General features: G+C 37.6%; 8 protein-coding genes, 2 long non-coding RNA genes and 1 pseudogene across 19 annotated transcripts; 5 read left to right on the top strand and 6 right to left on the bottom strand.

Annotated features, from left to right (window-relative positions):
- The first annotated feature begins 371 nt into the window (after positions 1-371).
- LOC139970793 (lysophosphatidylserine lipase ABHD12-like) lies at positions 372-16669 on the top strand. 2 transcript variants are annotated; one of them, XM_071976805.1, is made up of 13 exons: positions 372-515; positions 2653-2764; positions 3522-3643; positions 5012-5117; positions 5857-5985; positions 6810-6886; positions 7464-7593; positions 8486-8523; positions 9368-9447; positions 9655-9737; positions 11120-11198; positions 12097-12224; positions 13129-16669. In XM_071976805.1, exons 2-13 carry the CDS (start codon positions 2679-2681, stop codon positions 13145-13147), a joined length of 1077 nt encoding a protein of 358 aa, XP_071832906.1. In that variant the 5' UTR covers positions 372-515; positions 2653-2678; the 3' UTR covers positions 13148-16669. The 2 variants fall into 2 exon arrangements, with proteins under 2 accessions (XP_071832906.1, XP_071832905.1); XM_071976804.1 differs by having other exon boundaries at positions 2640-2764.
- Positions 16670-25004: 8335 nt separating this feature from the next.
- On the bottom strand, positions 25005-28189 carry LOC139971095 (uncharacterized). The gene is made up of 3 exons (XM_071977289.1): positions 27690-28189; positions 26781-26890; positions 25005-26437 (listed from the first exon to the last, which is right to left on the bottom strand). Exons 1-3 carry the CDS (start codon positions 27929-27931, stop codon positions 26340-26342), a joined length of 450 nt encoding a protein of 149 aa, XP_071833390.1. The 5' UTR covers positions 27932-28189; the 3' UTR covers positions 25005-26339.
- A 4771-nt stretch (positions 28190-32960) lies between these two features.
- LOC139970794 (cell division control protein 42 homolog) lies at positions 32961-42974 on the top strand. The gene is made up of 3 exons (XM_071976806.1): positions 32961-33823; positions 34221-34279; positions 39969-42974. The coding sequence occupies exons 1-3, from the start codon at positions 33475-33477 to the stop codon at positions 40476-40478; spliced, it is 918 nt and encodes a 305-aa protein (XP_071832907.1). The 5' UTR covers positions 32961-33474; the 3' UTR covers positions 40479-42974.
- LOC139970792 (RNA polymerase II-associated protein 1-like) lies at positions 41568-144021 on the bottom strand. Of its 4 annotated transcripts, XR_011794215.1 has the most exons (31): positions 143870-144021; positions 142726-142932; positions 142369-142430; positions 141754-141829; positions 140988-141028; positions 139909-139989; positions 138685-138871; positions 137634-137783; positions 134538-134675; positions 133521-133732; positions 133042-133143; positions 132584-132751; positions 131869-132027; positions 130381-130588; positions 129182-129279; positions 127914-128071; positions 127350-127541; positions 124294-124495; positions 123865-123974; positions 122899-123094; positions 122375-122524; positions 121590-121732; positions 119327-119521; positions 117991-118116; positions 114805-114968; positions 114274-114406; positions 111939-112104; positions 111289-111540; positions 110669-110840; positions 93852-94000; positions 41568-51573 (listed from the first exon to the last, which is right to left on the bottom strand). XR_011794215.1 is itself a non-coding variant. In XM_071976801.1 (30 exons), the coding sequence occupies exons 2-29, from the start codon at positions 142922-142924 to the stop codon at positions 110718-110720; spliced, it is 4191 nt and encodes a 1396-aa protein (XP_071832902.1). In that variant the 5' UTR covers positions 142925-142932; positions 143870-144021; the 3' UTR covers positions 41568-51573; positions 110669-110717. The 4 variants fall into 4 exon arrangements, 3 of the variants coding, with proteins under 3 accessions (XP_071832902.1, XP_071832904.1, XP_071832903.1); XM_071976801.1 differs by lacking the exon at positions 93852-94000; XM_071976803.1 differs by lacking the exons at positions 41568-51573; positions 93852-94000 and adding an exon at positions 66503-67255.
- Positions 144022-147660: 3639 nt separating this feature from the next.
- Positions 147661-151473, bottom strand: LOC139970800 (uncharacterized). The gene is made up of 2 exons (XR_011794218.1): positions 151258-151473; positions 147661-148836 (listed from the first exon to the last, which is right to left on the bottom strand). It is a non-coding gene; the product is annotated as an uncharacterized lncRNA (long non-coding RNA).
- Positions 151474-160568: 9095 nt separating this feature from the next.
- On the top strand, positions 160569-178143 carry LOC139970776 (protein phosphatase 1B-like). Of its 3 annotated transcripts, none has more exons than XM_071976759.1 (6): positions 160569-160688; positions 168337-169275; positions 169862-169979; positions 170558-170663; positions 172505-172559; positions 173205-178143. In XM_071976759.1, exons 2-6 carry the CDS (start codon positions 168445-168447, stop codon positions 173226-173228), a joined length of 1134 nt encoding a protein of 377 aa, XP_071832860.1. In that variant the 5' UTR covers positions 160569-160688; positions 168337-168444; the 3' UTR covers positions 173229-178143. The 3 variants fall into 3 exon arrangements, with proteins under 3 accessions (XP_071832860.1, XP_071832859.1, XP_071832861.1); XM_071976758.1 differs by having other exon boundaries at positions 160575-160715; XM_071976760.1 differs by having other exon boundaries at positions 160575-160715; positions 173153-178143.
- LOC139970777 (alpha-ketoglutarate-dependent dioxygenase alkB homolog 6-like) lies at positions 176620-189643 on the bottom strand. 3 transcript variants are annotated; one of them, XM_071976763.1, is made up of 8 exons: positions 189445-189643; positions 187266-187441; positions 186258-186326; positions 185070-185130; positions 184378-184424; positions 183890-183994; positions 182109-182204; positions 176620-179519 (listed from the first exon to the last, which is right to left on the bottom strand). In XM_071976763.1, the coding sequence occupies exons 2-8, from the start codon at positions 187350-187352 to the stop codon at positions 179259-179261; spliced, it is 726 nt and encodes a 241-aa protein (XP_071832864.1). In that variant the 5' UTR covers positions 187353-187441; positions 189445-189643; the 3' UTR covers positions 176620-179258. The 3 variants fall into 3 exon arrangements, with proteins under 3 accessions (XP_071832864.1, XP_071832863.1, XP_071832862.1); XM_071976762.1 differs by having other exon boundaries at positions 187266-187453; positions 189445-189642; XM_071976761.1 differs by lacking the exon at positions 189445-189643 and adding an exon at positions 189061-189363 and having other exon boundaries at positions 187266-187453.
- Positions 189644-190984: 1341 nt separating this feature from the next.
- LOC139970778 (snaclec purpureotin subunit beta-like) lies at positions 190985-194350 on the top strand. The gene is made up of 3 exons (XM_071976764.1): positions 190985-191213; positions 192918-193065; positions 193667-194350. Exons 1-3 carry the CDS (start codon positions 191113-191115, stop codon positions 193922-193924), a joined length of 507 nt encoding a protein of 168 aa, XP_071832865.1. The 5' UTR covers positions 190985-191112; the 3' UTR covers positions 193925-194350.
- Positions 194351-198152: 3802 nt separating this feature from the next.
- Positions 198153-199447, top strand: LOC139972162 (uncharacterized). The gene is made up of 2 exons (XM_071979148.1): positions 198153-198295; positions 198623-199447. Exons 1-2 carry the CDS (start codon positions 198217-198219, stop codon positions 199366-199368), a joined length of 825 nt encoding a protein of 274 aa, XP_071835249.1. The 5' UTR covers positions 198153-198216; the 3' UTR covers positions 199369-199447.
- A 15689-nt stretch (positions 199448-215136) lies between these two features.
- On the bottom strand, positions 215137-220698 carry LOC139971729 (uncharacterized). 2 transcript variants are annotated; one of them, XR_011794459.1, is made up of 6 exons: positions 220253-220698; positions 219249-219388; positions 218109-218150; positions 217036-217168; positions 215734-215935; positions 215137-215263 (listed from the first exon to the last, which is right to left on the bottom strand). It is a non-coding gene; the product is annotated as an uncharacterized lncRNA (long non-coding RNA). The 2 variants fall into 2 exon arrangements; XR_011794458.1 differs by lacking the exon at positions 219249-219388.
- A 1236-nt stretch (positions 220699-221934) lies between these two features.
- Positions 221935-222007, bottom strand: LOC139972682 (U2 spliceosomal RNA; annotated as a pseudogene).
- Between the last annotated feature and the right edge of the window lie 2605 nt (positions 222008-224612).

The raw sequence follows: 224612 nt of genomic DNA, 5'->3' as shown, positions 1-224612 counted from the left end.
GTACAGTTTGCGCCTTCTTTTAATTCCTTAAAATTAACAGACTAAAAAACTTCGCCAATTTTGTCTATTTCCCCTGTCCCTTCGTTCTCAAAAGCATCTCACTTCGCATGGTAACGTTTTGGCTGTTAACAACATTTTCCGCATATTTCACATAATTTGCGGTCAGCCTTTGACCCAAACAGCCAACCTCCGCGACTACAGTGTTGAACTTTAGCGACGACGTTTGTTCGATATACCTTCCTTTGCTTCCTTGGAATGCTCCATTTTCTGTGCAACCTGCATGAATTCAATACCCTATTCGAGGTAGACGCTGTTCATTTTCAGCGATCTGTCAGAGGTCTGTTGGCCAGCTTCAGCCCGGTTGTGAATGTGTGTAGTAACTCAAGGCTCAAAGTGAACTTGACCAACCGGCGAACACAGCGCATTTAAGTACGGATATTGTGAATGTGATGTTTTAGAATTGGATATTTCTTATCGCAATATAAGTGGCAAACAATTAAAAGTGAGACTCGCAGGTTAGTTAGCGGTTTTAAATGTTATATTCTTTATAAATGCTGCTGTTATTTCATTTAGTTTTTGCAATAACTGGTATAATAATTTTGCCATGTGCAGTTGTGCACAGATCAGTGAAAGTTACACGTTACGTTTGATCTTTGTATCCAATTCACAATGTAACATAGCCTATAGATATAGACCTAGGCTATAGGCGCAGGGGTGAAATATAAAAATAATAGTTTGAAAAGATAAAGCTACAAATTTCTGAAGATAAGGCTGAATAATATCTGCGCTACATGATTCGTATCAATTTGTTAGAGCCTAGAGTTACTACAGTCCCATTTGTAAAGTGCTTTGAGATTTTCTTTTATGTAAAGCGCTTTATATATTTAATTTGTTATTACTACTCACCAGTCAGGAATAGTACCTAACTAGGCCTAGTGTAACCTATTTTATAAGTTGTTAATTTTATTTTTAAATTAGTGAGACTTTATTTTGGAAAGTTACATCATACAGTATAGCTATCATACTGCAAACACAAAGATTCCAATCATTCCATGGTCATTGTTAGCTGCCTATAGATCTAATCGTAAGTTATTTGTTTGGATGCACCTAGCTTAGTACAAATTGGGAGACAGGGAGTACAGTTGGAGACAATGATGAAATTGTAAAATAAACCTGGCACTAGACAGCCATATATTTCTAAGACAGGCAATTTACATTGAATTGTGCTATCAAAGCTAATGGGAAGTTATTTTGGCATGGACTCAGCAGAAAGAAGGAGGTCATTCTAGTAGGTACCTGCATGAAAACTTAAGTTGTACTTATTGCATGCCAGGCTTATGTATATAATGCTAAATATTGGCATTTTCTTTCCATGTAAGCTCTATGGATTTGGTGACTGCTTGGCTTTTGAAGTGTGGAATGCTGAGGTGTACCTTGTGTGTCAAAATTATGTTATTGGACAGAGTGCCACAATGAAATTTGGGAATATTTTGTGGTGATCAAATGGGTAGTTCTCTTACGTTGATTTAGACCAGTGTACACCCATTAATCATGCCATGATGAAAGCTTGAAATTGAGTTAAACTATTAGTACAAAAAGAGAGTATGTTCTCACCAGTTTAGTACAGATGCCCCGCGCTGAGACAAATCCCTCACTTAAATGATATGGGAGATAAGGTCGCTTTGGGGTTAAGTTCCAACATGTACGAAGATAGAAAGATTTAAACACATTTCATTATATATTTGATCCAATCAAAAAGCAGTATACAAACAACAAAGTACAAAAACACAAAGCGGATCAGGATGTATAAAAGGAAACCAAATTCCTGTAGCCCGAAGGCCTGTACACCCTTAAGGTGGTTGTCAGCTTTTGTCACGATTGTCATCAATTGCAAATCCACCGGATCAAATTATGCTGGGATAAAAATAATCCTCAACATGAGAGTAAATTGTATAACCACAAAGGAAAGTCACATTGCAATATTTCAGTGCACGAAATTACTGCTACCATGAAGTTGTCACAGGAAACTCAGGCACAAAGTTTCATAACGAAAAAATCATTCCTCAACCATGTTAACGTTTTTCAGATGATATCGTCAAGAGCAGAGGGCGTGAACATTATGTTCCACCACAAGCTCTACTAGTACTTTACCTGTACTTGGTCAACATTTTGAGCCTAACTTTAGGAATATAAGCAGGCTAAAGCAGCATTATAACAAACTACTTTGTTCAATCCAGTCAAACCATTTATTATATTTCACCCATCTGATGTCTTCCTCTTGTAAATATTTACAACAACATTGTTTGTAAGAGATGAAACCAGCTGGTCCAGACATGTATAGAGATATGCCTGTGATTCTAACAGGATGAGTGCAATGTGAGATTGGTGTTTATTTCAGCAATGATGATTTCAAATGTATTACTAATTGCTTACCTTTCTAGAAGAAAGAAAAACTTGGACCCCAAATTAGCAGAATATTACAGATGAATTATAAAATTTATTTTGGAATTCAAAATGCAGTCTATCTAATTACTTTGAAAGATTAACCATTTTTATTTAACAAATGGGTCTGAGATTGCAGGACTACTACACTAATCTGCCACTGCCCTTCAAATTACCAACTTTTTATTATTATTCAGTTGTTCTTTTCAGATAAAAAGTCTAGTCGAAAGTTGACGATGAAACGACGTAACAATGCAGAGGCTAAGAAGTCTGGTGACAAAAACAAACAGAAGTCAGAGAAACCAAAACCTAAAGAAAAAGGGTAATAAAAATTGCAGATAAAATAACTGGTTATGTTTGCAAGGTAGCCTACATAGCATGACATGCCAACTAAAGACAGGAGCACTAAGTTAGAGTACTTAATACTTCACATACTACAACGAATTGCTCCTAAATTATGGAATATTTGACACTTTTGTCTCAGACTTCAATTAGGGCTAGTGTTCATTGCTTATAAGAATGTGGGCATTAACTATTATTGTCCCAATATTTAGGCAAAGTTTCTGTCAAGTATGGACTATATGCATGTTATTGATTGGTATTCATGAATCATTTCATGTGAGTGGTGTTCACTCCTAGCATTGCCCGAGGGAATATTGCTTCAAGTGATTATGCAATCACTGATGCAAATTAATGCCTTCTTGAGCAATTACAGGTCATCAGGATAATACTGTACAGTCAACTAAATATGCTAGAAGGTGAAATAATGGTCATTCTGTGGCGTGCACAGAGAGAGGGGGGACCATTGGGCCACTTTCCGCCCCCCCTGCTTCCCACCTTTGAAATCCTGTGCACCCCACTGTGATCATTCGTGCTTAAAGTACCCCTAGAAAAGTTACATCAATGGGAAAGTTACACCTGAAGCAAAATGTGTACCCTGCTAAAGTTTGCACTTCCGTAGAACTGTAAACATCGTGATACATTGTTCTTTATATATATCATGAAATGTTTCATTGGTATTCACAGTGTTCAAATGTTGTTTTGTTATGTTGTTGTTTGTTTTTTTTTCTTCCCCACAGCCACAAAAGGTCATTGCTATGGTCTCTCTTTTGTCTTATCCTTTTCCTGGGTTATCTCGTTCTTCCTCTCCTTCTGCTCATCATTCCAGGGCTCGCAACTAAACTCATCTTTTTAAGTTTCAGTGAGTATTAGATCCATGCTGTTGCATGTCAAGCTAGTAGAACAGAAATTATGGACAAACTTGTAAAAATAGCCGAATGAAAGGTAAATTCCATAAGAGCAGAGTTCATGCCAGTGACCTGAGGATTGCAAGTCATTTCTTGTACTCCCTCAACTCAGCTATCCAGTCATAGGTTAGGGCGATCCCCATAGTCTCTTCACCGGTGGTTCCGGTCTGAAGCCACGTAAAAGTACATTGCGATACCATATAAACGGAATCCCAGCTCCCATTTCATTCAATTCAAACATCAAAGTGGGCATAAGATTTCAAAAGAAAAGGTGTAAATAATAAAACAGAAACTCACTAGAAAATATTCCTTACCCCCAAAATAACCTTTGCCAGAGGAAAGTAGATATTGTGAGTATGCACCAAGATTCATCCTTGCGGATTAAATGAAATTGGGCCAAATTATTCTCCAAGAAGCCATGTTGACACCTTCCTCTTCTTTTAGTTTCATGAATAGTCTGTCACTTGTGAAGCAGATAGTAGCTACCACCATTAGAAGAAGAAGATGTTGAAGGTTTACAGTCTTGTTCAAGGTCAAGGCCATCTCACCTGACTTTAGAGCATTTAACCCCTGGTCATTGGTAACTTGTCATATTCACACACCAAAGTGTGCACAATTCAAACAATCCCTCCTGGGACACTACAGTGCACCACATCTACGTGTCCCCCCGGGGGACTCCCCATAGGGTGCAGCCACACACCCATGCACGCAGCTATATTGTAATATGAAGGTCACCATTTATGCACCTGTGTGACGAGAGGCAATTGAGATTAAGTGCCTTTCCCAAGAACACAGTGTAATGATCTGTTTAGGATTTGAACCTGCAAACATTAGATCACAAGCCCACTAGTGGCCTTAACCACTTGACCACCTCGCTCTCATTACCATAAATATATGATTTGAGGCAGTGGCGGAGCTGGGGTATTGGTCAGGAGGGGCGAGAATGGTCTGTAGGGGCGCTTTCGACACTATCTAAGCGAAGCGCCACCACAGGTTGGCGCGTAGCGTACCAAAATTTTGAGTAAAGATAATCCCTAGATCGCCGGAAATGACCCTTTCCGGGCCTAGCTAATTTGCAGATAAACGAAGAATAAATAGGTGTCATCGCCAAATTACACCAACAAAATGTGACAAATGTCAATAGGTAGATGAGAGCGCAATGAAAAAGTCAATAATCGCGAATAAGTAAAAAGTGGTAAAGAGCTGAAAAGGGCGCCAGTAGTCCATTTGAGTCTGTAAGGGGGGGGCATCAGCCCCCCCCCCCTGACTATATGGACGCTCCGCCACTGATTTGAGGTCTGTTGTGTGAATTTCCATTTCAGTTAGGTGGCCAGTGTTCGTTGACTTCCATTTACCGGAACAGTACAACATCACAGCAACACAGAATGTTTATCTTACCGCTGAAGATGGGGTCAACATTGGTGTTTGGTAAGATATTTCAAATGATTTAATCTCAATCATATTTCACTTAAAGTATCGACAAAACTAAGACTGCATTAATATAAATCATTGTGCATGAGATCTGATAACCTAAACCGTTGAATGCATATGTATGCATGTATTTTAGATCTTCCTGCAAGCAGGAACTCGCGAAGAAGCCATCATAGGCTTATCAAAGCCACAAGCTGACCGAAGTCAGTCTCTAAGATTCATATTTTAACGTCCATGATTATGAATTGTCAATTGTCAGCAACTCTTGTAACTGGACAACATGGGACCTTATGATTGAAAGGCACTCGCGTTAACCACTGAGCATATGTAAGTGAATGAGATACAGAGAACTGACCGACTGGGAAATAGTCAACAATTTAGCCACTGAACAAAGCCAGGTCATAGAATCGGTGTTCCTTTACCGTTACATATGTAGCAATCTCATATTAGTTCAGTTTCCAAGATTTGTTTACGTACTAACAGTTCTAGCAGCATTCCTCTACAATACATGAAAGCAGTCACATGTATGAATTAGGATAAGGAAGTCCTAACATTGCACTGTGAATAAATATCCTCCGAGCAGAGTTTAGCTTGTAGGGATATCTACAAATTGGTTAAAAGAAAATTTAAATGTGAAAAACTTCAAAAGTTGAACCTTGTTCTAGGACTTCGGTCAACAACCATCAAGCTGTTAGAATATTCCATTTTGCATAATTAATTGGGTTTTTTTCTGTAGGCAAGTGCTCCCAGAATCACTCGGTCACAGATTCAAGGGCAGTTCGGAGGAGAATACCAGACTGTTTGACGAGGCTCTCGGGGACGACAAACCCGTCGTTCTCTACTTTCATGGAAACTCTGGCACACGGTAAGGAGATAAAGTAGAAGGGTGCCCTTCTGGCTTGATCTAAATAATGGCGCATAATTATTTCTTGCAATATTTGCCATGTATGGGTACATTGTTTACATTGATACATTCACTTACACTCTGTAAAAGGTTTAACAATAGCCTTGAGTATACCGAGGCCTCAAAATTCAGGCCGGTGGATTTTGCCATTTGGGAGTAGAAAAAAAAGGCTCTTGCACTTTGCTGCCAGTAGAAGTTAAGATGAAAAACACATGATATTCAGGAAATAATCACCGTTCCAAAAATTTAGCATGATTTGTGTGCCTAACATAAAAACACTTTGTTACCACTTATTGTCAACATGTGATTGGGCCACTACTCTTTACTGTACTATAACTGTGGATAACAAGTATACCTGATATTCTGCGTGAAACCTTCACTGCATGAAGTGGAGAGTAAGTTAAAGGTAATATCCAAATTGGTTGAAGAGCCAAATATAAAACACGATCCATTCATTGTCATGTACCTTTGATGACTGAGGGCTCGTTTATTGGTACAGCAAAAAGATTCAGTGTTCAACGTGCAGCGTAAATCCAAGGTGCAAAGAATTCTAGACAAAGAAATTACAGATTTAGAATCAAGTTTCAATTGAACACTTGTATCATACAATTGGTGCAATGAAGGGTTTTTGGGAAGCAAACCCTGAATCAGTGTCCATACTTTGTGAATGTGTCTTTAGGTTCAACGAAGGATATTCAAATGTAGAAGTTATCGTAGTGTCATGTCAACCGAAAATTCACCCCGGTGTTCTATTTCCCTTCTGTTTTTTGTTTTATTATTTCCAGAGCTACCTATCACCGTATCCTACTCTACAAGCTACTAGCTTCAATGGACGTACACGTCATCGCCGTGGATTATCGAGGTAACTACGAGTTTATCCAGATATCGATCGAGAAATATATACTTTCATCTAACCTTTGAAATATTTTGATCTCTTACACTGACAGATTGACTTTGCTGTTAACCCATGTTTAGATGAGTTGTACACTAATAAAGGCATCTTCTGGGGGGAAGAGAAATTATAATAAGTTAAGATAGAATGGCTCTATAGAGGAGATTCAAAATAAGTTTAGTTTTGTCTATGACTCCATGTGTGTCCCATCACATACCGTGAAAATTCACAGAGTTTCACTAAGGCAATTCAGTGTCGATATTATAAATGAAAGGCTTTCTCCCTGTGATAATTCTCAGTGGTAACCATCAAATATAGATAGGGACTTCAATTGTTGATGGCATGTCTCGAAATCCTCTTAAGTATTCTGATATTAATGAAACGATGGAAAGGTAAAGTATTGTCTGTACGTTGGCCGAAGAATCACTGTCTTTACGTTTTTGGCTTAAAAGAGGAGGTCAACTGTTGAGGAAATTTTAGCAATAATCAGTGATGCAAGATATGCTTGTTATGATATTGTATGCATCATTGTTTTTTTTCTGCATAGGCTTTGGAGACTCTGGTGGTATAGCCACAGCAGATAAAATCCAGCATGATATGGAGACTGTCTATAGGTGGGCCAAAGAAAGGACCAAGAACTCAGAGGTTTACATATGGGGCCACTCCTTGGGCACAGGGTAAATGCTCTTTAGTTCTTGATACCCTTTCGTCACAAAGGAAGGTTGACTGAAGGCAGAATTTTAGTCTGGATATATCATACACCAGCAGAAAATAAAAAGTACTAGTAATGTCGCTATGGCAATTCTGATTCAAAGTATGTGTGCTACCTCAGCAGTGCCATACACAGAATTCGAAAGGGGGATATGGGGGGGGGGGAGTAGGGGCCAATTCAAGATTCCACTGACTCATTTTGTTAGCCATATGGACCTTTATTGACAGGCTCTGGATGGATAAACAATTTTAGGAATGAGCTGTGTGGCTGTTGGTTACTTGAAAACCACTTTCATGTAGGGGGTATGCCAGCAATTTAGAAGAAGAAAATTTCAAAGTTAATACATCAATTGGTGTTTTCTGAGGCATATGTTGACTGTTAGTCTATAATTGGGTCTAAATGATAAGTAATTTTCAATAAAGAGAATATCCCCCAACTGAACAGTTACGATAGAGGTGGGGGCCTTGGCCCCAGCCCATTCCCCCCCCACACCAAGTTTTAAGAGTTATTTACTATTTATGTACAACATAACAAATTAATTTTGTGCCTGCAGTCATCCTTCAGCGTTCAAACTTTGAGAAGCAAATTTATAACATCAGATAAAACAATAGTAGTATAACTATCTAATGAATATCCAGTTCTGAGATCTTGGTATAGAAATTTACAACATAGTAGTCTCTAACAGAGAGTAGCAGTGACCTTTCCAATGGCAGTCACAGGATTTCACCAAACATGTGGGAAAACATTTCTACTTCATAAAGACTGCTGGCACTGGTTTCTTTGAGATTAGGAAAACTTCTACAAACTCTATTTCTATCTTTAACTTTTCTGTTTCTTTATTCCCTTCTTTTCCTCAGGTTATCATCAGTTTTTACTGCTAATCTGTGTAAAGCTGGTAGGTATATGGATTTCATGTGGGTACTGACAAAATCTTAGGATTACTAGTAGTCAAAACCTTACTTGTTATTTTGTTCTCCCCTTGACATAATGGAAATTGTTATCTATCATGCATATGTGCTCTGAGGTCATTTGTGCACCAGGAAAATAGCTTATAGAAATATGTAGCTCTGCCTAGTAATATCAGTGTGATACTTCCACAGCTTTCTTTATACAGAATTTAAAACATCATTACGAAAAAGATTAACTATTCAGAAGCAAGAAATGCTTGGAAAAATTGACAAAATCGTTGTCTGTCAAAAAGAAATGTTGACATTTTTTTAGATGCCATAGTCCTGGAATCATCTTCAAGTAAGATAAAACTTCATTCCATTGTTAAATACTCTCTCTCTGTTGTTTGTTAGGGTAACCTGAAATTTGTAACACTAATGTGACTTCTCTATGACTTATCCATTAATAGAGCATTCCATAGTCATTCAATCAAGCACTTTAAGAATATGTAAATCAACCTGGTTGGTTGTATAAGGCTTGAACAGGGGTGGACTGACAAATTTCAGAAAGATTACTGAAAATTCACACAGTTCCTCTTCAGTTTTCCTTCACAGGTACGGTTTTGAAATTCTGGATGGGTATTTTGTCAATTTTGGCTTCATCATTGTGTAATGCTGTCTAACACAGAGACTGAATTTTAGTGGCATGTGTGGTTTTCATCGTTATTGTAATTGATTTAGGCAGGCAAATGCACATCAGGTATAAATGTGTTGTAAGGCATATGCTTGATACTTAACTTGATGTAAGATATGAAAATGGGTTTATTTTTTTTTATTTTTTTTTTTCCACAGGTAAATGTCCATCAGGTCTTATCCTGGAGAGTCCATTTAATAATCTCTTAGATGAAGTGGCATTCCATCCATTTGGTGCTGTAAGTAAATTTAAACTGAATTGAAACCCGAAAATTGGATGGCTTCTTTTCTCATATCTCTCTTCTTGTGTAAAGGCGAGATATGATTAAGACTTATATTCCAGTCTAACTTTTTTTAATAAGTTTCCTTTTTTCCTTTGCTGCAATTTAGAGAGTTATTGTTTATTAATTCTTCTCTCTCTCTCCTTTTTTCCCCGCTTCTTGTAGCCCTGGTGGATTGTTCCCGGGTATAACTCTCTGATTCGCTATGCATTCAAAGAAGGAGCGGAGTATTTCCAAAGTGATGAAAGGTAAATGGAAATTATTTCAACATTGTGTACATTTTCTTTTCTTTTTTTTTTCTTTTTTTCGTTTTCTTTTTTGTCAACCTATTTTGAGAGGTTTGGAAGGTGCAATTTAGAATAGATAAAATCATTTAATTTACCATTAAGAAATATTCTTTCCATTCCAGACAGTTTTGTGTCTCTTCTAATCAATTGAGATTTGTTGGGAAGTAGAGTTTGTAAACAATCATCAGCAAATGATGTCCTTCTTGTGGAACAGTCGAAGGAGACACAAACCCAAACATCATCATTGATTGATTTGGTTGAGATAACTATCATGAACGACTTCCTCAAATAGCTAAGAAAAAAAACAACATTTTATTCCGTTTGGTAGATATCACAGATTCAATGCTCCTTCACACACAAGGCTCATTGAAGACTTGATCAAGTCTAAGTATCATCGAGCCACATGGGCTGCATTTTAGTTTTCTTTATTTACTACAATGTTTTTTATCCATGTTTTAGAGGTGGGGTTTGAAAATGCTAAATCTAAAATAGTGAACCTCTTAACATTCCCTGACAAAGAGAAATGTACTAGGTTTCAGGTCCTAGGTGGCACTGTGACATCACAGATTTACAAAATTACAGATCTCTGATATGACTTATTTTAAACTTGAATATCTCCCAAACGGAGCAAGATTTGTCTTGGTTGTCTGTGGGAGTAGTCCATCACAAAGATCTCTGTTGTGTAAGCTGAAGATAATGGGTAGTTTTGTTCGCCCTTGAATCTCTGTTGTACGATGAGTACACAAAGACAGTCTTTGTAATGTATATGATGTACTGTGAACTGGAATAACAAACTGTTATTTTCTTTGTTTCAGCATTTCTCAGACATACACCTGATTCTAAGTGTTTATGGCTCATTTTAAGAGACCTTCATATAATGTTTTATGTCTGGCAGAAGTGTTTATTAAATTGTCAACAACAGCTAGTGTCAGCCTTGTCCAATGTAATCAGTTTTTTAACCAATTGTCTTGTGTTAGTACAATCAGTCTGATTCCAAATGTTGATTCCAATAGTGCGATGATGTTGTAGTTGCACCTCCCACTTCCCCCACCCCCTCCCCCACCCCATCCCCCTTTCAACATAATGAAGCAGCATTAGCAAAATATACAGAAGCTTACTCGATGAAATTTCCTCCAAACTTTGATGTTATCCAATTTCCAATCTTTTATAAATCCTAGCAAGCAAGTAAAAGGTTGAAGCTATGTTTTCTGGTGTTTCCCTGTATTCATGCAACACAACTTAGTGATATATTTCAATCTCTATGCAACTGTCCACTGTCTACTACCAATTAACATTCTAATCGTGTATTGATCAATCACTAAATAACGATGTTTTCTTTTCAGCATCGATAAGATCACCTGTCCCATTATGATACTCCATGCCAAGGATGATGTGGTGGTTCCATACAATCTAGGGAGAAAGGTGAGTGGCATGACACCTGTACCAGAATGGGTTTATCTCCCACCAATGATTTGATCAATAACAGGCACACCTTAAAACTGAAATATTCATAAATTCACCTCAAATGTCACAAAATATAGCACATTTTGATATTCTCAATCAAGGACACATATCGGTAACAGATCGTTTTGGCCCAACCCCAAAACGACCACCTTGGATCCTCCAGTGTCTTGCCCCTCTGATTTGAGACTCCTTTCAGGTTACCCCCATATAAGTAACTAATTAGCTAATTTTAAAATCAGTTCAGACATGGGATACTGTGAAAGCATGGATGGAAGATAAGGAGGAGCTATGTAGTGTTGTGATATAGCTGGAATATTTGTGTGAGAGTTTGTCATTTTGAGGTTAAAGAGATGATAAATTCTCATCTGAGTTTCATTATAAGACCTTAAACAGTGGGGTGAGGGGTGGGAGAGTGGGGAATGAATAGATTTTAAGATTCCTCTAAGTTTGCTCAGGAATTTGGTGATTTCCACATTACATAGTCCACTCATGGAAATAAAACATAAGTGTCTGTTGTATTGCCAGGTAGGAAATATGAAGTAAATTGGTATTTGTATTTGGCTGCGATAAGTTAGGAGAAAAGAAAAACACTTGATATCGTGGATAATTTTGTTAAGACAAAAGAACGTAGATCGCCGTAATCTTCAACTGTATCCAGCTGTTCCTTCTCTCTTGGCTACATGTAACATGTTGTAGTGAGCTGTACAGGAACTGTTGTATTCTGTGTGTTTATTGTTGTAGTACAATTAGCTGGCTATTGTTTAGTTTTCTTTGCTTTGTCTTATGTCAATTGCCCCTTATCACTTGTTGTTACCTTAATGCAATGAATTGAAGTGATTTGGTTTCCTCTCCACAGCTTTATGAAGTGGGCCAGGAGAAACGACCCAAGGAGGCTCCTACCATCAAATTTGTCTCGTTTGATGCTGAGAGGCAACTTGGCCACAAGTACATCGTCAGAGCACCTGAATTGTCTAGTATTGTAAAGTAAGGGTTGGTGATTTGCATCGTCCAGTTTCAGGTTACTTTGAGAAAACAACAGCCGCCCGATTTTGTAGTCTTTGTTTTGAAAATGCTGTATCGTTGCATATATATTGAGCCACATGAAATAAATGATGAAATTGGTTTCAGTGTCCAGCACTCTTTTACATTCTACCTCAAAATAAAGAACTAAGAGAAAGTCATAGTTTTTATATCCTACTTGCACTATGACATCACAGATTTACAATATGACAAGCATCCAGGCACAACTTTTATAGTTTTAATATTCCAACAGTGAAGAAAAATCTCTAAACTTATGAGGCCCAATCCTGATTGCATTTTGATATTATATTATGTTATGTTATGTTATGTTATGTTATATTATGTTATATTATATTATATAATACTATATTATGTTATGTTATATTATATTATATTATATTACATTACATTATATTATATTATATTACATTATATTAATATGCAAGGTTAAAAGAGTGTTTTGTTTTTCACCATTTTGACATAATTTAATTTCCCGAACTTTAACTGTTTGCATGGGGCTTTGTTTCATTGTCTGATGGTTCGTTACTAGAGAATAAGTGACCAACTTGTGTTTAAAAACAGCTACATAGAAAGCTGCTTGCCGCAAATACTTCAATACCGTTAGTTGATGAAACGATCACTGCCTCCAAAAAAATAAGGAAATAGGATGGCACAAAATGGATTACTCTCTGTATCACACGATGAAAAATATAATTTAATATGAAAGGGAAACTTTTATGCAGATTTGTCAAACTTTCTGGGCTATAGGTCATTACAAGATTAATTCTTAAATATTTTCTCAGATTAATATCTATTTTCTGTAAATAAATGTTTTCTTTCTTCTTCTTCTTCTTTATTCTCTTTACAGAGATTTTATCAAGATGTAAAACAATTACACTTTTGCCCGTGTCTTCGGTCTACGATATTGCAGAGACCAACAGCACTCTTGCTTACACAACTCCTCCGTGCAATTTCATGTGCTCCTGGGGGAAAGAAATTGCAACCAAATTTAGCTTTATAATAACAGAGTATATTATCAAATATATATATATTATTTGTTTTCAATATTATAATAATATGTATTATTTTTTCCAACATGAAATGACAACATTAGATATCTCATTATTGCCGAGGTTTATGCTTTTGAACATCATATCGTTATAAGATATATAATTTCATGCCAAGGTGTTCCTCGGGAAGACGACCTGACTCATCATCAAATCGTGCAATATGTTTTTTTGTCCCGTTTTGAGAAAATTTGCCTAAAAAATGTCGAAAGATAAACAACGCAAGCTGTATGCAACATCGTTATTATCTGTGATAATTATCAAAATCAAAGATATTTTATCATATGACATCTGTTAACATTGGTTTTTAAAGTAATTTGATTGTGGGTATGGCTAAACACACTGCTGTTGTATGGCTGAAGGAAAACATTGAAAACAACGTTTGCTCTGGAAAGTTCCAATTTTTTCCAAAACTTATGTAACCATGATCAGGTAGCTGTATGATTCAGTTTAATAATACAAGATAATTGGTAATATAATATGTATATATTGCAAGTTACTAAGTTGTTATCAGAGGTTCTAAATAGTATACCACGTAAATGAGAATAAGTATGTAGAACGTCCAACAGAGTTATTCAATTGCCAAATATTTATGAATAAATATATATTAGCAGTTATTGCACAAGAAAGGTCAGTGATGAATGGAGTAAAGGTTTTTTGTTGTTGTTTTATTGTATTTACCAGTTAAGAACAATGCTTGGTATTAATAGAACAATACTGTTCATGTCTATAACTCGATGATTTAAATACTTTTAATTTCCTTTGTCTTTACATTCTGTATCGGTTTTTAGGGTTTTGTTGTGTTTTGTTTGTTTCACTCGGAAGTGCTAAATCAAGGCAAAACATATATGTATGCAGGAATGATTTAGTGCAGCACTTTTGAATGCTGTGAAATTTTGTAGTAAAATACTACGGTTCCTGTGTTAAAAAAAATCTTTATATCTTTGCACTTGTGTAGCAATTTGACCATTTTACATAGGATGTTGTGTTGTGATATGGGATAAATTATTCCCTGTCGATATGTGTGGTTTTACGAAGAGCTCGTTTGAAACTCATTATCTGTCGTATTTTTTACTGTCAAGAACTGAATCTCATATAATATTATATATGGAACCATTCAAATTGTGTTTGAGCCATGTCACCAGCTCTTGAGTTCTTTACATGTGTTGTAGGTACATATCAATATTACTGAAACAGATGTGTACTTTTCATGTGCTGTACATACATGTTTGGGTATACATATATATATGTTTGCGTGCTTGACTAAGAGGTTTTTCTCTCTGTTAGCATTTTCTAAATCCCCCTTGACCTTAAAAAAAATTAACTTTTACTTAAACCGCATTTTGATATTAATTTTGCCCCATTAATTGGACCTGTTAATTGTTTAATGCTCAAAATGACCATTGTCTCGATTGTCCAATATGGCAGACTTCTTGAAACAGAGTACTAACTGGAAACCATGGCAACAGAGGTACCAGTATGTGTGCATTCTACTCTCTAAGAATATCTGGAAAGTTTCCTCATCAGTTCAAAGCACATCTCAACATGGATAATATTTTTGGGGGTTTATGTCTACATTTCCTTATAATGCGCTGTTATACATTCATAGACAGGGTTATGTTATTATGTAATAGGTCAACGCAATGGCCTCCAAACCTTTGCCATGCTAAAACTTGCCAAAGTTTTTCAGAGTAACATTTAATAGTTAGCATCTTTTAAAATGATTCCCAAACCTTTTGGATGGCCAATGGAAATGACTCTGTGAGGGACTGGGAAGTCAAGAATGGTATTAAAAATTGTCTGTTGAAGTTTCAACATGAGTGACCATTATTTTGACTTTTCTAGCATATTTTGAGTCACTATCTGTGATCTTTCCAACACAGTCTCTTAATATGACTTTGTATGTACAGGGTCGATATCTTTAGACATTCATTCAAATGCATATTGATTCATCAGTAATGCATTTTAATAAAAAAATATCATACCTTCTTCATCATCTTTGTTAGATATTTTATGTTGATAGTTTATGTTGATATTTTCATGTCTTTCATGTTTACCAAAGCCAACTGTTGGTAAAAAAATTGATTCAACAATTTCTTGTAACTAAAGTTATTATGATTTAATCTTTTAATTTTTTATTATTTTCGTTACATCATGAGGATCAAAAGGCAATGTCTTCAATTTCTGATATGAACACATTTCAAACTAGCTGGTTGTGCATTTGTAGCGATTTCTCTTGTTGTAAAATTGTCTAAATGTTCAAAAATTAAACTTTGGTGATAAGCTATTGCAACAGCATTTCATGTTTGGGGTTCATGGTACTTTGAATCACGCACCCCCCCCCTCCCCATTCACCAAAAACTTAAAAAACACAGCATGAGTTCTGTAGGAGAAACAATTGTTGAGCTCCATATAGGTAGCCCAACATTAGATCTTCATTATTTGTTGGCTCCCAAAGTCAACCGTAAGCCTTGTTTTGGTCTTGAACATTTTTATATGCTTAAAAGTGTGGGAACCATGTCATTTTCATGTGAGTAAGTATCCCCCTCCCCTCTATATACCTCAAAATGAAGGTTACAAAGTGGTTTGACTTTTTCAAAAGAATCTTTATGTAGGTTTTGACATCTACCTCAGTTCTGAAATTTATTCTCAAAAAGTAAGGATTGCTAAATTGAAGAAGAATATATCTCAGAGGCAGAAATATGCTTTGATGTTTTAGTAAAATGCTTGTTAGCGGTTTGCATATGAGTGACCATTAATTTGACTTTTCAAGCATATTTAGGGACAATACTGATGGCATTTGGTTTTGGGGGGGGGTTTTTTGTGCAGTGTATATCGTTTTATGCATTTAATACTCATATTTTGAACACATCGTCCCGACAACTATTTTTCCTCTAAATTTGGCTTCCTCCTTCTGTTGATGTGAAAATATTCTTCAAAATTGTTTTCATAAATACAGGCAATTTTTCATTTTCTTTTCATATTCATCTTTAAATTAGATAACATCTAATCTTAATTACTATATTTAATTCAATTTAAGTGAGATTTGTAACCATGAGATTCAAGCTTTATCAACATCTTTGTCTTAGGAAAAAAAAACGAATAAACATAAAAATGTACATATCATAGTGACAAGCTATGAAAGTGAGCCAAATAGTCTTAGGACATTTAAACCTAATATATGTTGTTTAATCATCCACTAGAGACATTTGCAATGATCTGCAAATTCTAGCGATATAGCAGTTTGCCGAAAGATTTGCCTATTTAGGTGAAAAAAATTTAGGGTAATTGTGGTGAAAGTTTTAGATATTTTGTCTTATTGGAATAAAGTACTAAACATGACTTTGCAGTTGTTGGTAATTCTTTGCGTTGATTTTATTTATTCTTTATAGCAAAGTTGTTCACATTGCTTTGAATGTGTTATGCTATAATAATTTTGCAACCGCCCACCTCCCTCCCTTCAGTCCCTCTCCACTTCCTTTCTGCTACCCATTCCCCATACCCTTACCAACCCTATTGCATTAACTTTACCTGAACACCTTTCCCCTCTCCTCACATTCTTCCCCTCTCCTCACATGCTGCCCCTCTCCTCACATGCTGCCCCTCTCCTCACATGCCACCCCTCTCCTACCATGCTTCCCCTCTCCTCAAATGCTTCCCCTCCCCTCACATGCTTCCCCTCGCCTCACATGCTTCCCCTCACCTCACATGCTTTCTCTCCTCACATGCCTCCCCTCTCCTCACATGCTTTCCCTCCTCTCTCTCCTCACATGCTTCTCCTCTTCTCACATGCTTCCCCCTGTCCTCTCCCCGCTTCCTTAGCTAGTGGCGCTCCTCATGTATCACACACACGTATACACGGACCTCTCCAAATTAATAAGACATTTCTTCCGGTCTGGTCTACCATGTAGTCGTCATTAGAGTTCCTCTCTATAAAGGAACTCTTTAGTCGTCGGGAGTGGATAGCACCTTCGCTTTATTCACCTTTGTATTCCGTTCAAGAGTCGAAACCTTTCTCATCTCTTTAATCTGCTAAAAATAACTTGACCATCGTTCGTGGGTGCTCGAGGCCTCTTTTGAAATTAATTTATCTCCAACTATACTAAATCAGTCTTTATGGTTAGGCTGCTTCAAGACCTAATTTGTCCGCTGGACACATAGAAAGATTAAAGTAGGATTATAAAAGGTAAAAGAAAAGAAAACTTTGATGTACCGCGTCACATTATTATAACTTAAGGGGCTACTTTGGACGCATGTACGAGTTTCAAAAGGAAAGACTGCTAAAGGGCCTCCTCGGTATCGCGCACCTGTGAAGTTTTCTCTTGTGTTGTAACGGTAGTGAGGGTTTCTACAATTGAAACATGTTGTAACATACAACCAGCGATTTGTTGTAGTCTATTCTCGATTGGTCACTTAAAGGCGCCACTGGAAGAGAGTCCTAGTAATTCCTATAGTTTATTTCTGTGCTTACCAATATACATTGCCCTTCTACTACAGTACATAATTATGTTGTATTGAGTTTAAAAGGTCATTTGTATTGATACCACATATAAGAACGCCAATATATATATATATATATATATATATATATATATATATATATATATATATATATATATATATATATATATATATATATATATATATATATATATATATATATATATATATATATATTTATTTATATATATTTATTTATATATATGAAAATAGTTTCCCGAGGATTAAGTTCCTCTAAATTATTAATGTTCCCAGACATCGAGGTGGTGATCTGTGACGTCCCCCACTTTACGTCTGCTAAAAGTTTCCAAAACCGAGAGGAACGTGTCCCCATTCTGTCAATATATACGGACCTGTATAGGCCTATATATTAACTACATCGAACATATAGTACATATGGAGATGATTTATGTTATGTTTCTATTAAAAGGGTAAAAGTGTCAATCATTGATTCAACTTTGTGAAGTTGTACTGACCAAGCTTTGCATTCATTACACTCGCCAGATAATCCTCATTCCCATATTAGGATTTTAACTGGCATCTCTATATGCAAATTTCTTTGTTCTACGCTAGCTGTCTGTTGTTACTTGGTATTCAGTTGTAGCAGTTGTCAGTTTATATGATGTCTTCTAGCTAAAAGAGTTCTCTTCTGGATACATGGGTAAGTTGAACAGGTTTGGCATTAGCGATGTTTGTATCTCGGTCTTTTGTCTAATATCCTACGTAGCATCATGTTCCCATTCTAGGGGAATCATGATACATACCTGACGATCACTACACAGTCTCGATGCAGGGGGGACTGGGTTGAGAGCGGATCAGTCGTTTGGTTTATCGTGCCCAGGTTCTTTCCTGGGTGACATTTCCTAAAAAGTATCATGTTAGTTTGTACGTTTATATTTCAAGTTCGAACTATTTATCGTATTGTCAGATGTTTTCCGTCAAATCGTTCATTGGAAATTAGTTCACTTTGTATGCTTATACCAACTGAAGAAAAACCTGAAAGGCTCATCACACCATGTTGAACGCCCCGACCCCCCCCCCCTCCCCTCTCTCCACCCACATCTCTCTCTCTCTCTCTCTCTCTGGCTATACGCAACTGTTTGACACCAATAGCCAGGTTTTACATTTTGAACTCAATGAGGGTGTGGCTTCATCCATCTCTTCGTATAACTCCCTTTTTTTATAATTTATTATACTTCCAATGAACTGTAGAAACAATACAAACGTACTTTTTCCTGTGTGTCAACCACTGTACTGGGACAATTTGTAATGCTAATACAACTCTACACTGTTCTCCCGTCATGCTTTAAAGCACTCGTACTGAAAGTAGGAACAGTTTCCGAACCTTTTTATAATAGGTCATGACGAGTGCTTTGAAGCGGGACATGAAAGTACATTGTTGAGAAAAGGTTGTCCTTATACTATATACTGGGTGCGTATGCCTATTGGCTCTTGCATTATTGTAAATGCTTGCATAGGCGTACGGGACCATTTCAGTTTGGGGGGGGCAGAACTTTTTGTGCCCGAAAGTTCCCGTGACACTATCTAAGCGGAGCGCCACCATCGGTTGGCGCGTAGCGTACAAGAAAATTTTTGGCAAACAATGCCTCTCAGATTGCCGGAAACGGCACTTATGAAGCCTTGCAAGTTGCATCTAAACATTCTTTATTTTATAATCTCACGTTTTAGAAATTTACACTTCCCCAAAAATTTGGTAAATTAGAAGAAGAAAAAATGGTAACATCACTTTGAAGGGGAAAAATGGGACAGTATATTTTTTAAGCTCCTATTTAGTTACCTTATTTATTATTTTAACACAGTACTCAGCTACCGCCAGAAAAACATACAGGCGGGATAATGTCGCTGTGTCGGGTGAGACTGCAATTTGTCTCACAAAAACGTATAAAATATAACAAAGAATATGATAAACCTGTACTTTTAGGCTTGTAGGCACTCCCTCCCCCCCACCATCCATGAAAAAGAAAATGTTTCTTATATACACTCATGTTGGGATGTCCAGGTCAAGGGCGGCGGAAGCACTTTTAATCTGGGGGGGGGGGGGCACCGACATCAAAGGGCACTTTGCAGAAATTCGATTGGACTAATGCAGCCTTATATTTAGTACCCTTTATAACTCTTATTGTATTATCTTATTTGTGTTTACACATCACTCCATCAACGCCCCCCCCCCAAAAAAAAAAATATGGATACTAGCACTGCAATATCCAATGCGCAAATTGGGAAACAAGGAACACGTTTTCTTTTGAGACAAAATGAGGTGAAATCATGCTAGTTGCTAATGTAGGAATCTTCCGAATAAGATTTTTTTTTCCTGTTAATATCTTAACAAATTTTTTCCATTTGAAATAGCTTTGAGTTTGACCCACAGAAATTCATTAAAAGTCACGGGCTTAGTCAGGATTTGCAAAGTTGTATGCACGACTATCTGAGCGGAGCGCCACCATCGGTTGGCGCGGAGCGTACTAGAAAATTTTTGGTTTTACAAACCCCTCAGATGGCCGGAAACGGCCCTTCCCGAGTGTTCATTCTGGTTCCCTGGCCTCTTGCTAACTTGAGGCACCTCAATTTGTATGTGAAAAAAGGCATATTTTTAACCTGAGGTAAAGTGGGGGGACACGTTCCCCCTGTGCCCCCCCGGTTCCGCCGCCCTTGGTCCAGGTATACAATTGACTAGTTACAAAAAAATTGATCGTGCAAAAAGCGTGGTAGCCCAGATGAACTGCGCTTACGGTGGTGTTACACGGAAATATTCGGGCATCATGATGCTAAATAAAGAAAATCATGGAATTGTCGGGCAAAAATTTGAAAAAGATTCGGGCAAGCTACTGCATATTTATATATATATATATATATATATTTCCAGAGGACAAGAAATTCGGGCAAAAGTCCTGAAAATTCGGGCAGCCTAAGAGGAGAAAAAAAATGTATATATATATTTTTTTTTCTCCTCTTAGGCTGCCCGAATTTTTCAGGACTTTTGCCCGAATTTCTTGTTCTCTGGAAATTTGGGGGGCAGTCTGCCCCCCTGCCCCCCCCCCCGCCTCGTACGCCTATGAATGCTTGAAGTATTGTGTGGGCGTGTTAAAATCATCATAAATCGTGATTGTGTATTGTGCATATAGTTTCTTTGGTTGACCAGCCGTTTTGACTGTTTTATAGCATACAGGTGTGATCAAAGCATATTTTACTGATGTCTATTGTTCATAACTATTTAATGTGCTAAAAGACACATTCAAGATCTCAAAGGAAGGGAAACTGATTAGGCTATGGCTGTAACCAATGAACTTTGTTAACCCCCCCCCCCCCCAAAAAAAAAACGGTACAACACAGAGGTGAGGTGAAAGTCCATTCCTTAGTTCGATTATTTTTTAACTAATCGATAGTTTCATGAGACAATTGAATATACTTTTCCAAGAACAGCTGAAATCTGGCTTAAAGTTTTATAGCAATGTCTCATCATGAGTCACTGACCCAGTGGCGTCACCAGACTTTCCAGTCTGGGGGAGCACAGGGGGGGCACCAGCATTTGATGGGGGGCACTTAGGTGGATACGGATCGCCGTCCTGGGGGAGGGGTCTAAGGGGAGGGGTGCCCCCTCCAAGCGCGGCGGAACGGGAAAATTATTGGGGGGGGGGCTAATGTGTAGAGACTATCTAAGCGGAGCGCCACCATCGGTTGGCGCGGAGCGTACAAGAAAATTTTGGGTTTATCAAACCCCCAGATGGCCGGAAACGGCACTTCCCGAGTGTTTTATGCTGCAAATACCTAGCCCTAAAATATGGGTCTCAAGCCTGCAATTTCTCAGATTGCACGTAAAAGTCTGTAAAAACATTGTAATTTGTATATTCGATGGTGTTTTAAGAGAGTAGCTATTACTCGTAGTGTACTCGCAAAGACGTTTTTGAGTGTAGTAAGGGGATGTTGGAGAACTGGCTGAAATGAAGCAAGTCATTGGCCTAAGACGAAGTTGTGTTGCGCTTACCGGTACTCACACTCACTGCTTCCACTTTTCACGGGGCGTGAAGACGCGGTTGGGGTGACAATGTGGTCTATAGCCAGGGGACGGGCCGAGGGTCCCCCCAGCATTTACTAAAATTATTACACCTATATAGTATACGTGTGCATCGGACAGATCGACAAGTATGCATTGAAAAATGGGCAGATGCACGTTTTGGAGCCTTGGTAAATATTGGGGGGGCTTATCATGCATTTGCCCCCTCAACTTTTTCATTGGGGGGCTGAGCCCCCAAAGCCCCCCGGTTCCGCCGCCACTGCCCCCCCTCCCCTTTGGAAAATTTTCGCATACGGAGGATGGGCTAGATGCAAACTGCTGCCACATTTGATGCTAAATTCGATCTGAAGATATCTACAGAAATTGCTATTTCTGAAGTAATGATTTTAACAAGGCGCAGAATTTTGCAGAGGATATGAACCACATGCTGTCGATATTATGCCTAACCCTATATCAATAGAACCTACATTTGTTGAATTAATGTGTGCATGACCCCGACTCCTTTCTTGTCCCCCTCGTTTTCGCCCATTATCTATTAAGATGTAACAGGTTCCAGCATCGTTATTGGCTCCTATCAGGGATCTCACCATGCAATCCAAAGTTTGATCACACATCGAGTATGGCTCAGTATGCAGGTGTGAACATTCGCCATTTGTTCCTACTAGCATCTGACCTCAAATGACCTCTGCACCCCCTACACAACAGGGTTAATATATGGGTCCACAAATATAGGCAAGTATGGTGCCTGCGGACCCTCACATTCTCACATTTCGTCAGCTCCTAACCTGTCAACCTCAGACCAAGGCAACATATTGCAGTACCCTCCCTTCTCACAGTAATGTAGCTCGCGAAGCGGACGTGTATATCCGCTGGTATGGCGTGAGCACTGACACATTCAATGTAAATATCGACACCTGTTTTGATGGCGCGGGTTACGACTTCGATACCCGACGTTCAAGGATAAACTTTTTCATTTTTTCGCAGCTCATTTGAAGAAAATACGAATTACTGTGCTTCTTTGTCCTTATGAAAAACCAACTCAGATGATGGGAGTTGAATATAACAAAATATATATATATTTTTTTACCAACCCAAATCTCAGATGGGGGGGGGCACTAGGTTTTCCAGGGGGCACGTGCCCCCTGCCCCCCCCCCCTTGGCGACGCCACTGCACTGACCAGCCCACACACGGAAAACATGCTTTGACATGCGCACAACACGAGTGGTTCGCTGAAGCCAGTGGTTGATATAAACTCGTTTTATTTTGTGTTGATATTCAACACAACGATTTCTGTAGGATTAGGGATTACAGCATTGGGACACTATAAGAAATAAGTAACAAGAAGGACCCGATTACAGTAATCAGCTTATATGAGTTTAGATGACGTCATATATACGTGACGTGTTCGTTTTTGAGTAATCGAATGAAAACTTTATATCAGAAGACGTAACAAAAATAAATGTGTTTCTTGTGCGTCTTCTGCCGTGTCAGCAGACATTTTCGTTGAAGAATTTTGTTTTTATTTAAAGCCACCTTACGTGACCCCTATCAAATAATAGTACTAACCAAAGCATCTGTCCATGGACTATTGTATAGGGAGTTAACAATTTCTGTATCAAACCTGACATATTTTGACATTTAAAGACATGTTCACTACATTATATTATCAACATTTACTAAATTTAATATTACTAAGTACAATTCTAATGTTCCGTTGATAATTTTAATTTACCAGTTGTGAATGTTTTTTCCTAACATTGACAAACAGTGCAGACTATACGATTTTAGTAACAACATTTCTGAGAAATGACAGTCTCCTGTCGCCTGGTCAAACAACGAAGCCTTCGGCTTTGAGTACAGCGTTTCTGTATGTTGACCCGTTGGACGAATATAACGGATAGTAATTACCGACCTCGCGATCCGTGTTATACTTAAAGTCATGCCGACTTTGCAATCCGCAGTCCCCTCACAATTTTTCAAGGTCAGTAAAAGTGACTCCATAGTTTTCCCTTTCGGTCATCCCTTTCGGTCAATCATGTCAAAGCAACATGTGAAAGTTGAAGCTCGTCGGCTTTTACCTGTTTCACGAATATCAGCTGATTAAAATGTATAGTCCTTGATTTTCCTCGAAGGGTAAATTACGAATGCAATTGTCGTGATCGTTATGATGAAGGCACTGCAATGCCGTTTACCTTTGCCCAGTGTGTAATATGTCTACTTCATGTTTATTAAATATTAAGCATACTTTTGGCTAACAGGAATGGCCTCAACTGTTTCAATATATTGATACAGTTATTGAACTAACAACAAATTTCTTGAACTTCCAAAGGTAGAAAGACGGTCGTTCCTATAGAACGGCGGAACCGATGGGGTAGTGGGCGCATCACGTGTTTCCTAAGTCATGGGAAAACTTCAACGGTATCTCTTTTCATAAATTAGAAGTCCCCCCCCCTTTTTTTGTAGATTTTTATGTTACTAAAACAAAGTCCCTTTTTTGAAAAATCTGCCCAGTATAAGTTCCGTCACTGCAGACATGGTTGTATGCTAAGTGTTTTCGCCGTCTTGCAAGAAACATGTGTTGCAAACGGTAAATGGAGTATATAGACCGGGATGCATACATCAGAAAGTGCTCTAATTAGTGGTTTTTGTGACCACCGAGCGACAATTACCTGATTTTTTGTACAATGATGGAGAAAAATATGAATAATAACCACACAAACTCGTCAAGCGTGAAAGTTGCACATTAATTAGTAATCATAGTTTCAATTAATCATAATTATGTTTGTCGCCCTCTTGCGTCCAAATAGAGAAAATAAGCTCAATGCGTGTGGATTTCTACTGTTCTTTTTTGGGGGAGGTGAATATTGTGATGTGCAGGATGTTGAACTATGTTATTTACATGTTAGGAATAAAGTGTGAACTTAGCTTTACGTCCTATTCGAGGGATTTTTTTTTTTGGGGGGGGGGGGTTATTGCAAATGTTTTTCTTATTTTAACTTAAGAAGGAATATTTATACCAATACTTACGATGATTATGCTGATACTGATCTGATAATAATAAATGATAATATTACATGAACTACTATTTTTAATAATACAAACAATAAAGATATTGATAATGAACCTGAAAGTGACATTCATGATACATTATATAGATCTTGATTTTATTATAATTAGCGAAGTACTTTTGATTAATATTAGAATAATTACTTTATTTTAACTATCGTTGCTTTGTTTATACAAGTATGCTCATCACAACTTTTTCTTTTCCTTGACTCTCTGATCCTCTTTTCCAAAGTATCCTTCATCCACATTTTTCTCTCATGTCAACCTCCCCTCCCCCCTCCCTGACTCTCTCATTCTATTTTTTTCTCTATGCACTCACTGTCTTTTGCTCTCTCTCTCTCTCTATCTCCCTCTTTGTTTCTTTAATCTCTACCTCAATCTTCTTTTCTCGCCTTCAACCCCCTCCCTGCAACATCTCTACACATCGCAGACAAATAATTTTGACTGAATTACAAAAAGTATCCAAACAAGTACAAAAGCATCATCAAACTGTATAATATTGATAACATTAGTGTTATCATAACTTGCACATATGACACATAAGAAATGCATGTAGTTATTGTTTTTACGTTTTCAGCTTTTCTTCATGGCTGAGGTTTGAGGACATAACATTCCAACTTTCATTTCTAAACAAGCACTGTAAAAAGGGTACCATTTCTCTACAAGTCTCAAGAAAATTGACAAACTATTCTTGCAGTACATCGAACATGATTTTGATACATGAATATAAAACAAGTGAAATAGTGTTCTGTTACTACGGCACAAAATACATCTATACGAATTCTCTATCACTTCTACAAATTGTATAATACTGATAACATTACTGTTATCATAACTTGCATATATGGCACATAAGAAATGCATGTAGTTATTGCTTTTACGTTTTCAACTTTTCTTCATGGCTGAGGTTTGAGGACAGAACATTCCAACATTCAGTTCTAAATGAGCACTGTAAAAAACGTTTATCTGTGATCACTTCTACAAGTCGTTAGAAAAATGACAAACTATTCTTGCTGCCTACATCGCAAGTGATCTTGAAACATAAATATAAAACAAGTGAATTGGTTTTCTGTTAACACACCTCGAAATATAAGAATTCTCTACCAAGTGACATACTATTCTTGCAGTGCATCGCAAGTGATTTTGAAACATAAATATAAAACAAGTGAATTGATGTTCTGTTTATACAACTCGAAATATAAGAATTCTCTACCAAGTGACATACTATTGATACTTGAATATTAAACAAGTTCTGTTAATAAAGCTCGAAATAAAAGAATTCCCTTTAACCTCCACAAGCTATTGGAAAAGTGACATACTATTTTTGCACTACAATGTACATCCCAAGTAATGTTTATACATGAATATGATATATGAGTGTTTATACAGCTCAAATTGTGGGTGGAGTGACATTAAGAATCCAAATGTTGTAACAGACGCTTTGGCTCTGGCTCAACCCACACATCTGACGTCTCCTGCAGGTTCCTTGCTGCCAAGTCTTCATCAGCTTCTGTGAAGGTAGAAAAAGTACAAAGCTTTGCCTCAATACTGAAATATACAGAGACACTATATTTATTTCAAATGAACATCATTCAACTGATACCCTGTATTTTACATCCAAAGAATACTAAAGCATAGAAAATATATTTTTTGCAATTTGTTATCATTGTTAAACTTATGACCACTAGTTACATTTGCTGCTGTTAAATAATATTAACAGCTGTGCTCCATGGTGTAATCTTTATATCATAAATAAATGTAACTTTCAATTTAATAGGAATGAAGTAACATAATATGAACAATTTTACAAAGTAAAATAAGCTGTGCTATAAGATGTATACCAAAAATATTACCTTTCGATATCTGTGCTTTCTTCGCCTTGTCCTTGGCTTGCCTGATGGAAGTGAGATTACAGAAGTGCCGGTAGCAATCTACGTGGTATCCTGCCCTCCCTTGTCGTTTTCTATGTAAATAATCAGGACACATCAATGAATAATTTTTTCCATTAAGCATTAACAATACTGTGCTTATGAGCAGCTCTAATTTGAAATCCCTATCAAGATTACCATACCAATTTTCTACTGAAATATATTTTCCGTTATGTTATGCCCTCCTCATTCGTCTTGAGCACCGACTACCTTACCTTTTTAAGTACGAGATAAGAATAGATCAAGACTTCAAAAACTCAAATTTCCTTGCTTAACTTAACTTAAGCTTACAAGTTACACAATCATACAATGTTGGCTCTGTTATAATATTGTGTTACTTTAAATCAAAGTCAAAAAGAGAAAAATCCTTCAAGACAAAAGTTGATAAAGTCAACATCATTCAACATGAATTGAAAACAATCAGCATACTTTTACTATATATATAGTAGACTAGTAGTAGTAGTAGTACTACTACTACTACTACTGCTCTACCAAGTACTTCTGCACAGCTGGCAGCCACACATAACCATATCAGGAGAGATCTAGACCTTAGAGTTAGAGTTAGACCTACTTTTTGTGTAGGAAGTGAACATTCAATCATTGATTGACTCACTATTGTCGGAGTCTGACATTATTCATTAGATGTATATTTATAATTTATATTTTACTCATACTCATAGTCATAGAGTCATAAATCCCCATAATATTAATAATTTTAATATGCAATTTGCAATTACGATACAACTTATGACACCTAAATTGCAGTAAAACAATAAATTTCACATCTAGACATTCATACCCCATGCCATGCCCATACTACTTTTACTAGCCTACCTTGTTGTTGTGCATACATCGTCAAATTGAAGTCCGTCTGCTGTGGTTGCGATGACACTTTCCGGACGATTCTCTAACACTTTCCATAGGGTGGAACACTCTAAAAACTTGTTGAAGCTTTTCTCTGAAAAGGGAATAACTCTTCCATGGGTTTCGATTACATGCATGAAACAGTGAGACGAAGTTTTTCCCTCAGAATCATCAGCTTCCGATGACATTGATGACGACGTGTACGCGTCCATCTTGTACAGTGAAGGTGAAATGCAATGAGCGTTGCGATTGGTCAAGAGAGGATTCCCCCTTCCAAATGTGGGTGAAACGCGCAAGCTGGTTGGCTTACAATCATGGTGAAAAAATAAATATTTTTCTCGGTTTTTTTCAAATTACTATAAAATGCGCAACTTTTACGCTTGACGAGTTTGAGACAAGACTCTATAATATTTCTACATAATATCTGAGCATATAAGGTAGTTGTCTGATGGAGGTCACAAGAAGTCGACTTTTGGGGCCTTGCATCCCGGCCTAATAGGGCAAATGCGTCACCTATAAGTGCACCGTGCACGGGTGTCATAATGGCATTACTCATTACAACGTAACGCATCATAACTCTTCTAATTGCCTTCGCCATCCCTCAAAATTGTTCACGTGACACTGGCACCTCCCCCATAGGCGTAGGAGGGGGGGGCTGCAGCCCCCCAACCAAAATTTTTGTGACAATTCGTGCAATATGCTGGGAATTTTTCGGGCACCTACTGAAAGAAAAATAATTTGCAATGTGTTTTTCAATGGTTAAACTTATTTTTATTTTCATTATTATTGTAATAACTTCCCCAATAATTATGACTAATATGGAAGGGTAATATGACGGAAAATGATTGTAAGTTATTGGCATGCGATGCTATAATCGATGCATGCCTATATGATATGCAAATTTAAGTTGAACGCGCGCGGAGCGCGCGAAAACTTTTGGTAAATTTTCTGGGCAAGTCGTTACAGCCCCCCCCCAATCAGATTGGGCTCCTACGCCTATGCCCCCCCCCCCACCACCACCACATTCCTCACCACGATAATATAATAGTAAAGGCAGCATGTCCCACGCACACTGACACAAATAAGTAACGTGAAAATGCCTTCTTCAAATAAATAAATGAATGAAATAACATTTAAGAATGATAGTGTTTGCTAAAGGGAATTACCCAACCCAGGGACCGAGACTCGGCCTGATGGTAGTGTCCGCTCATCTGTAATGTTGCGTGTGAGCTTGCCAGTACATGTGCATGTGCGTCATATGGGGAGTGGCTAGGGGTTGTTCCCGTCACTGACGGCGACAGTATAGTCGACATTAAAAGTGATGTTTTCATTCGACAAGACTTGATGAATCACAAGTAATTTCTAACAATAATAATAACAGGTTTACATCCCCGACAACGTATGTATTTTTTTCTCATATTCTAGGAAGGAACATATAATCTTTTTTTAGTTACGTTCTTTAGAAACGGATTTGGTGTAACAACAGTAACAATCCTTCGGCGTACTAGTCATAACACAGGTTTCACCATTAAATACACATTTTTCAAAGTGTCTTCAGTGCCGCAATTATATATAGCGATCACGGATGTGGTTGCTGTATACGAGTGTGACATGTTTATGACGCAGAACGTTGAATACCACCACATGGATAGTGCCAACTGGGAGCCACTCCCTGGTGACAAATTGCCGATATAAAGCTTTGGATCAGGGACCTGTTGGCTGGGTGGTGTTGGAGTAAGTTGTTGCCACATGTGTGATGTCATGGCCTTCTCCCCCACCTCTCCTAGACATAAACCGCAAAGAACCGGATTTCGGAATTTGCAATCCGGGGTCTTTATAGGATTTCACATAAACACGTCTTCATTATAGCAAGAATGTAGCCTACTTTCTTCGATGTTTTGTGATTCATCAGGGACGCCGACAATTCTTCGAAAATATTTAAAAGTGACGCAGGTTCACGACTTGTTTTTAATTCCAAGAGTACAGACTTTTGTATGATAATCGGCTGTACATATGAAGTTTCTTGGTATATATTGTTTTAAATGATTTACTTCACTGCACTTGCGGTACATGTGACTCACGCTTTAGCCACACCCTATACTTTTACGTGGCTGGTATAGCTACAGAGACACTTTTAAGTTATACTTTAAAATGAAGGATATCAGATCTAGTCGCCTTTATATGTGTTAACGGAGTCGCCGCTGGATTCAAGACATATAAGATTTTTTTTATGTTAATGCCGCAATTCAAAAGCATATAATCTGCCTTTTCATTTGTAATCCAAACCTTTTGGTATTCTTCTGTTTTCTTAAAAGTTTACTATGAAGTGGGGCTCATATGTATAGCCTATTGTGTACTACATGATATGAAAGACTACGAAGTATACCGAGTCGTATCTATAATATGCGGTACGCGTTTCTTATGGGTTTTGAAGGTAGCATATAATATGTGGTAGTATTTCATGTCTGGTCTAGTCTCTTCTGTTTCGTTCTTGCAGTTTGTTTAAAATTGCAATTCTCTTCTTTGATATATATAGATTCAACTTTGCATACATAGTTGTTTATTCGTCTTATCTAACCCCCCTCCCCCTCCACCCTCAGGCCCCTCTCCTCCCAATTGGAAGTCTGGACCCGGTTTGCCACCTGGTTTACAAAAGTAAATACAGCGTTCAAGAGAGAAGTGAGTTTATGATTCAAGTGTCCTTCACTTTTTCTCATCGTCGATATGTCTATAGGACTATATGTAGGTTACTTTACTGTAACTCGAGGACAAAGAAAGGTTGTAAATGTCTGTCTGTCTGTCTTTCTGTGATATGTCTTATCATGTTATTTATTTTTCAAGTCATGCCGCGGGTAAAACACGTGGCTCGTGCGCGTTCATAATCAATAATTCATCGCGCTCGAAGTTCCTTCGACGTGCTGCCAAAGAAGTTTCTTGTTCGATCCAGTGTAATTTCAAATAATGCTTATCGACTGTTTTGGGGGTCTTTGATTGTTGACATGAAGGCTGAAGTTACTTCGATTTGCTATATTCAAATTCAGGAATCCTTGGGTCGCTAACTCATGGCCAAAATATCGGTACATCCAATAAGGTGTGGCCCAGGGCTCACCATGTATACTTATGGGAGAGGGGAGGGCTTTACTCCCCCCAGAATAAAATTAGGTAGAGCTCAGCCCACCCCCCCCCCCCCCGCCCGACTGGCAAACAAACCAACAAAGGCCTAGTGTACACATATTTACATATAATATTTATGAGGTACAACCTAAGCAGTCCAAAATATTTCACCATTGATTCTAAATTTCAGCACCATCTATTTTACCAACATTTCCCAAAGGGGTGGGGACACCCCCTCCCTATCCAATACCAAAATAATTGTGGTTACGCCCCTTGTGTGGAGATATTATGGTAGTTATCATCATATTATTAACGTGAACACAAGGAAATCATGCATGTATGTAGCACAAGCATTTAATATTACACAGTATAAATATTTAATCACGTGTCATTGCTGTCGTGAAGCATACAAGAATATCTTATTATTGTGCTCACTGCCCTTTGTGCTGTTTTCATTTGCTCTGCGAAACCCATGCTAGTGATAGCACAATGTAATCCGCAATATTTGGACCATTATGAGGACCCATGTGGAGAGGAGAGAATAAGCTATAATGGTTCATTCGAACCGTGTTTAATCAATAGTTCATATATCGTACCATCGTCAGGCTTTCTCCCCCTATGTCTTTATTTCTTAATTGCATTGTATTATTCCAACTGCCGTAGGTGTATGCATAATTGTATATACTTATCACTACCCGATACCGTCTACACTATATACAATTACAAAATGTGCTATCTACTCATATCGACGTTCAATATAGGCCTTAGCTCGCACGTCCCCCTCCCATGTCCCCTTCCCGTTACCCCTACCTCCCGTTAACACTCTTCTATTCTTGAACTCTAAAGCTGTGTGTCGCGAATATAAGTGTCGAATTTGTTGTCTCTCCCCCCCCCCTCCCCCCGCCTCGTATTTTATTAACTGATTATATATGCACGAGCCATAAGCGCTGATATGGTGCTACAATATGTCAAGTAATGATATAGCGCCATCTATTCGGAGGGCCACTTTTATATTGCTCAACACGACCCTAGTAGAATCCTGATGTACTACTGAATTCATGACTACAGCCTAACTCGGGTGTACGTGATAATGAATACTAGAAAGAATGGGTTTGCCACTGACATGTAACACTTTCTCCAATATACAGGGGATGCGCAGAGTTGCAATAACTAAAGCCGAATTCGCTCATTAGGGCCAATACAGCAAATAATAATCTAGTATGTGTGAATACAGCACAGAGAACACAGCAACAATAAATATGATGGCAAGTAGCTGATAAGGGTTACCATTTCTCTTGATTCCTTGACTTTGCAAATGCCGCTCTTCTTCTTTATTATTTTGTTGTTGTCTTAATGAAATTAATTCCAATTTGGTAAACTTTAAGTACGGGTAGATATATAAATAACCTAAGCAAATAGAAGTGAAGACTGGTATAAGAATGAAAGAAATGTAAAACAAGGTATGGAAACACATAACATAGTAGTAACGATTAAGACTACAATATATAAAGGCAAGACAGGTAAATAGTAAAGACCTGTTGAAAATATGTGGGTGAGAAGATTTCCCCCTATCATAGCCAACGTTGCTCATATGTTGATTTAAGAACGAGACCAATTATTACTCATGCATCCTTCAACTCTTGGACCCCATTAATGCCTCCTCTGTTCACCGATCATTAGCCACTACGTCAGAGCCGTCACTGTTCACACTTTTCCCAACCAAGTTCACAATTGTTCTTTCCTTCGCTACTTCTTCCACAAGTATTAGCTTTTATTCTTGAAAAGTAGTTCGTTCATTAATCATCTCATTAAACACTGATCTCATGTCGCATAGTTTTCTCGTGGTATTTTTAAGGACTTACTCATCATCTGTTCCACCCAAATAAAAGTGAACAACAGGACAATTACAATGGTCCTCTCTCCTCCCTATAACCCGCAAATACAAATAATATCTGCTATGTCTCATGCAAGAAGCACAGACAGCGCGTTTTGAAATGACGTCATGACAGCTGATACTCTAACCGGTCCAGTCTGGTAATACCCCTAGTTACCAATATGTACGTATGATAAGTCAATCTGCCCTACACTACAATTACTACAGTGGCACATGCTGTCTGCTAGCTGCCTGCAGCGCATTCACACTCACTATATAAGCAAGCGTGTCGCGTACATAGTCATTTATTCTAACCTTCGGCATGAAACTACGTTCATGTTCCTGTACAGTCAATTTAAACAGGATTAGTCACAATTCTTTCACAACAACCCTGCATGGACATAACTTATCTTGTCTATTTTACTACCAAGTTTACCGGAGTCGTGTACATTTATTTGGAAAGTTAGCAACTATTTCATGACTGTATGTAGAAAGTTTGGCTAGCCCGCATCCATCCAGGTTCCGGCTTTCAATTATCAGCGAAGGCCTAGCTCATTTGTCTGATTTCAAGTTGTGCTTTAATAGTCTACATGGAGTTTCCGATTAGCTAACATTAGATATTTAATATATTATTCATCAGACCGGATATTCTTGTGTCATATCGATGAGGAAACTTGAATCCTAAAATACCAAGAAAGAAGTAACAGCGAAACATATTTTTTCACCTACATTTTCATAATCGAACGGAAACAAAGGTAAACTTTATCCATGGTATTGACTGGTTTGACAAGAGAATTGCAGAATTTTGATTCCATTCACAGTGAATCCAGTGACGAGTTTGGCAGCATGCCTCCGGATGTACAGCCAAGAGCATCGGCATCAGAGCCCCCCTCACCGATTGGAGAAAGAAGGGGTGCCGTTACAAGCGACCCCAGGATTGTACGAACTGGTTCAAATGAACCAGAAGAATGGACTTTACTGAGTTATGTTAAACCAGAAAAATTAAAATGTGTGCTGGTCGGTGATGGTGCAATAGGTAAAACAAGTTTAGTGGTCAGTTACACAACAAATGGATATCCGAAGCAGTACGTTCCCACAGCTTTTGATAACTATGCAGGTAAGGACAATTTCTTTGAAAAATTATCATTTTATGTTATTACTAGGGATGTAATTTACAAATTAATGTTATTCCTAGCACTGAAAAGTGCTCCAAGATGAAAAAGGCGAAACTCTAGGCCTAGTTGAACCAATTTGTCCCAAAATTATATATATTGCAGTAATATAAATTTACTATTTTTGCATATATATGCCTACTTCTATGTAGAAAGCATTTTTCATTGGTGTGAATCAGTTTGACATCTTAGAATAGTCAAGATTGTAACAAAACATACCAAGCAAGAAAGTAAACAATGTGAATTATAATATTACCTCTCCATTGCACATCATTTTTTGAAGTTTTATGGGACTTTGGATTTTATATTTTATTCACTGTTATTATTTATTTTTTATTACAGTCAATGTCAAAGTAGATGACAACCCAGTCTGTTTACAGATTTGTGATACAGCAGGACAGGTAAGCTTACAGTAATTCATAATCAGACAATTTATAGCATAATGTAAGCAGGTAGTAGTAGTAGTAGTGATATGAAAGAAATAACTATACTTTGAAAGAAATAGCCCAACAATAAGAAAGCCACATCTTATATGCAAATTAGCCATTAAAACAAGGGTTATTCTGCTGGTCTTAAAAACAACATCAATTGGTATTACCCTTTCAGTGTTTTTAGCACAACTGCACCTAAAAACTACAATGACAAGATTGATTTGTTATATTTTTAATCCTCTTAATGAAGCCATATATGTATTAAAATGCTACGTTGTAAGATGACAAGTGGCAAAATTTACAATTGGTTTTCAGAACTTACTCAGGCTGCTGTTTTATTAGTTTCACACAGTTTGTAACAGACATTTAAATACCTAGTGTGAGGGAAAGAAACAAGTATAAAAAGAAAATGGCACATTGTTTGTAAATAGTTGGCACGGAACTGAAAATTGACTGTAATTATCATTTAAAAGGTTTTCATTATTACACACTTTCTAATTTTTGGGGTTTCTGTGAATTCTCTCAGCACGATCTTAGATTTTTTTGGTTACACAAGACAAGTGATTGTTTGTAACAACAAGTCCTTGTAGTTTACTCTTGGACAGTACCAAGTATTTTCTAGGCTAGTTTATGCAAGTAACACAACTTTGTATAACTTATTACACAACTCACAGCCAGTCCTACAGTGTTTTTAGTTAAACTGTATAAAGTGCAATGTACTTTGTTCAGTGCTCAAAGTCTGCCTATTATTTTCTGTTATTCTATTATTGCTACTATTATACTAAATATTCCTTGAGATTAGACATTCCAACAAACTGGAATGTTTCCACAGTGAACAATGTCACTGCTATAGGCCACAGAAGCGTGGAGTCACTATTGGGTTAAACAGAATTTGAATTCACTGTTGAAGCCATTGTCAGTGTATAAACAGTTATGGATGCTTGTGGCTTAAATTGCCAAATCTTGCTTGTTAAAATTCAACCATTAGTTTTACACTTTCTAGTACACATGTTAATGTGTGTAGCATACTATAATACATGTATGATACTTGTTTCAATATTATGAGTAGAGCAGTAAAAATTGTCCTGCTTGACTGTTTTCTTACAGTAAAGTTCAATTTGAGTTACTTTGAGGGGGTGGGGGTATGGAATTTGTAAAAAAAAAACAACTTTTCAAGTTAGTGTTTGATCAGTTAGTCGTTTTTAATCATGAAGCCACAAATATTTCACACATACATAGTGTATGTATTGTACAGAATAAGTGAAGTGCAAAGGTGATACTTTTCTAGATCTATGTTAATCAATGGCTAGGTACTGGTGCCACACTTTGGATACTAGTAAATTGCTTTGAGTAATAAGTGTCCTTTTCAAGTTACTATTTTATGGCCGTTTTCAGCATTTATACTATTTTGCATTCATGAATGATGAATGAACCATTGAAATCAAGACTGTCTCAATTTAGGATGCTGTGATGTAATTGCAAATTGAAATTAGACTTTTCACATGTAGCTGCTACTATCCAGTAAGTTTGAAAGGGAAAGAACACGCGCTCTCCCTATGGGTGCAGTAATATGAACTGTCCTTACATAGGTTCCTATATTAAAGGTGTTATTTTGTGTATATGTGTGTTAGTGTTCATGAGGATAAATGCAATGCTTTAAATGATATTTTAAAGAAAGTAACAATGTATTACCATCAAGAACAGTTTGTACATCGTGTGTTTGCTTTAGGCTGTATGGAAATTGTGTGACACACACAGCATCAGTGGATGTAAGTACTGTAATAACTCAATAACGGCATTGTACCACACATCATTGTCTCTGAAAAGGTGCATCAACTATTGGAAATTATTATTCAGTACATCAAAAAAAAACTGTGGGTATTTCTGGTTTTGAACCAAACTGTAACCTCTATATTAATATTCACTAGAAGTGTCTGTTTTGTACTTCACTAGTGGGTACAATCCAACACACATACACATTCCTTCTCTGGTTAGAATAACAAGCAGTGTATCTGCTCGCAGTGCACTCGCTAATGAACAGTTCAAAATTTTAAATTTATTAGAGAATAGGACCTTTGGACCCTTTATGGTTGCTGTTCAGACCTGTCAGTATCTAGATATAATAGAAAGGTAACTAGGTGAACTGGTAGTACCCCTGGTGATCAACTGTTATCGCAGAATAACACTGTTATCATTATAGTAAACTGTGCCATGCAGGCACAGAGGAAAAGCAGGTTCCTACTTGCAGATCATTATCTAACTAGAAACCAGATAACAAATTTAATATGCTTCCATCATATTCCATTTTCCAAATATATGCCATTGCATTGGAAACAAGCTAGAATTGTATCGTAGATTCGTACTGTCTTTAGCATGTATATGTTCTCTTCCGATTTAGGAAAGACTGAAGACGAAAACATTTGTTAGGAAAAAAAAAAATGGTTCACTGCTTTGTAATTTAATTGTTTGTCAGGTTTATACAAGTGTCAGTGTTAATTTTTCTTCCAACTTCAGGGTTATTAGATGATGTTTTTTTTTTTTTTTTTCATAGTTTAGTTGTCATGAGTAATAAAGGTAGGAGGGAGAAAATGTTTGATCAGGTGAATATAGGTATAAAATGGAAAAATCTTCATCTTCAAATATCACAAAACATGTTGATAGACTGGAAATACATTTGGTACCACACCTCTCCCAATATATATGAGCAAAAGAATAAAAGAAAATCATCTTCACGAGCATGAGAAGGAAAAATTCATCCCATAAAAGAACAGACTGTTGATTGATTTGTGTATGAGATATCAGACAGGAAAGTGTCTATACATTAACACCTATGAGTGTCACTCTACCCAGTATTGAATTACTGCCTTGACATGCACCTGGCTCCCATGGAATGTTAGAGGGCTATCCAGGGAGGTAGAGACCTGACCAGGTCAACCATTTCCAGGTCCCTCTTTTTCTTGCCAAATTAGGTGACCTGAATATAACCTTGATCTTAACCTAGGTAACCTTGTTGATGAGGTTAAGTGAACCTACCTAGAATACCTACAGTTGTGAAATTATGGAGTAAATTGCTTGTTTAATAGTAGTGTAATGTACTGCATTTAAGTGAATAAATGAATCAAAGTAGTGTGGAGGTCAATTTCAATTCGAGTTGGATCCGTGTTGTTGCTTGTTGGATCAACCGAGCTGCAGATGTCTCACATCCCAGGGTTTTGAATTCTGTGATAAACTGAAAATTAATCGGATGGGTTTCATACACAATGTCTCATTTAGTTTAGATACTTTAGATTTCTAAGAATCCTCATCGTGTACTTGGTTTGAGCCACAATGTTAAAATGCTGGTTGTCGTTACCATGAATCTACTCAATATGCACTTAAAGGGGAATTGAAACTCGATACAGTTTAATTTTCAAGGTTGTCATTCAAAATTATCCAAGCATACATGTACTGTATATATGCACTATGTAGGTCATTCAAGTTCTCTAAAATTAGGAGGGGGGCGGATGTGGTTACAGTTGTGGTCACCCCACCTGAAGGTAAAAGGTAACAGAGTAACAGAATGTAGGAAGTACCCTCATTGAGTCATGCTTGAACAATAATACAAGGACTGCAAGCTGTAGTGTGGGATTCAAAGTGGGAAGATTTGGTTTCATGTTTTTGTATTGCTAGCTATGATCACATTACTCTGGATTCAGTTCTCCATCATGAGTTGGTTACCTCCCAGTTGCTCTTTGATATAGGGGATATGATCAAAATAATAATGCTCACCCCAATCCCGCCACAGGTTGTACTAGTACACAGGACTATTGCTTGACTGTCCTGGTTTTAATGGTTTAATGATGTTACTTTGTCATATTCAGTACCTACCCTAAATGATATCCTGTCATTCAGCTTCCTGCAGTGAACAATGTCTAGTCATTTTCATTAGTCTCTTTTTATAATACAGGAAGTTCTTTATTGATCATATTTATCTACCTTTGTCATCCAGAAAAATGTCCTTCAACTTTCTTGAATTTAACCATCACCAAACTAATTTTATTGATTGAGCTTTGATAAAATTTAATTTCTGCAATGATGTTATTGATTTCTTTCATCGTCTTCCAAGATTAGAAACAAAATCACAAACTAAGTTTTTTACAAGTTAAATTTTGTGCTTTACTTGGTTGTAAAGGAAAAATGCTAGCCTCATTAGCTGAGCTAAATTTCCATTCATAGTGTCCTTCAGTGGTACTTTGCTGTTACATTCAGCATCAGAAATGCCGAGAGGCTTCTTCTTAGTTGATAGAAATGAAACTTCGACTGGTGATGTAGATAGTGTGCAAAAATTCAGTTTGTTAGAATATGATATTAAGTTTTGGAAATGATACATACTTGGTGACAGTCAATACTGCGTTAGATTTAGTTTTGTCGCTTAGGTTTATGCCCTGGATGAGGTTGGATGGTGGGAGTGCTGGGAAGGGTTGTTGCAATTCGATCAGTAAATCTTGGTAAGTCTTACAGACTTAACCCCTTCCCATTGGAACATGATGGTACTGTTTCATTTTCAAACAATTTTATGGGCTGCTGTAGGACTATAAGACTACAAGTTTGAACTCGCTGTGGTAATAAACCACTATTAACCAGTATTGGTCAACAAGTATGAGTCATGAATAAATCCCTTCCAAGTTCAGCCCAAAATCTTTTAAGTTGCCTTCAACTAATTAAGCTATTATGTTAAGAACTTAAAACCATTTTGTAGTTGTATATATTTAGTCCAATCATATAAACTTTTAGATAGTCTTCTTCTTCTCCTCATAGGAGCTACTTTTCAGACTAAACCCTCTTATCCAAAGTAACAAAACTTCTTTGATACCTGTAAAATCTATCTTGACTGACCAATGTTGAATACCCTTTCATAGGATTACCTACCACAATTCCTCAATTCTTGACCACTTGAGCCAATGACCACCCATGCTCAAGAGCATCCAAAGCGCTTGAGGAAGTATCTCTTGTTCTCCCTCAAAAGAGGTTTTGTATTACCTGAATGAATCGTAGCTTAGGGGAATCCTTTATCTGTTTTCTAGGTTTAATAAGCCCTTAGATGCACAGTTTGTTGGAGTGTCAATAGGGTCCCATCATGGCCTACAATATCGCACCATGAGATAATAGACCTGCAGAATGTAATAACTCGCTGGGTTGGTTGTTCTATGTCGTGGGGCTACTATTCAGAGAAGGTTAAATGAAACCTTGTGCAAGATCGTTTCTTGTCCTCTTTGCTATTAGATAATCTTGTGTATCGTCCTCCTGTTTCAAGGGAATCATGATATTGCAGTGTTCGTATAAAGGTCACAGTCCCCATGTAAGAGACCTGGAGTTGAAGACAGAATCGGAACCATACACATCGTTTTATCCCCCCCATGCTCCACCCCACCCCCTTTCCCCTCACGATGACAAAACAGAATTAGAAAGTATGCAATAGAATGTTTGATATCTAAAGCAAGCCAGGTTATTTAAATTGTATCAAAATAATGTACTGAATATGGCAATGTACAATTGCATTAAGATACTCAGTTCTGCAAACATCATTAATTTTGCCACAATGATTGTATGCGATGTATGTAATATATAGATAGCACACGTGTATTTACTTCCCGTTTGTATTTTGTTTTTCTTTTAACAGGATGATTTTGATAAACTGCGACCGCTGTGTTACCCGCTGACGGACGTTTTCTTGCTATGCTTCAGTGTCATCTCACCGACATCATACCACAACATAATAGAAAAATGGTTACCCGAAATTCGCGCCTATAACCCAAAGACTCCGATTATCCTTGTGGGCACCCAGAGCGACCTAAGAACTGACGTAAACGTCCTGATCGAACTCTCGCAGAGCAAGGAGATCCCGATCACGGAGGCGGAAGCCAAAGAACGAGCCGAAAAGATTAATGCTGTAACATACGTGGAATGCTCGGCGCTAACGCAGCATAACCTCAAGGAAGTGTTCGATACGGCAATCATGACAGGATTGAAACTGACTGTGCCTCCAAAGTCTTCCAGAAGTTTGATCAGAAGACTAAGCAAGAAAGAAAATTACCTTGTCAATATTCCAGCTAAGAAGAAAACCAAAACAAGAAAACCTAATATCTGGAGGAAGCTCTGTTGCATACCAGTTCCCTATGAGGCAGACTGAAGGCAGGATGAATGTTGCTGAAAGTAGCAGTCGTGTTTTGCCTGTGATTGCCACTCGATAGTGGGATGTATGCTTTTGTGCAAGTTGTGAAAGAGGGTTTTCCTCTTCTTATGCTGGCAGTCTTTTCGTGTTGTTGAGTGAGCTGAGCAAGCTCCTTGACTCGACCTACACTGTAGACATTCCGTTAGTCCTCATGTGCATCTAAGTATTGCCATAGTGAGTTGAGTTGTTTGCCAAAAAAAAAACCCCTCTTCAGGGCAGGTCCAAGCTTCTTGTCAAATAAAGATGAACCCAAAGATGAGAGGTTCTAGATAAACTTTAAGACATTGGAGGCATAGCAGCAACAGTTTGAATTCTGAAATATTAAAAGAACAGTTTACATTTGACTCCCTTAAGTGATCCAGGCACCAGTCATAAGTCGAAGACAGTGACACTTTCATGAGTTTTTACAAAATGTTTCCCTGATCTTTCAAAATAGCACTTTTTCCACATAGCTTTGTAAGCCTTTTATAAATGGCATTCTTTGAACTGATAGCAGATATGTGCTATCCTCATTGGAAAAAGGTAGAGGCAGAATAAAATTTAAAGCCATCTTATAATCTTTAAGGTCTTTCATGCAAAAAATGGAAAACCAAAAAAAAAAGAAAAGAAAAAGATCCAATAAGTTGTACTTGTTGAATAATATTTTGTAGAGCTCAAATTACTTTGTCGTTTTTTAAATTGAGAAAAAACGAAAAGGTTCATTGTCACTGTTGTCAGTTGTCGGGGGAAAATGGAAAGAGTGACTCCGAGTCACAATAAAGTTGAATAAACAGTATTAAGCATTATACTCAGTGTTTCTTTTGAAATAATTGCATATATGTGCTTGATTAGAGAAGAACAGAATATTTTAATTTCATTCAGAGGAGGGTTTTAACTTTTACGGAATTCCAGCAGTCACCATCATTATTTTCATTCTTTTTAAGTGGCGAAAAGAAGACACTTGTCTCTCTTAATATTTGTCTTCACCAGTCACAATGTCATTGGGACAGTTTTACTGACAAACATTTTTGTGTAACTCAATACATATTTATATGCTATCATTTTGTAAAAAAAAAAATGTTTCAGCTACTGTATTAGCTTGAGTGTGGCCTATTTAGTAGTATATATGGGGGCTATGGTTTATTATCATTACCGAATGACCTAATTTTGCAAGCAATGAGGCAATCCCTTAGTCATATTTTCTGTATTCCACTAAAAAGATTCAGCTACACACCACTTAAAGGTTTGTTTTATTATGGTGTACACCCCACACAGTCAGTCAGTCATATCACTGTGTTCCTATTGACTGGCTGGCTGCCTTTACAGTTATATGCTAAGGTTGTGATCATGGAAGCCATATATTGACTACTTCTACACCCCAGTCACCATCATCATCTGATCCAGATCCGCTGAGCTAACAAATCGGCTTCCTCTATTCTCTTTCTCTCTGTAAGATTATAAGCCGCCTCTTAGAATACTCTTTCAGTTGGTTGTATTGAATTCTTCTCAAGCGTCCCTGCAAGAAAGGAAAGACATGCAGGCAAGGGAGGCTACCGTTATTGTTTGTGTTCACTCCAGAAAGGTCTAAGATGGGAGGTTAGGATTATTGGAACTTCGCTATTCATGGAGACACCCAAGGTTTTCTTTTCTCTTGTTTGATCAGATTGTCTCTATTGTTTGATTTGGTCTATTGTTTGATTTGGGGACCAACTGATCCTTAATCTGACAACCCTAGCAGGAACAGTCGCTATGTGGGTAGTATTTAAGTGGATGAAAGCATGTATATGCCAAGGCCCAGATTTTCAGGACCAGGGCTTGCTATTCTATTTAACAGTACCAAAAGTTTTAACTTATTCTTTCTTCCTAATCCTTAGTTAGGAAAAGGTCCCTCCCTACCTTCTAGCAAAAGGGCTTTGAGAAACTGGCAGCAACTGTTCTTTAATTCACAGTTATATTACATTTGTTAACCTTTTTAATATGACACAGTTTGTGTTTTTGAAGTTGCATACCGTTTTTTAATGTTTTTACAAGCTTTTTCAAACAGATGGAAAAGTACCAAAATGACAATACTAGTTGTACCCGACTGATATTTGATACTATATATAACATTATGGCCCAAATGTATGGGATAATGTAGCTGCTACTGTTATCCCATGATTTCCCTCTTTAACCATCTCTATGGCAATCGTATTTGACTCTCACATTGGTATCTAAACTTTGTTGTAAGCATGCACTATCTGATAGGACATACAAAGCGAGCATTATAAATTTCTATACAGTTTTTTTGTTTTTTTTCACCGTTTCTTCAACCGGTTATCATATCCTACCTTTTCAAAGCAAGGACAAGTATCACATTAAAAGATTTTAAATTCATTTCCATGTAAATTAAGAGATATATTTGTATACATATAAAACCCCACTGATAAGTTAAAGCAAGAAATGAAAGTGAAAGATAATAAAAGTTATGAAAATAATGTTTCTTTCTTATCTGTTTATATGTCATGGATATCATTTTCTTTTTAATGACTGTTGGCCTCTCTGTATTGCCCTTTACCATGATAAGAAAAAACTGTTTGGCATGTTTTAACTATATACACATCATAAACAAGAAAACTATTGAAATCGGAAATCTTATCACGTTTTTTCGCTTAATTCCGTCTGCCCATTGCATCTTTCTCAAATATCGTAGCAGTGAGGTCAAAGATTTATAGTAGATTTATTGAAAGCTAGGGAACCGGTAGTTGAATCCTTCTGAAGCTTTTCAAGCTCTGTTTTCAAGCTCAAGTTTTAGATGGAACATTAATCATGTGTGCTGTTCATGCAGTACCTCATTTGAAACAGAGTTAACTGGGGGGAACAGAATTAACAAATGAAACAAAACAAACGCAAGTCAATTTTATGTTCGGTATATTGTACTTGTAGTGCGCTACTTTCAAGCAGCAGCTTACATTTGCCATGTAACATATCTCTCAAATTGAAATTACAAAACCATGTATCATTAGTCGATTGCATTTATGTAGCAAAATGCTACGTGCGGCCTATGTCTACTACGCTCAAAAAACGCAGGCAACTAGGTTTATCAAGCTTTACATGACAACAAGGTGCGTAACCCTGGAAGTTATGAATCCGTGTTATGAATCTGACAGGCCAGCAAAGGGAAGGAATACTTCACACTTCACAAGGTTTGCTTTATAATAGGAACATTGATGAATCTTGTGGGAATGAGGTGGAAATATTGGCAAACTCGACATAGTGAAATTCGTGCAGCTTCTTGTCGTAAACAGCTATTTCATCCAATGTTAAACACTGAGGTAGAACACAAAATTAAATAAAAGTCTTGTTGCTAATCATAATAATAAGGCACATATGAACCCCACCGAGGCACCTTTATCCATAGTGTTGACACCTGGGGATATGAAGTTCCCTGGCAGAAGTACTCGATATTCCCTGAAGAGGCACTCTGGGGGCTATTTATGATTTCAATGGGTTTTCTTAACCTTTGTGTAAACTACCTGCGCATAGTTGGTCCACACCTCAATTGCCCCTCTGTATATAAAAGTGGGACTACAAGCTTGCAGATTGTGTTGTACTGCGAGGTATAGTTTAGTTATTTGATGTTGAGTGTAATACTACCATACAGTCTTCGGCTGTGTCCCAGCGAGTGCATGAGGCCGGCTGTATTGTTAGCCTTAGACAAACAGCCGCACCTATCAATTGCAAAAAAGGTTGATGAAGGAGTAGGTACTGGACTGTACTACTGTCAATCACATAATTGCATTCCAAGAAAACACTACATTTAATCTTCTCATGACACCTTGTGGAATAGTTCTGGACTGTTCATAATTGGCTGCATATACAGTCCGATATTTAAACCATTGAGTTAACTGAATACACCTCAATTACACCTGAGTGTTATTAAACGAGACCACACAGAACGTGAATAACTGAATTCCTCAGCATCTTGTGTGTAACCTGTCTGTGTGTATGACCTATATAAAATCATTGTACAGTAAGTGTCTGTTCAACACATGGTCCCATCAGCAACAGGAGGCGGGAAAACAATTCCGAGGGAAGAAGGATCATGGAGGTTTCATTAGACTTCGGACTATGTTATTAGTTTTACAGAACCAGTGAGTCAATGATGACATTTAGTTAAAGTTCAGGTCAATAAGTAAAAGTTCTTCTGTGAAGAGAATTCAAGGGCGTAGGAACCGGGGGGGGGGCTGGGGGGGGGCGCCAGCCCCCCCAGTGAAAAATATGGGGGGGGGGGCGGAAGTATCATTCCGCCCCCCCGCTCCGCAAGTCAGAAAACCCCTTTTTCATTTCCAAATGAGAAAAAAATCTCATTTGGAGCACCAAATTGCATTTAAGGCCAGGTGAAAATGCAAATTTCTTTACAAAATGGAGTGAGAGTTGAAGTGTGCTATATTGCACCAAATTGCATCTGAGGCCACCTGGAAATGCAAAAAAATTCCAAAGGGGGGACACCCCCTCCCCTTAGACCCCTCCCCCAGGCCGGCCATCAGTCTTCAGCCCCCCCACTCAAAAGTACCTTCCTACGCCACTGAGAGAATTAAACATGGTACAACTATTGTAAGCATGTCCAAGTGTTATACCAACAGCCAGTTCAAGCTATCCATACTCCCCCGCTTGGTGGAAGCTGTAGCTAGCATGCTGCAACTACTTGAGAAAGAATTTACACTACCAAAGGAGGGTCAAAGAATGAAGAATAATTCATGATGTTACCAAGGATATCCAGATTCTAGAAAACTTTACAATAGTATACCCCTTTCCCCAACCATCCTTTCCCTTCCTACATTGCTTCTTAATGATGTCAGGAAAACAAAACATGGCATGATCCTAAAACAATGATTTGGTATTGCACACTAATAAATGGATTTTTCGTTTTTTGTTGGCATATCTGCAGTTCTCAATATTACTGAACCTAACCATAAAAGAGCCACTTTTTGCTGCTTTAAACTGTCAGAGTGATTGAATAGCCTATGAAAGTAGACTGTTATTCAACATTAGTAACCAACCACATTCAAACCTAACAAAACTATTTCCTAAACTATGTAAACATAACACCAGAGTGTGTACATAGAGCACATCACTTTGCAAAGATGTTCTCTGCCAGTCTCTGACTGATGCTACGCTCCTTAATACTGGTTTACAACACATTTCAATGCAGCCTATAACTGTTAACGGTTATTTGCTAAGGAAGGAAGGCGTAGGAAGAGAACAAACAATATGACAATAGGAGAAAACAAACAATCATTGCATTAAGATTGTACTGGACTGTGTTGCCAGACACAGAGACAATGGTTCTATTAACCTAGCCTATTAAATAATGCACTCTAGTATATAGTGATTGAGACATGGCGAATGGGATTTAGCACTCCTTAATATCAAAATATAAAATGTTTGATACACTTATTACGTCTCTCTGGATGAATTGCATTCAATTGAATGTAAAGTATGTATTGCTGTTGTTGAAAAGGTATTGGTGGGAATCATCAAAATTATGGTCCATTTATGAGCCTTAGGGGAGGGTTTACCTGTCTTGCACTAGGGTCAGAGGTCACAAAGGTTATGAGCGGGATGGGTGATGTGGGGGGGAAATGTTCCCATTGGAAATTGTGATACAAAAGCCAGTGTGAATAATATATAGCCATTTCCTACTTGATGTGGAAGTTTAAGTTACAGTAACTATAAACAAGTACTTTACAAAGACTCTTGGGATGATCTGTCCACACCTTTCCCTCATGATAAGCCATTAAGTTATAACATATAGCAGAACCACATATTTATGACTTTAAAGAGACATTTCTTGATAAATGCCAGATGAAAAGCTGGTCTGAATCTTTCTCTGGGAATTTTCAAAATGGATGATAACTTGATCTTGTGAAGTATGAATACATTTGAAGTGTTCATAGTGGGATTGTGATCAAAAGTGGGATATTGCTAATAATGGGATATATTGTCAATAGTGGGATAATGATCAATAGTGGGATAGTGATCAATAGTGATCAACAGTGGGATGCTGTTTATAGTGCCATAGTGGGATATTGCTAATAGTGGGATCGTGTCAATAATGGGATAGTGATCAATAGTGGTAATAGTGTTATAAAGCTGTATTTTGTATTAGACTGATATTCTGATCAAACAATGTAATTTATTCAAAACATAATTAATCAGTCAATCTATTAAACTAACTGCTCAACTTGTCTCATTACATCAACCTGCATTTACATGGCTGGAGTTCACTGCAGGAAGTAGTTCTGTATAATTTTATGTGGTCATTTGCAAACCTTTGAAGTTCACATATTCCTGGCATAATTTTGTTAATAGGCGAAATTTGTACAGAATATATATGCCTTCCAACACATTTTATGTTCCTTTTTATGATCAATTAATTATTAAACCATCAGTTTCGTGGGAAAGTCAATCCCAACTGAGGTTTTAATTAATCAGTTTTACTAGATGTTGTAGTTATTGGCTAATCAGCATACACAAACATGAACTATCAATTATTCATTTTGTCTGACAACTCAACTTTTATCAGGAATATTTACAATCTCCAATTAACTAATTGCTTGTTTAATAACAAGCTTAATCATGCTCTGAGTTAAGTTTGGATCCTTTCGTCCATGACATTTCATTCTACTCCTTAATAATACTCTACCTACGTCACAGCCTGTTTAATAGAAACTCTGGTCTCTGGTCATCTATGAAATTCATCCTCGTTAACAAAAACCATTTGCGTAAATTATTTCCTGTGTGAAAAATCACACAATGCATCCAGCATTCCCAATGGTGGACTGTGACGTAGACAAATTTGTCACCCTTACAATATCCCCAATGCCAGAGTCCTCGATACATAGTAAAGCATCACAAACTGTGAAAGATTGCAAAAGGAACGCTATAGAGAAAGTGCAGTGAACTTGAATACCGTAGCCAACAAAAACAACAGTTCTATCTATACCTCTAGGCACATACTACTACTACTAAAAGTACCGTAATTTAGCTCCATTTCATATCAGGGTGGAGTTGTGGCAAGCAGAGGGTTTTTAATATGTAGTTATATTGACCTCTTGACACAAAGGTTAATCAAGGCAGCAGTACCTATCACGAACAGAATCCTTTGTGTAGAAACGAGACTGTCTGATCCATGGGAGGCCACAGCTCTCTTTTGTGATGTAACAAAGAAAAGATACCACCAATCTATTCTCTTACTTCGTAGAAAAAGGAAACAATTGATTATTTTTGAGTCAGTCTAATGAGAGGTGGGAGGGGGGGAGGGAGAAGGAAAAACAATTGCTTTTGTTGATTATTTCCACTCAAGTCTTTGTTCATTGTTTGTATTTAGGTTTAACAAAGTAAAATAAAAAATTTGTTTTATAGAGGCTCAAAAAGCCTACCAAGCAATTCATAGGACCATATGTGTCAATACTCTTGGTACTTTTGTTTAGTTCTATGAAATGAGTAATTCAAGCACTTGACTGGTTTTCAAGGCATCACCAAGTGCAATTATAGTAACTATGATTTAGAGATGCTATACTATGGCGGTACATCTGAAACACACTACAAACATATATCCGAAATAGCAAATACTATGGAGGTATATCCGAGATGCTATGGAATTATATCCGAGATACTATGGAAGTATATCCACATTGCTATGGGATTGCATCAGAATTAGTAAAGAATTTATATCCAAAATGGTATGGAAGTAAATATTGACATACTACTGTAGTTTACCTGAAATATTACAGCAGTATATCAGAATTAAATATGTGTAATAAATACTATAGAACCTTATCCCAAATTCTGTGCACCAAAAAGTCCCAAGATTGGCCTAGATGACTCAGACTGTATTGACACACATCAGGGTTTGAAAATTGTGTGTTTACAGTTTTATGACTCCGAATCATCATAAAAAAAATTATGTTCCTTCTAATATTTTCTTCATTTGCTTTATACTGTCTAATGACCTGGTAAATATTTCCCAAGATTGGCCTAGATGACTCAGACTGTATTCACACACATCAGAGTTTGAAAATTGTGTGTTTACAGTTTTATGACTCCAAATCATCATAAAAAAAATTATGTTCCTTCTAATATTTTCTTCATTTGCTTTATACTGTCACATGACCTGGTAAATATTTCCCATGCCACACACAAATTTTTCTAGACCTTTTTTTTCTTCCTTTCATCATAACTACTGAATAGTTGTAAACAACTGACAGCAATAACATTAAACTCAATGATACATTTTAGAAACTTACAGATAGCCATTGGGACCAAATAAAAAAAAATTAAAAAATGCTGTATTATTTATAACCAATTTGATTTTATTCCCTACCAGAAGGGTCAGGTTTACTTATAAATAGAAGGAGAAAATCCAGAAAAAAAGATGCCACCAAATATTCTTCTCATAAAATCTCAAAGTGAATCTTTACAATAAACAGCAGCCAATCATAGATAACAACATTTTTCTTTTTGCTTTGTCAATCTCACAGTTAAAATGTTGACTGTAGTTTAGTAAATACCATTGTGAGAACCAGAGCTTCTGGCAGGGGAACCAAAAAAAAACAGTTCTAAGAAAACAATGAATCATTTTTTTATATGCAAAGGTGGTACACCTTTAATCCTGACCTTAGAACATTCACTGTATGTGGTATCATGTAATCACATTTACATAACATGAATGTGAGCATTAACACAATGGATCGCAGCTAGCCCATCTGTCGGTAACTGTTTATAACCGACGCTGGGAGAACGAAGGAGTGGATTTTGAACAAATTACTACAAAATGAAAGTGAAACATGAATCTAAAAGACAGACAGAAAGAGAGAGGGACATTTGATATCTAAATCTGCTTTTATGTGATACTCTTCAACAGAACTCTTGCAGAATTCAAGGTACTTAAAGCATAGGCGTAGGAGGCGGGGGGGGGGCTGCAGCCCCCCCAACCAAATCTTTTGGTGAAAATTCAGGCAATATGCTGAGAATTTTTCGGGCACCTACTGAGAGAAGAATAGTTTGCAAGGTGTTTTTCAAATTTTGTTGGTGAAAATTCGGGCAAAATGCTGAGAATTTTTCGGGCACCTACTGAAAGAAGAAGAATTTGCAATGTGTTTTTCAATGGTTAAACTTATATTATTATTACTATCATTATTGTTGTAACGACTTCCCCAATAATTATAACCAATATGGAAGGGAAATAACACAGAAATTTATTGTATGTTATTGGCATGCGATGTAATAACCGATGAGTGCCTATATTATATGCACATTAACATGTTGAACACACGCGGAGCGGGCGAAAAATTTGGTTATATTTTTCGGGCAAGTCGTTACAGCCCCCCCCCCAATCAAATTAGGCTCCTACGCCTATGACTTAGAGGTTTATATTGTATTTAAATATTTAAAACCTTTTAAGTTCAACAGTGTTGCCTCCATCCATGCTACCAGATATACCAGGTGCCAGAAGTATTCCCCTTGGATATTCTCACCATCAGACACTATCCCCAGATAATAGAAAAAAGTTAAATTCTACATAACATTGTAAAGATCTTCAGGTGGATTATGTAAAATGCTTGTTAAAACTCACCATTCTTTGACTATATATGCAGGAGAGGGAAGTACTAATGAAATTTAAATGAAAAAGGAAATTGTGAAAGGAAATTATGTTACTGATATTTGTATCGTCATAAGGGGAAGGTCCGATTTTCATTAACGAATGGACGTAGCATTCTCTCAGGGTATCTATGTTATTCTACTCCCAAATCTTCTTTTTTCATCTGGTCAATACTTTTATACAAAGTTTGCAAATGAAACAAGATGAACAACCTTCATACTGGTATAGTAGCTTAATTATACCAGGGAGTACTGCATGAGTGAGACTTGGCCGGGTCTCAGATTTACAGCTCTGAATCAAACACAAACAAACTCCTTCAAGCCATACTACATTGGAATTCCGGAGATCAGGGTATAAATCAAAGGTTGAAGCTAGTAGCTGACATACAGCGCTAGTATTCAGCAGGTTACAAAAAAAGAGGAGCAACACTATACCATTAGATCTGCACAGATATATAAACAGTCGATAGGTCTATCTTTATATAACAGTAAAAACTGTGGTGACAGAATCTTGTCGCTATAACATCAACTGGTGCAAAGCATTCTTCATTTAAATGTTCATAGATAATTACCCATAACGCATTTGCTACTCTTTCTGTTGTCATTTATGACAAACTCCATATCACCTTTAACTTAACCATGATAATGAATCAGCTTTGCCATGCTTTCTCCTGTTAATTCCACAAAAAAACATGAGTCTTAAAGAGAAAACTTCTGGAAATAATTTCCCTTGCTCTACATCACCTCAAGATAACAACAACCGGAGCATCTCACCCACCATCAACTACGAAAATATTTTATTTGCAAAGTGTAAATATTACAGTTGACTGTCCTTTCAATACTGAGACATCTGTAACAGGATTTAACATGATTGTGGTATTACTGAAGAGGATTGCTCATACAGATACATTCAAACAAAGATGGCCAGGTACTTACAGCCTCTTATGTTCAAAACAATCTGGTGTAATTTTAAAAGAAGAAATAGAAAATGTCTTCCACATACTTGCTGCTAATTTGGTAAACTTAATAACCTATCAGCTTATTTTAACTATACAGTACAGAGAAGACTTAAAGTATACTCCATCAGGTGAACTTTTCACCCCGAGCAAACTCTCGTCCTTCTATAAAACTAGCCTTTCTCTGATTGGATGAGGATTGACTCATGTTTGTCTGAAACATGATTTCTCAGTTTCAATTTCCCAGCCAATGTCGGTAAAATATCGTTTTTAGTTCAGACAGCGCAGACACCGAATTGGTTTTTTGTCGAGGTTCATTGTTCTCTTCAAGTTTACTGCATCCATATATGAGCATCAACACAGGAGCAACAAAGGAACAGGGAGTGACTTTCTTTCAATGTGAAGATCCAACAAACATCCTGCCAGCGTAAAAAATGGAACGACGTTGCCATGTTTCTTCCAGGAATATAGTCTATCTGAAGAGACAAAGGAAAAGAGAAGATGTTTGAATATATATGTATTTGTTAGAGCACATTTCCACCATATGGTTTGGCTATTTCAAGCAATTTTTAAACTAACACACTGGCCAGTATAACATCTGAGCAAACATATTGCAACTGTTCAAACTCAGAAATCCTGCTAAAGTTGTTCCTACCAAAATGGGGGTTAATAAGGGGCTATGTTTCTGATTCTGATGGATTCTAAATCAAATCTTTCATACTAGTAATAACTCACATGTCGAAAACATTCAAGTCTTCAGAAAGAAATGCTCAAAAGTTTCAACCTTTTATTATTCATTTTTATGCGAAATAAAACATGACTCAGTCTCAAACCAATTGAACAGTTGTGTGAGTTTAGTATTAAAAATCAAGTGCAGTATGATATGAATATGTGCCAAAATCAACACAAGAATCCGCTATAAAACAGCAGCTGCTTATTTCCCATCAAGCTATTGTGGGAAAAATCTGTAAACAAACTAAATATACTTGATCTGGGGGAGAAGGGTCGATGCAATGAAAAGTAATTTCAGAAGAAAAAGTGTGACGTTTCTATTGCAGGTGGGGTAGGGGTGGGGGTCAAAGACTGTTCCTTGTGGGGTGAAAGATTGTTCCTCTCAGTGAACTTATCACCTAGATTGACATCAGTTTTGATGTGATGGAAGACGAAGAGACATGTTTGGTTGGAGGGGATGATGCTCATTTGGCACTAGGATGAATGTTACAATAAAATGCCTTGTTTGCACTGCATCCAGAAAGAGCTAGTGCAAGGTCAAAGTTTAAGATCCGAATCAAGTATAACAATTTCCACACAACTTTGGTTTCATGCCAAATGAACTTCCTTGAAACATATGCCGCCTCTGCGCAAGTGCGTAGCCCACCAGTCTCTGTAATGTGAAGAGCCAGCCAAATTTTTGTCCTCATTTTTAGAGAGAGAGAGAGAATTTAAGTTAAACTAAAGCTTGTATTGATATGACTTTTCATGACACCATATTGGCTCTACCCTCTGGTACCAATTCAGATTTAGGGAGAGGAGGCACAGACACTTTGGCTGACATCCATTTAGAACCCCTCTCCTTTGACAAATGTTTTTTTGCATTGGTAAGGTGGCTTAGACACAAATTGTTGCTATCACTAATATCCAATCAATTTAACTACATTTCGCCAGTGCATACGTCTTACCAAGTACGTGCAATATTTTGCCAACTCTGTATCATCGCTGAAAATTTTTCGTGGAGCTGAGAAATGTTCAGGGATTTAACAGAAAATTCATGCTTCCTCTCTAGCTTTGTCACTTCAACTGAGAAACAACTCTGAATGATAATAGTCAATAACAGAGATGGATCTACTACTCCACAAGGATGGACCATAAATATGTAAATGGATGTTGTTGCACTCCATTGTCACTACAGAGTAAGATCAAATGCTACTACATACAACACAGAGCATCTTAGTGTCGGTTGCTTTTTAAACTCTACACAGGGAATCAAGGAAACTTTTCAGTTTTAAGAGTGAAGGTGGAAAATGTTCCTAAATAATTGACTTTCGTATGTTTTCTATTTCCACCGGTAGAAAAGTATATATCTCGACCAGATTTACATCTATGATCAGTGGTGGAGGTCACATAATACAAATGGTGCAATCAAACTTCATACAATGTTTTAGTTCCAAGTACACTAAATCTTTCCAATGTCCACCCCTGCCTGTATATCTTCTATGCCTATTATCTGTCCTGCCCCCCCCCTATCCCTTTCCCCCACATATCATCCATTTGACATTTCTCTGTCGCAAGACTAGGGAACCCTAACCAGGGAGTTGTTATGGAACATAGCAACTCCCTGCCCTAACCAACTCCCTCCATAATATACCACACACCTCTCTCACACCCTTTACTATATAGTTTTCCCACCTTCTGTTATCAGCTAACCCACCCTCCCTCACATATCTGACAGGGTAAGGGAAGAGATCTGACCAGCATATTAGTCACATATCTCGTTGTAATAAATCGTGAGACCCAGGGACTTCTGTTATAAGCTCCTTCATAGGCAACCATGTGTTTTATCCCATATGTGTGTATCTACTAGATAACCAGTGGACCACCCAACTGTCATTGTACACAGTAAATTACACACAAGATGGATTGCCACCGATAAGCATTGACTATTAAAGACCAATTTCTACAGGTCTTATAGGCATGCTTTATCTTAGCAATGCAAATATCCCCTTATCTGACCTATGAACCCTAAGAACCCGTTCACTGAACAAACTCATATTTGACCTCGAAATCTTGATTTGGGTGTGTCTCTTTTTTTTTTACTATGGATAAATTTTTAGTTTCAGTACACACTTGAGGTTGCCTCTGTGTTATCTGAGGTTTCCTATGTCCTTTGATCACAGCTTTTAATGATGGTAACCAAGGACATAAAAAAGGAAAAAAAGAAATCACAAAATGATAAATAAATCAAAAAGAGAGATACCAAACAAAACCTTTTAACTGGTTGTCCTCTAAAACAAAGAATGACTCATTTATATCAGAAAGCTTTAATAGACTTAGAGAGGAAGCAACTCAGTATTGTTTGGGAGAAAAATAACCTGGATTAGAAAAGTAACAGGTACGAAAAAATATGAAAGGCCAAAAAGTAGCAGTAAGATATTCAAGACACTAGATCAAGATCTAGATTTGTCTGTGTGCAAAAGCAATTGATAGGCATGTTTAACTTAATACCCAAGTGTCATTCCAAGCATGGACGTTTCCATATCGCAGTTTCCATGTATTTAATATATACATGAAAAAAAATGTCTGTGCGACGAATTGTCGAAGACCGCATCAGTTCATTAACTATTCCATCATTAACTTTGGTTTGGTGAAAACATACAAACGAGCTTTCTTTGCTTGGTCAGTTGTAATCTTTGAGCAATATCCAGTCAACTTTGTAAAGCTGCTGAGCAAATTTCAAGAAAAAAAAAACTGCTCTACAAATTAAAAGTTTGCAAACTGAATTACATATTACTTACTCCCAAAAACAAATCAATGTGTAAAAATTACTTTCTGGGAAATTAATAATTAGTACATAACAGCTTCTTTTAATCCTGCTATTACTCTGCTGTCACTCTTTTAAACATATCAAACTTCAAGCCTTGCTGTCAAATCAAGCCTTGCTGTTACCCTTCCCATGTCTGTTGCTTTAGGCTATCACCAAAATAATCTATACCCTAAATGAAAATAATCCACAGCATATATGAAAATAATCCACAGCAACATGAAAATAATCAAAACCTAACAAGTATGTCACAAAGACCTGTCACATGCAGAGGGGACCCACAGATCAATGCAGAACTATGGGTACAAGAAAAGGTAGTTTATTTTGTGTGGTTGCATGGTAATTGTGTATTGAACTTCGTGATATTTTCATAAGTTTTCCAACGTTAAAGCACTGATTTTCATTCACTGTGTAAGTTTAAACTTCAAAATTGTTAGGAAGAACTGGCACATATGTTCCATGAAGTATAGAAAGAAACTATGAAAATTGGACAGAAAAAACCGTAGGCTAGAAATCCCATTTAAGCCATTCATGATCACACTCATTTTATTAAAGCTGGAATTTCATTGCTTCCATACAGGTATTTTCTAATAATATTTTATTGCAGAAAGTTTATTTGTTCATTCCATAAAATTTTGCATGCTTGTGCCTTCAAAAGCAAAGAATATTATTATGTGGCTAGCTCTCACTCAACACAATGTTTACCATCATGCTAATTAAACAATAGCTAAAATGAGTAGGAGCATGGAGTCTCTAATTCAAACTCCATGGTATTAGGGGGTAAAGGTCCATAGGTATTGACACATCAGTCTAGAGATAAGGCTGATAAACTGTGGATTTAAGGCACATGCCAGACAAAACAGATTTTATTGATATTTAAACATGTATAGAACTAGGGAGACAACAGTGATTCCTTTGCCAAAGTTTATAGAAGAACATTTAATGCATGCACTCTTTAATACACTTGATATGGTGGATTCACATAACAAGTACATGTGAGTCATCTGTTCCCAAGGTTTTAAAACTTTGACCTCATTTGACCTCTAATGACCTTCAACTCCACGATTTCAAATATGGTTCTTGTACTGGGTGGTTCTCCAAAGGTGCATCTATATACCACATAGTTCATCCACCATTTACTTTATATATATATATATATATATATATATATATATATATATATATATATATATATATACACACACATGAATGGTAACTTGTCAACAAGTGTTGGAATATTAGAAATCATATCATAATAATAATAATAATAATAATAAAGGAGCACTAACTTGTTGCCGTACAGTACCACATATGAAGTTCATCCACCATTTACTTTATATATATATTTGTATATATATATATATATAGCTTGAAGAAAAAAAAATTAGCTTTTAGGTGTACAGTAAGTCTGTTCAAAACAACCTGTCCGACCTGTTTTGCATATAAGAATCAGGGCATACAAAAACAATTGCCATCATAATTTATGGTAAGCTTAAAACCAACTAATTTCACTCTACTGTACAAACTAAAATACTTCATAAAATGTGATCTGAAAATCTACTGGCCTGGGTAGGAGATCAGGAAATGGAAAGAGTAACCAGCTTCATAATCCTTGTGATTTCAAATAATCATTGCACAGGAGTGACTATAATTTTCTCCTAATATAGTTGTAATATTGCCATGCATATATATCGAAGCTTTCATTGATTTAAAGTACTTCAAAAACAGTTTGAAGTAAAACAAAACTATTCAGTATTGTGAATTATTTTCTGTAGTTTTCAAAGAGTAGTTCTTTTTTGTTATGAACTTGGTACTGCTTGACTATAGTCAATAGTTTTATATATCCAAGAAGCTAGCTGGCAGCAACGGTGATTTTCCATGGAACTTAAGTTGCCCCCCCCCTCCCCTCCCCCAAATCCTTCACAGTTGACTGGTTTTAGAACAAACTTACACAAAGTGCATAAATTTAGTAGAAAATTACTAAAAAATTCAAAGAAAGAAAGAAGAATTTCAATCGCAACAAAAAGGAACGAACGAGCAGCCAGCTTGTCTGTCCTTCTTTCAAATTATCTTTGACCATTGGACTGGTCAGTCTATTGATTTAGGAGCGTTAGAGTCTAAGTGTCCAAAGCTAATCAGTGCAAGCTTGGGCCCCCACAAAAGGTGTGAAAGACAAACACTTTTTTTGGCAACAAGCCCAATTACCATTTCAACAAGAAATAAACAAATTGTTAGCATATTTCACAAACTGCAAAAAAAAAAATCAATCTGTACATTTCTTCAAAACTTTACAAATGAACAACTTTTACATTTGTCAAAACTGAACAAACCATCCTTTTCAATAGCTTTTGTTCATGTTAAGTTTGAAAATGTCTTCTGAGTCAACGGTGTTAGAAAGCAAACCTAGTACCACTCAGAGTGACTTTAGTTACTAAAATACACTATATACTGCTGTACTATATACAGTCAATGAGAAACACATGTATGCATGTGCCATTTGGTTCATCCTTTTGTGTCCTACAGTATTTCCTTCCCTCTTCCATCTTCACTCCATTTGTCGATCCCCTTTGCTCTAATATTGCACTTTTAATACCACATGGAAATATTACTGTATGGAATAACTGATAACATTGTGTCTACAGCACGGCACAGCTGGCCCACTTGAGCGTTGATAAGCATCAGTGGTGGCACCAGCCAAGGCAATCAGGGAGGGCAACTATGACTATGGGGCAAGGCATATTGTTTATTGGGGGGGGGCAAGAGGGAGGGCAAAAAATATAACACTGATATGGGGAGGGATCTAAGGAAAGGGGTTTCCTCTCCCCTTTGGGAATCTTTTCAAAAGTGACTTAGACGCAAAATGGTGCTATCATTTGACAATTTATCACATTAATGCATTGCACTAAAAGCTGTATCTAATACAAATGATTAACCTTCTTCTATATTTTGGAGATCTGATTTTGGGGGGGTGGGGATACCAGGGAGGGGCAATGGACAATCTGGGAGGGGATTTCCCCCCGTCCCCCCCCCCCATAGCGCCGTCACTGGTTATCATAGAAGGAACAATCGTTTGAGCTGCAATACTATGTTGACATCCCTACCCGGTCATTAGTTCATTACCCTGAAATAAAGAATTTAGGCTATACTCCATCCATGGAACCTAATGAGGGTCCACAGAAGCAACTTACTACAGAAGTGTTTGGGGTGCATTCTCTAAAAGGTGATTCATCTCCTCCAACCCCCGCCCCAAGCCAGCCATATCCCTATACACTTACCCAAGTATATAATCCCCACTAGTTCTAAACCACTCCATATCCATTGCCATATATCTGGGACACTTTAAACCCAACTATCGGGATAAGGGCGGGGAAGTTGAACTTATGTTTATTCAATGAAGTCGTTAAGGAATCACATGATGAAGGTCATCACTGTTGGCATAAATATGTATTCTAAAATTATGTGAAGAGTCAATCAGGTAGTGTTGTTCCCCTTCAAGCAATATACATGATTTAGACCTTTCTGGTGAAAAACTGCCCCAAAACAGCTGAGAAAACATCTTGCTCCACTTTAGCATATATATCCAATTTTTAAATGTAATCTGTGTCTGGGACTGGGAGATGTCTTTTTGAAAATCTGTGATGTCATAATGGCCACTAGGATATGAACCTTTACTTTCTCCGTGTGTTTCTTGTCATATTTTCAAGGTAAGAATGTTAACAGTGTTGATATTGAAACCAATGTCATCATAAGGACATTTGGCAAGCTTCAATACTATAGATTCTGGCATAATTAGCAAAAACCCAATTCCAGTTCAGGAAATGAACATTGTAATAAATAAAGAAAAACATTAAGAATCCTGGATCGATGATGTCACCATGACATGTTCAAAATTTACAGACTCCTCATGTAAAGGTGTATTAAATCAGTGATATCTCCCAAATGGAATAAGGCTTTTCTTAGCTGTTTAGGGAAGGAGTTCATGACAATTACCTCTAACAAATCACAGAGTATAATTTATGCACTGGTGTCACATCGCAAAATACTATACATATTGGGCAACTTTGCTATACTAGTGCAAAGAGACATAGAAGTTTTTGTACACAGAATTAATAAAAAAAAACCTTGACAGTTTTTCTCCTACCTCTCCTCTCCCCCCTGTTGGTTTCTTTCTTCTCTCCATCCCTTGTCTACTAATCCTCTTACATCAATCTCTTTTTTGTTCACCCTGCTCATTAACCTGTCTGTATTCTGTGCTTGTATTTGCCCCTTCTGTTACTGTTACTCGTCTTTCAGCCTCTGAAGAAGATCCTGCTAGGATCGAAACGTCAGGCCCACCTACTTTGCGCAGAATTTTAAAGAGACAAAATTCGGTCTTCAAATCTCCTATAAAAAATGTCAACGCTGCAATGGTGATGGTTGGGTTTGTCCCCTTCAAGATATGTATGTCAACGAAGACAGTTAAATGTTTCCTACCTTTCGCACTGAGATGCATTAATTGTACAGACAAGTTTAATCTGTTCATAAACCAAAATGATTGACACCTTTGTAGAATGAATTGTGAGACTATGCTCTCCACCTTTGCAACACATTTTTCCTACACATATTCAGATGAGCATATCAAACCATGATTGGAATATTTTGATCCAAAATTTTTAAGTCACAGATTGTTTATTATCACATTAGGTTTCATTATTATTGTGTTTTTGTGCAGATGAGCCATCACAACAATAGTTAAATCAGTCATGTACAACAGTGCAAAATAACAAAACCAAAAACAATATTTAAAGTGCAAAGAGAACGCAGCCTATCAAAGCTGTTTATGCCACAACTGAGTTCCTACGAACTTTATTCTAGTCTCCACAAATATGACTATACCTTGATCAAACAAGTAACATCCGATATAATTGACCTATGACCAGCCATCATTTGTCTTCTATTGCCTCATTAACCAAGAATATATTGTCAAAAAATAGAACCACCAAAACTACAATAGGTAGTCCATGTCGATCACCTTAGAAGAATAAACAAATCGAGAAAGACAACCCGGGCACGTTATCTTTATGAAAAGTGGTAAAGTGCATGGCATGGCACCTGTTTGCATAATACCTTTGAACCTGTAGAGCTTGATAATATCTCTATTGTTATTGTAAACTGTTGAAAGTTGTTGCCAGAAGGAGGGAGGGTTGCTTTAAAAACCTACCTCAGCATTTTAACATAATCAAGGTTAGATGTTAGATGGTGGTTAATACAAGAGCAGTTATGATTATAGTAAATAGAGACAACCAAACTTTGGGATCATGATGATTATTTCTGGAAGATTAAATAATACTTAATTTTTGTAAATCACTTTTATAGGTCTTGAAATCAATACTGATATTAACTGCCATGGGAAATAATGAACTCATTTCTTTCCAAGGACAATTATGAACTAAGCAAAAACATAGGGAAGCTTGAGTTAAATTTCCATAATCAAAGTGGTGATTTACCGATGGAAGTGAATTATCATATAGTATACTCCTATGAATAGTCATTTAGAACCATGTTTAAGCCAGCTCCCATACCAGAAGTAGGGGCAAGCCTATGTAATGATGTCAACTAAAGCCTCAATTCATATGTTCAAAGTATGGGTATATATATACAACTGTTATGGCTGTGTTGTTAAATTCTGATGTTGTGATTAGAAGTGCAGTATCCTGTAGCAGGCATGTATCCTTCAGCAGGCCCCTATCATTAGGTCAGTTGCTCGGAGGCAAAGCAAAACCCTTGCACAATGGAAAACAAGGATAAATGTTGCTGTGCAATAATATCCCTTCAAAAGGTGCTATTTTGAAATATGGAGTACTCGTATTGGTTTTACGAAAGAAGGTATATAAACATTGACATCAACACCTGCACTGAGCAAGGCTAAGTCATTGCCAAGTTTATCCTTTAAGTGGCAATCCATGCAGAGATTAATTAGCATATTTAAAGCTAGAAAACCAGAAAAGCTCCAACGTTTCTATCATTTCTCTTGGACTATGGCGTATGAAGTCAACCTTTATTATATATTTCTGTAAATAAATAGAAATGTGATCCCTGGAAGAGATTATTATTCAACTGAAGCCTATGACTCACTGAATAGTTGACTGATTAAAAAAAAAAAAAAAACCTTGACTGATTAGAAATAATCAGATATGGAACGACTAAAGTAACTAATCTTCTGGTACTTGAATCAAAAATAACTGTAGAGATATGTATTTATGCCTGCTACATTTATAGCTTACAAAGTTAAAGTGTAAACAATGACTGATAACGAGTTCGTTTCGGTTGACACTAGTAAACTTTAATGAGACAGTTTATAATGCATTGTTTGAAATCATGATCATAGTACAGCTAAAACACTATAATTCAAGGCTATTCAATTTTGTGTGTGCAATGTACACAAAAAAGTTGATGTATTAATCATTTGCACAGAGCTGTGCCTATACGTCACAACTCTGCATCCACTAAGTTCTTTATTCTAGAATCACTGGATGGAGGAAGGGGTGGGGGAAGGTGAGGGAGGAGGGGAGAGGATTAAGGAGGACCAATATTATTAAGCAGGAATTTACCCATTACACTTGCCTATAGACTAAAGCATCTCTTATGTAGTTCTTTTGAAAATCTTGGAGTAATTGATTGCCCTCTATGGATGCCACTAGGGGCCATTGGTTGAACATTGGACATCATAGTTGAGCTGAGCAAGTAACTTGGCCACAAAATCATGGCAACTTCCACGTACCACATACAATGAAACAGTTTTTATCAATGACTAAAGAAAGTTATAGCTTCCTATCTTTGTTCTACTACAGGAATCAAAATACTGTTTGCTTTTAATTACCAAATTACATAAAGTAATATTCATCATTATATGTCAAAACTATATATGCATTGGCTGCTATAGCTGATAAATAAAATAGAGAGATATTAAATAACTTTGGTTGGTATGTAGTACCACACTAAAATAGGTTGACTAGACATCCCCAATTTCTAGGGATGTGGTCACAAATTTCATGTACTGTCCCCGGAATTTATGTCAAATGGGGACAAAACTCACACCATGAGGTTGGCTACCAGTCTGGCTATATTTTCCACTATCAGAAAAAGAAAACCAATGCCTAGATACCTTCTACTAAGAATCAATTAAATTTCAGGGCCTACATCACAATCTCATAAATTCAAAAGTAACAAAATCAAGGGTGGGGGGGGGGGGATTAACTACAATTCACACAAAGAAACAGTACCAGCTTCCTCGCTTATCTCATAATTGATAAACTATTCTTACATCAGCACAACTTGCATCAAAGCTGAACAAACTCATATCAGTTATTATCTACTAGTAGTGCTCAGTTTATCAATCATGATTGCTACAATCATATTTGTCCGGCTTTCTTCAAACATATCAAGATGTTAATCCGATAGATGTGAAACTATAGATATGTAATGTTGGCAACGATAGATACAGCATGCTATCTGAGTGATCAAATGTGACCCAAAACAAGTATCAACAAAAACTCAATCAACATTATCTAGTTTAAAATATTATATAGTACAATCAAACATGGCTTATCGGTAGATAGAGATGCGATTGTCGATATAACCGAAAAAGAAACTACTATTATGAGGCAGACAAACATGATTCTTGGCAATGTGCCAATCAGTCCTCAACTGACACGACAAACGTTTTCAATATCTCAGTTAAAGGAAGTTCCTTAGTATCTGTCTTTCACAGGTGAAGTTTCTTTCATTTTAACTCCTATCAAAGTCCGAAGAACGGACAGAAGTTCCACAATTAGCACAGGAAAGCACAGCATTGAACAATGTGTTCAACATGATTGCACATCCATCCCTCCAATGACCGACCGACCCACCCACCCACCCATCCAACCACCCATCCAACCAACCACCCACCCACCCAACCACCCACCCATCCACCCTGATCATAGGATCAGAGCAAAACAGAAATGACAGAATATTCTTAAACAACACATTTCATTTTAAAATGCTTAGAAAATACTGTGTGACCATTCCTATCAACTGACTGCTTCCATAAATATTTTAGCTCTTTGAAAACTTCAAAGTTGGGGAAACAAAGTACCTGATCGTGATGTCACTGTGTTTGCAGAGAGTGGTACAGCAATTCCCTGGGAAAGGTAGACTGCTGTGTGAAACCCCACCCAACATTCCTATGTTGTGAACTTGTAATGATGTCCAGCTTTATGCAATATATTCCTCCCTCCATAAATGTCCTCAACAAACAAGGAAACAGAGAGTGCTTTCACACTAGATCTCGAGCTGGTGATGTGATGTGATCTGGATCCGATCTGATCCTCCTCTCGAGATTCAAGTTTCCTAGTATTTAAGCTCTCTCACTAAGGATCTGAGCCTGAGATCTAATAATCCTCCTTACGGGGAGATCAGATCCAGAACTCGAGATCAAAATAACAATTTTGAAAGCTCGGTGGATCATGGCGACCAGAGATCACGATGGTATACGACCTCATGTCTTGTTATTTGCTGTGCACCTCAGCTGCCTCCACTTGTATCTGACAAAAGGGTGCATGCATTTATTACATGGGTAAACATTTATGAGACTTGCCTAGTTCTTTGTTACGTCCTGAATTTGTTTTGTTTTAATCGCCGGCTCGCCATCAGATTGCCCGTGGAGGATCCAAAATATGTTGAACGTCAATGAAAAATTAAATGAAGTGAAACATTTGTGGGTTTGGAAACCCTGAGTAAAGATCAGAGGATCAAGAGTGAAGGCACTCAGAGGTGGGTGGTACAGCCAGTTGGAAGGGATTAAATTTTGTACTTGAGCATACATAAAGTAAGACAGTAATTGCGTACAGTATTGACAAAACTTTGGTTTCATGACGCTGAGCGACTTACTCGAAGGTCTACTTCAGTGGTAAATGCTGAAGCAGACTCTATAAGGTCGGCTGGTTTAGGTATCATTCTGATATTGGTCAATAAACAATCCCATGATTGAATCTCAACACACAATCATCTTTTGACTTGAAATATTTAAATTGAAACTTTCTCAAATGTGCGATAAGTTTTCAACGTGCCGCTCTGATAGCCTGCAATCCTGGTTTTCAGTGGCTGGTTCAGTTCCCGGATAAATGCCGACCAAACCAACACTAAATTGTAAGATTATGCCTCCTCAAATATCATATTCAGCATATTATCAATCTTGCACTTTTCAACAACCCACACGATGACGAGTACATGCATGCCAGCAAGACCGTTTTTGCTGAAAGCTCTTTTTTTCCCCTCGTACCAAGCAATCAATTGAAGATTGGTTTATGTACTCCACTAACTCTGAAAAGCTTAAACCTCCCCCAAGTGTCTCTTTTTTAAATAATCCGCTTTCTGAGACAAAATAATATCCGAACGAAACTTTGAAAAGATTCGGAAGTTGAGCTCTGAAATGAAAAGTAAATAACCTTGAGGAAATTGTGACCTTCAGAATGATAAAAAGAATTGCCCAAAAAAAATTGGAAATGTTGATGTTTACAGAGTTGGGATCCAGTTAATGCTCAGTTTGTATGGAAATTTTGACAAAAATATGATAACAAAAAGAGGGGGGGAGGGAAAATAACGGTTTCTATTATGCAGAGAAGTTCTATGGTGTTACATTTTATCAAAAATGAAAACCAGGTCGAAAGCATTGAGGGAATTGCGAGCAAAATACGTTGTTTGGTACAGATTTTAAAAAAGGTCAAATGAAAGCTAGAAAAGCAACTACTGTCCGATAGGAAATACCTATCATGTTTGTTTCCTTATAGAGCAAATGTGAAAGTCTTAAAAGCCCATAGCAAAGGGACTTATTTTAGAACAAATCACTGATAAACTCTTTCATAATCTTTGTTATTCAGGTTAATTGCCGGAAGTTTTTGTTTTAATAACAATGAGAAAATGAAAGAAAAATGAAAAGTTTTGAACAGTTTCATTTCAAACTCTTCTGTAACTTCAATAATGAAATCAAGTTATAAAACTGGCTTTTTTTAAAATAATCCTCTTTCTGAGATGAGATAATATCCGAATGAAACTTTGAAAAGAATCGGAAGTTGAGCTCTGAAATGAAAAGTAAATAACCTTGAGGAAATTGTGACCTTCAGAATGATAAAAAGAATTGCCCAAAAAAAATTGGAAATGTTGATGTTTACAGAGTTGGGATCCAGTTAATGCTCAGTTTGTATGGAAATTTTGACAAAAATATGATAACAAAAAGAGGGGGGGAGGGAAAATAACGGTTTCTATTATGCAGAGAAGTTCTATGGTGTTACATTTTATCAAAAATGAAAACCAGGTCGAAAGCATTGAGGGAATTGCGAGCAAAATACGTTGTTTGGTACAGATTTTAAAAAAGGTCAAATGAAAGCTAGAAAAGCAACTACTGTCCGATAGGAAATACCTATCATGTTTGTTTCCTTAAAGAGCAAATGTGAAAGTCTTAAAAGCCCATAGCAAAGGGACTTATTTAGAACAAATCACTGATAAACTCTTTCATAATCTTTGTTATTCAGGTTAATTGCCGGAAGTTTTTGTTTTAATAACAATGAGAAAATGAAAGATAAATTAAAAGTTTTGAACAGTTTCATTTCAAACTCTTCTGTAACTTCAATAATGAAATCAAGTTATAAAACTGGCTTTTTTTAAAATAATCCTCTTTCTGAGATGAGATAATATCCGAATGAAACTTTGAAAAGAATCGGAAGTTGAGCTCTGAAATAAAAAGTAAATAACCTTGAGGAAATTGTGACCTTCAGAATGATAAAAAGAGTTGCCAAAAAATTGGAAATGTTGATGTTTACAGAGTTGGGATCCAGTTAATACTCAGTTTGTAAAATATAAAAAAAAAAGAGAATAACAGTTTCTGTTATACAGAGAAGTTCTATGGCGTTACTTTATATGTAAACCAGGTCAAAGCATCAAGGGAATTGCGAGCAAAATACGTTGTTTGGTACAGATTTTAAAAAAGGTCAAATGAAAGCTAGAAAAGCGACTACAGTTCGATAGGAAATATGTATCATGTCTGTTTCCAAATAGAGCAAATGTGAAAGTTTTCAAGCCCGTAGCAACGGAACTTACTTTCGAACAAATCCCTGATAAGCTCTTTCATAATCTTTTTTTATCAATTTAATTACTGGAAGTCTTTGTTTTAATAACAATGAGAAAATGAAAGAAAAATGAAAAGTTTTGAACTGTTTTATTTCAAACTCTTCTGTAACTTCAAACATGAAAACAAGTTATAAAACTGGCTGCACCCTGCATGAGTCACAGCTGCCCTAAAGTTTGATAGCAAAACAATCTGTAGATCCCAATGGTAAAACACAGAAATGCCCTTTAGTAAGAATAATGACGCTCAGTTTTCGCTACCTGGCGACTTTTGCACCTTTCCAGGTTATTAGTCTGGAACATTAGCCTGTGTGTTACGTAATCAATTCACCAAGCCTAGCAAAGGGAAGGTGCATGGAAAAGTCTTTTCCTCGGCTCACATCCCCCACCCCCCCCCCCCCCCCCCGATCTACTGCGAGAGCTTATTGAACTATTATGGCAGTGGTATTGAAGGTCGCATTTTCAAATGTGGTTATATCATGCTGTGGCCATTCCTCTAAACTCTTGCATGATTACATGCCCACCAGGACAAGGATATGGTGGGGTACAAATGCTACTTGATCAAATTGATTCAGAGTATCTGCTTACTGGTTGCTGACAGTGGTTGACATTGCTTGCTAGCTTCCTAGGGAATTACAACACTTTTGAGCTGGCTATACACCCTGAGCTGATTGAGGGGCAGCCTCCAAGCTTGATAGCGTAATAATGAAAGTGAACCCAACCACTCTGACAATGCTGGTTATATCATGCTATGGCCCATCCACTAAGTACTTCACTACTTGCATGATTACATCCCTACAAGGATAAGGTGGGGTACAAATGCCTTCTTGATAACGCTGCAATAAGTACAGTGCATTAGATTACTGTTTGCTTACAGTGGTTGACATTGCTTGCTAGCTTCCTAAGGAAAAACAACAAATTCTTTCATACAACAGTACCATTTTATTTGCAAATGTTAAACGGAACATCCTCGTGATGTTATCACTGATCGTCAACGAGTCGTGATGTTTATAGTATAATGTGATATGTACCAGTTCAAGGAGACATCAATAAATGGACCACATAGTTGCTTACTAAAGTTAATCTTGTAGCTACATCATGTATTTAGGGCAGTACATGATTTCACAATATACTATAACATGAGCAGGAAATGTGACCTAATTTTAGTGAATGTTTGGGATCCAGGGCTTCCAAACTTTTTTATTCTGGCTGTATTATAGTCAACACGGTTTGGAATTGCGATATGGCGTATATAGTAGGAGAGATCAAACAGAAAAACAACAGGTGAAAATACCTCCGGGGTACTGTAAATGTCAAGCAGATAAGCAAGTCACTTAAAAAACATGGACATGTCGTCGCTTACAACTTTGTTTTCTCGCTTTCATAAAGCAGAGAGAAACTTCCAGGATTATATCATCATAATACAACTGTCACTGACTATAAACAGCTCTAATGACATCCCAGGTACGAACAGATGGCTGGAAAAAAAAAAAAACGATGAAGAGGAAGAACAAGCAGCAGCTGTATTTATATATGTAATGCTTTAACATGAAAAGTAGATGAGGCATGGAGAGATATACATGTTTTTACTCTACATCCTATGCCAACTTGCAGGGACTCCCCAACCAGCACTGTTGGTTATTGGCAAATCCAGCATCGCATGTTCACTCAAAATATCTCATTAGCTAGCATACATACAAGTAGACCAAAGAAGCAAATAATTGGTTATTCCTGTTGTTTGTCCTTGGAGAAGGTATGGATACTATCACAAAAACCTGGAAGCTACTGCCTGACAGACAGGGGATGGATGGGGGTGGGGGATGGGGGTGGGGGGATAGAGAGTTGGTGAAGAAAAAGGATATAAGGCTATGCAGTTGTCTTTGACCCTTAATTTCCAGCTAACCACTGTAATCCAACGATCACCATGAAGAGTCTGCAATAGTGTTCCAATTAAAAAAGTGTGGCACAGACTCTGCAGCATGTTGGGGGCAGTGGGGGGGGGGGATCCTATCCTACTGTAATTAAAGAAGGTTAGGCCTGTTAGGGTAGGACCTATACATGTAGTAAGCTTCACTTGTTACCATGGAGATGTCTCATCTTTTATGCATGGTCGTAAAGGATCCATTCACATTCGCTTAAGCGTCATCCCAGACACCTTTTACAATCTCAGAGGCTGCCAGATCAAACAGCAAATCACAAAGGGGAAAGGATGGCAAGGCCTAGCTGCAATTGGATGGCTGATATTAAGCAAATATGAAGAGGGGGCTGATGGTTTGCTAGCTAACCTGGGCAATAACACAATGGTGATTTCAGACAAACTATAGGTGATTATGATTTTAGCTCCTGTCTTTGGCTCTGCCTTGGTGGTAAAAAACTATAGTGACTCCTTCTATTAGATGATGTTTACTCTGCAGATCAATGGAGACAGCTACTGACAGTGTCAGAATAACTGTTGTTTAAATATGGTGAAAATCCCACAAAGTGGAACAGACCGACACAAAAAAAGGAAGAAAATAAAATAAAAAGGAGGATAGAAGGTACTTGAAGGAATTAGAGAAAACGTCTAATTGGGTGAGTTAATCCTGGCCATAGGTAGATACACCTTAGCTGGAGCCAGAGAGATTTAATGTCTCAATAAGACTATTAGTAATGTCTGGAACTTGTTGGGAATTGCTTACGGTTAGGATTTACAATAATTGTACAAAGCTGAATCATAAGGAGGAAAACTCCTTGAAAACAAAAACAAACCACAAACTTGCAAACTGAAGTATCTGCAGGGTTGGTAGGACATTTGAAACTCCATCCACTAACCACCTTTACTCTATATAGCTGGTGAAAAGGCTTGTCAAATCCATGCATATCAACATGCATGTTTCTTTCCGTTCTCTGCTGTTATTTTGCATAGCAGTGTATAGGAAGTTGATGAGTTCTGTTTATTACAGAAGACTGTAAATAAACTACGAGCTTTGAGAATATATAAATGCAAAACCTTTTTACAATATAGCTTTGTATTTGTAATGCAGTTTCTTAATTTTTGTTTGCTATGCTATAACAGACAAAGGGCCCCTCCCCCCCCCCCCACCTCTTCCCACAGATAAAGGTTACTGTCCTTTGGAGTCATAAGGGATCAGAAAGATGCAAGACAATACTGCAGATGTTAGCAAAGGAACATTGAGAGAGTACAGCTATTCCATGTCATTTGCAGGTGAATTGTGAATGATATGACCCCTTGCCTGCCAAGTAAGAACCTTTAGGATTGGGGAGGGGGGAGGGGAGGAGAAGGCTCATATGATCACCTAACAGTCAACATAGAAATCACATAATTTCCCCAGAATATTTAAAAAAAGAGTTTTTCACACGGTTTATTAGCTGTGGATGCATGACCAGTTAGCAAACAGTGAACTTCCACCTCCATTTTTGGAAAAGGAAACCTCTATTATAAACAGTTTTTGGTTGGCTGGTTCAAAAATTGTCCTTGACAAATATTGACCATAATTGGGTCAATGGGTACCCCTTCTTAATTTGCACTGATTCCTGGACTACAATACATCCAGGGTATTCAAACATAAAGACAGTAGTGCTACCAACTGTTTTTCATAGTTTTCTTCTAAAGCAGAAAGGAAACTGATGATTTTACGATTACAGATTGAGTAAAGATTGAGGTGAGTCATGGTTGACTTCCCATAGTTTATTCAGCAGTCTTTAACAGATACACAATACTGCTTTCTTGTTGCATGTTGTGTGAATGCAAAATGGTTCCAGCAATCTTCATGGTTCCAGTAATATGATTACAAATTACAAATTAACCCAAACGGTATCTATTATACATGGTACAAACAGTATGAATACAATTTGGTTTCACGTAATATGTAAGTGTATTCTTGCTTCAATTAATATCAATGATACTTTGATTCAAGCAGTATGCTACTTGTTGGGAATTCTCATTTTTGCATTTCTTTCTTTTATACTCACTGCTGGCTGCAATTATCATATCCAATGCTTTTATCTAGTGTTGCACAGATTATTGGCAATTATCGGTATCGACCAAATATTCATGATATCGGTATCGGTCAAATTTGCAGAACGCTTATAATGTAGGTTATACTGTACAACAACTGCACTAGTAAATACTGGTGTAAGAAGCGGTCACGCCCAAATAATTTTGGTGGCAATATGCTTGTCAATGGTTGCTGCTACACAGATGTAGGGATATAAACTTTGTTAAAAGCAGTGTTCTTCTTGAAGCAGCCATCATGCTTTTTGTGTGTATACTTTTTGTAAAAGCCTGTAATTTTATGTGCGTGGGAGTTTTAACTATCGGTTAATAGCAAAAGTTGATAGTCAAAATATTGGTGCAACAATATTGTTATTTGATTGTGATGCCACCAAATTGTATTTTTTAGAGGACTCAAAACATAACTTTAAATTCCCTGTTGTCCTATTTAGTATTTATCTAATAAGTCCCTCATTGCCTAAAATGTCCCAGCTATGAAAATATGCAACGCTGAGAAAGCAATATAAAAAATTCAACGATGTTGCCTCTTTCAAATAAAAGAGGAACATGGTAACCTTTGCTGCAGGATTAATTAATGGCAACCCAAAATTCATTATTTATAAGAAATTTCGGTAAAATGAAAGAAACAAAAGGCACTTAAAACATTTGAAAACAAAAACAATTGTCAGAAATTCAAACATGGTGAGGTGTATCTAAATCAAACATACCGATGATTAATGACATGAGCAGATCTCTCTGTTCAAACAAAAAACAGTATTTTCTTTGACTCATTATTAACCATGAGAATCACCAGCAAATACTGGTTGGCTTTATAGTAAAATATGTGCAGCTACCTGCAGTATTGATTTAGCGACACAGGTTCAATAACCTGGGAGGTACCCTTCAACTCTTACTCATAACGGACTATACAACAATCGTTTAACCACCAGCTTTTGTCGCAAGTTCTCCATTTTCTCTCGAATTTAGATCACAAACAATGACTAATTGGGCTAGCAAATAAGCATGGATCACACCAATTGTGTTCTAGGGGTTTTATGATTACTCATAACGACAGTACTTTAGCGGGTGGCCATTTGTAGATTTGTACAAACAAATCATGCTGGTGCCCTGATGATGATTGGCTGATGTTTCCAACGCCTCGCATAATTAATGCTTTCCGCCCTTTGGTGTGGTTCCTTTCGAGCATTCATAACTTAATAACAATTTAACATGATTCAGACTTCCCCTCTGCCTCCAGAATATTAATATCTCCAAGATGGTATTAATCAACTATAAAACTATATATAATTTAAAGTATTAAAGAAAGGCAGAAGCTCAAATTGATAATTACTGGTTGGAACTTTTTGAAGTATGCAATGGAACTGAGCATATATGCTCCCTTTAATTCACAAAATGTAAGTTAAAACTGGCCAATCACAGTTCTCTGCATATACAGTAAAAAATTGCTGTGAGAAGAATTGTGTCAAATACATGATGGCTCAGGCTTCGGGGGGGGGGGGGGGGGGCCGAGGAAAATCTTTTCTCTGTCTATGGCAGTTACATTTCTGGGTCAGGCCGACTCTAAATTATGTTGACTTAACAGAAAATCAGTCAACGTTGCATTTATTCAACAGGTTTTACCTATCTGACATGTACCACTTCTTCAAGGGTCCAACGAAGAGGAAAAGGAAGTGGTATTGTATCGTCCATTCTAAAGGGAACACATTACAAGGACGTGTGAAGATAAATTAATACAATCTCAAATCTTGAGCGAGATTGTCCTTGTTGTCAAATTATTTCCATGTTTAGCTGTGTATAGTAGTACTACCTCAAAGACTAATCCCAATCAATAACAAGGAATTAGTAATCTGGGGTAATCACGGATTAACCTTATTTCACCGCAGGGCCCCTATCGAATTTCCCCTCAGAGGAACTAGTATAAACCCTGTACATATACCTCTTAGGTGTGAAGCGTAGTATCACCAAGGGGAAGTATTAGGGTAATACTTTCCGCGGGTTAACTGCAACAAGAATTTAAGAACACTTGGAAAATTGTTAAAGTTGATAATAGCAAAAAGACATAACAATAGAGAGGTGTTCCATGCACCCTACTTTCCCTGACCACAAAGGAATATAAGGGTCTAGGGTCACTTAAAAAATATATATATATATTATATTATATTATATTATTATATTATATATTGTACTGCAAGAATGTGTGATTTGCTCACGGGACATTAACTAAATACAAGCAATGCTTTGACAATATTGTGGTCACTTCCTCTTTCTTGCTTTAGATCTAGAATGCCTTGCATTGTCACACATGCTACCCTATATGTTCTCTTTTGTAGAACTGGTTTAGTCAATTATTTTTACACTGTGCACAGAAACATGTTAAGATTGATGGCTGACTTGATAATTTACTGCATGGTGTAATGAAACAGATTTTTAGTATCAGGTTCATTTACACTTCCACACACAGTGGGAGTATGGTATTCCCAGACAGAGGCAAAATTTAATACTGAATTATAAATATAATTTTCAGAACTGATGACCTTTTTTTTAAACTCTATTTCTCTTGTAGGGAGTTTAGATCTAGTCTCTCAAACCCTACCCCCCCCCCCCCCCCCCCCCTTCTCATCCACCTTTGATCCCTATATTCCATTTATCCAAGTGTCCAAACAGCTATTATGGAGAATGCAAGGGAAGGTAACCCTTAATCACCTTTGCCCCTTGTTGCCAAGAGCATCTTTTTTTAGAGATACAGACAACTGACACAATACAAATGTTTATTGTTATTAATATTAAGTATTATTTGTAAGAATTCTGTATTATTTGTAAGAATTCTGTATTATTTGTTTGAATTCTGTTACCAGACAATATAATAAATGTACTGTATACATTTAATATCATGAAGTGACTGTGTTATGTATGTAACAAAAAGGCGCTGATATCGATAATTGTGGAAAAATTATGCTTGTTCACGACATTAGCGTAAAGTCAACCACAAAGATGAAAGGACTCTCTGTTCTTTACTTGACTTGAACAGCGTTGTTATTTGTCATACTTTGCATTATCATGAGGTAACTGTGAAATGTAAGTAAAGAATTGAAACTGATAACTGTAGACAAATAATGCTTATCCGCAAAGTTAACTTAGAGCCGACCGGATTGATGAAAAGGTACTTTTTAGTTCTTTATTTTGTGACAAATTGTAAACCAAACTGATTGAAAGAGAACAATGACTGAAAAATTAAAAGTTAAGCAATATTTTGAATTCTGAATGCATCATTCATTATGTGTTGTATCTGAACACAATACGAATAAGCTCATGGTGATCAGGGTATCATTTAGTGTTCAAAGTTCGTGTAGCAATATAAAAGGCTCTGAACTGTCTCTTATATAATACTACAGTTCACTGTGTGCATAAACTATATATATACACCTTTGCACTTTTATATCAAGTTGCCCATTTTGCATAGTATCTTGCAATGAGATACTATATAAATTATTCCTGGTGAAATCTAAGCTAGATTGACTTCCTACTTACTCTGAATACTGCAAATTAGTAAATTAAATTTGTAAACTTCAGGAGGGAAAGGGAAGGGTGGGCCAATGAAGGGGGGGGGGGGGCACAAACCGCAATCTATTCTGCTTTCACATATGACACCTTTAACAGTGAAGAAACTACAAAGGTACATTATATAGATTTGTGTGTTAAGTTAATATGTTGATCTTTAAATGACAATTGCTTCAGAAGAGTTTGCTTTTACACATGGAGTCAAATGACCTAGCTCAAATTTGAAAGAGAGTGACTTTTGCAGTTTCTTTGATCATGAATAAGACATGCCGATTGCTAACACTTTACTTTGAACACATCTGGAAGTTACAAAATATAAAAATATGGTTTGCAAATTTATCATAGCACAAACTCTCTTATACCACAGTCTGGCCTGTAAGAATAGAAAAACACAGACAAACATTCACACATACTTACAAACAGACAAAACACAAAACTTAACAGTCAAAGCCTATACATTCATTTGCCTTCATCTGGCGTTATAAACATGTTCTTGAATTATTCTATAATAACTATGTGACATCAATGTTGTTAGTTTTAATCAAGCCATAGTGTCCAGGAGTTTCAATCTCAATTTTCACCCTCTTAACTTGACGTGCATATCAAATCCAGAAAGCGACCGAGCGAAGAGAGAATTTTACCTTTCCCCCCCCCCCCCCCTCATACAGCAAAGTCAAAAGCACCTACTACGTACAAGATGGTTTGCCCTTTATTGTTCAATGACGAGCTGTTTTCAAAGCTCCGAGCTTATATTCCTATTGTTCCCAAAGACAAAAGAGCAAGAAGTCACCCTGTTGGATTTAACCAAACCACTTCAATGCATATTAAAAACATGAAACCTTGTCATAATATACAGATCAAAAGTTACAAAAGAAGGGTACCTTGGTGGTTTTTATACCATAATGTATATTATTAAATAAACCCTCATTTAATAGTGCGGGCAGAACTGGTGGCCGATACAGACTGCAATGGGCAATTACCTTTATAGGGTTCCCTATAGTGCTACAATATACATAAAATTTATTTCATTTTCAGTTCCAGAAGAAAAAGCACCTTAAAAGATGGCATTGGTCAGGTTTTATGACGGAATTTAACAATAAACAACTTTTCACCTATATGTTAAATGATACTTTCAAAAGCACAGTGAACTCTCACTCTGTTGAAATATATGTAAAATATTTTTACAGGGCTAAAGTATCAATTTTTAGTTCAGTAAGTGAAAGAGTACATGTTTTTATTTCACATTTATTATTTCAATTTTTACTCTCAGGAGGAATCCAATATACAGTGTAGAGGAATCAGAATGGGTTAAAGGTTTGGAGTGTTAGCTCAGTGGTTAACGCCGTTGCCTTTCAATCATAAGGTCCCGGTTCGATTCACTCCCAGATTAATGTATGTCGTCCAGTTACAGAGTTGTTGACAATTAACAATTCATAATCATGGACGTTAAATATGAATTTAAGAGACTGACTTCGGTCAGCTTGCGGCTTTGATAAGCCAATGAGGCTTCTTCGCGAGTTCCTGCTTGCAGGAGGATCTAATATACATACATACATACACACATACAAATGTTGTGGTTTTGACATCACAAAATGTATTGGGTGCTCTGTGAGATCAAACTTCATCTTTTCATGTCAGCTAGTGTTAAGAATACTTAGTGTTACAACTTGGACGCATTACTCTACCTGAATACAATAAGTTATCGGTTTCAGCGTTTATTTTGACTAAATGCTAACTGTCTATTAAGTGTGCAGCAGAGTAGAGGTAGTGGAGACTGTGTGAAAATGAGGGCGATCAGGATCTTGTTTTCTTGCAGGAAATAATATACCGACCCTGTACGCGGCGGCCACATTTGGGAATGGCTGGTGAAGTAACGTCGGAGGAGAGCTAGAGCATTATGCAAGTGGGAAACCAAGATGACTGTTTATGGGTAACCAATTAATTCAATAGCTAGCTACAGTACCACATCTCCCTCCCCTCCCCTTCCCCCCCATCTCCCTTTTAAAGCAGCACTTTGCCTCCTTTTCTATGATTTTTCTCAACCTCACTGACTCCACTATGCCATAACGACATACATAACTAGCTTATCTATTTAAATCTTACTTCAAATGGTGGCATAAAAGTTGAAAACTTTGCAACTTTCAACTTTGTTCTTCTCCAAGATATTTTCTGTTGGGAACCCAATAAACCTCGCCCATAATATGAATATTTAAACACTACGAACGTCATTGACCAATACGTAATACAACACCATGCTTGATTTGTGTACAGTCTATATGGCAGTTGTACCAGGGAGTTCCATAACAACTCCCTGGTTGTACCAACGCAAAGTCTTGAATCTATTTTTAGCAATGGCTCATAACTAAACCTGCATCTCTGATTGGTTGAATTCAAACTAGTGGGTTTGAGGGAACTGTATGCGATTAATTTTAAATGTGGAATTTGTCGTGGACACCTTTCTCATTATCTGCAAATATCCTTAATTAATCGCCATTTAACATTGTTGGCAGGGAAAAACTTGGCTAATATCTTAGTTTGCTGTTTTGGGATTGATATGTTAAAAACTTGATGGACATGTCAAAAAAAGTAGAAAACGGTGACCAAACGCAAAATGCTGCTTTAAGACTCAAGCTGGTCTGTATTTACGTGCAAGTGTTAACACCATAAAGTCGATCACCCTTGTGTTAGAAGATCTCCTGTGCATTCTAATTCGTCAACAAGGTTAGACAATGAACCCACAGCCTCGCCCACAGCCTCACAATATAGCGTCAGTGTGTATTGCTTCTATCAGATAATTACCTAAATAACCCATTATCTCCAAATATCACAAAGGATAGATATTTTTCAAAACTGCAGAGGTTTTAGATCTAACTGCAATGAATGACATAAATCTCTTGACTTGGAATTGGTATAAAGCACTTTTGAAATGATAGATACAGAGGCACCACTTCTTTTTAAGTATTTAGTTATATTTTTAATTTTAAAATTTCTCACACATATGGTGTACAAGTTAATAGGTGGCAGGGGCACCATTTGACTGCCATACTTCATTCATAGTCTCATTGGAGCCGTGGAATATCTCAACTATTTATAAGCAATTTGGAGATCTTCTAGATAAAAATTTGAATGCACAAATACATTGAAAGATTTAACCGTCTTCATCAAAGAAACTTCAGTGCAGGTTCAACCAAGGTAGGAAAATGAAGATGAGTGAGGTGGTTGTGAGATGGGCAGTAGAAAAAGTCTCCCTCATGAACAAAACGGAAGTGCACACACTAACTATTGTTAGCTGATATCCAATCGGAATTTCTCTTGTCACTGACAATGTGTTTAAACTTGCTAATGTAGTAACAGTTGGGTCAGTACAGTACTACAAAAGTATGGAACACCATAGGGACCATGGCTTATGCAGTAACTGTTCTGACAGTACAGTACTACAAAAGTATGGAACACCATAGGGACCATGGCTAATGTAGTCACAGTTGGGTCAGTACAGTACTACAAAAGTATTGAATACCATAGGCACCATGGCTAATGTAGTCAAAGTTGGGTCTTTACAGTACTACAAAAGTATGGAACACAATAGGGACCATGTAGTCACAGTTGGGTCAGTACAGTACTACAAAAATATGGAACACCATAGGGACCATGTAGTCACAGTTGGGTCAGTACAGTACTTAAAAAGTATGGAACACCATAGTGACCATGGCTAATGTAGTAACAATTGGGTCAGAACAGTACTACAAAAGTATGGAACACAATAGGGACCATGGCTAATGTAGTCACAGTTGGGTCAGTACAGTACTACAAAAGTATGGAACACCATAGTGACCAAGCCTTTCGATGATAACGTAGAATTACACAATATAAAAGTTCATGTTGATGATGTAAAAGTTCATGTTGATTATTACCCCACTCCAACCAAAGAAAAGAAGGAAGAAAAAAGTGCTTAATTTAAACAAAGAACTTGCTACCTCATGGTTGTTTCCTGAAATAATCACAAAGCATTTTAGGAGTATAATGAACAATAAGTACTATACTGTATCATGAATGAAGAAAGAAACTGAGAATGACTTCCCTATGAACAAGGCTAATGACATCATCACAAAGTGAAGAAAGTTCTCACAAGATCTACCAGAAATTTGGAAGCAAAAATTTGGCTACATTTACAGTACTAGCAAAAAAGGACAATGGGATTTGTATGGATGGGGCTTCACTGGAAGCAAAAAGAAAAAGATGGGGGGGGAAGGATATAAAGAATACAGGGGCTTTTGTCGGAGATAAGAGCAAAAAGAGGATTACTCCTTTGTCATGCTGCGTGATGAAGCTCTGTCTGTTTAGTTTTACTCTGACTATAATATCATAAATTCCTTCAGCAGTATAAAGCTTTTAAACTTTCCAGGCTACAAAGAAGAGTTAATCAGGAAATCCTCTTAAGCTTGCCATTGTATGCATTGACAGTAACCCTCTCAAAGTACAATGCAGTTATCGTGAAACCATAATCATATCCAGAAAAGTATGTAATCGTCTTAGAATCTTTTGAGATGAAAAAGAGAATCGGAAGTGTGCGGATATCTGACACCAAAAAATTGTATTGCTTCAAAGTTCACTTCTGGAATTGTGGGGTAGAAAGTTTTAGAAACATCATCTGATGGAAGATAAAGATCAATGTGCCTGCTTGTAAGTTCTTACAATAGCATCATGTTTCTTAACAAAGTAAACCTCTGCAAAATTGAGGGTATAAGATGCATGTGTTTGTGTATGTGGGGGGGGGGGGTGAGTGGGGATGGGGGATTTGGGATCATGTCAATGTTTAAATCACCTCATTTTTTCTCAAAACATTGTCTTAACAATCTTGTGTGATGAGTGTGTGTGTGGACATGCAGTGGCATGGTTTTTAAAACTCTTTGCCTAAAAATTATTAAAAGCCATGCAGAGAGGAAAAAGAGACTATTTAATATTACATAAAGTTCTAAAGAAACAAAGTTTTGTCAATAAATGTTTAAAGTGTCCAAATAGCCTGATGTCACAACAGGATCTTCTCCAAAGTCAAGGATTTATAGAAATGTATGTACCAGTTTTACAAATATAGAAGACTAGATTAATTAAAAAAGACAGCATGGATGTAGCTTATTCAATACTTTTATATCCTGTGCGATCTACTCGAATGAAGCAAACATCGTTGAACCCTTTATAGACGATGCAAGTGCGACTTCAGCATTGCATGTAGGAGAGTCAAGTTATAAACATTTCGTCTTCAACTAAACTGAAGATATCAGCGACATCAGAATTTAAGCCACTAGTTCTTGACATCATGAACCCCCTATCCCCCTCCCAACACCTGTTTAAAATTGGGGAGGTGGGTGAGGGGATGAGAGTAGTCAGACCAATATGTTCCATGGGTTTGACAGTACCACCCTATGGCACTGAACCAAGCTCACATAAAAATTGTTGTTGCTATGAAACTATTACAGGAGCCATGGCTCGGTCACTTCCCACCCCCACCCCTTGGCGTGGGGCCATGGACATGATACTTCTTTGTTTGGTTGATTTGTTCACCCCAGGTCTCTTTATCTTGGTAAATTGAGTTCTCCTTAAAACCTTAATAACCTTTAACCTTGTTTTCTTCTTTACATTTTGACTCCATTTCTGAGTGATGTCATTTTTCCCTCTTTCCAAATTACCTCGTTGATCTTGGCCAATGAGGTTTCTCTGGTGTATATATCTTACCTACTGAATGAATGATTCATCAGTTTGCACTAAGTCTTTTGGTTGTCCCTTTGCTATTTACTATTTGCTTTGGAGAAAGAAGCCTGTAGATCAATTATAAAGTCTTATAATTACCCCCAAAAAAACCATTCTGTAAACTTTCCCTCTCTTTTCGGGCCTTGACAAAAGATCCCGTACTTCACCAATGGATGACTGAGCCACCCTCCCACATCAAAGTGATGAGTACAATGAGAGTTCCCACTGATTCTCTGAAAACAAGTTAATTGTTTTCCTGGGGTAGCAGTGGCTACTTACTGTGTTATTGTCTACTAAACTAATCAAGTTCAACAGATAACGTATTGACAAGACCAACCCCAAATAATCCTTTGATCCTCTGTTTATGGAGACATTGTATGGGCAACAGAAGCAGCTTTGCCAGACAATAAAACAACATGTGAACCAAAGAAACTACAAGAGCAAATTGCAAATGAATCCATCATCGAAAAGAAAAGAAAGAATCAATCTGGTTTCTTGTCTTCTCAAGAGATTAATCTTTATTTGTTTGACCACTCAAGTGGGCCCTTTTTAAAAGAGCCAATTTATACTGATTGTAAAAGCTCAACATATACTGTATATATGCTATTGAATCTGGTCCAGTGTTAAACCATAGATAATAGACAGAACAGAATAGGAAATGTTTATCTCTGCAGAAAGGCTAGTGTTACTATAAACCTGTATAATCTAAAGTTTTGGCTCAACCAATGGGAAAACTTTCACATCAATGGACAGAGTCTGCAGATTAAAGAATAAAACTGACCAATCAGTGGCAAGCACAAAATAGGCTTTTTTTTTCTTTCACAATAAGTGGCAAAATGTGAAACTTGGTTCAGCTACAGGCCTTTATACTTGAAAGTAATTACAATTAACATATGGCTATTCTGATTGGTTTACATGTAAGGAAGAACTACTCAAAGAAAATGCATATATGGCCATGAGGTCTTTCAGTGGTACAAGTAGATTTGTTAAGTAACAGTTGCTATTACTGTAGTAATAATGACCACTAATGTGCCAACAAAATATGCTAGAAAGGCAGATAAATTGCCATAATTGTTCAAACTTTCAAAAGCATTTCACTGCCATCCTATCACTGTTTTCCTCACACATGGAAACAATTCCTATTCATTATTCATTCCCTTCCCAACCGCCAACCCCCCCCAACCCCCACTCTATCCAATATGTCAAAGACATGTTCAAGTGTCAAATTTGCTGCACATTTCTTGCATTAATTACCATATAGGTAAACACCAAGGCAAACTGTAATATACTTTTTTATTTTTGAATATACGTGTAGTTTTATGATATAGTGTATTATATGACTGTATTTGACAAGCTTGCAACAATAGCATAATGAAACAGGAGTAGCAAAATTGCAGAAGCTTAGCTAAGCTTATATTTGAGAAATTTGTTTTGATTGGCAATATTTCTGAGCAGTTTATAGATTATTGCATAAAAAAGACATCACCATGGAAATGTTGATGTGAATGAATAGATATTTACAACGTACAATATATATCCACAAAAGTTAATAGTGTTCTCCAAACAACCTTTACAACAAGGTATTACATATCATTCATGGAGCCACACTATATATTTCCTACATCAAAATGTCTGCCACTGTTATATCCCTTTAACACAGGATTGGCATGTGCTTGATATCTGTCTCAAGTCCTACCTAGTAACCACAGCATGATAGGCACACATGCAAGCTGCTCATTACACCACTACCCTGGTGATGGTTCTCCCTGCAGCGGAAACAGCGAAACCTACCCAGTGTTTATCCTAACTTGTCATGTGCTTGTCTCATTGACGTTTTCCTTTCATGCACCTCTTACACATATTATGCAAGAGGGAACTTTGAAGGTCTCAGCTTTTCCAAATGCCAACCAGCATCGAGAGATATCCAAATACATGAATATACATACATATATGTACAAAATAGTGCTTCAATCATCTGCTTTCTACTTAAAGGGTGTGAAGACTTGCGCACAAAGAAACGGCTCATGCCAGTAATCTGACCTAGTTTCGAATGAGGTGTAACCGAAGTGTTAGACACCACCATCTATCCCAGAAAATACTCACTCAGCTTGCTACCGTCAGTAATTAGACACTAGTGTACAGTCAATACAGCTACGGTCAATACCCTTAACACAGTGTACATAGCTGCGATGGACATCTCAGGTCTAGATAAAAGATAACAAGGTATCATGTTTCTGCATTTTGTAGTGACAAGAAGAAAACTTCACTTGCAGCAACGGAAAGGTAACTTTTCAGAACGGAGCACGCGGCTTGGGGCGATTCTTCAATGCCTTTAAATGGACCAAAGACCCCAACCCACATAATATTCATGACATTTATAAATAAATCAGCTCCCTGATGTGAAAGGCACATAACATGGATTGGTGCTTATACACCACATGGCAGGGTTAACCATGACTAAGCTGGTCCAGGGTTTTCTAATTATGTTGACATTGCATGCTGTCAGGGATTGGAATCTTTTTTCATCTGTATGAGGTGGGTGCCTATAAAAAGAGAATACAATTTTACCATTACAACTCAATGAAATATCTCTGGAGGTAAGGTTGGGTCACAAAGTTAATTCCTGCACAGTTGTTATCTCTTGTGTACTGTTGATTTCCATGGTAACAGGTACTTTCTCTTTCTGTTGTACAGGACTGTGAAGCAAGGACAAATCTGTTGAACTGAACAGGTGTTGAATGAAAGTCTCAGAAAAGGGACTTAAAAGATCAATCAACTACTTAATGTCATGATAGTACATCTAGTCTCTTTGTAAACACTTTCTCACCTAGAAAAAAGAAACTTTTCAGATTCTCTCAGCTTAAAAATGACTGAAATTTACAATCTTATGAAACAATGTGGAAGATATATATCAGTCCAATAAATGTACTTTATAGGAATGTTGTGAGGGTGATTGAAAGTGTTGCCATGGAAACAAGTAAATACACAGTAGCAAGAATGTAAGGGAACATCTGGCTGAAAGACAAAATCTTAGTTTTTTACTAGATTGGATACTTCAATTCCAATTTAATTAAATAGATTTTATAGTTATAGCATCATCACTTATATTTCTGGAATGGTGGAATTAGCTCTACTAACAGAACACTGGTTTCATGATACAATGATCTATTAGTTTTTGTTGTTACCAAATAATCAATCATGCTAAAGGCAGCCATTTGTGAAAAAAAGAGATAATTAATGCTTCTTACTTGTAAGATCTCCTTTTTTCTCACATTTGTTTAAATTAATGTCAACAGGCATATGATTTAAAGGTCTACAGACACCTAGCACATTTGCCCCATTTCAGGATATTTGTTGTGTGTGATAATTTCATTCAAAATCTGCTGAAAGTTTTTAGAAAGCTCTTTTCGTTTAGAAGATATACACACTTGAAGTTTTGATAAATCAGGGGAAACTCAGTAAATATGTGCAAACTATTATGTAGAGTGTTGCGCTCATACAAAATTTCTTATTTTAGCCCTTAATAAGTTAACCTCTAATTACAAGCCCACATAAATCATTTGCATATATTTCTCTTTATCAGCTGACCATTTTTGTAATTTTACAAATTGCAAAATAGTTTCCATAGTATAATTTATAAAAATAAATTATTAATTAATTTCCTTAACCTTTTTGGGAACTCTTTCTCCATGCTGGTACCTTTGGAAACTTCTTAACATTTTTGCTTAACTAAGAGCTACAGCCATGTATAGTCTCGAAATTTGATGCCGACCCATGATGCAATAGCCCATATTTGAAGGAGCTGCATTTTTAACAAGGTTGTTTACAGAAATTTTGTAAATTGAGGTTTACAAATTATCAAGAAAAGTTAAAAGCATTAATATTTCTATCATCGGGATCACATTCTGTTCTTACCCATTACCATTTTTGTTTTCTGGAGTTTATGTCTAACACCCCCTGAAGGTGATTGATTTATACAACCACCAGATGATGAGACAATCCATAGCGATGAAAGAATGGATTTAGAGTGACAAGCAAATTTAAAGGGACGCAAATCCAAAGTTCTATCAACTTGAGCTTCACATATATATGTCAGAGATTTATGTGAAGATCAACTTTCCCCCCAAGCAGCTATTCAAGAAATGTGTTGTTCCATTTCCGTGATGATATCTGGGAGCTCTCATTTAAAACCTGTGATGTCATAATGCCACTTGGATCTAAAACCTTTTTCATATTTTGAAGGTAGAATGTTATCAGTGAACATCAGTTGACACTGAAAACATGCAAAACCGTCCTTAGGCCATATTAGAAGGAGGTTCCATATTTTAGATCAATATTTTTCAAAACCCCAGACATTTAAAAGAAAACAAACATTGTAAAAAAAAAAAAAAAAAAAAAAATAATAAGGAAAGAATTGAAGCACACGATGGCTCGATGATGTCATATTTAGACTTGACCAAGTCTTCAGCCCTGGGTATGTGAAAAGCATTAAAAGTTTGAAGGAAAAAATTAAAAATAAACATCTTCGAAGTGGATAAGATTTTTCTTAGCTGTTTTGAGAAGTCGTTCATGACTGTTATCTCTATCAACGTAGATAAAAAACGATTATAGGATTTTTGTCTCCTTCGAAAGTCTTGAGCTATTTTATGGGCACGAGGGAAGAAAGTGTCAAAGATCGAGTATCAAGTTAATAGTCCACTTTCACACCAGTTAATCGGCCCGTTTAGTACCCCAAACACTGTAGGCAATAACCCCTCACCAGGAGGTGAAGAGTTAAATTTCATAACATCTGATTTTGGACGGGCAAGAAATTAGCCTTTTATGCTGTGAATTAGACCACCCTTCTGATATATTTCCAATAAACACTAAAACGGAAGGAAGGAATAAAAATATGTAAATTATACATATTTTACTTCAAGTTTTTCTTTTTAAATAACACTGCAAGTTATGTGATGCATTCCAATGGTTCCACACCTGTCACTGACATGACATCAAACTCGCTTTGCTGACGATGGTGAACAGCGGGTGAACTATTCTTCTAACTTCAAACAATTTCAGCTTTCTCTATAATACCATTATTATTATTATATTTCTTTGGCTATTTTCCTTTTGGTTTAGATGACAGACTACTTTCCTCAAATCAATGAACCCATAGTGAACCCAAACAGGTGGCCAAAGCTCTTTGCCCTATTCATTCAATCCCTATGTGCACTTTTTCCAGCTGCCGGGAGGATATTTTAGACAAAAACAATTTTGTGTCTCCCAATCATGGTTAAAGGATGTATATGGCTGAAGCTTTCACACCAAAGAGGTCACCAATATATATGACGATATTAACTAAAATGTCCATGCTCTGTGAAGTATCCATCTGTTACTTGCATAAACTCATCTATAACTGATGAAAATGTGCCCAGTATGGCAAGGACTGATGTATATAATAGGTTTTCATAAATTGTATGCTTCAGTACAATGTACATATATGCATGTAAATATGCATCATTTTGCTCAACTTCTTCATTGTAAATGTTTGTCAAATCCTTCAGCATGTTTTTCGGCATATTCCAACACTAGAATTGAATTAAGGTTCAGTATAAATTGAAATATCTAGCAGTGCTCTTCAAAAAGTATCTTGGCAAAACTGACAACATATATCCCAATGTAGGCAATAATCTAGTGTTCAAATTCTGCGCGGCACTTTTTAGGACTCTTAACCTTTGTCCCATAAAAAAAAATACTATGGTTCCTGTGTACAAAGACTGCTGTACATTACTCCCTTCATTCCCTTAAATGTGCAATATTTACCTGCTGATCCATTATTAGATGTGATAAGTTCAGCAATAGATGTTAATCTCGGTTTCGTAAATTAGTTTTGACAAAGTTCACTTTTGGTACAAAAACATGTCTTCGAATCTCTTTGAAAATGGCGGCAGAGGAGGAGTCGAATGCAAATTTCACCAGGATGCTGAGAATATTGTCTTCTTTCATTGTAATCTTAATCCAATTATTCCTCTCTAGGCTATCATTTTAATACAAGTACATCTCCCCTCTCGTACACCTTCCCACTCTCGTACACCTCCCCTTTCTCGTACACCTTCTCCCTCTCGTACACCTCCCCCTCTCGTACACCTCCCCCTCTCGTACACCTCCCAGTCCCCCTCTCGTACACCTCCCCCTCTCGTACACCTTCCCCCTCTCGTACACCTTCCCCTTTCTCGTACACCTTCTCCCTCTCGTACACCTCCCCCTCTCGTACACCTCCCCCTCTCGTACACCTCCCCCTCTCGTACACCTCCCAGTCCCCCTCTCGTACACCTCCCCCTCTCGTACACCTTCCCCCTCTCGTACACCTTCCCCTCTCGTACACCTTCCCCTCTCGTACACCTGCCCCTCTCGTAAACCTCCCCCTCTCGTAAACCTCCCCCTCTCGTACACCTTCCCCCTCTCGTACACCTTCCCCTCTCGTACACCTTCCCCTCTCGTACACCTGCCCCTCTCGTAAACCTCCCCCTCTCGTAAACCTCCCCCTCTCGTACACCTTCCCCTCTCGTACACCTGCCCCTCTCGTACACCTCCCCCTCTCGTAAACCTCCCCCTCTCGTAAACCTCCCCCTCTCGTACACCTTCCCCCTCTCGTACACCTTCCCCTCTCGTACACCTTCCCCTCTCGTACACCTGCCCCTCTCGTAAACCTCCCCCTCTCGTAAACCTCCCCCTCTCGTACACCTTCCCCTCTCGTACACCTGCCCCTCTCGTACACCTCCCCCTCTCGTAAACCTCCCCCTCTCGTACACCTCCCCCTCTCGTACACCTCCCCCTCTCGTACACCTCCCACTCTCGTACATGTGGCATCTAACCTGAAGGCTACTGTGAGCAACTATAGGAAATTAAAACAGACAAATGGCAAGTTTTCATGTCTAACTAGATTATCTGACACATACTCACACTTTATAGCATATTCTCCCTTCCCCCTTTCCTGCCTCTCCTCAAGCCATGGTCGATATTTCCCTCTTTCTCACCAAATTGGACCCATTTCTGTTGAGCACCATTAGTTTCATACAGAGCAATGATTAGCATTACAAGTAAAACATTGTCATGTAGTACCTTCAACAGTACCTCAAGCAACTCAGAACCCATTTCATCACACATAGTTTCACCCTGCATACATCAAAGCAGTTTTATGTGTTTGGACAACCGGTTTACTGTACTTGATTGGTTTTCACTCCAAATAAGACTGTAAATTGATCAAAATAAGAATCCTTCCTAGAGAGATTCACCAAAAGAAGGTTATTAAATTGATGAGTAGGAACTATTTGCCGTTGATTGTTCAAATCCTCAATATATTGGTTCCTCAACAAATTTTAATATCAGTGTATTATCACATTTAGCAGAACGTTTTAAAAGTTCTTTCAAATGTGAATTGATTATCTGAAATGAAACTTGGCCATTTATATATATATATATATATATATATATATATATATATATATATATATATATATATATATAATCATCAAAATCAACCCAAAGGCTGCCTTTTAATCTCATTCTCTTATTTTATCCAAACTATAGTCAGGGAACTATATTGACTTACCATACTTTTCTGTATTAAAACTGATAAAAATCAATTTACCGACATTTCATGTCAGACTTTTACACAATTTTCATGTCTGCCCTACAATTACTGTCTAGACTACACGGATTTGTGAGTTTTCTATACAGCATCTACTTATACATTTCTTCAGTAGTAAAGTCACAACATCCTACTCAATAAGTCCTTCTAACCATTTATGCACCATCAATATATACACACACACATAAACGCACATACCATGAACAAATCAATCATCTTTCTACATTTCCGGTTTAACGGTTTCAGTACATGAAAATATGCAGAGACAAATCAACTTTGAGTATTGAGATTCCCCACCAATAATGGTAAAAAGTTGGCAACGACTCAAACAGCTATAAAAGAAAAAAAAATGAAGACATGTTCACTCAGAGAAATGAAGGTCGTCAGACCCCCACCTCCCAGCAGGGATCACATTGTTTCAGGGGGGCAAAGGAGGTGCTATGATGTAAACATGCCAAAAACATGTCTATTTCATTGAGATTTATCCCCGCATCACAAAAATTGTTCTCGACATGTACTCCAATAGGCGGACATGCTACTTTATACAGAGATTCTCGGAACTAGAACTTGTGTAAGAGCAAAACTTGGTCAACAGACACAGATGCGTGGTGATCAATGGGGGGAAACATCGACACAAATCAAATTAGACTGTCGCCAAAACATTTCACTTTAACAAAATGGATGTACATGGAAATGAGGAAATTCTACAATGTTTCTTATAGCCCTCTCTGATGTCGTTTTCATATGAATATTAATCAGGATCCTCAGTAGTTTCCCAGAGGATTGAGTTATACACCTCAGGTGATTGGATGTCATTACAGTGGAAGAAAAATTACAATTTAAACATATTCTTTTGCATTTTAACATAAAATCATGTATTTAAGATATTCAAACTGAAGCTCAGTAGTAAGCTTAAAAAGATGGAAATGAGGAAATTCTACAATGTTTCTTATAGCTCTCTCTGATATTGTTTTCTTATGAATATAAATCAGGATCCTCAGTAGTTTCCCAGAGGATTGAGTTATACACCTCAGGTGACTGGACGTCATTACAGTGGAAGAAAAATTATAACTCCAAAATGTCTTTTGCATTTTAAACATAAAATCATGTATTTAAGATATTCAAACTGATGCTTAGAAGTAAGCTAAATGAGATGCTGACATTTGTAAAAAAACTGTGTTCATGACAGATCTGGATGGTTTGGTGGGGGAGGGGGGGGGGAAGTATATTGTCTTGATTTCTTGGGGACAAATTTATTACCCCAACCAGCAAATGAAATAAGCATCAGAAAACATCAGCTAACCAATAAATATGAAATGAACTGCCTTTCATTCTCCCTGGTCGTGTGTCATCAGAAGAACTGCTGGTTCAAACCATAAGTGACAGAAGCTATAATATTATCTGACAAATAAATATCCAGACTGGCATATAACCACAACTACCCTCTCAGACTGAGGTTACAGAGAGGACAAACTATAAATATATCCATTTTGTAGCAACAAGAGACTTTATGATGTCCAGAGACCAAACATGAAAAGGTTGTCCAAAGGCCAAGGAAAAACTATTTTAACATTCAAAAATAAATAAATAAACTAATCAAACTCTATACAAGTATCAGTGAATGAGACACATTCAAAAACAGACGAGTCATCTGAAGTTTACATGCAATCTACTCGCGACCGACGTCTGATTGCTTCAGTTTATCGTGAGTGACGACCACAGAGGCAAATGAAATGGAAAACTGACATTTGAAATTAGCCCTCAGTGGCTCATTTGCATAATGAAGCACATTGTCTTGTCTGTTGAAAAACCTTGGCAACTGTTTCAATCAAAACAAAATCAGCAGCTTACTTTTCTTTTGCAATTCAATCGAATCAAAGGATTCCTTGTACATCTAAGCCTATCAATGGCAGCAAAAAAGATGTATTGTAACACTATAAACTAGAAGTGACGATATATTTTATATGCGATGTGCGTATATACAAATAAGAGGGCGTGATATTACGATCCCAGTGGGATCTTCCTCAGATTGAAACATACAATAGAAGACTAAATTAAATAGACAGATGGAACAATGTCAATTGCCCCCCACCCCTCCCCCCCTGCTCTCTATCTAATTCACTCTTATATTCATGTGCTTAATTTTCCCCATTTTTGTCCCATCTGTCCAGTTAACTTGCTTTCTCCATTTTCATGTTTAGCCTGACGCTGAAGAAGATTCTTCTAGGATCGAAAGTTTGAAACGTCAGGCCCTCTTACTTTCTTTGGTTTACCCTAAACAGACGGGGCAATTTGCTAATAGCTGTTTCCTCTCTTTGAGATATATATGATGATTTGAAACAGCTGGCTTTACATCACATTAATGCAACTTTGGAGGTTTTTCCCCTCTTTACTCAAATACTTGACAGCCTCATCCAATTATTTTTTTAACCAAGATTTGACTCTTTGCAAAGTAGTGGAACCTAAAGGAGATAGCTAGACCAGAGCCCTGGATAGATACTCTGTAGCAGTCCAAAGAAAGCAGATGTCTTTGTTTCCACAGAGGGACAATGAAGTTTGATACATAACAATGTTTTCAAGATCAGAGAATGACCTTGAAAATCTAAAAATGGTTTTCACAAAATCACTGCCAACTTTCCTTACTTTTACTATTTGTAAGAACTGAGCAGAACTGTTAAAAACTTTAAAGGGCAATGTTTGTGAATAATGTGCAAAGAAGTAACCATATGTGTGTATGTACGTGTGTTGAGTGTTGACATGCATGTATGTATGAATGTAGCTATGTACGTGTATATGTGTATATATGTACGTGCGTGCGTGTACGGGTGTATGTATGCGTGTATGTATGCGTGCTTTCTTGTATTTATGTATGCGGGTATGCGTGCATGCGTTTGTGTATGTATTTGGGTATGTACGTACGTTTGTAAGACTGTCACTCACAGACAAGCTACGGCTTACTGAGTTTGAACAGTTTACAATGATTTGACCTCAACCTGCAGAAATTTGTTTGCGCTATGATTTGGATCAAACTTCATACAATGTTCATCATCCAACAAACCAACTTTGGGGACAAATTAATTCAAAGTATAAATGAAAAGTTTTGCATGCACTAAATTTGTCCTATTACTCATGATGTTCACATTCACAAAAAGCCCAAGGGAACATACTGGTCAAGATAAGATACTACAACATTTCTAGCTTCATTTGGGGAAATATTGGGCTATAGCATAACAGTGCAATGAAACAAATTTCCTATCAAAATGTTTCTACTGCATTATTCTCTGTGTTCTTCTATACAATAATACAGTCAGCAATCTGCATATTCATACTGTGATCCCCACTCCCAGGGAGAGGGGGAGTGGGAGTGGCAGGGAAGGCCAGGGTGGGACGGTTAGGAATGGGGGGGGGGAGGAGGGGCAGTAATCAAGAGAGAGATGAGCCCTCCAAGCCCTCCATACTTTTTCTCTCTTTCATTTCTTCTACATTTTCTAAATTTGTCAAAAGATCTTAATTCACAAAAGTAAACCCTTCAAGTTAAAGCCTAGTGGATGGTTAGTCATTTACCTTTACTTTCAAATATCTATTTTCCAGAAGATTGCGATAGCAAGTTAGGGAGTTCTACTGTTCTAGTTTGTTTGCTAGACTTTCTTAAAAAACTCTTTCCCATCTCACCCATCAGGGATTTTCCATGAGCGAGCTTACAAAAAAAGAAAAGTTTTTAAATATCTGAAAAAATTTATGGGTAACAGGTTGTATTGTAGCAAATATCATACAGTTATTGATAAGACCATCCATGATATATGAAACAAAAACACAGTTGGTCTTAAGTGTTGATTTTCAAATTGATGGTGACTTGGAATTGACAATTCAGTTTTATAGGAACCCCAAATCTTCCTCTTTTGTCAGGCAACTGGACCATTTAACTATTCTCTTGAGGCAACACTTAGCAAAGAATGAGCTATTCTGCATTCCACTGGGTCCTAATTAATTATGGGTGATATCACACAATATTTTACTAGGCACTCTCAAATTTTCATTCTGATGTTTTTTGACTAACTTCCAAACGTGCATTACTCATGATGCACTTTCCATTCTGTAATTTAGGTGTAGTTTAGTTAACTATGCATAGATAGGTCATCATTAATAATTAGAATTCAAATAGGACAATCAGCTTCATTCCTATTTCATATGAAATAAAGTGATTCTGTGCATTTCGAAAAAGGAAATACATAAAACTGTTCATTTTCAAAAAATGGAACTTTGTTTAAGCTGCTTATCTGATGAACCATGAAAAATGAGAAGGTTTCGCCAAGCTAATTTTGCCCAAAAGCATTTCGTTAATTAAGAAAATAATGATCAAAAGTATCAAACAATTTATCCGCTGAAGATATATTTCATTAATGTATTCTGTTACACCGTACCTCTTGATTTAAACAAGCCAATGAGAAAACGCATTGTAATGCATATTCAGTACCAACCAAGCTCTCCTTGCTCGGAGAACAGCTGATCGTCGATGCGACTAGCATACTAGTGACAACAGTAATAAGTGTTCAAAACCTAGCCTATGGTCACGTATGAGACTCCACTTGGTATCAAAGACCTTCGATCATGTTCACAATCTCTAAGGGCATAACTTTATCAGAACTAGGTCTCTGACTAGGCTACTAATATTATACTAAGAACTAAGATTCTACCTCTAGTACTAGTACTAGCAGGCCTACCAGCAGTAACAGTTAGCTCAAGTTCTAACTGACGTTCGATGAAGCTGATCGAAGGAACACTGACTTACTCATCTTTATTGTATATTCAATTCAGCAATCATCTCGCTTCTAAAAGTACTATGACATGAAAATAGTTGAGCGGTGATAAAACCTAACGCAGAGGAAGAATTAAATAGAGGAGAAAACAACATCTTACAATATTATCTTACAGGATTAGCATGAACTATATGGAGTATGCTGTATGCATACCTTACTAGTACGGAATTCTGTGGACAGGGCTAAATAAATAAATACAGGCCATGAGTTATTTTTACCAGCACAAACGTGGGAGAAGCCCGCAGGGGCTTATGGGTTACATCATCATGTCGGGTACTGGCTTTCAGTTCAACACTTTAATTCAAATTTGTAATCTAAACCTACTTCTTGAATATCATGCATGTGTTACACCGGTGACATCATCGCTATTTAGTGTTGCATATTCATTACTCAACTCACATCTAGGCGTGGTCTAGCTCTTATGATGAGAATTGTCTTTCAAGAATGCTGTCAAAGTGTAACAGTGTGTACACTGTTTCCATTAGTTTTAACAAATATCTCTGTCATTTTCAGTCATCAAATGACACATTTCATCCATGAACAACACAGTGGTAAATGGAAACATAAAGAAAAACATAACATCAAACATTATCTTAAGTTTTTTCCGTACGCACGTAATCACTTGAATTCTTCGAAACTGACACACATACCCTGCATGCAAATGCACAATTTTCCCCAACAGGCACACATGAGTTGGATATAAATATGTATATCTGGTTTTATCATCAGTACCTTTTACAAACTGCAGAAATTCACTGGGTAAAAAATAGTGAACAGGCAAATGACTTTCTCAGAAAATTGATTTCCCCTTGCTGGATTCTGAATTTTGTTCGAAGGCAGACAAGTTTGGCCCTTTAAGGCTACTGCATGTGATTGGCAGGCGCCGATGGAGTTCCTCTCCCCTGCAGGGAATTGCTATGCTCTGTTGAAGCAACCTTTGCTTGGGGGATAATTTGTTTCTTTCCTTTGTTGGCAGGCCATCTTGCTTGTAATATGATGGCTCGGTGTCCAGGGAATGGTAAAGACTTGAACAAGCCCACTACAACAAGGTCAAGGGTCATGGGTCTCATCAGTGGGAGGGAGGTCTTCTTGGGTCAAGTTTAGCTGAAATTTTAAACCTGGTAGAAATGAAATAACACCATATTGCCAACAACCATGCAGGGAAATCTTTGAGCCCAAATTGAGTTATTTAATGGAATTGGTGGGAGGTAGAAAACTTGGAAGTATCAAATCTTATATCTTGAGTAAGGGAGCCCTAAGTGGGTTACCGTGTGAACGGTACATACCTGACATATTTCTACTCTACTTGTTTAGCAAAGTTTTGTTTTGTTGGAAAAGGTAGAACTAAACAAACAAACAATCTTATGGCATGATTTGTTGGTCTGGTTGAAGATGGAATGATTTGATGGTCTGTTTGAAGATGGAATGATATTCCATTGTCCTTCTACTGGCAAACTGTGAAATCGACTGGCATCTAAGCCATTAAATTGCCTGCATATCAGGGCCTAGTATTAACTAGTGCAGCTTTTTGTACCAGTACTAGCTTGCCATTAGATTTTAACAACTTTACCTACCTTAAGGAACCACCAGGTATCACCCTAAAATTAGATTCCAGTCGAAAATCAAGGCACCCCCACTCTTCTAGGTTTCCACACAACATAAAAATTTATATATTTGAGGGTTATAAGTATAATATTTTAGTAATCATCACACATGATACATATATTGGAGTTATTAATTTTTAGTCTGATATGAAATTAATGTTGACAAATCAAGCTAAAATGAAACTGCACTGTTAGTGATGGGATTTTAAAATTCAATGGTAATGGAAATTCAACGCACTGAAATATGATTGTCTGCTTTTAAAATTGAATGGTCACCACTCAGTAGTATTGCTAACAAAACTGCTTAAAGCATCCAAAAGTAGTTTCTTTAAAAATTATTCACAGACAGTGAGGGTGTGGTCATAATATGTAAGTGCAGGTTGCATGCAAAAAAAAAAGAAGTTTAGTCATAAAAGTAGTGAAAAAAGACTCAATGATGAATCACTATTTCTTATCGTCCTAACGTCATACCAAGGTAAAATTTGGATGGCAATTTAAGAGTGTGAATGCATCTGGCAATACATCAATTTCAATGCTAGGCAGTAACACATACATCCTGAAATAACAGAAGAACTGTGATAATCAGGTGGAATGAAGCTGGGTCTATATAGGGGGAGGGCTTGGTAGAGCCGCTGGGTAGAAAGGAGAGGAACAGTTCATAAATCCTGTGACATTCATTGTTCTTAGAAGATGGCAATAACATACTACATCTCCTGCTGCTCTTCGCAGAATTCCTGGATTGGCTGCTGAGTTGATCCCTGTACTACACTGTCGAGACTGAACATTTGCCTTCCCTTCTGCGTTATAATTGCCCAGATCTTGTTTTGCTCCACAAGGTCACTACACAATGTAATCTGATAGAAAGTGTGATTTAGGACATTATTACTCGTGACATGCAGAAAATTAACATTATAAGGTTAAACCTGGTCTTACTAAGAAAGCTCTAAATTGACATCCCTAATTCTCTTGTTATCCCATTTCCCCGGAGAAGCAGCCAGCAGATTTTAAACGGAAATTAGTTTGTCGAGAGTTTCCAAACCGACAAGGATCGGGGGATTTTAGGAGGCAATGAAAAACTCATAACAATCACTTTATAAACTTGAGATGGAAGTCGCTAGTTCAATGGTAGATAAGTGGTATGGATACAGTTGCCTTTATATCTGGTAATAAAAACAATTACTTTATAAACTTGAAACGGAATTCGTTACTTTGACCTTAGATGAATGGTAGGTTAATGTAAGATACAGTTGCTCTAATTGTTAATATTTGTTACAACAACAATTACTTTATAAATTTGAGAAGAGGTCGTTAGTTTGACCGTAGATAAATGGTAGGTTTACGTAAGCTACAATACCGTTAATATCTGGCAATAACAACAACTGCTTTGTAAACTTAGACGGAATTCGTTAGTTTGACCTTAGATGAATGTTAGGCTAACGTAAGATACAGTTGCCCTAATTGTTAATATTTTTTACACCAACAATTATATACGGTACTTTATAAACTTGAGAAGAAGTTGTTAGTTTGACCGTACGTAGATAAATGGTAGGTTTACGTAAGCTACAATACCCTTAATATCTGGCAATAACAACAATTGCTTTATAAACCTGAGACGAAGTCATTAGTTTGACCGTAGACAATGGTAGGTCAACATAAGATACATTTGCCTTTAATATTTGTTACAACAACAATTACTTCATAAACTTGAGAAGAAATTGTTAGTTTGACTGTAGCTGAACGGTAGGTCTATGTAAGAAGCAACACCCTTATTATTTGGTTATTACAACAATTACTCAACATGAACCCATCAGCTTGACAGTGCATAAATACTAGGTTATTGTAAGCTACAGTAAACTGTAAGATTGGTGATAATCTCAACCAGAAATGGAACTAAACCACAACCACCTCCTTCAGTTTCTGATATGGCTTAAACTTTACAATTTTACAATCCCTAACAAGATGGAGGGGGGGAAGAGTGGGGGGGTGATCAAATGATGATCTATGAGAGAACATGGATCAAACTTGACCTTAAAAGAATCCACCATGAAAACTTTCAAACGGATAGCAAGAACAAATTTCATTGTTTAGGTCATGAGGGACAACATCACACTTTACACTCTTTTTGTTTTCATCGCATACATGTCACATGCATGAGTCATTAATAGCAGCTGTTCAAAACATCAATACAGACACCAACCGGTGATTCATCTATTGTTTATTCTAATTCCCTATCCAGACACACCTTCCCTAATTTTTTTTTTTTTTTAATAATGTCACCTCAGCCTCCTCCCACTAGACCATGAAATATATTAGCCAAGGACATTTGAACTCTGCAATCGAATTCATTCTTGAAGTCATTAAATTTTAAATGTTACCTTTTGTTATCTATATACCCCAAGGATACATTCATAGATTTAACCACTATTATTAGTTTCTTATACGAATCCTCTGTTCATTAAGTTTTTGCTGTTGAATACAGCAGAGGTGAAACCCATGTGATTTAGCTCCTTAGGGCGAGGTTTTCTGATCTAGCTCTGACCAAGGTCTGTTCCTACTGATAATTTGTAATTCATTTCATGAGTCATCATGATACTCACCACAATTAAGGTTAAGAAATTGGTTTAATATCTCTTGAAAAGAAACAATAAAAAACTTGATTATGGGAGAGACCTTCACTTTCCAAAAAAAGGGAACTGATGCATTGTCAATTAACTTTTAATAAACCACAACCACAAATCACAAATCAAACATGACCTGATTGAGTGAGCAAGCCAGGCTTTATAGAGTATGATTTTATGCAGAAAATTAATTTTGATATGTTGTAGACCATAAGATAAACATGGTTATCAACCTTGGTTGTATTACTATAAGTTTTGATAACACTTTTAATTTTTGGAGGTATGACTTTTTAAACAACTGAGGTCAATCAATTAAAGTGACTAGAATATGTAGTCTACCACACAGACCATTACTTCAATTCCTCAGATGCTACACAAATTTCAATGAGGAATCATCAGTCTTTTAAAGCGTGTGAAGACTCACGCAGAAAGAAACGTCTAATGCCAGTAATCTGACCTAGTTTCGAATTAGGTGTAACAGAAGTTTTAGACACCACCATGGATCCCAGAAAATACGCACAAAGCTTGGTACCTTCAGTAATTAGACACTAGTGTACAGTCAGTACATACAGCTGCGGTCAATACCCACAGCACAGTGTATAAACGATTCAGCAATGGACATCTCAGGTCCAGCCAAAGATAACAAGGTATCACGTTTCATTACTGTCTGCATTTTGTAGCGACAAGCAGAAAACTTTTTCCGAGCGCGGCACACGGTTTGGGGCGAGTCTTCAATGCCTTTAAGGGCCTCAAATGACATGTTTACAATCTGGTACAGATATGTAAAAGGACAAATGGGTATTTAATATCATCCAAGGGTGCTTTGTTGCTTATTTGAAGTTAAAAGAACATGTTTTGGTTGAGTTATTAGAATTTTTAAAACAATGGATTTAACATTAACATTTAATTCTGCACTGAGGAGCCATCAAATCAGGATTGCCCAAATTGGGCAGATCAAGTTCAGAAAGCTGATTTAAGTTTAATAATTGAATAAGCAAACTGCGGTGGGAGAGTATAAAAAAATATGGTGATGGGAGGTGGAGTAGGGAGATGAGAGGCATGTGGGTCTAGAAGGTGGAAAGTTCCACAAATGATCAACATTACGCACAAACCAATACCAAAAATAACTGTATGGTACAGACTATTGTCGAGTCTTCAAGTTTTAAGAATTTTTCTAGGTGTCATTGGAATACATAATTTATTCCTATTTTATTGTCTTAAGGTGATTCTTCAAGTAGTAGTTCATCCTGCTCACTATTTAAAATTTTAAGAATACCCGCAGGAAATCGGGACACAGGATAAAGCTCTGAGGTTTCCTATGACCATGGAGTGCTATCAATTTTAATCTGGCGGCTGATTACGTCTGAGATGCGGATTGGTCTGGGATTCAGATCAGGGAATTTGTCAGGAGGATGGACTGTGTTATGTAGGAGGCACCAAACGGTGAACTTCTGGTGAACTTTCCAAGCCAAGCTTTCTTTAGCTATATTATACACCACAATCTCCCTCTCTCTGTCTGTCTGTACATTCTCATTGATTGAACACTTGAACTATAAGGCCCTCACATGTAGAGGCAGGGATGTGTTATTGTGGCTGTTGAAGGTAGATTCACAGTGAGTAGTGTATACACAAACTGGGAAAGGTTAGGGTGCTATTCTTAGAAACACAACTATCATCAATCTCTCTCTAGTTACCCTATAGCGACACTAGAGACAATGTAGTTAGTCATAACTGTCACAAAATGTTTTTCAAAGGATTGCTTAATCCCTGGACAGAAAAAAAAATGAAGAAGAGAAAACTCTTGCTAAACCATTAAAGATGTTGTGACTTATGAATGGGGGGGGACACACAAATTTTTAAAAGCAATGTGGGCTGTATTCCAGCCCCCCCCCACCCTCCTTCTTCAGTGTGCATTCAACGGATGAATACCAATTGAGGGTAAAATTCGTCTACAATGATAATATCAGATAATAATATATAATACTAATCATGATGGAGATTACACACATCCATCCACTGAATTTCTATACAAAGGGAGATAGGTGACAAATAGTATATTATATAAACAGTGTATTCTGTGCTGCAAAGTCAAAGCAGCAAAATGTCAACCCTCTGTTGAAAGAGGAGAATATAGAATATGAAATCAATTAGTATTTGAAGGCATTTTAGGTCAAAAGTTAATGCCTCACATTTGAGAAACACTCTTGAGATCATGAAAGATCCTGAATGTGGGAAAAGATAGAAACAAAATATTTGTGTATATCAAAGCAACTTTAATTAAAAATTAATTTGGGGGGGGGAGAGGGGGAAGTATGTGGGTGGGGAGGAAGAGAGGTGAGGAAAGACAGGGAGGGGCTGGGGTGAGAAGTTATTAGGTATAAATATTTCAGTCTATTAATGACCGTTTCTATAATTGCAAATAAGAGATTCCCTTAAACTGGAGTTTAGATTTTCAGAATGATAGATAACAGAAGTTTTAAAATTTGTCCCGACATATGTCTAAAGGGTTAAAGTTTTGTTTTGAATTTTAAGCCGACACAACCCATTAACATTTCTTTACGATAAATTGATCCACACTCAATCTCACATCTTCTGAGATATCACACTTTGCCATCAGAGTTTTGGAGGACCACTCGAATGGTAGCCTGCGTGTCCTTGCAAGCTTTCACACATATATAGTTACAGCGTAATGATATTCTCGGTATTCATGACTAATCAAATATATATATAGCAAGGGACTTTGACTATGAAAGCCAAATCATGAAAAACAAAATGAAAGAAAGAATAAATAAAAATGGCTTGTAAAGATATACACACAGATCTATTATGACTAGCATAAATTTCCCACCGGAAAGTGTAACGTAGCGTAGCATCATATTAAACAATTTTAATAAGCCAAAGAAATATCATCAAAGGATGCTTCGCCGCAACGACTATTACGAGACAAATCCATGGGAAGTCACAGAATAAAAGAACGTGACAAAACCTCCACAGTCGAACACTCCATGACTCTCTATCATAACAGTTCAAAGACACAACGCTGTTCGGCTCCTAGAGTGACACCTTTGTTTCTTTTATTCTATGTATATATTAAGGTTAGCTATCGCTGCATACTATATATGTAAATGATGACTGGCCTAAATCAATACAAAGAGTGTTTGTCTGAATGCATTATCTGTGGTTTTCCTGTCGATGACGTTAATAGTTATTTTTAAAATACGGTAATGTTGTCATATATGAGAGCTTTGCACTTGCAAACACTGGCGGAGCGTGTTCACGTTTGATTGAATCGGACTTGATCATTAACACGTTGCGATGCTGGTATTGGTCAGAGGTAATGGGACTTAAATAGCATTAATTTCATAATTATAAAGAGAAGGACAAAAGAAGAACAACAACATTGACAGAGAATAGAGTTAATTTCTCCAGGTCACTGATTAATATCACATGATCCTCCTCCTTCGCTGGGGTAAAACTGAAAACACCTCCCTCTAAACTGTGATAATTAGCGACCTGAACGATACCTGAACTCTCATCATGTGAGGTGAGCTTGAGACAACAGAAACAATAGGTGCACGTTATTACATCTCTTGTCATGTCACATCTAATATTTTATTATTTTTAACTCCAAAATGTTTTTTTTTTCTCTCAGACTATATTTTATGACTAAGATCATCACTCGTCTTTCTCAAAATTTCGGTTAGAACAATCTGAGGAACCTATTTTAATATCGCAAATGAATTGGATGTGAAAGAGCCGCTAAAAGTAGATGGGTAAAAAGAGGAAGACAGGAAGGGAAATTAATGTGTTTACTAAATTCCAATTAAATATGCCAGAAAAGACCATTAATGGTATTAAACCAAATGTCAATTCATATCTCCAATTCATATATTACAATTATGAATCAAATTAAATATAATTTTTAAAGTGCAAAACTGATTATTCTCACTTTTCTATGTAAGAACAATGAAATATCAAAACAACTTGCGATACAAAGGAAAATCAACTCTTTCCCTCCCCCCCCCCACTTGTTTTTTTAAAGATCCGGCCACTTTGGCAGTTTTGATCTTTCATTTCCCATTCACACTGTTTCCCATAAAGTTTAGCTGAGGATGGAATGTTACATGGAAACCCCACAGAGAGATGTTTACTATAGTTTTCATCAATTCTAAACTCCTTATGGGAGAGTCGGAAGAGTCCTACAAGTTTATTAGAGCGCATCCCTTTTTCATCACTTTTCTCATGAGTGGAACTTTTACCTCCCAGCAAAATTTCTGCTCTAAACATACCCTGAATTTAATTAAAAACCGGAGTCTTTGTGGATCCCTCGAAGAAAGGATATATTGGCTTACAATAAAAGAAACCGTGCAGGTTGGAAAATTGTGCCTGGGATGAAAACAGTCGATCCATAATTTACGTGCTGTCCCTTTGGCAATCCAGGCTAGAGAGAGATAAAAAAATGATCTCGAACCTTTACCCGGCAACGGGCGGAAGTAATCTCGCACAAAACACCTTTGTGAATAGAGAGATGAGATTTATAATTAGCGGTGCTATCTGCTGCCGAGTTTGCCCTTCAGCCGGCCGTTCAGCCGCTGTTCACAAGGAGAATATTTTCCAGACATGAATTCTGGGTAATTTGTAATCAATCATAACCATCAGATATATACAAATGACTCAAACTGTCAAAGGATGGCACAATTTTTGTCTTCAGAGCAATATTACGATGTTAAACACACCATAACAGGTGTAGTTTTATAGTTTTCCCAATCAATTTTCAATCATATAATGAAGTTAACTCGAAGACAACTGGTTTACTCATGTAGTGCTACAATGTGAATGGGTCTGGTATGCACAATGCGGAATATAGAATTTGATACAATTACTAGTTACATGTACATTTAAAATTATCTATTATATATTTGAAGATATCTAAGAGGGTATGTGTCTCATTTTGATCAACTTGCAATCTAACTTTGAGAAACCTTGGTCAGTTTGTTAAATTGCATACCGAATGCACCATGATGATGACATGATATACTCCCAATCATAACATATTAATAAAATTTGCAGGGACCATGGTGTTGACAATTGATAATTGTACAAATTTAATTGGGAAATCAATGAATTACAATGCTAGAGGAACAGAATGTTCCAGGTAATAATTCACCAGGTATCGCAAGATGTTATGCAAAATGGTCAAATTGATATATGAGTACAGTGTTGCATACAGAAAATGCATAATAATTTCACAAGAGACCAAACGTGGAGCGTTCAAACGTGCACCACAAAATTTCAACACTAAATTACTCCCTGTGCTACATCTCCACAATAGGCGAGCATTATTGATGTTTCAACAAAGTGTGACAGAAAATTTTCATTTCTACTCCTCTCAATGTGTGATATAAAACTTCATCTCAAAATATGCTAGCAGGTTCAGGAATGGTCACCAGATACCTCAATACCTTTGTCCCTTTTTTGCTAGCTTATCAGAAAAACAAAATTAAAATATTTGCCTCATTTAGTAATTCAGAAATATGATCCTACAAATGCAGACAGACTCTCAAGTCACTGTCAAATATCACTGCATGTGTCTAGTTTCCTTATAGGAGCACCTTGGGAATTGTGTTCACAAACTAATTTGCAAGCCTAAAAATACGTTTTCTGTTCAAGAATATTTAATTGTTACAAGTGACAACAGATCCTTGGTGCAGTTGCTATTAAGGAAACAGAGCTACTGTTCAGTAGAACATCCATAAAATGAGGAACAAAGAGATTAACATCGTGGAACTAGTGATCACAGTAGGCCTATAGATATGACTGCAAGGCAGATGTTGGAGGACAAGGGAAACAAGGGATGAGGAGGGATACTGGAGATGGGGGAGCTCTTTCCAATTAACCTCTCCCCTTGCCCATTCCAATTAAGAGAATTGCATGATCATTGATGAACAGTAATTTCAATGAGCCTAAAGAATGAACCACACAAAATCATCCTAATAGTCACAGAATTTTGCTGTCAACATTCCCATCATTAGTCAAACGAAACAAGGAATGCTACCTCTAAACCTATCCTCAGTGCAGAGGGGATAGTCCGGGGAGGGGGGGGGGAGTGAGCATTGAGCAATTTCTTAACCACATCTTTGCATATTTAATAACACAAAAAATGTACCTTCCCAAAAATACTTCTCCTCAGGTCCCTCAAACTTCTTTCCCTTCCAAGTTCCTTCAAACCCCCTTCCTCTCCACTAGGTTTTCTTTTAATCCCATCCCCTCCCGAGGACCCTCAAATCCTTCCCCCTCTCACAGGTCCCTCAAATCCCTTTCCCTTGATCCCCAGGGTCCTCAGAAAGGAAAGTGATTATGCCTTTGCTGCCTGAGTTTTCTAAAAATATCTGAACAATTAGCATTCACTTAAAATTTGTCTGACATCTCAACAGTGATAAATTTGAAATATCGAGAATGTCAAAACTGTCTTCATTTTACAAATACTATTTCAGACCTAATCAGAACATGTCAACCTTGGAGCAACCTGACAACTGTCCATACGCAACCTCTCTGATTTGATAACAGTATGTTCATACCGATGAACTGCTGCATCATATTTATCATTTACATCAAGGATCTACATCATCCCTCCGGAGAGGAATACTATTTCGGGACCTGGTTTCCGAGTACCGAAGAGCGTTCTTTCCTGCTCTGATTCAAAAGACGAGGCCAGAAAACTTTATCTCCAAGCTGCTAACGATTGTCCTCACGATCCTATCTCAGCTTGAGAATTTCACAGCTGCTGCTATCTTTATGCCTCCTTCGGTGACTACGCAGATGTGTAAAGAGACTAGATGAAGTATTTTCAAGGTCTTTATCTAATATAAAGTGTTAGAAGGCCGGTACTCCAAATAATCTGACATCCTGATTAACCGGATTGTATTCGGATTATGATTATTAATTCTTTGTTTGGCTTTACCCCTGGCTCTACATATTTCATTTTAATTTCTTACATTGTGGATTCACACGCACAACGTACAACGTGTTTCGTCTCTGAGACGAGACGCTGCATGGAATGTGCAATAGCAGCAGCAGGTGAAATTCCAAACTTCACCTGTCTCTTGTGTTAATGAATGGAATGAAGACAAGGTGATATGAGATCATGGATTTATAACTGCAGGCGACCATCAAAGGACATTCATGTTAATAACATGGATCCATGTCAGACATAAATTATGATAACATGAACATAGAATATGTATGCCAATTTAACATTGGTTACAAGACAATGTTCCCTCTATGCTCCAACGGTCAATGCTCGAAAAAGTCTCATATACTGTGCAAAATTTTCTGCCAGTTTCCAAAACTATGTGAGTGTAACAAGGTTTATGCAAACCTGAACCCTGATTTTAAAGTTATTAAAAGCTCAATAGATTTATAGCAATACTTTTGATTGTGACATGTCAAATACCATTAGGAATATATATTTGTAGCTGTCCAGACCAGACGAAAACCAGAAAAATGATTTCCAAGATGCCAACTAAAGTCTAAACACCAAGACAAAGGGCACTACTGAGTTTAAATAAATCAGTGTATAATATACACCTGTAGCATGAATCTTATCTACGATTTCCGAGATAATAGTGTTTACAAGATTTCTTTAACAAAATCACATTTAAGTTCCTGCCTACCATGCATATTACTGTCAACATTTCATAACATGAACACTAGCACACTTGTTAACAATACAAAGATGCCAAATATGTAAAAAAAATAAAAAATAAGAAGTTGTCACAATATGGCCAGTTTGACAGTTTTACGTTATGTCCCGCCCATTCATAAATATGCATGACATTACTTCTAAAAACAAAAGGACACATATACAGCCCATTGATTATCAGACTACCACATATGGCATGAATCTGACATATAGTGCATGAGAAATCGTGTTAGAATCGGAAACCAAAAACTAATGGTTTGCAGTGTCAGGCTTATGTGCGCATTTCAATTCACTTTTTATGCTGTTTGCAATTGTGAGTATGCACACAGGTTGAAGGGAACATTGGTCACATGTAATAACTAAAGTGGAACATGTTAGTGATAAATCACAAATAAACACTTTTGGGGGTACACACCTTTAATCCCCACTCAAAGGTAGTCAGCATAGGCCCCAAATTATAGCACGCTATACTTGCTATAAGTTTTCAAAAAGTACTTTCCTGGACGTCTTTACTCTCCAAATTGTTTTCAGACATTTTCAACGAACACACACAAGATGACTGAATTTCCCAGTGAGGAAAATTTCCTCGAAGGTTGTAATAAAAACAGTTGTAGAATTTTGACCAAAGGTGACCATATTTGAATAACTAGCATATTTAAGGCCAATACAGCAAACTTTTAATTGTAGGCTTATGCAAACTTATCTACAGTAATCCATAGAATATTTTCTTGTTGAATGACATTATTCATCAAAAAGTCAAAACGTCGTGAGTTAACAAGGAAGACTAGGTCATCAATTAGCTGGTTAAGTGTTATTAAAAAGGTATGTAAATTTATATTACATATAGCTGGTATTAAGTATACAATGAATATCAAAACTAGGAAACCTTATAAACAACAGAAAATGTCAATAAAGTCGATGCTAATAGTAATATTATGGTGCCTTTTGCTACTGATGGGAGTTTGAAAAGAAACATGTTATTTTTTTCACTGGCAGGACAAGAGGGAAACAAAAGTCAGATGTTATAGCATTTTGGCTGTTAGGAATCTTTCAGTGTACTAAGAGTGTTTCCACAGTAATTTTTTTCTCATACACAGCGATCAATTCCATGAGTTATTGTAGTTTTAACTTTAAAGGAATGTTCTTTAATGTACCAAATGACAGCAACTTGTCTGAACCACCAAACTTCAGTCCACCAAAGTCAGGCCTATATACATGGGTTGCAAAGTATTTAGGGTACTAGCCGTGTTAAAATCATGAGCTCATATATACTGTAGTACTAGAGGGATATGGTAGGGATGAAAAAGACCAAAGGAGTATGGGATATATTGAAGAAGAGAAAGTAATGCAGGGAATGTGGGGGTTAGTAGAGGGTAAGAGAGGAGAGGGGCAACTAACAGAGAAAAGACGGCTTGCCATTTCAGGATATACTGTGCATCTGTAACACTCTGTGTGGTTGGTAGTGAGGGAGGTGGGGAGGGGGAGGATGGGTTGGAGGAGGGGATAGGAGATGAGGGAGTGAATGGGAGAGGGTTTGGCAGTAAGGATAGGCATCATTAACAATCCACGTTCCATCCATGTAAGGATTAAATACTAATCTCTTATACTAAGATGATGCCCAGCTGAGCAAGGAAGCGGATTGGGAGATGAATTGATTAAACCTCTCTCCTCTCCCAATACAAGCAAAACAGTTCATTAAGGTCTCCTACATTGCTTGCCATTTCTATACAATTGTACTGTGTATATGACTGGAAATGAATTGAAGTCATCCATGCTAATATCTTAAATTGCAATGTGCCAATCATCATTATCAATACCCAACTGCAGCAGGAAGACGCCAAAAACAAAACAACTCCAAACCGATCCCTTCGTTTGGGATTTACCTATCGCGATGGAAACAGAAACCAAATAATCACGCTCATTTGTTGCATTTGCTGATGAACACGATAAAACAATACAGTAAAGTTATTTGCATTAGGTTATAACAACAGAGAATTTATCAGTCCTCTCAAACATTTCTCCCACACGTTACAAGATCAGCTTGGAAACTAGTTATTTCAAATAGGCCCACAATAAAAATTTAATTATCTCCATCCCAACTAAACATCAAATTAATTGCAAACTTTAACTGCCTGCCAATATCTTTGCTCTAATTTGAAATTTTTTATCATGGCTGCAACAAATTTCTTAACGCAAATAGTGAATGTCCCAGTTTCATTAATCTCGACATTTAGACATCTAAGTTGCGGAATAGCTGCCATAAAAATGTTCTGTCTACTTCAGGAAGAAATTGATAAAGCCTAATCACCATGCTCCAAACTAAATATCGAAAGCAAAAGAAAATTAATTTCATATATTCTAAACGTTTCCCATCCTAGTGGACAATTTTGAGCATGACTGATTGTGTAAACTAGAGTCACAAACCTCAGGAATCTTTCTTTCGAGACATGACATTAAAATAGCCCCCAGGGGAAAAAAATAATAAAAAATTCTTGTTCCCAAATTCTCTCATTTTGAAAGGATCACACAAACAGTCCCTACTGAGTTAATAGCCTGACTATGGATTTTACATCCTGCTTACTGAAGCTTACAAAGAGACGTGAAGGAATAAAGAGTTCATAAAGAAAAACAAGAAGAAGGAAAATGAAAAAAAAAAAAAAAAGTGTCTGCTAAAAACTTCTCCTGGGGTGTAACAGACTTTTTAATGTCTTCATGCATATGGCCACCTACAGGTAAGAGATAATTCCAAGCATGCCTACAACATCGCTCTGTGGCATTATTCGAATTAGAGCTGTGTTACCATGGAGACAACATGCACATCTCATGTTTCAATTTCTTCGTTTTAAATTCATGAATTGAGAACACTGACAGGCATGCTGCGAGCAAAATAGAAAGACAACGGCCAATCCAGACAGAGAGCCATAAAGATTTCGGCAACTCCTGAAAGAAATTTCAATATTTGGATTTCATTCCACTTTTTAATAGCATTCATAAATATGAAACATTTATGTGGCAATGATGAAGTTTTCCTGTATGAACTACCCTAGACTAAACAGTCATGAAGGTTGTAAGCTGTCCAAATGTTTGGCAAACTGAGAATGACAGAATGTGGGTGGGGGTGTATTTACAGAAGATCAAACCATTGTATGTTTATCATCAAGTATGAAAGAATACCAAGCTGTTCAATCATAGTTCTACAAAACTGTACATCATTTATTGATCAGCAAAGTAACTCTTGGATACACACTGGTTTGGGCAAGTAATCACTACTCTACAAGTCATGTGACATTAAAATTCTTTGCTTTTTTTCCAGTAATTAATATTTGTGTATACAAGGATATCAATAACAGAAAACTGACAGAGAAAGTACACATGAACAATTGTGTCGAAAGAAATATAAAAAATATGCTATAGTTTTCATCTTAATTGAAAATGTAGTACATTTTTAAGAAAAATAACTTATTTACCAAGCTTTAAAAATGTCATATATCAGTCCCTATTTAATATTATGGCAAGTTTTATTAGCTGCGCATGTTTCTAATATTTGTAAGATAAAATTTCTCAAAGTATTTTACATAAACATTCATAACAACTTTTACAAAAGTTAACCAGTTAAAAAATGTTAAGAAAAAGAAACTGATTTGTTATCTTGTTTGACATCCAAAAATTTGATAAGGAACTATTCTAGGAATGTTTAAACTATACACCCACCCAGTTTATCTCTAAACAGTAGCTTTCTGCAAAAACTAGCTTTATGTGGGTGGCCTGCAGGCTGTTGTTTATATGGACAACGCTCTCTTACTCTCAAGGAGGAAGTTGCAAAAAGAAGACATCCCTGTGTAGTATCTAGCTGAATATCAGTGCCGTGCAAGATACTTTCGAAAACAACAAGTTGGTAGCAATATCATAACATGATATAGTCACATAATTATTAGTTCACTGTACTTAATTCTAATGCTACACGGCGTAATCACTTGATGAAAATAACAAATTTTGCCCTGAATCTTCTATGCAAATGAGGCAATCTGTTGTGATATTGCAGACCCAGCATTGACCTATAAATTAATAAACATCATCAATCCTATTTGCTTTTAACATTAGTAAGTAACTTTATTGATTTTTCAAAGATTTCTTCTTAATCAAAAATACAATTTTTATGAAAAATTAAGAATAAAGGGTGAAAATACTTGATAGTTTCCATGGTTTTAATGTAAATAGGCTGTACTATTTGTTACTGTCCATCAAGTTACTCCTTCAGTAGTTGAATCTGTTTTTCTTTACAGTTTTCACATTTTTTATCTGTTCTGTCAATGACATTTATTATGTTACATATTATTTGGGGGTTAACAGAGTTAAAACGAAACGGAAATGTAACTTAACTTTAACTAGGAAAGGCGATTGCCAGCTAGGTCATGAACTCAACACATGCCAATTTCTATGTATTCAAGATTTTGGGTGGAATTAGAAATATTGTAAACATGATCAACTCTTTGAAAGAAAACAAATTTAATACTGCTGGTTGTATTTGTAGCCTTTTTAGTTCCATCACCAGCCACCCAACATTCTTACACAGAGACGCTTTTAGTAAAGTTGCAATTGAGTAGCTTTACTGCATCAATACCTAGGGAGAGATGGGATGGGGAACAGGAGGGGAAGGAGTGAGGTTCAATTGTTGAGAAAGTCTGCTAATTTCTCAACTTCAAAACTTAGTCTAATAGGTATTCATCTAATAAGCATATAAGAATAAGGGCGGTAAAGTTGTCACAACTTTCAAATTGAATCATGACATTTATTGGATGAAAAGGACTTCTTTGATACAGAGTTCTTAGAAATCTTTGAACTGGTTTAAACTTGCATCGATCCTGTGTGATTAACACCTACATGTGCTTATAAAACATAAATAGCTACTTAAAATATTTAATTTGTGTATAGAAAACTCCTCAATACAGTAAGAATACAGATTTTTCTTTCGAAAAAGGATTACAAGATTATCATGGAAGCTTATTGTGGAAGCTATATGATAAATATATATATATATAAATATATATATATATATATATATATATATATATATATATTTATATATATATGTATGTCAGAGGATCCAACAGTCATCTACTTAAAAGTAAGAAATATCAACAGAAGAGAAGGTAAGGTCAATAATCAATGAAACCAAAAGAAAAAAAAGAATGATTATTTAAGTAGAAATGTTTATAATTGTCCTAAGTCATTAAAACTTAGCTGTATTCTACACATGCACTACATATTATTCACAGCAATAAGACATTTAGTACTCAATTAAACTGAACATAAAGTCAGGTCACTAAGTCAATCAGTTATTCGCTTCTTTATCAATGTCTCAGCCTTCACAAGGTTTTTTTGTTTCAACCAATCTTCATCAAGATTAGATAGCAATGCAGTAAACTGGCAGTAAGTTAACTGCAGTTTATGACTTGAGTTGCACATTTAATCAGACAACAGTGTCCAGCTTATGCCATCAATCAGCTGAGCGAGTGTCACACGCTGCTGATAACAGGATTGCTTTTACAAACTGACATAATGCACACACCAGCTGACCACAGACAACATGAACCCAGAACTGTCAAGAAGCAGTAAACCAATAACACTGGACACTGGATCGTAAAGTATAAAGTTGCATTTAATATACCAGCTTTATTCATGAGAAGCAGCGTCTAATATGACAAGCGCTTATGGTGAGCTGCACCTATCATGTTAATTAAAGTGGCACCTACTGTTATCCAAAGACCTACCAACATGTTTTTCACAAACATATGAAGGAGGAGGTTAGAGGAAAAATTTAGGAGCATTGGGGAAAAACTGGCAACTAATACAAAATAGCAATATATTGTAAAAATAGAAACCGGTCGAATTGGCTGGTGTGATTGCAGTGAGTGTATGGTGAGCTAGAACAATGGTGTTAAAATAGAAGTGGCCCAACCAATACACTGACCATACAGCAAGCTACATTACCAGTTATCAGTGGTCTTGTCAAAGAAAACAGCACCAAATACTACAAAAAGCCACATTGTGAGCTAAATTAAACTGTCTAGCAGCAACATTGACTATCAATCTGACCACTACAAGTCACAATTACCAGTAATTACTACTAATTACTACGATGAAAGTGACCATTTAATAAGCAACAACAAAGGCTATTTGAGAACAGATGATATGACACATACATGTAAAAGAAGACAGATTTATGCCACTTGTATATTGTAGACTTCATTTGGATCAAATACGGACATCTTCATTTCACACAGGGTTTGGATCAAATCTATAGTGTAAAAACAGTTTGACCCAGATTTAACTTGGAGATTTAAAAATTATAATTTGAAGACCAAAGATGTGATACTTAGTGGTGTAACATCACCATCTTTGGAAGAGCATGATGAGATATTAGTGATACAACATCACAATCATAATTGGTAGGGCCCTGACATGACATGGTGGTACAACATCACATTGTTGGTGAGATATGACATTATAATGGTGGTGCTGTATCACCATCATTGGTAGGGCACAAAATGATAGTGGTGGTGCACCAACACAATCACTGGTTGAGCTAGAAATGATACTAGTTGGCGATGTTATGATCATTGGTAGAGCATGACATGATATCAGTGGTGAAACAAAACCATCAATGGTGTATCACCATACACATACAACATTATATTGATGGTGCAGCATTATCCTAGGTCCAATTGCAAACCTAGTGGCGATCGTTCATTTGCCGTTGCAGGTCCCCGATTTTGGGATAAACTTCCAGGTGGAATTCAAGATGCAATAACAATTAAGCAGTTTAAACCCAAACTTAAAATTTCTATGTTCTAGATTTTCACTTTTTTTTGTACTTTTGTCTCGAATCCCTTGTTGGTACAGCCCATTAAGTAACGCTTGCTTGATAGCGCACTATATTAACTGTATAATAATAATAATTATCATAATAATTATGATAGTGGTTATAAGTGCACCACATGACCTTGATTGTGCTGCAGCATGCGTTTCGGTAGTGGAACACATACCATTAGTGTGGTACAACGTTATAATAGGTTTTTGTAGTCAAACATAACAGTAAGATTTCATAGCCAGTAAGCCTGACATCAATGAACATCCCATTATAAAATTGTTAATATAAAAAATGATATAAATATACACAAAGTATGTTTAAGGCGACTCACCATTCAGCCATCTTCCTATATGATGTTCCCAAGATGGATACTGGGAAGGTCATGTCGGTAGGATGTGTTTGAGAGTCATTCCTCTCTCTTCAGGTAACTCCTCATACATCTCAAATCCATCAGGCGCCGACGGGTTAAAGGATTTATAAAAGAGAAGATGATACCTCCAGGTCTGAAAGGAAGGAAGAAAATAAAGAGATATGATTGTGAGTATAAGAGATGAAAGGGCACAAGGAAAGGAAACCATTTCTTAACACATTCACTGCAGATTTTACATAGTATAAACTTCAAAACAGCCAGAGTTATGAATGTACTAAGTTTTGAAATTGTGGTCATGACAGGGCACTATAAAAACAGGCATTCATACTTTTGAGCATATCATGAACAAGTGGATACTTTTTCAGTCAAAAGATATCATTAGGAAATAGATTTGTTTTTTGGGTGGGGGGGGGAGAGGGGAGGGGGTTGCATGTCAATAGAACCTTCAGGCGTATCATCAGAAAACAGACATCATTTCACAAAATGAATATCATCACAAATTAAACCTTCACTTCACAAAATAAAGTTACAATAAGTGATACAGCAACGACGAAAACTCCACATAATACCCTCGACCATACCTTTCTTGGATTGGGTGAGGTCTGTACAACTTGAAGCTGTTTCGCGATAATCATTTTGAACTGACTGACTCGTTCAGATCTTTCTCCATCTTCATTAAAGAGGAAATGATTGAGGTGGTGTACGGCGATGAGATACATCAAGGGCGCCCTCTGCCTGATGACAGACGCCGATGCCAGAGCAGATAGATAAGCCCGAAGGAGAGCCAAGTCAGTCTCGTGTGGAACCAAGAGCGTTTCCATGGGGATGAGGCACTGCAGCAAAATGAATGTTTACAGAGAGTCAGCTTCTAAGTGTAAATATATGCTATGTGTGAATACTTGTCGAGTGCTTCGGTCTGCCTTATGGTCGAAATTAAAAATGGGTAACCATTAGCAACCATATGATTTTCTACAGGAGCTTCAAATGAGAGCATAGGACTTGAAGCAGTATAGAAGCAATATACCAACAAACAAACAACGCTGACAAAAAATTATTCTTGCAGAAAACATCCTACTTTATCTATTTATACAACAGTGTAACATGACTCCCCTGATCCTATCCCACCCCCCCACACCCCCCTCCACCCCACCCCACCCCCCACCGCTTCTCTCCAATGTTTATTCTTTTGCCAAACCAACAAAATGGGGAAAGGATGATATAGATGCCTCACCTCTGTGATAGGCAAGTTCAAGGCATGGAGAATTTCTGTTTTCTCCATCCACAAGGCCAACTTGTATCGTGGACCGAATCTCTGCTGCAGGGGTAACAGTGTGTAATTAGCGAATAAATGATCTCCAAACGACACAGCTTCGTACTGTGATAGGACCTCCATGTACCTATAGGGGACAGAATGACATTGAATGTTACATTCATGTGCTGCTTGAAGAAAGGTGTTGTACTTAGCATAAATGATGCTGATGAAGCCATCGAGGGTTTCTAGAAATGTATATATAATCTATGATGATCTGTGAAGTTAAAATATGATGAAACCTACTTCTGTGTTAGGCAGGAGGAAGGAATCACAAGCATACATAATATAAACATAAAATACATTGAAAACATATTTAGGGATGCTTACCTACAATGAGATTTCAAACAGTGACTTTGAGAATGGAAGATTTAGCTTTACTAGTGAATTTCTTTTACTATCCTTTGAATACAACATTTGAGAGACCTAAAGGTAGGCAATATTGATTGGTAGAAAAGCAATGTGATTAGAAAGAAGTCAACATAAGGTCACCATACGGAATGGAGGGGGTGGGTAGGGGATAGGAGGGTCAGTTAGTGGAAGGATTAAAGGGTAGGGGTTGTGTGTGCTGGTATATTACACAAAAGAGGATGTAGTGTTTGATAAAGTGATAGAATCTTCAGGACTTGAGGGGCTTCACTAAGGAATATCAGTACTTGACTGACTGCTGCATGTCAATCTATGCAACTGTCCACCTAACTGTGGTATAGTAATACTACTCCTAAATCTTACTTTTAAGTAATTAAAATTCATGAAAGAAGCACGGAACTACTTCTCATCCAATCTTTCTGTACATAATGTTATAAGATGAGTCGTCATAATTAACCCCCACATAGGTTTTGGTCAAATTATGCAAAACAAGGACAAAATTCGACAAGAGGTTGGGTCTATGTAAAACATGTAAGATAAGCCACAACCTTCCTGTGGGGATAATGATTGAAAAGATAATTTATCACAACCTTCATGTTGCACAATGAATGAGCACATCATACAACAGTGTTTACAGTTGTATTTATTGACTCCCTTTATCATATCTAAGTCCACACCGTGTTGTAAAATGACTTCAGCAAGCAAAATAAGCTAACCCTATTAAGTAATAATTTATCAGGATTGCTTGAGATAACATGTGACTCATCCTAGATAAAAGCTGGGAAGAAATGCCAGGTCAGGTGTCACTTTGGGAATACCCCCCACCTGACTAACTTGTGCAATCAGAATGAGTGGGCAATCATACTCAAGCATCTTCCCAGATTACATGAAAGGTGCGTTGCCGTGGTGACAGTCATAATTAAAAAACAATGTCACCTGGATATCCCAGACACATGAACCGTATGGGTTCCCACAGAGTAGAATCATTGCTAATTACCACATGTGTACCAAAAACGATTCAGCAATAACAAATGGTTTGGCAATGGTTGAGATGTATGTCAACAGCTGAACAGCTCTTATCAGAGCCAATAAAACAGTTCTCAGGTTGCAGGTCACATGACTGGGTTCAAAGATATCTTTTATCTGTTTTTCAAGATATCTTTTATCTGATAACGTTTATCATGATAAACGTTAAAAGGTTGCAAAATGATTAAGCTTTAAACAAGAGGTGCATCAGCAGGGGTAGAATAAAAGAACCAGCATAGTTAACACCCCACTTCCCCCCCCCCCCTCCTCGCCTCCTCTACCTTCCTCCAACTTATGAAAATGATTATAAATACATAAATACAGTAAAGTGGGAGCTGATAGGGTAAAGAACAGTTCTGTAGAGGGTTTCCAGGTGGTATTTCTGTGAGCTGGGAGCTGATAGGGTAAAGAGCAGTTATGTAGAGGCTTTCCAGGTGGTATTTCTGAGAGCTGGGAGCTGATCAGGTAAAGAGCAGTTATGTAGAGGCTTTCCAGGTGGTATTTCTGTGAGCTGGGAGCTGATAGGGTAAAGAGCAGTTGCAGATGTAGGATATCTTGGGAAGAGGGTAGCCTGGGAGGCAAGTATGGGTAGATACCAAAATTACTACCAACATAGCAGTCAATAAGAAAACATCGGTAGAAAGGAAGCAACACCCTGCTAAATTTTTTCACCATGTACCTCCTTTTATAGAGCAAGACTATGTTTGCAGATAATAGTTAGTATAAAGAACAAATTGGGGGCTGGATCCCTGGACACTGAAGCGTATACATAAGTATAAAAGAATGGAGCCATCAAAGAGTATATATATATATATAAGTAATATCTTCAGAGGGTAATAAAGGAGGTATGATAGATACTCACAGGTCATAGAATGATGACACCCCTGGGATGGAAATATCAAACCTGAGGCAAGAGAGATGCCCTGGCTGAGTGTAGATCTTTAGGAGAGCATGAAGCAGAGCGGATACGGTTGACTCCATGAAGAGGTCCGACGCTGCAAGTAAGAAAAGCATTAAAACCGAACAATCATCCAAGAGTTATTAACTATGATATCAGTCATTTATTAAAGATTTGGTATTTGGGGTGTGGCAGAGGGGGGTGGGGGAAGGAGGGGAGGGGTTGGAGGGGGAGGGGTTGGAGGGGGGTGGGGAGGACCAAATTTTCTTCTTGAATACTTTAAACAACTATGTTCAAACAGAAGAAAAAGGGACAGAGCATTCTTCCGAACAGTAACGATAAACGTCAGTTGGCATTACGAATGACACAATATTTTACTAGACCGAGTTCGTCATACAATTTTCAAAAAATTTGAGATGAATATCTCAAACTTTAACATAGTCTATCATAACAATCATCATTTTTACAGTGGTGAATTCGTTAGGGTAAACTCACATGTGAGGAATACACAATACAGCCTGGATATTCTTGCTGCTAACTCCACATTGGCTAGGACGGTAGGTCTCCACGCTTCCATCATCAGTATCCACTGCAGTGCACTCGTCATTCCCTTAACGATCTCTACTGGTATGGATTTGACAGTCTTACCAAGCATTTCACTGAGGACGAAAGAATACTAACGAATTAAATTGGCAACAAAAGTTACTAGAAAATGAACTTCAAACAGAAATTTCATGTAAGCAAGAAAAAATAGTTCTCTAAGTCCTTTTTTCCAGAGATGGTTTAATTCAGTAGTTTTAATATTTAAAATTCACAAAGTGACACCATTATTAAGTATACGGGAAAAGGCTAGGGAAAACTAGACTTTCAAAGATAGGCAAACCTTACGAATTGTATATGACATCTGTAATTAGCAGTCATCTTGGCATGCTAGAAATGATTAACTACATTAAATTCATTTCCAATTATTAATTTTTCTTTTTTTTTAGTACTTTCAATAAATTTAAATCAAGACCATAATACTAACTCTCCCAACACACCATTCCGATCCTCATGCCTTTTCTATTGTCAAAGAATTCTCATTTGTTTATATTCTGACTATACATTTCATCGTCTCCTGGAATCATGAAACCACAAATATTTCGTCAATGACCCTCTGAGAGTGAACTTCTAGACAAGTACATACCGGCAACCCCTGGAGGGAAACTCCCTCTACATTCTGATCTTATCATTGCATATTGTCCATCATACCTTGTTGATGACAACATGATGATGTCATATGTGTGCCAAAGCAAAGCAAAACATACTACTATTCCCAAGCTAAATTCCATCTTGGGGTTCAAATAACAAAAAAACAAAAAAAAAGATCTGACATGTTTTGAACTTTCTAACAGAATCACACATGATGCATTAATAGTTCGTTGACACATTCCTTTGTACTTTCTCCAAGGAATACGCCCACAACAGACAAGTTTATTTTTATGAGACTTAAGCTATCACTTCACAAATCAAGACAGAAGCCCCATGCAGAGGGATTTTTTTTTTCTTTTTTTCCTTTCAGCTATTTGGCTTATAAAAACACAAGCTTGGAATAATGTGTTAAACTTGACTAATGTAAACTGTCACATGTCAGGTGAAAACTGAAAGCGATGTAAGTCAGCCGTTAAATGAAATATTTTTCTTTCTTTTTTAATTTGAAATATGAATAAATTCTCCTACTGAGTGACCTGTCAGACTGGGTTCAATCTATGACTTGGTCCTCCCTAGGACACAGCCATAGTTACTGAATGATATCCATGACAACAGAAGTCTATGATAGCTTTTACTCAATGGTGGTAACATGAATTTCTCCCTCCCTGTACTCACAACAGTCATGGCTTTCTGAAAGTACTGCTTCAGGGATAATGTCATTATCATTTAAAATAAATATACCAACCTCTGACAAGAGCAGTAGAATGAAACCTCTTTGGATCAGAGACAACCCCTTTGAGAATCTGTTCAAAGCTTGTGGGACCCCACCCCCCCCACCCCCAGGAAAGTGATGTCAAATTATCAATTGAAGAACAGACCAGAGACCAGTGTCAAGACCAGTGACGGGCGCAGGATTTTCAAAGGTGGAGGGGCAAAATTGGAAATTTCCCCCAACTGAGTTAGGAAGGGGCATCAACCTTTATGAATGGGCTGTAGGTGGATCCCAAATTTGACAAATGAAGGATGTGGCTGTGGAGTTATTGACTGCAACTCTCATGTAGGGGAAGGGAAAGGGTCTGTAGGTCCTCACTCAGAAAAAAAACATTTTCGAGGTCAATTGGCGCATTCCGAAGCATATTTAGTCGACAAATTAGGTCTTAATGAAAAAATCCCCTGCATGAATGTTTTTCCCGAATGAAGATGGAGGGACCACGACCTGACCCCCCCCCTCCCCACCCTGTTTATGCATGCTACTGGTCAAGACTTTGTGTTATTGTTCTCAAGGCAGGATAGATAGCAGTTCAATCAAGATTGTTTGTTCAAAGATACAAGGGAAATATATAAATATACAGTCTGTATATAGCAAAAGGTGGTGGTGTGCAGAAAGCAAACCTGCTGACCAAAAAACACAAGATTTTTCACTAATTTGTCATGTGGGCTGCTAAGGTCTTAGGTTTGAGCACCCTACACATTACTCAATGTAGGTATAGTGAGATTTTGAGCCTCTCTAGGGCCCTTTGCTGCAACCCATGTTCCTCTCTGGCCATCGTAGAACATTTATCGAAAACCTGCGGTGCATAATTGTAATTAATACAACTGATGCAGTGGCGTTGTGTTTGCTGGACCTACTTACAGTAATGTGATTTGTAACATATTCAACAAACAACCATTCAGAAGTTTTCAAACTCCAAACAAAGCGTTCATAACTATTTTTCAACTAGGGTCAAGGCAGTTAACAGTACCTATTACAGAAGCAATCCTTTCCAAATTTAGCAATGACTACATAAATAATGTAACCCATAGTTACCGGTGAGTTGTAGCGATCATCAGTCCAGTATTAGTAAGAAATAACAAAAGGCACCTATCCTGACTTGAACTGAGAATTTATTAATTTTTCAGACTTTCAGATTTTTAAATACAGGTCCTGTGACAATTTAAGCCCACACAGTTAGAAGTCCTGTTTTCCAGGAATTCACACAAACATTGACTGAGGGATTTTATTTCCAAAACATCACATAGAGTAGAAAGTATGATTGAAACTTTCAATACTGATACATCATTCTACAGTTTTTTTTTTTACCTTCCTATCACTTCAATTTCCTTTCTTAATAACCACCCTCTGGCCCCTCTCTAACCTATATCTCCTTTCAAACCACACAATTATCCAGACTTTGTGACTATAACTTTCGCTACTATTGATCAAAATAAAAGCAGTCAAAAATCTGGAAATGTTTCAAAAACAGTGGAAATTGTATTTAGAGACTGTTATTGTGAATGATATGTATAACAATATCAGACATTTCCATCTGGAGAATTCCCCCGCATATTTTTCTAGCCTGTTTACCAGGAACTGTTTACCAAGTGGAAACCAGATGCCTATGCTAACACATCTCTCTGATCGCTCACAGCTGTTTGTCAAAACAGGATGTCAGAACAAAAAGAAAACAAAGCAAAACACAAAGAAATATAACAAGATCATGGGTCTCTTACACTTTCTGTTGTTCAGTAAATAACTGTAGCAGAGGCAGATACATCCAGTCCTGGGGCACCAAGGGCTCATTCATCTCTGAGAGGAAATGGGATTTCCTTAGGAAAGGTTGGTGTAGAGCTTCAGCCCTGATGAGAGACATTTAGAAAGGCTTTCAATTATTGTAATGTCTGCAAGCCATCAACCTATTACTCTTTAGATATTCTCATCAAACCAAACTTGGAAAAAAAAAATAAAAAATAAAAAACATGACACAATAATGGACTATGCTCCCATCTGCTGAAGGCATAAAAAAATGCAATACATATTCAACAGTGACAAGTTAAAGTTTACAAGTTGTTGACATCAAGTTCTGATTGCACTGTAACTAAATAAAGTCAATATAAGTGAAACCATAAACTGGTATCCACCTCCATCACATTGGAGGTATTCAAATAAAATAAATATAGCGGTAGGCCTATGATGCACCCGAAGGGGATCTTTATTGGCTCAAAGCTGGTGGTCCTATACACCAAACCTACAAGTCTCTCCGACAGTGTACATTTATGGTCATTCCTGTTTTAGTTTGCTACGATTTTCCGGAAAACCGACTTGCCGTTCAGACAACGGAAAAGACCTGAATAGCTGAAAAAAATCCTTAAAACATCATCTCATAGAACCTGGATTATTCAGCAAAACCTCTTTTAGACAGATCCCAGATTATCTGGATTATATATAAATATTTTCCATCATCATATGCTTCCTCTGGTTCTTACGTTATTATAAGCCTCTACTAGGGCTATGTATCCTCTACTAGAGTTATGTACCTCGTCTAGGGCTACGTATCCTCTAGTAGGGCTATGTATCCTCTAGTAGGGCTACGTATCCTTTATTAGAGCTATGTACCTCTACTAGAGCTATGTATTAAAATGGAAAAAAAGTTCCTCGTTACACAGAGGCATTTAGTGATCCTTCAAGTTCAGATACATTTTTACTTTCATTCTCAGAATATTCAAATATTCCAGCATTCTTCTGGCACAAGTTGACATTACAGCATATAATGGTACCAACTTCTGGCATAAGTAACATGACAGCATTTGCTGGTACTGAATATGCTTTGTACACATCAAAACATGCACATGAAAGACTCAAAGAATGTGTATGCAAGTGAGATATTGGATGGTGATGATCATTAGTCTAGATTCTTGGCGCAAATAAAAACTAAGCATTGGAAGCATAGCGTATCACAGAAATACAGACTACTGTAGTTCCAATGGAAGTAAAACAATTCTTGATTCATATTTCCAATATTTAAAACATTCGAAACATTTCCCCTTCACTGTCACTAAGACAACTTACCTTGACATCTCAAGTTTCTTCTTATCAGTGGCAATGTATAACATATACAGACGTCTGACTTCAGGAATGTTTCGATAGGCTTCAGAGAGTAACTGCCCCAGACTGGTGCCATCAGCAGATGGATCATCCACTGACTCACTCAGAGTAAGTTTCTCTGATAACTCAATTGCCATGGTTTCTGCTCCTTTACCTTCCCTGGATAGATAAATAATGGATTGATTATATCTTAAAATCTGTGTTAGGCAAATACTTTCGGATGATGATGCAGGGTTGCTATGAAATGAACCTAATACAAAGCTGAAGGTATCCATCTAATCGAGTATCTCTGATAGTGTGGTTGCCCTGAAATTTTCTCCTACCTTGTATGTAACATTGTAAAATCTCACTCCAATAAAAGGCTATGATTTGGGATGCAGCATCTTACCCAATATGTCACTGAAGTGCAACTGAAGGAGTTTTTTTTGTAAACTGAATTGCCAATGTACCTATTTCTTCAACTTTAATATATATATATATATTTGTGGTATCTTACTGCAGGGCAGATTGGTATACGCTATGCAAGATCTATCATGGGTTGCATGCCATGTACCTGCAAAATCACTGAAGGAATCAGTCATGGTAAGTATATATTATCTGGCTGGTGATTATATTGTATCATCTATCTTCCATTAAAGACTATGATTTGGGAATTACAGACCATGTACCTGATAAATCACTGAAGGAATCAGTCATGGTATTAAGTGTATATTATCTGGTTGGTGCTTACATTGTATCATGTTTCTTCCATGAAAGGCTTTGATTGGTGGATTACAGGCCATGAACCTAATAAATCACTGAAGGAATCAGTCATGGTCAGTATACATTTAATAACTGGCTGGTGCTTACATCTTTCTTCAATGAAAGGCTATGATTGGTAAGTGTGCATTATCTCCACTGGTCGTAGCCTAACCATTAACTAATCAACATATACATAACACTGGTGGCTTACAACCAAAATTCATATATTTGCACCAAAGTATTCTGCTGAAAGTTGATTTCTTATGATTTCTTCATGTGCACATTACAGATCACATACTTCACAAAGTGTAAACACTATCAAGAACTCATACATATATGTCACTTACATACACTCACACAACTTAATCTTAAACACTCACTTTATTGGCTGTATGTTTTGACTTTCTTTAATCTACATTGATATGAATTTGTGCCACTGAGGTCACCAGTGTATTTACATGACTGATGGAATCAGTCACATATTTGCTTTTCCACTTCCTTCCTATTCTTTCTCGACAAAATAACAGATTACATCTGTCTGACTTTATCTGATGTTGAATCACGAAACAAACTAAACACTAATGTATTAGACTGATGATTAACTTTGACATTTCAAAATATTTGTTGCAGGTAAATAAACACAGACTGAACCTGGACTTTGAAGTGAATTTAAATAAAGCACACTTTGTTGGTTTCCCTCTTGCTTCAGACTTCATATTTATCTTTCATGACCCAATATCAGCTATTATGTCGATAAAATGTCAATGACTTGTGATAAATAGCAAATGGTGCAAGCCCTACTATGACGACAATTGCAATTCTCACAACCAACACAAAAATATCGTAAATGACAAAGGTGAAGGCAGTTATGGAAATAGTCAGACTATTGTTAAATTATCGATATGTAAATTCAACAAATATCAACAAATTATGACTGTCATGCTAATGAATATGCAAATTAAGAACCTGTCTTAACCGACAACAAGCCAATCAGAGAACTCCATCTTTTGTCCATGTGGCTCTTGAGGAATGGGTGTGAATGATTGATTCTTTGATTTCATAGAGTTCTTATCTAACAGGAACCAAAACTGGTTGCATATTAGACAGCTACGCAAAGTGTTCTCCTTATTTTTCCCAGTTGGGTCTAATTTTTACTCAACTACCATCTGGTTCAACAATGATCATTTTTAAATTTGTACATCATATCTTTATTAAAGCTCTGTTAATCAATAACCGTGAAATGTATTTCTGCTATGAAGTTTAATACTAACCTAGTTTTTTATATGAAAGCCTAAAAGTGACAGTATGTGACAAACATAACCGCCATTCCCTACAAGTTGAATACAGAATCTATAAATTGACTTGCTCTAACCTAGTAAGTATAGCAGTAAACCAAAAAGCATCAGAACACAATATCCTGTTTGAAGGCACTTAAAAGTTCAAAACATGAATTTGAACGCTAAAGAGAGAGCTACAACAGACTAACCATAGTGAATCAGGATCAAAGATTAGATCACAAAGTACTTGGTGAGCATAATAGTAGTCTGCCACCTGTAGTCTGCTGAAGAGCTCTAAGGATGCACCATGGTAAAGAGTCAACATTTCATGGCTGGTATCAGAATGTTTGCTCTGGTGATTGAAAACAAGATGTAAAATATGTAAACATTAATCCATGAGGACAATTTCCGTAGCAACACTATTTATGTCATACACTTCCTTGCCATAGTAACAAGAAGAATAGAGAAACTGTAAAGAGGTGTTAAATGAATTGTTGAATCAGGTGATTTATGTTAGATGTCTGATGGTCTAAGACAAGAAAAGCCATGTTCATAGGCAATATTTCTATAGTGAGAATAATATAAGGAGCAATTCATTTGGAACTGTCATTAATACTGGATAAACATTTGTGAATGAGAGCTTGTATATAAGTCTCCCTTAAGTGGTAGAATTAATTATCGATCTACAGTCTATGCTAATTGATTAAATACTTTACATAGGAATTTTTCTTTGGGAATTTCTCACTTTTTTTGTTCTAAAAAATCTTCGGTTTGTTGATTGCTTTATCAAATTCTACTTGATGGAATTAGTACACTTTTTGACTAAAATTTCTTAATTCATTTATCACCCAAAACAAACAATTTTTTTGTTGTTGAAAAAGCAAAGAAGTGAGCAAGAAAGCCCCATGCTCTTTTCATTTTTTTATGATACAATTTTGCGAATTAATTTTGATTTATCCTTAACAGATATGATGACGATACAAAAAATACTCACAGCATATTGATAGGCCTTTAAGAGGTAATATACAGAGAGAAGCTGAAACCTGGTGAAGACCGCCCTCACTCCTTGGTAGTGTCTCTTATCCTTGTGACAGAAAGACTTAATACAATCGGTAACATGGGCACACTGTAGTATTGGAAGAAACTGAAAAGAAGAACAAAACATGAGAAGGAATGATGATAACAGAGATTATACATATATTTAATGGCACAAAGGTTGCACTGTGGCAGCTGAAATGTCCTCTTAAAACCCCTCTCCGTAACCTGCCCCAAACCTCTTCAACTAAAGCAAAATATACTTCCTTGTCATTCCATTTTCATTCCCACTGACAAGGTTTAGCTTTCAAAATGTCATCAATGTTCTTTTTTCTTCAGGCTTTTCAAATTTACAAGACAACTAAAATAGAGCTGAATGTTTTTAAGATATATGCCTGCAGCAATCATCCTCAATATCACTGAGTATTATGAAAAATACGTAAAACAGATCAAAAGGAACAACATGGAGAGCGATATTTTTACCTTAGATCCTATGCCTCGATGTACGCAGATAACGGAATGAACGAGACGGAAGAGAGCCAATAGAAAACAGTGACTTGAATTCTTCTGTACCGCTGGATGCATCAAGTCTTGGTTGTCAGGGTGACAGCCAAAATCTGGGAGTGACTGAATGAGTTGCAACTTTTCCCGCTCATCTCCCTCGAAGGCTGAATACTGCCTGGTTAAAGCAATAAATGGTATTTATTGTTTAATACAATCCTACAAAACTATTCTCAGTGGAGGAAAAAAAAAGTGAAATGGTTTAATCACACAGAGAATGAGTTTTATTTAGGATCAAAACTGGTAATATAAATAACAATCAAATAGTACAACATAGAAATTAGACATTACCAGGAGCCCTCCTTATAATACACAACTGTGAGAAAACATATAAAGGAGACAATATCAATAAGAAAAAGAGGGAGAGAGAAATTGCAAGAGGGCAGAAAAAAAAAACATCCTGCAAATTATACATAATTATTAATATAGTAGTGTTTATTGAAGGGTTTTCTTGAAGGAATATTAAGAAATTATGGCAAGTTAATTGAATATTATCAATACAAATGTATGCAACCATAGAACATCATTCGGTTTCGTTCACTTCATGTTTTTCTAGGTGAGTTATGCTGGATGAGCACAGTGGAACGACTGTAATCTCTTTTATATTTGTACAAGCTGCGATGACAATTCTAGATCAATGATTGGAGACAGATTTCAAGAGGCAAAGAAAGATAAAAACAACTAATGACCAAGACTTCAGAAATGATTCTTTTGACACTTTGAAACAAAGATGCGCATACTTTCTGTAAAAAATAAATGAAAAAAAAATGAGCATATGGATCTGAGATGTAAAAAAAAAATATTTAGATATGAAAACAGGGTTAAACAACATTCACATTTTGATTTGCAAAACGAAACAGTTAAAATAATCAGTCCAGAAAATCTTACCTGATTTGTGATAAGTACGACTGAAAGGAACGAGATGTCATGAATGGGATGATCACCTGATTGGTCAACTCTTCCACCTGACTTAAACAGTCGACAGGACTGTATGAGGGCTGAAAGAAAACAAGTAGGATCCCTCAAGCAAAATAATCAAGATATTAATATAGTAAAATGTTAATAGACCTGACTCAAACAGACATGAAATTTATTCATAACAACAGAAACACTTAGACATGTTATTCCTTTTTCAGCAAAAATTTTTCTCATTTATTCCATAACAGGGGGTTTCTTTTCAACAACCTTATTCTACTTCTTGTTTGGCAGTCTGTTGGTTCTCTCTATCATTGCAGTGTTATACCAGACCTTAAATAAATAATCCTCCCATTAGTACTGAATGTTGTTTTCCCTATTACACGTAGACGCATGTCTTACTTGCTTGATGGCATTCTCATAGTACGATGCCGTAAAGTTCAGTACGCTAGCAGACATCGCAAAGGCTTGTGGTGACACGGTGTCTGGGCTCTGGCTCATCTCTCCGAGCCAACGCTGTACACACAGCCTGAGGGGGTCGTGTAATCCAGTCACATGACCCCACTGCACCGCTGGAGGGTGTCGAACATCCTTGGAGGTGTCACTGAGGGGGTCAAGACACAAGAGTAAAGAATTGAAACAAACATATCAATTTGTTTTTGACATTTGGAGATGTCATAACAACCATCAATTGTGGCTGTCAGTTGTCACAGGAAAATATGAAACTAGAACAACTGTGTTTGTAAACAAATACGTGTAATTGTAGAGCGCGGTGAAGGTCAAAGTTAGTTGGTTGTTGAAATTCGATGAAGGGAACTTTGTTACTGCAACCCCTTTGAAGTTTTTTCGGTCACGGTGAAGCCAGTTAGACCAAAGCTATGCTATATTGTGTAATGTTTATAAACAGTACTCTAGCTATAGCGTGCACCTGCAATATTTAAAGAAGAAATGATGACTAACACCATCACAGATTAACCGGACAACCAAGCTGTTTCGGATGTGACAGAGAATATAATGCCATGCCATTACGGGCAAGCACACTACAATAACAACGTAACAAGTGCCTATGTTGCAAGAGCTGAATTAGTACAGATAACGCTGAGTCGTTGCGGATAAATATGATGAACATTTGCTGCTTGCACCATTTTTGCAGGATGTTGTTAACTCAAATGCATTCAAATGTTACATGTATTGTTTAATTTGAGAATAACGAACCAAAGTAGAGCATTTTACGTATTGTTATGAAGATGTTTGCTACTCAAGGAGATCTATTTTCTTTCCGTGTGCAGAATTAACTGTTCGCCGCCACAACTCCTTGCAAATCTGGGTCTGGATTTTTTCCTGCGTAGCCAGCCTGTGAAGTTGAGATTGCTATGAAGAGTGTATGTTCAGCCATGCAGATGATGGAGCCGGCTAGTAATCCCAATATTGTAGCGTGAAAACGGTACAAATAACAAATTGACTATATAAAAATATAAACATGGTATGATGCTGAATCTGTCGTGGAATGCCAAAAGTATTTCTTACACATTTCAGTGGTAAGAGTGCAAAAGTTCTGTGCCTTTAATACAACCAGCAACCTTGCTGAGAGAAAGCAATCACCAGGAATTGGCCCAATTATAGAGTTGGAAGCTCAGTTGGAATGACAGAGAGCTTGTTTAACAACAGGTTCAGGATTAAAATTCTACTCCTGTGCTCTCTCTCTCGCAGAAATATGTAATATAAGTTTACAGTTTACATATTTGTTTAAAGTAACTTGAAATTATATGAAACATAAAGGTAATTAATCCTCCTCCACCAAGGTCACTGGATATATTTTTTCATTTCCACCTCTTTGCTCTATCTTGCATAAACGTATAACCGAAGAAAACTTTTTTGCAGATGCTAAAGTAATCTGATCTTATATGAAACATAGAAATAACTTTCCTCCACAAAAGAAAAATTGAGCCCAGGACAGTTTTGCACTTCATTTCCCCCAAATCTTTCCTTTTCCTTCTCTTCTGTAAATCTTTCATCTCAGGTAAAAGTCACATTCATACTGTACTCACTTAGCTTAACCAGGAAAACAAAAGCAATGAAAGATGGCTTCCCCCTCCCCCTCCCCTCCACCCCCCCTCAAACAAAAAATAAAAAGGAAAATGTATCATGAAATCATCGAGCCCTTTTTGGATCTACATCACATGTTAATGCTAAATGTGTGTCCTTCCATCTCTTTATACCATTTACAACCTTCAAAGTTTTCATTTATCGCTCTCAGTTTGAAGTATGTAAAACATCAGATCATTCAAATATTTTCCGATTGATAAGAGCGGTTAATGGTGAACACACTGATGCCCGTTTCAATGACTTTGAGTCAGACAAATATTAAAGAAAAAATAAACCCTTGTATAATCTGTGACTCATGGCAGCTGTCTTTAAAAACCTTACATTTTATATCTTAGTTTGTTTGCATACACTTCAAGGTAAATCGGAAGGGTTTTCCCCTAAAATAGAAATAGTTAATAATCCATGAGTTCAACATGTTGGTGAGATAAATCATAAAGTAAACATTTAAGTTTATACTGCATAACTAGTCATTTAGATTAGGAATCTGCCTAAATGATTTGCATGAGCCACGCAATGTTTACTTTGGGTTAAAGATTAATTATTAAATTGATTATCTTATCAGCCGTGATGGAAGACACTGAGGTTCTGTTTTCATAGACAGGAAATTAAAGTGGCTGATTGTAGGTAATCAATAAAACAACATAACTACGGTCCCTCCCCCCCCCCCCCCCCCAATAAAAGCAGCTGTTTTTTGTTGATTTAGTACAAAGTCACCTGATCTACTCCCTCCAGTAAAAGAATCTATAGTGTGTGTGACCTCACACAGGATTCAGAACTGAGGTAAGCAGAGCATGCCTATAGTCTAATGCTAACCTGTTTTGCTGAAGGGACACAGCAGCTCCAGCCACCTGATCTATTCCCTCCAGTAAAAGAATACAAAGTGTCTCTGACCTCACACAGGAATCAGAACTGATGTAAGCAGAGCATACCATAGTCTAAACCTAACCTAGTCTGGTGAAGGGACACAGCAGCTCCAGCCACCTGATCTATTCCCTCAATCCAGTAAAAGAATACAAAGTGTCTCTGACCTCACACAGGAATCAGAACTGATGTAAGCAGAGCATGCCTATAGTCTAAAGCTAACCTGTTTTGCTGAAGGGACACAGCAGCTCCAGCCACCTGAACTACTCCCTCCAGTAAAAGAATACAAAGTGTCTCTGACCTCACACAGGAGTCAGTACTGATGTAAGCAGAGCATGCCTATAGTCTAAAGCTAACCTGTTTTGGTGAAGGGACACAGCTGCTCCATCCACCTAAACTACTCCCTCCAGTAAAAGAATACATGGTGTCTGTGACCTCACACAGGATTCAGTACTGATGTAAGCAGAGCATGCCTATAGTCTAACGCTAACCTGTTTTGGTGAAGGGACGCAGCAGCTCCAGCCACCTGAACTACTCCCTCCAGTAAAAGAATAAGCGTCCCTGATCTCCGTAGCTGTAATCTGTGAACAGTTTCGTCACCAGCAGTGGTGGTCGCCGGTAGAGGGAGCACGGACAGTCTTTGGAACAGCTGCAGGTGTTGTACTAATATTGGATACAATTCACTGTGAGGGAGGAACATTATACAGTAAAGGAGTAAACCAGCTGTCATCAATTATAACAAACACTTAAAAACTTATGACAATTTATGACAAATTTCACAATTTTTTTGTTAACTATATGTTTTTTCCCCCCCCCCCCCCTATTAATTCCTGATATTAAGTAGAGTATTAAAAATACCAAACAGTTATACCTATCTGATTCTGTGAGAGTAAGTCATAAAAATATATCGTATTGAAAGGTGTCGAGTGTAGCAAAGAATGGAAACTTCACAATTATTATTTTTTGAAATTCATGCTTTATTATAAGATTATAATCAAGATTGCACGTAATATGAACTAGACTGACGGAATCCCCCATACTGTATCATAAGTTACCTGTACATTTCTGTAAGCTGCCCATATTCTACACAGGTATGCCATAGCCTGATGGCCTCCATGCTGATATGAAATGCGCTAGCTATGTCCAGACTCATATCCGAAGGTTCCTCAGAGAGGTACCGCAGTAAAAGTGGCTGAAGTCTAAACTGAGCAATCTACGGAGGAAAACAATTACAAACCAGAGGTAATTGCAACGACCACTGGTGGAAAGTTTACAACACTGTAATGAGATTACAAAATAAATTTGCAACTTTGATCCATATTGCCTTCTTGTTTTGGACTTGATTTCTATAACAAGAGTTGGTGATAAAACCTCCCATCTCTGCCCCCATCCCCCACCCCCACTACAATGGAAATGTGAGTGCTCATGGACAAGATTTTCTTATCAAACAGTATAATGCTTCAAAATTCCAAAAAGAGAAAAATTATTTACTTAGGACTAAGCAGAAGATTGGGATACAGAAAGGTAAAACACCAATCAATCTTCTGATATGTTACATTTCATTATGTAGCTTTGAGTCATATAGATTTTGACATCAAATGCTTAATATTTGGAAGTTAGTGGTGTGAGCAGTTTACCACATATTGAAGGATGAGGTTAGGCATAACATTAAGTTTGTTATGTTATAGCCTGTTAAAAGCTACTGCTGGACTGAATGCAGTGTCTTTTACACCGCTTTCAGTCCAGGTTGTATTTCTATACCACTTTTTGGCATTTGACAATGTTTGACAACAAATGATCCTTTTAACAGCTGAAGTTTATCAATTAAAGTGGCTACACAAGTTAATCCAACAAACAGACCATTTGGTCAGTTCCTCAGGGGCAGTACAAAAGCCCAATAGTAAAAATATAACACTTTTAGAGCCTCAAATAAATTCTTCACAATGCATTACTAATTTGTCAAGGACAAATGGTGTCAAAGGTCATCCAAGGGTTTGCTTCGTATGAAGTTAGAAGAACATGTTTTGGATTGAGTCGTTAAATCTAATAGAACAACGGATCAATGGTAACATTTGGAAATGTACTAGGAAGGCGACATCTCATCAACTTAGCCTTAAAGGAGCACTCGGAAAGACTTTTGAATTTGTGAATACATTATTGGATTAATGCAGTTAATCTCTAAATATGAACAGAGTCATGGACATCATTGTTCGTAACATTTGCATTTCTGTTCAACATCATCCCTCACGTTTCACCATGAGATAAATACTTAAGAAAGAATATAAAATTGTCCAAATACTTTAAAACTAGAATAGTAACTAACCAAAGACGCAGCTCTATTTCTTCCTGTTGCACAGAGAACACGCAGCAGTTTGAGAGCAGAGACCACCGGATACCCATAAACATCCGCAACTTGTGCTCCTGTAAGACAGAAACCATTAAAGCAACACAATAAAGGAAACATGAAAAGGAAGGATAAAAATTCTTTTAGCAACAAAATAATAATCGAAAAATTCAAAAGCTCTTTCAAGGCATAATTTCAGCTTGGTATATTTGTATCTTAATTTCCAGCTTCTCTTTCAAGTTCATTTATTATATTAAATTTATTTTATGTTATTAAATAAAATTATATTACCTACCCTCTGCAACAAATTCATTCATGGTTTAGAAATTTTAAGAAAAAAAACAACTTGTATACCATTTTGCTATGCTACCCCTATCAAAAAATAAATCTTTTAAAGCTAGAAGTTATTTGATCCATGATGGGCCACATCTTTTGGATTGAACTTTTGGATTGACAAAAGACATGAAAGTGGGCTACAATGCAGTTGACTTTAAGCTTGTATACAGATTACATATGTGGGTGATTAGAATTGTGGGGTTCGGTTTAATGGACATGGCAACCAATTGAAAACAGTATATTATATTTCATACAAGGCAAAAGAGATCTAAGGGAGCTGGGGAAATGCTACCTGCTGCAAACATATAAATTTCATGAAGAAAGCAGAAAACCCTTAAAAACAGAAATTTTCTGGTGTTTTTTAATAGAAATTGTCGAGAGAATATTATCGAGTGATTGATCACTATTGCTGTATAAGTCACTCATATTTAGAGATGTAACTAGTGACATTTTGGATGTCTGTGTTATACTTTCAATCAGCAAGACATCTCCTGTATTTTCATACTTTTTAAAAAATAATAGAAGCAAATGTGCTTGTTCAGAATGAAGTCTTATTATGTTAAAAAATTTGAAGATCTTTTTAAAGCTTCAACAGTTACATTTACTTGATTCTGTGTGTAAATGAAAACCTATGAAATGTTGGAAAATTGCTTCCCCTTATAAATAAATGGAATAACCCATACCCTGTCACTTGTACAGATCTAACATATGACATGATTGGTGAATTATTCATAGTTTAAACAGAGAAAGAGATACATGCTCATCTTACATCATCAATACAGTTGCTGATCATCATCCTTGAAGAGTTTTTTCATTTTGTTTCAGGTGAGTTTTATACAAACCTTGCTGCTTCCAGCCAGCCATTGGCAAGAACTCTCTAACAATGACCTCCAATAATTTTGGACATTTACAGATCTCAAATGCAGCTTGAGAGGAGTGTCTGCTTGTTCTGATGAGGATGGAGAGGATGTTGAGGACCGTGGGAGCTGGAGGTCGGACTTTGTCGAGGATGAAGCAGAACCGTCTCAATGTGTTCATTCTGAGGAGAGCCTGCCAAAAATAAAACCATACCCTTACTATTACCCTTATGAATAAAAGCAGATGGTTTATGTTTCATTGGTGAAATTATAAACCCCAGTCCATTTCTTTCCCTCCAAATCCACTGAAAATGTCTTTCTATGTTGTAGAGTACTGTTCTGTGCAAACTTTATGAAGTATTTCTTCTTTGGTTAAAAATCATCCCAAAAGCTTGACGACAATAACATCTTCCACCCAGACGCTTACATGTCAGGCTATAAAATTACAGATCAGTGGCATGGGAAGAGGGAGGTGGGGATGGGGGGGGGGTGCATGCACCAGACAATTCCATTGTCAGTCAATCATTCAGTTGGATGGAAACCTTCAGTTGGGGGATTTTCTTCAAAGATTCAAAAGTATTTATAAGTACCTACCTTGCATTTAGGTCTCATTATAGACCTACTTAATAGTTTAAATATGACTCAGAATTAATATTGTTATTAAACATTAACAAAACTTTGTTGAATATGTTGTGTTACATTAAATGAAACTAAATAACAATATCCTACAGTACGGAACTAGATCGGTGGTGGGTACTAGAAACTAGTTGCTTTTTAAGAAATATTTAAGAGGACAATTCAAATGTTTAAAAGCTTCCTTCCCCCAGAATAATAATAATAATCATAATCAGCAGTTATTTTTACCACGCTTAAGCGACCACAAATGTGGGAGAAACCTGCAAGGGTTGATGGATTACAACTTATACGTCGAGTGGCTTCCAATTCAAACATTTCATCTCAAATTTAGAATCTTTTCGATTGAGAAAGTCATTTCAGATGGGATAAACCGTAGTTTGCTCTTGGATGAAAAGCCCACCTTACTATGAGCCGGTCAGGTATCGAACCCAAACCTCCTGATTGATAACCCTCATTGCTTCAAATGCCACCACCTTTATACACTCTGCCACAGGGCTTAATAACATCAGGGGGCTCAGCCTCTCCTCCTCCCCCACTGGCAGACAGAATATGGCAAACACTCCTAGTGTATAGTAAATAAGTGTAACATGTGTATATGCTGTACAATCTATTTTGGCGAATGTTTAAAAACTCCCCAAAAATGTGATCATGTTTGTTGCACCCCTGGTCGGTGCTCAACAAATGATCACACAATGATCACACAATATCAAGTTATATACCATTTAAGTTATTAAAGTTACAAAGAAAACATAATACTTCCAAACATACCAAATCAAATTGAAAAAAAAGGGGAGTCAATGTTCTGAAATGATAATGCTCTGAGAAAATAATTCTTACCTTAATAACATCTCTTTGAACCATCTGGGGATCAGATATGTCCTCATCTTTCATTGGTTGGCCATTTTCATCCAGTTCCTCATCCTCCTCCTTAAGCAGCGGTATCAATGGAGGCAAATTGTTACCATGGTACCAAGTGTATATTCTGTCCAAAGTGTCCTGTAAGACCAACAGAGAAGGATCACATTATCAACATGTAGGTAACATGAACAGTAACATAACATAGCTTAACACTGTGTCGTTGCACCAGCTCGGGTATCGATGGAAGCAGTTTACCGCAACATTAAATTTCATTAAATATAGTGACCAATGATGGTACAAATTCTCCAGATTAAGGTCAAAGTTTAAAGAAATCTAATTATCTCGAAACACTGCAAATTAAAAAAATACTCTGAACACTCACTGAAAAGAACAGGCTTGGGATAGCCATGGGTTCATCCATGATCATCATTATGAATAGGGTTTCAAATGACCTCCTGTTGGCTCCTTAACCCTTGGGATTCACTAAACTTAAACAAATCTCACAAAATTTTTTGTTTCAAGTACACAAACTTATCAGCACTGCAAAAAAAAAAAAAAAAAAAATCAACTAAATCATAGCAGCAAGTAGTGTTACCATGACACCTGCAGAGAAGTATCAATGATACCATTTTAACCAAGCACACTTTTAAGGATGAAATCTGTAATTCTAGTTGTTAACCACAAGTTTTAATACCTCATCTCCTGGTTGTACTAAGAGAGCTGTGAGACCTTCCACCGCTGCGGAGATTACTCCCTCATTAGTATCATCTATCGACCACCTCATCAAGAAGAGAATTCCTGCCTCTAGTAACGTTGGAAGGAGAGGTTCTGACAGATCACCTCCCAACTCCTGAAGGCGACTCTAAGAAAACAAAATTATGAGGAAATGATGTCTTTTTCTACCCTGAACATTTATAAGAATCATAGTAAACATTCCTCATTATGAGGACTATATTCTGACTCAATTGCCCTGGCCGCACAGTTTCCTTTTCAGGCAAATTTTATTTACAAATTCCACAAATAATATACGGACCATTTAAAAAAAATACTTGGTAACATCTCTGATGACACATGTTTAAACAGTCTAATCATTCATTCACCGGTAAAATAATACACTTTTCGTTTGTCTGATGACAAAGGAAATAAGCTTACATTGTAGACGATCCTTGAAAGCGTCTGCAAAGATAAGACTCTCTGGTTTAGGACTGAGCTTCTGGCTAAGGTGAAGAGTTCTTCCAATGAGTAGCCAGGGATCTGTAGAAAAGAATGACAGAACAGTAAATCTAGAAACTTCTTTGATTTGTAAGAAATATGTCAGAATATTGATAACACTTACGTTTTGGAACTCCAAAGCTCAAGGAAAGTATGTTAATGGTATCTTTCCTCTGACCAGTTCAAATTAAGTTGGTTCTATGATTAAGAAATTTGTCTGTGGTTACAATTTTCATTTTCAACACTAAGCACTATAAAATACCAAATGTGTTTGTGTAACTTCAAAGGCTACTCACCATACCCACATAGTGACGTTAACCAGATACATGAACATATCTCTCTTTGGATTAAGACTTGCATGACACTCATCACACCCACAATGACACACCCTTGGCTAGATGCCAGAGTTATTCTCTCACCTCTTGCTCATCACCATGGTGATGTAACCCTTCCCTAACTGGTATGTTAGCTTCCTTGGCAACCAGCCTTCCATTAAAATCGAATCTTGCTTGAGCCCCTTTGCTGTCCTTGGCTGCAGGCTTGGGAAGATCTTTCATCCACAGGAGTTTATCTGATTCTACCTTATTCATATTCAACCAATTCTTGCTAATCTTCACTGGCATATCTACAACTGATTATAGCAGGGAAAAAAAGACAAGTTTGAGAGTGGTTATGATCAAAATACATATGAATTTAAGTAGAAGTTGAGGTAGGAGAGGAGGTTTATGAGCAAGAATAACATACCATCTGGGTAAGAATTCAAAGATCTTAATTTGTTTTTGCTGCTACTGCTAACTTAGAAAGTATCATAATAACAAAACAATCATGAACAAAACAAAGTCCACTGGTAATGTCAGTAAAGTCAGTTTACCCGTTGTTAATTTAATACTTATATAATGATTATTTTAACAAAGTTTATGAAGTTCAGGGTGACAGCAGCAGTCACAATCGTGGAGACTACAAATTCAGAGGCAACAGAACGACTAAAACCTCGCATCACAAAAAAATTAATTGAGCTCAACATATAATATAATAAAATTTGTTTGTTACAAACTGCCCCAAGAGATGCTTTAATATCTCCACAAAAAAAATCCATTGCTTGTCAAAGACTAATCCAAATACCTAACACACAGGTCTATAACATTTGCATTGCAGATAAGTTAGAAAGTTTTTCTAATCGTCTATTAGCTAAAGCATAAAACCTTCCCTACTACCGACAACTTTCATTGGTGAGAGGAATACTTCGTAGAATTTTCATACAACGTCCTTGAACCGGAGTTACTTGAGTTAATTCTGACGTGAGGAGGAGTACAGGTAAAATGTTAGTACTTTTTGTTTTTTTGTTCAATTAATATGATTCTCATGCCCATGTGTACTAGGTTAGATTATATAAGATATTATAAACTAAAAGTCTCGTGCCAAACTCTGAAACTAACCTTCATCATTAGAATCTGGTTTCACTTCTGTTGCTCTTTCATTAGTCTCCATCTCCTCATCTCTCCTGACTTCTGGTTCCTTCCTTTCTCCACCAGGCTGACGTTTCTTCTTCTGAAGAAATGCCACCAAACTTGGATCTGGAAGAAAATAGTCAAAAAAAAGAAATGTCTGCATCGTTCCATGAAATCATTCACAAGGAGTTTGATGAAAGTTCAATCAATCAATCACAAACAAGTAAATTAGCATATAAACAGAAAAGTGGTTACTTTACTGATTTATCTTCAATTATGACAAGAAAAACTTCATTGGAGGAAGACGAGGGAATGACTCAAAAGTGTTTCAATAAAGACTCATACATTGAAGAATAAATAAGAAAAGCATTGCTCAATGGCTTCGAGGACTCATTCTGTTCTAATGGATAATGCCACTTCAAGTAGCATTGCTTTTTTGAATAGTAGTATTGTACGTTTTGTCTCTGCGGCTGCACTGTATGTATTGATATTGCTATGTACTGGTCAATTCCATGATAAGGTCAACATCATACCAAAAAATTTTAAATCATTGTACATTAAAATTGTATAAGTTTCCAATAAATAGAATACTTGTAGTTACTAAAAATAATTTTTTCACCCCCGAAACATCATTCATTTGATTATGGGGTCGTTAATAACAAATGGTTCCCTTAGTAACTAAATTATGAAAAATACAGTGAAATTTCATTTTGTGCAGATTTGTACATAGTAATCATAGGTATCATCAGTTTTTTGGACTAATTGTATTTGCTATAGCATAGTGCTCACTTAATAGCTTCAATTTTTTTTCGACATCAAGGCATTAGACAATAGTGGTGAATTGAAAACACCCTCGATTTACTGTCATGCAATTCACAAAATTTACTGTTTTTGTTTTTTTCTCCTTGCCTGCACAATATTTTTACTCCAAAAAATGAATATCAAGTCTTCACATAGATACCAAAAGGATTACTCAATTTTCCTTTCCAGAAGATATTCAAATTTTGCGGAAAATCACCCTTTATGAATGTCACGCGAGTCACGTCACGCGAGTCACGTCAATTCAAGATAGTTTTTCTACCTATTAACTGTGTGTTGGACTAATTATATTTGCTATAGCATAGTGCTCACTTAATAGCTTCAATTTTATTCTGACATCAAGGCATTAGACAACAGTGGTAAATTGAAAACAGTAAACACCCTCGATTTACTGTCATGTGAGTCACAAAATTGACTGTTTTTGTTTTTTCTCCTTGCCTGCACAAAAGTTTTACTCCAAATAATGAATTTCAAGTCTTCACATAGATACCAAAAGGATTACTGAATTTTCCTTTCCAGAAGATATTCAAATTTTGCGGAAAATCACCCTTTATGAATGTCACGCGAGTCATGTCACGCGAGTCACGTCAATTCAAGATAGTTTTTCTACCTATTAACTGTGTGTTGGACTAATTATATTTGCTATAGCATAGTGCTCACTTAATAGCTTCAATTTTATTCTGACATCAAGGCATTAGACAATAGTGGTAAATTGAAAACAGTAAACACCCTCGATTTACTGTCATGTGAGTCACAAAATTGACTGTTTTTGTTTTTTCTCCTTGCCTGCACAAAAGTTTTACTCCAAATAATGAATATCAAGTCTTCACATAGATACCAAAAGGATTACTGAATTTTCCTTTTCAGAAGATATTCAAATTTTGCAGAAAATAACCCTTTACGAATGTCACGCGAGTCACGTCACGCGAGTCACGTCAAATCAAGATAGTGCTTCTACCTATTTACTGTGTGAAAATTACAGGGATGTTATAGTTTGATGAATGAATCACTGATTAAAGATATCATATGCATTCCCCTGTAATTAGGCAACTTGAATAATATGGGCACACATAATGCAACTAATTATAATAATTTCATTTGAAATATCAGAATTTAAAATCATGAATATTTATTCGCAATATAATGCCTATTTTATCACCACATTTGGAAAGTTAGCACATATCATTGATTTTTTAGTAATATACAAAAACATAATCTATATTTGTATCTGGCAATGCCATGTGCTATGACTTGACAACCTTAAGGTTTTAACTGCTCAATCATTCCCAAAATCCTATGAGCGAATGTATCTTCTCAAATATTACACTTTTGGTTTATTCAAATATGACAAATGAGAATGGTAATTTGAATCACATTTTGATAGATCTGTTTCTTCTATAACTTTCAAATGAGTGACTTCAACAGACTAAATATTGTTATAAATATTAATTGACAAGATATATTGCCTGAAAAACTGTACTACCCGTACAGTATATTACCTACTGTCTGCAGTCATGAAGGTAACTCGGGGACATTAATATCATCTGGACATTCCCAAGGGAAGTACCTTTTGGACACTTTCTAGACCAATGAATGTTATATTTCACTATGCAAGATCTATACCTTCGATTCATTTCTGCATTTGGTCTAGAACTATCCGAAAAGTGAACTTGTCACGCGAGTCACGTTTTCTTGTCACGCGAGTCACAATACATCTTCCTTGTTATTTTCATGCATTACAACATTTTTTCAAAGTTGCATAGCAATTGACGTAGTGGTGTTTTTCACCTTCGGTATGATTATAAAAAGTGATTGGAAAAATTTTAATAAGACATAAGAAATCGAACATTTGTGTGTGCATTCTGATTTTTGCTAATAGTAACTGTCACACGAGTCACGTTTAGTTTTTCGCCAATTTCACCCCCAATGCTTAAGGTATAAATATATTTTGTCTACTGTTGTAAGCATTAAGGCGTACCTTCACTGACTACATGAATGCTTTTCTCCCAGGTAATTTCTTTATTTGTTTAATGATATCAAATAGAGAGGAATTTTAGTAAAAATGTCACGCGAGTCACCATGGAATTGACCACTATAAAACTAAAGATAAGAAAATATTAAATTGTAAGGCAATGATCGAGTTGCATTGTAATACTAAAGAACTCACAAAATTATCATGTCTATTTGTATAAATGTCAAATGAGTCAATAAAAGAGATGAAAAAAAAAAAAGCATTGCTTCTCAGCAATTAAATATTCTTCTTACCGAGCATAGCTTTAATCCTGGCTTGTTCCCGTAAAATTTCTTCCTCAGACATGGCAGCCATCTTGGATTTATTTTCCTCATGGATGGCTTTGTCAGTTGCTTCGGCATGTTCACCATCCAGGCCTCCAATCGAGACGACCGGCGGGGTATCTAAACGATGCAAAAGGGTAAAACAAAAGGATGAATATAATCTAGAGCGACAGAGCTGCTGATTCTCAGTACCATCAGGTTAAGACGACATAGAGACACATGTATACATTATGACGTTTGGTTCTAGAAGTAAATGCAACGTACATGCCTCCTTCCAAATTTGATGTAGCGTTGATTTAATAACCAAAATAGCAAGCGGCCCACTTCGCTATTTGTGGCCTACCATATGTTATCCAAAATTGAAATTATAATTCATAATGTACGTCAGGAGGGTATCATGATTTTCAAGCCCCTCTTTGTATGTTTTCCCCAACCTTTCTTTTTCTTCGCTAAACTAATAAGCCTGAGCACCATGTTATGGATGGATCCATCAGGTCAGCAATGACAATTCAACATGATATGCACCAAAATTGTTAATGATAACTCCATGTGCAATGAGAAGATTTACACCTAACATACACACAGATTACATGTAAAGAATTGTAACCAAGATCCATATTTATTGTGTTTCTGTCTTTACTACACTCCAAGTGAGACATTTTAAACATACCACATACAGATTATATGAAAAACAGAGAATTTTAACGATGAAAGTACCAATTTTTTACTCTTTTATCGTGTATCAACTCTCCTATGTCATCAGAAGGACGTTCAAACAAATAAGAATAGTTTGCAAGTCTCAAACGCCACAAAACAAGATGCACAAAGGAATTTACTTAGCTCAAAATAATATTAATAATAATTATAATAATAATAATAAGAAGGGGAAAAAAAATTAAAAACTGAAAACAAAGCAGTAGCCATGGTCTTTCACTTCCATTGGTCAATTCTTTTCCATTCACTTAAAGATTTAAGGATTCAACATTGATTTAATAGATGAAAGAAGGAGGGAAAAAAGAACCTTGAGATGTTTCCATAGTTTCCAATTCTCTTTGAACTTGAGTCTCAGGAGGCTGCGATTCATGCGATGGCACCCTGGTAGCATTCTGTAAGCCAAACTCTGACGGGGACAATTTCTGAAACTGTTGAGAAAACAAACTCTTCTTTTTCTTCTTCTTTGCGTTACTTGGTGACTGCTTGACTGACCCCTGTTAGAGAGTGAATGATGATAGGAGTTTAATATTAAGTTGTCGGCCAAAAGTGTTGTCGACATCAAAGCAAGGCAACTTTGGAAAGTTAATATCTACATTTTGGCAAGCAAAAGTGGATTTTGTCTCTTTCTCACATAATTTTCAATGTTTGTGTCACTTTTTATGCCCAAGTTTACCTGCATAATGCTATTAAGATCCACTAATATTTAAATCTTTTATCCCCAGAAGAATTTATTGCAACTGACAAAAGTTCTCAAAAAATGGTAAAAGATGCTGACATCTGAAATGACAGAGAAAACATACATGTGTAAACAGGGACAATTGTCCTTACAAATACTGCCAAATGATATTAAAGGATTGTTTCAGGTGTTTGACATGTCTATTTTGTATGAAAGAGCACAAAAAGACAAAAAGAACAGTGAAGAAACTACCATGATAGCATGCTTTGTTAAGGAGATATGACACTTTGAAGATATCAAAATTTCTTTGAAAACGACTGGTGTAGAAAGACTTACTGTGAGGGTGTGACGTCACATCCTCACTTCCTTAACATTTGTGAATATATTTCTTTAAAAGTTATTTACATTTTTTAACACATTTGAAAATAATATAATCAAAAATTCTTCAGATGTTTAATCTCAAATACTTCCTTTGACAAATATGAGATCTTCTGACATATCTTCTGGTTGAAAGTCATGAAATCTCACAAAATATTTAGAGATAAAAACAAAGACTTTTCAGGAATGTGAGGATGTGACATCACAGCTAGTCAGATTTCAGCAGTTTCTACACGATCTGATAAAACTTTACACTTGAATATCTCTTTAACCGAAAAAGATATTTGAAAAGTTTTTTCACCATTGTGTTTGTTTTTATTTTCCTCTTTCATATAACATAAACACGTATGACATCTGAACCAATCCTTTCATAGCCCGGGTTAGGTTGAATGGTGCTTTGTAGTTTACATACAAGGAAACAAAAATCACTGAAATGGAAAGATTATCATTGTTTGAAATGGGTCATGTTGAGCATACCTCACTTCTGTGTGGAACTGTTGGAAAGCCTTGTTTGCTGCCTCCTGGGAAAAAGACAGGTGAGTTTCTTGTTTCATGCTCCTGAAAAATATAGATGTACTATGTGACTAATCACTGAATATGCAGTAGTACTGATTTAACTCATCATTAATTCATATCTAACTTTGAATATTCAGTAGTACTAGTGAACCATTGACGTCATTAATGAATACTCTGGATGGTCAGTGAAGCCTATCAAATTCATGCATATCAGTCATACATAATTAATCTTGGAAGATGAAAATACTTTTGAAACACATTTCATTTCTTTAAATCTGAGTAAAACAGCAGTACTTTCCAAACAAACATATTATTCATGAATGTATAATTATGCTCTGAACAGTCTGTAGTTTGGTTTAAACTTACACATGTCATTCATATGCATAACTGTTTTCTGCATAGTCAGTAGTAGTAAGCTCCACTTTACTCTGACAGTTAGGCCTACATTCATACGGATATCCGATATCCTATATTCCATGAACAAAAACATTGCATTTAGTGCACATAAATCCTTCACAAAGTAAAACATTTCTTATGGATATTTGTGATCAAAGATGCCCATACTTGGCAGAAGGCTTTCATCATTAATCTAATGATAACAATAATTGGCTGGGAAGCCAGTTATTTTACCATGCTAAGCAGCCATTTATGTATATGGAACAAAACATTCGAAATGACTTGCAAATTACACTTCATGTCGGGTGGTTATTAAATTTACAAATTTTGGCTTGTTTTTGAAGAAAAAAAATTAGATGGGAAACCATGGATTACTCCTGGATGAAAACCCACCTTTCTTTTGGCCAGCCAGGGATCCATTGCTTCTCATGCCACAGCCTTTATTCACTCAACCATAACACAAATGTCTCTTATTAAACTAAAGTTAAGTCAAACTCATGCATATTATTAATGCATATATATATATCCTGTGCATGGTCAGTAAAACCTATAAAGCAAATATACATGTCATTCATATTTACTGCTCCCTCTTTTATAACTCAATAATCTGACCAATCCCTGCCTGGATTTTAAAGCTTACTTACCATTATCTTTGACAGTACTGTAGTTATATGTGTATCATGCCCTGTGGAGGGAGAAAAACAAAACAGTTTTTAAGCTATCAATATAAAAGTCTCAACAAGTGTTTCTTGGGCTAATCAGAGAGAAGCAAATAAGACACTGGCTGTATGAGCAAGAGTAGATCTTGATGTTGAGAGGAATAGTTTAATGTTCAAATTTTGTGTAGTAGTCTCTGAATTTTTGTCTCTTAAAAAAAAATACTATCACTCCTGTTTAAGAAAACCTGCGGCACATCCTTGCACTCGTATAGCAATTTGACCATTTTGCAGTGAGATACCAGATAAATTGTTTTCCGTGTTGGTAGTAAACCTCTAATTCCTTGCTTAATAAATCTTTGCCTATTTTTCTCATTTACCTAATTGTCAAAGAATGAATGTAACTAGTCGGTAATTTTTGTGCTTGCTTTCTTAATTTCATCTGATTTCAGAAGAGTTCATGAGCACGTTTCCCAATCAATAAGTCCAGATAACACAATGGCACATGGTACAGACAGACCACGAACATGTCAGTATGTCAGTGCACATAGTCTAACAGAAGCAACCCAGTCATACACCCTTCCATGGAATTGAATGTATTTGATAAACCAGAGGGGCATAATATCTTTTTGAGCTAATCACTTTACTTGCTCGTCTCCTTAATCCATATAAATTCAATGTTAATCTCAATGCACCAAATCGTGATGTGAACTTCATGCTATTCATGAATAAACAAAATAAATAAACCACTCACTGTCCATTACTTCCTCTGGGTCTTCACCATCTTCTACATTGAAAGTGACTCTTTGACCTCTGACATTACCAGTGCTCTAGTGGTGAAAATAATATGTAATTAACAGAAATAATGTTTTGTGGATATCTACATCTAGTCTACTATAATGAAAATATAGAACTACTCACAAGCAATGGCACCCCTGAGCAAGAGGGCACATCCCGCCCCCCCCCTCTTCCCCATGCACACAAACTATGTCCCTTGTTGTCTTGGGGTTTCCAAACAAGAGCAATCACAAACTGAATATATCAATATTAGGAGTGTTAGCTCAGTGGTGAATGCCAGTGCCTTCCAATCATAAGGTCCCGAGTTCAAGTTACTCCAAGATTAATGTATGTCTTCCAGTTTCAGAGTTGTTGACAATTGAAAAATATGAATCTAAGGAACTGACTTCCGTCAGCTTGCGGCTTTGATAAGCCAGTGATGGCTTCTTCGCAAGTTTCTGCTAGCAGGAGGATCTAAAAATACATACATATTATGATAAACATAGGCATTCTATTTTCTTGTATATTGCAGTATGTATACACATCATTTATGACAGGCTAAATATTCTCTATTAGAACCATCCTAGCTCACCTTGAACTGTGAAGACTTCTTCATGATGGATGAAGGCTCTCCCGTTGCCAGGGATGACATTCCTGATAATCAAGGACAGAACAAAACAAACTTGATGAATAGTGTAAAAATTTTCCATTTTTGTGCTCTGCTCACTTTCAGCAAGCAACCCTCAAAGAACAGATCCACAGAGCCCCCCTCCCAACCTCCCTTGCCCCATATTGGTTCACTAATGTTACATTAAAAAGATCTTGTTTCTCACACATAAAGTGCTAACAATTTATACCATACTGTCCCATACCATACCTTACCATACCACATCACACCATATGTCATGAAACTTGTTTACTCTTAAAGGTTCCTACTCTGCCAATTTACCCTCTAATTTGACAACATCTTTTTTCACAGAAGCAAATGTGAAGGATCTCTCTGCTTTTGGATCAACATCCTTTCTTCGTTTATCCCCTTTCTCAACCACGATCGCTGCCGGCTTGCCTCCTTGAGCTAGGAATTCTTCCTGTTGCCTTAACAAATCTTCTTGTGTTTCACCAGCTTTTGGCCTCTTCAATGGGTTCATTGTAGTTCCTTAAATGAAAACCATTTATACAAATATTGTAGGATTCTCATCATGCAAAAATAAGTTACAAAAATGCTTCTAAGAGGTTACTAGGCTGTAGTACTATAGAACTTTGAGACTTCACAAGCTATATTGCTTACCTAGCTTATATCCGAAAACAATTCTGATGTTATTAAGCCGTTTGGGATTGTCAGGCTCAGGGACATGTATATCAGATCATGTGGGTCAAAAAATAATGGTAATGATTTGGTTCATGTTACTTTTAAATGTTTTTCTTGTCCTGATTTTGGAAAACACCTACTCAGCCGTACGACCATAAAATATATGACAGCTATAGTAAAAATATTCTGAGCAGACAATTTTTCGATGTTAAATTGTTAATATATGATTTTCACCATGTGTTGGAAACTGGTAAATATATACAGGTCTCACGTTGAGACCAGTTCAATATTCAAGACCAAAAAGGTTCAAGACTGAGACCAAGTCTGAGCAAAAAGTAGTATCAAGACCAAGACCAGTCTCAAGGCCTACAGTACAACATTGTCCACATTATTCATCTAGCTGCCACATTTTCTGATTCATCTGGCAACTAGGCAAAGATAGAATTACAGGTCAAAAGTCAAATGTTGTCTAAATAATGCAACTTACTACATTACACATGTTGTAGCCTATGCACAATCATGTACACCAGGAGATCATCTGCAGAGTACTAAGGGTGTGAGTGTATTATGATAATTTCTCATTTGAGAAGTATCTTCCCAAAGCTCATGTATGCATAGCCCTAACTAAAGCTAGGCCTAACTTAGTAACGTTACATACTTGAAACAATGTCTCGCGAAACTAGTCCTAATAATATTTTGATACGACTAAACTTTCATCACAGGAGATCTCAGCATTATTCCGAGCTTTTAGAAACGAACAAAATGAGTCAAATAATAAAGATACCTCCTATGCCGAGAAAATTCCAGCTCAGAAATCTCTGGTTAAAATTTATTCTGCTCGTCTTCCACCTGTAAAATGTTTAGTGGTGTTTTGAAATGGCTGAGGTTAGTTCCAAGGTGTTTCGACAACAGAGAAGTTGACCTGTGACGTACTTCCGTTTTCAAGAGCCCTCTCTGGTATTCCTGTTGCAATGGCGCGAAATGGAAAGTGTAAATTACTTGTACAAGTTGTTGATGACGGCTACTCAGCAGGCTGACGATTAACCTGAAGATGACGGCAACTGGGCAGCATGGGTTTGAAGCCTGGACGTAAAGATTATACCTAATTGTATTCTCTTGACTTGAACTTTTAACGTTTGAGAAAATTATATGAGCCAGGCTTTGTTGCAGGTTGTAGCTGCCACAGCTTAGGCCCCAAGACGTAGCCTAAGGTACTGTAGGCCTAACGGCATAACCGTTAGCCTAATGGTTGGTGAATTACTCTGTTGAACAGCTATGTTTAAACGAAATTGGGGGTCGATGGGGGCAGGCATAAATTTTGATAAGAATTATATTTCTAGTGGAGGTGCTTATAGGTGTTTTGAAAGGAGGGAAAGTCATTTCTAATACGAAGTGATTCGCAGGGCAGCCCGGCGAATAACGTACACAGACACCTTATTCGCAGGGCTGTGACGATTTTGAAAATAGGTTTATTATTAGGTTTGGCTATTGATACCAGTCAGTTTAGGGGCCTTGAAAAAGCCAACCTTTAAGGCCCAAATAGTCTTAGCTACTTCATAAGCTAATTTTTGGAACCCCAGCAGTTCAATTTTAAAAGCATGTATGTGTCTGGCTATTCGCAGGGCTGCCCTGTGAATAAGATACTTGTGTCCGGCTATTCGCAGGGCTGCCCTGTGAATAAGGTGTATGTGTCTGGCTATTCGCAGAGCTGCCCTGTGAATAAGCCCCACCTTTCTAGTAATATCAGGAGGCATGCTAAGGTACACCTAGGCCTAGTTACACAAGTTACACTACAGGGATAAGCTGAAGATTGTCTTTACCAATGCTAGAAGTATTTGTAAAATTTTTGCTGAATTTACTGTTCTTCTTGAGGATCTGCGAGATCGAAGGTCCGCGAGACCGAAAGTAAAAAGGTCCGCCACACCGAAGATCTTCGAGACCGAGGTCCGCGAGACCGAAACTATTACTAAATACTAGGCCCCGGGAGACCTAAACTACTAGGCCTATAATAGCACTTGGTAAGACAAATCTTACTACTGGTAATATTACCTTGATAAAGAGCGTTACTTAAAAGAATTTACAGCCATTTCTTTTCATAATGGATACCAGTGAGTTGCGCAAGGGGCTGGGGCAGCTTGCATTGATACTAGGCCTCCACCAGTGGCGTATCCAGAGGGGGTTGCAGGGGGCAAAAGCCCCCGCTCTCAAATGTCTAACCCCCCTGCTGTGTGTTTGTGCTACAAAATGTACAAATTTTAGGAAGTAAATTAGACGTTTGGTTTATTATGAGGAAATTGTGTCAACTGTTACGGGCTAGAGGTTAAAAGTTGACCCCTAATTAATCCTGATTTCACAGTAAAATGGGATAATAATGACAGTATCCGCTATAACAAGGGAACATGTTGCGGTTTTCGATTCTACTTCTGTAAGGAGTCAAAATTATTTAGACTACTCGAAGTTCAAATAATATTTTTGTAATTTGACGATGTAAAAAAGTGTTTTAAACTGGATTAAATCGCCCGTTTTCTCTTACCTCTTCAGATTTTAAGGTAGGGGGGGGCAGGGACGTCCACCAGTCAAGAATTTACAGTAGGGGGCATGCTCCATAGACCATCGGTCTCACGGACCATCGGTTCTCGGAAATTCGGTCCTGCAGACCTTCGGTCTCGTGGAATTCACCTGGACGGGGTATGTTGTGTATTGTCAGGACAGGAGGGATATGTCGTAATGGAATTGGTGGGTAAGCTTGCACGTTTTGTGAAAACTTACAGTGGTTTGCCTGAGAAAGTTGTACTTGCAAGAAGTGTGAATGGGTTAAGGATGCTTTGGACAAGCACTTTAAGCATTGTAATCGGGTCTGAGTGTTTATGTCTTCAGATTTTTCTCTCCTATAGGGTCCTTGGGAATTGAGTGCCCCTCCTGATCCTTATTTTTCTACCAAACTAAACTAATAATAACAATAAATAAGTTCAGATAGGCACTACGTTAGGTCTACAGAAGTCTGGTAGAAGCTAATTTCAGTATTCAAGGTGCCAGTGAACTGTCAATCTAAGTAACTTATTTCTTCTTGGTAATTTGTTTGGCCATAATAAAAGTCTGTTCAGGTGATGCAGAATTTATTCAGCAGGTGGTTCAAGTCCACCAACAGATAAGATTAAGCCACTCAGTTGCCAAGAAGAATTTGATCATTTGTGCATGTGACTTAATTGCTATAGAAAAAAAGGCTAATCCCATGATAGAAATTTGTTCATCTTGGGTCACCATACACTTGGAAGTGCAATTCCAGTACAAAAAGGTCTCTTAATTTACAGTTAACTTGATACAACAATGTAAAAAAAAATGTGTAAAATTCTTCAACAACACATAAGACAGTGCCCGCCTTTTTAAACAAGAAAACTGGGAGCTGATGTTGTTAAAGCTCACTACCAGCTGCTTTTGATTGGCAACAAAACCTTGGCGGAGTGTGTACGTTAGGTCTAAAGAAAATTGCAGCAGCTCAGTCCAGCAAACTTGGAAGGATCAAAAACATTGCCTGCTTCAGGAAGGAAAAGAGTGTAGGAACTTCTAACAAGCAGATAAAACTTATTTATTTTATATTTCTTTGTTACACATACAATGCAAGAATCATAACATACTTAACATTGTGAAGTTTTTATCTGGTACACAAGAGGTACAAACAAACCCACTGACAGGAATCTGGGCGTGGGGGCAGGTGCATAAGGTCTTGTCCCAGTTTCCCAGACCTTGAGCAAATTTTCAAATACACAACTAGAAATACAAATTTCCCAAAGGGGATGGGTGGTTGGGGGGGGGGGAAGCCCTTGTTCCCTCTCCCAGGTTTTCCTCAAAAACCATTACTTGGATATAGGCTTACTAAAGCTTCACCATATTACGTATAGGGGCTTAATAAAACCACAATTTTCTCTAATGGACAGAGGCACCTTCCTTATTTTATTCTCCCTGGTAGGCTGGTACCCACTTCAGACCCAACATCATGCTTTCACTTGTAGAGCTGCATAATATCTAATTGTGAAGGAAGAAGAGGCTCTGTATAGATAGCCCAGAGGAACAAGCATCAAGCCACATATTCAAGAAACTGATCTAGGCTGGTAGAATTGTTGTATAGGATCAAGTCACATTGTGACATTTGTAAAAAAAATTGCAGTTTTTGCTATATTCATCGTGAAGTTAGGAACAAGATCATAAGGAATTATGAAAAGACACTTGAGCATTTTGTCTATAATGAGCTTTGTCCTGACTCCAATCCTCTGAAACATGACAGGTGATATTTTCCCACAAACAGAACAATAAGAAACTGCATACAGCTGGCACTATGTAAAGGCAGGTTTTCACAATTTGACCAACTCAATCTAGAAGAAAAAATGAAGGCATGGCAAAGTGAAAACAACCGAGATTGTTTTTTTCGTCACAAGTGCTCAGACAAGCCAAAACAAACAGCTATCTCAGATGTACCGATCCATATGTAAATTTAGTGGTTTCCCATACTGGCGTGCCCTTCCAAAAGTATGATGACTCAGGGGAGAGAAGTTGCAAAGATAACGCAGAAACAAAAGATTAACGGTTTACTTGGATAATTTAATAACTCAACTGGAGCAACGGTTTACTTGAATAAATTAACAACTCAACTGGAGCAAACTAAATATAAAATATAAAGCATAATTTACTTACAAGTCACAAGCTCAATACATAAGAATCAAACGTACTCACTCGCTCACAAGTCTTGGCCGGTCAACCATCCGTACTCACCGCCTCATTCATAAGCTCTGCCAAATCTTTTCATACACAAGAAAGTTCTATCACACCACACGCACACACTCACACCAGATGCATGCACGCACCACAAACAGCGCGCCGCGCCTGATACGTTTGAAACCTCTGTTACGTAATTAAACAGCGATGCGTCGCTTACAAGCGCACCATAGCCTAACGCTACACTATATACATGTACGCCCACACAAGAATACGCCTATCGTTACAATCGCTCATTTACACATAGAAAGCCCAAAACACAAGGTATTGTTCAAGAAACAGACGATAGGGATGACATGGAAGATGACAGCTATGACACCAGACAAAGCACTGCTTTCCTGTTCATCCATCAGACCAGCCAGCAACAACAGCTTTTAAAGCGTTATGGAGACATGGTACTCATTGATGCCACCTACAAGACCACAAAATATGCTCTGCCTGTTCTTGGTATTTGTGAGGACCAAGGTTGGTTATAGTCCTGTGGCTGAATTCATCACAGAGAATGAAACGACTGTTGTGATAACAGAGGCCCTTGACATCATCAAAGATGGAACCTTGAATGGAACCCCAAGTTCTTCATGCTTGACTATTCCGAACAAGAATACCAAGCACTGCATGCAGTGTTTCCAGGTACACAGAAGTTTTTATATGCCTTTAAAATGGAACAGGCATGGTTGCATTGGAGCAAGGAAAGTAAGTTAACCCAAACCTACACAAAGTTATTAGTACTTTTCTTTTTAAAAGTTTTTAGCAAAGCCACACAGCAAGAGGTTCCTAGTTTGATTCCTGGTCAATGCACCTGTGTTATGTCCTTATGCAAAGCACTTATTATCTCTTTGCCGACAAAGTTGGTGAAGAGGGGACATAACACCATTACTGTTCATCTGTTTATTTGTCTGTTGGTCCATTTGTCTCTCTGTATGTTCACACGTTAGCCGTCCTTCTGTATGTAAATCTGTCAGATCAACCTCCACAAAGCGTCTGGAAAAGAAGTGGAGAAAAACAATAGTGTCAATAGAATAGAGTGGAAATATAATAGACTTTTATAACATTTGATTTGGTTAATAGGTAAGCCCTATTTGGTGTCTATGGGAAAAAAGTTGAGCATGTTTCTTTTAGAAACTTATGTCAGACTAAAATAAAGGCTAGGTGTGTTGAATTGCAATAGAGTGAGTAAAGGTTGTAATTAAGGTTGGACTGACTAAATGGTTAGAAGTATATTTGGTAGATCAGTGGATGGCAAAAGGTGGGTGGGGTTAGTAGGTGAATGAATGGAGGTATGTGAATGGTGTGTTAGATGAATTGGGTATGGTAGATTAATGGGGCACAGTGAGGAATAAAGCATTGGATTAATGGAGCATGGGAAGTGAATGAATGATGACTTGGTAATATTGCATTCTGAGGGTTTCACTGAGGTTAGTGTCAAGGTGTTTCGACATCACAGCTAGTTGAGGCTGCGTGTCAAGGTGTTTCGACAACAAAACTTTGTATTGCATTCTGAGGGTTTCACTGAGGTTAGTGTCAAGGTGTTTCGACAACAAAGCTAGTTGAGACTAGTTTCAAGGTGTTTCGACAACAAAACTTTGTATTGCATTCTGAGGGTTCCACTGAGATAAGTGTCAAGGTGTTTCGACAACACAGCTAGTTGAGGCTGCGTGTCAAGGTGTTTCGACAACAAAACTTTGTATTGCATTCTGAAGGTTTCACTGAGGTTAGTGTCAAGGTGTTTCGACAACACAGCTAGTTGAGACTAGTTTCAAGGTGTTTCGACAACAAAACTTTGTATTGCATTCTGAGGGTTCCACTGAGATAAGTGTCAAGGTGTTTCGACAACACAGCTAGTTGAGGCTGCGTGTCAAGGTGTTTCGACAACAAAACTTTGTATTGCATTCTGAAGGTTTCACTGAGGTTAGTGTCAAGGTGTTTCGACAACACAGCTTGTTGAGGCTAGTTTCAAGGTGTTTCGACAACAATAATTGGTAATGCATTCTGAGGGTTTCAATGAGGTTAGTGTCAAGGTGTTTCGACAACACAGCTAGTTGAGGCTAGTGTCAAGGTGTTTCGACAACAATACTTGGTAATGCATTCTGAGGGTTTAATTGAGGTTAATGTCAAGGTGTTTCGACAACAAAGCTAGCTCAGGCTAGGTTGAAGGTGTTTCAACAACAAAACTTGGTATTGCATTCTGAGGGTTTCACTGAGATTAGTGTCAATGTGTTTCGACAACGCAGCTAGTTTAGGCTAGTTTTAGGGTGTTCCGACAACAAAGAGATTAGTGTCAAGGTGTTTCGACAACGCAGCTAGTTTCAGGGTTTTTCGACAACGCAGCTAGTTGGTCAAGGTGTTTCGACAACGCAGCTAGTTGAGACTAGGTTCAAGGTGTTCCGACAACAAAGAGATTAGTGTCAAGGTGTTTCGACAACGCAGCTAGTTTCAGGGTGTTTCGACAACGCAGCTAGTTGATCAAGGTGTTTCGACAACGCAGCTAGTTGAGAATAGGTTCAAGGTGTTCCGACAACAAAGAGATTAGTGTCAAGGTGTGTCGACAACGCAGCTAGTTTCAGGGTGTTTCGACAACGCAGCTAGTTGGTCAAGGTGTTTCGACAACGCAGCTAGTTGAGACTAGGTTCAAGGTGTTCCGACAACAAAGAGATTAGTGTCAAGGTGTTTCGACAACGCAGCCAGTTTCAGGGTGTTTCGACAACACAGCTAGTTGATCAAGGTGTTTCGACAACGCAGCTAGTTGAGAATAGGTTCAAGGTGTTCCGACAACAAAGAGATTAGTGTCAAGGTGTTTCGACAACGCAGCCAGTTTCAGGGTGTTTCGACAACGCAGCTAGTTGGTCAAGGTGTTTCGACAACGCAGCTAGTTGAGACTAGGTTCAAGGTGTTCCGACAACAAAGAGATTAGTGTCAAGGTGTTTCGACAGCACAGCTAGTTTCAGGGTGTTTCGACAACGCAGCTAGTTGGTCAAGGTGTTTCGACAACGCAGCTAGTTGAGACTAGGTTCAAGGTGTTCCGACAACAAAGAGATTAGTGTCAAGGTGTTTCGACAACGCAGCTAGTTTCAGGGTGTTTCGACAACGCAGCTAGTTGGTCAAGGTGTTTCGACAACGCAGCTAGTTGAGACTAGGTTCAAGGTGTTTCGAAAACAAAGAGATTAATGTCAAGGTGTTTCGACAACACAGCGAGTTGAGGCTAGTTTCAGGGTGTTTCGACAACAAAACTTGGTATTGCATTCTGAGGGTTTCACCAGGACACAGTGATTCAAACACTTGGAATTCCATGCAGGGTGTTTCGACACCACATCACAGACACAGTGATTCAGACACCTGGTACAGCGCACTGAGTGTTTCGTGTACCATCTTTTCCTAGAGCCTAGATCTGAGGGTTTCGCTTACCTTAGTGATGCAAACAGTTAGTACCGCACACTGAATGTTTCGTTTTCCATCATTTGCTGACTTGATTTTATGCATTTCGTTTTAAAAATGCTCTAAAAGTAACTAGCATCTCCATCTCTATCCCCAACACATCCCAAAACTCCACAATACGATCAGCGAATCTGAAACGGAAGTGACGTTAGAGGTCAACTAGCTGTGTTGTCGAAACACCTTGGAACTAACCTCAGCCGTTTTGAAATGGTACTCTCGACACTAGCACTGCAGTCTCGTAAGCTAATGAGGAGCGCACGTTGCTGCCAGATGAAATATTTGTTGTCGGCCAAAATCGAGGGGAAATAGGCCACTTTCCGGACAAAACGAAGATACAATCTGCCAGATTTTGTTCAAAATTTATGTCCAAAATGTTGACGTAGGTCTGAGTAGACCTCGGCGACTTCAAAATATAAATCTATCAGGAAAATACTATGAAACACGGGGATCGTACAACTTTTTGAGTGAGCAAGATCTACTGTTGTTCTGGAATTTTGTGTATTCCGTGGGTGGACGGTACGGATGGAGAATATACAAAATCCCACTTTCACATAAGGTTTGTAATGTCACACCCCGAATTAAATAGTGATTAGTTGTAGGGCCAACCGAGTAGTGGACTTCCTAATAGAACTTCAGTTATTCAATTTGCCCTGTTTTTGCCCATTTAGACTCCATTCTTCAGACAATATGTGTGTTTTTTCGGCCGAAAATTGGTCAATTTGGCAGCCCTGGTAGCGCATGGTTCCGTGCGTGCTGCGCATAGACTTTGATAATGCCGGGGAGCAAATGTACTCCGTGGAAGTATTCCCTACCGTAGGAAGAGAGGCCTGCATAGGTTTCAAGTGTAAAACGTTGACTGATTACAATTTTATAGTACGCTATTTTCCTCGTCCCCGTCCCACACAGCTTTATTGAACTGAATACACCGCATTTTTTAGTCTGATCCGTCAGAGATATTTACTCAGCGATACGCCCTCTACAGGACGCGTAGCAAGCCTTCACTGATGGTGAGGAGTTCCGAGCTGATTGTTTTGGTTTATCTCCAGTAGTCAGAGAATTAAGGTTAGATTAACTGCATTTGTAATGATATGACTTTTCATGATGACATCATAGATGAGGCTCTACATTCCATTGAAGACTAGCCCCAAACCGCGTGCCGCCCTCTGGCAAAAGGTAACTTTCTGTTGCTTGCAAGTGAAGTTTTTTTCTTGTCGCTGCAAAGTGCAGACAGTAATGAAACGTGATACCTAAATGTTATCTTTTATCTGGACCTGAGACGTCCATCGCTGCTATGTGCACTATGTTGTGGGTATTGACCGTAGCTGCATGTATTGACTGTACACTAGTGTCTGACGGTATAGCAAGCTGTGTGTGTATTTTCTGGGATCGGTGGTGGTGTCTAACACTTCTGTCACACCTCATTCGAAACTAGGTCAGATTACCGGCATATCAGACGTTTCTTTGTGCGCGAATCTTCACTCCCTTTAAGATGCAGGATTTATAAAATAAGTTATGGCGAACTGAAGCACAATCATTCACATCATTTTCACCTCTCGAATCAGCCCGTCGGTTAAAATCCGAAAAATCCAAAAAAAAACTGATGCTATTCTCATGACTTTATCACGTTTCAGCAATCGGGAGATAACCTTTCAGTTTCAGCCTAACACGTGTTAAGTTCGTAACTCAACATGTGCGTAGAAACTCACTGAATAAAAGTAAACTTGCTAAGAGAAACCTCGCTCTATATGTTTAGTAGGTCTATGTCTAATAGTATGAGGAAAACCTTCACTGGCTCCTTCGGCTCTGGTTACGCAATTGCCCTCTGCTTAATTAGTACTTTTATAAGGACTGTTAAAAGTAACACAGCCACCACAGCATATGCAAATGCATCTTCAATCGTCAGTATTCTTCTTCTCTTTTCGAGTAATATGAAGCATGCAACAAGCCTGCGTCGTAGCCGTGCAGTTGTACTGATGTAAATATAGTCATGTAACGTTTTTTGAAAACTCAGGTTATGATGAATTTTGCATCGTTCAATTTATTGCTGAAATTAACATGAATAGGGATGAATACCAGGATAAGTGTTGTCTTTTCGTAAAAGTATTGGACTTCCTTCATGATTTCTTATTTCAGTATATGTTTAGCAATAAGGTATTAGTTTCCTTTGTGTCGAGAACAAACTTAAAAGCTTTTTCTATAACCATGCATGAACAATCTGTATGTATCAACTTCCTTTTCTAATATATACACCTCTTTAACCATACCTTGAAAATATTGTTGCTATGGAGATGGAATTCTAGGGTGTGAGCCAGTGAAAGTCCGAAAGTTGGTGTGCTTAGAGAGGTCAGGCAGGATGTAGGAGAGATAATGGGAGATGGGGGTCAAGGGGGGTTAGAGATGTACGTGTGTGTGTTTTTTCTACAGTGTATGCTATATGTAGACTTATATGATATTTTGTGAGAAAACGGGAGTTCACTTTCCCTTTGACTTTGGAATTGACCTTGTGTTGTTGTGCTGGCTGTTGGAAATATGAAGGGTGTGGCTGAGTGAAGTTGCTGCACACTTATGGAGACCTGAGAGATTGAGTGAAAGAATTGGGACTGTGTGCGGAAAAAAGGAGTGATAGAATAAAAGTTACTGGACATTTTAAATATTCTCTCATCTTATCTTTGGATTTCTGAACTGAGTTCTGCGCTTCCGAAAGAAACTGCAGCTTTGTCGGGACTATACTAATACATCGATCCTCTATTCGACACTTTGTGTCGTATATTTCGGGGGGTGTTTATTCGATCGGGTACCAATTCTGAATCTCTTTTACAATGAGTATATAATATATATCTACAGTATGTGTGAAACTAACTAGAGATAAGATATATGACAGTTCGTGGTCAATATCGTCCACAGCAGGTGGTCAGTATCTGTCAACGCAGGGGTCACTCGCAGGAGTCGCTCATATCAACTTGTCAGCATTGAAGCAGTGTAGTGACATGCATATGGTAATATAATTATACATGGTGGATCAGTGGCGTAGCTAGAGGTTTTGGCCCCCGGGTGCAAGAGTAGAAAATTGCGCCCCCCCCCCCCACTACTGAAAGAAAAATAAGTTGCGAAAAAATTTTGTTATATTTTTCGGGCAAGTCGTTACAGCCCCACCCACCCCCCCCCCCCCTAAATCAAATTGTGCTCCTACACCTATGATATTTCCACCTTTAGAAATCTACTGCCTTGGAACCGTATACTGAAATTTCCGTGACATGTAGTCATTACAGTATACATAACAGAATATAAAAAAAAGAAAAAACGTTCGAAATGGACTGAAAGAAATTACAATCTATAAATTTGCTAATTAAAACAACTACATTCAGTTCAGATTCTTATTAGTAACTGGAAAATATGCATGCCTGATGACATACATCAATTTCGTAATGTTTTTCTAAAAAGTGCTTATTTTTTTACTCTCATTCTCCCATTTCAGCGCCCCCCTAAACCCGGCGCCCGGGGCACCTGCCCACCCTTGACCCCCCTAGCTACGCCACTGTGGTGGATATCACATCTTCCTGCGACAAAATTGATGACAACATGTTCTTATAGCAAGTACAGACTACCAACAAATAAAATGATACACTTTAAGTGCAATCAGAGACCATACAATTATAGACCATTAGATTGTAAAATTGATGAACTAACTCAAAACAAAGCCATGCGTCCAATTAGGGGGTCTAGTTGACCTGACAGAACGACTTGTTTGTGTATTGGAGAGAGAAGAAGATGGACTGTCTTCGCTCTGACCCAAGCATCTGGACAAGCGCTCTACATTCCATATTTTGCCGTCATCAGTCAAGTAAGTTTTGGGAACATTCCCAGCTTTCAGCACACGAACTAAATCACCGACTAGAAAGTTACAAAACTTACAAAGTACTGCATGTTTTGCTCTGTCAGCATAAAACTGTCCCGTTCCTTCAAAGATTGTTGGAATTCGTAAGACGTAAACTGAGGTCAATTGTCGGTAACCATTTCACCTGGGAAACCCTCCCTACTAAATGATGACGTGTCATGTGGCTGACACACGTGACTGTAGGACTTGCCCGTCCATTTTGGGCCAACAGTACAGCTCACGAAGCCGCTGTTGGTACCTATATATCCCTGGTGCCTTTGATAAGCAAAATCAATAATATTAGCTGTTAAAAAATGTCAGGGACAACGACCACGTGAACAGCCATGTAGTTCATCTCGAAACATGAAATATTTTGTTATTTCCCCCATGTATACCGGATTTCTTGGTAGGCCAACCTTGCTGAATAAATCCCTTCAAATGATTTGCTCTGTCAGCAAAAAAACTATAGTGACATGCACATGTTAGTTTAATTATATATGGTGAATATCACATCTTGCTTTACCTATACTTCGCCATATAGAGCCCACGCTAGAAAACGGAACGTCTGAAGTAATCGAAACAACACAGGAAACATCTATCAACAAATGTTCTTAAAATTAGAATTTCCTGTGAACTCAGTGCGGAAATCCCGCTCTATTGGGTCTTTTCATGCAAACAAGATTCTGTTTATAGCTCCATGGTCCACCTTTGTATCTCACAATATCGAGCTGCACTGTGAGTAATCACAGGTCCATAAACGACATCAGAAACATAATATGCTTGAAGTAATTGTTATTTTACAAAACATTATTCACTAGTTTGTTTACTATTGGTGGTAGTGCGTTGATGCTAAAATATTGCACTTAGTAATTACATCACCAAGGAGTGGCATACTTCAACTGAAACTATCCAATGGAAACGTACCTGAACAAAAATGGAGCTGCTACGGACGAGCTCGATCATAGGAAACAAAGCGTTGCAATTTGAATTTCGTAAACTATGCAACATTTGATGGGGATATTTTCGAAAACATAATACTGAAAACATATATAGCTGAGTCCAAAACATATTGACTTAAAGTACGAGTCTGGTTTACAGCCTGTCAATACACTGGGACCATATTAGGTATGTCGGTGAAAACGGAGCAGCTCAGGTTTCTCTTATATTACAGAGATTACTTTATGAGCAGAAGTTAGATACGCAGTATAGTCCGACAAAAAAATTGGCAAATTAAATATAATAAGTGCCAGTAATTTTTCTGTCTGGTGTCCCGGTTACAAAATATTCGCCTTTAAAAAATGTGCTTAATGCGTGGAACGCTTCAAATTTAACGCTAAGCTGACAATGCCGCTAGGCTCATCAGTGAAGACATAATTGTTAAATTTATCCATTGTTTTATAAATTCTAATAACTGAACATATTATGTAAAATCACGTTAACTATAGAACACCTTTGGATGACATTCAACACCATTCAGCCATTTCCATGACACTGATAAACTGAATTATAATGCATTGTTAACATGTCATTGTTGTCCCATTGTGTTTTGTGTTAGGCCTACATCTGAGGAACTGACGTTATGGTCCATACCCTAAATAACTCTGTAACTTAATTGATGTATCACGGTTATAAAAGGTCATTTCTCAAAAAATTCCAACTGTTATAGAAATAAGGATGTTGCAGCAGACTGCAAAATGTCAACTTATATTATTATTATTTTTTTTTTTTGGCCTAAAGTCATTCTTTTACTCGTGGTATTCCGACCTTGGAATTCGGACATATTATGAAGACAGATGGAGTTTGTTGCATCAGGGAGCCTGTTTTCGAGTTTCCCATGATTCAATTAATATAAGGTTCCTCATAACTTACTTTGGCTCTGGTCGAATGGGATTAACTGATTACTGAATCTTTCAACCGAGCATGATATTGATTCTTCTGTAATGAAGGAGTATCGATTCTGACTGAAAAAGTCTTCACTTTTCATTGGTCACTTACATCTTGCAGTCTCTTACATCACCAAAGATACCCTGACGGCTCACCCTGGAGGCCAGAGCCGCATACCTCTATATACGGCTCTGCTGGAGGCTAGAAAGGAACTCTACTGGAGGCTTGAGTTCCTTCATAGAGAACTGTACTGAACTGAGGCAAAGGCAACACGCCCTCACTCGTAAAGCTTGTACATGAAATTATTTGACATACGATATATACAGCGTATGCTTCCTGGAATGGATGTTGACCTCCACGGTGTCCTGGCAATCCCGAAGCCGGTCGACTAACGTCTAGCAATATCATTATTTGCCCCCCAAAAATGGATGTAGTTACTTAAAAAACAAGTCTCATTTAGACCTCCCTCTCATCCTCCCCAACCCCACACATACACCTCCCATTGCGATACATTTAAAGGTCGTCGGTATTGGCCATGAAATTTTATCTTGCAAAAAATTGTTAGAATTTTTCAAAAGTCCTTTTCCTGAGGCTGTGGTACTCAAAAGTATTCTCATTCATTGAAGAGTTTTTAGAATAGACAATTCAATATCACATTGTGCCAGTGCCGAGTAAAACGCTTGTTGAAACTTTAGCATGGGTGAACATTATCTAAATTTCTAGCTTATTGGAAGGGGCGGGGAAGTGGGGGGGGGCCAACACTGATACAAACTAATGGCAAGGGTTAGATCTGTGTACCGTCAGCAGGCGCGTATCCAGGATTTTCAAACCCGGGGGGCGCGAATTACTATCTAAGCGGAGCGCCACCATCGGTTGGCGCGCAGCGTACAAGAAAATTTCTTGTTTTGAAACCCCCCAGATCACCGGAAACGGCACTTCTCGGGCTTGAAATGACCAACCAGATGTACACTTTTTGCCTGAGAACCAAGTATTTCATAATAGTTTTTTTTTTCCATCCATAACCTTTTTGAAGATTGTCAACCCGGCACACATCATGTTCGACCTGATCGCATCTCCTGTGGGTCTTTGCTTTTGTAGGTGATTCTACGTCGCGGCCCACAATACCCGTCAGCCCCACTTTTCAAGGTTTTAAGCCCCATATTTGTTCAGAATTTGAAAATTCACATTTCTCGTGAAAAAACTCACTTCAAAACATACCCATAATGTTGTACAAAATTTCATCTATGGACAACCAATACAGAAAAAACTTCCTTCAACCCCTAACAGACCGGTCAAAATTGCACGAGTAGCGGGAAGTGTGATGTAGAATGTTGGTCAGAAATTTTCGAAAATTCAGACACAGTTAATTTATTGGTGTACAAATATTAAAACCTGTTATAACGGCTATTATGAAACTTGGTTGAAGGAAATGAAAAAATAGCAGATATTTCCGAAACCGAACACTACACACATAGGCGTAGGAGGCGCGGCGGCAGTGGCGGAGCTAGGGGTATTGGTCAGGAGTGGCGAGAATGGTCTGAAGGGGCGCTTTCGACACTATCTAAGCGGAGCGCCACCACTGGTTGGCGCTTAGCGTACAGAAAATTTTTGAGTAAAGAAACTCCCTAGATCGCAGGAAATGACCCTTTCCGGGCCTTGCTAATTTGCAGATAACGAAGAATAAATAGGTGTCATCGCCATTTTGTCAGAAAATTACAGTACACCAACAAAATGTGACAAATGTCAATAAGTAGATGAGAGCGCAATAAAAAAGTCAATAATCTAGAATAAGTAAAAAGTGGTAAAGAGCTGATAAAGGCGCCAGCAGTCCATTTGAGTCCGTCAGGGAGCATCCGCCCCTGACCATATGGACGCTCCGCAACTGCGCGGCGGGGGTGCAGGCCCTAATTCGCCATTACTAATGTAAAAGAGAGTTTTGACATAATTGGACCTCCATGCTTTTTATACATCTACATGAGACATGTCGTTATTTAAAATAGCATCTGGCGGTATACTGCGCAATTTGAACGGACCGTACGGTACATGATGGCATGCGATGTAATAACCGATGCGTGCTTATATGATATTGTCACGAACACGTTGAACGCGCGCTTCGCGCGCGAAAATTTTTGGTTATTTTTTCAGGCAAGTCGGACAGTTTTGAGGCTTTTCATCCTGGAACGCCATTTTCATGTTCACTGATATGATGTGATATCTGCTGTTTGCGTTACAAATTTGAACAGGCGCGTAGCGAGGAATTTGGGAGGGGCGAAGCCTGTAGGCAAATTGTCTAAGCGTAGCGCCACCATAGGTTGGCGCGAAGCGTACAAGCAAATTTTGGCCGAAAATGTCTCCCAGATCGCTGGAAATGACACTTCCCAGGCCTTGTAAGTTGCCTCTAAGCACTTTCTATTTTGAAATTACTTAGCGATATCATTTAAAAAAAATGCTGAATGGGGGGGGGGCAGGCGGTCGCCCCCATCCCAAAATGCGTCATGTTCCCCGACGACACGGTCGAGTTCGAGACCAGCCACAGTTGGTTTCATAGCACAATTCTACACACGCGTTATGATAGACCATATATAGTATATATATAGATCATTAGTGAGAGAGGAAAATGGAAACGTCAAAAAATGAAGTTGTCGGTGTAAGGGGTAGGGTGAGTCACACTTTTACGAAATCATTGATCCGTCACTGGCTACCCTTCAGCGCTGTAATGATGTCACCGTTCTTCTTTCTCTTCCCGGTGTCTTCGTGTTTTGCTTTTACTCCCTCTTTTTCTCCTTTTTATCTCTTTCTTCTTTTTCTTTTCCCTTCCTTCCTCTCCTCCTCCTCTTTTTTCCCCTCTTTTTTCCTTTTTTCTTCTCTTTTTTCTCTTCTCTTTTTCTTACCCGGGGGGCGCGCGCCCCCAACGCCCCCCCCTGGATACGCACCTGGTCAGATAGACGTATTCACGATGGGTATATACATAGCCTACTTTCGGGACTAATGAAAGTTAATGAACTTGGTTATATGTAGGCTAACAAATTCTGGAAAGCATCATCCAAGCGTTATAGAGATTCGTAACGGCCGTCAACCGGTTGAAAGAATTTCTGCACTATTGAACCTAACTGCAGGCAGTTCTATTATTATTGGTTAAGCAGGTTAAGCAAATAAACGATGGGTCCTCCTTTTCCCTGAATGAGGTAGTTTCTTCACCAATCCACATTGCTGTCTTTGATGTTAACGTTTTGCAAATGATGTGCTCACAAATTTGGTCTGCGTTAGCCCAGTAAGATGATTGGAATTTCTTCTATAGAATAAGGTTTGGTGCTACATTCACTTGTGTATCTCAGAGATCTATGGATACGGGTGGCGATTGGGGATATGTGGATTTGCTATGTCTGCTTAAAGCATGACTGCTACCTGGAATAAGGGTATAATTATTCGCTAGGGATAAGGTAACCGCAAAAATAACCAACCGTGGCAACTCTTCCTGATTCCCCTCAAACTATAAATAGACAACAACATTACGTCATTGTACCAGCTGACGAGAATCCGCCAATCAGCGGTATTATGTGTTATGCCAATGGTAACATTCGAACATGGCGACAAGAATATGATGCTCCTCTCCGTTGTCTAGATGTAAACAATTGTGAAGCTGGTACGGTACCCCTAGGACTTTGTTGTGGTAATATTGACGTAATATATATAATTCAATGTATAAAGTGTTATTTTCAACCAAGTAATCATGTTCGTTTCGTCCCGTGGTACGACAAAGACGGGAAACAGTGCTAGGCAAGGCCCTCCACTGTTGCCCTAACATGCTAAATGCTAGGGTTGTACACGCTGTGTCATAGCTTAGGCTTAACTCAATATCCAATTGCATAAGGCTCAAGAATCAGACTCAAGCCTTGGAACAGAACAAGTTCATGATTGTATGTTACTTTGTTAGTGTTACTGCTTTTCATAGTTAACTGATATGTAATGTTTGTGTAGTAAAAGGAGGTTAGACTTTCTATCGACCTCAGCATTGAAATTATGCTAGCCTGTGTTAAGCTAGATGTAACTAATGAGTAACCAACACTAGTAACAGCCTACCTTGTTACCTGTTAGTCTAGCCTGGGCTAATGCTATAAACTGACTAGGCTAAGTGACCTTGTTTTGTAAAGACAACTCAAGAAAATACATAACTGCACACCGTTGTAGTGTATGCTCTACTGATCTATTCTGATCTGGATAAGGCCTGTACTAATTTAGAATCCGTATCATTCGACAATTTCTGTTAATCCATATCCCGCTTACTAACTCTCTCCCACATTCATGTAATCACTCCCTATCTCCACCTCCCGTTCTTCTAGCTCCTAATCCTAACCGGATTATACAGTTGTTATTCTGCCGATTCGAAGTAAGCTTTCCCATTCAAATGGTACGGATTCTAAAGTTAGGCCATGAGGCCTTGGCATCTGCCAAGAATGCATACAGTAGGTAATACTAATAATGATTCACATCCATATACCCTACATCCCCTCCCTTGAAGGATGATCCTACCATGTTACCAACAGTTTCAAGTGTTACAGCACCAGTGCCTCATTCCTGATTATGTACAGTTGCACATATTTATCCTCACCACACTGAATTACAAAATTAACAGGAGAGAGTCTTGAAAGGACTTTGTAAGGTCCTCGCCATTTGGGTGCTAATCTTGCTGAAAACTTCCTTATCAAATTTGAAAGTGGGTGGCTTTTGAGAAGAGCATTGTCACCAATTTTGATGCTACCTTGATCCATTTTCAAAACAACAATTCCTGGTCGGAATTGGAAAATATAGATTATTATTAAACAAATTAATAGCTCTGGACAGTTACCGTCTCTGCATTGTACATGCACACCAAGTTAGTATGCGAACCAACAATGTCCTGCCAACTACGCCAATGTAGAGACAACTCAAGAATAACACAACTGCACACCGTGGTAGTGTATGCTCTACTGATCTATTACTCTCATCTTCCCATCTGTCACAGAGACAGATGACATTCCTTAGTGTACAGGTTATATATAGAGTACAATATATACTTAGTATTTCTTAGGATTACATAGGCTTAGCTATTCTTAGGATTACTTACATAGTGACTTTCTATATACCCACTATCACCTGCATAGAAACTATTAACAATAGGCTAACCTGGATAAGGCCTTGACATCTGTCAAGAATCTATACAGTAGGTAGTACTTATATGATTCACATCCATATACCCTACAGTTTGACTATGTTGAAGTTGTCATTGTCAATATACGATTCTAAACTTATTATCATTAGGCATTGTAACACAACTGTATTACTGTAATGTATTGTATATAACACCTGTTTGAAAAAGGTGTTCTTAATGTAAACCATCATAAATAATATCCAGTAAAGTCAGTAATCTGCCATCCCTCATAAAACAGTGCTAACAAGTCATTCGTCTTAGATTCTAGTAATATGAGAACTTGTAATGAGAATCCAAGTCTGCAATAAATAGTTGTCTCACTGAGTTCCCCTGCCTCTTTTGATGCTTTGCAAATGACTGCACAGACATCCCATACAAACATGAAATTGTATCTTAAGTTAGCACCAGAGCCAGGTTAGTTTATTTCTTAGCAGGGACTAAAGAGTAAGAAGTGAATGTAACATGGAGGCCACTTAGTGAGACTGAGAGCAATGCCAAGGAATAGTTTATATGTTATTACATTTAGAAGTTCTATTCAAATTGGCAAATTTTCTACACAAAATGCAAAGATACATACATCAGGCTTTGGACAGTGTATACAACACCATGTAGTATTTTTATTAATTATTAATTATTTAAATACACAAACATCAATGCTAATACGCTACACAGAAAAAGTACAGACTTTTGCCCCGTATTGACCTTACTCACAATCTTCATGTCATTTGTTGCTTGTTCAGTTGTGTTCTGTAGGTAACCATTTGTGTTACTTAACATTTTATTAGTTATTAAATATAAATCATGGTGTCCTGAACAAGAAAAGTATGAGTTTGCAGTACAACTAACAAATTTAGAAAACAATGACAATGAAGTGGATTAAGCATTCATCTTATCTTGTTCAGTAAATGCAGGAAAAGGTCAAATACTCTGTGTTTTTGTGCTGTGTTCTAATATCTGCCTGTGTATGCAACTTGCAACTTGATTCTTCAGTTCTCTGTTTCACTCCCATTTGGTTCAAATTTGGCTATAGAACATCAGTATGTAGTAATTGGAACCACTTTCCTCTCCAGGACCGCTTAATTGGATTCTAACTTTTCCTATCTTACAGCCTTTTCTACAACAGTATCCTCTTCATCTATATATGTGTATTTTGTGTTTTGTGCAATGATAGGTCTACTGAATGTTTGTTGAGCACATATCAACACTCACATTTACAGCTTGAATCATCTCATCCCATGGTGACAGGTACACAAATCTTAGAGACAAATCTTACAGACACATTCATCATATAAAATAACTATTTTCACCAGATTTTAGCCCTTTCGCAAAGAATCGGCAATGCAAAAGTTAGTCTGCACGTCTGTCTGGATAAGTACATATTGTACATCTTTTCATTTAGGGTGTCAGTGCATAACATGACTTAAATCTAAGGTTTTAAGTATATCTGAACTTCATGTTCATTTGTTCATGTTGTACATGTATGTATGTAATTTATGTTGGACCAGGTTAAGGAATGTTTGCAGAAACTCCCAATGTAGCTAACATGTTCTGTAAATACCACTAAATACCACAGGAAGAGTTGTCGGTGGTTGGGAAGATTATTTAGGGGGAGCAATGATGGGCAAGGCAACTAGGGGGTAAGGTATATTGTAAGTGTACTGTATGCATGGTCAATTTGAAGAGAGATAGGAGGGAAACAGTTGAGTATCTGGCAATATCCAATCCCACTCCCCTCTAAGATTATATTGTCACTAACCACAACCAAACACAATTCTGACATTTTGGCAATGAATGATTTCATTCTAACTGGGAGGGTCTTTTTCAGCAATGAACAAATTACTAAAGTTTCATATCCTTTACGGACCAAACTTTTTTACATAGTGCAAGCCTGTTGTTTAAATATTAATACTCTCTACGATGATCTGAAAATTCTTTGCAAAATATTAAACATAATCAGTATTAGTCATGATATCGAAGGACAGCAGATTTCTTTCAAGACTCCTTAATTTTGTACATTGTGTAAAATATAGCTAATGTCATGCAGAAGATGTTTGGCCCCATGTAGTGTATTGTTATTCTTAAAGTATATTGTGTTAACAATCCGAACACTACCCTAACGTATGACACAGGGAAGCCTAACCACCTCAGCTGGAACATGCTTCAGTGGTGAAACTGGACTACCAAAACTGCAAAAAAATGGTGAACTTTGGATTTGATTCTTTATTACATTACCACTAAAAGGCTCTTGTGTCACTAACTCATGGATTTTAATTAGTTGAAACTCGTCAAAGAAATATGGTTGCAATCGGTTAAAAGGTTTTGTAACTAGCAGCAGTTTCATGCTCTTATATCTGTTGGTACAGCAGGGATTTCCAGATGTTCAAAATAAACAGACTACTGGGACCACTAGTACTATATTATACTCAAGTGTTGTGAGTTGCCTTAGCCAAGCCAATTGCGTTATGAGATCAAAATTGATAAATGAGTGTCACAATTTTTATGAATAAAGTTAAATACCATGAAACGACACATTGCTCAAGCTAATTCCATTCCCAGTTATGTGGCAGTATATGATTTTAAGTGACGTTTTGTTAGGCAGAGGAATAATGCCCTTTTAAGTTTGTGAACAACGACCGCACATTACAAATTAACATGTACAACATGTGCAAAGTGCGAGCCATTTAACACAGGTAATTCCCAATGAGTTTGGTAGTTGACAAAAATCAGCTTTGCAATTTAAACTTACTTCAATTCTGCATGTGTACTTGCTTTTATCATATCTAATACCTTCTTGCTTTGTTTGGTAACTTACCGATGTAATCAAGTTTCTAGCTTGCATGTAATTTTTTTAATAGAATACATCACATGGCAGAGGATCCTTATACAACCAATCACATTAGACATGTTCACTTCTACCTTCTACTGTACCAGCTTTGTCAACATGAAATTTTGTGCTCTACAGTATTTTAATTTACATTAACAGATTTTCAGCACAGTATAAATATACAGTATTGTGCAGAGTTGAGGATCTCTGAAAACAAATGAAGGACGCCAATGATGTGTCATTTCCTCTTAAAGGTCAGAGAAATACGTTGTTGCTGCATAATTATTGAGTGGAATGAAGAGAAGAGAGAGATAGTATGCTGCCTAAACCGTTATAGTCATTTTCACATGCTCCATGTACTGGAACACAATTGTTGTTTACATAGAAAGAGCGTAAATTATTCTAGGGCTTTTATATATTCTTTTAGAAATTTAACCAGTTTTCTTTCTGTACAGACTTGCTGAGACAGAACTTCAAATGCTGCTTTTCACATGAGCACCTACAGTACTTTATGTTTTCAGTTACTGCACATGAGATGATTGAGTCAAAATCCCTTTGAATGATGTGAACTCTTACAAGTACTTTTGTACTAGTAACACATTCAGTATAAAGCAAGGCACATAATTTATGAATTGAAAAGAATACAAAAAAAAAAAGGGGGAAAAGAATAGTTATTTATTGGCATTGATATGACATTAATCAGGCCTGACAGACATTTGACGTAAATCTTGGTTGACTCATAGGAAAATTGAAAGCGCCTGAGCTGAAAAAAAAAGGTAAATGTTGCCCAATGCCAAAATGATCTCTACCTTTAGACTGTGTCATGTCAGCTACAACCACAGAGTTGTATGTACCTTATCAGCTGTGACCACAGAGTGGTTGTAGCTCCATCATCTAAGAGAGTTGATGATAGAACTCAGCAGTTATTTATTCATAGGGTGAAAATCATATACAGTAGAATGACAGTGGACAGAAATGACCATATGAGTTGGTGGAATTCCTTTATACCAACATACTGAAATGCTTTGCTTACGATTATGTTCACAGTTAGCAATAAAGCGCCTGTCTGTCGGGCAGATTAAGGATTAGAATCCAGGGGCAACGTTGGGTCATTCTCAGTGTTACAGTATTGCAGCCCTGATGGTCAGTCCACAAAATATTTAAGTCCCTCTGGTCAGTAACTGGACAGCAGTGACTTTTGAGGAATTTTGCTTAGAGACGATGTGGATTTTCTCTTAAAGTTACAGTAAAGCTGGTAACAAATAAAGTAGTTGGTTGTCCAACGTGATTTAATGAGTGCATATATGAGATTATATATGTGACTTATTGTTTGCATAGCACATAAACTGGTTGTCTCTTGGGCATGTGCAAGTCTCAAAAGGCTGCGTTCGCATAATGGATCAGACCCCGAGCTCAGTGTTCAGCCTACAATTCAGTTCAACCCCTGCACCTTTGTATAAGACCCTGTACTCAGTATCACTCGCAACCACTGAACAGGTACTTGAGGTTTCTCTAGTACTAGAAGAAAAGGAGCAACACCATAAGCCCATGTGATGTACAGTGCTGCTTATTGTACATGTCTATTAATGTTTTGTCAAATTACATATGTAATAAACAACAACAGATGATAAACACCAGTCACTGCTTATCCCAGATCAACCCGGAGCTTTGCTTACATTACAAATATAACATAGAGCGTGGGTATGATCCTAGTCAATTGTGTGGGTTCATGTGATGTACAGTGCTGCTTATAGTACTGTACATGTCTATTACTAGCAGTGGCAGTGCGGTCCTTTTGTATACTTAACAATTCAACATGAGCTGAAATGCTTCGTCCTGTGCAATTTCTGGCGACAATGATTTGCTGATTTCTTTCATCATTTAGCATCTGTTATTCGAGAAACATTGCATCGGTAAAGACATCTTTGTGTGAGACCTACCCGTGAAACTGCAGTCCTTTTGTATATTTTACAAGTCAACATCAACTGAAATACTTCATCATTTGCATCCTCTGGCAATGATGTTTCGCTGATTTCTGTCTTCCTTTATCATATGTTTAATACTAGAGAAACATTGCATTGGTTAAAGACATCTTTGTGTGTCATAAGTCAGCACAGAGACTGCCATTTGTTTAGCTCAAAAAGGACAATTCTCGTGTAATCAAGCCTGGTTGCAGTAGTACACTGCTTGGTCAGGTTCTTTCGTGCAATACTCTGACATTATTTTTAAGTTATTAACACCATGGAAAGGAACTCGGGATATTTGGACAATGTTGAGTTTAATATTCTGGATTTCATTTTACTACTTTTCGTCAAGTTTTAAATTAAGTAATTGTTTTCTAAAAGTGGTAATTTCTACTGATAGCTTGTGCGTCATGTTTGCTAGATCAACATATATAATATGCCAGTATGGAATCAGTTTTCTTGTGCACATCTAATGCGTCATGTAAAGTATATGACTCATCGGTAAGTCTTGAAACACTCTAGTACCAGTGTACATCCCAGATTTGCACTTTGATCAGAAAGCTTTTACAGTATGTGTGGGTGTTTAACTGTTATCTTCTCTGATCAAACAAAATGGCACACAAAATTTGCAATGTATGTATTCTCATTATGTTCATCTATGAGAATGTTCTAAAATTAAATGCCATTGTCTTTAATTTTTTTTTTTTTTTTTTACCTTAGACAACAATCATATTTGAAAGTCACATGGAGGATTTATACAAATTCATTATTTATTTCGCGATCATATCCTTGTATCACAATTTCCATTTCCAGTTTCCAAAATGTAAAATTTTCAACAAACACCCTTATGTACAAGTGTAATTGCAACGGAGTCAAATACATCATTTCGGTTGGAGCTCATCGCAGGCTTAAATTGTATGTGATTTTTTAGTAAGTTAAAAAAAACACAGGATTACATCAACTTCAAGTTAGCATCAAATGAGATTACTTGGTAGTATCTCCTTCAGTGGTTAGCTCCATCCAACATGCCTGAAGGCAAGGGGGGAAGGGGGGGGAGTGGCAATCTTGTCAGGGGCTAGGTGGAAAGGGGTTTCAAAGCAGTATCGACACTCATTGGAGGTTTCTTGATCCATGAGATAGTTATAAAACTGTTGACGACAAAATGTGTATATTTACTGTAAACGTTGTTTGTTACTCTATTATACTGGAATTAGTTTTGAAATGTGGTGAATAATGTTCCTTAGGTTCAAGCTTCCTCCAACCTCCAATAAGGACTTGTTTTTACCTCCTCCACTCTTCTTCTCTGTTCATGCAGGAAAGTGAAAAGGAAACACATGGCCCTAGATAACCTATGGAACTCACCATTATGAGGTGGTGATAGAGCGATAATTTGCGCCTGTTGGATGACGTCTAACAATTGACCATGGGGGCATTCTTAGATAAACCAAAAATTGAGAAGGAGAGTAGTAGTGGAACTGGAAACAGTCTGCGATATGGTGTCAGTAGTATGCAAGGATGGCGTGTGGAGATGGAAGATGCCCACTCGACGGTCATCGGTCTCCCAGGAGGAGGGCTCTCGGGCTGGTCGTTCTTCTCGGTGTACGACGGGCACGCGGGATCTAAAGTAGCGAGGTACTGCTCCGAGAATTTACTCCCGGAAATCATCTCAAAACTGGACTTGGACGAGGACGCTGGCAGCCCGCCACCACCGACCGTGGAGAGTGTCAAGCAGGGTATAAGAAACGGTTTTCTAAGCATAGACCAAAAAATGAAAGATAAGTTTACCGATGACAAAAGTGGCACGACAGTGGTCGGGGTGATCATCTCACCGACACACCTCTTCTTCATCAACTGCGGAGACTCGAGGGGCATTCTGGTGCGGGATAACGGCGTAGAATTTCATACAGATGACCACAAACCTAGCAAGCCAGTGGAAAGGGACAGAATCCATAAAGCTGGGGGTACAGTCATGATAAGTCGTGTGAACGGATCGCTAGCTGTCTCACGAGCTCTCGGCGACTACGAGTACAAAAATGCACCCGATAGGAACGCCACAGAACAATTAGTATCGCCAGAGCCAGAAGTAACTGTCATGGAAAGAAGTGCTAAGGATGAGTTTATAGTATTGGCTTGTGATGGTGTCTGGGATGTAATGTCCAATGAAGCCACCTTTGAATTTATCCAGTCAAGGCTACAGTTAACAGATGACCTGGAGGAAGTCTGTAACCAAGTTATCGATACCTCGTTACACAAGGTAAGTCAGTCGGCACTTTAATGAGAATGGCAGCCGTATACTTGTCATCGTGATTGTTGAATTATTAATTTTACTCATAGGAGAGGTAGGTTGTGTTTACAACATATTGAATCCTCTCCTGTCAGTCAACTTGCTGTGTTGAAAATGTATGGTTAGTTTGGTCATTAGTTATATCAGTGCTTCAGCAGACATTATTACCATGAGTAATTTTAACTTGGCCTAGACCTGCAGCACATTTATGGCTGATGAATGAGTTATCAGGTTTGATTGTTCATATTAAAGTAATTGTATAACATGCTGCAAACAAGCTTTCTACAATGTCCAGTATCCCCGTAATGAATCATGATGCGAGTCACTAACATTTCAAAAGTGAAGGGATTTAAACAAGTTAGTAAACAGAGTCGAGGGCTCGAAATCCATTTAGGAAAGTTGCCTGTAATGACTGGACGGTGACTTAAAAGTGAAGTTGTTTATTTATAAGACTTTGCAACAGTATTTAGTCCCATAAAGAGAGTTGCTATTTTTCTGCTTAAATTGCTAGTACTGGTGTTTTAATGTAGATATGGTATATATTTTAATTTTGCAGGGAAGCAGAGATAATATGAGTATAGTTCTAGTAACCCTGCAGAGTGCCCCAAAAATCTCAGATGATGCTCTTGACAGAGAGAGAAATTTAGACTCTCGCATTGAAGGAAAGATTAAAGGTAGGTAGCAAGTAAATTAGTAAGTTATACTGATGAAACTGTGACGTACGGTACGGTAGGATCAAGCATGCGAACAGTACTTCAGATTTATTTCTTGATGCCTCCTTAAAAATAAGCACAATTTGTAGTTGTGGGCTGTATTCATTAGTTCTTGTCGTGTTTGTGCAAGACTGGGAAAACAAAGTGGGCAACAAGTAAAAATCTATTTTTGATGATGTTTATGAGAAACCTTTTTGAATGTACCAATTTTACCGTAATATTTCACCGTTCTGTTACCTGTCTCCTATCAGCAAACCAATGATCTTACTACAGTCCCTAAGTGTACAGTACAACATTTGTAACACTGCATTCTGATGATCCCTGCAATTGCATCACTTTTGTATTTTGTGATTGGAGACAACTAAATATTGCTAAAATATTGGTAAATGCCCTAACAAATAATTTTTGGGGTATTTGAGGGAATATTGGAATCTGTTTTTAGTTTCGTTTATTTAGAACTGCCGTTAAATCACAATGATGTACATTTGTTCAATTACACTGTACAGATACCAATTGACAAAAATGATCCCTTTCTACAGAAATATTGGAAACATTCGATGAACAAGTAAATGTCGATCTAGTCATGCAGATTCTCGCTAACTGTAATCTAGAGGGCCTTCCTCCTGGTGGTGGAATATCAGCCAAGTAAGTACACCAAGGATGGCTACCGCAGCACAAAATCATTTGCATAGTCAAGACTAATGCATAAGTACTTGAACTGATACATCTGACTGATTTGAGTTGTTGCAATCAGTTCCATTCACAAGAATTACTGTGCAAGTCACATGTAATATATGCTGAAAGTAATAGAGCCGAGCAATGGCATGGTTTTATAGTTCAATCATAAAGCTATTTGTCTTGTAACCAGCTGACTTTGTTTGTGGTTAAGATGTGTCTTTGAGGAAGGTTTGGTCAAACCTTTGTTGTGTATGTTAAACTATTGAACCCTGTCATAGTAAGTCACAGTTATTTCTCCTCACAGCTCAGTCAAAATATCAGAGTGCAAATTGTTTGTTTACAAAACCCGTTACTTTTATGCCCTTCTGTTTCCAAATATGATGTAAGGGTCATCAGTTTTGCTCCTGAAATATGCTAGAAAGTAAATAGTGGTCTCTCTTGTTCAAAATCCCTCAAGCATTTCATGGACACTATCCAAGCACTTTCCCTTTAATTCACTTTAATTTCCACTTTAATTGTTTCAGTTAACTCTTTCCCCATGTCTAGGAATACTGAAGTAACTAAACCTCCAGGAAAGAACTTTTTGAATACCGTTATCAATTTTATCTTAAGCAGGCTAAAAGTTAAGCAGCAGAATGAAGTGCTTCGAAGTCGATTATTCATCTTCCCAGCAGCATTACACTGCAAAGTCGTAAATAATTTCCCTTTATAGATAGCAGTTAAAAGAGACTTATCTGAAATCCACTTGGGATGTTTCTTAAGTAATTATTAATAGGTCTTATCACATGCTCAAATGTGATGGAAACATTTAGTGACAGCCGGAAGGTTATTAACTGTACGGCGGTTATTAAAACTGCTGTCACACCATGAAGCTGTGCCAGCAGTGAATACCTACACTTACTCATGCCAGTGGTATTGAGTCTGACAAAAACTGTTGCTATTGCATTTTAAGTATTATGACTGTGAGTTAATTGTTCATTGGTGACTCATACTGTACCAATCACATGTCACAACAAGTTGAATTTTATGACTGAGGTCAACATACCTCCCTCGGGAAGGGAACGGTAGATAGGTTTGCATGCCTGGATAGCTGCCATTGTTTTTTGAGTCAGAACGTTCTTTGACTTTGCTCGCAACAGTGTTGTGTAGACAAGAAGGGAAGGATAATGCCAAGGAATGGAAAGGCACTCTTTTTATTAAAAGACACAAATGTGTAGAGAAAGGAAAAAATTCAAAGAAGTTGGTCTACTATACTAGCTACAGAAAGATCTATCAATGTCAGCTTGTGTACAGTCTGCAAAACTTTTGTGATTCCAAATATCTGTGAATAATTTGTAGTATGAAAATTAGCTATACCAATTAAACATGGAAATTAGACAGCCTCACCAACTATTGTATCTTGTCTAGAGCTTAAATGTCTTGGTTAGTTTTGAATTACAGGTAGACTTTGTTGGACAGCTGAAATGACTGTCATGATTTAACTATATTAAATTGACGTTTGGCAGAATTTTGACAGCAGTTTTCTGTTATCGCAATGAAGTCATGAATACATATGATGTGTCTGCCTGATACTTAAAATACTCCCATTGGTTCACTAATTCCTAATACATGTGGTGTCTATATTGTTAGTCTGTAAGATTTGACTAGGTACTAGCTATCTTGCAAATGTGTTCACTATCCCTCTTTGCATTCGCCATTCTGGTCACCTCCCAAGTATTTGTGTCATGCCCATGTAGATTTTTAACCAATATGTTCAAACATAGCAAAAATGTATACCTTCCCTAAGTTCTCTTTTTCTTTGTCCATAGGAAGTCAAAAGTGGATGAAATCTTGACAAATCTCATTCCTGAACGAAAGAAAGAAGTAAGTCCAAAGTAAATTAAGAAGTTTTTAAGCATGTAATTTAATGCATTCAAATGAAAAAAACTGTACATTTCCATACATTGTGTTGTGTTGTTAAGTTTTGAGCAGCATTAAAGGCCACTTCATGGCAGGAACTTGAAAGATCATTAGACAGATGTTAATTGTCCTAACAAGGATAACTGTCAGTTTTCTCCCATGAATTGCACAGTAGATTTGAACTTTTTAATATTTTTTGTGAAAAGGAAAGAGTACATAATATGAGAATTTTGTGGGTTATCTTTATTTGATTTGAATGAAATTTTCAAGCAGTAACTTTAGAGTCTTCTTAGTATAAGATGTTTTAATTCATAGTCTTTGCAACTCCCCCAACCTACCCACATGCAGCATTTGTTTCAAACTGCTCAAATAATATACTGTAAGTGTATTGATGTTTGGATGAGTGATCTCCACATTTCTTTTGTTTGAGTGCTTTTTATCAATGTACATCTTCAAAAAATTGTGCGCACGGTTTCCATCCTCTCGTGGGTGATCATGTGAAAGGTGTGAGTTAGGCTGACCGTTTCTGAAAGAGTGATATTTTTGAATATCCACAGTATGAAGAGATGCAGTAGCAAGGTTACTAACTAGGTGATTCATCTTCAACAGGAGTACTCCGACCCAAGCTGGTGACACCAGTCAGGACTGATGACTGACCGACTGACTGACGGAACGAGTCCTGTCAATGTAGGTGTGCAGTGCTAGTTCCCTCCTAGGCTTTGTAGTGACTATGTGTTGTAGCGATTTTAATGTATCATGTAATGATTCGAGGAGCCACCGGTGCTGGCAGAGAGAGTGAGAATTGCTTTTTAGTGTGTAATCAGTGTCAGGTTTGTGTTCACTGTCGGGTCAGCTCTCATTTTAAAGCTGATGTAAACAGATAGTATTTTTTTATACAAATGATTAACGATCCAAGAAAAAAAGAGTGCATGAGAATCGACGGAACGTTGCACAGAACGGAGGCCACAAAATTGGAAATTAGGTAAGTTTGGAAAGGAACAATGGATTTGATTAATGTTATGGTACATTCTAATCAAGACAGACACAAGATTTAGAGTTAGTTCAAGCCAGGGGCAGATTGGCCTACCGGCTCTACTTCAGCTCGGAACCTGTGTGACGCCAAGGGGCCGCAAAGAGTTGTGGTGCCAACTGATTTTCTCTTGGTCGCAACAGGTGCCTCTCTCATTTAAAACACTAAATGCGTCGCACGTTTCAAGGACCACAGGTTGGATCACTGAGCTGGTAGCGATTATGGCTCCAGTCCGCCCCTGGTTCCACCTAACTACATTAGCAAGAGATATGTACTTTACTCAGAAGGGAACGCTTGAGTCGTTTACCATGATTGAGCTTTAAGAAAAGTAGGTTCATAAAATTCTTGCTTCATTGGTAGTCATTAAGAGCGATTGGTCTACTAGTAGCAAATCAGTTTACAATTTTTCCACTTTGAACCAGAAGAGTGGAAATTTGGTTTACAGGAAGGGACACTCGAATAACAACTGTGACTGCTCTTTGTTCTTTTAATAGTCTGTGTGTCCTGGAGTGGTGTTTTAATTGTTTAGACCTTAAAAATGTGGATCTACTTACACAGCCCTTTGGAAGAGTATTGAAGCAAATATCAGCCGTGTGATAATATATGTTTGACTTGAACACATCAAGCTGGAATTATGTGAGTAGTAGTTCTGCTATGTATGAGCATTGTTGATGTACAATTAGTGTACAGTGCTTACCAGTCAGTATCCTGGTACTGTATATGTGTAGTTCCTACAAACACTGTGAGGTGCTTTCTGTAGCTTCTCTCTAATGAATGTTGACCTGCATATCTATAAAGAAGTAACAGTACCCCATCCTCAGGTCTGTTGAGGTCATACAAGTCATGTTAATGATTGGTAATAGACTAAAAGGCATACATGAAAGACTTTCTTTTTGTGCAGTATTTGATATTTTAATGTTATTTTAATGTCTTTCACATGTCGCAGCATTGTTAAAGGTACCTCTTCTCTTGTGAAATACTTATTGTGTGGTCAAAGGCTCCAGATGGCAAATATTGCAATTAAGTTTATTGTGTCATTCGTGATAGACAACCTTAGCAGTAAGCTTTGAAATGCAATGAGATCATCCCCAAGAAGAGGTTTAGCAAGTATATTTTGATATTTTGAGTGCCATACACTTATAACAACAATAAGCACTGGTGTAATCAGAAGAAATGGGTTCAATTAGCAGATATCTAGAACAGTGTATCACTTTAGTTAGTATAGCCTTGGGTCAATCGAAGAGATGGATATAAAGTGATGTTCTATAATATACGCTTCACTTTCATTTGGATGAAAGAAAACATGAATAGAATAATTAACTTCTACCTGTCACATCTTGAAAGTATGGGATTCTATCTTGTTATCTGAACACCTGATTTGAAGCCAGTTCTCTTATGCGTTTGATGTTCTCCTTCTTGCAAGCGCAATTTGGAGAAAGCAGTTTCAAACAGAAACTGTTGGCATAGCGTATATGAGTACTTTTCCTCAGGCTCGAAGAAGAACATGTGACCTCATTTATTTTGTAATAGAATTATAAGGAAGATACAAAGATCAACAGCATCTATTTTGCTTTGTACAGCTACAAACTTTCCATGTTGCTTGGTAAATGCATTGTCTTGGCAAAGAAAGAAAGTCATTAGGCAGGGTTTTGAAGGAGTCTTTTGAGAGAACTACTAGTTTTTACTTTACGGTGGGATATCTTGGTGTAACAGTTACTGATCTTTCTTTGAAGAAACCTCTGGTGGGAAAATATTTGCGTGGAATGTCAACATGTAGTTACCTGAATTTACGTAACATTTGATCAAAATTTAAAACCCTTAGATCGCCAAGTTATTTGCCAACACAATTCAGGAAATTGTGCACTTATGCCACCCCCCCCCCCACCCCAGATTAGTGACCTATTGGTTAATGAAAGTTGTGAGGAGATGTTGAATTCTTGCATAGTTCAGTTAACATAAAGTTAAAAAAAAACAACCTTAAAAGTGAACCATGCCATACCCCACCCTCAAGTACTCTGTCAAACTGACAATTGCAAATATTTTGTAGTTTTATGGTCTGCAAATTTTAAGTCATTTAATTGTAACAGAGTCTTAAGTATTACCTAGTTTTGTATTTTCTGCTAATATGGTGTTATTCACTGCAGGAATCATATCTGTGTTCAAGAGTCCTTTTATCATCATACCATACAGCCAGTACTGGCAATAGTAGGTTTATTTATGAGAGGAGGCAGTATTTGTAGTGTTCATCTCTTAACTTTTTTCTTCCTTTCCTTTCCTTTTTTTTTTTTTAAATATAATTTTTCCTTTGTGATTTAATTTTAAATTGTTTTTATTAATGTTTTGCCACAATGGATTGATATCATCTCAGTCATTTCATAACTAAGAATACCTTGCAGAAAATAAAAAGGAAAAACAATGCAGTATACTGCTTTAATTCCCACCAAGAGAAAACAAATTATTCAGTGGGAAGAAGGGGGAAAAAATACGTGAAATCAGTTTGGCTGTTGTCTCTGTTATGTTTCATAGTTGACATGTTTTTTTGCATAATGTGACCACTGCTGGTGTGATTGTATTCTTTGTAATAAATATTATTAAATTGAATTAATTGTTAACTTGCTTGCCAGTGGATGGATACTTGTGCCATGTTCACTCAACAGAAATGAAATTCTGACTAGTTAGAACTGCACTTGCGTGATTTTATTCAAACCACTGTTTGGAAGGGAAACTTATTTCCTTTGTTCACATTTCTTGTACATCTACATTGGGCAGGATACAATGAACTCTTGTCATTATGATGTTGATATACATATTTTGCAATGCGTGTAGCTGAACATAAAGCTGTGCTTTGTTCTTTCGGGTTTATCGACGTACGGACAAGTTTGAATCTTTTCCTTCTTTTCCACTTCAAGGCTCATGTATTCTGTACAGAATTTTTTGTGAAGCAATTTGTGTACTTCTCATATAAAGTGTGTTGGGAACTTTCATGTGAGTGTCATTAAAAAAAAAAAAGATTGGTAAACACATCGACTTATGAAGCAAACATGTTATGTGATTGACTTTTCCTATTAAGTAGTTGAGACTTTTTTCATCTGTTGTTTGAGAATTCTTTTTAACTTCCTTTTCAAAGGCTTCCCACAAAATCAAGTAGGAAAACATTCCAATGTGAATATTTGTGTTTTTTAGGCTTTATTAAGAATTTTCCATCATAGATTGCTGTATGGTATGCTGTTGATGACAAGTGGGCTGTATCTAGCACTAAGCAGATGATAAAATAGTAGAGATGTGTAAAACGGTTTGCCGAGGTTGAATTTCGTGCCTGGGTTTAGACCACATGGGGTGTCTTTCCTTTACTGTTGGTTGCTACTCCTTGTTTCTGTATGGTTTGTTGTGTGAATTAACTCAGTACTCTCTAACTGAAACGTGTATGACAGTTTACCGGAAGATTTCACCATAAGGACATTGGGTTAGTCACGCCAAAACTTAATCAGAATTCTTTTAAGGAGAATGTTGGAGTACATGTCATGGCAGCTATAATTTGCTTTTTTTAATGTCTGCCACTTTTGCAATATTCCACATTCTTAGATTAGATTAATCTGCACTATATTTTTGACTGAATAGTACAGTCATTCATAGCATAGCCATTACTTAAATACACTCATATAGTGCATATTGCAATGCGTATTTGTTTACTGCTGTAGGCATATTTATTGTGTGTTAATGTTCAAGCAGGGGCACCATCACCCTCCTGTTGTTCAAATGCGACTGTAAAATTATTCAGTCGTGTAACTATTTTCAATGCTTGTGATCATTTGATGTGTAGGGCTAGAGGGGAGCGTTACCCATCGGATTAAAATGTCAGTTTGTGGAATGATGATATATGTAAACGACCATTACCATGATACAAGGCATACCTTGAGTTTCTGGTCAGTGCAGGGAATTAATGCCCTCCTCTCATAAAGGAGCGAGTTCAGTGACATGAGTCCTAGATATTATGTAGGTATTAACTTAAGTGATTTGCATTGTATTTCCTATGCAGGCTTGAGCAATACTACTACCATGCTTGTACAGATCAATGTGAGACAACAAAATGTGATATTAATTGCGATGATTTACTTTGTATTATAATGTTTTGTGAAGATGTTTTTAGATACATGAAAAAAAGTGGTACATAATTAACATAATTTAAAAAAAAATTAATAATTTGTAAAAGTATTGTGCAGTTCTTTTAATAACACTGTTTTAAGGATCCTTTTTGTTCAGTAAGTTTCTTATTTTTTTTTTTTTTTGAACTAAATATTGGAAATAAATACCTGTGAAATAGGTGACCAGAATTATCTGCAATCTATCCAGAGCTGTAATAAATGCACAACAGTGTGAAGAAGCCTTGGTAGATCTTTTTCAACTTGTTATGTCTTTTAAATGCTTCAGTTTCGATCTTTTGCTCGTTGTTTGTCAGTTTTCTTTACAACGTACAAAGATCCTGCATACTGAGTTAAAATAAATATGTACAAAGATCAATTTTGCTGGCGTGACAATTTTTAGCTCAAACACGATCTCTGTGTGTGAGTTTGTACCACCTTTATTTAACCAAACTCTTTCCCATCTATGGCATGAACATTTGCATTAAAGACTAAAGGTCAAAGTTGACAGTGTCAGCAACTGGTTTGGCCAACTATTAGCTTTAGCTGCAAACATTCGGGGCAAGAGAATATATCTTCGTAACACTGAAGTGATGTACTTGAAAACCTGTCTTTCCCAAAAAATAGGGAAATTAACAAATTTTCTATCCCAACAATTCAGATGACTTGATAGGAGAATTGGGTTAAAATCAACCAAAACAAGATCTTGATTAAAAAGTAACTATGAACATTTTGGGGTTTTAAAAGTGATTTTTTAATGCTAACATCCCCTTAAAATGCAATGGAATAAGCACTTTGTACTATTATTGACCAATTTTCTCCACTGTCCTAATGCTGGTAAAAAGAAACGTATCCCATTTCAGACCACTTTAGAAAAAACAAACCAAAACCCAGATGGTTTTCAAAAGCACAAACTTATCTTCCTTAAACAGTTACACAACATCTCACAAATGTGTACAGAATTGATGAAAGGAAGTACCCCTACTTGCACACTTCTGCTCCCTAGGTAACCCCATCCCATTAGTTATAATTTTTTTGGATACCTTAATAATAATATTAATAATAATAAATGCAAATTTATATAGCGCCAATATCCAGAGGAAAACCAATGCGTAGTGGCGCTAGTGCTCAGGTAAGGTAGTCAAAAATAGATAAGTTTTGAGTTTTTTTTTGAAAATGTTAACGTTGGGTGCAGACTTGATGTGCAGTGGAAGTGAGTTCCAAAAAGTAGGAGCGGCATTAGAGAACGATCTTTGACCAAATGACCTGAGCTTCAACTTAGGTACATGGAGCAGTAGCTGATTTGAGGATTGGAGAGAGCGGGTGGTGGTTTTTCGACTGATCATGCTACTCATGTATTCTGGTGCTAATCCATGCAGGGCTTTATATGTGAGCAGGATGATGAACCTTCATAAGACTTTGCTCTCAACTTCAATATGAAAGCTAGAGGTCTTAAAGCCAATTGTTTGTAAATATGTGTTATGAAGCAGTTTGCTACCTTTTTCCCAGCATTAACTTTACTTTTAATGTCTTTGGCACATATCTAATGGTCAGCGACACTCGTGTTTCTCTGAGCAGACAATCGCCAAGCGCTTGTCCAGTTGCATCAAGATTGACAATGTCGTCACCCAGGGTATCCTTTGAGAGTTCTGCAATACCATGTAGGTAATCTGTATATACTACATTCTTTAACATCAGAAGACTCCTAGGTTGCAGTAACAGTGAAAAGTCTTTAGAACCATCATCAACCATTTGCTGAGGAATTACAAAAAACAAAAAAGAACTTGAAAGTGATAAACCTGTAGCTAAAGATTACAATACGTCCTGATTGATCAGGATTGTTCCACTTTTCCAACGACTATATATTGTCCCGCCCACAAACTAAATTGTCCATATTTTCTAAAGGTCTATGTGAAGTTCAAAGCTATCATTGCTTTTATGATATGCAAACGATCATAGGGCACAAGGAACAATTTACTACAGAAGTGAGTTGAATTAAATATTTAATAATCTGGTAAATTTGAAAAGCTTTAGGAAACTTTATGCTGTACTAAACTGGTGTAAAACACTGCAAATATGCAACCATTTTGGTATGAAGCCCTCTTTAATATCCAAACATTCTTCACGCCCCTCCCCCATTACACACCACTCCCCCAGGATGCAATGTCCCACTTTTCAGCCAAACCAATATGGTAGTCCTACTTACAGCAGAGAGTGTGAAAGACAAAAATTGTTTCACCGTGATAATTGAAAACTCCACCACAAGAAGCTTCTTTGCCACCTCAAAACTATTATTATTACATTTTTAAAGCTCTGTGATATCATCACGGCAAATAGTCAACCGTTTTAAAATTTCTTTTCACAATATTTGTATAAGTTGTTGACAAGATTTGTCCTTGGACTATATCCCAGCCAGTTATCACTTATCTGAGTTCAAATCATTTAACTGTCTTTACATCTTGGATCAAGGATTTGCACTATATACAGATATTTTCACAACAATTGCGACCATGAAGTCACTCACACTACAGTTGTCAGGGGTATACATTCTTAAAACTTCCCACCAACTTAAACATTCTTATCATACATTGGTTTTAATATACTTATATTGAGGAGATCTATCAAAATTTTGAAAACTTGTCTTTATAACCACTAGAATATTCCAATCAGAATGGTGGTGTGTGATACTTTATCCAGACTACCATATAACTCTTACAGTGCACCCAGAATGACTAGAAATATACAAGAAGAGAGACCTGCTTTGTTTCAGAATTGACATAATTGTTCAGTAGTCATGTTTCATATCCTCATTGGAAGATTTTGATAAGTAATGGATGGAGAAGAAAAGACTTAGAACTTGTAAATTTAGTGGTTACCAGTAAAATGACTATTGTGCTAGAAAATAATTGGAAAAATAGATATGTTCCCTCAAAGGTGTTTGTTATTGAACCATTTTAAACAAATGCATTAACAAATAACATGTTAAGACTGAAAGAATCCACACAGGTTTAAGAAATTGCATGTATAAACAATTGCATTCACAATACTTTTGTCAATTCTAATTTGCAATCCACATTTGTTAATGTGGATCTCCAGTCATACCCTACATCAAAAGAGGGCGCTGTCACATCGGTCCTTTCTAGTTCAGCAAAACCCTGACAACCTGCATTCTCTGAAAACACTGAGAATTCCTTTGAGCAATCCCTCATGGACATACTTCTGGACAAAGTACCTGCACATTCCCTAATTCACACATAGTGTGACATATTTGAACTATTACATGATTTTTACCACGATCATAGCTAGCACCTTTAAGCAATGAAATATTGCCCACTGTTTGTTTGGCAACTTTACACACGTCTGGTCATTAAGCTTCTTTGAGGTATTTTTCAGTTACATCCCTTTACTGAGTTAAAACTTTGAGCATCAGTAAAAATTGTATCCCAGTCTCTGAAATGGACTATACTGGACTTATACCTACAGTTGCTTCTTCTTGCAATTATTGAAGAAATCTTTTTTAACGTATTTTCACAACTAGCACGATTGATTGAGATATGTTACATCACTTTACATAATCTTTGGAGGTCTGTAAACAGGATAGATCGCGTACACTGGGACCCAGTCGTCTCTACTGCACTGTTAGGACTGAAATGACAGGGCCCTCTTCAGAACCACAGAATATACCACTTCACTTTGAGCAATTCACATGGACCACCAAATACATGACAGCCAAATGGTAAAGCAACAGCCTAAAATAACAGTCTGTGTTATAAAGAGATATTGTTTATACCACTATCAAAGAATATATTACACAGAGAATATATAAAAAAGACAGGCACAGTTATATTGGAGTTGTAAATAAATGTAACTAGAACCAAGTTTATCAGAATGAGAAGATAAACTGGTATTGGTAACAATGAACCCCCATTCCCCCTCCCCCCCCCCCACCTCCCAATTTAATCCTGAAATTTCTTTCTTTTATTTTCCAAAAACATTTTGATATAGTCTATGATTCTCCAAATTATTTCCAGACAAAGAAGAGACTTCAAATTTGATATTTGAATGACTCAGTGAGGGAAAATAAGTTTGATCGTTCAAAGTAAACTTGAGCCTCAGTGACTATTATTTGACTATCTAGCATATTTAGGGGCAATACTTGAAGACTTTATAGTTGTTGTTAAATCCTTTAATTAGGACACCACACACAAAAGCCATTTTCATTCAGTGTTTCAGCTGATTAATGCATTGATAAAAACAATGCTCAGAAATTAGAAGGATGTGTGGATTGCATATATATTACAGCACTAACTATAGCAAGTGATATGTACAATGGCATTAGTTTACCTGTTTTACTGAATGGTGAGAAAACTGCAAAACAGAGTGAGATCCTAAATTGATTGTGGTGACAACAGGGTAGAAAAGAGGACCGTCCTCATGAGGCTGAAAAGAAAGGAATATATCCTGTAAGGCAGAGAGTGGTGATAGTAGTGGCCTTTGTGATACAATATAAGACAAAGGGGATCAAAATGGACAATAGTTTTTATTAGAGGCACTAAGCTTATTATGAGTATTGCAAGTTTAATCATCAATGTGAAACATTTGTTATGGAGTAGGGAGTGAGAAACAGTACATAAGTAAGGGGGTTTTTTTTTTGGGGGGGGGGGGGATCAGGGCATGCCTGATCAAAAATTTTGTGAGAAGATAACATCCAAACACAATATGAATACCACAGACATGCAGTTAAGTAGTAAGAAAAGCAGGTTTGTTGTGACAAAGTGAAATATTAGTAGAAATGATCATTACATCATTGTTCTATAAAAAAAGGTTAATGACTTCATTCAATATTTCCAATGTTTGACCATAATAATGTGCTACATGTTTGCATTGGCGTTATTGCAATTAATTACGCTCTCCTGTTTTGACACTGACATACAACAACATTGATCAAAAAAACTTATTGTTGACATCTGATTATTTAGCTCTCACAAAAAATATACCCAACTGTCTTACTAAATTGTAGTTCACAGAACCTGTCAAAAGCCAATTACACAGAAGCAAAATATTTCACATAATCTTAGTTTTTCTTAGTTGTTTCTCTCTGGTCACATAATATGCTTCATACAAGTCAACAGTGCAAGAGTTTCTATTACAGAGGAGATGCAGTGGTGGTGACAAAATAGCAAGATTTGAATGCCTAAACCTGTGAGCAGTTTCTTCAGGAATAGACAAGTAAAGGGACTGTAGAAACCGCAGCAATATAAATAATGTGGAAGTAGCTTTTTCCTCCTTCCTTACTTTGTTAAATGAAGCACAAAAAGTGTGGTGGTTCTGAAGGAACCAGTGAGGCATAGAATCCCTGTGTTAGTATCACAGCAACTTTGTATGTTTTGTCGAGTTGCTGACTATCGCTAACATTACATCTTGACAAAAAAGTCTGTAACTGTCGAGTTGCTGTATACACTAAAACTGACAACATTTCACAAACATGATTTTTGTTGAGTTGGCAAGTTATGTTAAAGTAAGATCTCGACAAAATTGTCAAATTTGCTGAGTTCCTGCGCTGAGCATAACTTGACAACTCAACAAATATGGTATTTCTGACTGTGCAACAAAGCAAACCACAATTTGATCATATTCACCAAAATATCATAATATTGCAACATGGTCAATTGGACTATCATTGTAATTCAAAGTCTACAACTTGCATGTCCCTTCAGGACCAAGGTAAAACAGAGACTGGTTAGAGGAGGGTGCTGACTTCTACCTGACCTAGACAAACACCCAACAAGAATGATACAGATGAGTTTCAGTTAGAATCGACTATTTACCCTGTCCTGGATTGCACTCATTAACAAGCACATGATTTGATACATGTTCTTTAAAAAAACAAAATTGTTGTTTTGAAATTTTTGAGTTGCTGTATAGGCTAAACTTGACAACACTTCAAACATATGATTTTTGTGGAGTTGGCAAGTTACACTTATGTTACATCTTGAAAAAATTGTCAAATTGATGAGTTGTTGCCTTGCGCATAACTTGACAACTCAAGAAATATGGTATTTTTGAAGCCGGTGTTGTCAAACACCCACCAAGGAATGATACAGTTTCAGTAAGACAGAACTCACCATTATACCCTGTCCTGGTTTGTACTCGTTAACAAGCACATGATTTGGCACATGTTCTTCAAATAAACCATATTTGGCTATCTTCTTCGCATAAACGTCCAGCCACTAAAAAAGATAGATGGAAAGGAAATCACAGTTAATATCATTATCCTGAACACTTCACAGAGTTTGCTAAATATTGTAAGATTTAAACTATTGGTAAAAAGTAATAGGCCAAGATATGAATCCACAAACCAATAAACAGATTGATCATAATATTAAAGAAGAAGTACTAAGAGCCCTGAACAATATCTGAGAGCAAATGAAGAATTCTCTGTTGTATTGACGATCTCATAAAATATTCACATTTTATTCACAAATTGTTACATATTTTTTGACCAGTTTGCTACCAAATTGAATGATTTAAAGAAAAAATAAGAGCTTCAATAACTGTACTGCAGGTGGAAACTAATAGGAAAACCATACTCTGATATACACATTATACTCACCCCTGGTAGTTTCTCCACGATCATTCCTTTTGGATGGGGTAAACCACCTTTAATATTACAAGAAAAAGGACTTTACTTCAAAATGAGCATTAACAACAAGGTATGTTTCTGTTGATTAACAAGTTGAAGGATTCTGCAATAAAAGTCAAGACTTCAACGAATTATCCAGGTTAGTATGACAACATATATGCATAACATACGTAACGCACTATTAGTCTAAGATTTATCATATATATATATACAAGACACTGTAAGACTTCTAGACTGAATGCATCATACACATTTTGTAAGACTTGACTTCATGGTACCTTCATGCATAACATACATTACATGCTATTGTCTTAAACTAATTACAACTGTAATATATACACTTTGCAAAACTTTTCCCCATGATGGTACATCACATATAATAATACAAAACTCAAAACACTTTAATACTTCAGGAGTAATGTACACTGCACACTAAAAAGTATATACCTGAATATGTCATATGATATCCATCATACAGTACATACAACACACTGCTGATGTAGACATTTTGCTGTTCACTTACTTCTATAAACTTACTTTTCCTTACTTGAACACTTTATGTCAACCACCTTCAATATGTCATTTATCTTTTCATGCATATGGCAGACCATACATTGACCCTAAGTTTGTGTTTAGTTACAATGTAAAAAACTATTACTAACCCCAGTTTTGTAGTCTTCGATGGGATAGTTGAGTCCATTTTGGTTTGGGTGCTGCATACACCTGAATATTGGAAAGCAAAACTTCAAGAAATAAATGTGATAAATCCATCTTTGCCTTAAAGAGATACCAACTATTGGTCTACTGATCCAAGAAGATCACTTCTGGTATATATTGTAGCATCTTTGAATCAATACAGATTCACTTTAAGACAGTAGGTAATGTCTCTCGCTACACTAACACACTTTGTTGGGTTTACACAACACACATGTAAACCCTCATAACCATAGTTACCATACTTAAAGTAATTCAGGGAGTAATTTACCGTTCAAATTTTGCGTAGCAGCTTTGAAGACTCTGAAATTTGTCTCTTATAAAATACTGTTTCCTGTGTACAAAAACTGCTATACATCTTTGCACTTGTATAGCAATTTGCTCATTTCGCAATGTCAGCAGCATTTTTCAATGTGGTACTGGATAAATTACTCCCTGTACTAATAGCCTCGGTCTACATCAATGATGGCACACATGTATTTAGGCCTACAGCCTAATTTGCATATAAGGGGCAGAAGTCATCAGCATCTGCATAAACTGGTTATCAAATGATTCAAACTGCAGATATTAGGACACCAGACTTGTACATGCATCACATACTGTCATATTTAATTTAAATGAGTCTGGTGGTAATGGAATATTATGCATGGGAATTTAATAAACCGTTTATAGCCAGCTGGTTGTGGTAAAGAGACTTACAAGTGTTTACGGCGTACAGTATCGAGAGTTTCAAAGTATCCATAGAGATACATATATGGCTTTGACATTTAATAAAAGTAGAGTAGCAGGGTTATGTTAAAATAACGTTGGGGACTTTATGCAACACAAGAAACAACCCATATGTCAACCAAATTTCTTTAATTCTAAACCAAACACATGCTACTTTTAATACACTAAGATGCATTGCATGGTCATTTAAGTTCAGACTTTATGCTTTATTGACGACTTGTGTCTTTTATGAGACTCCCTTCTTCAAAAAAAAAAAAAATTCCAGAAAGCAATAAAACAACATTAAACAGTGATGTGTGATAAATGACACTTTAAATGGTTCAGTTAAACCATTCACATAAAGAAAGAAGCAGGAAGTTGAACCATAAAGTACATAGGTATATGATATATATATAGCCAATTCATACCTGATGTAACAAATGCTTTTCCTCATTGGCTGTGATGAAATCTGGAATATAATACACTGTATCTGGAGCCTGGTGAAGCAAAGGCAAATGAAAGGTCCAAATTTACCAAAGCAACAAGTGGCTGCCATGCTATTATAAATAGCATGTTATAATGGAGTTGTGGTACAAGTACAACAGCAACAGTACGGGTAAAAGTAGAATCCCACTTAGAATGAGTACAACTACTGTACAAGTCTCTGTGCACAAGTATGAGTAGCCTACTACATAATCTTCCACTGTATTCTTACTATCTGTATTAGATTTCCAAATTGTACAAAGTCTGCAAGTACGCATAGGGTTACCAAAGTTATGGATACTACCAGATTATTTATCCGGGTTGTCCCATGTTTGGCAACAAACACATATTGTCCCCCCTGCACGCTAATAGGCCTATAATGTGATGTTGAAAGCAATCACTGTTCTTACGTTATATGACAATAAATAGAAGTATGCACTATGCACGTACTACGCATCACTGTAAGTGACCGTTTGGGAAGCTTGATATCATCTTCTTCAACACGCAAACATGATTGATGGCCACAATATTAGCCCGACAAGTGTGGTGAGGTAAAATGGGGAACGTAGGCTATGTAGCTGCAACAAGCTCTTACACTTACATTATTGTAGCTCTTTGTGTTATGGGGAGTGGATGTCCCCTCCCAATAGACCCCTCCCCCCAGGATGTAGTGTCCCAATTTTCAACCAAAGAAATATGGTAACCCTATGTACGAGTACAATTTCACAACGGAGAGGGCGAGTTAGAACAACGGTTACTTTGCTGTGATATGAATACCACCAGTACCTGCACAGATTCACTACCAGCCAGATGCATAGTATTCACAAACTGGTTGTAATGTGTATCATTCAACTAAAAGTTCCATTCCATTAAGAAGGACTTCTGCCTTGTGATCACAGACTTGGTAAAAAGTAGTGTAAAGGATAAGTGAGACACAAATCAGATATATTTACCTGATGCACTTTAAATGCAGAGATATCCTCTTTAAGAACTTCAGAGGTCAGCAAGTCATCTCTAGCTATCTGATCCTGAGTTGCCATACTGCCTGAGCTTGTTAATTGTTGCCAGATGCAATTACTGGACACACTCTGGATGCTATAGTTGAAGATGACCCATTTTAAGGACAATCCTAAAGAAGAGACTATGAGTGAAACAAAGCAAAACACAACTGTGTAAAAATTAACTAGAGTAGCATGCATGCTGCAACATAAAATGCCTTTGAAATGATACTCCAAAGACAACTAAAATTGAATGAAGAAAGAGGAAACATATTCTATGGATCATGGTGAAATTTGCATTCAGTTCCTATGTACGGTTTTCAAGACACTTACCAACATCTGAAGATGACAAGTTTTTGAAACAGAAATGAACTTAAACAAACATGTGTGATGTCATAGAAGCCACTAACAAATTTGTTTACAATTTTCTTCAAAGTTGAATTACTATTAGCTGCAGTACTCCAAAATAGGGATTCATCTCAGTATGAATAAACTAAGGTCACACTCACAGGTGCAGTTTATTGTTAACTTCACATCCCTGAAGGCAAAGTACTTATGTGGGAGATAAGGATAGCAGCCTTAAGTTCGGTCTATTTGTTATGCGCTATCGACCGATTTGCGCCATCGATCGATAGCGCTGCGCTATCTATGGATCCGTAGTTAGCGCAAGCATCGGTAGATCGCGCTGCGCTATCAATCGATAGTTCGTGGGTTGTGTAGGATGAGATTTAAAGGGGAACTGCGGGCCTCGTCTACGTGAATACCCTTGACGTAGACTGAGTTCGTCTACGTGAATACCCTTTACGACATTGAACACGTTTTCAGCATTGACAACTCGCAGGAACTTGGCGCTTCCCTCAAGGCCAGGAAGGTCGACAATCTGAAAATTCCGTGTTTTGACCCAATGTCGGAAGTGCGAGTCCACCTTGATGCTTGAAGAAGATGAGATTTTATGGCATCGTACTTCTCCGCGCTGATGACTGGGCTCTTTGTTGAAGCAGCTTGGTGGTCGACGGTGTCCTGCATGTGATCTCGAAAAGCTGGCTCTTTTACCATGTTTACGAATATCGTCACTATATATCACTACCGGTACCATATGCATGAGGTCGATAGTCACTGTTGGCCCAATCACATCAGTAATTTAGCAGATTTCTTAGAACCAAGGCCTGAAGACGTACAACCTGATACGTATGCCTGATTCAGCAATGGATTTAGGTTATATATCTCCATGATACAACCAATTTATTGGAACTCATTGTATCACTATCAATTGATAAAAGTTTATTGAATTTATCATAAATATTTACATAGAAAATAGTAATTAAACGGGTAATTTTTAGAAAAATCGGTGATGTGTCCATTAAACAGCACTTGGCGTCATCCTGAAGTTAAAGAAAAGAACTTTGTCATTATCAAAATAGACATACAATCCGTCGATCTGCCTGCGCCATCGAGCGATACCTGCGCGATCTACCGATGCTGGCGCTAACGACGGATCCATAGATAGCGCAGCGCTATCGATCGATGGCGCAAATCGGTCGATAGCGCATAACATATACATTACATCTAGTCCTATAGCCTAGCATACTGATATTGGCATGAACACTGAGTTAACACCTAGTAGCTTGTCCTACAGTAAGCTGTACAGTAGGCCTAAACTTACTTTGGCTGCTGCTTAAAGCGGCCCTCCCGGAAAGTAAATCTAGAGGCCGTCCCAATTTCCAAGGTTTTGCTGAACCACTCAACTTACAGTACATTCGAATATGACCAAACACTTGGCAATTAAACTGCAATGGTCTTGTATTGCCATAGGCATAGTATGCTACTTGCCTTACTGTGTGTAGTTCTGTACAGCCACTGGTGGTACAACAGAGCTGTGTTGAAGTACGTACACATGACTGTGCGCACTGTTGCCCAATTGAGTTATTGTGATGAATTATTTACACGTCTGTTGAATTTTAAGGCACATTTGCCTCAGTTAGCCTATATTCACACGTATAACAGTAGCAAAGTAGAGTAATACCTATTAATAAGGGTACAAGTTACACCTACTTAATACTTCGTACTTCAGTTAGGCCTAGCCTAGGCTTTAACTTAGTTAGGTTATCTGACTCCCGAATTCAATTATACTTACAAGATCGCGACTAGAATCTAAGTTAAAATTCTACCAGCTGTTAGTACTCAGAGAAAACGTATTCTGGGGTTGGAATTAATGCAATGGGGTTGGCAACTAAGTACACATTCATCGAAGGCTAAGTGTCAAAATTCACATGCTGCTTCCACTAGGTTTCAGTTCCAACGAAAGTTTTTCATTCACGATTTGCAGACGACAAGTTATTAAATGACTACAATTCAAGTTCCGTGAAATGCTAGAGGAAAATGTGTTCTATTGAACGCCATTAAGAAATATTGCCCGCGCTTATTGCAAGTTCAGGACCCGACTTCAGGGCCCGCGGTGTGAGGAGGAAACGTCAAGTTTTGTCCGAGAATTAAGGTTCAATTAATACCTGCATTGATTACTTTTCTTGACACAATATATGCTCTACCCCAAGGGCACAACCACCTGGCCTACCTTACATAAGAGACGGTTCGACGCATTATGGTACTCTTCTACAATGTCCTTAGAGTTCATGTTACCCATCTGTTTGGTGATCCAAGGCGTGCTGGATGGATTAGGGCATAATGCTTTTTCGTGGTCCCGTTACATTAATTTAAAAAGTGATGATGTAGTGGTCAATTTAATTGGTCAAGCACTCTTTGGACTGGGCAAGACGCATATTATGGTACCCTTCTACAAAGTCTTGAGAATTCATATGACCCATTTGTTAGGTGGTCCAAGGCGTGGTAGTCTTGATAAGGGCCTAAAGTGATTTTTCAGGTCCCGTTAAATTAATATAAGAAATGATGAAGTAGTGGTCATTTTAATTGGTAAAGCACTCTTTGGACCGGGCAAGACGCATTATGGTACTCTTCTACATTGTCATCAGAGTTCATATGACCCATTGGTTGAGTGGTCCAAGGCGTGCTGGTTTGATGAGGGCCTTAAGGAGTTTTTCAGGTCCCGTTACATTCATTTACGAAGTGATGAAGTAGTGGTCATTTTAGTTGGTCAAGAACTCTTTGGACCAGTCAAGATGCATTATGGTACCCTTCTACATTGTCATTAGAGTTCATATGACCCATAGATAAACCTCTTTCCACGACCAAATTTTGAACATCTTGTAATAAAGCTTTCGTCTTGTCATAGGTGTTAGGTCGATACCATTGTCGAATAAGTAACTGAATAGGTAGCCGTTACTAATTCGCGAATGTCGAACGAGGAACGAGGAATAAGTATCTAACTTCACACCGGTATATATGATCGTACAGCTGTTGGCAGAAAAGAGTCCAAATACAGTAGACAAATATCCGCAATGTATAGGCCTTATCATGACTTAACAATGCAGACAATTGGGGCTATTTCCCGCCTATTATCTCAGAGATGATTATACGGGCCACATGACATGTATAAACTATCCTTTTTATACTGTTGACATTTTAAAGTTGTTATAGAACATCTGTGGTATGCAAAATTAAACTATAGCTGTGATATATAGGGGGCGTCAATTGAGATACCAGATATGTCCAAAAACTAATGAGACGCCAACTTAAATGATTTCTACTCATAGTTACGTAAGATTCACTTACTATATAAGAATGGTCAGGAAATTGCTTCCCTGGATTAACAGTATAAAAATACCGACCGAACATATAGTTCAAATCAGAACTTTTGGTTGAATCATTGAAACAGTTACCAGAAAAAATGTTTGGAAAGGTTTTCTTTACCGTTCTGGCCACATCGGTTGCTTGCAGCTTCGCTGCCTGCCCCAGTTTGTGGACCGAATTCGATGGAACTTGCTATCGGTAAGTTTATCGACTTGCATACTTTCTCTCAGCTGATTTATAAATATATGTATAGCATACATATATGTAATCTTCCTTGTTCTATTGAACGAATCATCTGCTTTATACATTTTTATAAAATTCTTTCATTTTGTCACACATGCCCATTGCTATAAAGGATCGATACACTACATTAATAGAATTTACTTATGCTTTATTGTGAATGTTTAGGTTACGCAAAGTGTAATTTTACTATAGGACAGCAATACCCGTTAAGAGAAATCTAACATTTATTATTATATGAGCGTAAAGTTACGGTAGAAAGAGTTGTATTTGAGAGAGAATCGGCCCCTCCCGTTTGAGTAAATTGGAGGTTGCTTAGGTGCAAAATGGTGCTTTTATTTTGCACCTTTTAAAGAATTTTCGACATGTTTAGTGTATGATTGACATTAGCTTAGTCGTGATGCCTTCGCACTAATATTTGTCAGAAACCTTATCATGTTATTTCATGGTATCATTTGCATGAATCTGGTTATGCATGGTTGTCAATTTTGTTTCCAAATGCAGGTTGTTTTGTAAAATATTATGCCATGTGGATAAGTCGATTCGTAGATCTTCTAAGATTAATGTCTCAATGTGTGTTTGCCAAATTTAAACTTCGACCTTTCCAGCTTATACTGCACTGAAAGCTCAGTGAAAATGACACTCTTCTATGCAATTTCCATATCAATATTCATTATTTTCTATTGAGTTATCTGTCGTTAAACGTTTTGAGCTGAATAAAATTCGCCATATTTATTATTTACAACAGATCATGCGCCAACCACATCTCTCTGTTTTGTTTACGACCGTTAGGCCTAGGACTTACTTTCACCTCGTGGCTAGCCTGTGTTAGGTCCCTTCTCTTGAATAGTACTTTTCTTTCGTTTTTACCGATGTAGCTTGCGAAATTGTGTCATTTCTTTCCATTGTAATGAATAAACAGGTGTTTTCAGACTTTTCATTCGTGGAATTTGGTAAATAAATGGACGAAACGAGTATAGGTTACATTTGTGTAATGAACATGCTGATATGGGCGGTCGCAGTGATTTTACCGTTAATCGTTCGCGCCATAAGGGCAACAGAAAATAAATTTCTTTATTTCGACTGCGACAGCTTTTCTCTATTAAACCCACCTGGTCAGAGTGCATTTAGAATAAGAAACATCGAATCTGCTTCGGAAGTTTGTTTTCCGAAATTCATCAGCAAACATGTATCGAGACTATAAGCAATGAGCTGATCATGTATCTTACAGGTTACAAGAAAGGAATTATCACAGATTGTACAATATATAAGTGAACTTGAAGCGAACAGGTGTGACGTCATAGTTGCACACTGGCTGAAAAGGGGTTTTTTTCTTTTCTTTACAACTTGATTGTTTTGACCTTGAATGTAACGTTAGCGATATAAACCAACAACTGAGGTGCGTTCATATTGAAATGTATTTCACATTTGAAGTAGGAAAGTGGATGTTAATGTCAAGAAAAATATGCTTCGATGACATCACAGGTTTGCTTCAAGTTCACTTTGGTTATAAAACGAGTCAACTTAAAAAAAAAAAAAACGATTCATATAGGAATTGAACAAAATCACTCATTAAGATGACCATATTACTTTTATGATTTAGTGTGTAAGTCAATGGGGTTTTTAATAGACGTATGCTACCATATTCTCTCCTTATTTCAGTTATATTGGCAATCCGATTCTCAACTGGCAAGATGCCGAGACATTTTGCGTGATGGAGGGCTCACATCTTGTTTCCATTCATAGTCAAGCCGAATACGATTTTGTTCTCACTTACTGGAGGAGCGCCCGAGATGAAGTAAAAAATCTGGTAAGTCGAAAACACATTTTACTTAAGTGAGAAAAAAATGGACATAATTGGTAAGGTTCGCCTTTGAAGCATCTTCTTCCAATTTTAAACATCTTCTAATACCTTACAGTGGTTATTATGGTGACCAGAAACAAGCCAAGATATGCCAAAAGTTAGAACACTGCTTCAGAAACCAACTTTGATGCAAGTCTGTTGAAATGTTTCGTTATCTGTGCTTATATGGCAAACGAAGAATACGGTTTGTTTTCCTTTCAGTTAGCCTTCTTAAGAAGATGTAAACTGCAGGCTTTTTGCGTATACTGTCAGTACGGGTGATTTGAAGCATGATATTGGAGAACAGTATAGAGTGGTATTAACGTTGGAAAATTAAATTGTCCCATTATTTTATTTATTATTTTAAATTGTCCCATATTTTGCATGTTGAGTGCCATCATTGTCTGTGTGTTGAGCTATGTAGTCCTAGGATATTTAACAAACACACAAAAAAAATCAAAACTCTGGTACGTGTAAGTAGTGTTTATTAATGGTCTGCAACATATTAAAATCAATTTTAACTCATACACATAATTGTACATATCTCATTATTTTTTGTTCCTTCTAGGATATTTACCCCTTCAAAGGTGCAGCCAAGAGTCCATTCTTGCACATAGGTCTCAATGACAAGATGACCAATGGCGATTTCGTATGGACCGATAACACTGAAGTAGTCTTTACCGACTGGATGCCCAGAAATCCTACCCTTAATGAGTCTGAAGAAGGCGTTATGATCTGGGACAGACCTATTCCAAACGTTGGTCTTTGGAACGATATACCAAGTAGAGGCGTAGTTCTTAGGTCCGCTTTCATGTGCAAGAAGTAAATAATATAAAATACAGCCCTATCAACTGTAACATTGCGGTTTAGGTTTTAATCTTAATATATATAATAAAGACTCAACGTTATGATCTGGGACAGACCTATTCCAAACACTGGTCTTTGGAACAGACCAATTCCAAACACTGGTCTTTGGAACGATATACCAAGTAGAGGCGTAGCTCTTAGGTCCGCTTTCATGTGCAAGAAGTAAATAATATGAAATACAGGCCTATCAACTGTAACATTGCGGTTTTTTATTTTTAATCTTAATATATAATAAAGACTCAACGGAGAATTGATCAGTTTGTGAGCGATCTTTATAACTCGGTTTACAATATTTCAGTAATGGGAATTAAAAGGCACTTGGCAACTATAACAGGTATTTAACACTATATAATTCAAGGTTTCAGTAATAAAATATTGCTGCATATTTACAAACTTCTTTTTCCTTTTTTTTTGAATAAAGAATTAAACGACTTCTTCGGGTACTACTCCGTATTCTGCAACCTATACACAAACGGCCTATTTTTTAAGCAACCTTGCGGTCAATTAGGTTGGGGTTTTTCTCGGCTAGGCCCCACACCTCCTATATGGGATTTTCATTTCATTTCATGTCATTTATTTATTTTTGTTCTATCACAACATAAGTATGACGTATGACATAGAAGGAGATAAGAAAGAAAACTTGTGAAAGGAAGTGTACTATAAAAAAAAAACCTATAGGGCTTGTTGGGTATAGTAACACTCCCTTAAAAACTACAAAACTTTACAAATGGAAAAGAGAACCAAAAGAACAAAACAAATTCAAGGAACCCCTTACCAAAGACCACACTAATCCATTCGCCTCTGGTTTTTCCATGAAGGATCACGTTCCTATGCCTAATACAAAATCGGAGAAATTTATAATCTGAACCCCCTTCCACCTCACACAAACACACTCACCTTTGAAATACAACGATAGTAGTATATTTTAATAACAGCATTTGCATTTGGGTAGTATTAACCCGACATCTGGGAGGAGGAGCCTACTCTGGTTTGGATATATGAAAACTCATCTTAAATACCCTTTTCATAGGTCAAGAAAGTCGTAAGTCAAATTTGCCGATGTGTCCAAAAACAATAAATTGTTGAAATGCACAGAGAGCTATTTTTTGGCGACATTTTGAGGTGAAGTTTTGTGTTTTGCTTTTCCGATCGAGACTATGTACATGTCCCAGGCTGCCCCCCCCCCCCCCCCGTCCAACGGTCCCTGATTGCCTCAGTAGTAGTAGTATACCGGTATATTATGTATATATATACATAATATATATATAAATAATATATATTATATATATATATATATATATATATATATATATATATATATATCTATATCTATATATGTATATGTATATATATATATATATATATATATATATATATATATATATATATATATATATATATATATATATATATATATATATATATATATATATATTATTAGTATACAGAAGAAACAAATGTAGAATGTCAGACCTATACATACCATGATTGAAAAGTCAACTAGGAGTTTAGCAGTTACACTGATACAGCGACTGGTAGAATTTGGCTATCAACGTTCTATTAATCAACCTATATAGGCCTAATAGCTTTTTAGCTTTGGGCTCAAAGTTACCTTTTAGTTGAGAAATTAAGAAACTTTATGGCACAGAGGTCTACTTTCTCGGAGCATATTGAGGTGATTTTGCGTGTTTTTTTCTCCAATCGAAGCTATATACATGTCCCAGTGTCCTTCAAAGTTTTACCTTCGCCCTGTACATGATTTCTCTTCCGTCAACCCTAGAGCTGATTGCCCCAACATGCTGAAGGTTACCGATATATATATAGGAAAGAAAGAGCTGATTTAAAAAATGACAGACTTAGGTAACCGTGATGATTTCAAAGATACCTCATTATGTCTAAAGTACGTAATAGTAAAAACAATTAACTTACACTGATACAGCGACTTAGAATTGGCATTTAAAGTTCTATAAAACAACATATATAATAGCTTTACGGACCATCTTGTAATAATAATTGGGAAAAATCTTACAAACAGTTATTCTTCAACAATATTTACCCACTGTTAAAACAAATGTTGTTCTATGCGATCGTAATCAGAGGGTGTAAAGACAATTGTTTGATTGTTCGTGGATGTCACATACGACGTATAATAAAGGATATAAAAACAATGAATGAAAACTAGAAATGGGTGAGAGGATAACAAATATCTTAAATTGATGAAAACTCTAGATTCCAGTGCAAGTTCAGAGTAATTCTGTTTCAGACATGTATTTTGGAGTTTCAAAATCGATGTGAGATAACAAGTTATACCTCAAAATGTTGCACAACTCAAGGTTTGGAATTTGGGGGTCCATGGGACCACCAAAGAAGAGGGGCTAACGCCGGGCCTGGAGCAAAGTCCCTGAAGGTGTATTTTTTCAGTCATTTCTTGTTCTCTCGGTAGCCATATTAACAGAAACTATACAATTGAGTAAGAAGAACGACGCTAAAATTTTTTTGGAATGTAAGCTATCTATACACGAAAACCGAGCATTGCCATAGTTTACGAACATGGATGTAAACCTACTTTCCCCGCACTTCATTAAATTGTAGAAGTGTTTATATTTGGTCGATTTGTCCATCTCATGTTACCAGGCAACGTTTTGTCGTTTGTAGTCACGCACAATTACGTATACGTCCCTGCTCGCATGAAAAATCGTGCGTATAGAATATCGCCTCGCAACATCACATGCGTCGCGTTATTGAACAATTGAAGGATATGTACAGCGTAAAGGCGCCAATCGCCTAACTCCTGTAATTCGTGGACACAAACACGTATCAGCAACGCGATTCCTTTAGCTCAAGCGTGGATACTTACAGATGAAGTCAACTAGCGCGTGGACTGCTACGGCGTGTTGCGACTCAGAGATTTGTTACAAAAGTTATGGGTGTTATACAATGTTTTGGACAATAAATATATTTTTATTAACCTATGTTTTGAACTTGCTTGATCGTCTCACGAAGCTGACTATTACAAAATGACGGGCCAAAAATAATACTTTATCTATAGCACAATTAAAGTATGTATATATACACATATACAAATTCTACTTTTAAGTCAGTCAAGGTCTAAAGTAGCCATATTGCATGCATGTTCGAAGTCCGATTCTTTATCATTACTCATTACAGTGGCACTGCTTCCACCCGTCGCTGAGAGTTAGAAAATATATGTTCAAGTTACATCCAAGCTCTCAGTATATTACAGTTGATTGGCTCGCTATAATGTTATTATTTTGCGGTGTTGACAATACATCGCGGTACCGGATTACTCTTTTCCCATCCCAGGATGTTTGACTCGAGTCCTTGCCGCAATTCAAGTCAAAGTGAGATTCGAATCCGAGTCAAGTCAAGTCAAGTCATTTCAGTGTAGCCTGGATTTTAATCAAATCGATTCAAGGCGATGGTACAAATATCTTGTATTGGACCAAATCACGAACAAATATATCATCTAGTTTAACGAAACCATGATATTGTAAGTATTCGCAACTGAGTTTTGAAAACGCACACGGGGTAACTGATCTTGTCGAAACGGTCCCACTTCATGCCCTCCGCACGAATCCTCTCCCAGTCCCCCTCCTGCCTGATCCTTTGAACGTTAGTTACATCACAACCCCCCCCCCACCCCCACCCCCTAATGATAACGGCATACAAATCACTCACTATTGAAGTGAGGCATGTACTTCCATCCTGTGAGCTTCTACTGACGAATCTGGAAAACGAGACGTACTTCTTGGAATAAAGGTATATGCTAAAGCGCTTTTGTATCTCTTAACCACATACTGTTACCCCTTTCACCCAATACAAACCCCTTTAAACCTTCACTCATTTTATACCTAATTTATATCTTAAATAGGCCTCATACTATACATCGTTTCACGTCTATTCATTTTGTTATTAATTATACATAAACTGTAAGACGTGTGTGTACTTATGTACTTCACGTACATCATCAAAATAACGGAACAAGCCGAGGAAGACGTCTCTTAAAGAGGAGAGCGCGATTGTGCTCACGTGCGTTCGAAAAGTAGCGTCAGTGCGCGCACTCGGTCTCCTAAAAAACGCTCAATAAGTGGTCAGCGCCTACATTGACGTCATAGTCATTGTGTCAAATGTTAAAACTTTAACAATCGTCAACAGTTATAGTGTTATATCAGTTGCTAGATAACTTTATCTTCATCAACACTGCTTCGCTTTCGCTGCTATTGTACTACAATGCCTCTTGCCACCTTCAACTGCAAGTATCTTCTGATACTGTGCTTATTATTTGCTTTCATCTCGATTGACTCTTTTGGTAAGTATTTTCGCTTTAAATTTATATTCCTTTCGCCGTTATTCCTGGACGAAGATTTAGCGTTGTTGTTAGTTAGGTGTTGCCAGTAGGATAGGGAATAATTAAGGGAGTTGGCCGCTGTGTTGATGTGTTTTATATGATGCAATGAGCGGTGGATGAGGGTCAGCAATTATGTCATAGTAGACCAACTAGCTTAGATAAAATGACGATGGATATGTTCTAGATCAACAAAACATATCCGTTTTTGTTTTATATTTGACTACCTTAAAGTTCGCTTTCTTTTATAAACTAATTTAATCTCAGTGTCCATTTTTACCTTCATTTCAGGTTCCTATGAACTTGAAGATGTTATGGATGAAAACAATTCCGTCACCAGTCTATGTATATATGGCTACAGTGACGATGCTGACGAGTCTGACCATCCTGAGAACCTGAAAGAACTCACTCCCACCTTGGATGGTCAAGAATCATTGAAACTTGACCTCTACGAGATCCAAGATGAATGGTCAACACTGGACATGTTGTTCTTTGATTTTTATGACGTCATGACCTACTACCAGTCCGAGGATCTGACAGAACTCACTCCTACCTTGGATGGTCAAGAATCATTGAACCTTGACCTCGACGAGATCCAAAATGAATGGTCAACACTGGACATATTGTTCTTTGATTTTTATGACGTCATGACCTACTACCTTTACCACTTCTTTGAGCTGGTATCATCATTCCTGATGTATGACGTCACTCCTGGTTACCATGATCGTGTCTGCGTACCTCTGTCTCATGGCGATGAATTTAACTATCTTCTGCCAGAGAATGGATTTTGCCAGCGCGATGACACCAACACAAGGGTCCGAGTAGACCCACAGCTGACACCATTCACTTTCTCTTCCGATGGTGATAAATTTGATCTCCTCTGGATGGATGTCACTAAACTTGCTGGTATATTGGAAATAATGGACGACTACTATTTGATGCCAATCTTGAGAATTTTAGTCGTGGTCTTGATTTTTCGTAGAAAGAAAATGATTTCATTTAATTCCAAGGGATTCTTCATCCACTACGCCAAATAAAAGAATTCATTGCTGTCTCTGTACACTGTTATATACATCATACATCAAAGACTGCATATACTTTATTAGTATACTAGACTTTTGTATATAATCAGTACTTGTTGGTTACATCATCTTTATCAATTGGTATTCGACTATTATTTGTTTTAAATAAAAAACAGAGATATAGTAATACCATAATTCAACCTCTTTCGATTATCTTTCCTTCTCAATTGTTAAACATTAACATGTAAACCATCTAAGCTTTTCTGGGGGAGTGAAGCTCTAACTGGGACCAGCCTCCCGCACCCCCCCCCCCCCCGGAGCAGTATCCGTTATGGTCCGCTTCGGATAGTACAGTAGTAGCTGTGTGATGAGCCTATTTTGGCTTTTAATAATGTCTCATAAGGCGTTCAAAATAAAAACATTTTGATAAAGATATTTTGATGAAATTGAAGTACAGTTTGTCAACCAGGGTTGGCAACAACCAGGCTGTAACTTGTATGATCTTCCAGAAATCAATTCAATCTTAATTTACAGGCTGCCCGCTACTCCTACTGTATCAAATCTTGTTGGACACTGACTGGGAGATCAGAACATGGGTCAGATGGACCTGTAGAGTGTCATATTCAGCTATAGACTATGTATTACCTTTGTATTATATCATATCGTATTGTGTGTGGTATGTCACATTTGCCGAGTATACTTGCCGCATGGAGAGAGTACGATTATAATGATATATCCTTTCGTTTGTCCGCGATTGGTTCTTAACCATTGCAACTCTTCCAGTCGTTCCCTGTTGATGCGATATTTCTTCCATATCTTTATAGCGGAAAGGCTTTTTCGCTATAAATGTCTGTTACATCCATTGTGAAATGCTTCAACGGTCGGACTAACAATTTTTAAATTTCAGACTTCTTTTGTAGACTATATTTAAATTCAAAGTGCGTCAATTTGCACAATTTGACGTCAAGAATATTAAGAATATTCCGGGGGTGGGTGAAGCATATCCCAGACCTCCTATGGGTAGCTTGCACCTTCGGCGCTCGATGCACGTGCCGTTGGCATGAAACCAGCGGAGTTAGTCATTAAAACGGTCCGCTTTTCACAACATCGACCCCCCCCCCCCCCTTGGAAAAGCTGCATACGGGCTTGAATATATACTCTAATCTATTTCAATATTGTAGTCAGCAATCATGCTATCAAAGGTTTGTCTTTTAGGGCTAAAATTAGCAAAACTTCTAATGGAACGCACACATATAATATTCGAAGCTTCTCAGATCGAAAAAATATTGCCGTATATGTCTGAAAAGCAGAACAGAAAATGAAAAAAAAAACCAACAGGGCCACTTACATCAGTCACAAGTTTGGCTATAAAATTGGTTTGAGGCTTCAGGTTGTATAGTTAGGAAAGTAACTTTACATGAGATACATTTTCAAAAACGTTAAAACCAATCGTATTTACGTCTTTAAGTAAGGTGAGAGCTTTAAATCACCAATGAAGGAATATATATATATATTGTTCAGATAAAAGTTGAGCCAGTTGACTTCAAAATATAATAATCATAACAATAATAATCATAAATTAAAATACGAATAGAATAAAGCCTCCCGTGATGTTCGGGTTTCCACTTTGGGCGAGTCACGTGCAAAAAGGGACAACAAGTAACCAGGCATGCAGACGTAGGTGAATGCAAGGACGATCGACAGCGGATGCATGAATGTAAAAGAGACACACATTCCTGGAGCAAATGCAAGGGATGACTTCCTGTTCAAAACGACCTACTCTAAAACAATATATAAAGTGTTATCAACATAAACATGATCAAATGTTCATAGCTCCTTAAATGCCCAGCGCCAGATGTTTCGCAGATTTTTTAAAAAATTTTATTAACAGGACTTACTTAGAATGGGATAATTTCGGCTTGATTAAAGAGCCCTAATGTGCTTAGTTTGAATGTTCATTCTAGAGTGGATTTCCATATAAGATCTCTTGTATCAGCTAAAACATTTGGCAATGCATATTAGAAGATTGAAACATCTAATGGAAACCAAGAACTCCATGTTTACCACACTTTATATTTCACATATATAGTGTTGTGATTGACGTAAGACTTGTAAGATTTGAGCATAAATCAAATATTTCTACATACCACCATACTTGTACAGATTTATGAAGGTAAGCTTTTACCAGTCTTGTCCCAAACAGTCGTAAAAAAGGAACTTTTCACTAATTCTCTGTCACCATGTAAAGCAGTGCCGGATTTACGGCGGGCCCCACCGGGACCCAGGCCCGAACACCCCACATTTAACCCCTCCCCCACATGTGGGTGTCCAAAAAATGGAGGCATAAGATGCCTTTCCGTACGTCCGTCGATGGTCGACATGTAAAATACGGATCTTTGTGCGAAACTCCACACTGAACAAAGGTGGTCTTTCCCTAAATACATGGGACCTATAAGGATGCCCGGTCTTTATTCTACGGCATTTGCGTAACTTGTCACACATGTGACACCACAAACCCCATAAATTCAGTGTTAACAAATGTAAATTCTGTCGGTTTTGCAAAAAAAATTGGCATTCCTTTAGACATTTGGATGACGTTTTAGCTATCAACCACCGATCATGTGATTCCTACGGAAAACGGAATATTGATTCCTGGGGGGGGGGGGCATCAGAAAAACGAAATTTACGTATTAATTGTGACAATAGTCAATTTCCAGAACATGAGATTTCAAAATTGAAAATATTTAGATGCAACCTGAAAGTACCATTTCCAGCGATCTGGGAAGCATTTTCTGCCAAAATTTACGTGCGCTACGCGCCGACCTGCATTGGCGCTACGCTTAGATAGTGGGCCTAATCATGAAAGGTCCCCAAAATTATTCTGGCCTCGGGCCCCCACAAGATATATCCTGCCCTGGTGTAAAGCATCATGTTTGAGAAACTTGATACTTCTTATTGTTCTCCTTAATTAAATATATATCACATTCTTGCGATATAAGAATCTCGGAATTTTTAGGTCATAGAAAGTCAGTATGGAAACCTCGTAAACATGACAACTCCATATTTAAGCTCAGATTAACTTGATACTTAGTAGCTGGATCAACCTTAGTTACTTCATGATCTCTTTTTCTTGTCGAAGTCAAAGGTAATCTGAGGTCAATGGAAGTCAAAGTATTAAAACCTTGTAACCACAAATGCTCCAAAAATATATCTTGGATGCATTTTGAGCGTGGTATTTATATCCACCTTAGTGAATACAAACATTACTGGTGTCTGTAGATGTCCTAATTTATGTCTAAATACACCTCAGAATGCACCATTTGACATATAAATCTTGCATGGTAAATGCAATCATCAATCCACCTCACAGCCACACCCTTACTTTATAACATGTTTGATTCATCTAGGTTCAAGCCTACCTAAACAATTCGAGCGTGATTGGCAATTTGCCCTTCGCTCCATTCCCCTCCCCTAGCTTTGAAAAAGGGTGCACGGCAAGGAGCTCATGGTATAAACCATGAGATCTCTCGTTGAAGTTCTATTTGAGCCCAAACCGTTCTTGGCTCTTTTCCACTTCCCTTATTGTTTTAAAAGTCAGTTTTCTGTTGTTCATTATATGTATTTTGTGAAACATCCAATGCAATCTTACTTTGAGTAAACCTTAGAAATGAAATAATCTAGTATATAATGGCTCTATTAAAGTCTTTGTTGGTATGTCCTGAAGTCAATTCTAACCTTCACGTATCATATTTACGATAGGAACAGCAACTTATTTGAGGTTATAGAACACATTGAGTATAGAAGCAACTCTGCTCGTATTCTTTGCATGTATATATTATACTGACATATAAAAGTAATAATGTATTAAAATATTAAAATATTAAAATACATGGCTGATGTAAACAGTGGCGTCACCAGACTTTTCAGTCTGTGGGCACAGGGGGCACCAGCATTTGATGGGGGGCACTTAGGTGGATACGGATCGCCGTCCTGGGGAAGGGGTCTAAGGGGAGGGGGTGTCCTATTTGGAAAATTTTCGCATACGGAGGTTGGGCTAGATGCAAAATGGTGCCACATTTGATGCTAATTTCGATCTGAAGATATCTCCATTAATTGCTATTTTTGAGGTAATGATTTTAACAACGCGCAGAATTTTGCAGAGGATATGAACCACTTGCTGTCGATATTATGTCTAACCCTATCAATAGAACCTACATTTGTTGAATTAATGTGTGCATGACCCCCGACTCCTTTCTCGTTTTTCTGTCCTTCTCGTTTTCTCCCATTATCTATTAAGATGTAACAGGTTCCAGCATCGTTATTGGCTCCTATCAGGGATCTCACCATGCAATCCAAAGTTTGATCACACATCGAGTATGGCTCAGTATGCAGGTGTGAACATTCGCCATTTGTTCCTACAAGCATCTGACCTCAAATGACCTCTGCACCCCCCCCCCCCCCCACACAACAGGGTTAATATATGGGTCCACAAATATAGGCAAGTATGGTGCCTGCGGACCCTCACATTCTCACATTTCGTCAGCTCCTAACCTGTCAACCTCAGACCAAGGCAACATACTGCAGTACCCTCCCTTCTCACAGCAGGTCCGGATTTTCGGCATTTCACAGGCATCCAATTTACGAGAGGTAATAGACACACACATACAGCAGACAAACACTCTCACCCATTTTTTCGCAGCTCATTTGAAGAAAATACGAATTACTGTGCTTCTTTGTCCTTATGAAAAACCAACTCAGATGATGGGAGTTGAATATAACAAAATATATATATATTTTTTTACCAACCCAAATCTCAGATGAGGGGGGGGGGCACTCGGGGGCACTAGGTTTTCAAGGGGGGCATGTTCCTCCCTGCCCCCCCCCTTGGCGACGCCACTGGATGTAAATTGATTTTGTTTCACAATAGGTGTTTTATAAAATAGACTATTTCAATAACATACTAGCTTTTATCTTTGTTTTTTGTATTGTTTTAGGAAGATGACAACACGAGAGTAAGAAGAAGTATCGAAACAGAAAGCAATCAATTATCTCCACAAACCAATGCAGGTAGGATTCCTATAAATCGTTTATCGTTGCTATGTCTGGAATTGTTACAAACCAAAGAGTTGTCAGGCTTAGTTGTTTACTGCAGTTATTGTTGATCATAGTTTCAGTATTCTACGAGAGCAAGGTAATTCACTAACCTATAAACTTTATAACATAATATAAAGATAAATGACTAATGAAGCTGCAGAAGAACATATGTTATCGTGACGTCACAGATGACCTACTGTGATCCATTTTAAAAGGTTTATTAACTAAGTCTTTAGTTTTAAAATGCGGACACAAAATATTTGTGAAGAACTTTTCCCCTAAGAACTAAGAAATACTTTATCATGTTTGGGGCATATGATACGGTTTAAAACTCGTACCTTGGGTTGCCATTAAATTAACAAGTGATGTCATAGTGCCAATAGGATACGAAACATTTGAATTTCTGTTGTATTTCCTTTCATATTATCAAGGTAGAATGTAATCAGTGTCAACACTGAAGGCAATGCCATCATTAGGTCATATTAAAAGGTTCAATATTTTAGAGTCAACATTTGCTAAACCCATGCCCATTGCAGGATATAAGCATTGTAATATAACAATGAAAACATTTTTCCTTTTCTTTCATTTTCAAGCTGAATTTACACACTTGACACAGAAAGCATTGAAAGCATAGCTTATTAGGTACATGCTCAGAAATTCAACATGTTCGATCCACCATTATTTTGTGAAGCCCAACTCTATGACGGAAAATAGGTACTGCAATAAATATTAAGTCTATAAAAATCAATGCAAATGAGAATCGGTCTGTTATATTTTGATTTGTTCTGGTCATCACCTTTGTTTGTCAAAGAACTTTTAAGTTGCTATTTCCCTGCAGGGTGGAAGAAACATGTTCTTGTCTATTGGGGGATATGTCGTTCATCTCTATCACAAAGACACCTGATGGAGGTTGGGTGTACTTTTGCTACCTTAACTTAGACTCTTCTAAGAAGGGTATGTAAAGATATTATTAGAGAATTATTTGGTATACAAGCATTAACAGATGCCTGTATCAGCGGCGAATTAGGTATAAGAGGCTGAAATTGTATGGAAACAGTCAGATGCGAATGAAAGATCTTGTATGGGGGAGGGGGCATTTCCGCCCTCCCTCCTTGCGGCAAGCCATTGGCTTTTAGTCATGTTGCCAGATAATGGAACCGCTTGGATGTGGCATCGTGACAAGGTTTGCGTTGCTTTTACCAAACAGGGTAATACAAAAACATACCTGGATCTATCCACTAACAAGTAACGAATTATCAACGAATTTAATTTTCAGTCTTCTATGTTTCTCACTTGGAACCCATGAAAGGGGTTTTGTTATATAATCGTTCCTCGTCCTACCGAGTCTGATGCCATTACACGGTGCATTTCAGGGACGTTAAGTTTTCTCGAAGAGGTCGAGTTTGGTTTTCCAATTTGCGAAAAAACAATGCAAGCAATGTCTATTTTTCAGCAAATGGTAATAATGGATACAAATGAGCCTCACATACGTACCTCAAGTAAGAGGATATTAATGTCCATGTGCTTAATGTCTTTTCGTCGTTATATAGTCATCAATAATTGAATGCTTGATACGTGTTACCGAAAGCCGGTTAAACGCTGAACGACCACTGTGAATTCTGGACGGCTCACATAGCGTAAACAACTTGTCGTACAGGTTTCAGTAATATGAAAGCAAATGCACCACTTGCATGGCATTAATCTCTCTCTATTGTTATAAACTTGTTTCGAATAAGGAAGATGTGGTTCGTCAATGAGTATCGATAAAGTCCATTAGTGCGTTACGTGCTGGACATAACGGGGACTACTTGGTATTCCAGTCATGGCAGTTTTCTTCATCTGTTCATTGTTCATCCGAATGTAGTCCATTGACTTGTAAAACCAATAGAATAAAGAACAAGGAATCGGATAAAATTCTTCCGAGATCAAACTAGTTTTATCATGAGACGTGTACAACGAACAGATCGACCGAAGAGTTGAAGGCATCCACGAAGATCATGTGTAGTATTTGTTCCCTTTCGGGGAGAATTGTGATACACAACTGACGATAATCACACAATATCAGTCACAGTCTCGATGCAAGGGGATTGGGGTTGAGAGCGGATCGGACGTTCGGTGGTTTGGTTTTCGTGCCCAGGTTCTTTCCTGGGTGACTTTTCTTAAAAGTATCCCCGGTATTCAATCATGGAAGAATGATCGACAGATATATTTTGCTGTAACATTATAACTCAATTTAGTAATGAATAAGGCAAAATTTTAGTTTTGATTTGTTATAATAAAAAAAAAACAGACAACTTTGAGTCCAATAATGTTTCTGTAGCTATTCCAGTATTTTTCAAGATAGGTTTCGTTAAAGTTACTTATTTCTGGAATATTCGTTTAGGCTTACTTGATGGTGACGTCGGCTCCTCATTGTAGTTCTTATAGTTAATGTTAATCCGTTGGTTTTGATGTTAACCAGAATACGTTCGTTAAACTTCATATAAGCAACAGAGCACCCTTGGATGGCATTTAACACCATTTGTCCTTAATAAATTTGTAATAATTATAAACATGTCATTTGAGACCATATATTTGCATTTTAATTTTTTCCATTGAGTTTTGTAGTGCAACCGCGGAACTAGTCCGATGGGCTGTGTACTCAACTAAAAGGTCCAGTCATTATAACTAGTGAACCTCAACTGTTTAAAGGGTCATTCCAAAAAACAAACAAAAAATAAGTAATTGTGTTATAGGAATACAATCCTAACTAAACTGAGAGCAGTGGTTTTTAACGGTCCACGGCATATCAAAGTTAATTTTGTTCCTGAAGTTATCAAAAAATAATCCGGGTTATTTTTCCGTGAATCTCAAACAAAGTTCTTCAGAATCACTGTTTCCGAAACTACCTACTATCCGGTATGAGAATTTGCTACAACACTGTGGCTTAGAATGGGACAATATTGACACTTTTGCTTTCTTGCAAAAGTGATGTACATTGAATTCTATGTTTGTTAAAATTTTATCTCATGGTCTTGCTGGCTTGTATGTCTCTAACGCTGCAACGAATATAATGCTTGTTTTGGTGAAGGTAGTGTAAATCTTTGCCAACACATTTATGTCAAACAATGAGTTTAATTAAGTTCCTGCAAACCTTTGTGACTGCATGACTGCTTGAATGTTTTGCTTGGCTTACCGCAAATGACCTATTACAATAAAATTCATTCCACCTTCAGAGTGACAAGAATAGAACGGCTTTTTAGTAATTCGATGGCACTAGTTTGAAACAGGGTGTTTTTAATATAAAATCATTATATGGCTCTTAAAAGCATCCGTATATTCACTTTTAGGAGAATAGTGCCTCATCAGGCCACGTATTCAGTGGACGGTGGCTGCAAGCATGCCGGTCGCAGAGATGTCACCACCTCTGGCCAAAGGCAAGGATTCACGCACGCCACCTAGTACGCTTCTGGTCGATTTCACCGACCCTCTGCGCATCCTCCCGGGTTCTTTTGCGACAACAAGGGAGACATGGCACGGGATCCTAGGCCACAAAAAAGCACCATGCCACAACCTGAGGTATTATCGCCAGAGGTCTGTCTTGAACCCTAGCCACGATTTACACGACCGACAAGGAATGAGTCTTTCGTCACCCTCTATAGCATCGGCCACCACATCAGCTAGTAAATTATATAGTTGAATTAATATATCAAGACTCCATCGTGGACTGCTGAAAGAGAAAAAGAATTTTAAACGTGTATAATCGTTGATGGAGTCGAACTCAGTTCATCAGGTTATCAGTCCACTGTTCTACCCACTGAACCATTTGACGAGTTAACTTTCTACGAGCTTAAATTGGTATTGTTGGTTGGATACAATCTATTGGTAACAATGAACGGCACTGCCTTCAACGAAATCTCTATTCATCCTGTTTTACTCTCATTAGAACAACGCATCTGAATATCTTTATTTACAAGAAGCTCACGCTTGTCTTTGTTTACATTGCAGCAAGCAGTAAGAATGTCGTTTCCTTCCAAGACGTAAATGTACCAGTGGCGGATCCAGGATTTCGCCGAAGGGGGGGGGGGGCCCAGATGGGAAATGCCTAATCGTCGTCCTGGGGGAGGGGTCTAAAGGGAGTGGGTGCCCCCCTCCCCTTTGGAAAATTTCACAAAATATGGAGGTCCTCGGTGCAATCTGGTGCTACTTTTCGTGAAAGTTTTGAGTAAAATTTATTTCCAATAAATCATGTATTCATGGTTTGCCGGGCATATATTTGCAATTTCGAGCAATGAGCTGGGATTTACGTCTTTGGGGAGTAGGTGGTGATCAAGGGCGGCGGAACCGGGGGGGGCACAGGGGGCACGTGCCCCCCACTTTTCCTCAGGTTAAAAATGTACCCTTTTTCTACATAAAAATTGAGGTGTCTCAAGTTAGCAAGAGGCCAGGGAACCAGAATGAACACTCGGGAAGGGCCGTTTCCGGCCATCTGAGGGGTTTGTAAAACCAAAAATTTTCTTGTACGCTCCGCGCCAACCAATGGTGGCGCTCCGCTCAGATAGTCGTGCATACAACTTTGCAAATCCTGGCTACGCCCCTGACTTTTAATGAATTTCTGTGGGTCAAACTCAAAGCTATTTCGAATGGGAAAAATTTGTTAAGATATTGACAAGAAATAAACTCTAATTCGGAAGATTCCTACATTAGCAACTAGCATGATTTCACCTCATTTTGTCTCAAAAGAAAACTTGTTCCTTGTTTCCCAATTTGCACATTGGATATTGCAGTGCCAGTATGCATATTTTCCTTGAAAGGGGGGGGGGGGGGGCGGGGGGCGGCGTTGATGGAGTGATGTGTATACGCAAATAAGATAATACAATAAGAGTTATAAAGGGTACTAAATATAAGGCTGCATCTGCAAAGAAATTTCTGCAAAGTGCCCTTTGATGTCGGTGCCCCCCCAGATTAAAAGTGCTTCCGCCGCCCTTGGTGGTGATGCAAACTACTTTTTACCAGGCTACTCCAGGCCATTTCATCTTGGATGCCCCCTTCCAGATGGAGACTATTGATGCAGTCAGAGTGCCCCTCTCACCTTCACTTTATCAGAATGATGGTGTACTCTTTTTGCAAATTTATTTTACAAAAAATTACACACACAGTGGCGTAGCTAGGATTTTTTGATTGGGGGGGGGCCATGGGGGGGCTGTTCTTTCTTGTGGGGGGGGCGGAGTTTACTATCTAAGCGGAGCGCCACCTTGGTTGGCGCGGAGCGTACAGAGAAAATTTGAGATTTCAGCACTCCCCAGATCGCAGGAGATGGCACCTGTGAGGCAAAATAGCAACCAAAAAGATGTGCAACTTTGGTGACAGAAATGCAAAAAAGTTTTTCTCTTTCATGCTGACTGGCCTTGCCAACTCAGCCAGACTTTTAACTTGAGGGAAGTTGGCATCATTTGTCGTTTCAAGCTGTCAAGGCCTTTCTCCCAACTCAAACCCCTGTGGGCTACCGGTAGATTTGCAGGATATGCCCACATGTGGACTTAAATAGCATTAGAGGAAGGGGGTGGAAGACTAACACGCATCGATGTTTCGGTAATGGTCCACATTGGTGGCTCGGTGCTTATTAGGCCATTTATTGGGTTTCTTGAGGCAGCTGTCATCAGAATCTGGCTTTTTGTGCCAATCGATGACCGATAACATGTATTGGTATGTAAATTTCTTCTTCATATATCTAGCAACACTCTAAAAACAAATGAGTGGATTTCATTCCATTGGAGTGATCACTCGGCGCACTTCAAATTAAGAGTGAAATTTAACTCTATTGGAGTTAACCCTCACTCCTAATATGAGTGAATATAACTCTATTAGGAGTTAAGATTTACTCCAATGGAGTGGAAATTCACTCTTATACAGGAATGTGCTCAGTGATCACTTCCATGGAGTGAAATTCACCTATGTTTTTATCAGTACAGTACAGTGCATATCATCATAGACGTACGTACGTACGTACTACTACGTACGTTCGTATATCAGACGCACTCGATACCCACGATACGATACGGTCCTGGAGAAACTATTTCCACTCATCATTTTTTAAGGCGATACAGTAGTGAGTATTGAACAGGCACAGCCGCATGTTTGCAGGAAATTCAGAATTCCCAATATTTTATATCTCTACCAGTAGTGAAAATCATGTTTTTCGACAGTTTCGTGGACATAAAAAGTTGTTTTGTGGAATATTCAATGACATATCAGGGGCGGATGCAGGATTTGTGACAGGGGGGGGGGGGGTCTGACTGGTCCAGCCGCGCCTGAACGTAAGACTATCTAAGCGGAGTGCCATCATCGGTTGGCGCGGAGCGTACAAGAAAATTTTTGGCTTTACAAACCCCCAGATGGCCGGAAACGGCACTTCCCGAGTATTCTAAGCAGCATGTACCTAGCCTGAAAATATGGATCTCATGTCTGCAATTTCAGGCCCCCCGTAGCTACGCCACTGATCACGCATGGGGCCCTTTCCCTCGAACGCGGTAAAAAAAAAAAAAAAAAAATCAGGATTTTCAAAAAGGGGGGGCCCGGGCCCCCCGGGCCCCCCCTGGATCCGCCCCTGTGTACAATAGGCTTATAAGCCCTTATACTATCGATGACTTCGAAGCAAGCAGTAAAAGAAAAACGGATTCCGTATAATCTTCTTATTCACAAAAGGTTGCTTAAGATTATGCTCGCAAGAGAGTTCTTGCTGTAAGTTGTGTCCTTTAACAACTATATTTTATGCAGACGATCATGAACTGGAGAAAGCCTGAAATTTCAACAAACAAAACCTATTCACATTTTAGTACCTTTTTGAATGAGAGACAATACTTATTGAGTCAAACACGTGAACTTCATGTGACTAATCTTATTGAGGGATCTGAAAGGCTGGAAATAGCACGCCGTTCGAAACCCGAAACAGGATTCATAGGGTTTTGAGTTTATGCAAGTAGATTTGGGAAACACGGGGACAGGGAAGCGAATTTTTTTTCCCAAACAGGTTTGCATGTGTGCGTAAATAGTCGTTCATGATTGGTCGGAAAAGTTACGTCATCACCATAGAAAACTTCACTTCGAGGTTCTGCATCCATTTTTTTGCAACGAAGATATACCCGTTCAAAATTACCCGTAGCTTTTCGTACATATATTTTGGTATGTTTTGAGTTGGTTTAGACATATTTAGCACACTAGTATTGTATGATCTACTTTGATCGAAGTTTTCCGTGAAGGCATTAATCGATAACATCGCACAGTGAAAGTTTCGTACAGGGTGCATCACACATGCGCTGTAGGCCTTTATGTATTATAACTCTGTACACAGTGCAGTGACGGAAATATATCATACTATACACTATACTGGTTTGCGTATATTTACTCTAGAATCGCGTCGTGAAGTTGCTTTGAGTGTAGGCCTACCCATTCCACGAAACGAATTCTGATTTCAATAGAACGGCTCACGAATCGTGGATAACGTAAACACGAACCAAATAAAATGTAGCGTATGTATCATAAGTGAGGTCAACATATAATCCAAGCATTAAAAGTAAAGTTAGGGCGATTGAAGGGAAACCCCTTAACTAGACTCAATCAAGTGTCAGTGTGTAACCCAGTATATGCATGTCTTCGAACTTCCAAGCGATGGCTATTATTTATGCTGACGTCACGAGCAATCTATTGGCTGAAAACTCCGTAATTGCAAACCTGTTTGGGAAAAAAAAAATCGCGACCGGGAATTCGTCAACTGCAAGACTTTGTTAAGTCCGCAGTGACCTGATTTGCTTATTGATCCTCTGAAACTGCGGCAGTTTGCGTGGATAGCCCCCCCCCCCCCCCGCCCCCAAATGACTGTGTTCCACACATATACAGAAGTGTGTATTTAGCTTAATATAAAATATTATAATAATCTTTACAATCTATTTTGATCTATTATCAGCTTTCTTGATCACGTCGTTTACAATTGTTGCATTTGTGAAAGACTGAATGGTAATGAGGAAGGGACGTAGACGAGGACGAGGTTTGGATGTTTTTATAGCTTGTATATGTGCAATACAAGTCAACACTATGACATGGTCGACTACATCAACAGCTATAATCACTCATGTGAAACAAAAGTTATAGGAGGCAATAGCATCTCTTTCATGGTCATAGCTACCCTCCCTTCACCGCCGCCCCTCATTCCCATACCATATGCCGGTACGTTACTGAACCCATGAACATTGTATATTATATCTCTATGACAATGAAATATTCAATTGCATAAGTTTACGATGAACAGAATAAAGATAAAGTTTCCTCCTTCTTCTGCTGATTTGGGTTTGATGGGTTTGATAATGATTTGACTTGCGTCCAGAACTCTGCTTTCCTTTCACTTCATCACCTGACCAAATTTATTCATGCAACTTATTTAATCTTGAAAAAAAACATCATATTACAAAGTGTTCTTTGAGCTGTTGTAAGTTTGAATCAAAATGAAGGAATAAACTAATGAGAACATGTGAACTATAGAAACATTCTTTGCATTTCCTGTCAAGTCATTGGGCGATTAGAGATTACGTTGATTCAAGAACTATACTCCATGAAATGGGAGGAATGCTAAAAGGGAAATCATTCTTGTAAGAAATTCCAAATGAGAATAAACACTATATGCAATCATAAAAGAGCTTTACATGCTGCTTGATTCTTTCTATGGATTTAAAATTAACGACATTAGATCGAAAGAGAGTGAATAATACAACCGTGGCCCACCTCTTTTCAATCTTTCAATTGCATGAACTGCGATTGGCAGAGGCTCGGGCGAAGTCTCCCTCCTCACTAGTAGGGGCATCTCCCCAGCAGGGATTCTTCCATTGTGCGAATGAGTGAGGGGTAAACTAATGTACGTATCCATGGTATTAGGAACTGGTATTACCATTGGGTAACAATAAAATGTGTCACGCTCACTTCATACGCCAATAGACTTATAAAAATATGTTGTCTAAACTTACTGACTTCAACAACTGTTTGAGTTACAACAGTGAGTTAGTAACTATATGAATAAGAGAGTTCTTATTCATATCATGTCCTTCCGTCTTTCCAAATCACACTCCGTTTGTCCTCTCTTCAAGATGATTGACTTACAAACCTAGATTATTATTTTGACCAAAAATATAACCGCCGAAAAAATTGATTAATCTAAATCGTGTCCCGAGGTAAATTAGAACTAATATGCCATATTTATTCTATCTACATACGTTTGCAAGATAAGAATAAGAAAGAATATTTAAAAAAAAAAAGAAGGAATGTTTATCTCATGAAACTTGGTTCCTTACTACATATTGTCTTTCCATGATCATGACAAAAACATTTTCCCCTCACGTATTTCTTGCAGAGCTATAATCAAACAAGACACACAGAACCCCCGTCATATTATAGGCCTATACAAAATTCACTTTACGACTACTACCATCTTATGTCATGCCCTATACTACTACATTGTGAAAGTACATACAATGAGTGCTCGACCTTAAAATAGACATGCAAATATTTATGACGGCATTAATGTAAATATGAAATTATGTAACTCTTATGATATGAAAATTTCTTCTGAGGACACGGTTCGACATAGGGCAGATATTTTTTCGACTATATAGATTGCTGCAAAGTATTAAGAGAACTGATTACATCCAATCATTATGACGGGATCATTAATCACAACTGACCCGAGGTCAAGTTCCCTTTTTTCCATATCAGGGTTTTGGGAATGTGGTGACGACATTGTGTCAAAGCTCAGCGGTCACCCAAAAGAGCAGATTACAACATTATCTTGGTTTTCTCAAAAGTCTTGAAAACGATTGTGTAATCAGGTAAAAGAACTTGCTATGCAATGCATTGCAAACATGTTATCTGAGGTCATAATATATAGAAGTCTTATATTCTCGTAATGAATTTTGTAATGCATCTGACTGGTGTGCAAGGGCGGCGGAAGCACTTTTAATCTGGGGGGGGGGGGGCACCGACATCAAAGGGCACTTTGCAGAAATTCGATTGGACTGATGCAGCCTTATATTTAGTACCCTTTACAACTCTTATTGTATTATCTTATTTGCGTATACACATCACTCCATCAACGCCCCCCCCCCCCCCCTCAAGGAAACTGCATACTAGCACTGCAATATCCAATGTGCAAATTGGGAACAAGAAACAAGTTTTCTTTTGAGACAAAATGAGTTGAAATCATGCTAGTTGCTAATGTAGGAATCTTCCGAATTAGAGTTTATTTCTTGTTAATATCTTAACAAATTTTTTTCCATTCGAAATAGCTTTGAGTTTGACCCACAGAAATTCATTAAAAGTCAGGGGCGTAGCCAGGATTTGCAAAGTTGTATGCACGACTATCTGAGCGGAGCGCCACCATCGGTTGGCGCGGAGCGTACAAGAAACTTTTTGGTTTTACAAACCCCTCAGAAACGGCCTTTCCCGAGTGTTCATTCTGGTTCCCTGGCCTCTTGCTAAATTGAGACACCTCAATTTTTATGTAGAAAAAGGGCACATTTTTAACCTGAGGAAAAGTGGGGGGCACGTGCCCCCTGTGCCCCCCGGTTCCGCCGCCCTTGCTGGTGTGGCTACTCCCTGATCTGAATAACTGATCTAATAGTCTGCTCGATGGACTTAGTAGCCACTTTATTCAAGAGCCTGGGAATTTTACAGAAGGAGCATCAGTTAGGACTTCGGCAACATTTCTGAAGAGCTTGTTGGAATTGGCCTTTATTAACTGACGGCCCTTCTCTGTGTTGGAGCTGCCAATCCATGCCTACAGTTCTTCTAGAATCTGAAACCATAAAAAGCAAGCCCTAATAACTAAGAGTGGTGGCCCATGGCAAACAGTAAGGTCACTAACCATTCTAATTGGGGGATAAATGCCAGGGTGCCAAGGTCTTTCATGTTATTTTTAAAACTGAGCCACAAAATAATTCTCCTTCCCGCACCTAAGCCTCATACTGTCCCTTCTAGTGACGTCACAATAGGGGAAACCCCGATTGGGGTAACACAGAGCAGACTGCTGCTTCCAATATTATTCCCTACTGCTGAGTGCATACGTAGTGACATCACCTAAAGAGAGCCGGGCCATGTATACAGGTCATGTTACTCTGCTATAAGTGATTCTAGAGAAAACACATACAGTACACACATGCACATCATTTGTGTACACAGTCACAGAGTACTCTATGTGTACCTTAGTGTTAGATCAATTGTAGGTAGGCTACATCAGAACATGATTGTGACACCATAGCAACTCACATAGCCACCATCCTGCAGGCAAGGAATCATTGCCACAACCTCGTTCACTGTTTTGCCAAGTCTCCATGATGATAAGTTGGGCCGGACTACTGCCATTAGCATCTTGATAGTGGCTTCACGTCGCTGCCCATTCCATTCATCAACAAGTTCATCGCAACGTTCCAGGAAGTCATCTTCGGATAAAACTTTGCCAGTCGTAGGTCTAGAATTGAATAAATTTTGTGTTCATTGCCAAAATCGTATTATGAAGGGCAGGCAGTGTGGTTCCACAATAACAATTCACATTTATTGATGATTCATTGTCTCTCTCTATTCAGATTGTACCTCTTATACTTTCAGTGTCCCCAAGTGAGAACCCCTGCTCATTTGGGGCCCCAAATGAGCAGGTTAAGACCTATAAAATGTAAGCGTTTTGGAACCAGACTCAGTAGGCTCACACATTTTTCAGACACAAATGACCTTTCATCCCAGCGCTCGGGCAAATTACTGAAAAATAGGAATACACATTTTCAAGGATTCATTACATATACAGCAAGCAAGTCTACTTTACCATGGAAGGCTGAATCTATTTTTTTCGTGTATTACCTCATCTATATTTTGGATTATGTAATTGACATATTTTTCTCCCAAAATCTTGTGAATTTTTCAAAATTTTATGCTAACCTGGCGATTGTTTAGATATGCTTTTTAAACCTCAAAACTATGGTCATGAAACAGATTGTTTCTAAACTGGCACAGAGAAAAAGAAGGCATGTAAAATCCCAACATTCAAAATTTGAGCATGATGCCTTGTTGAGTTATTTTATCTTTAATGAATTTCACCTTCATCGATGACGTCGCAAGGAGAGGGGGGGGGGGGATGCCAAGGCCACCCATAGACTCTACACAGTAAATGCTGCTACTTTGCACCTTGGTGGTGGAAAGACGAAAGGTAATATTTACAGAGGAAATTAATGAAATTCTTTCAAATCTTGTGAACAATTTTGTAAGTTTGTATTCAGATCCCAATCTGAGTTCATTTGTTACAGTGTTTTCCAAAGTATGTTTTGCATTAACTTTGTGTTTCACAGGGTTCCCACAGTGGCCCTTGTGATGTCACAAGGGGTATTGCGCAAAAGCAGATGTGTCTTACTTTCACACTCATATCAGCTGAAAGTTTGTCCGAGGTTTTAGAGTTCCTAAATAGACGGTACCGAAATACCTGAAGGCATATTTACATGATCATTGTACTTTAAAGCAATATGTTATTCCGTTTCCTTCTGAGCGTCCGTAGGTAAAGGGTTAAAGAGCATGCAAACCAACCTTCCCAGGTGGAATCTTTTTGCAACTGGCATGTCTGGTGACTCAGCTGATGAACAGGTGGTTAGGGATGTTTTTCTGTTTTCCTTCAATGCAGCTGATGAATTCTGGAGCTCAGCCTACTACTGAAATATGACTAAAAAGAAAAAAATTATTCAAAGCTTTCTTGCATATAGAGCAAAACATCCCCAAAACATATACCACTTCATTAACCAGGGCAACATGCACATTAACAGTCAGAAAGCTCTGACCACTGAGTACTATACATCAGGGATGAATATACTTTTACAATGGCATGATATGCTTGGTGACTGGGTATCTTGAGGAGGCGAGGAACACTCCTGTTGTGGTCCAATTTGGCACACATGGCAGATGATCTAACCATGGAGTTACGAAAGACACTTGCTGCTATTGAGTTAAGTACACCAACAGACTGATGTTATTGTTTGGTCCTGGTCAACAGTGTCTTAGAGAGATTTGGCAGAAGGTATGGGTCACGTCAAGAATGCTAATTAGAATGTAACCTGGTGAAAAGAAGCACTCAGGCACTGTCCTAGTTTTTGTATTCTTCCATGTCTCGTCATACTACATACTCATGAATATTGATGAGATCGGCACTGGAAAACGATGGGGACCATCTACTCATTATGGGTATTCCACCAGCCAAGTATGAGACCAATCTGACCTTGCATCTTCCACTTATCTTGTTAATGAGGCACTGCTTGCTGGTTTTGCTATCTCACATCATGCATTTCCTAACAAGCTTACTGGTAATTAGTCTGCTCTGGGAGTGTGATACCCCGTATAAAATCCACAGTCCCCAAATTCACAATAGACCCTAAAACGAGGGTCATTCCTGTGGATTCTGTTGATATGATTTGTGAACTGATTAAAATTATCTGCAATGTAGTTGTACATGGTGCAACAATGAATAATTTCATCTCCCATGATGTTATACCTAGTAGATAAGATACCCCCAACCACTAGTAGAAATAGTTTATTTCATAACATACAGTATCTGAAAAACTACCAAACTGAAAAATTTACTGGACAAAATGATGCCATCCTTAACTTACAGAAGCTTGAGATAGCACAACAGAGAGAAACAGGTCACCGCACTGTGGAGAGAAACAAAACAAAAAAGAAAATAAATAAATAAAATTACTAACAAGGTCATTAGGAACATTAATCCACAAGTTTTGACCCCGACTGTGTGAATCCGGGTTCTGGGTCCGAATTTCCTTTTGGGGTTTGAATCTAATTATATTATTTGTTTATAGTGAATTGTGATTCTTTTAGAAATGTATAATGACAAAGCCATGTTTTGACAGTAAACATTAATAATATATCATTTTTGTTATTGACTTTACGACTAGTTCCTGGCATATTTCTAGGCACCATCGGGCAGGAGCCTGCAGGCCACCTTTTATTAAAATTCAACAATTTATGCAAATTAGGCATATTAAGTGACCTCCAGTGACCTTTACTGCCTTTAAAAACTATCAGCACTGAATTTTTACCGTATCAACTAGATTTTGTGAAAATCTGACAAACTTAAAAAACTGCATAAATTATGCAAATTATACACAGCAAATGACCTCCAGTCACCCCAACTGTATACTAAAATTTCACGTGACAGAAGATACACCATACCCACCAAGTTTCGCTAACATTCGACAAACATTGAAAAATTGCAGGGGTTAAATGTGGTGATCATGAAAGTTGGTCAGTATTACCATTGACCAATAGTACAGATGGGGTGTTCAGGAATTTTAGGGCAAAGGTCAGCATGGAGGTCAGTTTCGGCCATTGTGTGAAAAATTGCAAAGTGCTTCTCCTACAGATCAAATTGGATGATCATGAAAGTTAGTCAGTATCACCGAGGACCAGAGGTACGGGTGCGTTCAGGGATTTGAGGCCAAATGTCACCTAGGGGTCACTTTTGTAGTGCACGTTTGTAGTGAAATACTAGGCTAAGATAGGCCCACTGATAAAGTTAGCCTAACGTTGGAATGGTTGACTGTGTCATGTTTCGCTGCGGTGCTTCCACTTTCAGAAAACTAGCGTGGGTCAGTTACGTGTAATGGTGTAAGAAATATGGGGTGGCCAGATGCAAGCAACATGTTCAACCAAAAAATTATGATTTTGATTGGCTTTTTTCTAGTATTTATAAGATATTAGGAACAATATAATAAATCTGGTGGCAATACACTCACAAATGAGGAAATCTTGATTTTTCTTGTTTGCTACTGCGGCTAACACAAACTGCGGCTTGATTTACTTATAAGTACTGATAGCTGCATAGTGTCACATTGGCATGCTAGCTTTAGCACACTTTTCCGGTGGTTTTGCCTGTCTGTGTGAGATAATTACAAGTATTTATTACATTACGAGCTGTTTCAGACTTATTTTATTAAATTCTACAGGTTAGGAAATGACAATTTTCACAAAATAGGACTTAAATATTAGTAACTGTCTAGTTAGGGCCTAGGGGAAATCGGATTTTAATTACGACCAAGTCCAACCTGTTTAGCAGATTACTAAGGCATAATGCATTTTTACTGTTGTTAGGCTAACATTACTGTGGGAGTTCTAGTTTTAACTAGTTTTACCGGTTCCATTTTGGCTTATACTCAGGCATAGATAGTTCTAGGTTTGGCTAGAAATACAATTTCTACAGTTAATATTTATTTAATCGATAGGGTTAGGGTAGTATTGTTAAGTTCTTACAGTTTTTTCTACTTAAATTTAATTATTCTGGCTAATCTGAAAACTTAGAGCCAGGTAGCCTAGGCTTGCCCTATTTCTTCTGAGCATATTCAGGGTTTTATAGGCTTCATTTGTCAGTTTGCGGAAGTTCACTGAATAGGCAGATATGATCCCAAACCTAGGCCCGTAATTTAACATAGACCTAGCCTAGGCCTAAATAGCCTACTGACTGTGTCCAACTTAGCAGCTAAGGGCTAAATAGCCTACCGTACTAACTGCGTCCAACTTAGCATTGTTGACTTAGTTGCAAGTTAGCAGACAGCACGTTAGGCTATCTGCATTCCGTTTAGTGTCAATGTGTAGCGTCAGTTAACGTTAGGCTATTTGCCGCCTTTTAGTTTAACAATTCTGGCCTGACGGTCGCTAGTTCTAGGCCTATGTTCAATTTTCACGTCTAATATTTCACCCTATTAATCTAGGTAATGCAAAAATTAAGCAGACTGCAAAATACCTCTTCTTTTCCTTTCAATCTGACTGGTACAGAACGGTAAATCAGGAGGTGATGATGACATTTAGGTAGGCACTGCAGTCGTACGACGTTCGCGTGTCGCGCTCGTGGTGTCAGCCTCAATCCACCAATCATATATCAATACGTCTGAAGAAGGCGTGGCTTAATTCGTGACATCATTTGCTATCAACACTTGGGTGCTAATACTACTTGGGCCGTGCTGTTAATATTAATATACCACAAAGACGCTGGTGTTGATAAAAACATTTGAGGCATACTTCGAGCTCAATATCGTTACGCGATCACAACTTTGGAAACACATGGTAGTGTTTATAGAACTGGATAAACACCAATAGCCAATGCGCACTACCATGCGGGACGATGCTATTGAACGGAATGTTTAGAAAATAACACACCAACGCGTTTTCAAAAGACGTTTCTTTTTAGAGTGTGGTGAAGGTAGTGTAAATCTTTGCCAACACATTTATGTCAAACAATGAGTTTAATTAAGTTCCTGCAAACCCTTGTGACTGCACGACTGTTTGAATGTTTTGCTTGGCTTACCGCAAATGACCTATTACAATAAAATTCATTCCACCTTCAGAGTGACAAGAATAGAACGGTTTTTTAGTAATTCGATGGCGCTAGTTTGAAACAGGGTGTTTTTTAATATAAAATAATTATATGGCTCTTAAAAGCATCCGTAGATTCACTTTTAGGAGAATAGCGCCTCATCAGGCCACGTATTCAGTGGACGGTGGCTGCAAGCATGCCGGTCGCAGAGATGTCACCACCTCTGGCCAAAGGCAAGGATTCACGCACGCCACCTAGTACGCTTCTGGTCGATTTCACCGACCCTCTGCGCATCCTCCCGGGTTCTTTTGCGACAACAAGGGAGACATGGTACGGGATCCTAGGCCACAAAAAAGCACCATGCCACAACCTGAAGTATTATCGCCAGAGGTCTGTCTTGAACCCTAGCCACGATTTACACGACCGACAAGGAATGAGTCTTTCGTCACCCTTTATAGCATCGGCCACCACATCAGCTAGTAAATTATATGGTTGAATTAATATATCAAGACTCCATCGTGGACTGCTGAAAGAGAAAAAGAATTTTAAACGTGTATAATCGTTGATGGAGTCGAACTCAGTTCACCAGGTTATCAGTCCACTGCTCTACCCACTGAACCATTTGACGAGTTAACTTCTTATGAGCTTAAATTGGTATTGTTGGTTGGATACAATCTATTGGTAACAGTGAACGGCACTGTCGACAACGAAATCTCTATTCATCCTGTTTTACTCTCATTAGAACAACGCATCTGAATATCTGTATTTACAAGAAGCTCACGCTTGTCTTTGTTTACATTGCAGCAAGCAGTAAGAATGTCGTTTCCTTCCAAGACGTAAATGTACAATAGGCTTATAAGCCCTTATACTATCGATGACTTCGAAGCAAGCAGTAAAACAAAAACCGATTCCGTATAATCTTCTTATTCACAAAAGGTTGCTTAAGATTATGCTCGCAAGAGAGTTCTTGCTGTAAGTTGTGTCCTTTTACAACTACTTTTTAAGAAAAAGTCACCCAGGAAAGAACCTGGGCACGAAAACCAAACTACCAAACGACTGATCCGCTCTCAGCCCCAGTCCCCTTGCATCGGGACTCTGACTGTGTGATCATCGTCAGGTGTGTATCACCATTCCCGAAGGGAACAGATACTACACATGATCTTAGCCAAAAGGCCGAGAAGCGATATATTCTATGCAGACGATCATGAACTGGAGAAAGCCTGAATTTTCAACAAACAAAACCTATAATAAGACTATTCACATTTTAGTACCGTTTTGAATGAGAGACAATGCTTATTAAGTCAAACACGTGAACTTCATGTGACTAATCTTATTGAGGAATCTGAATGGCTGGAAATAGCACCGTTATTCGAAACCCGAAACAGGATTTACAGGGTTTTGAGTTTATGCAAGTAGATTTGGGAAACACGGGGACAGGGAAGCGAATTATTTTTTCCCAAACAGGTTTGCAAGTGTGCGTAAATAGTCGTTCATGATTGGTCGGAAAAGTTACGTCATCACCATAGAAAACTTCACTTCGAGGTTCTGCATCCATTTGTTGCAACGAAGATATACCCGTTCAAAATTACCCGTATACATATATTTAGATATGTTTGGAGTTGGTTTAGACATATTTAGCACACTAGTATTGTATGATCTACTTTGATCGAAGTTTTCTGTGAAGGCATTAATCGATAACATCGCACAGTGAAAGTTTCGTACAGGGTACATCACACATGCGCTGTAGGCCTTTATGTATTATAACTCTGTACACAGTGCAGTGACGGAAATATATCATACTATACACTATACTGTTTTGCGTATATTTACTCTAGACTCGCGTCGTGAAGTTGCTTTGAGAGTAGGCCGTTCCCATTCCACGAAACGAATTCTGATTTCACGAATCGTGGATAACGTAAACACGAACCAAATCAAATGTAGCGTATGTATCATAGGTGAGGTCAATATATAATCCAAGCATTAAAAGTAAAGTTGGGGCGATTGAAGGGAAACCCCTTAACTAGACTCAATCAAGTGTCAGTGTGTAATCCAGTATATGTCTTCGAACTTCCAAGCGATGGCTATTATTTATGCTGACGTCACGAGCAATCTGATTGGCTGAAAACTCCGTAATTGCAAACCTATGTGGAAAAAAAAATCGCGACCGGGAATTCGTCAACTACAAGACTTTGTTAAGTCCGCAGTGACCTGATGTGCTTATTGATCCTCTGCGGCATTTTGCGTGGATAGCCCCCACCCCCCCCCCTCCCCGCCCCCAAATGACTGTGTTCCACACATATACAGAAGTGTGTATTTAGCTTAATACAAAATATTATAATAATCTTTACAATCTATTTTGATCTATTATCAGCTTTCTTGATCACGTCGTTTACAATTGTTGCATTTGTGAAAGACTGAATGGTAATGAGGAAGGGACGGTGACGAGGACGAGGTTTGGATGTTTTTATAGCTTGTATATGTGCAATACAAGTCAACACTATGACATGGTCGACTACATCAACAGCTATAATCACTCATGTGAAACAAAAGTTATAGGAGGCAATAGCATCTCTTTCGTGGTCATAGCTACCCTCCCTTCACCGCCGCCCCTCATTCCCATACCATTTGCCGGTACGTTACTGAACCATGAACATTGTATATTATATCTCTATGACAATGAAATATTCAATTGCATAAGCTTCCGATGAACAGAATAAAGATAAAGTTTCCTCCTTCTTCTGCTGATTTGAAAAGAGGTATTTGAATCGCCTCTCATAGAGTATGGGTTTGATAATGATTTGACTTGCATCCACAACCAAGGGCGGCGGAAGCACTTTTAATCTGGGGGGGGGGGGCACCGACATCAAAGGGCACTTTGCAGAAATTCGATTGGACTGATTAGCCTTATATTTAGTACCCTTTATAACTCTTATTGTATTATCTTATTTGCGTATACACTTCACTCCATCAACGCCTCCCCCCCCCCCCCCCCTCAAGGAAAATATGCATATATACTAGCACTGCAATATCCAATGTGCAAATTTTTGGTTTTACAAACCCCTCAGATGGCCGGAAACGGCCCTTCCCGAGTGTTCATTCTGGTTCCCTGGCCTCTTGCTAACTTGAGACACCTCAATTTTTATGTAGAAAAAGGGCACATTTTTAACCTGAGGAAAAGTGGGGGGCACGTGCCCCCTGTGCCCCCCCCCCCCCGATTATGCCGCCCTTGTCCACAACTCTGCTTTCTATTTACTTCATCACCTGACCAAATTTATTCATGCATCTTATTTAATCTTGAAAAAACATCATATTACAAAGTGTTCTTTGAGCTGTTGTAAGTCTGAATCAAAATGAAGGAATAAACTAATGAGAACATTCTTTGCATTTCCTTTCAAGTCATTGGGCGATTAGAGATTACGTTGATCCAAGAATTATACTCCACGAAATGGGAGAAATGCTAAAAGGGTAAGAAATTCCAACTGAAAATAAACACTTTATGCAATCATCAAATAGCTTTACATGCTGCTTGATTCTTTCTATGGATTTAAAATTAACGACATTAGATCGAAAGAGAGTGTATAATACAACCGTGGCCCACCTCTTTTCAATCTTTCAATTGCATGAACTGCGATTGGCAGAGGCTCGGGCGAAGTCTCCCTCCTCACTAGTAGGGGAATCTCCCCAGCAGGGATTCTTCCATTGTGCGAATGAGTGAGGGGTAAACTAATGTACGTAACCATGGTATTAGGAACTGGTATTACCATTGGGTAACAAGCAAATGTGTCACGTT

This window comes from Apostichopus japonicus, chromosome 8 (assembly GCF_037975245.1).
Source record: "Apostichopus japonicus isolate 1M-3 chromosome 8, ASM3797524v1, whole genome shotgun sequence".
NCBI classification, from domain to species: domain Eukaryota; kingdom Metazoa; phylum Echinodermata; class Holothuroidea; order Aspidochirotida; family Stichopodidae; genus Apostichopus; species Apostichopus japonicus.
This window is presented reverse-complemented; position numbering and strand designations above follow the sequence as displayed.

Excerpts from the sequence above, each read along its gene's own strand:
- LOC139972162 (XM_071979148.1), top strand. The coding sequence starts at position 198,217 with ATGCCTCTTGCCACCTTCAACTGCAAGTATCTTCTGATACTGTGCTTA. Across the intron at positions 198,296-198,622 it reads CATCTCGATTGACTCTTTTG|GTTCCTATGAACTTGAAGAT; the intron begins GTAAGTATTTTC and ends CCTTCATTTCAG.
- LOC139970793 (XM_071976805.1), top strand. The coding sequence starts at position 2,679 with ATGAAACGACGTAACAATGCAGAGGCTAAGAAGTCTGGTGACAAAAAC. Across the intron at positions 2,765-3,521 it reads CCAAAACCTAAAGAAAAAGG|CCACAAAAGGTCATTGCTAT; the intron begins GTAATAAAAATT and ends TCTTCCCCACAG. Across the intron at positions 6,887-7,463 it reads CATCGCCGTGGATTATCGAG|GCTTTGGAGACTCTGGTGGT; the intron begins GTAACTACGAGT and ends TTTTCTGCATAG.
- LOC139971095 (XM_071977289.1), bottom strand. The coding sequence starts at position 27,931 with ATGGACGCGTACACGTCGTCATCAATGTCATCGGAAGCTGATGATTCT. Across the intron at positions 26,891-27,689 it reads GATGTATGCACAACAACAAG|AAAACGACAAGGGAGGGCAG; the intron begins GTAGGCTAGTAA and ends TTATTTACATAG. Across the intron at positions 26,438-26,780 it reads GAAAGCACAGATATCGAAAG|AAGCTGATGAAGACTTGGCA; the intron begins GTAATATTTTTG and ends CTACCTTCACAG.
- LOC139970778 (XM_071976764.1), top strand. The coding sequence starts at position 191,113 with ATGTTTGGAAAGGTTTTCTTTACCGTTCTGGCCACATCGGTTGCTTGC. Across the intron at positions 191,214-192,917 it reads TTCGATGGAACTTGCTATCG|TTATATTGGCAATCCGATTC; the intron begins GTAAGTTTATCG and ends TCCTTATTTCAG. Across the intron at positions 193,066-193,666 it reads GAGATGAAGTAAAAAATCTG|GATATTTACCCCTTCAAAGG; the intron begins GTAAGTCGAAAA and ends TGTTCCTTCTAG.
- LOC139970777 (XM_071976761.1), bottom strand. Across the intron at positions 185,131-186,257 it reads AAAAGCATTTGTTACATCAG|GTGTATGCAGCACCCAAACC; the intron begins GTATGAATTGGC and ends TCCAATATTCAG. Across the intron at positions 184,425-185,069 it reads TCGAAGACTACAAAACTGGG|GTGGTTTACCCCATCCAAAA; the intron begins GTTAGTAATAGT and ends GTAATATTAAAG.
- LOC139970794 (XM_071976806.1), top strand. The coding sequence starts at position 33,475 with ATGGTATTGACTGGTTTGACAAGAGAATTGCAGAATTTTGATTCCATT. Across the intron at positions 33,824-34,220 it reads AGCTTTTGATAACTATGCAG|TCAATGTCAAAGTAGATGAC; the intron begins GTAAGGACAATT and ends TTTTTATTACAG. Across the intron at positions 34,280-39,968 it reads TTTGTGATACAGCAGGACAG|GATGATTTTGATAAACTGCG; the intron begins GTAAGCTTACAG and ends TTCTTTTAACAG.
- LOC139970792 (XM_071976801.1), bottom strand. The coding sequence starts at position 142,924 with ATGAACCCATTGAAGAGGCCAAAAGCTGGTGAAACACAAGAAGATTTG. Across the intron at positions 128,072-129,181 it reads GAAATAGAGCTGCGTCTTTG|ATTGCTCAGTTTAGACTTCA; the intron begins GTTAGTTACTAT and ends TTTCCTCCGTAG. Across the intron at positions 110,841-111,288 it reads CCTCACCCAATCCAAGAAAG|ACCTGGAGGTATCATCTTCT; the intron begins GTATGGTCGAGG and ends CCTTCCTTTCAG.
- LOC139970776 (XM_071976759.1), top strand. The coding sequence starts at position 168,445 with ATGGGGGCATTCTTAGATAAACCAAAAATTGAGAAGGAGAGTAGTAGT. Across the intron at positions 169,276-169,861 it reads TCGATACCTCGTTACACAAG|GGAAGCAGAGATAATATGAG; the intron begins GTAAGTCAGTCG and ends TTAATTTTGCAG. Across the intron at positions 172,560-173,204 it reads TTCCTGAACGAAAGAAAGAA|GAGTACTCCGACCCAAGCTG; the intron begins GTAAGTCCAAAG and ends CATCTTCAACAG.